This window comes from Balearica regulorum, chromosome 4 (genome assembly GCF_011004875.1).
Source record: "Balearica regulorum gibbericeps isolate bBalReg1 chromosome 4, bBalReg1.pri, whole genome shotgun sequence".
Lineage (NCBI taxonomy): Eukaryota > Metazoa > Chordata > Aves > Gruiformes > Gruidae > Balearica > Balearica regulorum.
Genome location: NC_046187.1, coordinates 53681530 through 53913183, shown reverse-complemented (window position 1 = coordinate 53913183; position 231654 = coordinate 53681530). Strand labels below are relative to the sequence as shown.

The window sequence follows — 231654 nt, the reverse complement described above, 5'->3', positions numbered from 1 at the left end:
AGCTTTGTGGTTATACACAGAAATAAATTCAAAGTAAACAATATGTTCTGCAGATTTGTAGTATAAAATACTCTGTGAAAAACAACTGTCAGTGACCCAGGATTTTGCATTACCTGATTTCTCAAAGATACTCCCAGACAGACCACAGGTCAGTAATTTAACCCAGCTGTTCCAGTGGTGTGGAGACATTACAACCCCTCCGTACAACTATAGCGGACATTTAGGAAAAGCCAACATCTAATGTGATCTTGAAACAATTTAGGTAATAAAAATGATCTGCTGTCTTCTATTACAAGAGTACAGATCAGCTTTACTGCTCTTCAGCATCCTTTCTTGTAGACTTCTAGCATCTGGATATACATAGTTTCTAGCTTAGGGATCGTCCAGCTGGTTCATACTCAGATGAACATGGGCTAAAAGCAGTTACATTGTACAGTTCCAAAAAAAAAAAAAAAAAAAAAAAAGAAAAAAAAAGATACGGAGCAGAGGAAGGGCCATTAACAAACAAAGAGCAGTGCAAATGCAAAACTCCTTCAGAACAGCATGTTCCAAAACAGCAGGGTCCACTCTCGTGCATCAACACACGCCACCAATACAAATCCCAGCCCTGCTGCCTGTTTTGAACAGCAGACACCTGCGTCCAGTGCTAATAACCGCACCAAATATAGAGGCAAGAGCCACTTACTGCAGGTTGGCAATATCTTAGCCCAGAGCCAGCATCTCCTGCCTCCCGCTGAGCATCTGTCTGCACATTGAACCACTAACTCTGATAAACAAAACAGAATTTGGCATACAAGCTTGCAAGACACGTTGGATTTACACTTAAACCTTTTTCAAAGCCTCAAAAGAGAACTGAACCCAAAACTTGGGAACAGGATGCATAACCATAACTAGCACGTTTTTCCTCTTTCAACTACTTTTAGAAAAAAAGCAGGAGAAAACATTTCGCACTTGAGAGCAATAGCTTGGCAGCAAGGAAAAGGCAGTGGTTATTAGAGGCATAGGATGAAAAAATGTGGCTATTTATGGGGTACCCAATGGTACATTGCCATCTGGAGCTAGGAATTAGCGAGTACGAAAGAAAGGCAACCTCTTCCCATCAATAGGTTGGAGTCATTTGGCTGGCTTTAAGCAATAAAGGTGAATAATGCCGTAATGCTAAGCTCCGTCACTGTCGTACTTTAGTAGTTAGTTTCCCTGTCCTTAGGAACCAGACTTCAAGATCAGCATAGATAAGGTCCTATTGCTAATTAGATTTCAGCGAAACCCCCTTATGATTTGTGCAGCACTCTCATGCAATTTGTACTGGAAGTCCTTTTTAGCTAGGTTTCACAAGGATATCAGCTTCTACTGTCCCTGAGTGTGTATGCTTGTGTGCCTGCCTGGGAGTCTCTCAACAATATTTGAATTCATTGGCAATTTCAACTGCAAGAGAACAGAACAGTAAGGATCTGTGAGATACTACATTCTTACAAGTTTCAACAAAGCAGCTAGCTGAGCAGAGGACAAAGCTCGTGTTAATCCACTCCTCTGGCAGAAAGGGACTTGATGAACCTCAACCTTATTAGTCACAAAAAAGAATATTTTCAGTGTCACAGGAATATTTCTGACAACATTCCTGTGCTTTATGCTATCACTTATGATATCACTCTGCTATCACAGAAGCTGCCAGTTCGGAGTTACCTGGTGGTTCACCTTGTTCACCCTTACAGAAAATATTCCATCCCTTTGTACTGCAAGTGGAGGATTTCTTGAAATAAATTGTGAGGAAAGTCATCCAGGGCAGGAGGCCATGTTCCACCAGCTGCTTCCATTTCCCATCACCAATGAACCTCTGCCCCTTCTCCTGAATTCCCACGTACTGAGGATGCATTGCTAAGACTGCCTTGGGAGTATTAGTCAAAAAAACAAGGCTGTTATACCTGTTACGTACAAAAATATTTTGAAATGGTTTCTGCATTGCAGAGCACAAAAAAACCACATCTGTGATTGTACAAATATGTTTCTTCCTGCCCCCGTGGGTAACCACCCTGTGGCCCAAAGAAGGCAGGAGATCACAGAAGAATATTGAGTTTCAGCATGTAGTGATACCGAAATGTATGTGCACAGGGTGAAAGAATCAAGAGACAAATGAGAAATCTGGTATTTCTTCAAGGAAGACCAGGTGACTTTGGTTTACTTACTGTCGTGGAGTGCAGAGTGAAGTCTAATTATGTTGTCTTCTCCTTGTTGTGTTTATTTCTTAATTATTTTGTAAGTAATTGTGAGTCTCCGAGTGTTATAAAAACATCACCTCTTGTCTTGTGCTGGTGCCAGCCTAAGAAATGGCCTGATAGTCATTCTTTTACACTTTTATTCTTTGCAAAATCCATTGAGTATCATTACCAATAAGGAGCTAAGGTAATTACATGGCAGCAGAAGCATGTCATATTTCTTGAGATGGTCTCTGATCAATAATGTCTTTTAACTCATCACTGCCTATCTGTATCTGCACAGTCTTAGAGAAAAGTGTAAAACATCAATCACCCCTCCAAAAATGTTCATAAAGATGGTTTCCTTTGGCAGATTATGCATTTCAGTGAAAGCATAAGCAACCTTTGCATCTGTGAACATATCAGTTTCCTTGTTCCTGTCTCTGAAATGTCTTTTGCTGTTTTGATCTAGCTGACAACATATTACCTGGTTTTTTTAGATTTTCAGAGGCAACTAACTTTGAATATCGTGTGCTGCAGCAAACAGCAGCTTTATGTAACAAAGGTGGCAAATCATTAAGAAAGAGCTGAATGAGACTTTGGCCCAAGTAAGTAAAGAGTTCAGGATTGGGTTTTTACAAATGCAGTTCATAGCAGTTCTCGTCAGATCATCCAGTGCTCTGGCTCCCATCTAAAACAATACTGGAGGAAATATGGGAGATCTGAAACCTCTGCATGCCCAAGAAACAAAATTCCTTCTTTTCCTGGAGCCATCAAAAAAAAAGTTACTTAATCTATATGATGCTAGAATCCTTCCCCCCAGATAGTCCACCACCAAAGCAGTCCCTGTGGACCTGTAGTAGTTTCCAGTTAGAAAAGGTCTCCCACACCTTCCACTGTCTTTCGTTATTGTATTAGCTAAATTAGCTGACCAACCTGATGCTAATAGCCACAGCCTTCTCTATGTAGGACTGGTGCTAGCACATATGAGGAGTACCTTTAAGTAAAATTCCCAGCCATAGACAATGTGAAGAGTCGAACATCCAGTATATCCTCCACAAACCAGCTTAAAACACGAGGTTCTGCTCCTGCAATGACCTCTCCGCAGAGCAGCCTGATGATGTGAACCACACAGGCTTGTAAAACTCCAAAGGATGAATCTTTGTGAAACGTGCTCCCTTTTCTACATTTTGGCAGTGCTGTTTTAGTTTTCCTGGAGTGGTCTTAAAGTATGTATAAACCATAAATTTACAGAGGGAAGCGTAGGATATTGCCAAATGTAATTAAAGTGGATTTAAAGAAGTAAAAAACTTTATAGACTATCTTGTTGCACTTATGAAAGCATTCTCTGGTATGAGAAAAATAAAAATCCCATTATTTCTGATACTTCATTACAAATATTAATTCACAACTCGATAGAAAAGCGTGCATTCTTCAAGACAAGGTGTTACTGGTTCTTTAAATCACCTTTCAGATAAAAGCATAAACACGTTTCAGCATGTTATCAGAAAGGCTTGCTCCAGAACTCAGAAATGTTCTACAGGCTTATACAAACCTTTTGCAAAAACACAGCTTCTTGATGTACACAATTGCTTTGCTGCAAAAGCAGTTTTATTACAGTAGTCACTTTCATATTGACGGTTTGCTGGTCAGATCCACTTCTGATTCACTTTAGTGTGCCAAGATCAAAGCTGGGATGATTGATCATGAAAACCGTAATTTTTCTGACATCAAGGGAAGATTTCTATGAAATGAAGTGCAATGAATGCCAATGGAGGGCAAGTAACATTATTTTTGTAATTCACTTTTACATTTTCTATCAAGATATGCTGCATTTTCTGATTCAAATTGCAGGTCTGTTTACGCAATGTGAATTTCTGTAGGTGCTTTTTACACGTTGAAATTAAAACTTCATACAGTGCATCCATTAGATGTACTATTTTTGTTAGGACTTTTGGTTCAAAGAGCCTCCTGTACAAAATTTTGTTTCTGGTCTGAATTCCATGCTTAAGAGGTTTGTACATAGTACCTGCAAGACCACAAAGGTTTCACCAATATATTTATGATGGCAGTTTTCCTTTTTTTTTTTTTTTTTGCTCATGTGACTGCAGGACATCACAGCCGCTCCACGGCTTTTGTTACTGGTGCAGTTATTTACTCTGGTCCCAGCGTATAGTTCCCTCCAGGGGCTGATGCACACTGCAGTGCTCTGAGCTGTATGCAAACCTCTCCGTGGAAATGTGACGCCAACATCTTTACCTAACCTCCTGTTCTTCAGCCCAGAAAGGAACATGGCCAGCCATACTTGACAGACATGCTCCTGGCCACATGAGCTTAGTTTAGATGTTTCCATTAGGCATACATTTTTCCTATTCACTACCTTTTCATGCCTACCTGCATTCATCAAAGCGTATGTTGAAGTTCACACCAGTATAATGGGTTTTGTGAAATCTCTAGCATTTTGTGTCAATTTGGCATGGTACAGTCTCCACAAATGCCCTACCTGTCACAATCGGAGACCTTGCTTGCTCCAGAAGTACCTACTTCTCAGAGCAGAGACAGAACAAAACCATTTTCAGATGGGCAGTACAAAGTACAGAGCAGCAAGCTCTCTTCTCCGTTCTGCTTGGTCCTTTTCCTTTCTATCTACTCAAGGCCGTTACATGCCTTACGCGGACAGTCCATTTCTCTGTAGAGATGCAAGGTCAGGATGCACGTTTCAAATGCAATTCCATGACAATCATGTTTTAGCTGTTAGTTCTCAACTGCTCATCAACCAGTGCTCCTCTCCCTCTCTAGCCATTCACATGGTGTTCTTATGCCCCATCAAAAACATCATTTTGATGGTTATATAAAAAAAACCTCAGACTTTAAATAAAGTCTAACACCCATGAAAAAGCAGCTCGTTGCATATTTACTGCTGTCACATCATAACAAAAAACTGTCTTGTTGTCTTCTTTTTAAAGCAAGAAATAATTGAAAAATGATTCTTCAGCCTTTCCTGTTCAGTGCTGCAGTAAAGGACAGGACAATTATAGGGTGATACTAAAGATAAAATGCAACCACATACGCTTAATTATAAATCTTTTTTTACATAACCTGCCATAAAATTTTAAATGAAATTATGTAAACTTTAAGTCCCTACTACTAAGAAAAAGTCAGAAATATTTTTAAACAGCATCTAGAATTTTTAAAAAAAATTGCTTTCTATCAGCTAGATGTGTGGCAGATTTTGCAACACAAGTTTCATAGGTCGAATGTAAAAATGGAACTTACTTGTGGCATTTTATTGTTGAGAAAACACATAACTATTTTGAAGAATTTATTGTATTTTTGAACCATTTATCTTTGCAAACTAGGAGGAGCAACACAAAAGTTCTCTTCAGCAACATACTGCAAAGTAAGTTTTAACTATCCACTTTAATATCTTTTGAAGTACAGACTTTCTAGGTACCTGCTTCCTTTAATGTGTTCACAGTACACCTAGAAATTGTATAAATGGATCAGCACACAAGTATCTTCTATCCAAATGACATCCCAAACTTGATAGCGTACACATATATGAAATAAATTGCTGTTTATTAATTCTGCTACTGTAAATAAAAGGAAGTTTTCAGTCCTTTTGTCCTAAAGGATAAAAAGTGTGTCACCAATAAAATCAGTTTAAAAAGCAGTTAGCAAAAATTAAACCTTTCCTCTACAAAAGTCTTTTAGCAAATATATGCTATCACAGTATAATGAAACCTAAAGCAGCGTTACACTTTCAGTGCGCATCATACAATCATGAAGCATTTAAATGCCTAAGGCCATATCAAGGCAGTATATTCATTCTTCTACAAAACTACTAGATCTAGAGGAAAGGGAAAAGTGGAGTCAAGACAAATATACCTATGAATAAAATAGACCTCATCAATTTATTCCTTACACTCACAATTACAGAACAGCATGCTCCTGAACAGACTACTGCACAACCTGCAGTAACTCTTTCCAGATTTTTTATAAATATCAGTAACAAATATCAATTCCAAACTCATTTTTTTAGCTTGAATTTGGTACCACTTGTGCAAGCTCTTTATCTGTTACCTGAACCGTTATCAAATTTGTTACTTATATATATTCGAGACTATGATCAAGCCATAGCTGTTGAAATGATTGCAGTCCTTTCACCCTAAGATACATTTTTCAGTCTTTCATTCTTACGATTCTTTACCTCCTTCTCCACTTTTTCTGATGTCTTGAATTGCTGACACTGAACATCATGTATATCTGACTAAATGTACCAGTACAAAATAACTTACTACATTTTATATACACACTTTTTTTTTTAAATATTCTGACCCACAAAACTTCTGTGCTAGTTTTTAATATTAGAAACATATATTTAGGTTTCCTATCCATGAAGCATATTAAATTGTATTCATAGAGGCCTTTCTACAAGAGAGCTTCGTGTCCTCCTCCTCCTCTGACCAGTCCTCTGAAGTCCCATTTTTTGTATGAATGTATTATTTTACACTTTGCTTATATGAAAACCTATGGCACAACAAACCATAGCGGAAGAAACTCAAGACCCTGATTTTGAAACTCTGAAGAAGGTAAGTCATCAAGTCTTCGCCTTTATATACAAAACATGCATATATACACAGATGTCCATGTTGAGAAGTACACGTAAGTATTTATGTAAGCAGATAATTTGCTCTTTACATATGGAAGAACACTTTAACAAATAACAGAAACCTTAAGATTCCTGGTGTACTCTTCTCTAGTGTTATGGCTTGCAACTTTTGTTACATACTACGATCAAAACCCAATCTGGTTTCACAAAGGTTTAGACTAGGATTTACCAGTTATCTGCTATATTAGGTGGGCTGGGAATATTCTTTTCGCAGTCTACATAGGTCAGCTCGTCTCCAGCACTGCACCTCCTTTTGAAAACATAAATATATTTAAGTGAAAAGCCATCAACTAAGATACAAAACCAGAGCTAAAACCCCAAACTTTACTCTGAGTAAAGGCCCAGTGCTGAGCAGCAAACAGGTTGCCTAGAGAGGTTGTGGTGTCTCCATCCTTGGGAGATACTCAAAAGCTGTCTGGACATAGTCCTGTGCAGCCTGCTCTAGGTGACCCTGCTTGAGCAGGGGAGTTGGACAAGATGACCTCCAGAGGTCCCTTCCAACCTCAACGCTTCTGTGATTCTATACTGGTTTTGTTTGTAAAGCTGATTTTTCCCAGCATGTAAAAAGATTGAGTTTAGTGATTAATAAATGAAGAAACAATTTTCTGCAATTATTCACACACAAAATCAAGTGTTTATTTACTATTTACAAGTATAAATACATTAATGCTACAAGTTCTCTGTCATTTTCTTCATTATCATGGCACCTTAGATAAGGATAACATAATATACAAGGAAGATGCCTTAGTTTTAACTAGGCACCTGTGCAGTCACTATCAAAGTTTAACCAAAACAAATATGACACACACTGTGCTGCTTTTCCATAGTTATATAAATCTTTAGTACTAAAAGCAACTGTACATTGGATTTTTCTATTTTTGTTCAGATACAAGATTTTATTATTTTTATCAAAGGATTAGTAGTTTATTTGGTCACAAGTCCTAACGGCCTTCTCACTTCAGTATTTTATAACATCAACAACTTTTGGCTTTGCAGAGAACTTCCCTGCCCCCCCAAGTCAACAGGGGAGTCATCACCAGCAGACACCGTCAATGATCTGAATTCCATCATTTCAGTTGCAAGACAACCTTCAAAAAAGGAGAAAAGGAATGAGATTAAAGTTGGATGAGGCCAAAACTTAAAGTAGTCTAGGAAATACAGCTTTTTGCTTCCTGTTACGGTGTGATATGCAGCTGTATGAACACGTCTTTCCTCTGGAAAATACACCATCCCTCTCTCAGCTTTCTCTTACAGCCTCACACAACCATCACTTCCAATAACTTTCTCTAGCATGTACTGCACACAAACCACTCCTCAGCTCCCTGTAATCAAAAAGTAGGATGGTAATTTCCAGGTCCAGTGAGAATTTCCAGGCAGAACCGAGGGACCATTTCTAGAGTGAATTCCTCCTTGTGCGCACATAAAACTAAATAAGGAGATGACAACATCCCTCAGCTTCCATACAGACCTTCAAGCAGAAGGCATACGGAGACTGAAGTCCGTCCCAGAAGAATCCTTGTTTGCATAACATAGAATTCATGACAAGCTGCTATTTTTATTTAGTTTTGGAGGGGAAAAAAATAAAAATAAATCAAGGTGAAAGAAAGCTGTTAAGGGCTCTCATTTCACGAGAACACCGTACGTATCTGGACTAATGTATTTACCTCACTGGGAGCTATGTAGTTATTCAGAGGTCTCACATCAGCCTTATTAAAGTAACTATTACACATAATCTTACTATCTTTTCTAATTCAAAAAATAACAGCATTATTATAACTTAGTATTTAACTACAAGCTACAAAACTATTATTTCCAGTTGTTATACACTGATAAAGATTATTTCTAAATGTTAGTCTACAGATTCCAGCTATAGCATCATAACATTATATATCTACAGATATCTACATATCTAAAGAGCCCCCTTACTTGCTATATGTTATGAAGCAACTAGAAGCTGCTGCTAACTTCTAAAACATGTTGATACAACACCCATTCTGCAAGATGTCAGTGAATTCCATCTCTCAGATAACAGACTTAAATATTTAAGACACTTTCAGATTAAAAAAAACCAACTGCTTTCCTTTATAACAGAGCCAGAATTAATACTGAAAGGTAACTGAACAAGAGGCACTCCAGGATTCACAGATATCACCAGGGTGCAAGTCAGGTGACATTTCTTCCCCTAACAATTTCTCTGTGAATCCTCACTTCCCTTAGTCTTTTCTATAAAGACATCTGAGACGCTCTAAATAAAGTTCCACTTGAAATTTTCGTCTTGGTTTACTGTATCGGAATCTTTGTAATCTTCTTCCTGATTTACTATGCCATGGAAATTAAAGCACTCCATTTGAACCAAATAACTCACTCTGTATGCATTCCCAGCCACTGACATTTTGAAGCTGGGAAACACTGGAGTTCTCGCCAATCTTTCAGAATCAACTCTCATCTGACACTTTGTCACTTCATTTGCTTCTCCTCCTATTGTCAAAACAATTTTTAATGGTACTCTGAACAGTTATGCTTATCAGGATTCTAATTACATTTTTTAAAAATTCCAGACTAAACTGCGCTAAAAAACTCCTGAAGTTTATCCAAGATAATCTGCCTTATGTAAGGTTTTCTGTAACTCTATATCATTTTGCCAATGAATGATTTACTTTGGATTTTCAGCAAGATACCCAGAACAAACAATTTCAGTTAAGATAAACTCAGTACATGAGAAGTCAGGAACAAAGAATGGTATCAGTAAAAGCTACCTTATTAGCGGCTTCCAATGCATTTATTAGGTTCTGCAACTCTTCCTTATTCATCTCTATAGAAATTGGTTTAATTTCACCATTTTCTCTCACATCCAAATCGAGATTAACAAGTGGCATTTGCAGCATGGAGAGCTTATCACTGGAGAGAGCAAGCTATGCAGATTGATGAAAAAACAACAACAAAGTGTAAGGTGGAGCCATTAAGTTTTTAGTCTTTCTTAGCATCACATCGGCACTTTTTATTGATAAATTAACAAACACCAACACGACAAGACTAACTTCTCACAAGTCATCTCTGCAGTTTTGCTTTTGGCTTTTTCTTCATGTTGGGATTTTTTTGTTGTTTGTTAATACCAACAATATCCTGAAATACTAAAACCTCTGTTCATAGCAATGCATTTGTCAAAACAATTTGTTAAAATTACTGGGCTGCTACATTTTTGTATTCTAGGTGAAAAGAAAGAATACATTTGATCATGGCTCTTGAAAAATTAATTATATGAATTCTGAAGTCACTGTATTCAAATAGTTCTAGCAATCAATAAGTAAGAAGGGTCTTACTGAAGGGGACAGTTGGGATAAAGAGGTCACCTTTGTGCATTTTTCAGCTCTCTCTATAGCTGATCCAACACTGTTTGTCAGATATCCTATTTGACAAACACTGATGAAGATGATTACATATCAATTATGCTTTCTTTTTTATTATTGTATTCACTCTAGTATAAATAAGGCCTTTATAATACATTAAAATCAAAGATCAGTTGATAATACTGTAGGTCAGTATTGAACACACCTATCTTATTTATTTAGAGAGCAGAACGTAGTACAGCAGAAGAGAGACAACGTCCTTGGTAGGATTCGACTATGGTAAGCAAAAAAATATCACAACCAGCTCAAGGAATTAAAAAAACCAAAAAAACAAAAACAACACCCAAAAAACCCCCCACCCTGGTTTAAAGCAAAATTAATATAATAGTTCAGACACGTATCAGAAATTTGTATCACAAAATAGAAAGAAACTCAAAAAATATTCCAGAAGAAAAAGTTAAAAGAAACTACAAACAAAAAAGCCAAGAGTTCACATAAGTCTAGTTTATATTTTTGTCAGCAGTAAATGCAGTTAGCGAGAGATCAATCCCTAGCAACAGTACATCTGAAGCACAATATGATGCCATTATTTGCTCTTGCAAAATCTTGTCTATTGTAGGCATTGCTCTTTGATTTCCAAAGCTTTTTGCTGCACAAATTTAACATTCTTGTTGAAATTGAAAAACAATTTAACAGCTCCCATGGACTAACTAAACAATATTACTTAAACTGTTCATATTTTAAGTCTTTGATAGAGCGTAATTTAAAGCAGCTGTTTTCGTAACCCCAAACCACCATCCAATTTTAGGCAACAGTTATCAGTGGCTTATTTTCAAAATAAGTCCAAAGATAAATGATTTCAAACTGATTATTAAATAATTGTTTATTGCAGGAATCTAAAAACTTGAAAAAAGTTAGAGAAACACATCCTGAATTAGTGTACAACTCTTAAGTAAATATTTCTTCTTCCTTTGAGTAAAAATACTGTCTATTCAGGCCTCAAAATCATAACAGCACATGAAATTTTCAGGTGTTCCTGAATAACATTCAATCACCTTTTAGGAAAGGGGTAGGTATTGCAGCTTTAAAAGAGAGGAGAAAAAAAAAGAATTTTACTTTTAGTTTATACAAATTTCTGGCAAGTCTTCGATGTGTTATCAGGAATGTGCTTTTCTGATACCTATAAAAATTAAACCATGCTCCAGAATGAGCAGGCCTAATGGAACTATATCAATAGTTACTTCTGTGTTGTGGAATGCTTCTTTCAAACATTAAGGCAACACTCTCACCTTTAACTGCCAGTCAAAATCCTGCAGCTGGGCAGAAGAGATTGCATTTACTCTTTCCACTAGTGCATTCCTAATTTCTTCTTTTCTGCCTTTTAGACATTTTGTGATTGCTTCTTGATAGTTTGCATTTAACTCACTTATCCGCTGAGCAGCCTACAAAAATAAAAATTATGATTGCTTAAACAAAAAACGCACAGAAATAACATGTACCACCTGTACTGTGTTCTGTAGATATCCAAGCTTCTACCCAGCTAGCTGTTATACTTGACTCCATAGTCTCATCTTTCTTATACTGCCCTCAGAGGCTACTCTCTGCGTTTGATAGCTAGTCAGTATTTACCACAGCAACATATAAAGAAAAAAAATAAAAAATTCTTTTCATTTACATTAAAAAAAACTAGATAATGGAGGCTTTATCAGCCGCCTTAGACACCACCCTAAAATCAGAACAAAAGTCACACACACAAACAACACAGGTTTAGCTCTGAAAGTTTCTGAACATCAGAGTGGAGACAAAATACCTCGGCTTAGCTGAAACAGACATACTGATGTACAGACTTTCCTATGGCTACACAAGTAGCTTGCTTTGATCTAGATACCAGCGTGTAGTCAAAATACAAGCAATGGCCAAAAGATAAGAATTAAGATTTCAGATAATGGAAGAAGTTTTTGCAAAGTTTATATATTGGAATGTCCCTGACCCATATGGTCCTCCATTCACAGTCTAGATTATTATTTTTTTTATTTATCTACAGTCAATACTTTAAACCACTTCAATGCAGTAGTAATGAACAAAGAGAGCCAAATAAGAGTATGAATTGTCTTCATTGCTAATGAACAGTAATGACAGCTTATGTATTTTAAGGAAAACATTTAATTTGGTGGCACTTAAGATATCAATTTAAGTGACTAAAACAGTACTTTAACAAGTATTATTCAATTTTATTAAAAAAAATCCTTGTCTAATTTCACTTTTTCTTTTTTTAAAAAAGTATCTCTAAATGCTGCTAACCTATCTGTTTAGGCTTAGTCTGCTACTATTTAAATACTACATTATAAAAATACTTTACTACTAAATAAACTACAAGACTAATCACTCCAATATGATCTCTCAAAGTCAATCCAAGTCAGCGATGAGCCCTTACCTCTTCATCAGATATGTTTTTGCCAACCACAGTTTTGAAATGAATCATTGTTTCTTCTAAAATCTCCATCCACTCCGACAAGCTCCAAATACTGCCATAATCCTGGTATCGAGGATATGCACGGCCACATATGCCATCAACTATTTTATGAAGGAACTGAAACAATGTGATACATAAGAACAATTCTATCACAGTTAACCTACACCAGATAGACATGAGACTGATCAGGCAATTCAGTTATCACCCCTCCCTTCACAGGGTACTGTCTCAATGCTTCCTCTGAGCGCAACCCATGTACCATTCCAAAAAGTCATAAAGAGATAGTCCCTGAATATGACCTGTCCTCCCCTCTTCCCCAAGGTCAATTCACAAGGTTTGGCCACAGAAATCATAATGTGATTCAGATTCACCTAGGACTTAACAGTTTTGTGCACGGCTATAACACACTGCTGAGCTGCAGAGCTGCCACGCCAAAGGGCACCTCAGTCGCCTCTGCGCTGGGATCGTCAGGATGCAAAGCACAACTCAAAATGCTCATCTCAAAGCCCGTGCATCTCTCCAGTCTCCCAAACCACTACCCTCTAGCACTAAGGCTCTTCTGTATGCCTGGCTTCTTGGCCTGCCGCAGCGATTTTTCTTTGGGCACCGTAGTGAGGCAAACCCAGCCAGCCCGCTCCTTCACCGGCCGGAAACCGGCGGAGCCTCTCTGGGAGCAGCCGAGCGCCCCCTCCCCGCAGGCCGCCTGCCTCAGTACCGGCTCATAGCGCCGAGCCCCGAGAGCGGAAGACGGGCTAGGGAGAGCTCTAAGGGCGTTTCGAACATTCTAACAGCAACGCGAGCACAGAGACACCCGCTGGGTGCACCCCCAGCGTATTTTGAGCTGGTACTTTTCGTTTCGTTTTGGAGAGGCCCCGAGGGGCCGGTGAGGGGAGCTGCACCGCTCTGCGGCCGGCAGGGCCGGCGGACGACGGACTTGGCCTCCCCACAGGTGCCGGAGAGCTGCACCTCGGCCTCTCCGCGGCCAACACCGCCCTACCCAGCCCCGAGGGGCGTTACCGGACACCGCCCGGCCAGGACCGGGGAGCAGCCGCCTGTTCTCGCCGCGCCCACACCCCCCGGTTCGCTTCACGGCGGCAGCGGCCCCGAGGCCCCGTCCTCTCGGAAAGCAGCCACCTACATCGGGCAGGCCGCTGACCGGAACGGCGGCCGCTGGTCCACCTGCCTCAGAGGCGCCAGGGCCCCGCTGCCGCCCGCCCGGGGAGACGGAGAGCCCACCTCGAGGGCCCGTCCCGGCGGGAGCTTCTCCAGCAGCCGCAGCATTTCCAGCCCTTCCCGGCCCCCCGGCGAGCACGTGACCGCTCTGGCTGCCCGCGAGCAGGCGCGTCCACCTCCCCTCCGGCTGCGAGGCGCATGCGCACGGGCAAAGACACCCCGCCCCAGATCGCGTGTTCGAGTCCCAGCCCCGGCGCCGCGGGGATCGCTCCCCCCGGGGTCGTCGGGCAAGTTGCCGCTCTGTGCAACCTTCAGCCAGACGGCCGATGAACGCCCCCAAAATTTTACGAGCTTTTATATGCAATAACACATCAGCTGTTTTTACATTCTGGCTGTTTTTCAGCTTTGCTTTTTCACTGTTAACTGGCCAACCTTCCAACTGATGGCAGGGGAGGCAGTTCAAGGCTTACAACAGGGACCACATCTCCGATATTAAACAAAATTGAGGAAGTTAGGAGAAATACTAACTACAGAAGTCCATGCTGCTGGTACAGTGTTTACCATGAACAACTCAAGTCTTGTTTCTGCTTTGCCAAAGTGGGAGTTCAATGCTAACCAGATCATGGAGGAGGTTTATGGAACAGAGTTTTAACATTAGCAATGACCTTTCCATGCCTTAAGTTGATTTGAATGCGAACGTGAAGAACCAAAAATGCCCTGACCACTTGTACGACAAAACCAGTATGAATTCAAGTCCCAGCAAGGCACAAAACTGCACAGACATTGAAATACCTGTAGGCAGACCTTAATTCACTGAAATCACTAGGCTAATTCACAGGCAAACAGTTATGCCTACGTAAGTATAACACTGGGCCGTAAAAATATGAAAGCAGCTACAAGTCTGTACTGGTGGATAGAAGGTCTGTGGAAAAACCCAGGCTGGTTAAGTCAGTTTGTAGCACATCTTCTCCAAAGACTGGTACGTGGCCTTGTAGGAACAGCGTGGTGTGTGGGAGTTTTGGAGAGCAAACAGATGGGGAAGAACCAATCACATATTTTTCTGGCTGTAAACATTCAGATGCACCCAATTTCTCTCAGGGTTTGCTACTGCTCATAGATGACATTTTGAATAAAGATTTCTGGAAAATGTATTTAATTTTATTATGCAGAAATTACTTGATGCTGCTGTTAAATTTAGGAATAGCTAAAAATGCAAATAAAAATTTATTTTCTATAATTTTCAATAATAATTTCCTTTGCTCCCCCAGAACTTGCTCTGTTAGGTAACTGGAAACCTATCCAGTTTCTTTTGACCGTACAATGTTGCACACTACAAAATAGAGCAGCAGGGGGAGCGTCTGCTCCAAACAAAACAGACCCAGAGACAACTGGAGAAATACGAAGGCGATCCAAATTTGGAGAGAAATAAATTAGGGTAAATAAGGACAAAGGTAATGAGTGTCCCGCTGAGTTGAAAAAAGGTGACAAAACAAGTCACAAATGCGAGAGAGCAAAGATGTAACACATGAAAAATAGGAATACAGGAAAGAGGACAGGGAACCACCATTCTGTCTGACACAATCTCAGTGACCACTTTCAAAGCAGCTTATTTTTCACAGATCTGAAGAATAAAGAGAGTCACTTTTCATAGATGAGTAGTTTAAAATAATATTTTGGATTCAACCTACTGACATATGAGGAGCAAAATCAGATTGCACAAGGAAAGCAGAGCTGGGTTAGCTAAATCCATGTTTCTGACCCCATGTACAACTACTAAGTAGTAGGGCATACAAAGCTGGCGGTTCGGAGTTTGTCTGGACTTGCATTACTTGGATCTGCCATCAGGTCTCAGGCCTTAAAACTACCAGCTTTTCATGCTGCTGTACCACAGCAGCAATAACCCACCCCACCCCTCTGAATGTAAGCTGTCAAATAATGGCAAAATCAGAGACAGAGAGGGAAACTTGTAGAAGAGCAGGCAGGTAAGAGACTCCAGAGCAGCTAGAAAAGAAGCAGCTTTATGAGAGAGAAATGCAGAGTGAACTTCACATTATATTGTCCACATTGCTGCTGACTTACAGAGGGTTTTGTTTGCTTTTACAAAAAACCCACAACCTAAACTGCAGTAATGAAACATATTTTAAAGTTAATCCTTTTGTTGCCCTTGCTTTTAGAGGAATGGGAAGAATTAAAACATTGGGAAATAATTTAATAATCAGAGGTTCTTAATACTATAGTAGCATAAAAGTGTTTTACATTGCTCTAAGTATATCCAGTTGAGGAAAGCATCTGAGCACCAGTATAACTCTGACCCATAAGAACTATTAAATTGGTATGGCAGTAGCACTAAATAGATAATTCTGCATTTTACCAACAAAGAGGGGCCAGTAAATGGCATTTTTAAATGCAGAGGAACCATGAGGTTGCAGTTCAGATTAAGCTGAGCTAAATGTAGGCTGCCATGGAAAAGGGAGGTCCCACTGGTCCCCCAGCCCCTGTTTTCAGCTCTGCTTCATTTCCCCCTCCCTTCTGCCAGCATTAGGGTGCCTGTACTTGCAAGGATGAAATTGCAACTGATATGGCTGAAAATTAATTGTTATTTTTGCACTGATTTGTTTTTTTCACAGGTTAGATTTCAGCCAGGTTGGAACAGAGCAACCTGTTTCTTCAAACAGAAAAGAACTTTGTCATTGGGACCGAGGGGGAAGACAAAACTACCCTTTCTGGCAGCCCACACTTAGATGAAATCGGTCCTGAAACTACAGCTTGACACATGAATATCAATCAGTGAACCACTTCAATTATTAAAACAGGAAGCTTGAAAGCTTTTGTAGAAGCTTATGTATAAACATGCTCATAGTGATATGCTACAGCTGAAGGAGATTGAAAATTATGTGTCTCTATTTAATTTTTACACTCTGAAAAGCCAGTGAAGTTCATAATAAATGAGGCTGGATAAACAACATGACATCAATGTCCAGAACATTCTTTATCAGCTATTTGCTCTTCATAATCTCTAATCATAATTTCTCCCAAGTGAGAAATTAGTTTCTTGTTTTACTTGTAAAATTTAAGCACATAAAACCATTACAAGTTTTTGTTCTCCCCCCCCACCTCACCCATTCTGTAAATATACTATGTGTGTATTAACTCTATGAGACATGAAGAGTACAGTACATCATGCACAGTGGATACAGTCTATGTCCATAGCTCTGTACTTGTCGCTGTCTTCTCTAGCTTTTTCCAGGAAAGAGATGTAATTAGAGGGACTTCTTAACTGTTTTTGATTTCACTTCTCACTCTGAAATGTTAAAATCCTCTTGCTGGTTTCTGTAGCACTTCAGTCCTTCCAACAGATTGCACTCATGATTTAGCAATAATCACCTCAGAGACACACAGTTTACGTACCAAACTCTGTACCGCTTTTCACAGACAAGAACATACTCAAGAGGTCATTCCAAACAGCTCTGCTATACTGCAAGATTTTCAGAGGGGAACGGCTATTGCCGGACTCTCCGAGCATACTTTGAAGTACCAGATGGGAAAAATCTCGTACATATTATTCTAAATCAAACAAGTTACTATCATAGGGTTTTTTTAAATATCTGTACCGTATACATTTCAAGACCTGCCTGCCTGAGGTAGTGGAAGGACCAGGAGCTGGTATCACACCCACTGTTTGGTAGGACAGAGGCAGAGGAATAATTTAGACCAGAAGAGTGACCTACTCTATAATCTAAGGAGCCTGTAGTTGGCTTGAGCCATACACCCACTAAAGTAAAAGCTCATAGCTCAGCGCAAACCAGAGTCAGTGACTGGGGCTGTATATTCATGAGTCCCACTGGTCACCATCTTCTGCACACAGCTGGGCAGGCACAGATTTACTCTGGGACCTGGATGTCTTGCCTTTCCTCTCCTATCTCCAAGACACATTTCTTTGCACAAGTTTCAAGAGGAGAGGGAGGAGCCTTCATCTCCCACCCAACGGGAGTCTCTATGAATATTCTCCTAAATTTTCTTTCCTGCAATTCAGGACCATTATTGCTTATCCTGTGTTCAGGGAACATGCAGAAGATTCATTGCTATTCATTGCTAGGAAAAATCTATTGTTACTATTTCTATTCTACATCCCTCTTTTCATGCCTCAGAGTTCTAGGTGAACTGAATACCAAGTATGCGTCAGGACTGGAATTTTACTCACCATGTACAGGTCTAATAATTGTAATGGCTGGAATGCAAAAAGACAACAACAACAGAAAAATAATAATCACTTTTAGGGCAGATGCAGTAAAACTATAAGCCAAATATTCCTCCATTTCTCTAAGTCTAACCCTAAGGTTTTAATATTAATAATGAATGGTAATAGTGTGTATGTGCTTTTCAAAATTCTTTGGGCATCATAAAAGATAAAAGAAAATGTCCTGTGGGTAGATTATGATGACTCTTAGTCCTGATAGTAAACAACAATTAGTAGACATTGGAGTATGCTGCACAGCAAGTTGCACCAACACATCATAATAGTAGTGGGGAGAAAGTATTCCTAAAATAATAAACACAGTGCCCTCATCCATGCAAGGAATTCATCAACTATATTTATTACATGACTCTGAATTGAGAGATACTATGATAGCTACTATAGATTTTATTTTTATCACGTAATATTTTAAGGTAATGAAAACAGCTTTTGGTCAAACAGTTGTGTTAGCACACCTCTGGTTTTGCTGACACAAGCTGTTTCAACCAAGAGCACAGAAAGAGAAGGTAATTTTAACAGACTAAGGAAAAGCACAGTTTGTTGATACAGCTATGTCCACGTTAGGAGTGCTTTTGCCAGTACAGCAGTGCTTTTTTACCACTAAATCCCTTCCAGGGTAAATACAGCCAACTTGCTCCAAAGGCAAATGGCCTTGGGATTTACAAGTCTCTCTCAGTCTTGTCAGTCTGTGTCCAGTTTGGCAGCACATCATGCTGGCCAGAATGCCTGGATCTCTTTGGGATTCCTAAATAATATATAAGGGGTAGCTTTTCACATCTACCTCCTAATTCTGCCCTTCTCTTTTCCATGGGAAATAACATTTGAATAGACTTCACTGCAGACTTTCCTAGACTCCTATTAAACATCAAATCCCGTCTATCCATGCTTGTATCCAAGCTCAGGAAAGTGGAGTCAGTACACTTCACACATAGAACTTTCCTTGAAGGATATTTAACATCTGTTCCCATATTTTCTTTTCTGAGACAGACGTTGAGACTACCATACTTAGCACAGAACTAGGATAAAGAAAAAATTCCAACTCTGTCACTATATTCTTTCCTACCCAATTCATCTTCTTGTATCTGAGTTTCTCCACCTGCAGAATTAAAATAGCAATATCTGACTGTTCCTACAGGTGGTGTAGGAATCCATTAAGCTTGTGGCTTTACACCATCATGTTTATAAACTTTAAATAATATCTGATAAGAACCAGCAGTTCTTCTGTATTTTGGGAAAAGTATCACCATGGCAGCAAGCCAGATGTTTGTCCAGAATGACAGAAATTCTTTTTTCTTAGGAAACACATGGCAATACGGTATCAAACACAGCAAATGTACTGCTCATGAGGAATACAAAGAAATACATTGCAGAGGAGGAGGCCAGAAAAAAGTAATTTGAAAGTAGTATCTTCTCACAAAGCTAACTAGATATTCATGTATTAATTTGAAAAGTAGATTTTGGGAAGCAGTTGCAAGAGTCCTGGACAACTTCTTTATAGTTACCTACTTTTTGAACTTTGCTAACTGTTGCACTGTTGCTGTGGTTGTATAACCTCCATGACCTCCATGACTCCTGGGACAAATTCTGCTTTGAGTCATATTACTGAAATTCCCTTTTTACTTCAGCATGAGAGTGTCTCAAATTAACAAAGATACAGAAAGAAGAGAGGCACACTGCAAACTTCTCTGCAATGGCAAACAATTTTCTCATGGCTTAATCACTGATGAGTAAGAGAGTCATGCCAATAAAACCACTGTATCTCAGCTTGCCTATGTATAATCTCTCTTTCTAGGTAATAAAAAAAGCTTCTAATTTACCTAAAAGCTTTATCAGCCAGCTGAAAAAGTCTGACAACCCTCTGGCTCATGCACAAATGCAAGACTTTTATAAGTTAGGAAAATGCATGTGTTTATGAATAAGGTTTGCTATAGTGAAATAATGAATCTCATTATGCAGGTGTCAATAGCTTTGATTAATATTTTGCTCACACCAGATTTGCAATGGTTTAATGTTATTGCATCAGTAGAGATATTCTTAATTTTCAGTGAAGTAGCTGAGATGACACTTTTTATTTAGAGTTACTCTGGAGCAAATTCTGGAGAAGAATAATAATTTCCAGATAATTTCTCTTTGCACTGTGAAGACATGGTCTAATTGTTCTTCCACAAGCTACTATAAGGAATGTAGTAAGAAATTTTCCTTTCACGGTTTGGAGAATATTTCAGGACACATCCTGAGTGACTTAAAATAGAAATTTTACAAATACATTAATTTTCCTAGTTTTCCTTAAATAGTACCTATAGGAGGAAAATAAGGAGAAAATATAAATTGTTCATTCGAAGACAGGATATGTTTTTTCCGTATGTTAATTACAATGCATTATATGACATAAAATCTTAGTAAAGAGCAGTTGTTCTAATATTGTCACATATAGTACTAGTTAAAAGTAAGCCCTAGACTTCCTTCCAAGTTTGAACTTGACCTACAGATACCTATGAAAGTATAAATCTCTCTTGTCTTTACCATGGCCATGGCTTTCCATTAATTAATCTTGGATCTGTGGTGTACTGGGCTACCCAACTGGATCAGAAACACGTATGTGGTAACATTTCTTCCAAGTTAGCTAAAACCATAGTTGTGCTTTGTCTTGGTCTATATCTTTATCCTGGTCTATACTTCATCTTGGTTTACACTGGCTCTAGAAGGTGAGATGATCAGATACAAAGTCTGCTGGGACAAAGTTTCACCTTTGAAAATGTTTAAATACATGTGAACCATAAAAACGAGGTTTTATCAGTGTGGTGTCTTGTAGACATTTTTTATCTAATACTAGGTATCCTGAAATTAGATCAACCATCTTATGAAAAAGCAGCCTTGGACTTTCCCTTGTGGAAAATACCTGACAGAATCAAGGGTCCAAGTGGCATCTTCATACCCATCTGCTGGATTATTTTTATTTCTTCAAGAAATGGATATAGTAGTTGTGACATAAGTAACTATGTTAAAATAGTGAAAAATTTTGTTTAGCAAGTTGGAGTCATCTGTTCATCAGAAATTATGAGTTAGAAAAATTGTAAAAAAAAAGTGAATAGAAAAAAAGCTTGAGAAAAACTGTAATGGAGACAGTAAGTTTCTACAAGCAAAGAGAGAGAAAAAAGCAGTGTTTACTAAATAGTTCATTAGAAATCACTGACTTGGCTCATTTTATTAGCCGATAGAGCAGTTTGATAAAAAGAAGATGCAGAATTAAGATTATTTTGTGGATCAGATAAAATCAACAAGTCAAATAACTTGCTTATATATACAGTGAAAAGGAAGGCACATAAGTATGTATCATAAGTGCATATCAAAGCTGTTCTGATGCACAATAAAACTGTAGCAGTGTAAACACACTAATAACAAGTTTACATCTGTAGATAAGGCTGAAGAGTAGCCATAGGAAACCGCCACACCACAGTAAACAGAAAAAGAAGGGATAAAGCACTTTACCCAAGTGGTGAAATTCCACTTAGCTAGTACTACCTTCTAAGCATACACACCTTCCCATCAGCTCAGAGGTAGCAGCATTAGATGGTGTTCCTTTTCTTTAGAGTTATAGTTTTGTGTCTTCTTATTCAATGGACCTGTGTTAGTTCAGCAGAGTAGTGAACCTGGATTGTTAGAAGCTGGAGTCTCACTATAGATTACCAATTTAGCTTCCCAGTTGTAGAAAGTTCTAATGCCAAGATAAGAGGTAAATTCCTGCTCCATAGGAGCTACAGTAAAATGATGATATCTCAATTAAGGTGATTTTCTGCTTGTCCTGGTAATTCAGAGCCCCTTAAAAGTGAACGACTCTTTCAGATTCATTGTTAAATTCCAGTTAATAGTTACTTTCTGCAGAAAGGCAACAGAATGAAAATCCCTACAACAAAAAGTCCCGTCATCTTAGTGACTTTCAGGATGGAAGTTCTTAATACACATGATGGCCAGACCACAGTGAGTGGTATATCAGTAAATGCTACATCAATAATAATAATAACTGCTACTGACTGCTAATAACTGCCCTCCAGAAATGGGATCTAATGCAAGCTTCCTGATTCCTGGCATTCTGCAATTGGCTAAACATAATGCTATAAACCACAGGCAAAGCAAAAGAATTGCACGAGTGAAACCAACAGTCAGCTACTCCCTTAAAACTTTTATACACAAGCTATATCATGGCAATTTATCCAACATTAACTAAGGTCTGAATGGATTTTTTAAACTGCGTTACACTTTTGACTGGACACTTATTCAGAATTTAGTTAGCCTTCATTCAGTTTGATATAATTCATTCTTATCTGGTTTACTTTAGCAAAACAAAGGTGGATGGAAAAACACCATGAACAAAAAGAACTATTTAAACCATTAAAACAGTGGTCACTACTCATATAAGAGCAAATGAGTATGAGATTGAGTTTAGAAGCTAGAAGATAATTTTTAACCCTCACAGCAACCATACTCTGGAACAGTTTTCTAATACAGTAATATGAGCAAAACATCTCATTACTTTTAAGATAAAGTTCAGTTTATAAACTAGATTACATGGCATGCTTGCAACAAGAAGAGAATAGATTCAACAACCCAGAGGGTGCCTTTCAGGAAAGTTCTCATGACGTTATTTACATACCTACCTTACCTCTCTCAAGATTTGCAAAATGTACATAATATACACAGAATATATATTGCACTGTAAAAATATAAAAACAAATGTTAGATCTTTCAAACTAAGCATGCAGTCTCGGAATCACTAGCAAACACTTTCACATTGTGGTGTTTATTCTCTCTTGTTTCATTTTTTCCTTTGTAACATGGAAGTAGTAATACCTTCTTGTCTCACAAGGAGCTGTGAAGGAAAATTCATTAATATTTATAAAATGCTCACTCCAGTGATGAACATAATCTCCTCATACCCCATACAGATTTAGATGGTGTACAGTAAACAAAAGTTATAGCCACACACAGACTAGAACAAACAGCTGTCTCATTCACTGTGCATCCATCATCCTGTAAACTGAGTCAGACTGGGGTCCTGTTGGGAAATGTATCTGAGGATCTCATAGTAAGAGACTACCTTAGTGCATATGCACAACAGACCGCTTTAATTTGCACTGGCAAAATATTGGGTTTTCACATATAACATTGCTTAGGAGACTAAATACATTATTTGGCCAATGATCTTGTAAACAATACTTCAATGTGATTTAAAATTTAAGGTTTTTTGGTGAAATCTCTGCTACAGTTAAATTATTTGGGTTTACCGCAGAGCTAAGGAGGAAAAAGGTGATAAATTACTGGGTGATAATCAAGTCACTTTCTGGCTATAAATTATGATTAATACGCTAACACTTCTTCAAAGATATTTAAAGCAGTGTGCATATCATAGTAAGTCACTATTTATACTGCAAATACATGTCAGATCTCTCAGGCACATCCACTGACCTGATATGAATGCACTTTATACTTGCTAAGCCGGTCCAGGAGTATCCACACTGCAGTAATGATAACCATCTATGTCTACAAACCCAAATCCCCACCGGCACTGCTATTTATGTGGATTTGGCACTGGAACGTCTGGAGAATCATACTCTGGTTCTTAGCATTTCATTAACTTGAGGTGCTCAGGGAAATGTTTGCTATGACAAATTTCCCTCTTACTTCCAGGTCTTCATGGGAAAGTTTTCAGTCTGCCAACATGTTTAGTAGACAGTTCCCATGATGTAAGTTCCTGTCTTTTATGTGCCCCAACCAGTGCCAATATGAGCACAGCTGGACGAGCTGTTCATGCTTGTACTTGCAGAGTTATTACAGCCATGAACAGACAGAGGGTTTGAAGAACACAGAAGACCAAAGAGCTCTCCAACTGTGCTGGAGTCATCAATGGCTCTCACACGCTCATAGTTTTCCCTTTTCATGTGGCTGTTCAGGAGTAAATATGAAAGACACCTGCAGAACTCTCTAGAAGAAGAAATATATCTATATGGATGACATTCAGTATTATTACCTCCACTCAGAAAACTGTGTGAGATTTCTCAATCAAGCATTATCTCTGGTGACTATCTTCTTTGTAGTTACTCTTCCATAGGATACTTGGGAGAAGACAGTTTAATTACACTTCAGACATGCTGGATGGTTCCTTTGCATGGTTGGGATCAAGACCATTTGTACTACTGGACAGTAGTACAAAAGGATAAAAGTGAAAACATGTGTGTAATGGCCAAGTCAGGTGCCAGTAAAGCCTCCCACCCACCCAATCAGACCTATGTCTCTGAACAGTTCATATTCCCTGCTTCAATACATCTAATTAAACTGCACAGAGTGCTGCACAAAGGCAGCTATGCTCCTTCTGGCAGACAAACTAGCTCATTTATGGTTTGGTCAGGTATTTTTGCAGTGCATTGATGTGCAGATCTAATTGAGGCAATTGTTATTGCTGGGCAAACGGGGGAAACAAAATGATGCTTTTTGTAATTATAAGCTTACAGAATGGACTGACATGCATGAAAAAATACGAATGGGAAATGTGTGACTCTGCATATGAATTATTTATAGCTCCGATGTGAATACAGAAGATATGGCTATTTTGTTAAAAGCGGTGTGATGTTCTCTTCTTTCTCAAACACCTATGCTAACCTGAAAGTTCCAATAAATCAGTGTGTTAACCAATTAAACATTAAAGTAACTGTTTTCTGGTAGGCCTACTACCACCTCGTGTCTTGCAACAGCTCACTCTGCCCTCCTCGGAGATGCATCCTCTTTCCTACAGCACCTGAGCCAGCAAAGGTGGCAGATCCTGCCAAGGAAACAGAAGAACTCCGTATCTTTTCCTGCCCTGAAGAATAAACCTGCATAATTTCAAGGCAGCGGTTATGGACTTCCTTCATGTAGATGTATTTTTATTCCATCTGACACGCTAATATGTTTTGAAATTCCTGCTAGCCATATGGGCGCTTCAAAGAACAGACCATCAGCTGCTGTTCACTGAAACATAACTAGTGTTTTCAGTGTGTGGTCAGGGATATGGGGCATGCTAAAATGCAGGACAACTGAGGAAAACAACGCCATGCACATGGGAAGGAGAGCACAACCAACTACTACTGCTCAGCACAGCTACCCCAGCTCTCTGTTAGGAACTCATTGTTGATACTGGACAGTTACTGGTAGCTCCAGTACATTTCAATAGGGACCAAGGGGTCTGCAAGTAACTTTTTCTGGGTTGGGTTTTTTTTTTCCCCTTTTCAGCAGAAGATGGTCTTGGAGAAGGAATCCTCTTACTTTGATGTAAAAGGCCACGTGATTTCATTGTAAGGGGCAGCCTTCAAGAGTGCTCTGGAAGGCAGTAAGAGCAAAAACGACAGTGTGGGGCTTCAAAAAGCGCTATCGATGAAACAACTCACTGAGGTTCCTGATGGCAGTAATTTATTTAAGATAATTCAGGCAGTTTCTCAATACCCAGAGGCTATTCTGCTTCCTAGAAAACAACAGTGTTTGCTAACCTTGATTAGCCTAGTGGCTAGAATACTTGATGTTTAGACAGGCCAAACTGCCTTCAGTGCCAGACTGTCCTGGCAAAAGACCAAGAACATCAATTTCCCTGACAAGCTGTCAAGGGTGTCAGGTTCTGTCACAGCCATGCTCCTGCCATAGCCTCCATCTGCTGAGGCCTCAAGGGGGGGAAAAAAAAGCCTTTAAACAGTAACTAACCTTTGGATGGGCAAGCACTGTGGTCGGCAGAGATTGTAAAAGCATCTCTGTTCCTTTTTTTTGCTTTGAAAATTCAGCTGCTGAGCACGGCAGGAGAAAGATGGGTGCACAACTGCTGACGCCTGGGCACGACAGCCCTTTGCCTGCACGCAGTCCGTCGTCCTGGTTTGGGGCTGGGTTTGCCCCCGGCTGGGGAAAGGGTTTGCTTGGCGGTACCTAACCTCGGCTCCCGAAGCGGCAACCAAAAGCCTGGCCCCTACAGCAACAAGCAAAGTTTCCTCACCCGGGGCCGTGGGATGTGCGGCGGGGGCCGTTTTTGGAAGGGTCCCCGGCCACAGCCCAGCCCGGCGGGTCCTGACTCAGTCACTCCCCGGGAGAGAAACGGCAGAGAGGGAGAGAGGCGAGAAGAAAAGAGCGGCAAAGGGCCGGTAACGGCTGGGTGAGGTGCGGAGGGCGCCAGGGGAGGGAAGGAGGGAGGTGGAGGCGGGCCGGGGCGGCAGAGGGGCGCGGCGCAGCCGTGGGGGGCCGGGCAGCACCGCCGGGGCGGAGCGGCCGCGGAGACGGAGCGAGAGCAGCGGGCGTGGGGGGGCCGCGGCCATTACGCTGGGGTGTGCGCGGTGCCACCGGTAAGGCCGCCGGGTCAGGCGCGGGGGGGAGGGCGGGCAGGCAGGCAGGCAGGCAGGCAGGCTGCCTGCCTGCCTGCCTGCCTGCCTGCCTGCGGGGCCAGGGGCGCGGCTGGTGTGGCGGGAGGATACCAGTGCCGGGCTCCTGGGCCCAGACTTGACAGGAGAGAAACGTGGGAGCAGCGGCCGTGGGAGGAATTCGCACTAATTCGCGAGGAGGCTGTGGCGGAGCCACCCGCGTCGCCGTACGGCCGTGGGGACAAACGATCTGGCAGGAAAATGGGGTTCCCTTCGGCTGCTGGCCCAGTGCGAGGGTCGCAGCCGCCGGCCTTCGGGCCTCGCAGCTGGCCTCGGCTCCGCGGGCAGCCGCCGGCAGCCAGGTGCTCCCGCCGCCCGGGACGAAGGCGAGGCGAGGTGGCCGCCCTGAAGCGAGGCGCCGCCTTCCGGGCCCTGCGCGAGGTGCCTGGGTCCCGCGGGCGCCCGGGAAGTTTCGCCGGGCAGGTGCCGTCCCTCAGCTTGAGGGGACCGTGAGGCGCTCTGTGCTCGGCGTGAAAAGGCAAGGTCGTCACAACCGCCCTGTCCGTTTTCACCTCTCGGTCGGAACCGGATGTGAAGGGAGGTCTCCTCTTCCTAATCGCGGGTGATATTTTGAAAGCGTCAGGGGTCTGATCCGGCCAAGTGCTGCGGGGGCCGAAACGCCCCCGGCTGCAAAACCCGCCGGCGGCTTCGCGCCGCGTCGACGGCTGAAGCTCGGTGGTACCGGGGCTGTCCAGAGCAGTAGGAAAGCGTGGTTTGTGCTATTATGTTTTTCAATGTCTCCTGGGTCACGAGGTCACCCCTGTGTGTGTTAATCTCATCGACTGAGGTGCTCTGGAAGCAGACCAGAAAGAAAAGGTAATTGAGACCTTGATTCCAGAAACAAAGGCCATTGTTTTAATAGTTCATGGCGGTGACTGAGGGAAGGGGTGTAAGCTTTTATGTGCTTTACAGATTTATGGCAAGGAAGTAGACTTAGGTCCATGTAAGTCACAGGGAAATCCCAGAAGCTTCAGGAAAGTATGGAGGGGTGCATAGTGTACATGGTCAGTTACAGGATCATGCCACAATAATAATTACTGGGCTTTGTAATGAAAAAAATGTTAACAAGGTTGGGAAAGAAAAATCAAAGTTCCTAAAAGGAAATTATTGTTCTGTCAAAAGTACAGCTACTGAAGAAAAATGTACTTTTGATACAAAAATTACTATTATTTTCATACTGAAATAATACTTACAGGGTATTCATGTCTTACCAATGATTATAGTATTGACAAACCTCTTATTTAAAAACATATTTATCTTCATATCATCACCATGAGAGAACAGAAGTGTCATTATCCCTGTTGCAGCAGAGAAGCTGAAATGGTTTCCTGAAGATCAGAGTGGAATTTAATTCTCTTAACTCCTTTGCATGCCCCAAAAGCTGGTCCGAAGCCATTGTTTTAGACTGAATCTTTACAGTTAGTCTGTGAGTAGTTAGTGTTGACAGGAGCAAAAGCTAGGACTGACAGACAAGGATCATATTCTTTTGTTAATTGCCACTACTGTGGATGATCTGGATTTCAAAGGCAATAGCCACAGCTGATACATATTTCTAATGAAAACTAGACCAAAATCAGGATTGAGTGCCCTATATAAGTATTCAAAGGCACTTACTCTGAGATTCCTGTCACACATCTCTGCCAAGGTGAGTACTTGCACAGCTGTAAGCCTGATCGGGAAATCCAATAATGTTATTGTCTTTGAGTTAGTAAAAGGTTTTGCAGATCAATGAGTTGAACCAGGTTCTGTAAGTACCAGATTGATTATGAAGGAGGGGACAAAGCCAGGAGCAGGAGGTAGGAGAAGCAAGAGCATCTCCTTTCAGTGTTAGCTTTTAAATCAGTTCAGCTACTCAGGGCACTGCTTCTTTAGTGACTTAAATAGTTTTGAGGTTACTAGGGTCAGAACTTGAGCATTCTTAACTCCCTGCATTTTTTTCTAGGCTCCTATATTTTTTGGCTTAATTTTTAAAAATAAAACTTTTAAAGAAATATATTTGTAGTTGAGCCCTGAATTGCTGTAGGACACCTCTCTCTTTAAGGCCTTAAATATCCTCTCAAGAGGCATGTTTTGTAGTGTTGCAGAAACTCTAGTGGTTAAAGTGGATTCACAGGTTATTCCTGGCAAAAATATCCCCAAACAGTAGACAGGTTTATTGCTTCATGCTGAATACCTGATTGTATTCCTGAGGTTATAGAAGAGTCACTTTTGTCAAAAATTCACTGCAGCGTTGGAGGATTATGTTCACTGCTGTTTTGAATTCTGTTGAACAGTGTCGTGTGGCTGATGACCACCTGTATCATACCTAGTTGTAGTTTCTGGAATGACTTTTAAAAGTCTTATCTTGTTCATATAAAGCCAGAAACCATCAATATATACCAATATACTGTTTAAAGTGGATTTAAATACTGGCATAATATCTGCTGTCCCATTAATGAAATGAAAATGCATTTATGTGTTCCAAGTATAGGGATGATGCACAATTCATGTCTTGGACAGCTAATAGGTGAAATCAGTATCCTGAAATATTGAGTGAAATCTGCAAGATCTGAGCCTAGTTTAAACCTGAATATAATAAACAGTATTGGAAGAGAAGTAAGAAGATAACAAGTGTGGAGATGAGTAAGAAAGGCAAGGACAGAAGCAGCAATACTAAAATAAGTAGAAGTGCCACGAAGGATTTCATGAGGCTGAAAGGAAAACTGGACACCTGAATAGTTTGAGTCTGACCCTCAGAACTGCCTTTCCAGAGGGATCTCCCACTGAAAATCTTAAAATCTTAAAATGCTAAGGAAAAAACACAATGTACAGCATATGTTCAAAAATGGCACTGTTATTTGCAGCTGGACTGCATGCGAGGAAGATGCTTTATTAGCAGAAAGTAGGAGCTGTGCTTATGCACAGTTGCTGAACTTACAACACAAATACACTGGATCAGCACAACAGCATTGACAGTTAAGCTATCAGCTGTAGCATTACCATCCCTTTGAAATATGCAGGTATCTCACATCTGTTGTAGCTGTTGTTACAGCTTCTTAAAAATCAGTAAGCTGTATGTAAATTGCTCATATTTAAGATACACTTTTGGTAGGTATGACTGGAGTATGCTTAAGGTAACTTTAATCTGTCTAAAAACCAGGTAAGCTACACTGCTACAGGCCTTGACATGAGCCGTCTAAGTCTGCACAGTACTTGAAGACCTTCACGGAAGTCTGTACTACTGTGGCTTAACTGCTATTACTTATGTAGATATTAAGTAGCTCAGGTTATGCCCACGCATGTAGCATCCGCATTTCTGGCTTCCAGCATTGGCAGAGAAGTCTGTTTAAAACCAGAAGGCCTTTAAGATAAAATCTAGTATATTCATTTAAAGTGAGCTGTGGAGGATTTTTTTGGATTTGGAGTTGTGCTCTTTTTATAACCATATGTATAACCTCCTTTCCCAGATCTTTTGAAGAACCCTAAAGCATTAAACCTGAAAGCCTCTCTGGATGCCATGGGAGTTTCTGGAACTCTTGAGGAGCTGATAATGTAGATGTCTTAGAAAACCAGAAGAATAGGACTATTCAGAGATATAACCTAGGATTTTGGGAAATCAAGTACAGTTTCTTGCTGTAACAGGTCCTTTCAGTGTAAATTTCAATGAGTAACCTAGACCTTGTCTACACAACAGAGTTTTGGCCCTTTAAAGAAATCAGCATAGTTAAAAACCAGCAACACTGCCAATATGGATCCTTTTCCTTTAAAACTGTTTACTGTAATTTAGGGAGTGTACACTGACTATGAAAAATACCACATTCTTTTGCATTATATGAACACCAGTATAATTTTTTTTAACATGGCCCAGACCTTAAGTCTTACTGTGAAATTAATGTGAATTTCATGCATATCAAAGCATCTGCAGTGATTAAATGCTGCATGACCATAAGCTAAAGATATACTTGTGAGAAAAGACGGTCATAAAAGAGTAGGACTTAACCTGGAAGGTTTTGTTTTATGTTTTGAGAGACCAATGTGACACATGAGAACAGGGCGTAAAGCAGAACTTTTGAATGGAGAAAAGGAAAATGTTTACACAAATTGTAACTCTCTAGCAGTCTTCAGTTTTATTTTGAAACTGGCTACCTGTAGCAGAAGTACATGATTCATCTGAGCCTTAAACCTAAAATTTGATACTGTATGGTTCACTTGTCTCTGTAGCTACAAGATCTGATTGGCATCCTAAATAATTTTACCCAAGGTGGAAGAGATTTTCTGCTTTTATGTACTGCTCCCATGCTGTAGCTGATAAATCAGCACTACTGAATGTATGGTTTACTATTAAATTACCTTCCAATTGACCTTGTGTCAGGGCCTTGGCATTTCCTGGGTTTTAATGCATCCTGCTGATTGTTTTTGAGTTGTGAAGAGTTACTAATGGCTGGTTTAATGTACTCACAACCAAGAAATTTCCTTTCCAAGATGGGGCATTTCAAGGCTTGCAGGTTTTCAGTGTTGCCCATGCTAAATCAGACTTTGTAGGTAGGTGTGCATGGCAAAATATTGCCATAGAATTTCACTTTTCATAGTAACATCTGCTTTCCACTCTTAATCCAAGAGTTCTTAGCATCCCCTTTTATGAATATAACTCAGAATATGTGGTTGCAAGTAACCACATATTTTTCTTAGAATTGAAGTTTTGATTCTTCCAGGTTTTTGGCTATTTGGCCCATAAATCGGCAGCACAAATTTCTTATCCAGATCTATTTAGCATATTAGGGTGTCTCTGCAGATTTCATATTGGCTTGCAAAAACATGTTACAAACTTGTGAAATCACATGTTACAGAGAAAGTGGCAAAGCTTAGGAGAAAAGAAGTATTTGTTCTTCAGAGTGTAAATTAATCCTTAGGCCATGGCTCCCTTAAGCTTCTCCATTGTCTAATAGCTTCTGAGTTTTCAAAGATGATTAGGTGGTGTTTTTAACATTTAGCCTGTATAGTTGTGACACTATACTCCAGTTATCGTGTTGCAATGCAAGTGCTAGTGAGCCTGTGCAGTAACACTAGCTAAGAGGTTTAAATGGGACTTTGTGTGGATCAGGGATGATCCGCTCTTCCATAGCTTTGTGTAGTGTGACCTCCATCTGGGTTAGCATTTTTTTTCTTCCCATGTCACCCCAGAACTTCAGACCTGCAGAACATCCTGAAATATTCAGGTAGGGAGCTAAGAAAAGGGGTATTGCTGGAGACGTGCATTGTCTGAATTGCTTCCCTCTTAGGTGCTGTAGACATTTTTCAGGTAAGATAATGCAATTTTATTGATTGCATTTCTGTTTGCCAAGAATCAATTGAGTACTTCCTACTGGAAACAAGCCCAGATGACACAGAAGGCCTCCTGCACGTTATGTCCAAAGACTGTCCCTGAGCAGGAACAGGATAGAAGCACACACCATATGCATGGATGTGCCAAAGGTCTGAGGAACATTCTTGTGAAATATGTCATTTACCAAGTGTATTTAACAAAGAAGACCGAGGACTAACTATTTGGAGATGACAGCAAAAGAGAATGATGTTGTCGGAAGGGATGAGGTGGTCAAGAGAAGCCGGGGTAAATGGTAGGGCACTTCACATGATGTGAGCAAATGACCACAACATAATAGTAAGGTGCAGTTCCAGAGCAGTATAAGCATTGGCTAAATTATCTACACGTGTGTTTTGCAGACAATCTTGAGAAAGAATCCGGTGTGGGAGAGGTCAGTGATTGCCAAGTGATTTGCCAAAAGCTACTGAATAATATAACTGGAACTAAGGAAATTTTAGTCTCAGCTCTATCTCCTTGCATGAAAGCTAGGAGTGAAGGCTTTCATGCAGATATTCACAGAATTGGAAGCTGACAGAGTTTACAAGAGACAATTAAAGGCAAGTGATGAGAAAAGAAAGCAACTTTTGGACATGAGATATACATAGAAGAAAATGCTTATACTGGGCTTTATGATGAAAGCGCCTTCTTTCAGGGTACGGACCATTTAAAAATAGGGGTTTTCTCAGCATTGCCACTAACAGAGAGTTATTAAAGGCTTTTTTATTGTGATATAGGATGGTGAAACATGGATAGTGTATAGTGTTCATCTGTCCTGTGGTAAAAATGGCACTGCTGTGCCTTGCTTTTACAACCAGCTATTGCACGTTAACCGTATCTAGTCCTTCCAGTTTTTCAGACCTCGGAGTGCTTTATAAGAGGAAAAAAATAGAGTACATGAGGGAACTGAGGAAGAGAGAAAGCAAATAATATGTCCGGTATCAGGTAAATTCCCTTCCACATTTCATAATGATCATGTGACATTAGTGAGCTTGTTACAAAAACTTGCCTTTTTTGCATGTAAGACATAACTGGATTATATCTATATCCGCTATTGCCACCTAGCAAGATGCAGTAGTGTTCACTTGAGTGTATAGAGTGAAAATGAGAACAGAGTCTAGCTTGTGTGATGCTGTCCTCAAAACTTAGAATATGATCATTTAGCCTTCATGTTTTCAAATATATGAACATTATTCTTGGATTTTTTAAACATACATTTATTTTTAAAAAATAAACCTTTAAAATAGTCCTTCAACGTAACTCATCTTGTGGGTCTTTTGCCAGTGTTTAAAAAAACATCTGCTGATTTGTATTACTACAAATTCACATTAGCTGGAGCACTCAAGAATTTACTATGAAAAATGACAGGACAAGAGGGTCAAATAATGTTTTAAGAGAAGGGATTTCTTAGAAAAATTGTTTAAAACAGCTTTTGTTTGGTCTTCAGCAACTTTATCCTTTACAGTATCTAACATGAAGTTGATGAATCTCCTTTTGACCTCCTTCTAGCTAAGCAAAGAAAAGGTACTCATTACTTTATGATCCAAATTTATTGAGGAAGAAGAAAAATATTCAAAAGAGGAAAAAAATACCAGAGATTTCTGAAGTTTGAAACCTCATAAATCCTATTTTAAAATGGAAATGCAAATGATTAAAAAAATAAATAAATTTGCGAATACTAGCTCAGTCAAATCACAGGTGAGTCAGAGGGCGTTGTGGCAGAGTGTGAGATCCAGATACTTTTTTCCCAAGATGCTGGTGAATTGATTCACCTTTTTGACCGTAGGAGATTACTTATTGCCTCTCATACAGTGTTTCCAATGTGGTGCGGTTGTGGTCATTTTGTGTTAGTCCATACAATCTTCTTCACAGAGTTTTCTTAAAGTTGTTAAAATTAAATGCTGAGGATACTGGCAGAAATAGGCAGTGCACACAACTGAAATCTGAGTTTTCCTGTAGCTTTTTAAGCTCTGCTAGTCTGAAGGAGGATGGGGAAGGGTGGGGCAGAGGTTTTGTAGCTGTGTCAGGAGTCAGGGAGTGCACTGCTCTTCAATAACACTGTGTGTGCAGTTTGCACCTTTGGCTCCAGACGTAGCGGTGAGGAATTCTGTCCTAACATGCTGTCACTCTAAAATGTCCAGTACTCACACACACACCCCCTTGTTTTTGTTTTTCTTTTTTTATTTTTAATGTGGCAACCAGGTATCAAATGCTACAAAAAGTAACAAATCATGAAAATGAAAAAGAGAATTTAGGAGGTTTTGAAATTTGTCAGGTTTTCTCTTTTGTTCTTCCTAATTCTCAACTCTTTCTTTTCATCTTTATTTGTATGTTACTGATAATGTATTTCTTAAGCTTTTAAAGGTGGTTTAGCTGTATAGGTTATTTTGCGTATATAATTTTCACTGAGTGAACAGCATCTGCCATTTAAAGCCTTTGCATTCCCATTAGCCCTAGGAGTTTATTTTAAGAAAGAGTTTCTTCTGCTGCTGCTTCTGGTCATAGAAGTCACCAGTATCAGATGTTTGTTTGGTCTTACGAAAATAAATATGATTTTCTCTACAAATCTAACCAGCTCTCAAATACCTGGTTTATGTGGCATCTTGAAAAAAATTGTGATGTTTGCTTCCTGAAGTTTTCCACAAGGATGTTGCATGTTATAGCATAATTGTCAGATTACTGCTCTTGTGCAAAGAATTGTCATTTCCAGCAAAAGTGTGGTTAATTGACACACCCTCTATGATTCATGCTAAAGATGGAAGCTTGAAAGAGGATGATAAATTTAACAGAACAAAGAAGAAATCTTGTTAAAACTCTCCATGATAATCCAGCCAATTAAAGCAATCATTTATTTAAAAAGGCCTCTCATTGCATAAGATATGTTTGTGAAATTACTGATTTGTCACAGCAGAGACAGTTAAAGGAGTGTTGTTTCCTCAAAATGGCCAATCCTTAAGGATGCCATTCAAAACCAAGAAGTGGTTTTTTTTTTAAAGAACTGAACTGCCAGAATTTGTGATTGCAAAAGAAGACAGTACCATTTTTTTTCAGCCAGTCAGCTTTTTAAATGCTTTAATTTTCAATACTTTGTTTCAGTTCTGACTTATGTAGATGGGTTGGCATTCATTTGGTTTTTAATAGTCCTGTGTGTGTCAAAGAGCTCTGAATAGTAAAGTACAGACTCCACTTGCAGCAGGTTCTGCAGTCCCTAAATATTTTTGAAGACCTGGCCTCCTTCCAAGCTTTAGGCTTGTTCTCAGACTCAGTGCAAATTAATTGAAGCATCTCTTTCACATGTGTACTGACAAATATTCACATGTCTGACTGTATGGTAGCCATACCTTAAAAGTAGTTCATTGCTGTGAAGTAGCTGCTTTTAGATGTTGGGGTTTCCATCTCCGAAGGAGAGACTAACTGTGACTAAAATAGGATAGTAGCCTCTGTGCAGATGGCAGTCCCTCTGGGGACTGTCCCGTGCACAGTAGGATTAGAGGGAGCAAGGACATGAGAATGTTCTGTGAAAATAAGAGGATGACATATTTTTTGGAAAATCTTCACAATCACCTTCTCATTTCTCTGAGAAGTCCCAGACATAGCTGCCTTCCTGTGCAGCACTTGTTTGCCTTTTGTAGTCTAATGGTTCCCGGGACCATGAGGTTTAGCACTGAGGAGAAATGAAAGTCTTTTTCTCAGACTGATTCCCCTCTTGCCTGGGGAAGCACTGCAGAAGGGCCTTGGGAGAATAATAGTTCACATGGGAACTGCCAGGGGATGCTGAGAGGACATGCTGTACAGAGGTTTGGGTTTTTTTCTCCTTGTTCATCTTCTCCTTTCACGTGAAGATCAGGGTTTCTAAAGAGAAACATGAGTTTCATGTGGTAAGTCTTCCAAGACATTAAGATTATAACAGCCAATAACTGTCCACATCTAGTGATGATAGGACAAAAATGTACCATCTTAATTTGATGAGAGGGAGAGACTAGTTGGGAAAGCTTTCTAGGCAAAGGGTAGTGACGCAATGGACCAGGTTTTTTAGGAAGTTGGCAGAATCTCTTTAAGAAGTCTTCACTGGCAAGTGCTTGAACCACACTGCCCAGGTCACAGAAGGCAAAGGCAGGTACTGGGAGAATGAAGAACCTCCCCACTGTAGGAGAAGAACAGGTTCGAGACCATCTAAGGAACCTGAAGGTGCACAAGTCCATGGGACCTGATGAGATGCATCCGTGGGTCCTGAGGGAACTGCTGGATGAAGTTGCTAAAGCACTATCCATCATATTTGAGAAGTCCTGGCTATCTGGTAAAGTTCCAACTGACTGGAGAAGGGGAAACATAACCCCCGTTTTTAAGAAGGGAAAAAAGGAAGACCCAGGGAACTACAGGCTGGTCAGTCTCACCTCCGTGCCTGGCAAGATCATGGAGCAGATCCTCCTGGAGACTGTGCTCAGGCACATGGAAAATAAGGAGGTGACTGGTGATAGCCAAACATGGCTTCACTAAGGGCAAATCGTGCCTGACAAATTTGGTGGCCTTCTATGATGGGGTTACAGCATTGGTGGACAAGGGAAGAGTGACAGACGTCATCTACCTGGACTTGTGCAAGGCATTTGACACTGTCCCGCACGACATCCTTGTCTCTAAATTGGAGAGACATGGATTCAATGGATGGACCAATGGATAAGGAATTGGCTGGATGGTCGCGCTCAAAGAGTTGTGGTCAACGGCTCAATGTCCAAGTGGAGAACGGTGACGAGTGGCATCCCTCCGGGGTCGGTACTGGGACCGGCACTGTTCAACATCTGTGTCAGCGACATGGACAGTGGGATCGAGCGCACCCTCAGCAAGTTTGCCGACGACACCAAGCTGTGTGGTGTGGTCGACACGCTGGAGGGAAGGGATGCTATCCAGAGGGACCTTGACAGGCTGGAGAGGTGACCCCATGTGAACCGCATGAAGTTCAACAAGGCCAAGTGCAAGGTCCTGCACATGGTTCGGCGCAACTACAGGCTGGGCAAGAAATGGATGGAAAGCAGCCCCGAGGAGAAGAACTTGGGGGTATTGATTGATGAGAAGCTCAACATGAGCTGGCAGTGTGCGCTTGCAGCCAAGAAAGCCAACCGTGTCCTGGGCTGTATCGCCAGCAGTGTGACCAGCAGGTTGAGGGAGGTGATTCTGCCCCTCTACTCTGCTCTTGTGAGACCCCACCTGGAGTACTGCATCCAGCTCTGGGGGCCCCAGTACAGGAGAGACATGGAGCTGTTGGAGCGAGTCCAGAGGAGGGCCATGAAGATGATCAGAGGGCTGGAGCACCTCTCCTGTGAGGACAGGCTGAGAGAGTTGGGGTTGTTCAGCCTGGAGAAAAGAAGGCTCCAGGGAGATCTAGTTGTGGCCTTCCAGTACCTGAAGGTGCCTACAGGAAAGATGGTGAGGGACAGTTTATGAGGGAGTGTAGTGACAGGACAAGGGGTAATGGGTTCAAGCTGAAGGAGGGTCGATTTAGATTAGATGTTAGAAAGAAATTCTTTACTGTTAAGAGTGGTGAGGCACTGGAACAGGTTGCCCAAAGAGGTTGTGGATGCCCCATCCCTGGAAGTGTTTAAGACCAGGTTGGATGAGGCTTTGGGCAACCTGGTCTAGTGGAGGGTGTCCCTGCCCGCAGCAGGGGGGTTGGAACTAGATGATCTTTAAGGTCCCTTCCAACTCAAACCATTCTGTGATTCTAAGTCTGAGTTGATTGAAGCCAAAATCAGGGTTAGTTTGATTACTGCGTAGGCTAACCTGTAGTAAAGAGATTTCATTTAGAAGGACCCAGCAACTTTTAGAGGCAGCTTTTGTGGGAGACTTTATGAAGAGGATTTAGTAAAAAAATTTGCTATAATGTATGCAGATAGTAAGATACTAGATCAAAGGAAAGTAATCTGCAGCCAGAAGTAGGTGTACTGATGACTTGGGGCTCTCACAGGTTATAGTTTTAAATAATTATAAGATGAGCCATTCTATGGAAGAAGTAGTACAAGAAATGTAACAACTATTAATTGTAAAAACTCCTTGTAAAAAGGCGAAGTTTTGAGCTTCTATTAAAGCATAGTTTGTGTGTGTAAAAGTCCTTTTCTAACTGCATTGGGTGGTTTGATAAAGTGAGTATCACCTATACCTATGAGCTTCTACTGAGTGGGTTGCTATAGTTTAGCTAAGGTGAACAGAGGAGAAGCATTGGCTTCATCCTTTATCAGCTGGTAAAAATTCTCAAATCTGTTTCTAATTCAATAGGAAGAGGGTTTTTTTGTTCATGATAGCTGCTTAGTGCCTTTCACTGGCAATTCCTCACTTTGGGTCTACGGCTGCACTCAGATGCCTATTGCTATATTGTTGACTTCTGACTTTAACCATCAGCAAGGACCACAGTGTCTGAGATAAGATTCCTTTCAAAATGCTGTTCTCTACAAAATTAGCAGCTTGTCTGCTTTTTCACCGTACTACAGCACGAGAATCTGGTGGGTGGGCTGCTTGCATGAGCTTACATGCTTACAAAAATATTGTGCATTTTGAACAGAGTAATCAAACTCTAGGATGCTGAAAGGGTGGATGAAATTCAGACAAATTCAACCATTGAAGCAGAGTTTCCTGACCTCACATAACCTATCAACTGTCTGGGTTGTTTTTTTTAAATCAAAATATGGAAATGACTTTTTTCCCTAGCCTTATTCAAAACTGTAACTGTGACTTTTTAGTTGAAAAGCCATTACAGAATTATTACTTAACTTGCTGTATTTTAACATGTTTCTAGACAGGAGATACTCTTTGGATTATAAAGTGTTTCAGGTGCAATGGCCGATCCTGTCCACTGGGCCCGATACCATTGGCAGCGACTGATATCTACAGAGGGCAGAGAAAGTAGCAGCAGCAGCAATTCAAGGAGCAAGTGCTATCAATCATCAAAACTTAATGGCAAACATAGGATAGTGATACCCTGTTTGGGACATTTTAAGGAAGAATATGAAAAAGTATCAAAACTGTATATGAACAACAAAATACGGACTACTAAGTATACTTTGTTGAATTTTTTACCACGGAATTTATTTGAACAATTTCACAGGTAATGAACTCGTTTTGATTGTGGTCATTCTTCTGAAGTGGAATCCTTTTATTTAAATGTGTATATTACTATATAGATGGGTATTCACAAACTATTCTTCCTCCCGACCTGCCTATCACTTCTGAAAAGATTTGTGTTATTTGGCCAGAGTTTCTTGAGTATTATCAGTGCTGAGCTATTCCTTTTCTCCATAGTTTATGTAATTTCTACTTATTATATTCTTCAGATTGTTGAAATGTTTCTTACTCTTGGAGCACTGCCACACAACAATCTGTGATAGGATTTTCAGCTCACTTCCTGCAAAAGTATTTATCCCCTTCCCTCATGTTTTTCTCTGCCAATTTTTTTTCATCCTCCTTCTGCTTGGAGAACTGCTGATTTGTAAAGTTATGCAGAGAGGTTGTAGGATTGCTTCCTTTTCAAAACATGTCATCTCCCCCAGGAGATGATAAAATTAAGTTTAAAAGACCTGAAAATTTGAGAGAGTGCAAGTTCACCAGAGCCTCACTAGAAAACATATGCCTGGAGGAGAGGTTTGAAAATACAAGAAAATTCTTGGCTTCTGCATCTTCTGATCATGTATATTAAGTAACTGTGCAGCTAAGTAATCTATTGACTGGAGAGTGTAAACAGAGTTCTGGATACTTAGTTTTTAAATTGCAGTTGGAGTGAAGAAAAGATAAATTACTGCTAACTTAGGTGTCTATATAGCATGGAGTGGGGGACTGTCTGCTAGCACAGCTAACTCCTATGTTTTCTCTTTGTTTCAGAGTTGCCAATTTGTATTTCCTATTTCTAGTTGTCCTAAATTGGGTTCCTCTGGTGGAAGCCTTCCAAAAAGAAATTACAATGCTACCTCTAATAGCGGTTCTGACAATTATTGCAGTGAAAGATGGTCTGGAGGATTACTCAAGGTACAAAATGGATAAACAGATAAACAACTTACTAACCAAAGTGTATAGCAGGTAAGAGGCAACATTCTTTCTGGGTTTTTTTATTATTTGATTATGAGTATATTTGATTTACTTTCTGGATACTCATAGAATCATAAAATAATTTAAGTTGGAAGGGTCTCTGGAGGTCATCTAGTCCAATCCCCTGCTCAAAGCAGGTCTAGTTAGATCAGGTGGCTAAGGGGATAGTCTGGTTGAGTCTTGATCACCAGTTTTGCTACGTGGTGTAAAGTAGTGTAAAATTTGCTGAAAAAAAATATGCTTTGGTTGAGGCAAGAGTGTTCATGCATGAGTTTGTACTGTATTAACCAAGGTAGTTTGACTAGTTAAGCATTATTGTACATAGCATTTGTTTTGAAAAGTATATTTTTAATTCCTCTAAAATTGCTATAAGCATCATGGAAATTCAAGCGTTGTTAATTTATCACTATATTGGTAAAGCTTATGAATGGTATTGGGATGTACTCGTAATGACATTTCCCCAAACAGAATGAGATCATTTTCTATTTGAGTGCATCACATAGTTTGGTACAAATGTTAGCATCTGTTCCACAGTGCAGGACTGCAATATTACGGACTGTAAGTGCAGGTCAGGAGTGGAGCGTGCTCGTGGTGAGAGGTTTGCTGGCAGGCAGTTATTATGCATGGATAATAAAAAGACTGGAACACAAACTGATCGTATTCTGAATTAACTGGCAAACAAATTCTTTTAGTGCACGTCAGTGCTGCCCACGTAATTGTTTTTCTTTTATACCTGTCATAAAAAGATACAATGAGACTCATTCAAAGCCCTTAAAATAGAAAGATAAAGGAAGTATAGTGGACCCTTTTTCTTTCTTGCATGCTCTGTGGTCACGCAGGGAAACAAGTATTTTGAAAAATGTCGCTTTTCATGTGTTGTATCACAAATAGCGCCTGTAGGAGAGTATTGATTGGCAGTTAGGTACTTCAGTGAAAAGAGGGAGCTTTAAATGTGGTTTGGCACTACAGTAGCTACTTCATGTTACTGCTCAGACCTTATTGAATTTGATGAAGACACACGTTTTCCTAGTGAAAGCAATACACTAAAAATAAACTTTCTGAAATCTTAATGTGCTAGCTGGTTATGCCAAACCCTAAACGCTCTACTGTAGACATGACCATAATCAGCCCATGCAGCAAGTTTGCAATCTGGCACTACATAACCATTAAATATATTGTGATATTACTCAGAAGATGGCATCTCCAGCTTTCTGGCATTTGCCATGCTCTATTGGTATTTTAAGAGCTAGTTCATAACCATAGAAAAAGTCTGGGCTATCATTTTATACTATCAAAGGAAAAAACCCTAGCTTTTTGTTCTGCAAACATGAATATAAATATAGTAGCTTTCCCAGAAACATTTTATTCAATCTATAAAAATTTGAGATTGAAACAACTAAGTAATTGGTCTATTAGGGAAGATGAACGTTTTCTTTCCTTTTCATGTCTGCAGAGAGAGCTTAAGGGAGAAGCTGGATTATTTCTGCTATAAATTGTCATGTACTCTGAAAGAATTCATTGCCAGAAAGCTGAAGCATTCAGAATCCATATTCCTGAAAACTCTGTGTTACTTGCAATCTCATACCAATGTCAATGAAGCAGAATTAATTTCTGACCTTCTTTTCTGGCTTGATTAATTCCCTGTCATCAAAAAAGTGTAATAATCAGTGGCCATATTAGTTATCTGTAAAAATTCCTTCTTGTGCCTCTAAGTATTTAATTTCTGTAAATTTTTTTCTCCTTGTTTTCTTTATCATTAATTATCTTATACAGTATAATCTGGTTTTAAAAATAAGCTTGGAGTCATGGTTCAGGAGAGTTAAACCTTATTGGTACAAAAATGATCGTTCGTTGTGTGTGAGCTGATTTATCTTAAACTTCTATTAATCTCACATTAGGAATCAGAATTTCTTGTTTAACAAGAATCCCTTAGAAATTGTAATGGCTCTTCCAGTGCAAGCATCATTGTCATGGTTTAACCCCAGCTGGTAATCAAGCACCATGCAGCTACTCACTTGCCCCTCGCAAAGAGATGGGGAGGAGGATGAAAAAAACCTCATGGGTTGAGATAAAGACAGTTTAATAAGATAACAAAGGAAGATAATATTAATAACAATAATACAAGTGATGCACAAAGGCAATTGCTCACCACATGCGAAAGGAAAACAAACCAGTCCTATGCCTAGTCTCTTTCCAGGCAGTGATCCCACCTCCTGGATAGCTTCCTCAGTCATATACGGGACATGATGTTATATGGAGTGGAATATCCCTTTGGGCAGTCTGGGTCAGCTGGCTTGGCTGTGTTCTCCCAGCTTCTTGTGCATCCGGCACAAGCTGAAAAGTCCTTGACACAACAGGTACCCAGCAACAACTAAAAACATCAGCATGTTATCAATATTATTCTCATACTAAATGCAAAACACAGCACTATACTGGCTACTAGAAAGAAAAATTAACTTTTATCTCAGCTGAAACCAGGACATTCATATACTTTCAGTCCCACGTTTATTAAATAGGTAGTTATTTAAGAGAGAAATATTTGCCGTCTCCTGAGGGCTAATCTCAACACTGACAACACAGAGAAATAGTTTTCTGTAGTTTTCAGTGAAATACATGGTAGTTAGAAAAAATACAGGGATGTGAGAGTACCAGTGGTTTTCTCCTTTTTTGATCTCTAGTAAATAATGACTTCAAGGATAAATCATATCACAGAATCACAGATTGGTAGGGGTTGGAAGGGACCTCTGGAGATCATCTAGTCCAACCCCCTGCTAAAGCAGGATCACCTAGAGCAGGTTGCATGGGATTGCATCCAGGCGGGTTTTGAACATCTCCAGAGAAGGAGACTCCACAACCTCTCTGGGCAACCCTAAAGGGTTGCTTTGTCACAAAAACTTTAATTTCCAATTATTTCTGTGGTTTTGCAAATTCCAATTCACTTTGAAAAATTCCTGTAGAATTCAGTGGCAGAAATTGACAACTTTTTACCTGATAGTTTTATCTTACTACATTCGTGATGCCATTGCTTTCTTTGTTTATGAGCTTATTTTGCCTTCCTTACCTTTCTGTTTCCATCCTTTCTCTAACTCTTCTAGAGACAACCTGGCTGTGGAAGTAATTTTCTCCCACTGCCCTCCTGGGTTCTCAAATCCTTTCCGTCCTGTTTGGAGGGTGAGGTAAAAGGGTGGTGTTGTGGAGCAACCAGGGCATTCTGCTCCAGTTGGTGTTGTACCCTAATTGGACTCACTTGGCTTTCATAGCAGGGTAAATTGGCCTACACAAAAAGCTGTGTTGATGTAGTTTTCGGTACCTGAGGGGTAGTTCTCAAAAAAAAAAAAAAAAAAAAAAATCACAAGTTTTCAGCTCACTCAGTCTCCTGAATAGATTTACTTTGTCAGCACATTTGCAGCTGTCAAAGCTTCAGTAACTGAGAGTCACATCCTGTTTCAGCAAATCTTCCTTCCCTTTCCCTGTTTACTGCTATTATTAGATTGTTTTGTTTATTTACTGTTGAAATTTTTCCTTCAAGTCTCTTATTTTTTTCCTTCTTTATTTTCAAGGAAATGTACTAGTATGAAAAGCTAATTCCTGCAGTGTTGTTTGAATCCATCTATTTTGTGATAGTCATGGCTGTAGCTTTAAGTTTTACATGCTTTCTGTTATGCCAGTTTTCCATCTGTGTAGAATACTAGGGATGAGCATCTTAAGAGAAAACAGATGTTGCTTATATTGGTTTAATTTTATGTCAGCTTTTGCTTCCTGTTTTTGCTTTGTTTGCACTGTGAAAGCAGTACAGTCACCTCCATCTTCACTGCAGAAATCGTCATCAGTATGCTGATTAATTGTGTGGGCTTTGTGTCTTCTTTTTGTAGACAAGCATTTTCAAAAGGGGACTGTCAGATAATGCAAGTCTGAAAGGTATCGGTGCAAAGCTTGATACAGACAATATTTTTCTGATATTTTCTTTGTCATTAGAAGAGTCTGTTTCTATTTCACTATTTATCAGAAGCATTTTACATAGCTCTTTGATTAAAGCTGGTAGATGAGTGCCAGTCTACACGCAATGGCCACGTTGCAAATCTTCTTAGCCTATGTCTGCACTGTAGAAGCTAGGTGTGCTTCCAAATCCCTGGTGCGAGTGTGCTTCTTGGCCAGCTTAGAATGAGACACAGGGAAGGAAGCACAGCATGGAAGACAGCCCTAGCACAGCCAGGGCTATACCCCAAATCTGGGGGCTGAGAAACAAAAATTGTGGAGAGTACATGCTCCTCTCTTTAAACATACCTCTAGGGTTAGTCTGTGCAAGGCAGAAAATCCAGGCAGTCACTGAGGACAGTAATGGTTTGTACAGAAACATACCTGTGCAATGTTTATAACACCAACTGTAAGTGTGTTTCAACACCCATATTGCAGTAGCCTACTACTGTGTGGCTCCAGCTAGCTCATCAAGCGCTCCTTGTTGCTTGTTACCTTGCATCCTGTTCACCACTCTGTACCTGATTGTGTTTGCAGTAAACTGCGCTGATTACATAAAAGGAAGGTTCTTCATCTCAGCTGCGGGCAGAATAGCAGCTATAAATGGAAGATTGAAAACAGTTCAAAATTACATACCTCATGGCTGGATATTTCATATTAATAAAGAATTTCAATTTAATGCTGACGGACCTGAATGTTTATTGACTTCCCTGAGTATTATATAGTCCTGGTACATTATGTTCAAAATTAATAGAAAAGCTATTTTAAAAGCCTGTAAATACAAGTATCTATATTCAGAGCATCAGTGAAGTGGCTGTTGAATATTCTTTGCTTACTGGTAGACAGTAATTTTTGAAAGGCCCTATCAGAAGGGAAAAAGATTGGCTGTTCTTGGTTGCATAATTGCAAGAAAAATGGTGAACGGAAGAGAAATCCTGAAAACACTGTTTGCTTTCTTGGAAAAATGAAAATACAGGGAAGCAAGTGGGATGAATTTTAAATAGAGCTAAAATAATTCTGGGAGGGTGCCTGGGATGTAAGTCCCAGGAAAAATAGGGCTTGGACCCTAGGGCTGGTTCTTTGTAATTATACTCATATTGAGCTAATAGACTATCCCATCAGAGGTTTTTTTAATGACTTGGAAATATAAATTAACTATTAGAGTAATTTTCTAGTTACAGTGTGTTTCTTTGAGCTTTCAGTTTATGCATTTGTGAAAAATTACTGGTTCTGTATGTATTTCAGGAAGGAGAAGAAATACATAGATGAATGCTGGAAAAATGTCAATGTTGGGGACTTCATCCGCCTCTCACGTAATGAAATCATTCCTGCTGACATGGTGCTGTTATATTCTAGTGACCTGGATGGGATCTGTTACATTGAAACAGCAGGCCTTGATGGAGAAACCAATCTAAAGCAGAGGCAGGTGGTGAGAGGATATTCAGAGCAGGTGATAATTGTGCATTTCTAGTGGTGTAAGAAAGTTGACATGACAGGTAGTTAACTTAAAAAACCCAAACAACCTAGCTCTCTAGGTTGCCTAATTCTTGATAGCTCAGCAATCCCCATGTGAAAACAAAATAACTAGGTAACATACTTCTAATCTGTTGCTTGAGTTATTTTTGAACAAATCTTTGTGTGCTCACTTAACCCAGAGAAAGAGGTCTATTGTATTTCAGGTAATGCAAGCCAGTAAAAGTAACTATTCAGGTAAATGTCAAGAAGTCATTGATGGTATGTATCATGTCATGGGTGAGAAATGGGATTTTGTTTAGAAGGGAGTTCTGTGCTGTATAAAGACCTAGAGAGAGGAACAAGTATTATCTTCTCTCTTTCACTGTTTTTTCATATTGCAAATGTATTTTCAGATTCAATTCTGGTCGTTCAAGGATTTATAAAACCTTTGTAACTCTTAGAATTTTTCTACTACAAGCCTACTGTGAACAACGTTAGGTCACTTTGTCTTCCAAGACTGAGCATCACTGGGTCTCAGAGGGCTTATACGTATCTAGTAGTGGTGGGAAATCAGTTGATCTGTGCTTTTCAACCTTAACCACATGGTTAAGGCTTTGTAAGTAATTCATAAAGGCCTTTTCAGATACTGAAGAGATGACTGCCATTGTTTTAATACCAGACAAATAAACTTTATTTAGTATTATATCTAGCAGACAGAATGTTGGAGGCTGGCACAGAGATGATGCTATCAAAAGAACAAAGAATCCTGGCATTTCTGCAGTCTTCGGCACCACTGGTACTGAATTCTGCTCCTGAAACACCATGCTGAAAACAACAGCAGGGAGGCTCAGTGCTGTCCATGCAAACAGACTGTTTAGTTCTCTGGAGATAAAATTACCTGAACTGCCTCTGAATTGTCAGCAGGGGTGAGGAAGGGAGGAGCACCACCTTGTTGTGCATTAAGACTTTCCTCTTACTTAGAGAGTATGGTAATACCAAAGGCATGATGTGATATCCATGAACAAAGCTGTTTCTTATCCCCTTACAGTGACATGCATTCTTTTTTTTTCATTTTTTCTTTCTTGACTTAATCTTAAAACAATAAGGCAGAAAAGACTGCTTGATCTTTCTGTATATACACATCGTTACAGAAGGCAAAATTCAAATGATTCTGCAGGCTTACATCATTCTGAGGTGGCCCTGATCTTATACCAGCTCCTGCTACCAACATCTGATTTTAGTCTCACTCAAGAAAGAGACTTTTCTCTCTTTCCAGAAAACTTGCACCAAAATGCTAGGAAGAGTCATACTGTCCAAAAAAAAAGTGATAATGCCTTCACCATTCAAGACTGTTCATTTTTATCCTCAAATACAAAAAAAAAAACCCCACCCAAAAAAACCCCTCCAAATGTAGTCATTGTAGGGTGGTCTTGTCAGGACTGCATGGTTTCTGAATGTAGAGCCATGGACACCTTCACAGACCTGAGTTTCGGCCATGGGCTTTGTCCATATAAACTCAGGCTCAATAAGACACTGGCTGTGCTGTGTAAGAGGCTCACTGCCTGACCTCTCCATTTCTTAAGCTCAGAAGAATGGGATTAAGCTATGTCAAATTAAAGAACATCTGCAGACAAGGTCCTGCTTCTTTGTGACTGAGCAAGTAGAAACGCAATGAAAAAGGTTATCAGTGGGGCACCTGTTCTTGCACTTGGGATTCTGTTAAGAGAAGGCAAGGCAAAATTAAAGCATGAAACGAGCTGAAACTCTCATAGCCAAATTTATTTTTTGGCAACTTAGAATAGCTTTTTTTTTTTTTTTTTTAATGTTTGAAGGACAGCAGGAAAGAAATTGGGAAAGTAACTCGAGGCTTCTTAGGTAACCGCAGGTAATAAGGCACAGAATGCGGTGTCTCCAACCGTCTTGGCATTCATGGAGAAATACAGAAAACAGCTGAGGACCCTGAGGATAACGAACTATTTAGTGAACAAACTGACATTGCTCTGCTGCTTTCAAGATACTCAAATGTTGCCTCCCATTAAGAAGGGATTAATCTCCTTTCCTTTCCATACCTCATATTGTTAGCTGAACCAAGCACAGGTTCACTTGGGTGGAGAAGCTAATATGCCATTAGCACTTAGTCAGTGTGAGCAGTGAATGTTTCCTATTACATTCTAAGAGGGGCCACAGGACTGCACTGGTCAGTTCCTTCTCAGCCTACGTGGTCAATGACTGAATCCAGTCCTAGCTGCAGCATCCTCAAACCTAGTGGGGAGGAAAGTGATATCCTTTTCTTCCAGGCAGCCTCTTCTGCCTTAGCCATGCACCCACTCCATTCCCATACCATGTTACCAAACCATGGTTTGTCAGGAAAAGCACAGCCAAAGCAGCAGGCGTGGCCTTGGGAAGCTGCCTCTCTCCCCATTCCAGTTAAGAGAGGCTGATGCAGGGCCTATTGCTCCCAGCTTCCCTACTTAGTTCCCATCTTCATTGTCGCCCTTCTTTAGGGACCTTTACACAGAATCTAAGTAATTTTAATTCTGCCACAGAAAATCTTCTCTTTTATGCCAGGAAACACAGGAAAGCATCTCAAGAAATAAAGTGCAAAATCTTCTACTGTCAATATTTGCTGTGTCAAAGTTAAGATTATAATGAAGAAATATAGACCATAAACTTACAGTCCAGGAAGATCTGAGTGTCCATATCAAGATGCTTGCTTTTGGACATAGTTTTTTGTCATCTCTGTTTTATACTGGCAGAGTGTAAACGTAACTTCTGTGCCCACTGTAGGTTACACCCCGAGGTTCTGTGTGGTTTCTATTTTAAGGTATATTGCAAGAAGCTCCTACTAACACCTTCAGTGCTGTTACAAATTGTTTGACCAAGTCAAACGGTTTAGTTGTCCATCAAAAATAAGATGCTTTCACCAGAAATACGTATCTGGAGACAGTTTCTAGGCTGTAGAAGAAAAGAATCAACTGTCTTGGCTATTTTACTTCATTTTGGGGGTAGTTCTTATTTTCTTTGTGCTTTTTTTTGTGTAATCATTGTACGAAGGGAAATGCTTAAAAAGCATGAATCAATTATACTGTCTGACATTTTACAGAAATGTTGTACTTCCTGGACAAATAAACATGAGAAAGGTCAGTGGAGAGAGAGGTCTTTTAGAGTTAATTAAATTTACAAAGAGACTGAAAGTATCTGTCTGTCCAAGGCTGCATTCGTATTGACTTCAGGTTAATACAGTGCAACAAATCAATACAGCAAAACATAGCAAAAATTTTTTTTAATCAAGCCAATACTTGTTAATAATATTATGTCTTCTGAGTTTCAAATTCTACACAGGATTGCGATTTAACCTGACAGTTGCTATTCTGACAGTGTGAAGTCACTCAGTTGTGGAGTGCAGCCTCCTCAGAGACCTGTAATTCAATTACACTTAAGAATTACAGATTTATCCTTGGAGTTTGAAACCTTAAATTGGTCATTCTTTTTTTTTTTTCTAAAGAGCAGAACAAATGACTTACCAGAGAGTTAGTGGAAGGTACTCAGGTTGGAAATGGCTCTGTTATACTAGAGGCATGCTCATATGCCATTAATTGAAATTACATTGCAAGTGTAATTGCAGGTAGTTCCAAAGATAAGGCCTTTTGGTTTTTCTCTTCTTGTCAGGTTTCATTTTTTATTAATAAAGGATATTTGTTTTGCTTGGTTTTTCACTGAAGAGCTCACCTGCTCTTTATTCACAACACGTACTTCTAGTCTTTCATAACAGCCCTTTCGTCAGTACTAGTAAGGCTCAAACTTCATTAAAAATTTCTACTTGCTTTGCATTAGCACAGATAGCGTCCTGGTCAAGGTGTTGGAAACAATGGCTGTTTGGAAGAAATTCTGCTTGCAGAGAAGACAGTGCCTTTTTTTCCATATCACAAAATAAACCCTATGGGAAATCTTTGCTTTTCAGATGTTCTTATTGCATTTTTTTTCTTCAACATCACTATTCCACCCATTTTCTCCTCTCCAGTGTTCTCAAAATACCAGCAATTCAACTAATACTTGCCAGAGTTTGATATTTACTAGGAAGTCCTTCCATGCTGTGTAAGTCTGATTTACGCTGGGTAGCAGATCATCAACACCACCAGCAACTTACAGTTTCGAAGCTAAATTGTTAGATAGTAATATCTAAACCTATGAATTTATGTTGGTTTTAAGTTCAGTCACATTTTATCTGAGTTCTCTGTTTGTTTGTTTTTCCCTATGGCTTTAGGTCTCTGAAATTGATCCAGAAAAATTTTCCAGTAGAATAGAGTGTGAAAGTCCTAACAACGACCTCAGTTGCTTCCGAGGCTTTGTGTAAGTAGGTTTGGTGGCTCTTTATTGTAATTTGTTTTGGTGCTTTTACTAATTTTGAGAGAGCTTGTAATATTTGCTTTAAAAAATAATACGTATCGAAGTCAGTTTGCATCACTACATTTCTGAGTGCAGCCCAACAGAGAGAGCTCCAGAAGGCCTTTCTGAGCAGTGGATTGTGAACTGGGAAAGCCAGCTAGTGCTTTTTATTTTGTATTGAATACTTTCAACATCTTAGTTCAGGCTATTTTGCAGTTGTGTATTCCATATTTGAAATAGCTGTTTTAAATCTGCTCTTAATAATATGTGATATCTACAGTATTTGGTGTGGACTATAGCCCAATTGGACAAGCTGCATTGCTCAGAATTGGAAATGGGAAGGACTGGCTACCTCTCCTACTCTGATTTGTTTTGTGTAACCATTGGTGACTTGATCAGACTCCTTTTGACCAATATGCCTACCTGTGTGTTTTCTTTTTATGAGTTAATGATTTTCTATAGACAGTAGAAAAACAAAATACTGTTTCAGAGGGTGACTGATTTTTCATTTTTCGAGAGTTATCATGTCTATAGTGTTCCCTGTGAGCACTGACACATTAGAAATATGAAAAGAAAAATAAATACATATAAATCCTAGTCTCTGAGGAAACACCTTGGCAAACAGTGGGCCTACCTGCACTGAAAGTATGCCACAGGAGTAACAGTGCTCACAGTATATTTAAAATGGGATTTTATGTTTTGTTAGAAATTTTTTCAGATGTTGGCAATCCAAGTAGAAGTCATAGGCTTTCAGCTTCCAGTGTTTGTCTTGAGCTCTTTTCAATAGTATTTCCTACTTTCCGTATGCCAGCTGGCAAATGCTAGGCTTGTAAACACAAGAAAATTTTAATACAGTGCCTACATGCCTGGATTTTCAAAGGTGATCTGCATGCATGTTACCCTGTTCTTTTGAAAAGTCCAATCAGAAATGTCAGAATGGCAGGCAGCGACTAGCATGTTCTTTGGGAAATCTGCTCCCTAATGGTTTTGCCAAGCCTGACTGGTAATTGCTGGAGTCGTACAGCTGAAGTAATGTGCTTTTTTATTTTTCAGTGAGCATTCAAATAAGGATCGAGTGGGCCTCAGCAAGGAAAACTTGCTGCTCCGAGGATGCACAGTAAGAAACACAGAAGCTGTTGTAGGCATAGTGGTATATGCAGGTTAGTGAACCACTCTGGCTTTCACAGATTGCCTTGCAAACAAGATAGAGTTATGTGCCCTCAGAAGCGATACCGTACAAAGGGGAATTAGGAGAGTAAAAGCTTGAATCCAGCAGAAGGCAGCTATAGCTAGAAATGTTAAGAATGCATGTCTGGATTAAGTTTGTTTCTGTTTTAACAATGTAAAGAACTGATACATCTGATTATTCATGGGAGGCCAGCTCAGTTCCATGTGAACAGGTCCTTGTCCCCAACTGTTAGTTGTGATGATAAACAAAGGTGTTGAAATGGACATGGAGATGCATGGCTTGCTTAGCAATTTTTTCTGGTCCAAAACTGAAGCTAGTGCTGTTCTTCAGTGTTCTGTATCAAAGGGCAGAGGTTTATAAACTAATCAATATGATTCATCCAGCCATACAGTTGTAATACAGTGCAGTATTTTGTAGAAGATATTAGAAATCATATAGAAAATATCAAGAATGAGATTGTTTCTATAGGAAGGAATATTATTGCTAGTATAAAAGTTAATGTGTACATGACAGATGTTGGTTTAGCTTGTTCAGTTTTCTTTAGGACAGAATTTATATATTGTAGGAGCAGTTAGTTTCCTCATATTTATAATCTCTGTTCAAATATTAGTTAACAAAAATATCCCTTTTCACAGAGCTTTAGAAATACAAAGCACTTGTGGTTCTGATACCTGCTTATTAGAGGATTTCAACCTGTGTTGTGGTTACAGGTCATGAAACCAAAGCCATGCTGAATAACAGTGGCCCTCATTACAAGCGCAGTAAATTGGAAAGAAAAGTGAACACTGATATTCTTTGGTGTGTTCTGCTTCTAATTTTGATGTGTTTAACTGGTGCAATAGGTAAGTGACAATCAGCAGACTCCGTCTATTTTCCTCTCTCAGCCTACAATGCTTAGTGTTTTATTTTGGGGCTGATTCATTTTAACAGCCCATCTTGGAAACTGCCTTTATCAATGTGTAATTCCCTAGTAGTTGGGAATGCTGCCAGGTTTTAGTTCATGTTGTGTTTAATCCTGGAGTGTGGTCAAGAAGTATGTTCCTGGTGCAAGTTCTTAGGTGTGGAACCTGCTTCTCCGATACATTTCTCTTTTCTCTCACTAATTGCTCTGCAAAACTCCTACTTTCTTTTAGGATTTTTCAGGTAACATGAGATGCATGTACAGCATTGTGGGGAGAGGCCTAGTGTGACTGGAGTTGTAAGGACTCAGCATTTTAGGGGTTGATTAAATAATGAGCTTGAGTAACACACTAACTTTTATGACAAATCAAAAAGGTGTTAAAAACACGTTTAAAAAACCTTCTTCAGACTGCACTTAATAATGGCATGGTGTTCACAGGATACCTAAACTTGGACAAGCAAGGACGATACAATTAATTGCCAGAGGTTTTTCTGGGGAGAAAAAAAATATCAAGTGTAGTTAGTATTCCTTTAGTTCTGTGATATGCTGTGTAGATGTGCTGTTGATAGAAATGCATGTAAGGTATTCATGTGTGCATTGATAACTAATTTTGATGGGGTTCCTGTTGAAAACAAACTCAAGATACAAAACGGTAGTTTAAAAGCTTAGAATGAACTGCAGAGTAGAATGGCTAACACCATGACCCTGAACTGTGATACAGTTTACATACAACTGACTCTCTTTATCTTGCTCTTGTTTTTAAGGCCATGGAATCTGGTTAAGTAGGTATTCGGAAATACCTTTCTTTAACATCCCTAAGCCAGATGGGAAATCGATTCCTCCAACGTTAGCAGGATTCAATATGTTCTGGACGATGATAATTTTATTACAGGTAACTTTGGTTTGCTTTGAACATGGGTCATATTCTGATCTCATTTATATCCTTGAAGTAACTCTTCAGCTTCAGTAGAGCTACTTCATGTTTGTAACTGGCCAAAGAGTTTGGTTTTATTTAATCCCCATGTTTTATTTTGGTAGGTCTTGATCCCAATTTCTCTCTATGTTTCAATTGAAATCGTCAAATTGGGACAAATTTATTTAATACAGAATGACATTGATTTTTACCATGAGAAAACAGACTCAACAATTCAGTGTCGAGCACTGAATATTGCTGAAGACCTTGGCCAGATTCAGTATATCTTCTCTGACAAGACGGGAACCCTCACTGAAAATAAGATGGTTTTTCGGAGATGCAGCATTGCGGGACGGGAATACTGCCATGAAGAAAATGGTAAGACATTAAACCTGTGTTCGCAATGGGTCATTTTTCTCTTCTCAGAGAAGCTGAAAGTTTTGATAGGGGTCTGGTGGACTTCGTGAGTTTACGTGGCAATACACGCTCACAGAAGGTATGAATTCAGACTGATCCAACTAATAGCCATGCATCTTTCCCTTCATATATAGTGTGTTAAGAGACTTGAAGGCTGTATGTAAGGTGCAGCTTTGCCTCTGGTTAAGTTCCAACATATCTGATACTATGAACAAAATATTCTTTTCTCACTCTGGAAGAAGTCATTCCTACTATGTTTTGCTTCTCTCCTTGCAATATTCAGAATCCGGAACATGGGAAAATTGCCCATCTAATCTTTCCTCTTTTTTCCTTCAACTAGATTGCCAATGCTTACCTAGCATTTTAGGGTTAAAACATTCTGTTGACTGCCATAGCAGTGTACCACCTTTATGTGGTATATCTGAAGGCTCCAATTCAACATACGGTTGCCCTTGGGGATACAGTAACCCAAATAAAATACATGCTGAAGTCAGAGCTTTAAGGGTACCATTAAGGTGCAAGTCAAGCAGATATGTGTACATGTGTGTTAAGGCAGCAAAGATAAGTACGTCCATCAAAAATAATGACTCTTGTATTCTTATGTATATCTTACACACCTGTTTATTGTTAGCCAAAAAGTCAACAAGCGACGTTACTGGATAGTTGCTGTCTCATTCATTGTCTAATAGTGTAGCATCTTTCAATATGCATTTCATGAGAGCCTACTTGAAGCCTTCTGGGACCCAGGTGAAGATACGAGTCCAGACACAAGAGAAAATTGGGCAGTGACATCAAGTCTTTGATTCAATAATCTATTTTATTAATTAGATAAAACCACAACGTTTTTATTACCTCTACTGTATGTAAGTACTAGTGGCTGCAGACAATTGCTATTTTGCTGCTGGGCAATGCAAGTATTCCATATGAGATCAAAGATGAGGTGCTGATAGGTGGACACATGAAGCACAGCTGTGTATTAAACCACCCTTTGTGGTTTTGGTGGTTTTGCTGCCAGATAGAACTGCTCACAACTGCGAGCAAAAAGCACACCCTGCTGGCCACAGCAATGAATCAGCTCAGCCCTTCTCTTGTGTCACAAGAGCAGGGACTCTGAACTGTGGATAGGTTTCCCGTTGACATAAAACAGAATAATATTCCACTTCTTACTTCTTTACTGTACAGTAGCTGCCACTTTAAATAAGAAAAAAATAGGGAATTAGTGGTATTGCAGGAGATGCTTGTACGTTAATATTGGTTTTTACCTAAGATGCCATTGTTTGTATTGACACTTTAATGAAATAAATAATCAATGCACAGCTCTCAGAATAGCTTTTCGCTGCTATCTGTGGATGCAGACGTTGAACTGCTAGTGGATGCTCGTTGCATGCTATTTTCACAGTGACAGGTAAAAACTTGAAAACTGAGTCATGTACAGTGATCCACTCCTGTCTGGTTTGAGATTGCAACCTCTTGCATGTGGTCAAACACTGTCCCAGAACTCCACTTTGGAGTGTGTTCTTAAGAAGCACATGATAGCATAGGTGTGTTTCCATTTGCTACAGAGGTTCTTTACATCACTGATCTTCCTAGCTAGATTTGTGGGACACAGAACTGCATTTATATCTTTGGTGCAAAGGTATTAGACATGTAAATACAATGTTTTATTATTGAAACTTGCTTTTCAGTTAAATATTCAGAAAATGTGTGTATGTGTGTGAGGGGATGTCCAATACAGAAATGATAAACGAAGTTTTAATGAGTTCCTGCTAGAAGCTGTCCTTGTCAAACTACTGGCATACAATCCTGATCCATCATAAAATAATTAGGCTAGAAAACATATCAGGAGGTAATCTGGGACCTCCAGTGATGTCCAATTCACTGCTTTCTCAGTCACGTCTTCTCTGACAAAGTTTTGCTGATACCTAGCCTGAGTCTGTCTTGCCACAATATAGGACCATTGTGTCTTCTATTACCCACAGTGTGCATAGAAAATAGGCTATTCCTTTTCTATATCCAATTGCCCTTCATGTACTTGAAGACTATTATTTGGCTGCCATCAATGTGCTGTTCTGGAGGCTGTGTAACTCCAGGTTATGTTACTGTTTCTATGCAGCTCATGTTGTCTAGAACCCTGATCATTCTTGCTCCCTTTCAGGATTGATTCCAGTGGGGTGTTGCTCATGAAGTGCAATGTCCTAAACAGGAAGTCAGTGTGATGGCTTGTTAGGGGTTTTATTTTTCATAAATGGTGGATTATTCTTAACTATATACTAAATTCCTTACTTTAAAATTTTGTTTCCTGAACCTCTAGGCAGTGTTTTAGACAAGTTTCTTTTTGCTCATGGAACAATAATTTCGCTTCCCTTTCCATAGCAAAGAGGTTGGAATCCTATCAAGAGATGGATTCAGAGGATGAGGATTCAGCTGATCATCAGTGTGGCTCTTCAACCTGTATGTCAGAATGGCAGGGGCACAACTGCAGAGCTGTGAATGAACCTTTAAACAGAAAGCCTTTGAATCAGTTCTCTGGTAGTTACCCTGTATTAAGAAGGGAAGATGGAGCAGGTGATGTTCCCCACTCAGGACACGTTGCTTTCAGCAGCCCCATTGTAAGTAAAAGCTGTTGGTTTTGATGCTGAATTGCTGATGAATTACTCATGAAGGAGTATCTTTTTACTCCCATTTGATCAGAGTGCTTGTCATTTAAGAAATCCTTTCTCTCTTCCATCAAAACCAGAGCCTCCCATGATTGCTTAGGTGCATCGTATTTGCAGTTGACATTGCAGCTGTTCGTTGGATCACGAAGGTGTATGCTTTGGTTCTTGCTGCTGTGAGTCCATGATCCGCCTAAAATCATAGAATCATAGAATGGTTTGGGTTGGAAGGGACCTTAAAGATCATCTAGTTCCAGCCCCCAACATCACCCAAAGCCTCATCCAACCTGGCCTTAAACATTTCCAGGCATGGGGCCTCCACAACCTCTCTGGGCAACCTGTTCCAGTGCCTCACCACTCTCACAGTAAAGAATTTCTTTCTAACATCTAATCTAAATTTACCCTCTTCTAGCTTAAACCCATTACCCCTTGTCCTGTCACTACACTCCCTGATAAACAGTCCCTCACCATCTTTCCTGTAGGCCCCCTTTAGGTATTGGAAGGCTGCAATTAGATCTGCCCAGAGCCTTCTCTTCTCCAGGCTGACCAATCCCACCTCTCTCAGCCTGTCCAGCTTCTTCTTAATAACAGTTTGTGCTTTTGTTTTAAGAGGTTTCTAGCATTTTCTTTTGGTTTTAATAGGAAATATCTAGATGACCAGTATTTATTGGAGGTTACAAGAGGTAAAAACTCTCCCTCTGTACCTGAAGGCGTCTAAGTAGCATTCATCATACTTAATCTCTGCTGAAGCATCTGTGAACTAAAGCGCTACTGTTTACCTGTCTGGGCATGAAGTTTGTCATTTTCAATGAGCTAGCACAAGGCAGTGAAGACACCAGAGTGTTCTCTACTTCCTAGGATAACAAACTCAGCATCTAACAGGAAGGAAGTTCTAAGAGCTTACACATTTCATTCATCTGTAACCGATTTAACCTCCAGGGACTGAGATGAAGCTTAGATCCTAATGGACAGTTTTGTTCATTTCATCAATAGGAAACTGATGTTGTACCCGACACACAACTGCTGGAGAAGTTCAGTCAAATTTCTTCTCATTTCTATCAACAATCAGAAGAAGCTAGCAGCAGCTTATCTTTGGAGACAATGTACATCACTGACTTCTTTCTTGCTCTGGCGATCTGTAATACTGTTGTAGTTTCAGTCCCCAATCAGCCACGTCAGAAGGTAAGAAGGCCTTATTTTGGGCTGTTTGGCCGTATCCGTAAATAATTGGGCTCCCTTTGGTTTGATTACAGTTACACACTACAACTTGCTTGCAATTGCAGTAGAATTGAAGCAAGAGTCTCTCCTTACTTTATGCTTTTCAGTGGCAAAGGAGAACATGCTTCCTGGTGATAACTCATTCTTAACTCTTCACCAGTAATGAGAAATTAATGTCAGCCTTGCATGCCTTGTTCCTTGTTTGTAAGCTATTAGCTGCCTAACTGTTCTGAGTAACAGTAAGCCAATTACTTTGTAACATTGATGAGAGGGGAATTGTCTTTTGTTTTAAACTCAGACATTAAAAAAGTATTTATAAAGTACTGTATTTTTACCAGTACTTATAGCTAGTTACTGTGAAGGGTATGGAATTGGTTTATTCTTCACAAGTGTCTTGCTAATTCAGAAGAAGAACTAAAGTGTTTAGTTCAATTTGCCACAACTTTTGAAAGTTATAAAGTCATACTTCTGAAGAGAAGTATTACAAGAAGGGCTGGAAGGAGGATCCGGGGAGCTACAGGCCTGTCAGCCTGACCTCAGTACTGGGGAAGATTATGGAGTGGTTCATCTTGAGTGCGCTCACCAGACAGGTGCAGGACAACCAGGGGATCAGGCCCAGCCAGCATGGGTTCATGAGAGGCAGGTCCTGCTTGACCAACCTGATCTCCTTCTATGACCAGGTGACCTGCCTAGTGGATGAGGGAAAGGCTGTGGATGTTATCTACCTGGACTTCAGTAAAGCCTTTGATACGGTCTCCCACAGTATTCTCCTAGAGAAGCTGGCGGCTCATGGCTTAGACAGGTGCACTCTTCGCTGGGTAAAAAACCGGCTGCAAGGCTGAGCCCAGAGAGTAGTAGTGAATGGAGTTAAATCCAGTTGATGGCCAGTCACAAGTGGTGTTCCCCAGGGCTCAGTCTTGGGGCCAGTCTTGTTTAATATCTTTATCAATGATCTGGATGAGGGGATTGAGTGCACCCTCATTGCAGATGACACCAAGTTGGGCGGGAGTGTTGATCTGCTTGAGGGCAAGAAGGCTCTGCAGGGGGATCTGGACAGGCTGGATCAATAGGCTGAGGCCAACTGTATGAGGTTTAATAAGGCTCAGTGCTGGGTCCTGCACTTCAGTCACAACAACCCCAGGCAATGCTGCAGGCTTGAGGAAGAGTGGCTGGAAAGCTACCTGGCAGAAAAGGCCCTAGGTGTGCTGGTTGACAGCCGGCTGAACATGAGCCAGCAGCGTGCCCAGGTGGCCAAGGCAGCCAACAGCATCCTGGCTTGTATCAGGAATAGTGTGGCCAACAGGAGTAGGGATGTGATTGTGCCCCTGTACTTGGCTCTGGTGAGTCCGCACCTCGAGTACTGTGTTCAGTTTTGGGCCCCTCAGTACAAGAAAGACACTGAGGTGCTGGAGTGTGTTCAGAGAAGGGCAACAAAGCTGGTCAAGGGTCTGGAGCACAAGTCTTAGGAGGAGTAGCTGAGGGAACTGGGATTGTATAGCCTAGAGAAGAGGAGGCTGAGGGGAGCCCTTACTGCTCTCTACAGCTACCTCAAAGGAGGTTGTAGTGAGGTGGGTGTTGGTCTCTTCTCCCAAGTAACTAGTGAAAGGACAAGAGGAAATGGCTTCAAGTTGTGCCAGGGGAGGTTTAGATTAGGTATTAGGAAAAATTTCTTCACCAAAAGAGTGGAACAGGCTCCCCAGAGAGGTGGTGGAGTCACCATCCCTGGAGGTGTTCAAAAAATGTGTAGACATGGCATTTCGGGACATGGTTTAGTAGACGTGGTGTTGGGTCGACAGTTGGACCTGATGATCTTAGAGGTCTTCCAACCTTAAGATTCTATGATTACATGGAGTCAGGAATCAAAATTAGAATGCATGAAGTTTTCAGATCTGAAGTATTTTTACAATTCTTTTGGTTTGAATAATGAAGGTCTTACAGAAGCTGTTTGGAGTACTCATATGGTTACATGTTTAATTGAGCTGGCCATCTTTAATACAAGCAATCAAACTCATGGTAGTTAAGAAGCATGTTTGTAAGTTGTTTCCATGTTTACAGTTTGTAAGCTGTCGTTCTTTAATGTAATCAAATATGAAGAATTTAACATATATGCCTTCTCTAACTGTTCTATTCCAGATGAGACACTGTTCGCTGGGTAGGATGCCTATTAAATCACTTGAAGAAATCAGGCAAATGTTCCAGAGGCTGTCGGTCCGGAGACTAAGTTCCTCCCCACTTCCAAATGTAAGAGAGTCATCATCTGAAAGCCCCAATAATAGTTTTGTGAGCAAACTGTCTGTTTTCAGAATGAAACTGGTTTCACCTGCTTTGGATGGAGCTGCTCAAAGGGCTGCTGAGACTTGCAATACTGACAGCCCAGAAGATTCCCAAGTGCCTCAAGAACTAGATATGGCCAGTGTAGCTGCTGGCTGCGAACACAACAGTGCTGCATCATCTATTGAATTGTCTCCCTTACCTAAACTATGTTATGAAGCTGAGAGTCCAGATGAAGCTGCCTTGGTTCATGCTGCTAGGGCTTACAAATGCATTTTACGGTCTAGGACTCCAGATCAAGTAACTGTGGACCTCGCAGGCCTGGGATCTTTAACTTTTCAGCTTTTGCATATCCTGCCTTTTGATTCAGTGCGGAAAAGGATGTCAGTGGTGGTTCGACATCCAATCTCCAGCAAAGTGGTGGTGTACACAAAAGGTGCAGACTCAGTCATGATGGATTTGTTGAGAACTGCATGGGAAGGTATCTATAGAACTTCTAATCCTTTGCTTACCTTTGTCATTCTTCAGTACAGTTGAACAGATGGCCTGATTCATGAGAAGAGACAAGTAACCGAGCAGAACTGTTATCTGTGAATAATTCCTTATAGGGAACCCGGAAAAGTAGTATTGCTTGTCACCTAGATATAGCTGTGCTCTGTGCTGGTGTGGAAACTGAGAAGAGAGAAGCAGCTGTTACTCACAGGATTTAGTGGTGTCTAAGCAGACCCTTTGGAGCCAGCTGAAGTATTTCCAGTTGTAAAGTAAGGTCATCTGCTTGAATAGTTGACTTCTGCTACACAGTGAGAGGTGTTTATTAGAATGAGATACTTTCTAGCTTTTACCAATGTTAGTGTTTCTGAGCTGTTGGGGAGAGGTATTGGTAGCATATGTCACCTCTCACTGCTTTTTCAGTGTTTTTTCCCTTGACTACTGACTATTTCTGTGTTTCTAGGTGTAATAATAGTATCTGTAAAGTTGTGTGGTGCCTCCTGCTGGTCCCTGTTGTTTCGGGGGGGGGGTTTGAATCTGCCACAGGAGGGTTGCACTGTTCTTTAAGCACTAACTGATTTATTCATACGCTGTAGCAAACAGTCATTGATTTTTACTGAAGGCACTGAAAAGAAAGTATGAACTGTGTATGTTAGAAATAAATACCTAAATATATTTAAGTTCAGATCTTCCAAGGTTTTTATTTTTAATGGTTTGGAAAGTAATATAAACCAATTATTTTTAGAGGCTTGCTTTCTGCAAAAGGAAGTTGGGTTTGTGTGTTCCATGGCTGGCTGATCTCAGTGAGGAAGAGGGATATTTCCAGTTCCAAGGGTGGATTTTAACTCACCCAATATTAGCCATCTAAAGTCTAGACAGAAAGCCATTGTAGACCATGGGGCAGAAACAGTACCTCCAAACAGGTATCCAGATTCTGATTATCTAGACAGCCTGTCTGCAAAGTGTACCCCTTTAACAGTTATTTTTAAAAAAAGCTTTTTTGCAACTGTCCTTTTAGCTCCCTCCCACTAGACCAGTGACAGTAAAGCTGCTTGGGTGTCTTGTGGCCCAGTTCATTTTAGAAAATAATTTTATTTTAGACAAACATTTTGATATACTGGTGGCATCCAAAGATCTATCAGTACCAGATGGGTTCCTCCTCACTGCTTGTGCAGACTGATGCACTGCATGCTCGCTGTAGATGCAGCCGCAGTACATTGTGCAAACATGAAGATACATTCATAGTTAAAATAAAACTTGTTAACATTTCTGTATTTTTAAAACATATTTAGACCTTCAAAACTTTCCACTAAATTTAGGCTAAGAATGCATATTTAATTTGCTTTCTTTGCTTTTGTGTGATAGTAGGTACTAATAATTCGGAAATGGAACAGAAAAAGATTAAAGAGAGAACTCAGAAGCATTTGGATGACTATGCCAGAAGAGGACTGCGCACTCTGTGTATTGCTAAGAAGGTACTCCTTTAATACGTATTTTTAACAATGTTAACAGTCTGTGACCACCTTGAGTGATATCACCAGTGGAGCAAACATCACAACTTCTAAACAGATGCTTCCATTGCCACATTTTGTTTATCCTTAGGTTCTTTCAGGAGGAATTTGTAAGTTGACCCAAATCAATTCCTGACTTCTGTTAGATTGCCATAGTTGTTGTCAGTTTAGGATGCCAAGCAGCTTAATAGCCTAATTCTAAAACAGGGGTTGTCAAATAGCCTGTTTTTAATTCAGGAGTCCTGAGGAGGTCTCCTTGTGTGAAACTGGCCCTGATTGGAATTCCAGACACAGAAAACAAATGAAGCCAGACCCGTTTTATTGGGTTTCACAGTTTGCAGTGTTATAAGCTCTGGATGCAAAACTTAAGTGACATTTTGAGATTCCATTTTAAATTCAAAGCTGCTCAGAAGTAAAATTCCATAGGGATTGAAACAGGCAAGGGACCTCTTTACAAAGCCTTATGCAAAGTGAAAGTACAGGCCGTGTAGCTGTACAGTCATCGAGCTGTACACAGCTGTGCAGTGATTCTGCGGCTGTGTCAATGCTACAATTAATGAGCAGTAGGGAGAGTAGACTGTGCTCATTGGCCTGCCTACCTTCCCTCTAAATGGAAATCTGTCAGGCAGCTCCAGAAACCTGCAGGGTGCCAGTGAACAACCTGGCTTGTGAAGCCTGACAAAGTAATCTGACAATATGGACATCGTATTAAATCCATGGACATGTTGAGGCATGTAAGTAATGCACTGCCAGGGGCTGCGCTTCTAGATTCAGTATGTGGACAGCAGAAGTAACTGTGAGGACACTTTTGAGGCGCCTTTGAAAACACAATACAGATACCTGCCGTATGTTTTCTCTCCCTCTGTAGGTGATGAGTGATGCAGAGTATGCAGAGTGGTTAAATCATCACTTTTTAGCAGAAACCAGTATTGACAACAGGGAGGAGCTGCTCCTTGAATCTGCCATCAGGCTTGAGACTGAATTAACTTTACTCGGTAAGCAGAAAATGCTGTAACTCCCAGGAAACTGCTTATGATGGTCATAATTGGAATTTACCTGCAGAGAGCTCTATTTGTGTAACACATGGCTTTCTACAGACCTAGAATTTATTGTCACTCCTGAATTTTCATAAATCTTGCTGGTAAGTAAGTAACACACTGAAGTCAGCTAGTGCTCTTCTGTTGTTTGTAAAGGGTATAGTTTTACTGATTTTTTTTTTGTAATTGGGTTTCTTTTTTGTGCTCACTAGAGTTTTTAAGTGTCATCATAATAAGCATGTGAAATGATAATAACAAATCACAGGCCTGCCTGGGCAAACATTCACAGGGATCCCACTTCTGGTATGTTTTCCATCACTGTTGAGTTTGTGGCACAGCAGGTATGCTTGTGCTGTGTCCTCCTGTAATAACATGGAGGTAAGAAGTCAGGCATGCTTCTGCAGGAACCATTCCTCTGATGGTCATTCAGCTATGCAGAAATGAGGAGGCCAAAAGAAAATGAAAAACATTTGGTGTAGATGTGTAAAAGGTAAACTGCAGGCAGTCTGGGATAATAACTCTAGAGGGCTGCCCAGCAAATAACACTTGGAAAACAAAGTGCAGAGATCTGACTGTGGTAGTAAAGGCAGCTCATGCTAGAAGCTGAAGAGAGACAGATCCTATTGTGTGGAAAGGTGTTAATTCCCTCATTTTTTGCCACATCTGCTCAGGGCAAATGCCATAAACCTTGATACTGAAAGGAATTCTGGGATTATTGGCTTCAGTTTCTGGAGAGAAGCCAGAGCAGCGCTGCTAGCTGCTGTAGTTTTAAGGGATGATGTGCTGTACAGGTACCCTTTTGAAATAGAATCAGCAGAGGGAAGTCAAGTTGCTGTGGAGACCTGCTGTCCTGCAGGCCAAGGCATTTTTTTGTCTCACGTCTCTGGTTGGGACAGTAAGCAATATGAGTTGGCCCCAACATTAAATAGGAGTGAGAATAAGAAGGGTAAATGGCTTTGTACTGCCAATGTGCTTGCTTTCAGTACCTCTGCTAGCTTAGGTACCCCTGCCTGGGGCGTATGTACATTGTGATCGGCAGAGCAGAACTACTTACAGCACTTCTCATTCCACTTCTCTGAGCCTTCCTTTGCTTTCTTAATAAACATTACCTGGTGTAGCTGCAGCTGTAACTCTGACTGTCCTCTTAGGACTGAGAAATGAAGACTTTGTCCTCAAAGAACAACAAGCAAAAATTCAAATCATCTCAGTATTGCCAAGATCATGGAGGACAGCAGTGGTTTGTAGTCCACTGCATAGGCAGGTATGAAATCCATATAGCTATATATATAGAGCCTCAGGCCTTTATCTGAATGGAAAACTATTTCTGGAAAGAATAGTCCTAACGTGCAGCACTTAACTAAGCACAGATCAGGATCTCAGCAGTATACATATTGAAACTGGCTTCTCTTGGATTATGGGGTGATCAAGTACCTCAGAAGAGGGGTGTTAAGTGTATAGAGTGCCCAAATTGAAACAACATTTTTCTCTCTTCCCTTGATGCCTGGCAGTGTCTCTCAAAGAAGCTTGCATCGAATAGATCCCAGCATCTTCCTTCCTGCCTCTTTTGTTGACTTGCATCAAAATGCAGGCAGAGTGCAGAGCAAGAACCTGGATGTTTTTGTCTTCCTGGTGACCAGTGGCCATGAGCTCTGTGCCCTGTTGGCAGCTACTTACTGAAGAAATGGCTGTAGTGTCAGAAATTTGTCTGACCTTTTGGCTCTTACCTATCCCCATATGACAGTGCTTTATATACAAATTGCAGGCTAGAGTTCTGCACTAGAAACATGCTAGGAGGGAAAACTTTGCTTTGAATTTTTTTATTGTTTGTCTTTCAGAATGAACCTAGCTGCAACTGGCTGAAGTTTCTTTCTGAGAAACTGTCTTAGCTTGAGAATCCCACAAGCCAAACCATGTCTCCTGGTTATGATTTAGTACGATTTGTATTGTGAAAAAGCCATGAAAATGTCCTGTACCATAGTAAATCACTGGCACTGAAGCTTTTCAGAGATGGTTCTGCTTTATGCTGATGTTGTGTTACCTCATTGTTACCAGAACAGAAGATTTTGTAAGCTGGCTTTAGGGACACAGGTCTGCCTGCTTTGCAAACCAGAAAAGAGGATATCTCTGCTAAAGTCTCTGTATTTTTTTGTTGCAAATCTTTGTATAAGCACTGAGGGATGTGTGTTACAGCATGCATTTCCTCCCAGTGGGGGAAGATGTTGAGGTTGCAGTGCGGGCAGGAGGAATGGCAAAACACAGAGTTAGTGCTACGAATTGAAAGGACCTGGGACAGAAGGTACTGCAGTGATGAGTAGCTGAGAAACCTGATGATGAATGACAGGTCTTTGCAGTGTGCAAAAATATCATATAAGAAGAGGGGGATTTTCATGTGGAAATGGTGGGGCCTTGGGACAAGAGGTACAGAGAATACAGCAGAGCTGAGAATAAGGAAGTGGACCTTGAGATAGAAAGGATCAAGGTGATACATGAAAGAAGTTTTGGGGTAGTCTGAGGTAGCAGGGAATGGAAATAATGCAGTATATTTGTCATGAGAAGCCTGAGAGTCTGTGTCCCACAGCCACTGTGGGATGAAACAACCATGAGAATGAGAAAAGTTGACTTAAAAGGGTCTTGTGAAGAGTTGGAGGCCCCTGAGGCTGTAATGAGGGTATGTGTCAACAGTTTCGCATGTGATGGGCTCTGGGACAGAAAGACTTGGAAGGGAGGAATTCCCAAGCATGTCCCAGTAGGGTGTCTGTTTTAGGATGTAGATACACACAGAGGACCATCTTGTCCTGTCACTCTGGCAGCATTTTGGTTTTGGAAATAACAGCAGCACTAATCTTTCTGCTTGTCTAAATTAAGGTGCCACTGGCATTGAAGATCGCCTACAGGAGGGTGTTCCAGACACAATACAGGCATTACGGAAAGCAGGAATAAAAATATGGATGCTGACAGGTGACAAGAGAGAGACAGCTGTCAACATTGCCTATGCTTGTAAGCTACTGGAACCAGATGACAGAATCTTCGTTCTGAAATCAGAGAGTAGGGTGAGTGGCAAATTACACTTTTTTTTTTTTTTTCTCTACTGAAAAATTCAGTCAGGCTATATCACAGGACAGTATGGAAAAATAACATGTTCTCTGCTTTCCCAACCAACCAAAGACAGCATGATTTCTTGGAAGATGAAAATGCTGGAAAACTGACGGTTTGCTTTCTTGTGGGTAAAATTTTAAATCCTTTATATGTATGTAACATCTGTTTCTTTATATACAGTCCCTAAATTATGATTAATTATTTTAATGGAATAGACTGCTTAATTTCTCTTTGTGGTAGGTCAGAGAGCTGACATGCTTCACATGCTTCTAATGGCTGTGAGTTACAGCATATTAGCAATTTAGGAATTATTGTCGTGCAAATTCTATTGAATTAAGGTTTGTGTTGCTTTGTGTAATATATCCCTTCAGCCCTGCTTGTCTTGCATAAATGTACAAAGAATTGCCTCATTAAAGTACACTGCACAGCATTCAAGAAAACTAATCTGCCAACAATTGTATCGGAGAAAAAGCCACCTTCTCCCCACCACCCGGTAATTGAGTCATGTGGTAAAGAGTGGTTAAAAATGCTGCTGTTTTGGGTGATAAGTTTAGCCCTACTTGATCGTTGTGTCCCCTTGTGGATGCTTTTAATCAGCTGTTTTTCAAACCTTGTTTTTTATCAATTTTGGGTTTCTTAAGAGAGAAATTACTAGCTGTAACTGGTAAAGCCAACGTATGAAATGTCTCTCCTCAGAGCAGAGACCTGAAATCTGAGACTTCTCAGGCTGGAGGATTTTTCTAAGACCTTTTGTTTTTGCTTCTTTTCTCTGCTTATATGTTACTTTAGAAATTTGTATCTGCCATAAAAGGTTGTGTGGCAAGTGGTAACTGCAGGGAAAATAAAGTGAAAAAGAAAGGATTTTTAGTCCAGTTGTGTTTGAGGAAAGCTTGCAGTTTGATTTTTGCTAACACTTCTTCCTTCTTTCCTACTGGGGAATGAGTATCTTAACAGTGAGAACTGAGCCTCTTTTGCAGAAGTGCTTGTCCTCCCTCTAACTGGGCTTTGAAATAAAAAATAGACAGGATTTGATACTGTTGCATTTCAAAGTAAAATAATGAGAAGATTTAAGAATATGGTATTTTCTTCTGTATAGCATGTGCATTACATATATTGATATCAAGAATTTTTTGGACATCTTATGTTGATTCTGACAAGATAAAAAATTCCACAAGGGCAGTTCTTCAGTAACTTGTTGCAGCTCACCTGTAATCTGATTTGAAATGCACTTTTGGCTTTGCATGCCAGACAAAAGAAATGTTGAGAGCAAAAGTCCTCTATCAAAGCTGTATTTATATTACAGGATCCTTAATGGTTGTTTTTTCTGCTAGTCTACGAACATTTTCTGATTTGCTTCAGTGTTTTCCCTTCTCCCAGTACAGTACCCAAGCCAATCTACTTAAGCAAAGTCAAATCGCAGGCCCTTTTATTAACAACAGACTGCATTCTTTGTGATTTAAAAGGGTTATTCAGCCTTATGTCTGAGCCTTTCTGGATTCAAGTGAAATGCTACACAAGGGCAGCATTTGACCTTTTCTCCATATGTATTTTATAAATTGAAAAGGGAGCCAGAACACAAACTGTATTTAACAAGTCGCCTTTCTCTTGACTTTAATTAGGATGCCTGTGCCTTGGTGATGAGCAAAATTTTAGAAGGCATCCAGAAGAATACTTCTGGCAAAGAAACCCCCAGTGAGAATCTTGGGAATGTCTCTGCAAGTCCATCCACTCAAGCTCCAGGGTTCAGTGCTGGCCTGGTTATTGATGGAAGAACTTTAGAGCACGTCCTTCATGACAGCCTACAGAATATTTTCTTGGAACTCACAGAAAAATGTCGGGCTGTAGTCTGCTGCCAAGCCACACCACTGCAGAAGAGTGTCCTGGTGAGACTGGTGCGAAATAAGCTAAAGGCAATGACATTAGCTGTAGGTGAGTCCTTTGTTATCTTCTGTTCTTTGAAAAGAACTAAAAGCCAGGTTCTTCTTCCCTACATTTTTGTGAATGTCTGTCACAAAATTTACTTTACGAGGAAGATAATCCTTTGAATCGTAGTTGTCTCTGGCATAAAGATGATTTTAGCCTTTTGAACTACCAGATTTAGTCCATAAACTTACTCACGGTAATCTAAAGCCATAGCAACTAAATTCTGACACAAGGAACAGCTAATATCCTGCTTTCTGTAGGGTTTTCCATAGGCTGCACTGTTGGCCATTAAAATGTTTTTCTCTGAACACTCTGGTGTTCTTGTGTATTTGTCTTTTCCTGCCACCTCCATGGCAATGTGATAGCCAGCAAAGCTGCCTCCAGATTGCATTTCAAATATGAGAGGTTAGTTTTGATTTTTCCTCTTTTCTTTTCTCTATTAGGTGATGGTGCCAATGATGTCAGTATGATCCAGGTGGCTGACACTGGTGTGGGAATATCGGGCCAAGAAGGCATGCAGGTAGTGTATACAAAGACAGCTGCAAATGACATCAGATTCCATTTTAAATTGGTTCAGAGTTTACCCTGGAAGCCCAGTGACTCCACAGTCCATTACCATAGAGGGGCAAGAGTTTGCGGCCTGAGCTCACGCCCAGACTGCAGCACTCTCCCAGGAGCAGTCAGAAGCTGAACGCTGCAGGGGTTCAAACCCCAAACAGCAGAGCTTGCTGCCTGTCACCCAACTCACTTTTACTCCTGTGCAGCCTAAGCATCAGTGGTTTCTGTGCAGTTATGTGGTAATAATAAAGACAGCCATGTTCCTGCCTCTGTTATTTTGGGCTGAGCTCTGGGTGTTAGTGTAAAATGTTGTATGGAGGGGCTTGAATCTGAGTGAGGCTAAGACCGTAAGCACTATGTATAAAAAAAATCATAAAATAAGAATTTCCAACAGTAGGTAAGTTGCTCACATGGTAGTATCTGAAGCTTATCTTTAACAGTTTGGATATAACATAACCTTTCTTTCATGTGTGTTGCAGGCTGTGATGGCAAGTGACTTTGCAATCTCTCAGTTTAGACACCTCAGGAAACTGCTGCTTGTCCATGGTCATTGGTGTTACACCAGACTCACCAACATGGTGCTTTACTACTTCTACAAGAATGTGGTATGTAGCTGTCTCATCCCAGGGAAATCACAGTTTGTGTATTTGAGAGTGCTGGAGGGTTTAGTGGAGCTTTATATTGTTTTTAAGTTTCTATTGTGAATGGGTTCAAAAGGACACAAAAAGCATATGTCAAACAATTCAGTTTTCCATTTATGCCTGCAGAGAGCAGAGACTCATTCCTTGGATTGAATTTGCCACTCAAAGCCATTGTTTGATTTGATTAAACAGTGGGTAATGAGCATTACTGATGTGGTGGCAGCATGACTATTTAAACAAGTCATGTCCAATTTTGAAATGTACAGCTGTGTGCTAGGCAAATACCATGTCAAATTGTGGGATTGGCATGAACTCCACAGCATTTATACTTATTTTTCCAGAGATTACTATAACCAGACCTAAGGTCTGCCCGCTTTCCTCCTGGCTTTTAAAACACTTGTCTACAGGTAACATTTTATCATGCCATCTTTGACTTTTCAGGCCTACGTGAACCTTCTGTTCTGGTACCAGTTCTTCTGTGGGTTTTCAGGCACATCAATGACTGACTACTGGATCTTGATTCTTTTCAATCTCCTTTTTACATCAGTGCCACCCATCATCTATGGTGTCTTGGACAAAGATGTGTCTGCGGAGATACTTATGCAGCTCCCACAGCTGTACATGATGAACCAGAAATCTGTGGTACGTTAAAGAAAGCTTGACCTGAAGCAAATTGAAATGGTCAGCATTTGAGCCATTTCTGTCTTTCCTTCACAGTTCACATCAGGCAAATGTGAAGCTTAAAACCACTTTCTCTATTAGAAAAACATCAAGGCTTGTGCAATATGTGCTCAAATAAAAGTTGTTTTTGCGAAAGTTTTTCTTAGGCTCTTTTCAGCCATACACCCAATCTTACCAGACATTTGGATGATAAGAGAAATTAAGGACTTCAGGTGAAGCAGTGTACTAGATAAACATTGTTACCAGCATGTTCATTCACTGCCTCAGCTGTCAACATGCTTCCTCAAAATGGGTTTCTTTGGGGCATTTGCGCTTACTTTTAAAGATAAGGGCACTAGATACTGCTTGTTCACTGTAATATAAGGGTCTCAACTGCCAAAATAACGAGAAATGGATGAGAACCAGAACATATTCCTTTCAAATAGTCCTCAAGAAAGTGCTGTCATTCAGGGTTCTTTTCCCCTTATGGGTATATTCTGGAATTCGCTGGTGGCACTTTTCTCCCATCTGAAAACACTGTATGACTGTACATCATATCTGCTCTATAAGTAAATTTTGTCCAAACATTTAGCACAGAAAACTGCAGGAACAGGGGGGTAGTTTCTAAATCAAAATCATATAAATAAGTAAGGTTTTTCCTGGTTTCTGGTTTGCTTAACATGAATTCTAGCATAATTTCAACTTTATAATTTTTTTTTAATTTAACAATTAAAATAATATTTTTATTTTAACAGTTGAAGGCAGTGACATACTGAGCCTGAGACAGAATAGATACTAGTAGCCCTGAGAGAGGAAACATTGAGCATATGAGTCACCTAAACCTCACTGTTTTTTTTATGATCATAGCCTTTCAATAACAGACTACTGGGCATGAGGAAGCGTTTCTTAACCAAGAGGGTGGTCAAATACTGGAAGGGGCTTCCTAGAGACGTCGTCAATGCCCCAAGCCTGGCATTTGGACAATGACCTCAATAACACGCTTTAACTTTTGGAGAGCCCTAAATTGTTCAGGCAGTTGGACTAGATGATTGTTGTAGGTCCCTTCTATCTGAAATAATCTATTCCGTTCCATTCCAACAAATACTATTGAAAAAATGAGCCGCAAAGTTTTGTATACTAGTTTTGCAGTCTCATCTGTATAACCTGGCAGAAGTCTAGGTCTGATTTAGAAGGAAAGAAGGATATGCAGTGAGGGGACAATTTGTTTTGTTTGTTTGTTTACTTTTACATTTCTTTCTATGTACCTTTAAATATTTTATATTGCTTGGTTTACGATATTTTTGCAAAACTAAGTACTCTTTTGGTACCGATCTGAGCTTCTATAGACTGGCTCGATAAGGTCTGTGCTTTGTCAGTCACAGAGAGTTTTGGCTAAGAAGATGTTACGAGGCCTCAGGATTTGGCCCTTGTTTTGATCTTCAGGATATGTATGGTGATCTGAGCTGAGCTGAGGGTTTTGAGGCAACATAATCACAATTACTGCATTATACAATAGTTTTTCTCTTTCCCTTTGTTGGTTTTTTTTTTTTATCCTTAACTTTTATCAGAATTTTTCTCTTTTGTCCAGCACAGCATTGCCTTGCTCTGTGCTTGGAGTTGTTAAGTAGTACGTAATTTCCTTTCTTGCATGGAAGCACAGTGAAATAATTTCTTTGAATTAAGTGCAGTGTGGAAGAAACATAAATGCTTTAAAAGATGTAGTATCACCATGACATCACAAGTGCACTGCTCTGTACGAGCTATAAAAACGGACAGTAGCTTAGATTCATCTTCAGTAATTTAAAGCACTTCCCTGACAGGCAAATAAGACAAGTTTCCCACATGACCCTCTGAGAGTAGTTCAGTTCTTGAAAGGGCTGAATGGCTCTTTGGAGAAATCCGTCTCTCTCCACTGATTGTAGAGGAAGTCCCAGGTGACTAGACTGCTCACCCGTGCGTCTTAATTTAGTGCCTGAAGGAATGGGATATATCTGAGCCAGGGCACATGCAGCTTTGGTTTCATAAGCGGTTGAGCTGTCATAGCAGTTTGCTGCCACTGAGTGAGGAAGGCTCGTTCCTTCTCCTCTTCTCCCTTCTTTTCCTCCTGTTGCCTGTTTTTACCCACATAATTAAACTACCTTCCTTGTGCCAGCTCAGCTGTCCCATCACATCCTTCCAGGAGCTGATTTAACTCACTAAAACAGCAACATGTCATTCCAGCAGAAAAGTGAATTGATTCCTCACATCCTAGTGGCTTAAGTTAGCTGACAGAGGAGTCCGGCCCACACAGAGGAGTCAGCCAGCACAAGTTAAGAGGCAGAAGCACATGTACCAAAAAAGAAGGGGGTGGAGATAGAGGAAAGTGAGACTTGGCATTCATTGATGGTAAGCTTCTAGAGTAATTCACTGTCCCCTAGCCCTCTCCCTTCCTTAGTACTTTGTTAGGTAAGGCTCTGCTAGGTCTGTTCTGGCAGAAACAGCTGTAAGATCAGAGTTCCCAGATCTGGCTGCTGATTTAAATACTAACACTTAGCTACATGTGTGGAGTGAGCTACTTGTTATCATAACACAAAAGATGCCGCCTCATTGGAAACTAACTGGAATTACTTCTGCAGATAATCTTTCCCCAAATCCAAATTAATGCTAATTAAGGATGCAGCAATTTGTTCAATTTGTTTCAATGCCTTTTTTCTTACAGGCTTACTTGCCTTCAACTTTCTGGATAACCTTGCTGGATGCTTTTTACCAAAGTCTTATTTGCTTTTTTGTGCCTTACTTTGTAAGTACTGGATATGAAATACATTTATACATTTTGACATACTAGAAACCCTAGCAAATTAGAGAATAAAACAAAGTGTTTGATTTTACTTCCTCATATATAAATCTCATATGTAAATGTGTACTAACAGGTTCATCATTGGAACTGAGCTGACCTGTGTGCATGCAAACATGTATGGTATCGAAACTATCCATGCCACTCTGTGTATCAGGACTATACGTAAAGAATATATTATGCTGACCTCTGTCTTCCTTTACAGACTTACTATGGCTCAGACATAGACATTTTTTCTTTTGGAAATCCCATAAACACAGCAGCGCTGTTCATAATACTGTTTCACCTTCTCATTGAGTGCAAGTCTGTGGTGAGTATTTTGTTTCTTAAAGCATATATTCCTAACAGAGTATGTGCATACAGCTTTCATTAACATTAAATGGAAGAAAGAGCTTCATATACAAAACAGAATAAGTATAAAAGGGCCAAGACCTATATATTTCATGTGACCATGTGAGCTTTCCTAATGCACTTGTCATTGGAGCAAAGATTACTCATATGACTAAAATTAACAAAATTTGGCCTCAGAATTATTTGTAAATAGAGAAAGGATCCTGCCTCATTAGGGTACAGTGGCTTTGGGGATGTCAGTTTAGTTTTGCACATGATAAAACCAGTCAGTGATCTACAGAGCCTTGATTAGTTCCCAAAGCTAGCTTCTCAAAGACAACAATGTGAAATGTTGATTTTCAGTACTTGGAACTGATGATCTGCTGTGTGGCCAGGATAAACAATTCAGAGGTATCTTTTGGTGCCAGAAAAAGAGAACCAGTATACTGCAGAAATGCTGTTCCAGTTTTTAATTGTCTGCACAAGCTAAAGCATCTGCATTAGCTTGGGTAAATTTACAGCCCTTGTAAGGGTAATACTTGGCTATTTTGCATAATTTTAAAGAAAATACAATAATACTTACAGTAGAAGGACAGAGATGAATGAGTTTTATTTCTTCTCTAACATTTTTTTTTTAGAAATATTTTTTAGGATTGTTTCATAATTTATGAAATTTCAAGTTGTGATTCAGTCTTTTCATTGTTCTTTTGGGAGCATGGCAGCAGTGATAAAAATGCCTTAATTGCAAACATATGGGTAGCATGAGTGTATCTACGATCCGAATAGGAAAGCATTACTTAAATGGGGTTTATTTGGCATTTTTGAATGTTGGCAAGCTGTCAGACCAATGACAGTCTTGTTTCCATAGTAACTATTATAGCTGTTTAGTTATAAAATTACAGAAAACTCCAATGTAGAACAGTTAATCAATGTCTCAAGCAAGATATATAAGGGTGGTGTCATGTGAAGATCTTGCCCCTGTTTGCTTAAGGCGGCTTTCTCTGCTGCTAGTGGCTGAAGCGGTCATCTAAGGCAAATGATGGGGGGAAAAAAAAAAAGTCTTTCATAAAAGAATCAAAAGCTATGCATTTAGTAGAATAAAAAAATTAAATGGCTGGGTTACCTATGAACTGTCAGAAGAAGGCTCCATTCTTCCTGGGATGTTTTGTATAAAATTAGGAATATTATCTGAACAGATCTGTTCTCTGTTACATGAAGCAGCTGTCCTTGGAGGAAGAGTGTGTGCATGTTCATGCATGCATGTATACACACATACAGATGTTATGGGTTTTTCTGTTCACAGCTTAAATCTGATTTCTTTCCTTTTCTGAATTGCAGACTTGGATACACACAGTAGTTATAGTTGGCAGCATCCTGTTTTACTTTGTCTTCGCTCTTGCTTTTGGGGCAACCTGCAAAACCAGCAACCCACCATCAAACCCTTATTGGATCATGGAAAAGCACATGACAGACCCAGTATTTTACTTGGTTTGCCTCCTGACTACTTGTGTTGCTCTGCTACCCAGGTGCATTTCTCTTTTATAATTGCAGATTGCTGTTGTTAACAAAATTAGTGTTCTTTGAGTCAGCGACGCTATCAATCTCTCTGGCTAGAGGTCTTCCCCCCCCCCCCCCCGCCCCATCCTGAATGTAAAGAAAGTGTCATAACTCTACCAGACCAAGCCATGTGAGGACAGCTCTTTAGTGACATGTTCTCAAAGTAAATTTCCATAAATAAAGAATTTCTTTTGTGATTTATATTAAATTATATATATTATATTAAATATTGTCTTTGGAGGGGGAAAAAACAGTAATCTTTGTAGCCACAGAGTTTATGATTTATATACAAATGAGTTAAATTAGTGATTAAAGTTGAACAAGTACTATACATAGAAGTACTGTGCTTAGTCTGTATTTATTTGTGAAACCATTTTCTGTTTGAAATTTATGTCATTTAATATATATATAAGAATATTTAGAACGAAGAATGCATGCACAGGCTTCTTTGTGGGGTGGAAACACTCTGACTAGATTCACAAGGGGTCCTGAGTTGTGTTTTTATCAAGCCTAACATTTAAGGGAAGTTTACTAAAGAAGTTGTAACTTCGAGTGTGACAACTCATTCACTCTGGAAAGGCAGGAGCCTTGGTATCTGTCTTTGAAAATGCCAGTTTTAAACATGCTGGCCTTATAGTTCATTTTCACAAAACGGCACCTGCAAAAACTGTTCCAGAGGCTGCCGCAGCCTCAGGGTTACATGAATGGTGTTTGCTTTCCTTTAGTGTTGCTGGAAACAGTTTTGAGTCTGCTTTTAAACAGCTCGTTTGAAACTGTTTATTTTGTAGATATTTGCTGAGAGTTCTCCAAGGAACATTGTTTCCGTCTGCAGTGTTGAGAGCCAAGCACCTTGACAGGCTGACCCCCGAGGAGCAGAGGGAAGCAGTTAAGAGATGGAAAGATGACTGCATTGTAAACTAGAGTTCCAGGCTACTTCTGGGTCTTCCAGCTCGGCCACAGGTGCTGTATCAGAGGAAGAAAGCATTGCCAGGGTTTTGCCAACATCTGAAACACCTTTTCAGGCCTGTTCAAGAGATGGGCTAGTAGAGGACACCTCCTTCTCACCAGGCGTTCAGGGAATACAAATGGCTTGAACTGTGAAAAGACTGTATTTCTGAATTCATCAAAGGAAACTAATTCAGACATATTTGGTGGGAACAACTTGTGCCAAAGTCGCTGCGTATGCTTCTGAAGAGGGCAGCAGTGCTGTTTCTTTAGCACACAAAGCAGGTTTTAATTCTGTCTTGTGTGAAGATGTTTTAATGTATTTTACAAGGTTGGAATGCTAACTGTTTAAAACCCAAGAGTAATAACTGCTGATTTATGCTGTGTTGTGGTATTGTTTTCTTCAGCCAAGGCAGATGATGCACACATGTCCTTAAAAGCTTTTTTGTTTATAAAGCTTTTCAATAATTTATTAAGATGTTCAGGATCTAAATGGCTGGGTTGTTTTTTATATTTTTTTCACACAGTAGACTTTGCATACTGCTTATTTCTTGTATGCAACATTGCATAGTACCTCGTGGTGTTAGGACAGAACATTGCATGAGTATGGATTTGCAGGATCCAGTTCAGGTAAGCCAACCTGCGCCCTTGCACTGCTGTCCTAAAACCCTAGCATTCCCTGGGATTCACCACTTGCTGAAGTATGAAGTAGGCGGAAGGGCTGGGATGTAGTTACTGGTTGGCTTGTTGGAAGACTCCTCCAGTATGTGTGTGCAGTAATTGTTTCAACCACTGTGGTCCGGTGTGTTCACCAGGGTATTGCATGGGCCATCAGAACAGCGAGCCAGATGAGACATATGTGTCACCTTGCCTTCCTCTTCCACAAAAAGAGCAAATCCTAGTGCAGCCTTTTGTTCTCCATGATAGTTCATCTCCTGCTACATGCCTCCTTTTTGTCTCCATGTGCCGTTTCATGTCATTCGCCACTGACTGGAGTTTTCCTCCTCACCCAACTCAGATGGTCGCTGCCTGACTTTTCCCTAAACTCTGCCTCATGCCTGCACTGCAGAATTGTCTGCCAGTGGCAGTGGGTGGTAGCTCCAGTCTTCTCTTACAAATAGCAGCTTCTAGCTGCTGACGTTACTCTTCTTCACTCTCAGGTGTTGTTACCTTCCTCCAGACTTTTATAATAATAAAACAGCTTAAGTATCTCTAAAGGCTGCTCTAAAGAAGGTATAACCCATTGCATGTCCCAAACATGAGCTCTGTTGCTCATCTGCCTTGGAGATGTCCTGCCTCTGCCAGTTTCTCACTGTGCTGCACACTGCACAAAAGCTGGCTGAGGTGCATGTGGCTGCTTAGGAACTTGGGAAATTGTTTGTATCCACTAGCACCTGTTGAAATAAACAGTTTCCTCAAACTGTAGGTGCTAATGAATTATTAGTATTGAGCCCAGTTTTTGGTTCTGTTTCTTTCTAAAACTTTCTGCTTTCAGAGTGCCAAGTTTTGTGTGTGTATTTTTAGGCACAGTGTTTGAGGCAAGGGCTCTGCTTTGTAATTGAACCATGAGCTTTCCGTGTCGATGATCAACATTGCATATTCCACATCTTTTAAGATCTCTGAAAGAATTCAAACAAATGCTGTGAGGTCTGGGACAGCTGCTGCTATGCAGGGCAGATATTTAGGGCACGCTAAGTTCATTCAAATGCAGGTCACCACATGTTACCAAAAGTTTAAAATGGTTCTGTTTTCGAAAGGTAGAATGTAATTAGGGCTGACTCCATCCCTGGTGTTAGTGAGGAGAAAAATATCCTTTTTGTTTAGCCTGTAGAAAAAAAACAGTGGAAGGAGCCAGTGATGACAGCCATTTCTGCAAATATTTTTTTTTAATTTGGTTCAACACATGACAAAATATTTTTGTAAGTTCTAACCAAAGGTTAGTGGGGACTTTGAAGTGATGGCAGACATTCAAATTCTAAGAGATCATGTCGAGCATGTTGGTTTGCAGTTACGATTTTCAGATGTTTGTCTGTAGCATCCTTCTTGCTGCAGGGGGCACCTTGCCAGAGCAGGGTACAGCTATCCTGAGTGAAACATCTCGGTTTTCATTACAAGCCCCGAGAACTGCAAGGTGTCCAAGAAGATGCAAACCAGGCAGCAGGTTGTGCAGGGAGATGAGCTGGTACAAGTGCAGAATCGTGCAGGAACAGACCCCCTGGGACTCAGTGAGTCGTCTGCTCTGCTCCACAGCCCCAAGGCAGGTTGGGCTCTACCCTTACCACTCCTAGCAGGTGTCCCTCTGTTGTAAAGAGCTCCAGAGGAGCAGGCCAGGCCAGTGCTTTCCTGCCCTCGAAGTCAAATACTGGTTTGGTTTCTATTGTCTCACCTGAATGTTTCCTCTGCACCTTAAATCTATGGCCTCTTTTCACGTGTGGCCGCAGAGAACAGATTGTTCTGTTCTGCAGTTCTGCAGGTCCGTGGCTCTGTCAGGGAGATACGTTAATCTCTCTTGAAGGAGCTCTGGGACTTGCAGTGACGTGAGGGAGCACAGGGCTCAGCTCTCTCCCCTTCCTGTCACTGTGAAAAGCAGTTCATGGGACAGCACGGCCTGTGACCTGCGCTCTTGTCGCCTCTGCTGCCGGAGCAGAACCTACCAGCAGATTTGGCAGGTAGCCGATCCTTTAGTCTCAGGAGTTCAGATGTGCAGCGTACAAAAGCTGTAAGCATTCAGACTGAGATCTTCCAAAATCCTCTGTGACTGTAACCCATGGCATCAAAATAACTGCAGGAAGACAGATGAGCGGCAGTCGGCCGTTAGACCTGGGGCCAGCTGCGCGATGCCTCAGGGACGCTGAAATTGCTGTTAGGCGGCTTTTAGCAAGGCTCGTCACCTCACTGCTTAGTGCGGTGAGGCTTTCAGGATGGATGAAGGATGAGTTCATCTGGGTCTCAAAAGTGCCAGACCCTGTGGGTGGTCTTGAAACTGTAAGTCCTTTTAAAAGTTCCTCTGTGCTGAGATTGTAAGTACTCTTGTACCACCTGAAGTGGTAGGAAATAACACATATACACACACACACACTTTGTTTTATTCTTGGTGTGTTGTTTCACTGATGGTGCATGTTGCTTTAAATTGTCCACTATTGGTTGTATTCTTTTAGAGGACTATGAGAAGCAGTCTGTTGTATAAAACCCCATCTTTTCCTTTTTTTTCTTTTTTCTTTTTTTCTTTTCTTTTTTTTCTTTTTTATTTTTTCTTTTTTTCTTTTTTTTTTTTTTGTTTACAAATAGCAGAAATATCTAAGGGCTGTCTGCTGTGATCACTTGCTATTTTTTACTGAAGGGGAGATGAGGGTAGTGAGTCTCTAATAAAAGCTTCAAAATGTTGATTGACCATATCTAAAGTGGTGCCAAATGAAGGGTGCAAGCAAATCGCTCTCCCTTTGCTTCTCAACAGTTGAATGCTTCCTTTATATTTTTTTTTTTAGCACTGGAGACGTCAGGATCCCCTGCTTGCTTCTGCACTCCTGCACTTAGACACAGCATGACCTGACTTTTCCATTTTGAAAACAAGCTCTTCAAGATCATCTTACAGGTGCCTTCCAGATGTCAGGAAGGAAAGCACAGCATTTACACTGCTGGTTGTCAGTTTAAAACAAACCAAAACAACCACCTTCGACTTCCCCAAACTTTGTAACTACACCTAGAGCAGCTTTAACTCACTTTTTTGATGTGCAGTATTTGATTTACAGAAAAAATATGGGGGTTTTTTAAATTATTCACAGCGGCCACACCTGTGCTAAGCATTTGCAGGTGGCAGTCAGCCACAGCCCTTACCACGGGAGTGTTTTCGCAGCATGGTGAGCTTTGGCCTGTCCCTGGGGCCTGTCCCCGCCCCACTGGCTGCAGCGCAAGGCTGAGGCCCAGCGAAGGCAGAGCGCCCGCCACCCCCACTAGCCCTTGCTCTCCGCCGAGGCTAATGGACCAGTTGGGAAGGTGACTGTGCTAAGAAGGGTCTCATAGCTGAATTCAGTATGGGTGTTGTATTGTTTGTTCCTGGTTTACTCTGGGTATGTTACTCTTGCCCTCCTGGTTCTGGATACCTTACTGTTGACTGCCATGAACAGGCAAATTTTAACTATTTTAAGTTTCTGCATGTGTATTATTTTGATTTCAGCATGTGTACGTGTTGTTGAAATGCTGCGTACCAGTTAAAAGGAGATGATTATTTCAAACTAACTGTATTCCTCAGGAAAGCCGTAGAACAAAGTGTGTTTGGAGAAATTTGATTGCAGTTAGTTTTTCAGATCTTTCAGATCCAGAGTAGTAGTAATATTCTGTATTGGAAGCATACATGCAGGAGAAGCTACAAGTTGTGTAGTGATGGTAGTGCCAGAACCTCCACAAATGTTGTAGTGCTCACAGGGCTGTCAGGGCTGATTAAAAGAGCTAGGTCAGGGTATGTAAATAGCTTTTTAAGGCTATTTTTAAGCATTATTGCTAAAGTTATAACTTCACACCTCCATATTGTCATTGAGTCTTTCTCTAAAGATTAAAACACATTTTCAACAGAGAAGTAACTTGGAAAGTGATTGCAAATTTTTATTAGTACAGCTAGAAAGAAACATATCTGTTTGACTGTGTGACATTGCTTCCATTTGGAGCTACAGCTGTGGTAGAAGTATAACCAACACTTGTTACCTTACAGTGCGGCTACGCTTGTAGGAGAAACAGCGTAACTGTGATCAGAGCCATTACGTCAGCACACAGGGAAAGGCTTGATACAGTAGGAGGAGGAGTATGTTTGCCTATTCGTGTGCACACATAAAAAAAGCAGTATAAAAATACGTGTATAAAATTACAAATTTCCTCTTTACATGGAATGTTGTGTCAGACACAGTTGTGAGGAAGGGAAAGACCCAACTGCTCCCTCCAAAAGCCATGAGGGGTGGGGCTCAGCCTGCAGGTTCTCCAGCCGGAGCCCATACAGGAGGGAGCTGGACCGTACCTTCAGGCAGGGCTCTCCCTCCTTGCCTGGGAGGGACTGCTTGGAAACTGGTGGCAGGCCAAACCCCGTTAATTAAAATGTGTGATTACATATTATCATTTGGTAGCGCTAATATGAAAGGATTATATATACTCCAGTGCTTTACAAATTTCAAAGCTGCTAAAACCACTTCATCTGGTGGAAAAATGTCGAGCCGGGCTGTTCATTTCACAGCAGCACCTCTTTGTTTTTACTTCTAGAAAACAGACCTCACTGAAGCATGCACGTCACCAGGCCTGTCAGCCGGGCGGCGGGGTGGGCTGCCTCTGACAGCCCCTGGGCCGCCTACTCCGGTAACTCCCAGTAAGGTAACCGGCTCTGGGACTTGGAACTGCACCACCCTACAGCTGCAGAGATCCTGGCCCCAGAGAAAGGCTGATCGGGGGGGACTGAGAGCTCCAGCTTCCAGATCCTTGAGGCAAGGGCATCAGTAACCTGCTTCATCTGTGATCTACTTGCACTGGAAAAACATGGTCACAGCTGCTTTCTCTTTATTTATAGCTGGGGGGAAGAAGAGCATTTATATGTTATAGTAAAAACAAATCCTTAATATATAAAAAAACATCAAACCCAAACCTAGCAAAGGGTAGAAGGGTTTTCTTTCTGAGCATGAAACAGTGGTACAATAGTCACTTAAATAGGGTTCCAGAATCCATAACATAAATACTGAATATTTATTAGTAATGCTGTCTAGAGCACTGTCTATTATGTCTAATGTTAGGCATGTTAAAGGAGAAGATACAGAAATAAGGGGTAAAACCTCACTAAAGCAATAGTCAGATCTATGTAGATTAATTGTAAGATGAGTAATAGTACCTGAAATGTCCATTAGTTAGCTCTTTTAATGCTTGTTTCCACGTATGGCAGTCATGGTATGGACAAGGCCCTGCCATGTTGCAATGGGGGCATGCCAGAGGTAGCAGAGAAGGTAATTATATGCCTTAGGCTGGATTCATGGGGGGCAGGCACAGCACTGAAAACAGGCAAGTTGTAAACACGTTGCTCCCCAGTGAAATTCATCCTGTAATCTCAGGTTCCTGACTCCTACTCTGGCCTCCCAAAAGCTGTGAGCTGCGCAGGACATCCCTACAGCAGTTGGTAAGACACACCTCCCTGCTAGCACCATGGAGGTGCCAAGCTCCAGTATAATTTTTTTTAACCAGACATTCCTGGAGTCAAGGCTTAGCCTCTTCTTAGCTACTACACAGACCACTCTGCCATCTGCCACCAAGCACTTGAGCACAGCTCTTGGAGCCTTTGGGGATGAAGCTGCTGGACTTTGCTTAACATATTTCTAATATTCATTTGAACAGAAGCTGGAATCCCAGTCTTCTATTATTCAGATCTCTTTCTGCCTTTTTCCCAATTATTTAATCTTGCTAAGCAAAATGAAACTTTCAATGCACGACACTAGAAAACACCTATCCAAAAATACCCAGTTTCCCAGTATTGGGGATACTGCTCACACTGCCTCTTTTGCACTTTAAATCTGCGGGTTTTTTTTTTTTTTTTTTTTGAACATCACCAGATGTTCAAACTAGCCAGTTCTAGGGGGAGAAGTCATTGCAGTGGCATTGCCAACCCAGTTGTGTTTTTGGAGGGCTGGAGATGTTCACCGCACACTTTATAGGCTGAACACACTATACGAAATGGGGAAAAAAGCCAGCAGGGCATAGTTTTGATAAATGTGCGAATCGGTGTAGTGCAGTCAAGGCATGGCTGTTTCCCAGACACGTTAAGACATGGGAAGCTTCAGAAAATTAAGTGGCAGAAACCATCCGAAGAGCCTGAGCACCTCAGTTTTGGCCGCAGGTGCCTCAGGTGGTGGTTAGGGGTCTGCTGGTCCTGCTGTTGCACTGCAGAGATGGCAGAGTCAGGACGGTACAGGGTTATGCTCGTGTGAGTTACCCGCCCTAAGGGACAGAAGGCGCTACAGCTCAGGCACACCAGCAGCACGGCTACACACCTTTGGAGACCTGCACGTGTACTTTGATGTGCCCTGTGCCCCATGGAGATACAAACTCGTGGATCTCTCCCACGGCCTGAGCTGCGGCCATGCCTGGGATTGCCCTTGTGAATATATGTCCTGTTGGTACCATCTGAATGCACTGAGCTCACTCCTCATGACAAGAAGTTAGTGAAAATGTATGTGCTACTAGTTGAATAGTATTAAAATAGGTTCTCTAAAAAGGTTTTTCTAGTCTGTGCTACTGCTTAGTTTGAATAGCTGAAAGGCAGAAAGTGGCTGATTCTTTTCTTTTAAGCCTTCTGCTGTGTTTGGAAAAGCACCACAACACAGTTAAAAGAAAAGTCAAAAGGATTATTAATTCTACCCCAAAGAATATTCACCAGCGGAAGTTTACCATTAACATACACTGCATATTCCATAGCTCCACAACAAGACTAGATAGAGCTTGAACCTCCCTTTCATAGAGTTTCTGGACTGCAAAATCTTCAGTGTTGAAGTGCTGATCCCTTTTTTCTTATGTCTGTCAGCACAACTCTTACCATCTGGAGTTAGTTTAGCAGAAAGGTGTGGATGTATATTTGTCTTTCAATCCACTCAATAAAATGTGACACATTACTGTAAACTCCAGGTCCCAAAACCTTGGAAAAGCAGACAGAGCCCCAAGATGTCAAACCAAACAAAGTCCAGCGCCCTGCAGGTTGCTCACACACAAGTGGTCCTCCGCTGTCACCCTGCAACGTAAATGAAAAAACCAGTCTATAGGGGCTATGCGTGGCTGGCAGTCACATGGTTAAAGCTGTGTCTTGGATCCTACAGCAATTTGCCTTTAATAAGTAACTCAGCTGTAAAAACTGGCCGCTCTGCTGAACTATGTAGCAGCACACAGTGTTACTAGTACTTATTCCCTGTAATATTTGCACAAAAAATTACCTGCAAAGGGTCATACAAATTAAAAAAAAAAAAAACCCACCGTCTAATAGTTAACTAATATAGATAAAGCATAGAGACTTCAAGCAGCATTTCATGATCATAAACTGAAGTTGATTATGCCAATAATAATAATAAAAGTTGGGTTAAAATATGTAAATAACTTGTCATTCCTATAGTAGATGAAGTATGCTATAGCTAATAACCGTCATGGTACTTTTTGATTTCTAAAAGCAGGTCTGGCTGAGAGTTTCTCCTGAGACAGAGAGACCTACCATGCAAGAGTCCACAGTGCCAGACTCGTAGCCAGCGCACAGCATCCTGCTGGTGATGGTTTTCATGTCAAAGTATGACTGGCATTGTGCTAAGGAAATGATGCGAACCTCTCCTTCCTGAAGCTTGAAAGGCACTGAAAAACAAAATTAAGAATTAAACTGGACACACACACACACAAATACTTTGCAATGATGGGTCTTCAACATATGATAAATATTTCTGTTAGGATAGATTATAAATATTACTTTTTATATATATTAAATGTAAGGAGAGAGGAACCTCCCTTTCACACAAAGCTAAGGTGGTTTTTTGCACTGCTGCATGGCCAGATCTGTGACTGTCATGCTCCTGAGGCAGGAGCGTATGTGTTACATTCTGGAGAAGGACCAAGCACGTGGAGACTGGCGTGACGCTCGCCATTTATGGGGCACCCACACTGACAGACCAAGGAGGGAGCTCACCTTTCCATGACGTGGAGTGGCACTTTTAAGATAGGGGCAGTACCAGCTGGAAAACAGGAATGTGCGGGAGGTGGAGGAGAGGTTTGACGACTCGTTCCATGGCAGGATCTCCCTGTTCTCTGTGTCTCTCATGGTAAAGCTTGGTATAATCACAGCTATTCTGAGGTATGGTTAGGTAAATTTGACTTAGAGAATGTATCAGGGAATCAGAATTCAAAGGGTATTGAACTTATTTTAGTGCATTCAGGAGACAATAAAGGACTTCTTCCTAGTCTGAATGGCTGACTGAGCCCAAATTCTAAGGAAAGTTGTTCAACCTAGGGCATGAAGTACTAAATGCTGCGTAGCCATGATGGTTTTTTGATGCTTCATAACATAAAACCTTTAAAACCAACACTGAAACCACATTAGAGAACAAAGAACCTTTTTCCACTTACCAATGGTGCAAAAGCATTCTGTGGGGTTTTCCCTGCCATTACATAAAAGATATTTTTGGACAGGTAGAGCCGCTAGTAAACAGCCTCTCCCTCACATGTGCCATTTAATTTTTGCCACGTGTCTGACCTGGCCAGTAGAGGTGAAATCCCACCTGAAGCAATACTGAAAGGAAAATTTCCTTCTCCAGTGTACAGAATGACAGCCTTCCCTAGTAATTATTATAATTTACACAGTGGCTGGAATGTTAACAGGGTTGGGGCCAGGATAATTTGCATATGCTGCATGCAGAATCATTTTGTCTATAAACAGATTTACATAACACAACTGTTCTTGTCATGGGACCCAAGGATCGCAGTGGCCACAGAACAAGAAAACACACTGATGTTCTGTTCAGAGAGACAAGAACAGCACTTGTGATTATGCCTGGATGAAATAAATCATGTCACAAGTCCCAAGTGTGACACAGAGCGTTGATTCAAGAAAATGTTCATTCAGCCTGTATGCAGATGCTTTCGGTGCCTTCCGCTTTCACTGAACTAAGAATGTTGCCTGCTCCCTCCTGCTCCCCGCCCTCATGATCTGATACCTTCTCCATACAGTTCTGAGTACAACCTGAACCAGTACAATGATAACTAATTCAGATTACTTGACAGGAGTTTCTAGATCCTCAGCATTTTTGCAAATCAAGCCACTTGTCTAAATAAGGATTAAGGAGCATAAATTGAGGCTGCTGATTTGGAAAAGCTAGGCTCTAGTCACACTAGCTAGATCCTTTCATGAGTAGTTACAGTTCCCTGGTATTTAATAAGGTTCAGTAACAGTATAAATGGATAAAGCTTTGTAATAGGATCACTTATTTGATTAACTCATTCTAAGGTGAACATGTTTTTCCAAGAGTCCCAGAAAAACTTATCTTACTTTTGTTGCCCATGTGTCCCCAGCCCGTGATGTAGCAGTAGGTGTCTGGCTGAACCAACTGGTCCTTGCTGGGCAGACAGACAGGTCTTACATAGCTTGTCTCGTTGATATCCCCATCTAGTTCCACAATGCTGATATCATAGTCTACGACAGCTCTGTTGTAGCGTGGATGGAGGATAATGGTCTTCACTAGTCGGGTCTGCATGAAGCCTGATGGATGATCAAGGTTGCTAATCCCAAACACTACTTTCCAAACAGCTGCATTTTCTCTCCTTTGTGAAAAAGAGAGAAAATGGGAAATTTCAATCAAGAGCATTCTTTTAAGCTAAAATACCCAAGACTTTTTTCCTCCCTTTTTGCACATTGCACTTCGCAAAACATTGCACATACAAATGCTGCAAGAAAAAAACAATACTTAGCCATCGTTACATACAGCTAAGATCTGAGCAACAAAAGACAGTGTTTTCCATTTCCTTCCTGTTACCGAACAAATTAAAGCTCACGCCTTCAGAAGATATGTAACCACCTGTTAGCTGCTGTATTAAATGTCAAAGGCTCTCAAAAATCATCCCTTGGATCCTGCCCAAGACGTAGGTGCTCACGTGCTCACTGGAGGGCGCGTACAAATCTCTCTGGGGTGACAGTGTTGTTCAGTAGTATGCTGCTGACAGCAGTAAGTCTAGCTGAAATCCCAAAGAAGCAATTTATTATGAAAATTAAATCTTTTATGATAGCCGTGGGAAAAGTCTCTTTTTTATTGGGCATTCAGTCTTGTGCCAAACATAGAACCACAGACTCATAGAACAGTTTGGGTTGGATGAGACCTCAAAGATCATCCAGTTCCAACCCCCTGCCATGGGCAGGGACACCCTCCACTAGACCAGGTTGCCCAAAGCCCCATCCAACCTGGCCTTGAACACTTCCAGGGATGAGGCCTCCACAGCTTCTCTGGGCAACCTGTTCCAGTGCCTCACCACTCTCACAGTGACAAAATAGTGAAGCATACTTCCTGTGCCTAAGACCAAAGGTTACTTTGACTCTTAGAATTGTTCAAGACTCTATTGGTAAATATACAAGATCACAAAAATATACGTATGTATGTGAGTGGGAAGTGGAAACTACTGGGAAGACTGACCTGGTGCCTGTTGAGACGCATGAGAAAAACATAGACTTTATGACAGGCTTTGAGGGTGTAATCTCTTGATCATAACTGGTCACAGGACAAGTCACAGGTTCCTAATTAGTCTGTGGTTCTAAAAACCCTCCAAAAAGTCAGCATTTTCACAACTGATGAAAGACCATTCCATGTAACTAAGCACCTCTGACAAGATCAAAGCTTACTCAAAGCAGTGTAAATCAAAGCATGCAAAATCTTAGCTTTTTCACAGTATTCAACAGGATTGTAGTTTCTATAACTTGTAAAGAGATTTGGTTGCTAAACGAAGGCTATTTTTATCTTAATAGTTGCGTGAAAATTCTGATATTTCGGACCATAATGATCATTTTACCATCGTGATCAGTTTGCGAGTTTTTCCATAAAGTTACAAGATTAAGTGCTAAGAATATTCATATGCTATTGTGTTTATAAACATTGTAAAAAAGCATCACTCAGAGCAATGAGCAGTCACAGCCAGAATGTATTGTCCTATAGTCAAGGAAAAAAACCTTAATGTCTTGGATTCTTTGGTGTAACGCATTTCAAAACAATCTTGACAACACTCTGGGGACTATACTAATAAAACCAGCAAAAGACACAATGTTTAATGTCGCTCTTGCCATGACTGTTTGCATTATTACTTTCTGCTATATTATTGTTATATGGTCCTCATGTTTTGTATCCCAAACTTCACATGAACTTTATAAAATACTTCACAAAATGGATCATTTTGTCTAAAGCACCAGAGCATTTTAAAATCTGTTTTAATTGTTGGTTTATCTAGTTGATTTGGTAAATTTTTAAATATTGTATGTCAAGAAAGCTTCGTAGCATCAAGACTGATCTTGCTGTTGCTGTATCAAGCCACACAAATGAAGAATTGAAAGATTTCAGGCCCCTGGGAATACACCCTCAAATCTATTCAGAGAGGCAGAAGAGAAAAAAGTTTATATAACTCCTCGATAAGTTATTAAACCAAAATATCTTAGTACTTTAAGGCATTTAGAATACAAATGTGAGAGAGACGTTTTACTGTAATGCCCTGAGCTCACATAGATATTGTATAGCTGTAAATGAGGGGTAAATGAACAGCTCCAAAATGTAGTGGCGGTCTTTCTGCATTTGACAAAAATGTGAAAATTTTTCCTTTATAAATTTGATGGCTTCTTTGCTTATCTTTCTCTAATGAGAAAAATCTCTTACCCATGAAATTCAGTAGCAGTCCCATACTGCTGAAGGATCTACCTCTAAATGCCACTCTTCATTTTAGATCACCAGAAAAACTTCTTCACCTTTGGGTGAAGAAATATTCCAGATACTGCTTAGCTTTATTTAAAAATAGATGGGGAAAGAAGAGAAATTCCTTGTGCAGGACACAAAATCTGATAAATATAATATTCTTGTTTGTATTATTCAGGTTTAGCACTCTGTTAGTTTAGTAGGAAGGTTATCTAGGTTACTTTTAAGTTTCTGGTTATTACTTTTCTCTCTGAATAGAATCAGTTCTTGAACATCCTTAGGGCTTGATATGACATCAGAACTGAGGTCTCTCCAATGTCATTTCCTCTAGCATTTCCATTAATAGCCTTATACCTTGAGATACTCACACTATCACCTTCCTGACCTCTTCTGGCTTGGACACACAAGCCACAAACTTTGCCCCTACCACAAGTTCCATCAAGAGCCAGGGGCGAAAAAAAAAAAAAGGGAAAAAACTCAGCAAATAAAAAAGACCTCAGTGTTTCAGAAATAAAAAGACAAAATTGAAATTATTACAGAAAAAGGGAATGATTAATGTTATAAAGAAGTATCAGTGGAGACACATTTGCTTACCACAGAATTTCTGCTGGCTTGAACAGAAAGGTGTTTAATATAGTCTAAAATAATTGCCAAGGAGCAAGTATCAGTTAAAGCAGGATTAAGCACTGATGACAAGTGCATAGCAGAAAAGTACTTGCTAACTACAGCAGAAAACACACATTTCAATTATCTTTAGAAAGGCAATTTAAAAAAATCGGTACAAGACAAAAGAAATGAGGTAATAAACTTTCCTCCAAAATCTGTGGTTCATTATAAAGAAATGTTGGTTAGCATCAACAAAACTGACAACGACCAAGACAATTCCTAAGACATGTAAACTTCCTCTGCACTCCAGACTGTCCACCCACCACAGGGCCTCAGATACTAGGAGGCACCGAGTATGGTTAATACTGACTTTTTAATGATTGCAATCCTAATAAAGGAGTGGAATGTTTATAATTAGAAAAGGCAGTGACTTCAATCTGTTAGTTGCACTGTGAGTAAATACTCAGTTTTATTTTTACTAATGGCCACAGCATTTTTGCAGCGTCATTTCTATGCTGGTGCCCAGAATGATTTTTTTTTTTAATCTATGGCAGTTGTATGAGAGCTATAGGAGGTTTTGGTCTTCTTCCTTTTCCCATTTCCTGCTGACAGTCTCAGGGCACCTTCATTTAACTTTCACCAGTAGAGACACCAGCAATGAATAATAAAGCATGTGAAAACCTAAGCTGATGCTGGTTTATACCATTTACTTTCTTTTTTAGTTCCTTAAAACCAGGCCTCTGCAATTTGCCATTCCGCAAAGGTCATCACCTAACCCCAGTGTGTTTGGTAGAGGAGGGAAGAGTTGGTAATTCAGATGTACAAGTTTATACAAACAGTAAAACTGTGGGAACCCTCTCACCCTTCAAAGCAGTGCGCTACGGTCAAGACCCATCTCTTTGCAATCAGAACACAGCCACATATGTGTCCGCTTGGCTCGCTCTGCAGGGAGCATTGCCACGGCCATCGGCCTGGGCGACTGGTCCTACCACCAAGGATCCTCTTGTTCATGCGAGCAGCTGGGCGGCGGCCACAGTCTAGAGAGGAACAGATGCCGAAGGGAGTTAATCGTTACCACAAAGGCAGCGCATACAAGACCTTCTGCAAGAAAACTAGGCATAGACCGACATTAAGAGTCATGAAATTACACTGAACAGTAAATGAAGTGTAATTCATTCATCAACAACCACACAATAATATCAAACACATTGTGCCATTTTCATCCTTCCTTTATATCAAAGGATTTGTTCTCTTGATATTAATTTTGACTGGCTCAGCCTGAAATATTAACCAAGCTAAGTTTGGGATCCTGACTTCTTGTCTCTCAGGAGTCACCAGGCTGCCCTTGGGAAGGTTTCCTGGGTTTATGTCCTTGTCTTTTTGTCAGCTAGCAATGTGTTTGGGCTACTCTGTACTATCCATAAGAACTGCTCCTGGAAAATCTGCTCAGCAATAATAAGGCTTTTCTTAAGCCAAATGTGAGGTGAATGTCAGACTGTTTACTCAGCTACACAGCACCAAGCTTGCTTTGCCTGTGGAAATTACTAAGGGAGAAGATTTGAAGACATTCCGGTGCTCTGTCCATTCTACTTTATAAGCCACTTCCATGGGAACTGATACCAGATTCCCATCTGCCAGTTACTTTTCTGAAATAGTTAGCCCTTCACTTTTGTCTCACTTTATATTCTGGATTTGTAAGATGGCAAACTTATTATTTATCCTGTTTATATTCAGTCTGATTTAGAGAACAAAAGACCACCACCAGTTTATGCAATCAGCCTCCCAAGGGTATGGGATATACCCGTGGGAATTTAGTAGTGAAGAAATAAATTGGAGCAATGGTTACAAATAACCATTATTTGTAACTTGTAATTCTCACTGTGTTCACTTAACTTCAGAGGGCAAGGAGGTTTAAGTGTTTTTAAAGCAATGTATGCCAGAAGCAAACACCTTTGACAGTCTCTTATGAGGATTTTTTTTCTGGTAAGAGTAGTAAATGTTTTGATTGGTTTCCCAAATTTAGGTCATGCTTTGTGATTAATTTTCCCTGTGTCAAGCTAATTCACAATTTAAGTGTTCTTCAACAAAGCTCTCCTTGTCTGCAGAAGATGATTTCATTGAAGGTGAAGAATTTCTGCATCTTCAAACTGCTTAAACTTGCACAATCTGCTGTGCCTACAGACTTGGTCTGTAGCTTTCTGCTTCAGGTTCTTCTGTCCCCTTGAGCTTCATAACTAAACAGATCACAGCTTCAACTCCCAGGCAGGTAGCCTGCTAATCACTCTGGTGGTAAAGGATATTTTCTGCAGGAAGTTTTAGCAAATTAATTTTTGGGACCTGACTGCTGACAAAATTCATTTTGTGGGAGCAGGACTGGGTTACTGCAATACACAGCCTTGTAGTCAAAAAGTAAGAAAAGCTGATGAAATCTGAATAGAGTAGGAAAAACAAATAAACAAACAATGCAAAACTGGATGTTGCAGAAGTCTAGTCAAATTTCAGAATGAATGCACACTAAACATCTGCATTTGTTAAAGTAATTTAACACATCTTGAAAAAGATCTTTGTTTTATATGCTATTCTCTCTTACCTTCTTTAGTGCAAAAGAGAGCCACTTTGCTTCTGCTTCGACACATCTGTCTAAATATTGAAACAAGAACATGGTGGAAATCTCAATTAATTGATGTAATTTTTGGTAATTTGCAAATCAGCACAGGTATTGTATTTGTTGTTGTGAACCATCTGTTAAATATTCCCCCAAACTGTAAAAAGAAACACAAGGAGCTTCTTATGCCAGATCATCCATGGTTTCCAGCATCTGCCTGGAGATAATTCAAAATATTAGTTCAGCTTTACAATGCATTTCATGAGTGGGTGCTACATATTTTGCAGACTACCTCGCTCTCTGGGCACTGATCCAGCTCTGGTCAGCTGGGATGTACAGTCTGTCAAGTCTTAATTTATGGCACCTGACAGCACAGAGATTGCCATTCTCCTCTTCCTTACAGCTGAAGGACAGAATTTTCTTTGAAATACCTTTGATAACAGATGAGCTTTCATGGCCTAAAAGTTTGGATGTTTTGAAAAAAATCCAGAACTTCCAAAAGAAGTTTGCAAAAGTAAGTATTAAAACAACAACAATTATCATTTCTGTTGAAAATTTTCAGATGAGAGAGGAAAGAAGAAATTCTTTGTCAAAGGGAGGGAGATTCTTGTTAAAACAGCGAGCATTGTTGCTCAGTAGCTGACTGCCTTTTTAGTTCCCCCACTTTTCATTCCTACTGTATACGTGCTTTTCTGAGGCAGATGTAGAGCTAAATTAGACTGGACACACAGAAGAGCTGTTCCCCAGTTAATTCTTTGAAGGCTGTAATCTCAGTAGGCAGGCAGCATCTTTAAAATTGCAACCACCTAAAAGAGGCTGCATTTGATTTTAAGTCATAGATACTAATGATGTGGGCACAACAGAGTGCCAGCAAGATCACCAGATTGGCTTCAATCTGTGATTTGACCAAACCTCTGTCCTTTGCATTCCATGCACCCCATTCATATTCTGTGCAAATCAGGCTACTTTCGGTACAGACCAGAAGCACAGACCATAAAATTCTGTTTCTAGAGACAGTCCACAAATTTCAGGAAAGAAAATTGTGTGCACAATTTTGAGGGGCATTGGCACTCCACAAAAAATACAGAGAATATAACTGAGACCAGCCACACTCATGTTTCACGCTTTTTTCTTTGACTTATCAAATACCCAGCTCTAAAAGAGAAAACTTTAAGCTTTTATGTGTGCATAGCCTGCACTGTGCAGGGTGCACACTGCCTGTCCCTGTTATCAAACCTTTATGAAACTAGTGGTGCATTTGTTAGTTCTTGCCCGAGTTCCCAGCAGTCCAGGAGCCTGACAGCTCCTTTAGACATGCAACATACTCCAAGGCACAGACGTTTTACATGCTGAAGCTGATCCAGATGACTACACCTAGACTGCAGGGCTCAAGAGCACTTCCCAGCTCCTGGGCTTGGCTTGGCTTCATGTTGGGAAGAGACTAAACACTGTGCAATCTGCTTTATACTAGAAAGCAAGCCAGGCACATGAGAAGTGATGCAAGCCTGCAGGTCCTCCAGTGGGATGACTGGGAGATTGGTATGGGGTGCACCTGACCTGCAGCACATGCACAGCCAGTGAGAGCCACCTAAACAGGATGCCTGATGCAGCAAAAACAAAATCAGCCTCACTCTTCATGCAAGGCCTTAGCTTCTCACTTCTTGTTACCCATTTCATGGACTTGGGGAGACTGGAGCATCTGTTCCTACATATTACTTTCATCTCTGTAATAGCTTTATCAATTTCTCTCCTTTAACTTGTACTTTGGGCAAAACAAGCTCTTTTGCTACTAGTTCTTTTAACTCAGAGGCTCCAAATCCATCCTTTCACGCATACTTCCTAGTAGACCACTTTGAAACATGGCAAAGTATGTTGAAATTTCTGCTTTGCACTTCAGTGACTGAACAGAATATGACTGTGGACCAGCCTTTGCATCTGGTCACAACCCAGATGTTTATTCTTGCATTGCTCTGGAGAAAAGCATTTAGATACCATTAGGCCAGTGGAAAGAGACAGTGAGAAAGGAAAAGAGTTAAAAAGAAAATTTTCAAGTATCAGGAACCATCCTGTACTGGTCCTTCTTCTAGATGAAGAAATAAAAATGAATTTAAATAAATGGGGAAAATACTAATATAAAACAGAACTAGTACAAAGCTGAGATGTAGGAAAGCAAAAGTAGGCACTTGCAGACACAATCTTTTTAGTATTCTGCCCTTATAGAAAGTTTCACTACAGAAAATAATGGAGCCAAGCAAAAGAAAAGTAGGTGTATTCCTCAGATTGCAATCTTGACATATGTTGTACCTCTGCATTTAGCCAAGACAGTCTTTCCTTGTGAAACAGAAGGATTTTTCTATGGCAGAAGGATGTTCTGAAATCTCCTAGGCATTTGAAAGAGAACAGGGAATCAACGAACCTACTTTTTGAAGAATGCAGTTGCAGGTGGGGACTAAGTGGCTCTCCCAGTTTTGTTCTGGATGTTTAAGTTCATTGTTCTTCGGTCTCAAAGTCACACTCTGAATGTCTCAACCATGAGATCCTAGCTTCTCATTACCAACTACCTGTTCAGTCCATCTGAAGCCAGAGGAGCTCCAAAGGAAACCTACTGCAAGTGGATATAGCTTCTGCTGAAGAAGCTGTGGTTGCTCCAAATGTATGAATCCAAACTATATGGGCTGCAGAGGATGGTAAGATGTTGCTGCAGGTTTTGCTATATAGTACTTACTAGACTTTCTTGGTCAGCAGGGATTTAATGAAGTTGTCTGGTCCGGATACTTCAAAGGCATCACCTCTATGTCACTCAAATTCTGTTAGTCTAGCAGAATGAGGATACACAAGGTGGACTCAAAAGAGACTACAGTTGTAGTAGACACTAAAATTGTTGTAGATTGTACTTTAACAACTCACATGAGTATGTGCTGGGATTTATACACAAGATACCTTGGATAAAAGAGCTTACCAAAGGAGTTTGTCACCCGCTATTGATAAATGACTACCCGCAGCAGTGAAATAAATCTCATGTTACTTACCCATTCACCAGAAGTGCATGTAAAGTGGAGGCATTTTTATTCTTCCAGTCTGAGTGCAGATTGAGCCATTTTTGATGCTGCATTTCCTCATTCTCTATTACAATTTCTGTTTTGGATGGTCCTCTGAAACAGATGAAAGACATTCATAGATCTTCCAGTAGGTTTCTATGTTACAATTACGAGGTGAAGAGGCCCTAATGCCTTCTGTTTACTCCAAAGATATACAGCTGAATGTTATGTCAAAGCCACGTGTGGCAGAATCATAGTTAGGGGAATTAAATCACGCCAAGAAGCCAGGCCAGCTACCATATTACTGTCAATTATGTTGTATTTCCTGACAAGAACCAGAATTGGAACATAGAACAGCAAGAGCCTTCTGGTGGCATTTACTACAGTGCATGCACTGACTTACTGTTTCTACAGTTTCTCGCCTCCAAAAATACAAAAAATAGATCTTCATATGTAGAAGAGGTAAAAGAAAAACTATTTTCTTACATTTCTATCTTTAGAAGTCCATTGAAATCTAACAGTAAAGAGCAGTCTAGGTCTTGTCAATAATACTTGACAGTATCTCTAAATCCAAGCTGTCTGATTTGTTAAACAGAAAAAATCACAGGTGATAATGTCAAACCTGTCCTTCTGCAGCAAATTAACAGGAATATGAAAGTAAGAATGGTTCACCAAGAGATATTTTCAAATATCCACTTTCTTAGTTTAGTTGTTGCCTGATAGACTCAAGCCACTGAAGAAACTGCTGGTTTAGTAAATCTCAATTGCTAAATGGAAAAAGAGTGTGTTTTTTAAATGGCTTTACAAGTCATGCAACTTTCCAGCACAGAACCATCCGTGACTAGCCATCAATCCCTGTCAATGACAAGGACTTTCAAGGACTGCTCTTCTGAACACTGGTCAAATGCCAAATTCTAAATCCTAGTTCATGGCGAAAAAAAAAAGAAAAGTTCAGAAAAACTGTGATGTGTCCTAAAACTTGCCTCTGAACCCAGTCTCTCATGGCAGTACCAATGCCAAACAGGTATTGCCAAACAGGTTATTAGTTTGTCTTTAAGCTGAATTTTCAGTATTATCTATATTTCTTTTTATTTGCAAAAGTGCAGCATTCTTTACCCACTTGATTGCATAAATTAACAAAGATTGAAGAATTCTGTTTTATGGTAAAGTTGTCAGTGCAACCATATGGAAATGTTTTCAGCAGGGCTGGCAGAATTAACTAGGCTCTGAGGTCACAGCCCTGGATCCTGCCTGTTAGGTGACTTATTTTTCAGAACATTCTCTGGGCATATTAAGCAAATATCATTCCATGATCTACTACCCAGAGTGTACAGGCAGATAATAACAAGCATTTTTAAAGGTTGCGTTTTTTTACCATTTAGAGAAAGCTGGTTGCTGCAAAAAAAGCTTTCTTCCTCAGTGCCTGCTTAGCAAACACATAAAACGCTCCTCTCTTCATTCCATCATTTGCTTCTTTCCCACTCTTTTTCCCACCAAAAGTACACAATCTTTTTTTCCTTAAGATGTCATTCTGCCTTATGATCTTCTGTGAACAATTATTTTCTCCATTTCATAACTTTGTAGAGTGATATTTTATGTAGCTGTAAACGGCGTCTGATCTATAAAATATGTAACTCAAAAATGTGCAAAAAAGTGCAAATATCATGCCATCTGATGGATCTGAATCTATATTTTCCCAAATACCAGATTATTTTACTGAAACCTGAAGTTCGGAATTACAGCTTGTGATGCTATAATCGGCATTAGCAGATATGTGCTTCTAAACCAGGGCAACAACCTACAAGACACTTAAGCCTTTATGAAATTTTATAATTATTAATACAAGGTATTATACTTAGTGAAAGTAAAATTAGGGTTCTGCCTTTTTTCCTTGATGATCACAGCTTCATGTAACATGCTCAAAACCAGTGTGCCCTAATTTATGTCTTTAGAATGCCTTCTATAAATATTTATAGTGCAATCTTCCCTTGATGATGTTTATACAAGGTTTTCTTTCAGATAGGCAATGGTCACCACTGTCTTCTTTAATCTACTTTAATTAGAAATAGTCAGAATAAAGGGGACCTAAGAGCCTCATTTCTAGCTAAAGAAAGCTGGAGACAATGGTCAGCATTTGTGTAGAGAGCAGAGAATACTGGGAATCACCAGAGAATGAGAGAATACAAGCTAAAAATGTTAGAGGAGGAATACAAACTGGTGTGAGCTTCTGGGTCTGAGACTTTCAGGGTCCAGGGAGGGGCTGCTATGCCAGAAGCATACATTACATCAGGGACTGTAACGTGCTCAGAGAAAAGGAGGGAGGCAGAGCAATGGGGAATCCTTCTAGCCAAACCCATCCTGTGCTCTGAAAACACAGCAGGCAGCTGGTTCTACTCAGCCCCACTTGGAGCTGTAGCACACAATTTCTTTTGTGGACACAGTCTAAAGAAAAGAAAAGAAGGATCTTTCAATGGGCAGAGCCGCGTCAACTCATGGTGTATAATTTCTTCATAAGAATATTTTGCTTTACTGAGTTTCTTACAGACTCCAACAAGGCTATAGCTGCTAATTACTTTAAGGCATCAATCTACGTCTTTGAGTTTGAAATTAGCTCTCTTGTCAATTTTTTATTTTAGTGGTCTGCCAAAATTGAGCTAAATTAAGTCAATCTGCACAGAAGTCATGTGTGTGTCCATATGTAATATCTTTCAAGATTTCAGGCAAGCCAAATAAAGAACCATTTTTATGAAACAGGTTCAGAAGGCTTTTTCACTTCTTTGCAGTTTTCTTCTTCCCCCACCTTGGGTTTCCATATAACAGAACAGCTTTGTTCACAAACTCAGTGTTGATTTTAGATTAATGCTTTTAATTATTACCTGTATCGCAACGATAAGCAAAATTGAAACCGTATTTGTTGACTGAAACCATATACACCTGGAACACAATGTGCAGTTTTGAGATGCCTCAGTTTAAGAGGATGTTCAGAAACTGGAGAGGGTCATGCAGATGGCCTCCTAATTTTCTAGGGTCCTATGACACTGTTGCACAAGCAGAGGTTGAGGCAACTGGCCTTGTTTGCTCTTGTGAAGAGGAAGCTAAGGGACAAATTCAATAGCAACCTGCAACTATGTGAAGAGAAGTTAAAAGGTGATGGAATCAGACTTTTCTCAATTTTGCTGCATGGTAAAATAAAGGGGAATGGCCTAGAGTTGCAACTTTGGAGATTCATAGTGCATGAAGCGGAAATACTTTTTCACTAGGAAGGTGAAGCACAGTACAATTACACTGTAGTGACCGGTACCTATGCTTAAAAAAGGCTAACAGTTATCAGAACAGATTTTTCACACTTAAAAGCATCTTTTGACATTACAGTACAGTCCCTGAAATATCTACATCACTTAAGTAAAAGTTTGTTATCAATATCTGCAAACATAAGACACTCATAACATGGTAACAATAATGCACACTTTTTGAGTGGTCATCTTTGGACCAGATCCTCCATAATTTTTTCAAGATTTGAAGTTATCTGAATCCACATAACTTTACAACATCTCATGGCGCTATTTGGATGGAACCATTTGAGTACTGAAATATTCTTTCAAAACCCATAGGGTTCTAAGACTCTGTTACTGAATAGATCCCAAAAATTAACTGTCTCATGTGCCTCATATTAAATATCTGCAGTAAATCTTTATATCCAAAAGAACTATGCTAGAGCATCAGAGCTCAAACCACTCAAACATAACACTCAATTAATACACTTTAGGGTGCCTGTAGCCTCAGTCTATGGACTTCTCCAAGACAATATCAAAAGTGCCATAGTTAAGTAAATTTACACCAGACGCAGAGCAAACAGCAATCCTTGCCTCTCTGCAGCAGCCTTTTACATATTTGAAGGCTCCTGTACCTCCATTCCCCCATCTGACCATCCAGAGTTTTCAACCTTTCTTCACAGACCATGCTTTCTAGGTCTCCGGTCATTCCTGCCGACCTATTCTGAACTCTCCCCATCTAGTCAAAAATTGAACTCAAGCTGAATACATCAGAGGAATTACACATAAATGCTCCTGGTTAATTCAGGCCATTTTTCCAGTCTGTCAAAAAAGAATTTAATTCTAATCCTGTCCTCCAAAATGCTTTCGGATCCTCCCAGCTTGATGCTCAATGAGAAGTGTGCTCTCCACTCCCATCATCTGAATGACTCACGACAACACTGAATACCACCCCAGACACAATGGGATGTGTCTAGCCCCCCACTGATATATCTTCATGGCTTGACAATGAGTCATCAACAGTCTCACATCATTTAATCTTTGTCCATATCTTCTTACTTATTTCAAAAGTCATTTCACATACTGTGAAAGTTAAATATATATCACATCTACTGTTTCTTCCCTATCCACCGTGTCTCTGCCTTTTCAAGGAATAAACTAAGGGAATCTGACATGATTTCTTATTGATAAATATATTCTGTCTGTCATTAAGACCTTATACTTCTGTAATTATTTGTTGATAACTGAAGCAAGGCAACTTGTTCATAAATCTCTGCATCTTCCTCTTTTTCTCTTTTTAATGAAAGATGGCATACCTAACAGTTTTCAGCCTTATGTAGCCATTCTCCACAACTTCTCAAGACTAGCGGACAGCTGCCATAGCCATAAATCTTCCATGCTCTTGGATGAATTTCAGCAAAACTAGCTACTTTGAAGATCAGTGTATAACCTATTATTTTCTTACTCTAGCCCTAACTCTTAAGTCTTTGTCATCTTAGAAACATAATATGTTTTGCTGAGGTTTCTTTGTAGTTTTGTTTTGTCATTTTTTGTTTGTTTGCTCAACTTTTTTTGTTTAATATCCTTGGCTTTTCTGATTCTTTCTCCACATACCTATACTGTTGTTCTGTTGAACTACTCTCTAGAATGCCACTGCCAGTTTCAGGTCACTGAACAGCTTGTGCCTCAGCCATGTTAGTCTTGCTGCTTCACAGAAAGATGCCTGCTAGATCCAATGAACATCAAAGGGCACATATAATTCTAACATATCTAATTTTTTTAATCTAAGAAGTTTCTTTAATCCAAGGCAATTTCAAAAAAGTTATTCAATGATTCTGCAAAATCAGTCACTCATAAAATCAGAATTGCAAGACATTTTAATTTGCAGTAGCACTTATGTCTACCTGAGTGGGAAATTCTAACTTAGATTTTACTAATTTTTCAAATTTCAATTTAAAAATTAGAATATTCCTTTAATACCTTTAATTTCAAGCAATGGATTCCTTTATGTGTGTTTAAGAGAGAGATTTTTAGATTGAAAAAAAAAACCCCAAACCCCAGTCTGTCTTCTACATTATAAACGTGCTCGCAATGGGGAAAAGTAATGTTTAGGGTAATTTCAGTGCATAAGTTGTACAATGGAAATATTAAAGAAATTGTTTTCAAAGCATTCTAGCCTGCTAGAATAGTTTATAGCAAAACACAAGGAAAATTATGACTTGCATACTAAATCATAATGGAAAAAAAAAACCAACCAAAAACCAAACCACAAAATAGAAGACAGGGACTAATTTTGGTTTATGAAGTTAATATTCTGTTCATCATTAAAAGTAACATAATTTGGGATCACTTCTGTACAGCAATGGTTTTGATACCTCATTGTCCCTATTCCATTGTGGAAAATTCTCTCAAATGTTGTAGAAAATATAGAAGCTTAGCTATAAGAAAACTTAAGTTAACTAGAAAGCTGCTTAAGGCCTAGAACTGTTTCAAAGCCTATAATCATGGGAAAGGAGTTTGTAATCAAGGTAACAGGTAATGAAGCTAACTGACCATGGCAATGTACAATGCTGCTACGTTCCACGTACAGTCCCTACCCAACCGGACAACAGGCCTCAGAAAATTAATCTTATGAAGTAAATTGTTATGGACAGGTGCATCCACAGCAAAGATACCGTGCATGCCTTGAAGAAGAGGGTCATTCAGCAAACATGGGTGCAAGACCTCTGATGACCACCAGAGACCCCTGAGGACCGCCGACTGAAATCACTGAGCATGTGTGACAGGGAGGAGAATATGGAAATGGATTCTAAGAAATTATTATCAGAGGACTGCCTTTTCTTGGAAAAATAATGAATATGTATATTTTGATTCTATATAACCTGTGTGTTGGTAATCACCTGCATGCACTTTTGGTGGAGCTGTTTCCCCCGTGCATCCAGCGCTGCAATAAAGCAAACATAGGGTAACTCATGTCTGGTAGATTTCTTTTACAATGTATTAAATTGCAAGTTTAGAATAAAGTATAATCCATAAACTGGATTCCTTCTCCCTTCAAAGTTACAGTAACATTCCTCTGTTCAGCTTCTATAATTCCATTGTTTTAAGCCTCATGTGACAGCAGGCTTGAAAAAGGAAGCCTGGTGTTATGCCAGAAGGTAATGAATAACGTGTGTATGGGCACTAATATAAAACAAATTAGGCCTACTTCAGAGCTGGAACAGCATCTGTTTCCTGTCTGTACTTACTTACTGGTTAAGATGTTTCTTGGTCTTGACCAGAATTCTATAAAGCCATGGTCATGCCATAGAATATGGAGTAAAAGATCAGAACCTCGATTTTAATAGCACTGAAATCAGAGAAATCTGAAATTTTAATGTGAAAACATATGGAGACATAGAAAATGGAAATTAAAAATATTCACAGCATTGGCAGAAAACTAAAACATGTATGATTAAACAGTTCTTAAATTTTTTGGTGGAAGGTAGGCGATCACTGTGATATTTCCAGGTTTCAAAATGCCTACAGCCTTATGTCCTAACTGATAGACTACTAAACCCCATCAAGAATGAGTTAACATGTAGTCATGCTGAAAAAAAAATGTATATGCTTGCTTTTTCAGTCATTTCAGTCTCTTTAAGTTATAGGATTCATAAAGTACGATTTTGTAGCCAAACTTAAAAAAGACCATTTGGGGCCATCTAAATCTAAAACTTGAAATAAAACATAGACTTTCTTAGCTGGAAGTCTTAATTCAACTTCAAATTAAATGTAAAGTCCTTCATTCAAGGTTAATTAGCTCTTAATTTTAAAAATATGAAGGACACATTTCAGAGAAAAATATTGCTTTGAAATAAAATTTTAAGTGTTTCATTTTAAAAAGTTGAAACAAAATAACTTGACTTTTCAACTTTTTTTCCCCTGCTGAAACTATTCACTGAATTTGAACAAAATTGACTGTTACTTTTGTTCAACATTGTCAATTACAGAATTATTATTCACTAAGAAATGTTCCCATAGTTCTACTGGTAATAACATATTAGCCACAAAAAACTCTTCAACTTGCAGATTCCAGAATGAATTTTCAGGACTAACAGATTTAATATCTGTTTAGTGTTAAACTGAGTAAATCTGATTTGGAAGCCCCTAGGAAAAAAAAGTGGATTTTATAATGCCATTTGTACAAGCTGTGACATAAAATAGTTTGAAAAAGAATTTGTGATTAATCATTAGAATAAGAACATTTCTTTGGTTGGCAGTATTCATGTATCTTTCTATTTCCTTTAGTCATCACAGAATCACAGAATGGTTGAGGTTGGAAAGGACCTCTGGAGGTCATCTGGTCCAACCCATCTTGGTCAAGCAGGGCCACATACAGCCAGTTGCCTAGGAGCACATTCAGAGAGTTCCAAGGTTGTTGGGTATTTACTAATCACTAATAACAATTACCTTTTTACTTAAAGAAAGAAAACTATCCAATCGTGGAGCTAAAAAAGTGTTATATGAAGTAAGTGACCATATGCTTAATGACTACTTGAAGAAATTGTCACAATTTGCAAGGAATCAATTATTAGGTTGAAATTTCTTTGAAAAAAAGTTATCCAAATAATTATATTTTAAACTACATATGTACATGAAAGATGAGACATAATCTATCAGATCTAATCTAATACCAGTCTAATACACCGACTAAAGTCTATATATTTTAACATTGTGTATAGTTGCTCAAAATTACTAAAACAGCCTTCCACATCTACCACAGCTTGTAATTATTGTTTTCAGTAAATTTTATTTGATAGTTATTTGCTGCCATTCTTAAAAAAAATAATAAATGTAATCTGAAGAATTCGCTATTTTGCTAAATCCTCTAAAGATTTAATAGAAGACACTGCAGCCACAGACAATGTGAATATATTCAAGGTAGGTTAAGCATATTTTACATTCTGTTGAGTGGGTCCAGATTGAATTAATGAGTTCGAATACTTCATCCTTGGCATGGAATTTTATTTACTACATGTCATCTTTATTCCTGGAGAAAATAAAGTCAGTTAAATTCAAAAGTTCAAGTTCCTTATGTGGGTAGGACAGTATTCCATTTTTTGTGTCTGTGATGTTTTTAAGCAAATAAGACATTAAACTAAACTTCCAATATTTCTGTTGCAGAAATAGTTAGAAAGTAATTAGTAAGCATAATAATTCATGTGAGAACAAAAGATTATTGGTCCAGCATCTTGACTGCTCAGTTGCAAATATTATTAAAGAACTTTGTAGCAAAGAGAGATAGTGAGAAAGTATGAGGAAAGACAAAGGCCAGGCAGCAACAAGTGATTGGCCTTTCCCTTCCACAAATACACACACAGTAAGATGCTGTGGCAGAGGAAAGAAGGAAAAGGAGCTGCCTATTTCAGTGGATCACCAGTGGTGCAGCCTCCAAGAAAGGGAGCAGCAGGAGGAGGTAGCAGAACTTACTGTAGATTTTTATACAAGTAACTTGGTAAACAGCTGTGATTTTACACTGATACTGCTAGACCAGAACAAGCAGATCAGCTGAAATTCCTCTGTACTGTGCTAGGTACAAGCTGCTGAAGTTATCATTATTACATTTGTTTTCTCATCCTAGGACAGGAAAGAAAGACAAACTACTCCACTACATTGCCTTAGAGTGACAGAATAACTCCACTAAGTTCTGGTTTTGTGAAATTCAAGATCTGAGCAGACCATGGATTTATGATCACCATTCCATCAACAAAAAACAGACTTCAGAGTATAAGAAAATGGTTTTCTTCAACTAAACACCAAGACAAATCTACAGTCTTCTACCATAATGTTCTGAACCTGCACAGCATGCCCATCTTCAGCAGCACACACCAGGAAACAGCTAATCCTTGATCTGAGACACTGATGGCAATTGCTGTTCCATTCCTTACCTGTGTTAGCAGGAACCCCAATTGCCAGAGACATGCTTTACTGTATTTAAATCTTGGGCTCAGTCAGAGGTCTCTGGACAAAGTTATCTGTCATGAGATGAACAGGCAGTCACATCAGGCGAGCTGATAGTCCTCTCTGGCTGTAAACTATGAAACCTCAGACTGGAAGAAACAGTTCCCACTAGGCTCTAAGTGTTATAAACAAAAGTTAACTTTGTATCTAACATTGTTTTTGCACTAGAGGAAAACATAACTGCTAAGAACACACATTGTGTAACTTGAGGAACAGCCACCATTACTCCAAAGCCTTTCAGACAATGCTTGGAACTTGCACAGTTTTCTGTGATGTTGCATCATGCATCACACAGCACATTGCATGTGTTGTGCTGTGACAAACTGGAGAAACACATCATCTGTGGAATTAGAATTGGCCAACAGCCAGGAAAATAGGTCGTATTTTGTGCAACAGGCAGAATAGAATTACTTTTAATGTTGCCTCAGACACAATGCTTGTACCTCCCAAACAGACTGATATTCTGTAAAATATGTTACCACTGTCAGCTAAATTAACCTAACTTTAACCATTGTCTTTTAATTCTCTTCCTTTTTTTCAGCCTAATTTAGGCTAAAGCATTAAAAATATCTACAAGCTGCTAGAAAGACATTGCTTTTGTACTTTAAACGTTACCATATTGTATAGCAATTGGGAGTTGTCATTTGGGAAAACACCACAGTTAGGAAAAAACAGTTTGCAGAGCTTTACAGAAAATAATACCATATGCTACCATTCACTGTAATTCCTGGTCTAAGGTATTAAGAAGTCTCAACTTTGAGAACTCGTGCACCATTTTTCCTCTAAGAATAAACAAGAGAACTATTAATTCAAAATCATCATAAGTCATTATTAAAGAAATCTGGATAGCCACAAAACTGGGGGTTTCTGTAGTGTGCTATAATATGGACAGAATTTCTATATTCACAGCTTTAATTTTCTGAAGGAGTAAAATGGAGTATTTCCCATTGAGAATACCTGAAGAAAAGCACTGCTTAAATTATATTTATTTATTTAAAAAAAAAAAAAAGGATAAAACTTATTTTTTTCACCATTATTTGAGCTCTATGCTATATACCTAATTTGCCTGTAACCTCAATGGTGACTGGAAATAGCTTATTAAATACACCAATGCTATCAACCTCACATTCAGACTGCTGTTGTAAGTCAAATAATAATATATGCAGGACATAATGGCCAACAGATGAAGTTTATGGCTTTAGATCACATTTCACAGTGGCATGAAACTGCAATTTATCATTCAGTCTTCCACTTCACCACACAGAAAATGTTACCCTCTGTGACATTTTCACTGTGCAATGTTAACAAAAGAATTAAAGAATTATATTAAATTGTATTACTCCTTTTTGAAATTAGTTCTAGTGAATGCATTATAATCTTTGTTTTTCTTATAGATATTCTTCAAAGATAATTTACTGTATTTTTGGCAGTACTACTTCACAAAAACTTGGAGAATAGCTAAGAAAATTGAGCTTCAGGTGATCGACAAACTCAGGCATTAAGAAAGGAAAGACAAACACTACTTTAGTTTTCTGAAGTACTGCCAGGAAGAAGTAGAAATTAGTATTAGAGTCAGAGTGAAGTTGTAGACTTTGGATTTGAACTGGAATTTCTCATTGCCCTTCACACAATCGCCTGTCACTACAAAAAAGAATTTGTAGAAAAATTGATATGTAGAATATCTTCCCCTATTAGAAAATGGATTTGTCAGATTTAAGAATTATTAGTGTCTCATACATTTCTTAAAAGTGATAAGATTGATAACATCTGGTAGCAAGCAGGAAGGTATAAGTTTCAACTTGTGCCAATTTCAGCCTAGGCACACCTCTGAAAAAAGGAAGGAATCAGAGGGCTTGTAACAGTTTCATACCTTTTTCACTTTCCTAGCAGCAAGCATCATAGGAAAGTTAAGCAAATTTTATGTTAGGACTATGAGACTGAAATATTAAGAAGAAAAACATTCTTAATGTTTAGACCAGCGATTTGTTCTTAGACAACAAAGTAGTTGTAAAAGCAATAACTATTTGTGAAGGTATCAAAGGAGTTTAAGCTTATTAGGATGTTACATGAAGTTAAACCATAAAGATAACGTCAATATTATTTAGATATACTAAACTAATTGGAGGAGTACAGAACTGTTGTGCGTTAGAATGCCAGGCAGTCCATTCAGAACAGGTGGTCTTGGATTCAGGGCATCTGTTAGAACTGATGTCAAGCATCCATGCAGTGCAAGGCAATACAGAGTAGGATTAGTGCAGACGTTGTAACCTCCTGTATCCTCCTGTATCCTCCTGTGGTTTTTTGAGAAAGGCACAAAGAACAAGATTGCATATCTCCTCGTTTTGGCTGGGATGAGTTAATTTTCTTCCTAGTAGCTGGTATAGTGCTGTGTTTTGGATTTAGTATGAAAATAATGTTGGTAACACACTGATGTTTTACTTATTGCTCAGCAGTGTTTACAATTAAGGACTTTTCAGTTTCCCAGGCAGAAGCCTTCTGCAGGAGGGGCACAAGAAGCTGGGAAAGCAGAGCCAGGACAACTGATCCAGACTGGCCAAAGGGATATTCCATACCATGTAACATCATGCTCAGCATATAAACTGAGGGGAGCTGGCTGGGGAGTGCCGCAGCTTGGGAACTAGCTGGGCATTAGTCAGTGGTAGGTAAGCAACTGTGCTGTGCATCACTTGTTTTGTACATTCTATTATTATTATGTTATTATTATTATCTTCCTTTTCTGTCCTATTAAGCTGTTTTTATCTCAACCCACAAGTTTTACTTTTTTTTGATTGTCTCCCCCATCCCACTGTAGGGGAGGGGGAGTGAGTGAATGGCTGTGTGGTTGTTTTAGCTGCCTGCCAGGTTAAACCACAACAGCATGTCGGTATACATAGCAGTAAAAGGCAGACAGAAAAGACCATTAATCCAGTCTTGGAATCAGACACTGACAATGATACCCTTCTATACCATCAGGCTTGTCTTTTCCTAGTAGGAGACAGCTTGAGATATCAGAGCAGATATCAGAGCAGGTTTTATCCAACAGTTTCTCATCAACTATTTCGTAAAGCAGCTATTACTTTAGTGTGCACACAATAAGAAAGACCTATAAAGGCTATTTTTTTCCTGAGTTCCACACAGAAAGCTCTATCTTGAACAAGTCATTGTTCAGAGATACCCAAGTTAAATATATCTGCTTGCCACAGTACTTACTGCAGAACGCAAATGAATGTAGAGAAATTTTCCTGTGTTTCCTAAGATAAGTCTGCTTTAATTTTTAGGAAGACAGAGTATCACACTGCCAAACAATTCTGAGCCTCACCAATAACTGCAAGTTCAAATATTGAGGCTTGGCCCAAAAGATATCATTATCTTTTCAACACACTCTTAATAACAATCATGTAATGTTTATAACGTGGTGGAAGTGCCTGGATTTTAGTGAGCTTTTGTTCCTGTCATAGTTCACAAATTTTCATTACCTCTTTTCTCTATGAACCGCTTCCACAGTAATGATCAACGATCATTCATATCTAAAACTCCAGCACTCCAATTGTTCTAAGAAATTCATCATTACTACAAACTACTGACCTTACCCTAAACCCATCTGATTGCAGGCCAGTTGGCTTAAATTTTCTTGCCACTCATCAGCACAAACATGGTTATCAGCAGCTGACCTGTGAATGGTCAGGAACATCAAGGAATTCATGTTTTTAGACAAGGTAACTGCAAAGAAAAAGAAGAACAACTTCACTATTATTTCACATAGTTAGTTTTATAAATGGCATACTGAAAACATACAACTACATTCAAAAGAGTTTTCCAAGATGCTGGCACTTTTGCTGATTTTATATGCTCAATAGCTTTGCAATTTAAAACCGAGGCAACCGTAGCTATCAGAATCTTGCTACCATTGAACAGCATGAGACACTAAACAACAAAGGCATCTTAAGGATTAGAATAAACCAGAATACTCTTAACTCACCAGTGCAGGTTCACATGGGTTTCTGATAGCCTTAATCTTGTCAAATAATGTTTTACCCCACAAATAGTCCAACTGAAATCACTAAAGTAATTTGTGGGATGAATGCTGCTTGACGTAAGAGTGATATGATCATTTGACTCTCAGTAATATGCACTGTTCCTGTCATAACAATATGTGGGTGTAATTAGAGAAAGAAAAAACAACTACTGTTTACAAGAAAGATCATGACCATTGCTTCTCTCTTAATTCATGTATAAAAGTGTGTGAACTGCTTCTAACACACACAAAAATCTTCTCAAAATGGCCCAAAATGGAAATATACATCCTTCCCTTTCTAGGATCTGTTGAAAGATGTTGGGTTGTGTGCATTTCTTTCCCAAATACTTACTGGTTTTAGTTAAATTGTTCCTCTGACCTTTGCTTTGATAGTACTAATCTTAACATAGCTAATCATTACGCATTTTTGCTATATGCCGAAGGTGCTTTTATTCCTCTCCCCATGCGAAAGGTATGTATTAATCTAGATTACTCCTTTTCAAATATGCATTTCTAGAACAGTTGTTCTTTGTTGCACAGGTTTTATTAAATGTTCTTCTTTATTAATATTCATACAATGTTAAATGTTTTAAAATATTTATACAATCTACTTCAATATGAATACAAAATATTTGCTTCTGTAAGTCATGATACACCTTTTCTCTGTATTTAAAATTACATACAAAGCATCTCGAAACCCAGTAATATAAACGCCTGTCATGTACACAAATACATCAGTGAAGTCTCAGAGGACATACTACCGCTTTCCAACCTGCTTCTTTTCAGTGCAATTTTTTTTAAAATCCACCTTCATTTTTATTTAAAGAATAATACTTGGAGAGTTCTCCTTTAACAACACATAAAAGCATGAGGCCTAATCTGAATATAGATACAATAGCAGGTTACATCATTCTGCAGGCCTTCAGCTAGTGCAAAGGGCACCTAGTAGGACTGTCTTCTCATAAGCTCTGAACCTGCACCATTGTAGTCAGTGGGAATTTCATGCTGATTTTCACAAGTACAGAATCAGAGCTTAGAAGTTTTGCCCAAATGAATTCTACATCTGAAGGTCTTCCAACTCTCTCTTCTATTCACACCACTTTCCAGATTTTACACGCCATCTACGCATTTTAGAAGTTCCCTGCCATGTCACTTTTCGTTTATCTTTGCACTGTGACACTTCACACTGAGCCTTTCCTTTCTCTTTTGCCCACTTTCTTGCATGCTTTCCCAACCTCAACCCAGTCTCCCTTTGGTAATAAAGGGAGCATCTCTCTACCACTGCAATTGTATTCTAAATCAGATCACCCGTGATTACCACCATCACCAAACATCACTTCCAGGCAGAGCGCACCACGGTGGAAACTTACCACAGTCCCATTCGTCTGAGCTGTCACTGCAGTCTGCTTGCCCATCACACCAGAGCTCACGTGGCACACATTCATGGTTGGCACATTCAAGTTCACTCTCTTCACAAAATGCTGCAAGGACAAAAACATGTTTCACTCTGAGAAAGAAATGTTCAATATGAAGTTCACATCGAGACTGAAAAAAATGAGAAGGAAGGTGAAGGTAGGCACAAATCAGATCTATGGAGCAAGAAAGTGAGACAAATTTGCAACAAAATTCAGGATGGACATCACTGAGGCAGAAGGTGGTTGCTGCTGCACAGCGGCAGAGGGCATCTGTGTTGGTTTTGCGTGGCAAGGTTTTGGTAGCGGGGGGGCTACAGGGGTGGCTTCTGTGAGAAGCTGCTAGAAGCTTCCCCTGTGTCTGACAGAGCCAATGCCAGCCGGCTCCAAGATGGACCCGCCGCTGGCCAAGGCCAAGCCAATCAGTGCCTCTGTGATAACATATTTAAGAAAGACAAAAACAGTTAGAGAGTGCTTTTGCAGCCAGAGAGAGGAGTGAGAAGATGTAAGAACATCTGCAGACACCAAGGTCAGTGCAGAAGGAGGGGCAGGAGGTGCTCCAGGCGCCAGAGCAGAGATCCCCCTGCAGCCCGTGGTGAAGACCATGGTGAAGCAGGCTGTCCCCCTGCAGCCCATGGAGGGAGGATGAGGGGGTGTAGAGATTCCACCTGCAGCCCGTGGAGGACCCCACGCCGGAGCAGGTGGAGACACCTGAAGGAGGCTGTGGTCCCGTGGGAAGCCCACGCTGGAGCAAGCTCCTGGCAGGACCTGTGGATCCATGGAGAGAGGAGCCCACGCCAGAGCAGGTTGGCTGACAGGACTTGTGACCCCGTGGGGGACCCACGCTGGAGCAGTTTGCTCCCGAAGGTCTGCACCCCGTGGAGGAGACTCACATTGGAGAAGGTCGTGAAGGACTGTCTCCCGTGAGAGGGACTCCACGCTGGAGCAGGGGAACGATGAGTCCTCCCCCTGAGGATGAAGAAGCGGCAGAGACACCGCGTGATGAACTGACCGTAACCCCCATTCCCCGTCCCCCTGTGCCGCTGAGGGGGGGCGGAGGTTGAAGCCGGGAGTGAAGTTGAGCCTGGGAAGATGTGAGGGGTGGGGGGAGGTGTTTTTAAGATTTGGCTTTATTTCTCATTCCTCTACTCTGTTTTGCTTAGTAATAAATAAGATGAATTCCCTCTCTAAGTTCGGTCTGTTTTGCTCGTGATGATAATTAGAGAATGATCTCTCCCTGTCCTTATCTCAACCCATAAGTTGTTTTTTTTCATTGTACCTTTTCTCCCCTGTCTAATGAAACAGGGGAGTGATAGAGTGGCTCTGGTGGGCACCTGGCCCTCAGCCGGGGTCAACCCACCACAGCATCACAACTCAAAGGGAAGGAAGGGTGTCTGGAAATGGCAAGATCCGTGATTACTCAGTATCACTCGTGGTCTTGTCATATGAAACCTGTCTAAGCCTCTTACAAGCTTCAAATGAAAACATGGTTTTTAGGAGACTGCTGCAAATCTGTTTATTTTTTCATGTTCTTTGAAAAAAATTATTTTACTGTAATGCATATGTATTTCTTTTCATCCACAGCAATTCTATATTCACTTTTGTATCCTCCTTTGCTATTTAAAATCATGGAATTATTTTTATCCCCACTTTAGAGATGGGGAACTGATGTCCCGCTAGACACGCTCCAGTTTGCAGTTGGTTGCCAACTGGCAGCATTACATAGGGATTTCCTCAATCTCCGTCCAGTGCAGGAACCACAAGAGCTTCCATTTGCAAGTGACTTTTAGCTTTCCCCCAACCATAGCAAACCTGCTCCCAAAAGGCAGGTGTGTAGCATTACAGTACCCTCCTCACTAACACACTTCTCTCCCAGCTTCTATAACGCCATCATTAGGGAATTTTGAGAGCTGAGGGAGGGCAGAGAGGTAGAGAATGCATGGCAGGAAGCTGCATTCACTTGTGCCTATGTCTGGCTGTTGTATAGCATCTATACTGCCATACAAACCAAGCATTTATTTGCAACACCAGTGCAAAAAATGTACTCCACTGTGAAAACCATACAGATTGAGCAGGCAGCACTGCCTACTCTGACATAAGTGACTTTTCTGGCTCTGGGATAAAGTGTGCAAATCTAGAAAAAAAGTGTCTAACTCTGCCTTCCAGAGAGACCATATTTCACAAGCTGGAAGCCCTCAGCTGGGGAAACTTTGCTGCCATTTTGGAATATTCAAGCCCCAACACAAAAGCAGAAAGGAAATATAGTCTGATAATTACAGACTAGCTTAACCTAAGCCCTTGGAGAATCTTTTCTCTGCCATGATCTTAATGTGTGATCATGAGCAAATCACTTTAATACCACCTTCCTTTTTTTAGATTACAGCACACAGACTGCTTGGAAGTCAAATTGTATAATCATCACAATAAAAAGCAGATTAAGATATGTTCTGTGAGCTGTCTCTTCCCAAAAAGAAACAAAGTTAGATCTAGTGATATATGCAGGCTGCCAATAATTTTGGCAAATATATCCATATGTTCCACATAGCACATAAAATGTGCCTACCATCCTGTCCCTGCCAACAGAACTCCAGAGACTCAGGAGCAACTTTTTTTAAATTGTAAAATTATATCCTACAGTCCCAGCAAAAATGCTGAAATGTCAGGATTGCCCAGAGAACTAAAATTCAGCTCTCAACCAAGTTTACCAAGTACCTCTTCTTTCTTGTGCAGGCTGAGTGTCACCCAGTATGTCTTTTCTAGTTCCTTGTCTCGGGGACAGGCCCACACGCCATTTTTTCTCAAAAGAAGAGAATTCAGAGTACCACTAATTTATTCATGAAAGTGAAGCTAACATCTCACAGCACCCACTCCCAGCTTCTTGTGCAGGGAGAGAGTCTGCAAAGCAGTTGCCATTCACAGGTCTTCCACCTCTTCCCACCCCACTAGTGCTGTGTAGTGGAAACAGAACACAGGGCAGCTCCCACAGGGGACCAGGGGGCCTACTGCACATCCTCAGCACTTTGAGCTGACTAACACTGTGCATACAGACAGTATGCCCATACCATCAGTGTACCATATTACGTTTTCTATCTCTGATACTTGTCAGAGTTTGGATTATAGAAAAAGCCTCTGGAGCCAAGTGGGGAGACAGAATCTAAGAAATGTCAAGCAGAAGAGAAATCAAATAAAGCAGGGAGACATGTAAAATTTACTGAAGAACAGATCAGAAGGAAAATCAACTGGAAATCAAGAAAAAAAGAGCAGTGAGAAGCTATACATATATGGAATGAAGTTGAGAAAAGATGGGAAAAGGAGTCAAGAAGATACAAGAAATAAAGAAAAGAAGCACGAAGACACAAGGAAGAGGAAGTAGAGAGAGAAAAAAAGAGAGAGGACCGGAATGACCAAGGAGACACCAAGGATCCAAGGATGTGAACAACAGAGGACACAAGATGAGGAAAGAAATAAATTGGTGCCATAGAAAAACTGAAAAGGAAATTGAGGGAATGACTAAGCTTTTCTATCTGTGGAAAACTTTTACTTTCATTTATCTTGCACCCCAAGATCCCAAAAATGTGATCGTCCCTTTATGGCACTAACAAACTGCATAAGCCCTTACAGCAATTCTTTTCATCCATCATGTCAGGGCAGTCTGGGAAACCATCACAGATCATAGTGTGTTTGATGCACAGCTTCTTCAAAGGACACTCCCAAAGACCCCTTTCTCTACAACCTGGAGGCAGAGAAACACAGTTTTGAAACACTTGCATGCAATATCAAATCAACTGTTTTCTTCCTTAATAATCCTAAACATCCAAAGTATTTTCACTTGCAATATAAATTTTAAAAGGTACTAACGAAGAAATGGAAATAAGATTGTCACAGTGCACACTTGATAAATGGGGATAAAATATATAATACTTCTAATACTTCAATGCTTTTAAAATAATAATCTATATTATGCCACACATATCTATAAGTAATGGTTTAGGCATCAGCTAATTTAACTCAAAACCCATACACCACTACTCTTGAAATACATTTGCGAGTAATATGTAAACTTTCCTAATCCTAAAGTTTGTAGAGTGCCCTTTAAAAGCATAGCACATAGACCTTTGGTCTTTCAAAAGCAAATCCAATGACAGCATGGAATCTCCATGAAACAGTGTAGAAATAGGTAATTTTTTCTGGCAGTGCTAAAATGGAATCTAATGCAGATCACAATGAAAGGCAGAGAGATGCTGTAAAGTATTGACGACAAACAGTTTTTATGGTTCTATAATCTGAGACCAAACCAGTTTGAAAAGATGAGAAAGACCCAATGGCTGTATGAATCTTCAAGAAGGTTCATTATTATGCAGGGAACACACTGAATTATTGTCTCTTCCAAGTCCTGCTAACTAGCCTCTCTGATTTCAAGAGGAATACTTATAAAACTATGTCAAAGTGCTCTGACAGTAGAATTCCTGTTAGTCAGCTAGAAGAAATTAAGAATGGCCCAAGGTACATATTAGAAAAGTGTTTTCTCTTGTTTTACGTCATTATTTCCATCAACTAATAAAGCACTTCACTGTGACACAAGTTTAAATACCTTGACATACTCAAGTCCTGCACATCTGACATTCTGGTTTTAGAGGAAGCCATAAAGATAATCTGTTCTCCTGACTAAAACAGATGGTTTGGTTGCCTTGTTTGGCCTGTTCTATAGATAATAATACTAGTTTTCATTTTAATCCAAGCTCAAATTCAGGTGACAGCCTGTCCCCACATACAAATAGCTGAGGCACAAGCTCACAAACTGCATTTGAAGCTGCCCCTCTGTGTGCCTGGATACAGCAGCGTATCAGCAGCAAGTGACTAAGCAGATACATTGTTTCCAAGAAGTGTTATTTCCGAAGCCAGTATTTTACAAACATGAACCAGAGAATAATTACTAGCTGATATTGTTACTGGAAAAAATCTGCTCGTGTTTTAACTTCAACTGGATGTGGGAAGTGCTTGATTTTGTTTAGATTCAAAAAGCCATGTAAATAAATGTTACAGCACAGGGAAATAAATACCCTTGAACCTGTGAAACTAATTCCACGTGATCAAAGAACTTTCTTGGGTATCACCATTTTCCAGGTCTCCTTCTTGACAATATTTGTGATAACTATTAATGAAAAATTAATTGAAAACAAACAAAACCTTTAGTCTAAAAAAGAACAAAGAATGCCAGTCATGTTTGGAACTTGATATGAAAATAAAATAAAAAAAGTTCAAAAAAAATATAATTTATGAACCTTGCAATGTAAGGTGTAAACACCTTAGCAGTGTTTATAATTCATTAAATACATGTTTGCTTTTCCCCTTCATCACATATTATAGTGTTACACTGTGAAGTGTACCATGGCTCTCCAAAATTTATCTTTGAGTACAACATAGACAAATATAGAGACAATTCCCTAGGAAAAAATCACTACTTACTGACCTCGGTGTTCAAATATACTGTTTTGTTGGTAGAAGCCATCTACCATTTGGTGTATTTATATTTCTTCTCTAAATATGTTTGTGACATACATTTTTATTTTAATGACAATGAAATGGGAGTGAAAATGGAGATAGGAAAACCTGTCCATATTTACCTTACCCCAACCTCAAACATATGTTTTGGCAAGAGATAGAGATTCACATTCATCTTTCTTTCACTCTTCTTCAAAATATGAAGCAAGTTACCATTTGTTACTCACATGTATATTCCCCATTCAATTATTATTAAGTCATTTGCATTAAGACCATCATATTTTTCTCCCAACTAAAATACTACAGTCAGAATTCAGACTGCAGAGAATAGTGAAGGACAAAACTGGATTTGAACGTTATGTCATCAATTTCTTTAGTACTCTTCTAGGACCCTCTTCTGCTCTCTGCCAGAGGCCCTGTTCAGCAGCCAGTAAATTAATATGATCAATTACAATCAAGCATATTTAATACCACAAACTCTCTTGATGTCTATCATAATAACAATTTTCAGAAATTACTGTTGTGGTTTAACCCCAGCCAGTAACTAAGCACCATGCAGCCACTCGCTCACCCCTTCCCTTGCCCAGTGGGATGTGGAGGAGAATGGAAAAAACCTCATGGGTTGAGATAAAGACATTTTAATAGGATAACAAAGGGAAAAATACTAGTACTAGTACTACTACTACTACTAGTGATGCACAAATGCAGTTGCTTGCCACATGTGGAAAAAAAAAAACAACTTGATGCCCAGTCTGTTTCCAAGCAGCAATCCCATCTACTGGCTAGCTTCCCCAGTGATATGCTGGGCATGATGTTATAGGGTAGGGAATATCCCTTTGGCCAGTCTGGGTCAGCTGTCCTGGCTCTGCTCTCCCAGCTTCTTGTGCACCTGGCAGGGTGTGAGAAGCTGAAAAGTCCTTGACTTAGTGTAAGCACCACACCTACCCAGCAACAACTACAAACATCAGTGTATTATCAACATCATTCTGGTACTAAATCCAAAACACAGCACTATACCAGCTACTAGAAAGAAAATTAACTCTATCCCCACTGAAACCTGGACAATTACCTTCCTCACACTTTACTGAAATGCACTCAGACGTCTCACATTCATAAATCTGGCTCAGATTTTCTCACCAAATCCTAGTCTAAACGGCACTAAAGTCTTACGATTTTGCTGCAATTCAATGGGTGAGATTTCCTCTCAGAAAGATCACGTGAAAGTATGACTGGGATTCGTAACAGGAGGAGACAGTGGGTGCTGAGTACGGCTCTACTCTGCCTGGGCAGAATATACCTTGGACTGTTTTACCTTATTGGCCAGAGTAGCTTGACCATCCAAAAGCTGTAACTAGTCTTTTCCAACCTCTCCTCCTCCTTGCACTGTGAAGTTGTTCAATGTCTGCCATTTAAGGCACTTCAAATACAAGAGTTTTAATTTAAAAGCTGATTGTTATTTGATGGTATAAAACCAATTTCAAAGGTTAAATCTAATAAAATGTGAGCTAGCCATTTACACATGGAAAGATCGTCAAGGTTTGATTTTGTCCTGCACACATGGAATATGAATGAGTCAGAGACAGTTACTTCTGGAGCTCTACAAGGACTTTCTGTTCTTCAGTAACAGTATTACCCCTGGTCAATGTAATGTCACTCTGACAGCGGTAATTTCCTAGCAGATACAGTCTTCCATATTTATAGAAACTGATAAGAATTCTGCTGATTGCTAGTGACATTCTGTCTAGACTATAGAGACAGAGAGAGATCCACTCGAGAAATGAATGTTATATATTAAAGCAATATTTCATATGTTAATGTCTAGGAGAATAAAATTATTATAGCAATTAGTGGTGTAAGGAGTTAAGAACAAGTGGCAACAAAGAGTATTTGGCAGGGAGGACAATTGAGACAATTAATTCAAAGGTAAAGATATGACAAACTCTGAAAGAGTCACTGTGATCATCAGCTCTGCCTTTCCTTTATAATCCGAACAAGAGAATGACCTAGTATTCAATCCTGTTTCAGTGAGCTTTTTTTTTTTCTTTTTGCTTTCCTTCTGTGAGGTGGGGGCAGCAGAAATGGGGGAGAAAGAAGAGAGAGAATACAAGTGTGACTGGAAAACTCCAAGAGATTGACAATACATCGCATCTTAGTGATAAATAACCCCTTGGTTACTCCAATCATTAAAACAACCTGCTCTTAAAAAAGAAGCATTTTATAGAGCTGTCAAGCTTGAATTTTAGCCTATTCACGGCTTCACCTTTGAGGTGTTGGATCTTATTTTATTTTTATGCAGCTGAGTAGAAAGTCTTTTATTGACACAGTTTTGTTGCTCATATAAATTGTCCTTCCATCTTAACCTACTCTCCATAAAAAAAACAAACAGGTTGTGCACCATAGCCCTATTCTGCTGGAATGTTTTCCAATCCTTTACTCATATTCACACATCTTCTCCAAATCCTTAGCGGTTTATAATTATTCTCTTTGCCCCCAGGGATGCCAGGCCAGCATGCAGAACTCCACGGAGGCTACATCTTAGTCACATAAAGAAAAAGTGTATCTCACTTCTCCTCAAAATTCTCCTGCCTGCATATACAAGGATAAATAGTGACCAAGAGATTTCTTGGTTATTCTTAAGCTCAATACATCCCCCTAAGTTAAAAGTCAAGAGCATCTCTACCATAACTAAACTCAGAAATATACTGGAGAATAAATTTTGTGTTTACCACTTTATCCTTCTACCTACAGCTTGAGGTTGACCAATCTGAAAAAAAACATGTAATTCTTGACCCTTACAGTATAGAACCCACTTCAGCAACACAGCTCTTTTGTCAATACATCATAATGAGAACATTAATGTGTATAAATTTAAAACTATATTTATGACTTCTAGATTTAAACTGCCAGGAAGTCACATTTTAGCTCAGTAGAACGTCCAGCAATATCAAAAGAATTAAATCTGCAGCATTTTTTATCTTGATTACTAAAGGAATACTCAAACATTCTGGAATATGGTTAGCAGCATCTAAACGATCAAATGTCATAAATTGTGTTGACATTAACCAAAAAGGAAGCTTGCTAAAGTATTTTTACTGCCACTAGTCTTACAAAAAAACCCAAACCCACCCACTTTCAAACATATTTTTCTTACAGAGAAAGGGGTGTATCCTTGAACCGTCATGCTATGGTTCCAATAACTGAAGGAAAAACAGAAGTCATTTTCTAATGACTTTAACTACTCTCCACTCAAAAGATCCAACTCATCGAATTTATTTACCGCAGCTGTCCTCATCACTATCATCCTCACAGTCAGCTTGACCATCACATCTTCTGGATGCCAGGACACACCTCCCAGAACGGCACTTGAAGTGACTGGGTGAGCATTCTGTCAATGACAAGGAACAGGGAGAAACAAGACTCCTTAAGCTGCAAGCTTAATCATCACATGGGTACTTATTTATCACTGTGACTGTTTCAGAAGGGTAAATGACAGGAATAGAAAGCTTGTGTGATACTAAACTGGAACTATGCAGCAGGCAAGACTCAACAATTGCACTGTGAATGAGGTGGAACAACATTTTCCAGAGCTCTCCCTCACATGCTACCCTCTGTTGAATTTCAAAGCTTTGCCAAAAAACTGGCATACAATGTTTAGATTGTGGGCAAGGATTTTCTAGCTACTTTCCTCACTGTTGTGGCATTATGTGAAAGCAGAAACAGATCATCTGATGTGCTGAAATGTGTATAAGAGATTCCCAGGATTAAAAAAAACATAAAATTTCTGCAATTGTGTGGCTATTTGGATTAATAAAACCACCTATAAATGTCCACTAATAAACCCTTACATCGCTTCTGTCTCAGCTTAGAGACTACCATTTTGAGAAAGCTTTATTTAGATGGTTTTGAAAAACCTACCCATTTTTTTCAGTGTACATGCCACTGACTTTGATGTACAACCTCCATCATATGTTGCCTTTTTTTTTTTTTCCTTCCTGCAAAATCTCTCCAATACTTGATACCATGCAGTTCCTTGGGTGAGTTTTAGGATTCAATAAACAGTTGTACCAAAAATATCATCAATGAACTTGAGAGCCTTAGAAAATAACATTCCAATGATAAAAGGTGAAAGTATATGTGAACTATACTGCCAACATTTAAGAATAACTCATTATGTAAATAACCAAGTTTACAATGCATACTGTCTTGGCCAGCAGTATTCTTTGATTCAGCACTGACTGGAAGAGAAGTTAAGCAATTCAGCACATTGTAATAACTGTCAAATATAGCTTAAGTTGGAAAATCACCTGTATTTTGTAATCATAAACATTTAAATGCTCTTGGAAGCTTAATACATTTTGTTACATGTGGGTTTTTCCAGCAATATTTATGTAAGATTTAAACTTCCCAGCGAAGACTTTCTAACTAACATTAGTAGTCAGTAGAAATCCGGCATTGAATCAACACAAAATTCTAGCAGTAAGTGAACCCAAAACTCTGATAAGACTCCTTAATTAGTTTTTAAAAGAATACTAAAACCCCCTCCTTTTTTATTGATTTTCCACGAATATCTATTTCAGTGCTAAAATGAACAATAAGCAGTGAATCAACTTACTAGGCAGAGTCCCTCTAATTAAAGTGAGAATTTTTTTAAATTATATTTTTTATAAGTGAACAGAACTTATCTCTAGAAATGGAACACACTAGTCCTGTATACGGTAGCATATTTAAAATATAACCATCCTATGTTACATTTCAAAGCCAAATGATCTCATAACACAGGGAGGAAGGTTAAAAGACATTTGATACCTGAGAAAATTAAATCATGTTATTTTTCTTTAACTCACCTTGTTGTGCCAAAATCTTACTTTTCCTTTCCTACACACTGCTGTGTAATAATGGATAATTCCCTTTCATCAGCCCATTGCTGTAGAGGGAAATTATCTCCTTGTCTCCCAAGAGTCCCACAACAGTGGATTTCATTACTACAGTATTACATGTCTTTATAAAATCCTTACAATGATATATGTGCACATGGACTTTGCTTGAAGAAATAGTACTAACTGCTATGTATGCTTCACTGTTTTCTCATGATTCCTTCACTATATTCACAGCAATACATTTTCATTAAAAGAACTATAGACTAACTAGCTTTCTCTGAGCAAGATCAAGGCTGTGGAAAGGCCGTCAGCACCATGTAGGTGAGTAGGAGGAGAAGAGTGAGAACTGAACACTATCAGTGTATTGCAGGCACTGCAGCACATGCCATCTCACTATTTTCCCAGCTACTTTACTGGCTTTTTGGCAAGAAAAAGAAAAAGCATGTGGGGATCCTCACAAATCTCACATCCGATGACCACTGCAGAAGGAAAAGCTGCACAGCTTCTCTCTTCATACATATAAAGAATATCTAGAAGCATTTAAGGCAATTTCATTCTTTTGTTCCATGTTCACAACCACAATGATTAGTATTATGGCTGAACTCAAAAACTGAAATCTGTCAGTTGCTACTGAAGTTGGTTTGGCACAACTCTCTACAAAACTTTCCCTAAACAAAAACCACGAGCAAAAAATAGCTGGCAAAGATACTAACATTACAATATTTTTCTCAGAGCTGTCATGGGGCTTAGCTTTAAGATTACTAAGAGTCTGCCTCCTAGTTAGAAAAGCATTATTATCTCATCTAAATAGGTAAAAAGTGAAGTATAAACACAAGCAAGCAGTAGGTGTGGTGTTAGCAACAAATCTCAAACACTGACTTTCACAGATTGAAGGTAATTGATCCTTCCTTCGAATAAATTTCTTATGAGAACTTCCTCTTATATGCAAACTGTAGGTATCCAAATTCTCTGAAACCCAGTTTAGAATAATTTCCACAGTTTAAATATTTTAATTTAAAGAAGAGATATGGGGGGAAAAAAATCAGTGGGAACTTTGGGAACCTAATTAAATCTTTAATTTCCTTTTAAAGGTATTTACAGGAGTTACCTTCTACATCTTCATCTGGTGTTAGACAAGTTTGGTTGTCTGAATTCTCATCTGGAAACTGAGTGCAGTCAGTATCTTCTGGCCACTGCAGACCTACAATCCCAAGCACAGACTCACAGCGTTCCTTAGACTGTACACATAATGTCCTGAGGAGATAAAGTGGAATTACACAAAGTAACTGAGTGAAAGTCTTAGAAATTCCCAGTTATTGGAAGTTAATAATCCTAGCCAAAGTTAAAGACAAAGATGAAGGAAAAATCAGCTAATCAGTTTTCTTTACATGAGAAAAAAAGATATCAAAAGATATGTTGCTACTGTTGAAACATTATTTTAAGTTACTGTATGCAGACTACTACCTGAGTTATAACATAATAGCCAAATATAATGACTTACAAACATCCTCTCCTCTGTAAGGAATGGCAGAAAGCCTTTTTTAAGAAGCACTACCTGCCCTCCTTCAGTAAAAAAACATCAAATACATTTTGTACCAGTGAAATGCTACCTCAGAAAACATGTGGTTTCAGAAGGACAAAATATTTAAACCTGTAAACAAAAGAGCCAAAAACCCTCCAGGTAATTCAATAAATTTAAAAGTTTGGGGAACATCAAAGCACAGATCAACCAAGTGTTAAGGATGTTTGCAGTTAGAGAGGCAGAAGCTTGTATCACACCTGGAAAAAGGCATGAATATAGTCCTCCTGCTGCTGCTTTTTTTTTTTTTTTTAACATAGAACGACAGGACTTATGACACAAAATTAGTTCAGTCCATCTAGATTAATACCTTGTCTCTCAAAATACCCAATGTCAAATGCTTCAGAAGTAGAAAGAGAAAATGCATAATAGAAAAATCCCCTTTTGTTTTAAGCATTATTTTAACCTTTAGCAACTACTTTTGCCTGGAATCATAGCTGATGTGCTGTTCGATACAATAGTCTTGTCTCGTACCTGTCGTATTTTGAATCCCTTTGTTTCAACTGACTCTTTTTTTTTTTAATTTTATTTTTGTGGAATATTAACTAGACAGTATGGGATTAGGAACCTCAACATCCGTTTCATCCCTTCCCCCAATCAGAAATCACACTTAACAGATATTTGTCTAAGCTGTTCTTAAAAACTCTTCAGTTAGCAAGATTTCTTATACTTCCTTATCACTCATTCTCATACACAGATATCTATTCTTTTCCTTATCACTGACCTATAGCTCTCCTGATGTACTTTAAATCCATTGCTCCCTGGTTTAACCTCAGTGAACATAGTGAACTATTTATTTATTTTCTCTCAGAAGCTCACTTTTACCTATTTGAAGTCTATGATGTCTCCCTAAGTCTTCTCTTGTTTCTAGACTCAGCAACTCATTTAATTGCACCTTTTAGATCATATTTTCTAAACCTATAATTATTTGGACTTTCTCCCACTGTTTCAAAGAAAATTCTCCTTTGTTCTCATATAGGTTGAAAAATATTCAACAGTAGGATCCCACCCATTTCTAATTTTTTCCATTTCCTTCATGCCACTTTCAACTTGCCTTTTATTTAATTTTATTAATTTTTCCAGATCTTTCTTCTAGGAACAGACACTTCTTTCATGGAAGGTTTTGTATTACATTCATATTCCTTTGATCTTTCGACCAATGGACCTTTTTTTTTTTTTCCCCCTGCAGTAAGTTGCAAGAAATGCAGTGACCAAAACCAAGCAAACAGATCCATTTAGGATCAATTATTTTATGCTCTTTTGAGAAAACAATACATTGTTAATCTTCTCAAATTTAATTTTGTTTTGGGGGATTGCATGAAGAAGAGTCAATGTTTTTCTGCACCAAATGATTCACCATTGAGTTGAGGAGCTGGAAGGACTGACTGAATGGATTGACATCAGTTAACCATGATACAGTTACAGACTCTCTTTCCTTTTAGATCCTCCTCAAAATCAAAAAGGTTGACTCACATCACTTTATAACCTCAGCTTTCTGAATGCCAGAATTTTTATTTAGCAATGATAAAAACCCAAAACCAACAATAATAATATGATGAATAAATTTTAAAAATTTAATTTTGTTAGCTGAGATATCCATGCCATTTATGGCCTACGTTCTCTGCACATTCAAATCGTTGGCCAAAGCTGACCCTTTCCAAAAGCTACTGCAAGCCATTTAGTTGTCAGTCTGTGGTGAAAGAATTAAAATGTAGGTAATCCTCAAAGTCGTGCCCATCACAGTGCATATGGAAGCCTATTGCAATACGGCTAGGAAAATGGGAAGAGAATTGGTATTTTTTTCTTTTTTAAATCCTTCCCACATTCCCATATCGAGTCTCACAGTTGGGGTATCAGAATACCTTGGTATCACTTCTTTACTTCTCAGTCAAACCTCATCAGTGGTACTGTCTATGAATCAATCTACAAGTTAACAGTTCACAAGAGTACACATCACAAAGCAGAGGAATCTCCCCCTTCTTGGTAGGAGAAAGAAATACAAGGTAAAAAAAAAAAAAAAAGGTAGCATAGAAATGTGTCATTTTCTGCAATGGAATTCAATCTAGCACTTTCTTAAGAACATTAAGCATATTTAGGAGTTAACTAAAATATCTCTTTACTCTCCCAATTCAAATACAGTAATGGGATGCCTAAACTGATGCCAACACATAAGAGGCAGGAGATTTGACCAGGATTATTCTTCAGACACATCTGTCAAGTTTTGAAACAACACCAAAGTCATCTGGAGATCACTTAAATACATAGATAGTGTAATCTCTATGTCATTATAGGCTAATGTGACTAGGAAAGCATTTACTGGTCCCAAAATAAGGGACACTGACAGACTTACTGGAATGTTGTGAGACCCCGAATCTCCAGAAGCTGCTCAGCACCTTGCAGAATCAATTCACAGCAAAGATAGTTTGCAATTATAAGGAAACAGGAATTTCTGAGCTTATTCCATATGTTCTTCATCTGTGTAACTCCATTTGTCCTCAGTGGGAACCCATCACACCCTTAACGTCAAAGATTATTTCACCAGATCTGGACTAATATTACCAATGCCTTATCAGAGATGAAGAATATTGTTCAGAATTTGAAAACATACTTGATATCAATGAATGGCCTCAATAACAGCAAAATCAGTTCTTTCAAAAAAACCCTCTTCACCTGTGTTCCTTATTTTGGACAAAATTTCATGAAGACTGTTGTAGTTAAAAAATAAAGCATGACAGTCAAACAAATAACACAAAGACAATGAAAAGCCTTGCAAAGCAGGGACAGATATTTTATACAGAGAGAGTAGAATTAATATTGTTTAGTTATATCACCTAGAACGAAAAGATCAGTGAGCCAGTATTAAAAAATCTTATACGACTCTGATGGGTATATTTTATAATAGATGCAGAATTATAACATGAATTTGCAATTCATGGTTGGCAAGCCTAACACTGAAAAACTGCATTAGCTGAACTCCATTTCATATTTACAGGAAAACACAGGTAAAGCAATACCTATGTGCTGTTAAGCTCAGCTAATGACTGATAGCTTTGAACAAAAGGGCAGTTATTTTGAAAATGCAATTGAAGCAGATTCTCAGAACATAATTTCTGTGCTCAGATATAACATTTTTCCTTCTATGAGCTTCAAACTGTAAAGTAGATTTATATCTATATTGATATATCAAATGTATTTAATTTTTTTTCTGCCCTACATTTATCAGTTAATTCAAGAGTTTATTGGTATGAGGCTATGTGTGTTTTCATTTCTAAAACATTTTTATGTTTTTACATTATATCTGTGTCTGAAATTCTTCCTAAAATGTTACTGAAGGCAAATACTACAGATCTCCATGGGACCCTCCAAGGTATCCCTTCCTGATAAAATCACTCTCTACTGGTGATCTAACATAAGAGCAAAACTCAAAAACAGTTATAAAAGCAGAGCTTTGAATCCTGGGATTTAAAATTTTATGTTGTATATTCAATCTGATCTAAATGTGATGTTATCCTGCTTTGAGCAGGGAGTTGGACCAGATAACTTCCAGGGGCCTCACCTTCTGCACTGTGTGCAGTTCTGGGCCCCACAATTTAAGAAAGATGTGAAGGACCCTGAATGTGTCCAGAGGAGGGAAACAAAGCTGGTGAAAGGGCTGGAAGGCGTATCCTATGAGGAGTGGCTAAGGACTTTGGGCTTGTCTAGTTTGGACAAAAGGAGTCTGAGGGGTGACTTCATTGCTCTCTACAGCTTCCTGAAGAGGGGAAGTGGAGAGGGAGTTGTTGTCTCTGCTCCCTGGTATCCAGTGACAGGATGTGTGGGAACAGTTAATAGCTGCGCCAGGGGAGGTTCAGACTGGACATTAGGAATCATTTATTTACAGAGAGGGTGGTCAAACACTGGAACAGACTTCCTAGAGAGGTGGTCGATGCCCCAAGCCTGACAGTGTGTTAGAGGAATTTGGACAATGACCTCAATAACATGTTTTAACTTTTGATCAGGCAGTTGGACTAGATTGTAGGTCCCTTCCAACTGAAATATTCTATTCTATTCAATATATACATTTTAAGAATTATTGAACTGCTATTCCTGTCCTTGTTTTGAATACTTCAGATACTAATCACATGTGTAATGAACTGCATTTAATGATCTTATAAAATATGGTTCTCTACCTTTTGCTATGGAATTCCAAAGCAAAATTTCTGGCACTTTCAAAGGAAACAGAAAATTGGGAAAGACTAATATGACAGACAATGTCAGTCAAGAATTAAATGAAGTATAGCATAGTACCTGCAAGGTGGGATCCGCTGATTTGTATGGGGGTCACATTTTGGTACTAAGATTGTACAGGCAAAGAACATAAGGTACTTGTAGCAGTTGGTCTGAACCAAGGCTGGGAAAAGAGAAGACTCCCAGCTGATAGAGGCTTCCTTCTGCGTCCTGTGGCCCAGGTAGTTTGGGTAATAAGTATAGTTGTAAGGCAAGTTCATACAGAGTTCCAGAGTAATTGGTTCACACTGACCTTTCACAGAAAGAAAACAACAACAAAAAAGGAAACAAAAATGGTGTGAGATTAAATTAAATACAGAAGTAATAATCACATAAGCATTTAACATATTTATCAGTCGGGATTTCCTCTTAGGCTTGAGAAGCTACCAGTTTCAGAGCTCAAGAACCCATATAAGCCTATTCATACCAGTAAAGAAAGGTGGGTTTGACCTCAGCCTACCTAATAATCTATTCAGAGACTTATACTCCCTTTACTAATATGCATTAACTTCCCAAGTAACATATTAACTTTAACATGGTACAATAAACCATTCTTTAAAAACAGATTTATTATTTTCAAATCAAGTTTCTGATTATTTTCAGGAGCTCCTGTACCGTACAGCAATACACTTACTACTGGTGTACTATGCTACCATAACAAACTTCATACTGCCAATTAAGACAACTGGGATCATAGGATACTTTGGGTTGGAAAGGATCTCAGGAGGACTCTAGTCCAACATCCTGCTCAAAGCTTGGTCAGGTCTGAGGACTGATCAGGTTTCTCACAGCTTTATTCAGTCAGGTCTGGAAAAATCTCTAATGACAGAGATTGCACAATTTCTCTGTATAGAAAACAGAAGGCAGGATTTATATTTATTTTTTTTTTATCCCAAGATCTAAAGGAAGAATGAGGAAAATTAGCTTATGTATGTCACAAACACTAAGAGATAGTCTAAATGCTAATAATTTAATTCAGGTAAGATATAATTGATAATAAAGAGAATGATAAGCAAGAGCAAAATAAATGCAATAGCTACAAGTCCATATGATTACAGACTATAGCTATATACAAAAATCATACAGCATTTATCACAACATGTATTGAACTGACTATTTTGGACTTAAAAAAAAATGCACAGCTTTTGTATTGTATCCCAATTTGGTAGTCAGAAATATTTATTTTTCAATTTTCCACCACAACAGAAAGTGACAGAATTTCACTACAATTCAGACTGAAATTCAGATTTTTATTTAGCATTGAGACCAATGTGAAATTATTTAAATTTATTTACTTTTGGAATATGAGAAAATTTTCCATGGAAAAGTGTACTTATTCAAAAGTCATTTGTTATCAAAAGACTGCATATATTTGCCTATTCTGGAAGCAAATGCATCTTAACATGATTAATATTCTCAACTAGCCAGTTGCTAGTATCAGTTGCTAGCACAGTGTGGCAACTGTGTGATCATATAGCTGGATCTTTGAAAGCAAGTTGAAAGAAGATCCAACAGTCAATTATTCAGCTGATCAGCAAAACTGGCCAGTTTTTCTTGGACTGGTATTCCCTGTTATAAGCTCTTTTAGTATTTACCTCTAATCTGAGGATCACGAAGCTCATTTTATATACAGTTTTTCCTCTCTGCTAAATCCTTGCACACTGCCAATACTGAACTATTTCTGTTGTCTCAAACCACTTAGTCCCAGCTTTGAGGTATATGAGGTTCAAAGACCTCAACAATCCTCCCCACATTACTGCCATTTCCTTTTCTTCATGATGAGCTCTCCCTTGTCCTCCCACACTTCAGCCCCAGATGCCCGATCAGTTTGGTTTTGTCTTTTGATTTTTTCCCCAGTATGCATCTTTTCTTGATGTGTACAGAATATTACATGTTCATCAGTATTTCATGATGAAACCTGAGTAAATGAACACAAAAATACACAGTGTTCTAAGTGTTTGTATAATGTAACATTATTTAAGACTAAAGGCTAGAAATGCACATATATCATTCTCTCTTTTGTTATGCCTCATATTTATAGGGGTTTAGGTGAATTCTGGAAGAAAATCTAGTCCACTGAAATGCCCCTGTAGCATAGCTCTTTACATGTTTTCAATGCCATTACAATTTTCACACCGTGTTTAGAAAGCTTCTCTCACATTATGTGCAAAAGTGTCATTGTAGGTTTGAAAAGAATAACTCTTACTCTCACACCCAATTCCCTACAATCCACAAGCAGAGTAACAAACAAAACACACACTACAGGGGAACAGCTGAATTTTAGTAAGTTAAATGCTAATCTTTCCTTTTGATGTCTGACCTACAGTTTAAGACATCTTGCTACTCCCTTATTTATAGAATATGTAAGTACAACCTAATGAGTGGGGAACAAGGAATAAAATTTATTGCATCTTTTACCCTAAAAAAACCACCAAAAAACCAAACACTTTATGCTTGGGTTTAATATCTTCATGCATTTATTATTAACTTGCTCTACTTACTATATATGAACCACAACATCTCTGGGCAACCCATGTTCAGTCACCTTCACATTAAAAAAAAGTGTTTCCTTGTGTTGAGAGGGAACCTTCTGTGTTTCAGTTTGTGCCCACTGCCTCTGGTCCTGTCACTGATCACCCAAATAGCCTGGTTCTGTGTTCTTTACACTCTCCCTTCAGATATTTGTTCTGTATCCTAAATATGTTGTAAATGCATTATAATGCCAGCCTAAACTGATCAGACATGATCACACATGGAGAATATCCATCATATTCAATATTGTGAAATGTGGCTTATGCTTTGGAATTTTCCAACCAAAGAGTTATTTGGGCCAGAAGATACTGCTTTGTCAAAACTGAAATTTTCCATGGCAATTCTCATCTCTTACCAAAGATTAAATAACTCTGGTCAAAATATGAAGAGGTAAAATAACATGAAAAAAGAGAATAGTTCTTCCAAATATTATGCAAGAAAAATGTCTCCCAAATTGTCTTGCTGTTCCATTGTGTATAAACAATTAAATACTCACTGGACCAGAAAGGGAGAAAGAGATGATCCAGAAGTCTAATTCAGATTACGTCTCACTCCTGTTGAGTATTATGGACCATTGCCCATAATATGATGAGGAAATATCTTCAACTAAAAAGCTTTGGAACATTGTTTTAGAACTCAAATATCACAAGTCAAAAAATGTTTTTCACTATCTCGTAACATAGTCCTAGCCACTCAAATGTTTTCCAAAATTGCTGTCCATATATACAATGGGATACAAAAATCTGCATTGATCAGGAAAAGATTTTGGACCACAGGACAAACTGCTTTGGACCACAGTAAATCTCATACTGATTTATTCACAAGGAAGATGAGTCCAAGAAAGTAAGTTACACTTTTAAGCTCCCTCTTATTGTGAGAAAGACTGAATTGCAGTCACACTGCTTGAAAGACTGTTGCCTCTTACAGGACTATAGGCACTCTTTATAAAAGGTAATTTGCTTGAGAGAGAACTGCTCCCTGAGTATATAAGAATGAGAGGCCAATGTGGGAATTTACCTATTTTCCTACCTGTTGGGAAAGGCTGCTGCTGGTGCCCTGTTTGCCAGCCAAATAGAGGACCTGTCTTATGCACAACTGGTGACTACACAGCCATCAGCTGTGAGTGCAGTGTTGATTCTGCCACAATATATCAGACACGTTTTATGTATTCTTTACTAAGCAGTTTACGTTATAAGTATTTAAAAGTAAAATTACAAAATACTGACTTTTTTTGACCTGAGTAAAAAGTTGTGCTTTTTTTTCTTGCTACAGTTTTAAACATCTACAACAGGGTTTAGTGTAACACCTGTTAAATTTTAGAAGCATGAGTAAAGAAGCTTTGAAACAGCTTCTTTGAAACAAGTCCTTGTTCCTTGGTAAACCGCAGTTTTGTGGCAGAGTCAGTAATGCTTAAATAAAAGAGCTGAATCATCAAATGGAGAAACTGAGAAGCAGCACCTGTTCTTAGAGGCACTGGCTGCTAAAGCTGCTGCTTCTCCTGCAGGCAGAGAGATCTGGAACTAAATATCCTTCACTCCCATGAGCCTTCAGCCCACAGAGTATCAATCTTATCATACACATTTAAGCTCATGACTAGCTAGAGTGGGTAGTGAATAATTATATGTCAATGAATACTCATGTATTCTGACCTTAAGACACCAGGAAAACATGACCTTTGAATCTCACCAAAAACAAGAAAAGATCACTTGAAGAATTGTTTTCTTTGGAGATGCCAGGTACAGCTCCAAAGGATATCAGCAGGAACTGCAGATGAGGTCAACAACCAAAGTAATTTGATCTGTTGTGATATCTTATGTTTGATTTCTCCTTGATTAGTGCATGTATGCCAAGATATATTGCTTCCTTTTCACCAGGAGGGAGATAACCTCTCATAGGAGATAATATCTGACCAGAAATTGCTAGACGCAGAGGAGAAAATGACTGAGATAGTTCAATGAAGATATCTGAGATTTTAACCAAAAAAATTCAATTATTTTTAAAATGTAAATTTTATTAAAAGTTTTTTTAAAAAAATCAAGTGGATTGTTGTTAGTTTTGTGTTATATTGATACCTTCTTTCTATTTCATAACCTTTTCTAAATATTTCCTGGGGGAGAATGATGGTTTGGTTCACAACAGGCAAGTAAAAAAACCCAACACCTACTACTCCAATCACCTTAGAAGGCACCTTCTCACCTGAATAGTTTGGTTATGGGTATGGATTAGAGGACAGATCTACACAGGTGATGTACATTGTAGGCAACTGCTGCAGACCACCTTAGCAAAACAAGGAGATAGATGAACCCTTCTTCAGAGAGCTGAAAGATGCCTCATGATTGCAGGCCCTGGTACTTGTGAGAGTTGTAATCATGCTGATATCTGCCTGAAGGACAGCAAGGTGGTCTTAAAGGAGAGCCTCCTCAGAGCACAGGAAGAGTCCATTCCAGTGCAAAGTCAAGTAAGCGTGGCATAGGGCCACCTTGGATGAACAGGCAGCTCCTGGCCAAGCTCGAACACAAAAAAAGAAAAATACAGAAGACAGAAGAGGGGATAGAGCACTGAAGTGGGATGTAGAGACATTTCCTGAATATACAAGAATGGAGTTAGAAAAGCCAAAGCTCAGCTAGAGTTGAAACTACTGAGCAACGTAAAGGACAAGGAGGACTTTTTTAAGTATACTGGCAGCAAAAGGAAATGTAAGAAAAATGCGGGTCTGCTGCTCACTGGGCAGGGGAACTAGTGACCAGGGACATAGAAAAGACCAAGGTATTCAATGTCTTTTCTGCCTCAGTTTCCACTGAGGAATGTCATTGGAAGGATAGTTTATATCATCTTCAAAAGGTCATGGCAACCCTGGCACCTGATGACTGGAAAAAGGCAAACATCACATCTGTCTTTAGGAAGGTCAGGAAGGAGGATCCAAGGGACTATAGTGCAGTCAGTCTATCCTCAGTCCCCAGGAAGATTCCTTCTGGAAGACATCTTCACATATGAATAAAAAAAGGTGCTTGGGAACACCTAGCATGGAATTGTCATGGGAAAACCATGCCTGATTAATCTGATTGCACTCTCTGACAAGATGACTGGCTGTCGTTCCCTTTTATTCACCACTGGTGCATATGTGGAGTATTGTATCCAGTTTTTTTGCTTCCCAGTTCATGAAAGACATAAACATACTGGAATGAGGTCAGTGGAGGGCCACCAAGCAGGTTAGGGGACTGGATCACATGATGTACAGGCAAAAGTTGGGAGAAGAGGGTTTGTTCAGCCATCAAAAAGGAAGGGTAAGGAGTGATCTTACTGCTGCTAACAATTACCTAATGGGAAGGTGTAAAGCAGACAGAACCAGACATTTAGAAGTGCACAGGGATAGGATGAGAGGCAAAAGACACAAGTTGTAACACAGAGAATTCCAGTTACACAAATGGAAAAAAAGGTTTTTACCATGACAGTGGTCTAACACTGGAACAGGTCATGGGCCACATGACTTAATTGTCATTGCTTTGATCAGGAGTTTGGACTAGTTGATCAAAGGCATGAACTAACTTTCTTCTAATGTTAAACGTGGTAATTATGATTGTCCCTTTTCAAAAAGTTAGGAGAAGCGCTGACAGAAACACATATAAAGCATATATGCCCACGTATCTTTGCTTTAGCAGCGTTTAAAGGCCCCTGCATGAATGGTGCCAGTCTCAAACAAACACTTGTGGGTGACAGTCACAACTTTAGAAAGACTGCCTGCAGCAGGGGGGTTGGAACTAGATGATCTTTAAGGTCCCTTCCAACCCAAACCATTCTATGATTCTATGACTGTGGAGTTTGGACTAGTTGACCTTCCCATATGCATTTGAACCTAGATGGAGTAACATTATCCAAACAAGCTACCATAAAATATCAAACCATACCTTGCAGAGATAACTGCTCAGCACAAAGCAATTATAGGATATGCCTACACATTCATATGTAAGTGAAGGTAAGCCTGCCCGGATGCCCAGGTGACCTGAATTGATGTGACTATTAACACAACACCAAGTTTTAATTAATTCTGAATAATTCTGAATACAGTTCTGCTCCAGTTTCAAAACTTGGCCAAATATACTTATTTTGAGTATCTGTTCACAGTGCTGCATTGCACAGGTGAGAGAGCACTAATCAGAAGCAAGTGTACAGTGGATACAGGAAACTTGCAAATAGTGGTATAGCACAGGACATAGGAACAAAGATATGCAGTGTTGAAGATCCTGATCCTTTACAATATGTATTGGTTAGAAGAACTAGTTTTGCCAGTTTGAATATCAAAATTATTCTTTCATAAAACGGCTAAAAGTTCTCCAGCCTACTAAACACAGTACTGTGTTTTCTTATATTTTGAAAATAAACCAGTACCTTCTGTTTTACACTTATACTATGTTGTTTACTTCATGTAAACACAGAATGTCAGTAAATGCTAAGAAAAAGTGCAACTGTAAATACCCATTAAGAACATATCAAAAATTCACAGAAGGGAAAAATATCTCAATATCAAATGTTATGAGTATTTCTTAGTATATCAATAAGCAAGAATTATGATGAAACTTTTGTTTCAACTTTGCCCTTTTCAATACTTAATCATTACACATGTGCATTAGATAGCAAATTAAAGTATTACTTACTGTGTTCTACCCTGCATCCTCATTATACTCTAAAACACCCTAAAACAGTTACAGTATGAAGCATGTGACCTACTTACTGCAGTTTGTCTGGCTGTTTCTCATCTCACAGAGAGAAGTTCCACAGGGATCAGGACAGGAAGTACATCTCTGGTCTCCCTCCTGACAGAGGGTTTGACCTGAGAAAAATACAAATTTACTATTCTAATTATTTACCAGATTAATAAAAATTACTGGGGTGTAGTTATAAGAAAATACAGAGTTTAATTACAATTAAATATTTCCTTTACAAAGTTGAATAAGTACCCTACAGCATTTCAAGTGCAGTAAGGAAGTGTTGTAAGGAAGAAAAGTGTACAGCACTGCCCAGATATCACTTTTCTTTACCCTTATGGTTATTATAAGAATCTATATCCCAGTTTCTGAAGGAGAGGTATGGATCTCTGAAAGCCATTTACCATGATGAAAAGTCACGTAAATCAGATTTCAAAGGGAACAATAGGTCCTAGCTGAAAGACAATACCCTCTGGGAATTATTCTTCAGTGCCATTCAGTTGATCTGCTTCTCATTTTATGATTGTTTTGGTGGACAATAAAAACCATCCTGAAGAAAGGTCACTAGAGCTGAAGCTTTAATGTCCTTCTTTGGCTGATTAAAACCCAAACAATAACAAAAAGAAACTGAAAAAGATGTCCTAAAGATGGAATTCAGAATAACTAAAATCAGCACTTCATCAAAAAGTTTCTGAGCACAGTACCTGGGTAGTTATTTTCTCTGACAAATCCTTGGACTTCTCTCTGTCTCGTAGTGGTGACAGCTCCTTTCCAAACCATTAAATTCTCCCTTCCATATGACTTTTGCAAAATCAGTCATTTAATTTACTATTCTGTACACAGAGACTGAACAATTTGGATTTTATCATCTCATCCTGTTTAAAACTGTTTGTTGCAATTATTTCTTAGTGTTCATACTGCACTAGTGTCCACGAACATTAACCATCCAGTCATGGCATCCTTATATGGGGAAGACAGAAGATGCTGAAGAAACATCTTGTTTCAATGACCTTGACAACAACCTTGCCCCAAAGAACTGATGATATACACATATCTATTCACAACTATGTGGATTTACTTCCCTTCATACATGTTATATATTGAAGCAATGGAGGTACTTTCTTTTGCTCGAGCAATTGACTGTCTTATTTTACAGGTGCATCTGATTGCTAAATGGAACGTGAAAGGTCGGGAAAACCTTTTGGCTTCTAAACCTATCACAAATCTTTACATTTAAATTAATTTTTAAAGTTTGCTCCAACTGCCTCTTATCCCATAGTGGAAGAGTTTCTCAGCTCTTTAAAAATCCCTGTGCTACAGTGTAGATTCCTTTGATCCTAATACAGTCAATGCTGAATTTCCATAAACACACTCTACCCTGTCTTTTGAAGGGATCACAGAACAAGATGTGAGTAAATCTATATTAGCTTTCTATTGTCACAAAATGAATGACAGCCATAATGTTCATAGATGCCATATCTTAAATTTCCTTAAGGTATGTAGGGAAGGAGACCATTTTTCTCATTCAGATATAGATGAAGCAAGGGTCATGTGTAATCCCTTAATGTATATACTTGTACTATTACACAAGGTCCCTGTATCTTTATATAGGCAAGGGGCAAGTCACTACATCTTGACCTCAAATTTCTATGCTGATTTCACATATTTACTGGGTTGTAACAAACCAATATTCCAGATCACTTCAGCTCAAACTTCACTGCCTCTGCTAGGCATATCCAAATTGTTTGATTTGTAAAGCAGAGAAGTCTTTGTATTAAATGTATGTCCCATTACATTTTCTTCAGTTTCTGAAATCAACAACATACATAAGAAAGAATTCTGCCTTGCTTTTACACGGCCTTTGCAAGGAACTAAAGAGGAGTAATCCAAATGAAGTCCAAATTCTGCCTACATATTCTCATGCAAATTTAGGACAGACAAGATATGGTTGGATAAATGAAGAATTTTGCTCTACAAAATGTTGCAAAATATTAGAGTTTTTTGCACATTGAAGAATGAATAAGAACAACAAAGAAAACTTTTGTATTTAAAAGCTTTGCAGTTTAATGCTAAGCGGAAAATCTTTTAGTATATAGTGAGATCATTGACTACATAATTATGACCCTATCCTACTCCTCGGCATTTAGTATCCTTGAATCTGTATCTGTTCATTTTAGAAAAAAAAAAATAAATAAAAATAAAAAATTTAACCATTTCTTCCACGTTCAGAGAGGCAAAAAGCAGTGAAAACGAAACACATCACTGACTTCTAGCCCAGATCACGTATCAACATTTTCAGTGAAATTCTCTTTTACTAGTAATAAACAAATTTAAGAGGCTCAAGTTGGGTGAATTTTAAAAGGTTAAATGGTTGCTTACAGAATGCTCTAAATAGTATTGTACTTTTCAATTTACCCCATTCTCCTGCTTCATCTCTTTTACATTCAAAATGATAGTTTCATTATCAGCAAGAGAAATAGAGGATCATGGAATTCATAGAATAAGACTGAGGTTGGGCATCAGTAAAGATGAAGAATAAAAACTGAGCATTTTGTGAGATTGCACAGTCAGAACCAAGGATAAAACTTGGTCCTTGGTTTTTAGATCGCCACAGTCAGAACTGGAAGAAATTCCATGCAAGGTCTGTTTGCAATGTCAACATTAATTGTGAAGAATAATAACGGTGATTTCTGTGTTTCAAATTCTCAGTTATTTTTTGAAATGGAGATGTTTAAATTGGAGTAGGAAGATCTCAAGAACTTAATATGAACAGAAGGGACTGAGGAGACACACTTATGAAAGGATTTCTTCTAGACTGGTTTCCTAAAGGAATGAGGCTTATATAATCACACTATATATTTATCTTATGATAACAGGTCTGTTCTACTCTAATAACTTTTGAATAAGTTGTTCTAGTACCACTACATCTGATAGCACTAGAGTTTTCTAAATAAATTCCTTTAGTTTCTTAAAAATAAGATTCATAATAGAAAGACATTAATAATTCTCGCATTGAAGGAAAGGCTGCAATCTGAATCTATACCTTACCAGAAAGAAAAGAATTACATGTGAAAAATGCCTTCAAATGCTGAAACCATCATAACATGACAATATCTCTTTCTAAGTGCCAAAATGTACCACAGGACACAAGTCTTTGGGAAACCATGTTCCAGGGTCAAGAAACTGCCTGGTTTCCTTTTCTTTCATACAGTCCATCATCAGACAGCTAATAAGTAGCTGTGAGAACTTACATTCTTATATATTTTCCCTTAGTCACACTAAACCATTATTTTACTTATGAAAACATTCTTCCTCTGACTCCCAAGTTCTGATGAAAAAAGCATTTTCATGAGAAAGTTTCTCCTCACACAACACCAATTCCTGTGATAGTAGCTTCTAATTGCTGCAATGTGAATATGTATTCATTTAATTCAAGTAACAGCGGATCATGTCAGATATCCAAATACTATGCTAAATGTCACCTCAGTTTCTTTAACTTTTTATATTGTTAAGGACTAATAAAACTCTGCTTACAGCTTCCTGTGTAGAAAGCAGACACCAACCAGCCTTAGCAAGTGTTATTTGAAAGGCAAAGAAAGTAAATTTGTCCAACAGCTTTAGCTAAAGGCATTTCAGAACCAAGCAGTCAACAGTAGGCTCAGTAAGAAGAGTAAAATTATGGATATCCTTACTTTCACTGCAGTTTTCTTCATCACTTCCATCTTTACAATCATTATCTCCATCACACTGGAATGCACTAGGAATGCACTGCCCATTTCTGCACTCCACCAGACCCTGACTATGACATGCTAGAGAGAAAAAAAATATGATGTTCTGATCAGCTTAGGTTAATGAAGGTCTTACTTATTTTTGAACATCATCTTGAAGTTATTTTAGGAGGAGCTGATAACACTGCTTAGCACTGAAAGTCACTAGGCATTTTTCATTATATGTAGGCTATATTTTCAGTAGCCTACAGCTGTGCTGATCTTTAACTACAGGAACTGAAACAGTATATGTCAGGTAAGCAGCAAAAGCGTATGTCTTATGAGAACTTTAATCACATTAAAACACATGCTAGTCCCCCAAGAGTTGATTTTGCAACCTCAGTAATATTTTAATATAGTAGTTTTGCAGATATACTGGAGCAGACAGAAGTCCAACTTTGGACAAGGTGTGATAGGTCCCATACAGACACATCAGAAAAGTGTCACAAACTCAGAATGCCTACAGTTTAAGAGGTTATACACATTCATTCATTACTTTTTAATGGGAACATTACAATTAACAAAAAGCTAATTCTGTAATTAACAAGAAGCTGAAACACAAGGCAATGCTTGTACTTCTCAACAATGGCAACAAATGTTCAATTTGCTGCAGCTGACTACCAGAGGTACATTTGTCAAGTGGAAACTTCTGGAATCCAATAAGCTTACAAGTAATAAGTAAGTATACTACTTATCTTACATTTTGGGTTTTATTTTTAAAGAAAGAAAAAACTAATTTAGAGATTAAAGAAACTTACAGCAATTGATTTCATCTGATTTGTCTATACAGTCATGGTCACCATCACATACCCAATCAGCTGTTATACATCTCCCATCTCCACACTGATGATGTGTCACTGGATTACAATCTAAATAAAATACAAATTTGAGGACAAAAAAAGGATTATAAATTGCCATTTGTATAATTTACATTATTGATCAATTGTTCTATGCCTATAAACTAATCATTTTTACTAAAAAGCCTTTTTGCATTAGTACATTAGAGTACAATAATCTGCACCTGCAGATTTTTTTGTAGATGGTAGTTACATGTGTTCTGAATTCTATTGCCTATATAGAGACTGAGGCAGTCATTCCTTCTGTCAAGTGCATGGTTGTTTCCATTTGCAAATAAACAAGTTTCTAAAATTTGTTAAGCAGAATAAAAGATCTTTTGACTTCTTATTTCATGGAATGATTTTCAGTTAGTGAACATTTTCAGTTGCCATCAGAGAAAATCATTTATCTTTTTAATAAGTGGGGGGAAAAAAAGTCTCTCAACTGCCATATTTGGCACTTAATCAGAAACTATATTTTTTGCATTCACTCAGAATTTTCCATAAGAATTATCTACAAAGAAACTACTCCCATCTTCATCTTATTCTTTCTACTCGAATGCGTCCACAAATAAAGAAAAGCATTCTATTGAGCAGTCTGAGTTTACACCAAAATGAATAGGGAGCATAGACACAGTCCGGCAAATCTGCTAGGAAACCCATTTATAGCCTGTACAAAAAGTTAGATCTTAAATTTTATATAGAAAAAACTATCTCAAGATAGGAATGGTAGGAGTCAGATTAATGTTTAGAAAAGTCTTTAATGAAAGACAGTTTATGAAAAATGCCACAAAACAACCAAAACTGTCAAAAAAGTAGTGAAAGATCTTAGAGTATGTTTTATTTGGAGAGGAAACATAAAACAAATCTTGGAAAAAATTGTGCCTTGATTTTTAGCTTTGAAATTCTCTGTGCTTTTCCTTAGAAAAGCAAAAGAAAAAAGTAAGAAATAATATTTTAAATTTTAAAGAATTATTTTAGAGCATTTAATTTTTCTTCAGGTGTAGTACCAGGAGCAAAAGTTAGAAAAAATAAGGCTGTCAATATTTTCCAATATTTGCATGTGAAGATTATTGGGTTTTATGGCAAAACTTCTTTTTTTCCTATGAAAGTTAAGGTAGAAAGACAAACATAAGGAGGCAGAACATACAGAGTTGATTGAAAATAGAATTTGAAAGAAACAGAATTTGATCATCAAAACATAGAAGATCACTATGAAGCTTATGTAAAAACAGTTCAGCTGTAAAACAGTTGGCGTCACCAGTGTGTAGCCTCTTATAGTTTGTTTTAATCTCAGTTAAATTCAGCCAAGTTAGCAAGAAAGCAACCATAACATCTTGAATTAGTTTAAAATAAATTGCAAATCAGAATATTTCTTCAAAATATCACTACCTTCAAAATTTGGATTAACCAGAAATCTCCTTTAAACCTTTTCAAATTGTATGTAGAATTTGTTAGCTGTTTTTACTTTACCCAAAAAGAATAACAGCAGGTTATATTACTCTTTTAGTCATTTAAGGAAAAAGATGGCTGAGTTAGGCAATACTGCTATCTTAAAGACTTTAGAAAAGCATAAAACTTTCATTTACCACAGTTTTGTTCATCACTAAGGTCTCCACAGTCATCATATCCATCACAAACAAAGGTATAATTTAGGCATTTTCCTGTGTTGCAACGAAATGTATCATCACTGCAGTCTACAAAACAAATTTTTGTAAAGCATTAGCATGACATTACAACATTCATATAAACTATGAATGCTGGAATGTATTGACTAAAACAAGATTAGCTAAAGGTACCCTACAATTTACAGGTCTGTATTAATACTCAATGCGTACCAGTTTATTAGAATCTAATATGGAAGAACAAGAAAATCAAAAGCAATTTTTAGACATTTTTATTCTGTTCCTACCAATTGCTGTTGATCAAAAAAGATCAATACCACAAGGAGAAAGTGCTCAGATTACACATGTGGACCAAAATGTTTAATTAATTCATATACATAAAGTTCTTGAGAAAGATTGTAGGTTTCATCAGCTAGATTACTAGGACAGTCCCGAGCACCTGATGTGGCTATTAGGTGGAGCTGAAGCTTCTAAGAGCAAAGTCAAGATCTCCAGACCCTGCTTTTGAGCCTGCCTTTGATCTTAAAATGGTTTCAAATGAGCTTTATGCTTTATGCAGTTTTGAGCTCAGAATTTGGCCTGACGCCGTCTCATCAAGGAATTCTTAGCACTGTCAGCCCTAAGTGGATATAGCCTTTCTTTCCATGGCTGAGGCCTTCAGTAAAGTAAAAAAAATTCTGAAAATATCTAAAATGCATCAATCATATCAATAAAAACATGGAATCTATGTTGTAGTTAGGAAACGAGGGAGAAGAGAAAATAGGGTTGTCAGTGTCTGCTCCTATTAGTAATAACTTTTGATTAAAAACTCAATTGGGAAGTGGGTGACCTAGTTTCACTGCCTTCCTCTAGGCTTTTTCTTCACATCTGCCTTTTCCAGGGAGAATACCAGGATATAGAACAGCTGAGTGGAAAATCCCTCCTTCCTGTTGAAGCTATGCCACTGGAACCAAGGAAGTTCTTTGTGCCCTTTCTTACTGGGATATGTGGGCATTTTAAATGAGCTCTTTCCTGGATAACACACAGAAAGAGCTCCAAGAGCTGGGACTGGAACACAAGTCTCTCCCCTCAGCTGAGATGCTCAACTGCTAAACAACAGATTCACGTTACCACTTGTTTCTCTCCTCTTGGCATCTGACTCCCATGTTGATGATTGTACAGTGGTCCCACTTTGAAAGAAGGGTGTCCTTCTAAGTATATTACACACTGAAAGGTGCGGCGCTCTCCCAGAAGGCGCAGTGGGGTTTCTATCCCTTCAGATCAATGTCAGCCAGATGTTCCACCTCCTCAGTGAGTGCTCTAACTTTAAGTTTCTCAGGATTTTACCAACCTCAACTCCAGAACTTGAACGTGAATCACTTCTTCCTCTTTCCCCACAGAAGTATTCATGTTTTCTACAAGTCTCATATTATCTTAAAAAATTTTAAACAGAATTTACAGCACTATGCGAAGGACAATGCTTCAGGGCATAGAGTAAAATAATATGGCTGAGGCATGAGCTTTGTAATAGTTAATTTAGCTTTAAAAGAACAAAAGGCATCAAACAGTAAACACCAAAAACCCTAAACTAAATGAAAATATTTAAGTTCTAGTTTCATGTAAGCAGAACAATAGCCAGCTGAGAGTAAAATTCTAAACATGACTTGCTTTGAGTATGCAACAGCGTGAAGTACTCTGGCAACCTTTATCCTTATTGATCAGTTTGTAATTCTGACAGTTTCTGTGCTTCCATTGCTCCTCATGCAAATGAAACAAAGCTGTCTTTTTCTATGTTGTTTCCCCTGGGTAAGTTTACTGTTTAATTTCCATCCATAACCCTATTCCTGTTTGCAGTCATACATCTGTAGCTGCAGCAGTGTCCTTTAGGGTATGGCAGCTCTCAGGCCCACAGAAACAGGGTAAACAAAAAGAATACAAACTTACTTGCAAGGAAATAAGATTCACTTGATGAAAATGTAACAGTCTTAATATACATTTTCTTCAAGACATTGGCAATAATATATAGTATAGGGTAGCTAGTTACTTCCATCAGAATAAGATGAGCACCTTGCAGCTGCCACTTCTAAAAGGCTCAGCTTAAATTTAGTCAATGATGGGACAAGCCCAGTTTTCATAAAATTAAATACAAATTCCTATTCTGATGATCAGCTGGAGCACCTCTCCTACAAGGACAGGCTGAGATAGTTGGGGTTGTTCAGTCTGGAGAAGAGAAGGGTCCGAGGACGCCTTATTGCAGCCTTCCAGTACCTAAAGGTGGCCTACAGCAAAGCTGGAGAGGGACTGTTGACAAGGGCATGTAGCTCACAGGCACTCATCCTTCTTGGAGACTTCAACCACCCTGACATCTGCTGGAAAAGTAGCACAGCAAGCTGTAGGCAATCAAAGAGACTACTGGAGAGCATTGAGGATAACTTCTCAAGCCAGGTAATAGACAGAAGGGATGTTATACTGGACCTGATGGTCACCAACACAAGTAAGCTCATCAGTGACATCAAGACTGGAGGCATCCTGGGCTGCAGTAATTATGCACTGGTGGAGTTCACAGTTCTGAGGGATATGGGACTGGCAAAGAGTAAAGTTAGGACCCTGAATTTTAGGAAAGCAAACTTGCAGCTGTTCAAGGAGTTAGTCAATAGAACCTCCTGGGAAACTTCTCTCAGGGACAAGGGAGCAGAACAGAGCTGGCAGATCTTTAAGGACGCTTTCCATAGAGCACAAGAGCTCTCGATCCCCAGGTATGAGAAATCAGGAAAGGACAGCAAAGACACTGGCATGGCTGTGTCGAGACCTGCTGGTCAAACTAAAGGGCAAGAAGGAAATGCACAGGCAGCGGAAGCAGGGACAGGTATCCTGGCAAGAGTATAAGGACACTGCCTGGCTGTGTAAGGATGGAGTCAGGAAGGCCAAGACGCAGCTGGAACTGAACTTGGCAAGAGACGCAAAGAGAAGCCTAGTGGCTTCTATAGGTGTGTCAGCCAGAAAAGGAAGGTCAAAGAAAGTGTTCCCCTCCACCTCCTGAATACAACTGACAAACTGTTAACAATGGACAAGGAGAAGGCTGAGGTATTCAACAACTTTTTTGCCTCACTGGTGACCTCTCTTCCCACACCCCTCAAGTGGGTGGACCACAAGACAGGGACTGAGGGAGCAAACTCCCTCCCACTGTAAGAGAAGATCAGGTTCGTGACCACCTGAGGCAACCCCCAGTATCAGTACAGGCTGGGGGATGAAGGGATACAGAGCAGCCCTGCCAAGAAGGACTTGGAGGTACTGGTGGATGAAAAGCTGGACATGAGCCAGCAATGTGCACTTGCAGCCCAGAAAGCCAACCATATCCTGGGCTGCATAAAAAGAAGCATGGCCAGCAGGTTGAAGGAGGTGATTCTGCCCCTCTATTCCACTCTCGTGACAACCTACCTAGAGTATTGTGTCCAGCTCTGGAGTCCTCAGCATGGGAAAGACACGGACCTGTTGGAGTGGGTCCAGAGAAGGGCCACAAAATCAGAGGGATGGAACAGCTCTACTATGAGGAAAGGCTGAGAGAGTTGGGGCTGTTCAGGCTGGCAAAGAAGCAGACTTTCAATACTTAAAGGGGGTTTATAAGAAAGATGGGGACAGACTTTTTACAAGGGCCTGTAGCGATAGGACAAGGGGTAATGGTTTTAAACTAAAAAAGGGTAGATTCAAACTACATATAAGGAAGGAATTTTTTACAATGGTGAAACACTGGAACAGGTTGCCCAGTGGTAGATGCCCCATCCCTGGCAACATTCAAGGTCAGGTTGGATGAGGCTCTGAGCAACCTGATCTAGCTGAAGATGTCCCTGCTCATTGCAGGGGTGTTGGACTTTTAAAGGTCCCTTCCAACCCAAATTATTCTATGAAGTGACTTAAGAATTTGAGAGGGGCAAGGACTGCAGGAAACACAGCATCTTTTATCAGACAAGCTTTCAGGCAAATAAGTCCTCCTTCGGTTTTGCTATCTGATGTGTAATTCAAGAAGGTCTTATTTGACCTACACCCCCTCTTCCCAACTCTTCCCAAGTATCCTAATAAAAGATATCCTCTGCCTATAAACCCTGTATCATTTAACAGACAGGCTTTCTTTTAAAGGTAATCTTAACTCTTTAAATTTATGCTTGTTTTTTCAAGACATGTAATACTGTTATTCTTATATTACTAATTTCTTCTTTTCCCATTTCTAATGAAACTTGAGAGCTGTAGACATTTTTAAATTTTTTAGCTTACTTTAAAAACTTGAGTTAACACTGACAGGAAAAATTCAAAGATAAAAACATATAATACTTTTTACATAACAGAAACTATGTCAACCTCCATTAAATAAATTGTAGGCCATTAAAGGAAAAGCAAGCTCTAGCCTCATTGAGACCAGGAGGAAATTGCAGCCATCATTTATTCCTTGGAGCATCCCGATAAAATCCATCAGCAACTTCCTTAAAAGCAGCTGAATGCTTAGGCTCATAAATCACTAATAAGAACAAATCTTTTGAGGTGAGTCTAAACTGCACAGTCTGGAACTCAACCCTAGGTCCAACATTTTCCAAAGTCTGAATGCACAGCACTGTTTTGTGGCATCATGTCCTACTTTAGTCCCTATTTAGTCATTGTTCCACATTTTCTTTTCTTCTTTCTTTTTCTTTTCCTTTTCATGGTTTTCCTACTGTAAATTTGCTCAGCTTTTCTAAAGGTGTTAGTAGTCCAAGGATGTTTTTGTCAACACAGAAAAAACACATAGGAGCTCTAAAGATACACGCTACCACAGATAAATAAATAAGAAATTAAGATATTAAGCATGTATATTCATTTTTCTTTTCTACTGCACCATATAGTGGGATTTATTTAAATAAACCACATCCAGGGTTGAGGCCAACAGAACTTCCATCTGCTGTAAAATCAATGCCAAGGACTAGGAAAAAGGTACAACTAACAGTCTTCAATTTGTTATCAGAAGTGCTCTTCTGATGCATGTTATCATGTTATCAATCCACTTGGAAACAAACAAAAAAAAAAAAAAGCCCCCAAATACTTCTAATTTCCACATGGCTCCTTGCAGAAATCTTAGAATCTTCTTCCAGACATAAAATTTAATAGATCAAAAGCACATGCTGTGGCCAGAGCGGGCAAAGGTGAACACGTTCAATGGCAACTGAAAGAGCCCAAATGTCAATATACACAAATACTATGCAAAGCTCCTATTCTGTGCCAATAGCCTTCTTTAGTTTTTAGGTTTCCCTGAATGGATTCAGTGCTTCAGTGGAACACTGCAAGGTTTAAGAAACTTACTGCAATGGACCTCATCACTCCAATCATCACAGTCATTGTAGCCATTACACTGCAGTTTCCCTGGGATGCAGATCCCACTGGCACACAAGAAACTGTCCTCTCCTCCGCACAGTGCTGGAAAAGAGAAGAAAAGAAAGAATGCATGTTAAACTTTTCAGGGTAAAATGAAATAAGCAGAAATGACAGATAGTTAGAATAATGAGTCTTAACTGATGCAATTAAGCAACAAACCCCAAATTAATCAAATTCAAGCAAATGCAAACTGGCATTTTCATCTAACTTTTCTTATTTCAAAAATAGGTATCTAGTGAGGTTCAATCTACCATTACCTTTAAAAAGCAGCTGTACAGAGTAACTGTTTAAAAAATGACCTTAGGATGTTATTAAACAACGTTTGTTTTTTTACCATTAAATAGATGCATCAGATTACATATCCAACTAAAGTTACAACAGATGGATATTCCCAGCCTAGGTTTCCAGGCAAAAGATTACTAGGCTGAAACTTAACAGTGTCATAGCAGACACCTTTCTAGAGGGGAAGGATTCCTCAAACATTCTTATAACTCCCTGAACACTAGAAGACAGTCATCATTGCTATTTGATAGATGGGGAATTGAGACACCTAAACACACACAAAAAAAAGACCCATGAGCTTTAGGTATCCCACTGGAGAAACCTTGCAGGGCCATTATGTTCAGAGGGAGGGAATTCATAACACCTTCCCATTCAAGTCCTTCAAGGTTCTTAAAATATAGAGATGCAGATCACCATTAATTTGTTTACACCTTAGTCCACGCAACAGAGACCAAACCTCCAAGTCTTTGCTTTAAAAAACATGGGCTGAGAAAAATCCCTGTAAAGCACACAGATGGGGAAAGATATCAAGTGGAAATTACATGGGGATGCAAAGTAAAGATGAAGTAGAAAAGCAAATATTCAGTACAGAATCTGGCTGTTGGTTTGTTTTGGGTTTTTTGTTTGGGTTTTTTTTTTGCTTATTTTCCCAAAAGCCACAGTTAACAGGCTACTCAACATAGCTAAACAAAACAGAAAGTTTCACCTCCAGTAAAAGATCAGTAAAAAAACCCCAATAACTTTACTTTAAGCATACATATCTGAAATGATAAATAGCTTTCAGAGATGGAGATTAAAAATCCTGTCACCTTGCCAGTGTAAAGTTATCAAATGTATCCATGTGTGAGAACAGCAAGTTCAAACTATAAAATCTCATAGAAGTTCGAAATTCTACTCATAGAAATTCCATTGTAATTCAAACTTTGTATCCAAGTTTGCTGAGAACAATAAAGATCTCTAATTGTAGATTTCAAACTTTATTGCAATCCAAATCACAGGTATGAAAAAACATCAGTTTCAGCAGCAGCTATAGAATCTCTTCCTCTATTAAATTAATTTTGCACTTCATCACAACAAAGCTCCATACTTCTCATTTTAAAATGCCTAAACTTGTGGTTTTCCTCTTCCTATAGGAGAATTCAGTTCCTACTTCTTCTCCCTTTATTCTCTGAACCTGACACTTAACAAGGTCTGGAAAGTATATTTATAATCTACATCTCAAAATGCATATTGATTATTCTCATCATAACTTTGTATTCCTCATAACATGTCTACCAACAAGTATATTCATGCAGAATACAGTTTAAAATTAAGGAAAAATAACCAAATATCTAATGATATAATTTTTTAGAAGCATGAGCTTTTATGACCTTAGTTTGGCACTGCAGTAAATGATAGCACAGAAGTAACACACTACATAAATTTCAGATGAAGCTGTTAATAAATCAATGACTATGACGATGTTTGTGTCAACATTTTACTTGGTGCTGCACTCTGCAGAATTCCTAGTATATGGAATTATCCTTAACAGTGAAATATTAACCACAATGATGTGCTGATTAAGCACATGCTTGGGCAAACAAAAAGTGAGCTTAAGTGAAAGATCAGTCCTAAACTCACACCCTGCTAATGTCCCATTTAAACTCCTCTTTCTGGAGCCAACATTTCACTTACAAAAGGAGGGAAAGTTCTTTTTAATCTCTTCCAACAAAACAGTCTGTCGTGAAGTAACTCAGATCATACCAGTAATCTGCTATGAAGACATTTTACATGTCTTCAGAAGACTAGAAGTACTAAAATGAAACAAAATGGAAAGCAAAGTGGTGCTGATGAAATCTGGCAGTGTCTCACAAAGCATGCAGATACAATTTAAGTATATAAAAGATGAAAGGTAGAAAGAGATGAGAAATGTAAACTCATAAATATTGACTCTCCATGCTGCCACATCAATTTTTATCTGCTTTATTTGGTTGTTAAGTCATACTGTTTCTAAGAATTTCAGGAATTCATTATTTAGTGATGTATCTTTTCATTTTAATAAGTGTACCATAAAAGAAAACTTGATGGAACTTTTTTCTTAAAAGTCTCAAATACATGGCTTTTATCTTACAGTGCTCTACTTGCAGGGTAGCAAGTGTTATGCCTCTTTTTTTTCCACATGTGAAAAGCTGAAGGACAGGAGGCCCAAGCGATTTGTCCAATGACAAACAAGGAATCAGGTGAATAATTCAAACTGGTTTATAGAAGTGTATTGCTAAAAATCTAAACTTAAATGAGAAAGGGAAAAAAAAGTTATCTCCCTGTTCTGGCAAAGGAAGCCTCTTCTTGCAGCATGCTGGTCTTCACCACAGTGTCTTACCAGGAATTTTGGCTGTTTGTAGGAGACCAGTATCCTTCAGTCCTGCTGTTGCCTTCACTTTGGCAAGGGATAGTTTGTCAGTCTTCATGTAAATCTAATACCTTTCTCTCTGATCGCTCTCTCAAAGCACTTCCAATGATGACCAGGACCCTTTCTAGATGTAGGCCTGAGTTCTCCATGGTTTTGTACTATTCCTTAGTCGCATCAGTTTTGTTTTCACTACTGTCCTTAACCTGCAGCTACCAGGCACAACCTACAGCCTCGAATAGAGCTTTTGCCATTCTTTTGCATTCTTCAATCCACTGGGACAACCTGTCTGGTTGTGACTGTCAGAGCCATGAGTGCACCAATAGGCCTTGAATAGCCCTGACCAGCCTCACCTGGAGCCTCCACCCACAATCTGCCCATGGGCTCAACCCCCACCTGAGCATTGCTGTAGGCACAGCCTTATATTCAGCTCCAGCTCCTGGAAGGATCCCTCATATATACATCATAGCTGGTCTGCTGCCCTAACTTTGGCTCTGGTTCCTAGGTGGACTTGGAGCCACACTGGAGCCTTGTCACCAGTCCTGTCTGCAGTCCCACCTCCTGACTGGGCTCTCTGCAGCCTGGGCCCGGTTCTCACTTTGCCAATCTGAGGCCAGCTCTGCCTGATGCATTCAGGCTCTACATCCCAGCACTGCCTGACCTCAACTCCCAGCTTGGCCTGCCTGAAGGGAGCAGCCCCACTCTGGCTGCTCCCTGATGGTGACCTCAGATCCTTGGCTGTTGGGTTACAGCAGGCTGACTGCTCAGCCTGGTTCCTTGTGGTGCTTTATTTCTCTTAGTCTGATGCTACCTGGCAGTCAAAGACATATCTCAATTTCCAACAGCTGTTTGATGCCTCTGGCCAGCTGTATGAGAAAAATATTGTGATATTGACAGGCAGGTATTCCTTGTCCTCAGTTCTCCATTATTTTTTCAGTTATCCCAGATGCCACCTCTGCCTTTCCGTGACTTCACAGTACATATGGAAGACATCTTTCACTGCCAAAGTAGTGTGTCCATTGTCCCTGCACAGTGTATTAGGTATGCCACTATTTGCAAAGTAAGCATTCGCTTCCTTTAAAACTATGCTTTCCTGAGAACCCTCCAAATAACCCAACTCCTAGACATTAGAATAGTAATAACTGATTTGTTCCTTTAATTAAAAGTGAACAGTCATGTTTTGACTGTTAGAAGGGCTGATGTACATTTTCAGTAGAGTGTAAAATCACCTCCTGTTGCCAAGATATTATGATTTTCACAGTTGCAAAGTATTATCTATTTCATAACTGCTCTTAAATCCGATGGAAATATCACTGCCTCGTTTTAAGGAAAATCCCACCTGCAAATACAGATAATATTCCCTTACACAGTACACATCTCCATCATCCTTTTCCCTAATTTTTTTTCTTATTTTCTGATTTATAAAACATCCCCCATTATTTTGTGGTTGAGGGGCACACAGAAAATTTCTTTGAAAACTCATTACTTTCTTCTAGTAAAATTGAACTTCATGCCTTGTCTTATTAAATACCATAAACTTGACTTGATTTCTAATAGTGAAAAAACCAAGTGCTCGCAAAAAATCCGTATGTGACCTTATTTGTTAAAGATTATCTGATTTACAAGAGCTCTATGAAGAAACACCATAAAAAAAAAAAAAAAAAAAGCCTAGGCAAGGCAAGATGTTCTTACAAGATAAGGAATCTTTTATGTGTTCCAGAGATACAGGTTGTCTTCCCAGTTCTGCTGCAAATTTTTGCATCAACTTGGACAATTCAGGCAATCTGTGCCTTAGCTCTATACCTATAAAAAGATGAAAAAACTTCTTGGGCTCTTTGAGACAAAAAATTATTAGCCTCAGAACTACAAAGTTAATGCTGCAGGAGTCTTATGAACTTATTTTCACACTGATGTATTGATATTCAAGATTTCCCACAGGGATTGAAATATATTTCCATTTTGGGAAACATCAGGATAGCTCTCAGAGGAACATCACTGAATGCCAGAAGGTCAAAAGGAAAACCTGAAAGATAAACCTCAACGGAAACAATACAGTTTTTGAGATAGAACAAAGCCATTTAAAACTGCTATCAGTGAGTGACCCATTTTAAAAGACCTCAAAAGGCAGTCATGAAAAGATTATTATACCTGTTAAATCTGCCCTTGGGACTAAAGGAGCCTTTAATGTGCCTACACAAAATACAGTAACTTCTGCTCACACTCAGCCTTTCTGTATAGCAACATGATATTATTTACAATTTGCCAAACCACTAGCTGCACAGTGGATGCTGTGATGTACCACTGAGCACTGGGCATGCCTAACATGCAGAGTGTGGTTTTGGAAAATGACAAATAGCTCCAGCTTGCACTGACTGCAAGTGCAATTAATTATCCAGATTTCTAAGTTTATTTGTAGTCCTAGCATAGCAGTCCTTTCTATTGCATTATAGCAATGGATACACACACACACACACTCTCAGCACCTTCCTTTTACTCTTAACATTTGGCAGCAGGGGATTATTTTTTCCAACAAATATACATGCTTTTCTAAGCCTGAAATATTATTTTATCATCCCCAAAAACAGGCCAGTCTTAGACTTAGTCAATTGACACACACACCCTTGTATGAAAAATGTGCTTGTAATAAAAAAGTTACGTGAATAATTTCAAAATCTTTTCTATAACATTCCCAGGTGCACTCTCCACTTGGGCAGCACACGATCTTGATTTTGCAATAAAAACATTATTTTCCAGCTGTGTAATGGGGCCATGGTTATTGCAGTGAAAGCTACTCATGCAATACATTTTAAAGGTTTCTGACTTTACAGAAAGGTGCCCAAAATACGTAAGAGACTTTAAAACAAAATTTTGCAACTAATTTGTGCTATTTAATGTTTGTACCTCTTAATCAGAAGCAAGGTAGGGCAAGAAAGGTAAAAACCAGGAAGGATATTTATCTGACCTTTTTTTCCTACAGATCAGAAGAGCAAGAATTCTGGAGTCCCATATTCATTTCTGGGCTGTGAACAAAAGTGTGTTCAAGCACTTATAAATCCTTCTGACTCTCCATTCCTAATACATCTCTATCCTATTCTGCTCCTATCCATGCTGTTTTCCATCCCAATCCACTTCTCCATTTCTTCCTACTTAAAGTGAGCATCCTCCTATTTATCTTGTATGTTATATGCAGACAAGAGGAAGAACAAAACCAGTTTTCCTTCTCTCACTTTTAGCATACAGCAACAATCAGAAGGAATTTTAAGAAAAATTAATCTCACCTCTTGCAGTCTTCTAATAGGTGATGACTGGATATGTTTGGTCCAGTCAGTGTGGTGTTCAGGGCAAGGAGAGCACACAGACTGTGAACAGCACCTCCAATTAATGTAATTTCTGTTTTCTACTGAGCTTGTGCAAGAAGAAGTTTTCAGAAGGTTGACAATTTGATCATACCTCCAAAGATCAAATTTTAAAGGAAATTATAAAAGCCTTGTTTTAGGCTGGAAAACAAACACTTTTGTTGAATGTTGCATTTTGATATTTGATCTCGAACCTAGAGGTTCCTAGAGGATTTAGATATACAACCATTTATAAGACTTTCTTGAACAGAGGCAAACAGCTGCATACTTAGAATGCAGTAAATGCAAATTGGCACTGTTTGAAACAAAGCAGCAGAAGAAATAAAGTCTGAAATAGATGTCCAAAGCAAAAAAATTATGGGCCATTCAATTATTCAAATTTGCCAAAATTATTAAAAATTGTAAAGGTGTTATTGTAAAGGAATGTGCTGGAAAATGTTAATTATTGAAACCTGTGTCAATAATTCAAACATTTATTAACATAATCATGCAAATATTCACATACACAAACTCCTGAAGAAACAATGTTAGGTAAAAGGAACCCAAAGAAAATGGAAGCAATCCTTGCTGACAGATAAACTTGTTTGGTTTAGACCTTCCCCAGAATGGTTTACAATCTGGAAAAGCTTCCAAAATCTCCGACTAAACACCAGTGGTGGCAAAAAGTTCTTTATTTTACCTGCACCTGGTGTACTATCAAAAGCGTCTCTGAGGAGCAAAGACCATTTATGTGCTGTACTTCCCAGCTACATTACTGGAATGCCATCTATAGAAGATTATGTGGGCAGGTCCCTGACAAGTTGCAGATACCACAGGCTGAAATAAATATATTATTCTATCATCTTCAAGATTGACATCTGGTTGCATTTCAAGGTATAGCAACAGATAAAGCACTGTATGTCTGTGAAAATGACCATGAAAAGTGCTGCTAATTTTTTTTTTTTTTTTTTTTAGGTGAAAAGGAGACAACATTCACTGTCTAATGCTATGAAAGAACTAGGAGGTATCAAATAAAATTGCCTTTAAAACAACTAAAAGGTGGCACTCTTCATACAATGCATAGATAAGCTGTAACACTGCAACATGCTACTACAGATGATAAAGTGTACACAGATCCATGAAACAAAGGGACACATTAATACGAGAAAAATATATGATGGGTCACAAATTATAGAAAAGTCCTTGAATCTCAAACAGATGGAAAATGCAGGAGTATTTAGGAAAAGTATTGCCGTGTAGTCTAGCTATGTTCTCTTATTCTTCTCTGGCATCTGATTTTGGCAGCTTTTGGAGTCAGCAGTACAAGATAGATAGACTTTCTGTCTGACTCAATACAGTCACAATAGCACAGTGGGACACAGAGTAATCCCTGTATTCTCTTGCCTGCAAATTTTGATCACCTGCTCCCTATACCCTATGCACACTGCGGTACAGTGTATGCATCTTGTAGCTGTCAATTCTAGAAAGTTTTGATACTAGGATCATGATCACGGAATTAGGAAAGCTAGCAACTACTTCCCCCCAGGAAACTATCCATTTCTCTATTTCCTTACGATGCAAAACCCTGTGGGAAAAAAAGAACACAAAAGACCTTTCTCTTGTAGTCAAATGAAGTGGCCTAAAAAGGCCACATAGGAAACACTAAGCTGGAAGAGAAACAGGCACGGAACAGGAAGGCAGGCAGAGATAAACGGTGGGGGAGGCAGAATGGGAGAAAAAACAAAATCAAAGGACATAATAAGATACAATGCAGAGTCAACAGAAGTAAAGAATGAGTGCTTGGGGAAACGGTTTTTTCAACTGTGAATATTTCCTCACATGAAACACCACCACAATCCAGAAAAACATTTTGCTTCCCTCAAAAAACTATTCCACTATTGCTGTTTTTGCAGCTGGTCAGTATCAATGTTACACACAGATCATATCTCTCTTCTTTTCACTGCATGAAGTGAATGCAAGGGCACAAAAGCAAGATAATGTTTTCCTGATTTCAAAAGCTTTTTCTCAAATAAATTCTGTATTGGATGTGTATAATTAGCTTCACTTTGCCAACAGAAAAATAAATACCTGGTTGTGACCTGATACTGCCTTTGAATCTCTGCTCAAAGGTATTCCTCAAAGACAATCCTCTAAATTAATACCACTGTGAAAAATCCTGGAAGATAAACTGGACACCACGGGGAAAAAAAAAAAATAGTATCAGAACAATTTTTAGTGGTGTTTTATTCTTGGAACAAAATAAAACAAGATCTGCATCAGTTAAGCATATTTGATTAAGATAATTAGTAACTTCCTTGTCTACATTATATTAATTCTCCTGAGTATTTTCTGCATTGTTTGCACTATGGCAGCTTATTCAGAACAAGATAACGTTTGATGGCAGCCACTAGAAGTTTGAACTGTTTGGCTGAGTTACTGCAAAACTCAAAGCTAAGCTTCAGTAAAGGCAATGTTGTTAAAAGAGAAGTACTGCTGGAGTCTGTAGTTGTGTTGTTAAGGCATCTATTAACTGTCTGCTTTTACAGTATCTTAAAATGTTATACGTTAACTGTTAATGACTACTGCTAATAATCTTAATGTTGTGCTCCAATTAAATGCTTCTTATCCAGCTTAAAACAGGCTAAGACCTCCTGTGGTGGCATCTTCAAACATCTGAAAGATGTCCAACTATAAATGGCATCTTCGAACAGCCAAAAGATGTCCAATTATACATGCATTTAGCCCTTTCATACCCTTGAACATTGCAGGATATTTATCAACATGTACAATAATTAATTTCTATGGTTTTGCCAAGAAGGGAGATTATCTGGGTTATCAGCAATGGTTTTCCCACTCACCAACTACTATAACTTTTAGTAAGTTAACCTCTTCATTAAATCTGAGTCAGGACTAAAATCCGTAACATTCACTTCAATAGGAATGAAATTATGATCACAGGAGGATTTGCAATAAAAGGTACCTGAAAAAAAAGTATTTTCATATATTTAAATTTCACTACTTGAAACATTGCAAAAACATCTCTGGAGAGATAAAATCTACTAAGACAAAATTGTAAATTTGTTCTTGGAAAAAATGTTATGAAAAATATTTTCATAACTTGGTACAACTGATAGCTATTTAAAAACAGTTTCTTACTGGAAAAAGGTCTCATTGGTTTTAGTCACATACATTTTGTACCTTTAAGAACAAACAGAATAGAATTTATATTCTATATCTAAATTTTAATGTGCTATGTCTTTTATATAATTTAATAGTATTATTTACTACAAATCTCACGGCTATAAAGTGCAGTTCAGGTCTCTTGTGCATCATTTTTTAAACAGAAACAGATGCCTCTTTAGTAATAATAAAAAAGTGAACATTGTCTGATAGTTCCATTCTGCCACTTACACAGTTTCGCTGTATAAAGAGCAGAAGCATCATATTCACTGCTGCTTTTGAAAGCACTTTACCATTCAAATTAACTGAAAATTAATTTCAGGGCTCTTGTGAGAGCTCTGCGTTAATGTAAGTCAGCTCATTGTGTTGCTTTACTTCTCATTCAAACTACCATGAGTTTTTTCTCCACAGTTCTAACAGCATCAGCTATGTTGGCTGGTCAAAGCAAATAAAATAACAGAACAACACAGTGACAGTTGAAAGAAAGAAAAACAGAGCTGGAATATTTCTGTGAGTAAGGACATGTATTGCAGCCCCTAGGAAGGTTTCTGAGATTCCTCCCCCCTAGAATGCATTATTGGATTCACGTGGAATGAATGACTGATGATGCTTCCCCCTCATTCCCTTACATGCTCACAACTCATTAGAACTGTGAAACTAGTTCAACCATCTATCTTAAATCTCAACAGCTAGATTCCTAAAACTATTTTCAGAGTAACTGATTTTCTCACCTACCGGGTATTCACTTGTCACTTGTGTGAAAGGATATCAACCTGACTGATGCAGCCCGGCCTATAGAACTGCACCTTTTTCTCTGTGACTCATTTTATACACTTGGATGGTTTTACTACAGTGACTCCGATTTTCCAGTACATTCAGTACATCTGCAGTCACATCAGGAATGGATGTCATAATAGTTTCTCCATAGTGGTAACATGCACTTAATTTGCAATGTTTGTGGAGGAAAAAATCTAAACAAAGAGGTAAATATCAGCAGTGACACATGAACAAATACATATCCACTAGATAATCCCAATTATAACTAATAAATATTTTTCAGGAAAGCTGGTAATTCTCCCCAGAATAAATGCTCTGGATTCTAACTAGAAGATCAGTCAAGCATACGTTCTCCAACAGAGCTTGGAAAGGTATGTGAGGTTCAAAAATTTTTTGGAGGAGTGATAATTTTCAATTCAGAACATGTGGAGGATATAGAGTATTTAGTCACAATCAGACAAAAATAATCAAGAGAAAATTTTGTTTTGGATTGGGTGATGCTGTGCTAAAACAAGCAGGTTTAAACATAAACATAGCAGCCAGACCTTATTTTTTATAAACACAAGAAATAACTAAAGCCCCAGAAGAGAATCACATCATCACACAAAATAAATTATATGCAAGGCATATGTGGGCAGGGAGAGTTTCACTGCACTTAATCTGGAGGCTTTAGTCCCCAAAAGAAACCACAAAGTTGAGGCATAAGGAGCCATATGCCAAGGACATGCTCTGGGAATTTCCAGGAACTGGGCCCTGAGAAAGGCACAAAGAGCACTTTGGGCTGAGCACTAGGTAAAAAGGGATTGGAACAGTGAACTGACCCCTGCTGTTTGGTTCTACTGCGTTCAGAGAAGTAAATTCTTTCAAATATACAAACTGCAGAAAGAAATATTCAACTACAGCATAATTTACTTCTGTAGGAGAAACAGCCTAGTGAACCTGGACTCTCACTTTTTTCAGTCATAGAGGAATCACATTAGAACCATTCTTTTAAATGAAAAAAGTCAAAATATTCTCTATAGTCTATCATTCTACATGAAAACTATTCATATCCAAGCATCATGCACAATAGTTAATGCAAAAATGAATTAAAAATGCCCTTTGTTTTATACAACAGGGTGTCGTAACTGCCAATAAGCAGTCTGGGTCTCCACAGTCTGCCAGGTAGTAGCAGTGAATCTCACAAATGGCTGTAGATATTTTGCCCCAGCAAGAAATAGCAAGTTTTCACTGTGTACTTCCCTGTAATTTATGCAGTTCACTACCAGATAGACACAAATCCTACCATACAGATCATGGAAGACTCATTAACCAGGAACTATTCTAAGAAACTTCTTCTCAGCAGTATTAAATATATGATTTTAGCCAGAAGATATCCTGAAACCTGAAAATTTCAGAAGTCAGCAATCTCTTCTGGCTTGATCTAAAAATTCAGCTGTCTAGATTTGGTGGGGTTTTTGAACATTTTGGCCAGCTATAATTTATCAATATTTAATAGGGATACTTATACCTTGTATTCAGTTCGTGTACCACACATGCATGAAACCCAGGTCTCTAACACCCTGTTGCTTTTCAGAATTGTACCACATTCTGTGCCCAGTGTGAGTGTGCTCAATTAATGATACACTAGTCACTCATTGCTGGTTACTCTTACTGTTCAATGTACAACCCCTTAGCATACTTATGTATTCATGCTACAGCCTCTTAGCTTATTTGTTATTTGAACCTGCCATGAAGATGAATTATTGTACTCCCAATTCCTATGATGTTCATCCCTATGATACCAAAGACATCAACATACATATGGTTACAACATTCCTGTGAACTAAAAGGACAATTTTATTCCCATTTTACAAAGGGAAGTTGAAGCATGGGGAAAAAAATATGCATTTTTATAACAACTTGCTTATGGTTCCCATTGGAGAGATCCATTAGATCTAATTTTTCAGCATATTTAGCATGTATTTATATCATAGTTAAAACACAGCTCCCAGTGGCTTTCACTACAGCAACTTGCTCAAAATCCCATAGTAACCCTACAAAAGACTTGTGGATAGCATTCAAGTTTCCTGGAAAGCATTCAATTGCCTTCAACAAGACACAATCCGTCTTTGTATGCTTCCCCACCTCAGCCGTTACAAATGGTCCCATAGGTGAAGGTAGATACGGACAACAGTTTCCTTTACTTCATGACTTCTCAAAACATGCCCTAACAGATGGAGAGAATCTAACTGGTAAAAAGACTTGGGCCAATAATTTAAGGCTACATCATTATGCATATTCGGAAAGTGCAAGGAGGTAACCCAGCATATACAAACAATCATCTTAACTGTAGCATTAACTAACATTCAAAGATACACTGTATAACCTCACTGATCTTTAAGGTAGTTTTGAGTGTCTAACTTCTTAGATTTTTTTTAAACAAATTTGAAAAACAATTTTCATCATAACATTTCTTCTTGTTTATTGTCACCCAGAAGTCATTAACAAAGTTAGAACTGATGGACTGTACAAGCCTCTGTTACTTAGGCTCACGGGATGACGCATATCAACAGTAAAGTCTCAGATGCTAGCAAGAGAACTCCAGCAATGGGGTCAATAAGAAAAAAGAGTCAGGCCTGCCGCTCTCAGGTCTGATCTCACCTATATTTGGATCTAGAGAACAGAGCAGCAATTCTGAGGAGATGGAAATGCCTTGTATTTAGAGAGTGGCTGGAAAGCTGCCTGGCAGAAAAGGATCTGGGAGTGTTGTTTGACATCCAGCTGAATATGAGCCAGCAGTGTGCCTAGGTGGCCATGAAAGCCAACAGCATCCTGGCTTGTATCAGAAATAAGTGTGGCCTACAGGACTAGAGAAGTGATGGTCCCCCCGTACTTGGCACTGGTAAGGCTGCACCTTGAGTGTTCAGTTTCGGGCCCCTCACTACAAGAAAGACATTGAGGTGCTTGAGCATGTCCAAAGAAGGGCAACAAAGCTGGTGAAGGGTCTAGAGCACAAGTCTTATGAGGAGTTGCTGAGGGAACTGAGGTTGTTTAGCCTGGAGAAAAGGAGGCTGAGGGGAGACCTTACCGCTCTCTACAACTACCTGAAAGGAGGGTGTAGCCAGGTGGGGGTCAGTCTCTTCTCCCAGGTAGCAAGTGGATGAGAGGAAATGGCCTCAAGTTGCAAGGGGAGACTTAGACAGGATATTAGGAAAAATTTCTTCACTGAAAGGGTTATGAAGCATTGGAACAGGCTGCCCAGGGAAGTGGTTGAGTCACCATCCCTAGAGGTATTTAAAAAACACATAGATGTGGTGCTTAGGACATGGTTTAGTGGTGAACTTGGTAGTGTTAGGTTGGTGGTTGGACTGGAAGATCTTAATGGTCTTTTCTAACCTAAATGATTCAATGATTCTATGAGTGGATGTATACAAACCACAATTTTTGAAAAGTATACCTCTCAATCAGTTCTCGACTCATTTTTACAGCAAGGAAAAAGGAGATACACTTGAAATTTGGCCTGTGTATCAGGTTCCTGCTCCATATCAATAACAAACCTGTATAACAATCAGGATTATCCTGTATAACAATCAGGATAAATACAGGATAACAATCCTGTATGTACTAGAGCTTAGCAAAGAAAAAGTCAGCAGAATGTTTTTAAAGGGCATATTACTTTTCTCCTACCTTCTTTCCTTGAAACAGCTCAGAATTTTTGATGCAAAACAAAAAAGCCTCAAATCAATACAAGTCTGAAAAAAATTCAGCCTAACCAATTAAAGCACAGCAAAACTATAACCAACTGACAACCAGACTTTATCATAGCAATGTGAAGGAACTTAATAACAGAAATAATAATTTTATCCTAGAGCTTTTCCTACAAAATAAAAAATACATTATTAAATAGAAACTCATAAGCATAGTGTAACAGTTAAGAATGGAAACATACACTGCTTTCCTTTTTCTTGGTGTGGTGAGAAGCATACTCTTGTAGTGGTGTCATTTTCAGTTTTGTTTTGGAATTGAGAGCACTTCAGGAATTCTGGCCAAGAAGCATTTACCATACCCAAGACCGGTTCACAGCCTTCTTTTGCTGCCTCACAAAATGTCCTGCAGGGCAAGAGGCCTCGACTGGAGAAAAGAGAGAACAAAAATACAAAGGATTATTACTCTAGTAGATTGTGAAAACTTTTTTAAAAAAGAAAAAAGTAATAATAAACGCTTTTGAAGAATTTTATATTCTACAGAGCTACACCAAAAAGGTGCCAAATCTTCATTATTCGTTGGAGGTGACATCAGCTCTGGCTTTCAAGCTAAATTTAAGCCCAAATCAAGCCCAGAACAGTTTCTAAGTTCATCTCTGTACAAGCTGAAGCTGAGATTTCATCAACAGTTGAACCAATATAATGGTGTAGTGACAACACACAGGAGAAAGCTTGCTTCTTCATCTTCTCCTTCTTCCCTACAATTGTGCAGACCTACCCATCTCTGACTTTGGCAAACACTTTCATGACCATATAAAAAAACCATCAGCTTGGAAAAAAACTTTTCGCATTTTTGAACATGTATTTTAAACATTGCATATTTTAGAAATTCATCATTTTGTTCTCCTGAATGACAAACAGAAAAGATCTCACTCACATTTAAAACAGTTCAAGTTTTCTCAGGCATAATTAAAATTGGGACACTTATTCCTAAGAATATAATGAAAAAATGTAACCCTGGCTCTGACTTGCAAGTAAAATGTTATTTTTTTGAAAGCATTATTATGCATTGCTGGCTTTGCTTTATTACAAAATATGACATAAATTTTAAGTTTTTACTTAGCTTGAAATCAATGTTTTGTCATTCAGGAGAAAAGAATGATGAATTTCTAAAATATGCAATATTTAAAATATGATTAGCATGTTAACTTGATGTGTATTTATTATATTCTTAATGAGGATACCTCTGACTTCATAATATTTTATTCTTTTATATATATATTTAAACAGTGAACACCAAGACTGAGAAGGCATGTCTTGGTTTTTATTCATTTTCTTTATTTTCTTTTCTGATTTAGAAATACAGTTGTGAATGTTCACTGTCTTCACAATCTATAACTTCAGGGTCATCTGCTGAGATTATCTTGATTTACAGTGCTGTTGATAATTAGACAGTTACTTGTATCTAAACAGTTATATCCTTTATCATAATTGTGAGCTGCCACCACCATTACCATACCTGACTTTTTTTCTTATCATGACCATTAAATTCCAGAAGGATTCCATAGAGGAAGTGATATTATTGAAGTGAATTTCAGCTAAACAAACATTACATTGACCTGGAAGGTGATTTGGTACAATATTTTGAAATGAAACAAAACTGCTTGAAGTGGAACATGTCAACCAACTCTCAATGGAAGGAACAACATGTACAGAGACCTCGAAATACATGTAGTTGTTAAGTATGGCTCTCTTAGAGAAACAGCTGTATACATTCAGAAACGCTTGAGAGAACTTCACCCATACAAGTCCACGGGACCCAAGAGCCTGCATCCATAGGTGCTGAGCCATCTGTCCAGTGCTCTTGCAAGGCCTATCTCTGTCATCTCAGAAAGGTCATGGACATCAGTGGAGGTTGCTCGCAACTAGAAAAAGGCAAACGTTGCACCCATCTTCAAAAAAAGGCCAAAAAGGTCAAGCTGGGTAAATTCAAGCTGGTCAGCCTGATTTAGTCTCAAGGAAAATCACAGAGGCACTCCTCCTTGAACACATTTCTGGGCACAGGAAGATGATGACCAGGAATAATCAGCATAGGTTTATCAAGGGTAAATCACGGCTGACCAGCCTGATATTGCCTGTTATGATAAAATAATTAGATACGTAGTACTGGGACTTGTCCTGTTTGACATCTTTATCAAGGACCTGGAAGAGGTGACCAAGTGTGCTTTTGTCAAGTTTGCAGATGACACCAAACTGTGAGAGGCAATCAATATACTTGATGGTAGAGCTGCCATTCAGAGGGACCCTGACAGGCTGGAAGAATGGGCCAAGAGAAATTTTATGAAATTTAGCAAGGATGAATACTGCACTTGGGAAGAAAGAAACCACTGTAATGATACAGGCTAGATATTGACTGACTAGGAAGCAACTCTGCTGAAAACAACCTGGGGGTCTTGGTAGACAGCAAGCTGGGCATAAGCCAGCAGTGTGTCCTGGCAGCAAAGCAGGCCAACAGTATCCTGGCCTGTATCACATTAGCACACATATAATGGGAAAGGATTGTCCCCCTCTGCTCAGCACTTGCTAGACTGTATGTGAATACTGTGTCCAGTTTTGGCTGCTCCAGTAGAGGAAAGACACTGATAAACAGCAGCAAATCCAGGGGAGGGCCACCAAGCTGGTCAGCGGCTGGAACACTCACCTGTAGGACAGACTGAGGGAACTGAGCTCCTTCAGCCAGAATAAGAGATCGCTTTGGGGTAACATCAACCACTATACCCTTCAGGACCCATGGGGAGGTTATGGAGTCCAGCTATTCACAGTGGTGTATGGTGGGAGGATGAGAGACAACTGACATAAGCTGAAACAAGAGATGTTCAGACAGAATATAAAGAACTTTTTCAGCATGAAATTAGTCAGGGAGTGAAACAGGTTATCCAGAGAATTTGTGTGGTCTCCATCCTTGCATGTTTTCAAGACATAACTAGATAAAGCCCTGAATGCATATCAATGTACTCCACTGAAGAGACAAGGAATATCATTATAACAATGAATAGTTTCAGTAAAATGAAATTATTTGCTGTTTGAGCTATTTAAATTTGGTCTGTTGAGGGAAATTCCTATAGAAAATGAGAACAAAACTGAAAGAAATATCACAAACTAACATAAAATTAGTTGAACTGAATATACTGAAATTTTTCATAATTTGGGCAAACTGCAAATTATTGATGGTACTGGAATTTGGAAAGAACTTGAAGAACTATTACAGAAGTTGTTACCCAAAAGAAAATAAATTGTCTAGTCAAGAACAATTCAGTATTCTGATAGATATTTGGTTTGAAATTTCAGAAATAAATATATATAAATACACAAACACACATACACAGACACTCCTAAATATTATCTATATATTAAAGTAGATTATAGTAAGTCTAGTCATTAATGAAAGTTGTCATACTTGAAATAGCTAATTTATTGCAAAAATACAAATGCATGACTCTGAATCCTTACCATATTCTTTACTGTAAGGACACGCAGTCTCCTTAGTGTTTGAGAGGGAACAAAGGGCTATTTAGAGAAATAAGTCAATCTGTCACTCAGGTTTGCATCTTGGGGATCATTGTCAACCTGCACTTTGTTCTGTGTCTTCACATTGAGGCCACATTTAGATCCCACATACCACATCTAACATGTTTTCTCCCATACCTGCACACTGATTAAATTTTCAGCACAACTTTTTTCAGTTTATATCTAAATTTCTGCAGAACATTTTGGGCTTTAGCAAATGCAGTTTTGCTTCATTCATAACCATTCATAATACCATAAAAAAGATCTTTTTCCTAGTATACCACTTAGATCATATCACTTTTCTCTTTGTGTGTGACTCTTGGTTGTACCTGCCCACCCCAAAAATGTTGCTAGAACTCCATGTTCAGGCAAAAGTAAGTGACCTGAACTGAAAAAGTCCACAGTACTCAACAGTTCCCTTACTTAATGTTTCATTTTACAGTAAGAGAGAAAAACACATTATTAGCAACCATGTGATACAGCAGCAAACACTGCAAGCAAGGAATAAAAACTGCCAGCACTGCCTACTAGTGGAAGCATGAAGAAATTTGTGTAAAGCGAAATATTCTCTTGCATAAGTGTTCTGAAGTCAGTATAGTTGCCCTTCTCTGCTTAGTGTCTAGCAAGAGGAATGTGCTGCCAGTGTTGTTACTGAGTTTGTTACATACTCTAGCTGGAACCACTGTTTCAAAACAGGTATCTTTAGAGATACATTCTCCAGGTAATGCTAAGGACTTTTACACAACGCACTTTACATGCTGCAGTACTGAACTTATCTCAGAAACAAGCCAAGGACCTTTATCTCTAAAATTGTCTCTTACAGCTTCCTAGTTGGCAGCTTACTTATTGCCTGGAAAGAAGCAGATATATTCTAAAATAGTACTTTTCACCACCAGATTGTCATGTGTTGAAAGGCAGAAAATTTCAGCACCATAAAGCACATATCTGGCTGTATACAAAAGAACAAATGGTCCCTTACTGACGACAAGAAGAGCTGCCACTTATTAGTTCTGCACATTGTATTGGCAAATTCAGTCATCTGACCTGTAATGGCTCTTCAGATAAAGATGTTCTAAAACACTCTTCTGTTTTTTATAAAACCGATTTGATATGGAGAGGAAGAAAGAGCACAGCAAGCACTCTGCAGTAGCCATCACTGCCTCCTGACCGGAGCCTGAGAAACTCCCTAAATACAGGGGATTTGGTAAGGCAAGTGACTGTCACCAATCACTTTCATTTAGAGCTTTGGATGGGTTTTAGCTTTTCATTTTTAACTGATCTACTACTTCTAAAAAGTTATATTAGCATAATCACATGTGGGGAGAGGTATTCACATGGGTTGACCCACTGGTTTAACAGGGGCTCCTTATTACAGAAAAAGAAAAGCCACTAGTTATGGAAGGTGCTTGAGTTCCAAAATATCTGTCAGAAATAAGATGTTACATAACTAAAATGAAGTATTGATTTGATTTATTTGTGGATGCTAGCCATTTATTCAGACTGATATGCTTAGAGTTAACTTTTTGTTTATTTTTTAGGAAAACACACAATACAAAATTACATTACAGTGAAAAGTAATGTAAGCAGTGATTCTACCTCATTGACTGTAAATGGTTCCCACTGGACCAATGGAGCATACCTGATGATCACAAATAGTAATTTGAAGGCAGTACATTCTGCTTTTTTTTTTTTCCAAAGATGTGATAGCAAGGACATGACTTGAATTTAAGAAGTCTGTGACTGAGCCCCACTTGAGTTTAGCACGGCTAAGCAAATTTATACTGTTCTTATGATTTGTACAAATGTGACTGCATTTAAAAAACCAAACCAAAACAAACCACAAAAAGAAACCCAAAACAACGAAAAACCCAGAAAGGGTTCTTGAGGACTCTCAGATGAAGTTTTATGCAAGTGTGACGTATTTGATGTGATCTCTCTTCTCCTCGACCCATACCTAAGCCATTAACTTCCAAAGCACCACACTGCAGCTACAGCCTGACATATAACCATCACACAATAGCAGTATGAGTATGCTAATTTCTTCAAATATAACTATAGCAAAGTTCAATATATGGTTCAATGTTTCCAAAGGTCTTTCAACATATCAATCATTCATTTCAATGGAAATTTTACAAATAATAGTAAAAAGTTATATTAAAATAAAACTATGCACAGTTATATTTACACATAATAGTTTAAAAGTTTCTAAAAATATTAGGAGATAAGTACTTTTTTTCAGAAGATGCATCTGCATATTAAATTGTTTAGGTCTACATGAAACAATCACAAATATAAAAAGTCAACCCCATTTGTTTAGCTTATGCAGTCCACCATTTGAATATTACAGTGCAGTGTAAATGTTTGGATATATACACAGCACAATAATAATTTAGAAATTACTAGGTTTCTAAAAGACAACTGCATAGTGATTAAATAAGCCAAGCAGAATTTGCAGTCTCTAGAGAAGCTCTGACAAACCCGAAAACATAGCATTATCCAGCAATTACTGCAATATTTGGCCCAGTTTCAATGTTCAGTCATGTGTGCTCCATAAATTAAATATTTCTGGATAATGATCAAGTCTAGTGTGGACATATTGCTTAATCTACTGAAGGATGAAAACATGATTAAAAATCTCCATCTTGATTAGTCTTATTTACAGCTACTTAGAGACCAATCATTTTAAAAATAAACTGGCAGGTCTATGGCAATCTTACCATAATTTATTTGGCGCCAGTGGCAGGCACAGAAGCAGGTTATAATATATTAGGGTGCGATTCTGCTTTTCAGGATATTCATGGAAAAAACTCTTGTTGAAGATACGGTTTGATGAAAGAACAAGTATGTGACATATTTTAAACTCTGTGGTTGGTTTCCCCACACTTACAAGTTCATGCTTCAGTTATTTCAACTCCATAGAAATATCAATATTAAGATTCATATGGCACCAAAAGAAATAAAAATGTTCGTTATAGTTTATTACAAAGTATATTAAGGGTAAAAGGAATAAATAAGGGGGTTTAAGTTGCATAAGGTATCTTCAGAAAAGTTATTTATCAAAAATGTTTCATATCAAATATTCATTGAAAGAGATATATACAATACGGTATATGCTCTAAAACTATTATGTTAACTGATTTTAAGCTTCCAAAGAGGCTACACACTGCCTGAAAGCAGATGATCAGACTTCCTCTTCATGTCAATCACCTAGAGTTGACTTAAGTTGGAATTCAAATTGCCTGATTATAATCCTACATGGATCTAGCCCTTATCACTCACTTAAAGATGTGTTACATTTTTATATGAAATTTTCAGAAACTACTCCTTCTGTAATACTGACTTCTCTTCTTTGAAATCACATGACCATGCACATGGCTCATCAGTAGACTCTGTAAGTCACTTAAGTGGTTGTTTTGAGTACTAGAAATTATCCAAGTATGCTACAAGACGCAGTAAGGAGAGGGAAGATTTTTTAGGCAACTATTTTCCTCTTGCAGCAGAAGTTAACAGATTTTCTAAGGAACAATTGCTCAAGGTAGCTCAAAGGTCTGGCTCTCAGACTCAGCAGCCACTGAGGGGATGGCATTTGATATGTCTTTTCTGGAGGCAGTAGCACCATATGCAGCTCTTGTTCCCAAATCTCTATATCTGTTTCTGTGCTGCTTTCAGTTTTGCAATAACAGCTGTTTGTAGGCTGTATAGTAAGTCAGGTCGACTAACTGCTTCAGCTGGAAAGTAATGTGATCCAAAAAAAAAAAAAAAAGTTTCCTGGGTTTTTCAGTTTGTCCCTGTGTCGTGTGTCATCCCTTCCGCCTCCCCAGCAATCTCTCACAATTGCTCATTACTCTACAGAAATGTCTCTTGCAAAAAAACAAGGCTCACAATATGCCTGAGAATCCAGGTTACAAGATCTTTTGATGTTGGCAAACAAGATTCACACTTGGCAAAGACAAGCTGTCACAGTGAAATGGAAGTCCTCTGAATCACACAAAGTTATTTCAACCACAGCATCGCTACAGAAATTCTGGAATAACAGTAAATCATACACTGCACAGCTGCACTATTTGTATGACCAGGATAATAAAGGTACCCAAAACAACATTGTGCTTAAAAGACAGCCTTCCATTTCCACAGATGACTGTGATAGGTACCCTTAACTTCATATAGCTTTCCAGAAGTCATGCTTCCCTGTGCACTGCAGAGCATTGTCAAAAGGAAGACCTCAAGAATCAGCCCAAATTAAGATTTTTTTTAGGCTGCTTCTTGTCAGGAATCCTAAAAAATCACAGACACACCTATCATTCATTTAGTCTACAGGCTCCTCTCATGTCACGTGGAAATTCATTGTAATCCATTGTGATGCTGCTTCCTCACATTAAAGTTGTTTCACAAACACTTTCAAGCTAGCAGGAGCAGATGTCATCAAAAGAAAGAAGCTGTCCTACCCCTCTTCAGGCTGGCTTCTGAACCTCTCCCCACCTCTTTTCCCTCCCTCTTTCTGCAAGCATGACACTTCATGCTGTTACACAATGAACCAGATCTGTCACTCTCAATATAATTCAATTCAGATCTGTTTCCTGATCCAATATGTCATGGAACTCAACAAATACTCCTACCAGGACATGGAATGGGCACTCCTGAGCTGGGGAACAAGCAGCAGGGAAATAGGATAAGACTGATTCTTTCAGCAGCACTACCAAATTGTATCAATTTAAAATCTACCATGAACCAGTGGTCTGGAACATGTTCTCCAGAGAGACTGTCGAGCCACCATCCTTAGAGATATTCAAAACTCAATTGGAAATGGCCCTGAGCAATCTCATCCATCTTTAAAGTTGGCCCTGATCTGAGCAAGGGAGTGGATTAGAAGAGTTCCAGAGGTCCCTTCCCACCTGCATGATCCTGTGATTCTAATTTGCCTGTCCTGGTCAGCCTGTGAGTGGTAAGCCTGGCGCTTAGCACTACGGTCTCCAGCACGGCGACAGTAACTTCTCACACGAGAGACACACTTAATAAAGGTTAGTATGTCTCACTAACTAAACTCTCATTAGTTTTTAAGTGCAGAGGACTTAAAAGTTATTTGTTAATAAGCTGGGCACTAAAACAGGCTAAACATGAGCTGAAAAGCATACGAGTCCTTGGAGAATCCTTTAACCACTGTTCAATCCAACACCTTTTTGTTTATTAACTTCTGCACAGGATGATGTACTCATATCTACTAGAGGAGTTTTGCTATAGTAAGATAACGTGTTCCATCATCTATATGTTTCTGGTTTTGAGTCCAGGTGTGCAAGTCTAATAGGAAACTATCAGGGTTAATACTCCCGCAATGTTTGTGAAAATGCTAGGTTTTACTGAAAGCTCCTGTCCTACAATTATTGCAATTTCTTAAATGAAATAAATCTCATTTTGTAAAAATTGTGTTTTTCTAGCAGATATATTAAATTGCCAAACAAAGCTTAACAAAAAGCCATGTTTGTTTTATGATTTGTTGTAAAGAATCATTTCAGTTACTTAAATTATCAGTATTTATTTATAAGTAACAATATTTTGTATGTGTAGGAGCATAACCTGTGATCCCTAGTTAACATACCAACTTAGAAAACAGAAACCACAGCTTATAATAGATAATACAACAAATCATTACGACAACAGGGCTGGAGGCAATCAATCAGTAAAATACGCATTCATAAAATAACCAATCCTCCTGATTTTCTTTTCTGCCTCCTTCCGTTCTCTTAACTCCTCTGAGGAGCATTGTGAAATATGTTTTCAAGGGGACATTCCCATGCCCAGACTGTTCTCAGAAATGTTTCTCTGCTTGATAACCTTTTAACTCTGGTCTATCCATAATTCCCCCCCCAACACACATGCTTTGAAAGAAGATTCTTTTGTGATTTGGAAAAGTTTTCATGGTCAGTACTTTAGATCAGTGGACAGGGTGAAACACTGCATGCAAGTTTGATGCTACCTGCTATAGCAAATGCTGGCTTCACAACCCACTGGACCACAGGCATCGTTCTGGCCAGTGTAGGATGCCATTGCCTATACCTCTATATTACTTTTCTAGCTTTTAATTTCATAATTAATTTCTTATGCAATCCCTTCCTTCTGTACATTGACTTCTTTACAAATTATACATACCAGTAATTGTAAACAGCCTCTAGTTGTGGGTGGGGAAAGGACAGTTCTCTGAATGGGGGAAAAAATATAGAATCACAGAATGGTTTGGGTTGGAAGGGACCTCAAAGATCATCTAGTTCCAACCCCCCTGCCATGCACAGAGACACCCTCCCCTAGACCAGGTTGTTCAAAGCCCCATCCAACCTGGCCTTGAACACTTCCAGGAAGGGGGCATCCACAGCTTCTCTGGGCAACCTGTTCCATTCTCTCCAGCACCTAATTTCTGTCTTGCTTCCCCTATATTTTGTCCCTGATTTGTCCTTCCCCTACACTGCATCTGTCATCTACTGGCAACAGAGACTTAATTTCAGGCCCTTTTATGTAAGGGTCTACACCCAAATCCAGTGCCACCCCTAGCTACTGGGAGGCCCAGTGACACAGAGAGCCTTTCTTAGGCCCACCCATACTAGCTGAGCTATGAAATTGATAGAGAAGCTTTCAAAGACTCTATGATTTTTCAGAGACATGTAAGCCAAAATTTGGGAATTACCTTCTGTAGGTATATAGGTACATAAACTTTATAAACAGAAGTTCCCCTAAAGGAAACAAATTTTCTACCTCCTTTCTCTTCCTAGGTTCCAACAGCCACGATAAAGAGTTTACCACTTATTAGAGCAAGCTCACTGCCAAATTTCAAGTTCCATTGGTCAAATACTTGGAGGTACTAGGAAATCTTGATGATTACAGAAATACTTTTTCAGAAGCAACTCATTTTTTCTTTCTGTTTTTGCCCAGGACAGATATTAGGCATTAAAAATTTTAAATGGTGCTTTTTTCTTTCCCCAAAAATTATACCCATCTGGAGAAAGGGTCCACTAAGAAAACATGTTGATCAAATTTAAATATAGGCATTTTGGCCAATGCCACATCATTACCTATACTTTCGTTAGCACTCCTTGGAAAAAAAAAAAAAACAAACCAAAACAAAACAAAAAAAACAACCCAAAAAACCCCCAAAAACCAAACTTTATATTTGTCATCTTTATATTGTCTTAGTTTGGGACCAAGTAGTAATGGTTCCTAAGGTGATGAGTACGACATGTTCAAGGTCAGTTCTGAGGGACAATGCAAAGTGTAATCTTCTCATTAGCATACTTTTTTCTGACTTATAAGTAACAGTTACACAATACTAATGAAATAACTCATGAAGTATGAAATTATTCATGAGTAATACAGGCTGCATTGAGAAGAAAGATATATCTTCAGAAATGCTACTTCTTGAATGCTATTGCTTCAGTTTCTTTATTTCTTGGCACGATGGTCAATGCTAATCTTTCAGAAATATGTGAGCATTCCTTTCTTTGAAGTCAGATGTAAACCAGCTGTTTCTTAACTCAATGTCTCACTTGTATCTCATGAGGAACACATTCTAGTCATAGAAAAGCAGAAATAAAATTTTGTTTCTTGAACAATTATCTTTCCTCAAAGCAGGAATTAGGGCTTGAGGATTTGTTTTCTTCTAATTCCTTTCTCCATGCAAATACTCCGACACTTTCTGAATCTGCATATTGTAGAATTTCCTAGTTTGTATCTACCTATTTATTACTTACTCAATTTTCTGTTTGAACCACCTCTGATTTGATTCACTGTCCTTTTACTTAGGCAAAGAATTCAGGTATGTTCAGCACATTCACTGAAACACGGTTTCAATCACAACCTTGCGTATGACATCTGTTATTGTACAAAAGTATTTCCAAAAGTACACAGGAACTGTTTAGTGCTATTTTACAGATATCTTAAGCAGATGTTTTTGCTACTTTGAATCTCTACCCTGTGCATTACACCTGCCAAACATTTCATTTCCTTGTTATTGTAAATCAATTTATTTCACCTTGAATTAACGCATTATCAATCTGAGGGTAGACTGAAGCTGAAACTGAGTATTTACATTGTGCAGGAAACACTTTACTAAATGTTTCTCATGACGTGCTGACTATCTGCCATTAGCAACTCTATTCTAACCACACAATTACTATTATTACAACTATTGGTGAATTTACAGCTATGGGAAGGCATATTGACTGGTACAAAGGGCACAATGAAAGAAAAAATTATTCATTTGTTCTGCTGGTCTGGGCTTTCTCAAGTAACACACGCTCTGTGTGTTCCTCAGTTTTTCTGTTAAACAGCAACAATTGTAAGTTCCTTTGTAGAATGCTTTAAATCAAAAAAGACAGACACAAAAATTAATAGCAGTGGCAGACAGAGCTTGCCTATTTGTGTGGGCAAGCATTCACAACCTTATCACACTCTCCTCCTCTCTAATTTTTGTGTTCACTTTTGACAGGATTTGACTATACATGTTTTTCATTAGCTGGACCTCTGAGGTTGTGTGATTCAAGTCACAATTGTGCTTACATGAACCACATGTAATGAAGACCAAATGGAGACCAGATTATGACTCAGTTATGTATTCAAAGGCAGATTTTACAACAGTGTGTTTTCTTGTAATTAATCAGTCTATAGGATTCCTAAGGGCTCAAAGCCAAGACATGGCAACATTTAAAACACATGTGATTTCAAACCTTCTAGACACCAAGCACCTCATCCACTGAACATCACCTCTGCTTTATTCATGATTAAAAAGTTGAAGTTTATAATCTTCTGTTTCAAGGCTGATGAATAGAATAGATGGCTCTTGATAGACAACCATTGCCAAAACTCCAGCTGGAATAGCCTCTTTGAGTCATGTTAACTTGCTTGGTCTAAAGAGGCACCATCAAAAAGAAAGCACATTAAAAGGATGAAGCAACTCCCGCAGGGTGTGAAAGCCAGACTGCAAACTCAGGAAACAACTGGTAGCCACTTTATAAGCATCTGAAAGCAGCCTCCACTCTGTGTGCTTAGATCATGGCAAGGAATACACTGGATGGGGTCATGAGAAGAACATAAAAAGACAAGGCAGTGGGGGGTAGGAAAAAATCGTCCCACCTTCTTCCTTAGAGGACTGGTGATTGTCACCAATGCTGTAGCTTAACTTTTTAAATCAGGTAGCGCCAATTCTAATGAAACCATCAGATAGATAGAATTATGACAGGGGATTCTAAATGTCCTTCCATGAGGGTTTCTCAATACAGTTACTTCAAAAATTACTTTGACACTGTAACTTCACATAAAATTTAAACATGCGTAAAATTTAAACATTTCTTAAATGCTGCAGAATGGCAAAGTTGTCTGTGCAACTATATAATTTCACATCTCCATGCAGGTTCATTACAAAAAGATAGCATAGCAGCTGTGTCACAGACTACCTATCAGACTGCATACCCAGAGCTCCTAGCAGGTGCTATTTTGTCTTGGCATGTTTACCTGCTTTTGTTACCAAAATTAGGTAGATTAAAATAAGACTGAAACATGCCAGTGGAGGATTGCCTATTCAAACTCATACATATTCATACATCATTCATACGCAATTAAACCCATTTTGGACTTTGCATAATAGATATTGACTTAAATGTATGCTGACAGCTTCCCGTTCAAAATCTTAAAATAAAGATTCTCATTAGCTGTGTAAACAAGATCTATGTGACTCAGTCATCTTTTTCCTCCTAAACGCTTCAAAAGCCTCAATTAACTCTGAAAAATAGTTTCTATACAATGTCTGGTTATTTTTTAAAGTCTTAATGTGCACTGTGATAAAAGAAAATGAAATAAAAATTAATTTCACTGTAAGCAGGAGAAACAAAGAACATGAATAAGCATAGAGTGCAGTTCACAAAAGCAGGAAAAGGGAAATAGCTACATCACTGATCACATCCATGGGTTATACAAAACAGACAGAGATCCCTTACTCCATGAAGCTTGATGCTTTTCCATATTCTAAGAGTACTTGAAATAAATTTTCTTCTTGTTCTTCCTTGTACCTCACCCCAAACTTATTTTGAGCTGTTGTCGGTTTATAATAAAAGATACCACACATATTTCTGGATTATTTTTTTTTTTACTATTTGTACTATTTCATCCTAGTTTATGTCCATAATGAAAATGAGACATTTTATTTTCTTCCTTTTTATAAATTACAGAAAATAGATTAAGACATTGAACAAGAAAAAAACCCAAAAAATTGAATTTGCCACTATGATTCATAACACAGCAGCTCTTCAAAGGCTATTTGACTGTATACAAACTATTCACAGCTTCTTAGAACCATTTTTCCTATTAACCTAATCCTCACTAGTTAATTTCCCCTGCCCCCAACATACCACGTAGCCCTATTCTGACCTCTTTGGCTCTCTACAAGTCTTTATCTGGCTACTGTTGTGTGTAGCATTGATATTCCAGCACAACAAAATACTTGTTACATATAGATATTAACGTGACAAACTCATTTGTCAGAAAAAGCCTGAAAAATCAAAGAAAGCATTTTCCCTTCATGATATTATTTTCTCCTTTAGAATGAACCTGAGAGAAAACAAAATTAAAAAAACCCACAGAAGTCAAATTATGGCAGAGAGTTTTTTTCTCTTACATTCAGTAGGTATTAGATCACAACTAAAGTGAATAAATGATAATGAATGAAATGAATTTTCAGACTTTAATCAAGAGGAAAAATAATGTTGTGCCTAAAGACACAGAAGTGTTGCAGGATCCTTTCTCTGCTCTACTGCAAATTTCTTGCTCAGTATTGGCTTCCCTAGCTATTAATGCGACACTTAATTCCTCTTCCCTGCCTTTACTTGTTTTGTTCAGCTGGGCTATAAAGTCTCAGGAGCAGGAGGCTGCCCCCCCAGTGCATGTTTGTATAGCATCCAGCATAAAAAGCCATGATGTCAGATGGACTCTTTGAGCTCTAACTGAAGACAAACCACTTCACAACTTTATTTTCAAAGATGTCTGACATGAAAAAAAGCATAATGACTAAACAGATACAGAAATGCAAGGTCCATTAGAATTTTACCCTGACAGCAAATTGTACTTCTTAATTGGCATTGCCCTAATACTATTTTCTAGGCAGAGCTTAATTTAAGTTTGACCTCCAAAGATTGGAGACTCTGGGGATCTCTCAATGGAAGGCATTTCCCTGGCTTTCTGGAATACACTTCTACACAGAGGATTAGTGGAAGTACTCAAGGTATTAGTTTCTGCTTTAGAAGACAGCATGACACAGCGAAGATGTATTATGAGAATCCATAACCTTTAAATTTATTCCCAGCATAAAAAGTCTGAAATAAGCCATGTACATAGGCCTTCAGGATCTTATATGGCTTGCCTATTTTACCAAATCTTTAGATGAAACATGAGTATTCACATACTCAAGAAATATCTGAAAGCATCGTTCAATGAGCCTGTTTGCATTATGAGGTTATAGGCTGACCCACAATGAACTTCTCTATTGATTTTGAATCTTTAAATTTTATATTAATTTTGGCTTTAAAATACACCATTTTTTTCTTTCAAAACTCTGAAAACACTGCACACTAACTTTTTTCAGAATTTTTTTTTTGTCTTCTTGAATGCAATAGCTGAAATCTGTCAGACTTGGAGAATCCAATGCAAGTGAGTTACTATAAATAAACATCCACTATGTTGCAGTAATCAAACTTTTGCCTGCTCTTAATGTCTCCCAATAGTAAAGCAGAATTCACCAGCTTAAACCATTAATCATGACCAACAGCTCTGAGGACAGATCTTTCTTACAATAAATAAAGTACCAGTGTTGCATTGGGTGGTAATAGTTTGCAGACTAATACTACCCAAAAGGACAAAGTTACTGCACTGAACGTTTTAGAAGTCATTAGTTAAGCACGTCGACTAGTTTAAGATGTTCTTGCATCATTGGTGTTACTTTTCAGGATTGAGTCATGTTCACTTAGCAGTGCTGCCAAACTGTGTTAAGACAGGTTTTTAAAGTCCGATTTTGAAGTCATATGGGAAAGATCCCATCCATTCACCTGAGGAAGAAGTTTCATAACACCTTTAAATAAACAACTTCCTATTAACCAAATTATGAGCAAGTAATAAGCAAGCAAAAAGTCTTATTGCACTTGTTTTCCATGTTCCATTCTTACACAGGTTTTAGTTGTACTTTCAAACTCTACCTTTTCTGGAAAGTAGTATTTTAAAGGTACTGTTATGTATTTTCCTAAAAGAGCAGGGCTAGCTGATTGTATATCATAGAATAGTTTGGGTTGGAAGGGACCTTAAAGGCCATCTAGTTCCAACCCCCCTGCCATGCACAGGAACACCCTCCACTAGACCAGGTTGCCCAAAGCCTCATCCAACCTGGCCTTGAACACTTCCAGGGATGGGGCATCCACAACTTCTCTGGGCAACCTGTTCCAGTGTCTTACCACTCTCACAGTAAAGAACTTCTTCCTTCTATCTAATCTAAATCTACTCTCTTTCTTTTTAATATCCAGCTGCTGGAATTAAATACAGCTTTTTCAATTAATATATTTTTACTGCTACACATGATTTTCATTGCATTAAGATACAGAATAACAATATTTAAGAGCAACAGTATTGTAGCAGTATTCGGAAATCCCAGTATGTAAATACACTGTGTGTTACACAAACATTGAAGATGCTCTCTGCCTAGAAACTTAATCTCCTTCAAGCTTTAATGAATACAGTATTTATAAACCCATGAAAGATAAATGTGAAACAGACATAAGTTTAAATATCAGAGCAAAGCTATGTAATGACAGCACACTGGATGCCAAAGATCAGCGTTTGTAACTTTCCTTCTTGTTGCTTCTTGTAATGCACTGTTACAATTACTGCTCCCATGGCTGCAGCTGCCAACACAGACTCTCTTGACAATACCTAAGAATAAATATCTGAGCATCACATGAGTTTCATTTCTTCTCTACTCTGTAAGCAGCATTTGTCAAATTATGCTTTACATAAATTTGAAACAATTGCTCTGTAAAACGAAGAAGTATCAATAGATGAAAAACTATGATCAGAGATGCACTGGCAATTAGAATGAAACAGCTGTAGTTGACTGGAGGAACTAGTGACAACATCAGTAATAACTGTTCTCCATACTAGTGTATGTTTTGTGATACTGTGTGTTAAAAACAACCATAGGCCCAGAAAAGGGATACAGCATATGGGCATACCCCCATTCATTATCATCAGAGTCTTTCCACAGTGGCTCTTCTGCTTCTCCATCAGTATGTTTCTACTTCCCAGATTCCTCTATTCAACAGACCCAAAACAGGCCTGTCTCCTCCATTTTTGTATCTATCTGCACTCAACACATACAAAGTAGCTTCCCCCTATTATACCAAGAGCTTTTCATACCAACAAGAACTTTTTCCAGATCTCACTGTTATTGGTGGGGAGAGAGGGGCTGGAGCGAGAGGGGAAGGGAAGGTGTTAAATAACTACTTTATGCAGATATGATGTTCTTAAAATCATTATTCTTGGCTTTGAAATAAATCTGTTTGCCTGCAATAATTGGGTGCTACAAGAAAACCAGTAATCACAAAAATCACTCAGTTGTCTACAGAAAAAAGCATTCTCTTTAAAGAAGAAAGCAGAAGACAAACTACAACAACTCAGGTTTAGCAAACTAGATCTAACAAACCAGCACTTTGTCAATCCAGCCTTATGGTTCTTCCTGTGATTGCCACTCAGCCTACATTTTCAGCATCACCTATGACACACTCTGGAGACATAGGATTATTTAAAGTGAAGTCAGATTCTAACGCAATCCTGCATCATTTACACTCTCACATTGGACTTTCTTCCCTATCAGCCCGCAGAGGCCAGGACAGTTTCCACAAAAAAGATTTTAAAATAAGATTAGAGGGAGGCATTGTGACCTCCAGAACATAAACCAGGACATGGAAATCCAGTTCCAGCTTTGACATTAAAAATTAATGGGAGAAGGTTGCTGCTGTGGGAAAAACAAACACACACGCACACACGAAGAAAAACTCTGACTCTTGAATCTCAAAGTATTTTGATTGCCACCCAAAACCAGAGCAAAAACCTGTATGTTCCAAACATTAGTTTAATTTCTATTCTTTTTAAATTAACAAGGCAGCTGTCATAATGTAAGCCCTACAAGAAAGATGTCTTCAGGAAAGAAGCAGAAAAGGAAAGGTGAAAATCTTATCCTTTCACGACTCTATTTGATTGATTTATGAGCTTTGCAGTTTTGACACGTACCACTCATTCTCAAAACGTTTGTGAAAGTCAAATTTCAAACAAGGCAGAGTAAGTGAAGCAACAGAGAAATGGCATCTTCTGTTGTTGAACATTTAAATGCATCAATTTATTACCTGAATCCATTTTTCTTATTTTGTTCTAAGATTTCTAGAGACAGCAAGTAGCTTAAGGCTGTGGGCTATCAGATTCTTTAACTGGAACAACTGTAATACTGAATTGGAGCAGGGGCAGGGGGGTGCTCTATAATTAATCATGCACTGAATTAAACAAGGTTAATTGAAAATAGTTTTCGGTAGGCTAATAAAGATATGCACACAAATGTATTTGGACTAAACAGCTCAGCCAGTCTAATGGTTGGTCTCATTCCACCGTTACCCATGTTGTCCTACCTAATCCTATCCATATAATCATCTGTACAGATTTTTTCTGGGTTAATTTTCTTCAGTTTAGCAAGCTTAATTGGCCAATCCAGGAATCACTCTGGTGCAATGGAAACGGCAGGCATATATTGCCTGGAGTGGGACTTTACCTTTCATTGGCAACTATATTTTAGATCAGCTTACCTCATCTCACACAACTTGCTTCATAAGCGTCCTATCCCTTCTAAACTGCACAGCTTTTGGCTTCTTGGTTCATGTTATGTTAATTGAATCACTTATTCAATTGCCATATACTCTTCCACTGAATTTCACAGTGAAGAAATTGGAAACAAGGAGAAAGAAATCTACCCCCTCTCTTCCCCCCTCCAGAAACATCAGAGATTGTGTACACATTAAAAAAAAATCCTTTTTTCCTTTTTGTGATGTATTTTGATTGTAGCACCGTCAAACTCACTGATCCTTTTTCAAATCAAACTCAATGAAAAAAGTGTATGCATATTATACTAATGCTGTGTAATTATGTAAATGCAGAAAACAAGACATGTTTCTTCAGCTTCCAAAACAGTTTATGTCACTCTGAACACATCCTGCTAATCTAATACCATAAAATGTATTTAAAATATTAAGTTTTCTGAAGAAAAAGACTAAAAAAAAAATTGAAGTTTAATTTAACTAAGAGCCACCACACTTTATGCCAATACTATAAATATCCAATGTATTTATGTTGCTACAAAGCATTCCATTTCAGCACATCCAGATCGGAGAAATTAGATAGAAGAATTTTGGACAGCTTTTTTTAAGAAAATAAGCCTGACTGCCCTAAATCACAGTTTTATTCCATACAGTGGCAATATTTTTTCTAGGAAAACTCTATTGCAGTTGGCTTATCATGGCAGAAATGTTGTGAACAGCTTTGACAGACAGGAGTCTTGCAATGAGAAGGTCATAGGCTTAGTTTGGATCTTCCCTTGTCTGATTAGACAGAGAGTATTTTACCACAATTGGCTCTAGTCACTAACTGATTTTCATTCCCAAATACCTGTCATCACCGTCACTGATGCATTCAGGAAGAGCAAGACTACAGCCAAACAGCATGATGTGTTGATAGCAGCTGAGACGATTGAGATAACTGAAGAACTTCAGGAACTTTTCCATTTCAATACTTTTGACAATGGAAAGAACTGAAGTTATAGTGGTGTAGTTATATGGCAGCATTTGGCACTGGCTGTTGGTGATATTTATGCAGGCACCTGTGAAATCAAAACAATATATTTAGAACAAAAGTGTCACCATTCAATAATTGGTTCAAAGCATATATTGAATTGACTAGTCAGTACAAAAATATATAAAAGCAATACCTGTACCTCACAGATAAGATGACATTCCATAATGCTATCATAATACTGTCAAAAAAATAAGTATTTAAGAAAAAAAGGAATCTGGAGAAACTTCATAGCTTAGCTTGGAAAACAAAATAAACTCAGATATTTTCATGATCCCCTGACTCTCTACAAAACTGGCCTAGAAATAACACAAAATGATTTTTTTTTTCTGACACAGGTTGGATGAGCAAACCATAAGAATAGCCTGGATACAGACAAATTTGGCTGAAACTAAGAATGGAAGTCATCCAAAAATATTAAGGCTAATTGGGTTCTGCAGCTGCTCTGGTTTAGGTGTTTCCATAAAGTTTCTCTTTTTGTTACCATTCTACTTTGCAGCTGGCTTTCCTGCCAAAATCATCAACTTGCTTACCTATTTTTCCCAAGGTGATGATTTTATCTCCACAGTCTTTGTTCTCTGTCCTACCAACATAGAATTATCTGATTTTACAGGTTGAACACCTACCCTGTCCTAAACTGTTGTCCCACTCTTGACCTACCAAAGCAACCTTTCTCTGCTAATGCCCTGTCATCTGCAGTAGGCTCTCTCAGCTATGCACGATCAGCAGGTTAACTTCCTACATAAAGTTCTTAAGAGTGAGTTTCACAAGCCATACACCAAATTCAGAATTTTCATCAAGAACAAACTATTAAAATCTAATTATTTTTGACAGCTCCCTACTTTGATGAAGGCCTTTCTAGGCCATCCAGTCAGGCTCCAGTAGCATTATTTTCCACACACAGAGCATATCCACATTGTAAAATAAGCAGGGAACTCAGCCCATTCTCAAGACCATACTCTGCCACTAATCACGCTGTAAACAAATCAAACTCATGCTAAGTGACCATCCTAACTCTAGCCTTCTGAAGGGGGAAAACTCTTGAGCATATTCAATCCTTAGCACTCCTGTTCTCATTATCTAAGCAAACTGGACATAGGTAGCACCAAATGGGCTTCTTCCAAGAACTGTGTGGGTCATTTACACCTAACTTTCCAACTTGATAAAAGCTGGGGATGGAAAGTACACAGGATGCAGCTTTAAGGGTTCAGCAAGTCTGTCTCTTCCTCACCTTTCAGTCTAGACACAGTCTTCACTGTCTAAATGCAATAGTGGCAAATTCTGATATCTATAGACTAATACAACCTCACATAAGGGTAGGGAAAACAAAGCATAATGAAGAAAAAATTCATTAGTTCTTTTTCAAATTGCAATGTCTTTGAAGGGATGTACAAAAAACCTGGGTTTCAAATTTTATCTAGACTTGGTAAAAAACAATCCCTAATTTTTCCGGGCCTAATGCGTATACTCAAAGTTACCCCCTTTGTCTTCTCGCTTTCCAGAAGTCTCAACAAAAAAATAAGGAATTGAATCTTGCCCCACTGAAACAACAGCAAGTCTCTCCCCTCATTCTAATCAAGCTAAAACTATGTCTCACCTAAACTGAGACCGGAAGAAAACTCAAAGATTCCCTATTCTGATCATTTACACAAAAGAAGTCCCTCCATTAATTCTTGCATCAAGCCCAATAACTTGTGATAGACAGAACACATCTTTCAGACACACAAGTCTGCTCAGTGCCAAATTGCTCTGTACATAGGCAAACAGTGATACAGACACAATATTCTACAGAGCAAGGAATACCTTATTTTAAAGAACATTAAAAGTAGGAGAAAAGCTATTTAAAATACAAGCAAAAGGGACTGCTTATTTAATTAAGAGTAGGTATTCAAATAAAAAGATTAAAAAGATAAAAATATATTTCAGTAAGGATAACAGTATTATTTTTTTTAATAAACAGAAAATCTGAATAATTACACTTACAAACAGCCACAGATATAAGAAAAGAATAGAGTAAACCTCAAAATGCATAACTATTCTACCAAATTGCTAAGTTCTGCTCCATATGTACAGGCTAAGTGCATTTTATAAACCATGTGGCCCTCCAGTGCCAGAAAGCTAATCTGACTGATGGTATAACATACCAGTACTAAACATGTTACAAACCAAGAAGGAAACAGATCAGAGAAGAAGATAAATGCCGAATACACATAGAAAAGCCTCAACATATTTACTACTTTTCTCCAGTAAAGATTCATTAATTACAGGGAATACAAGGCACATAAACTAGTTTTGGCAGTACCTGGAGGAGGAAGAAAAGAGCAGTGAAAGGGAATAACAACACGTGAAAAAGCTGTTGATCAAAACAGCATGGTTCCTAATTATATGGGTCATTTCTGACATTCATCTAATTTAAGTGTTTTCTGTTTATCACTGGCTATTGCCAGATGCACTGAACTGGTAAAATTGCAACAATTGCAATGCAAGTCTCCAGTTTTATATTCAGTGCTGCTGAAAATAATTTAAACAACACACTTCCCGTTTCCCTCTCTTCTCTTCAGATTGTTCCCAGATTGCACTACCTATGGACTCCATCTGCACAAAGTGAACTGGACTACAGTGAGCTGACTGAAAATAATCACCTACATTCTTTCCCAAAAGACAATGTTTATAGCAGTCCCAAAGAAATGCAACTGGAACTGCAGCATAAGCTTGATTAATCTCTTTAGTTTTAAAATGCTCAACCATCCCTGTAATGATAAGGTCATGGTTCCTCACCCAAAAGTGCTTGTCACTTCTAGATGTTTTTGAGGCCATGCAATGAACTAAGTCTGTACATTTGCCTGCCTGAAAAAAATAGCCTTTCCTCTGCTCTCCTGCCCAACTTTTTAATTTTTTGGTGGGCACAAGATGGAGGAGAGAAAGAGGGAAAAAATAACTATTTCATTTGGATCAGATCATTGGGTTGAATAGCTTTTTGGCAGCAAAAACATTTGTTCTAGGACAAGAAATGTGGCAGTCCAGTGGCAGGAACCAGTGGGTAAGATTAAAGCCTGCTCACAGCAGCTGAAGCAGTGCTTTTGCAGGATGTGTAATCACTGCCCAGAACCATAAAGCACTTTGAAAGGGTTAGGAATATTTGAATTGCACCATCAGACTCCATTCCTGTCTGATGAAAAATGAAAAAACACCTTTACTCTAAAATGGATTAATAAATTCCCCACCTGGAGTACTGCATCCAGCTCTGGGGGCCCAAGTACAGGAGAGACATGGAGCTGTTGGAGCGAGTCCAGAGGAGGGCCACGAAGCTGATCAGAGGGCTGGAGCACCTCTCCTATGAGGACAGGCTGAGAGAGTTGGGGTTGTTCAGCCTGGAGAAAAGGTGGCTCCAGGGAGATCTAAGTGCAGCTTACCAGTTTCTGAAGGGGGCCTACAGGAAAGATGGGGAGGGACTGTTTATGAGGGAGTGTCGTGACAGGACATGGGGTAATGGGTTCAAGCTGAAGGAGGGTCAATTTAGATTAGATGTTAGAAAGAAATTCTTTACTGTGAGAGTGGTGAGGCACTGGAACAGGTTGCCCAGAGAAGCTGTGGATGCCCCATCCCTGGAAGTGTTTAAGACCAGGCTGGATGAGGCTTTGGGCAACGTGGTCTAGTGGAGGGTGTCCCTGCCCGCAGCAGGGGAGTTGGAACTAGATGATCTTTGAGGTCCCTTCCAACCCAAACCATTCTACGATTCTATGAAATTTGGTGCAACTCTGCATTCTGAATGCATCTTTTTTCTAACTTACACTATAAAAACAGATCTGGGATTTTTCCTCCTGGCATCAGCCATTTTAATTGTAATGCAGTTAAAGGATGCCTTCAGTTAAAGCTAATGTGAACTGGCCTAGATCCTAGCTAGGGTATATTTTTACTAGGATTGTCGTAGCAGATGTGCAAAACAAGCCTCTGTCTCAGGTATGCAAAGCATAACATAGCATACAAGAGTGCTTGAGGAAAGTATGCAGCCTGATTTTCACATTCCAGGTCAGGTTTGCTGGGATTATTAGAAAATAATCTTTTTAATCAGAACAATCTTTACAGAACATCTTTAAGTAGCTCATGGAAAATGAAACCATGTTCAATTTGCAGCAGGAATCATCACCCACTTCATTACAGAACTTAGCTTAGTACACTTTCAATACTATGTTGCACATTTGCAGTCCATAAATTCACTGGTAAAGCCTCAGTAAATCCAAGGAAAAATGGCAACTGTCACCTGACTCTTTCATAGCAAAAGCTTTACCAATGTGGAATGAAATCTCATCTTTAATACTAAAATGTCTTGAAAATTTCTAGGAGTCCCATTAAAAAGAGCAAAACCAAACCAAACTCATCCATTCTAACTTTGAAACTTGTCTAATTTGCCTACAGCAGCAATTTGCAGACTTCTTGACATGGGAATGACCTTCAGCAAATTAATTTTTTTCCAATCCCAAGTCGCCATGTTCTCCTGACCTTAAAAGGATCTTGTGACTCTGCTTGATTTCACAATCTAATGTGAGACACATGAAGCTATAGAATGCCTTTTTTACCCCCTCTGTCCTGTTGCTCTTGCACATCCGGATTATCATGGACTTTTGCTCCAGATGAAAGGAGCACGACATTCCACCTACCATCTGGTCTTCTCAGCAAAACTTCTTTCCAATACTCATTACTGTCTTCAAAAATTTTAATACTTCTTTTAATTTACTATGACATCTTGGTAAATTTTTCATTTCAATTAAAACAGAAGATGGACAGATTTTCTTGGTCTCCCTCCAGCTATGAATTTCTCATGTACAGTCCACTTGGGACTGCACATCTGAGACTGCATTTCAGATGTTTTCTCCGTAACTCAGGAAAAGCACCCTAATAAGTGATTTTTCTTCTGACACACTTCAATAGATGCCAGGAACTAGGATCTATCCTTTGGAATCTGCCCAGCAGGGAAATCTACAAACTGTTTTCTCCTTAGTTCAAGTATCAGGAGTTAAAATCAACTGTTTCACAACAAAAGCATAGTCTCTGCAATTTTTTCACATGAATGCTTCCTTGAAAACACGATTTCCACAACTCACGGCTGCCTCTGTTTCCTGACAGGAGGGACAGCTTGGCTGCTGAGCGTGTACGCCAAGTGTCTGTTCCCTTCTAAACACGTTCTCAGGCCCTTCCTTGCATTTTTTCCACACTCCTGGAAAAGCTGCATATTTGTTCTCTTACAGGACACATTATACCATAACAGAAAACACAACCAATCCTTACAGAACAGCACACTGTCATAGTAGTACACTACTGAAGGAAATAAAAAGGATATCTACACATTGTGGAGGAAAAACACCAACTTTTCTACAACTAGGAAGAGCACTAGGTAGGTGCTCTTTTAATCCCTTGGAAAAGTACAGTTAAGTGCAGGATAACAGATCTTAAGAAATTTAAGAAACTAACTATGTGATAAAAGATTAATAAAATCAAAGTAGTAGTGGTGTCATACTCATAAGCTTTTATCACTACAAGAAAAGTAAGATCTGAAGGAAAAGTATTTTTAATTACAACACCTGATACAGATAGAACAAAATATTAGCATTTCTGTCAAACCAAAATTCAGCTGATAAGATTATAATGGTTTATGAGTGTCTTCTGGTCTTGACAGTTCCCCCAATGGCTAAAACATATCACACCACCCTCCAGTCAAAAGCTTTCACTGTATTAACTATTGTTTTGTCTCATGGATATAATTTATTTCTCATAATTAAAATACAAATTAGATATAATTCCTCTTACTTTATTTCCCTAGATTTTGCTTCCTCTTAGATGATTTAGTGAGAGGAAAATTTGGCTGTTTTTCCCAGCTTTCTCAGTACCAGTTGTAGGTGGCAGCAGGGGGCTGCAGGGCAGCCCCTGTGAGGAGAGACCAGGGCTGGCCTGTGCCAGACACAACCAGTTCCAGCTGGCTCCAACGGACCCCATGTAGGGCATGGCTGAGCCCCGCAGTCACAATGGCAGCACCTCAAGGAAAGCGTGTTTAAAAGAGGGCAAAATGCTGCACAGAGGCGAGAGAGTGAGGAAAAGGAAGTGTGAGAAATAATCCCATGAACACCAAGTTGAGAGAAGAAGGAGGGGAGGAGGTGCTTCAGACACTGCAGCAGAGATTCCCGAGAAGCCTGTGGTGGAGCAGGTACCCACTCTGAAGCCTGTGGAGGACTCCACGCCAGAGCAGGTGGGTATGTCCTGAAGGAACCACAGCCTGTGGAAGTCCCATGCTGGAACAGGCTTATCCTGAGGGACGGCCACCCACACAGGAGCTGTTCTGGAAGGACTGCAGCCAGTTCAGGGACCCAACAATGAAGCAGGGGAAAGTGTGAGGAGGAAACAGCAGCAGAGAGGAACTGACTGCAACCCCATTCCCCATCCCCCTGTGCCATTCACAGCCAGGAGGAGGTAGAGGAGATGGGAATAAAGGAGTGAAGTTGAGCCTGGGAAGAAGGGTGTGGTGCAGGAAAGGTGTTTTAGTTCTTGTATTTGTTTCTTACCATCAAATTGGCAATACATTCAATTAATTTTCCCAAGACAAGTCTGTTTTGCACCTGATGGCAATTGATAAGTCATCCCCCTGTCCTTCACTCAATTCAAGAGATTTTTCATCTTGTTTTCTCTCCACGCTGTCCTGTTGAGGAGACGGAGTGAGAGAACAGCTGGGTGGATACCTGGCAGCCTGCCAAGGGCAAACTACCATAGCCTAATAAAAATATTCTTTCTTTTCAAATTCAAGTAACATGAACAAATAATTGAAAACTCTAAATTCTACAAAGGACTCACTCATTGCTCTACTGTCTTTTTAAATCTTTTCTTTAGCTAGCCCAGATCCCACTTAGCCACGTCAGATTTAGATAATTTTTATGTGCTTATCACTGTGTGAAGGTGCCCATGACAGGGAAGATAAACCCCATGCTAACCAAGCAGACCTTGAATAGAGACACTAGACTCAGAGCCATGAGGAAAAATGTCAGTGAAGTTGGGAGAGGAAGCCTGAGAGAAGAGGAAAATTGTAGGTCATCTTTCTGTATGGAAGGCTAGACAGAAGCAAGGAAGAGACAAGGACACATCAAAAATGCAGTAATGGAATTAGGTCCTCTGGATAGTCCCTATAACAGGATAAAATCCTGATAAGTCTCTGTGTCATTGATTATAACAGTATAAATTGGAGGAAGACATGACATAGAAAACCAAAATCAAGCTGTGAAAGGAAATAGCTTTAAAAAAAAATCTTAAGTCTTCAATGCTTTTCAAGTCTGATCAACATCTCGGTATCATTTGTACTATTTCCTTCAGTGTAAAGGTCTCAGTTCTTCAAAAAAGTACTCTGTTGGCTATTGTGTAACTGTTTGTATCAGGACATATTTTAAATCACAGTTTGAAATCAATAAAGAAACTTCACAGACAAATTGGCCATACTACTCAAAATGTACCCGTCAAACTAAGTCACATTTTTCTTCATACTTTCAGGTTGGATCCAGTTTACTTGGCTTTGTTTTTAAATCAGCCAGTTAAATATTTTTTTTTTCATTTCTTTTTCTGCCTTCCCTTAATATTTCCCCTTTAATACTCCTGAAAATGCTTGTCTTTCAGACATCTGTCCTAAATTTGACATTGTAAATAGTGAGACAAAGAATGCGTTTAATTTCTTCAACAATTTCAAGCTTCCATGTCTGAATGATTCTTGCCATCTGTTGGAGACCCCTGCTGTCTTCTCACCAGAATCTCTCTTATGCTGGACGCAGTGGAAATTACTCTTTATATGACTTAACCTCCCAGGTAATTACATTTCCTTTCATTTTCCATCTTTACCTTCCCTTTATTTTCTGTATTACAATGTCAGCTTCACTCTACAATCTCGTCTTGTCAATACAGCTCTTATTTGCAGATAGAGTTTGTATGTCCCTATTTATATGCTTTCTCCCCTATGCAAGACATAACAATCATTACTTATAATGAGTGCACATTACTTTTCAATAATGAGTGCAATTATAATGAGTGCAATTTACCTTTCAACATATCCCACCTTGCTTATGTTTCTTTGTTACTGTCTTCTACTTGGATTTCATCCAACTTTTCTGCAATTAAAGACTTATGGTTTAGATAAGATTTTTAAAATCGTTTACACAAGAATTTTAAAAATACTTATGAGGGTGTAAGCTAGTCAGACAGATACAAATCATTTGTGCCTATTTTAAAATTTATAGTAACTGGAGGTATTTTTTGCATTGCTATCTTAGGCCTAAAGAACCATTACACTTTTATGTCAGTTACCCCTCAGTTCCATTTTTTAATTCATGGAATGCTGAAACACTTAGAATACAAATACTGCAGATGCATTTTTATCTAAATGACATACTAAACAGTTGCTGTAATCAGAGTACCTAGTCATCCTTCCAAAATTAAATCTGTCTAAATGAGAGAATAACATCTGCTTTTTAAGAAGTTCAAAATTATGTATGTTAATGAAAACATTATAAATGAAGAGTGCTCTTAACTTTATTTGCCTATATATTTTGAAGCACTAAACTGAATATTTGAGATGCCATATCAAGATTTAACCTCTTTGGATATCCAAAATGAGACATCCTATTCTGAAAGGTATTCACAATGCACAGTCTTAAATTAAAGCTTCATCTAATTAGAGGTGCACTACTCTAATAAGCATTAGTTAGATGCCTGAAATCAGAGGTCACAGGTTCCAGAGCCTCTCTGGCAGACCGTGGGTAGTTAAGGGCATTCCTAAATTTAGCGTTGTGCTCAAGATCCTGATAATAAACTGCTTAAAACTCTTCATATCATTGCATGTGTGGATAAAAGGTAGCCACAGAATAAATGGACGTTATTTTTCAGAACTACTGAGCACCAACAGACCCCATTCAAATCAACAGGGAAGGTAGGTGCCAACAACTTTTCAAAAAGCACTGACTTTTTCATATTTGGAATTTCAGTCCTGAGGCTAGACAGCTTCTCTACTGAAAGCATCTTTTAAGCATGTGCTGAAGCGCTTTCTGAAAAGGGGTGAATTTAGCATATGCTCAAGTGTTCTAAATAGTTGCCTTCCCTTTTCAAATGTGTCACTCTCTTGACCTCTGTAGCTCCTTAAGATTTAATGTGAGCCAAGACACATTGTCACCATCATATTGGAAAAATAAAAAGCTTGCTAAAGAGACATCTGTAAATGAAGCAAGTTCCAAATTCTTCATGACAAGGAAAATGGTGTGAAAGAAATTAAAGTAACACAATGAATGAAGAACAGCTGAACACCTTTTACTCATCTCTGATTCCTGCTAGGATTCTCTTCAATTGCACATAGTCCTTTTGTATCTATTGAGGTACATTGGCACAAAATGAAAACAATATTTCAAACTTCCACTCAAACTGTTGCCTAAAAAGGAACATCATGTACATAATATATGTCATCTGCCTTTGATTAGCTCAAAACTTCCGTTAGGAAAATAGACACAATTCATTTCTGCAACTGTATTAAATAAGTATTTTAGGATATCTGGATAGGAGTCATTTTAAGAGCAAATCCATGCAGAACCAGAATTTGTACTCAATAAGAAGTTCTAATGGTTCAAAAGCATTTCTTTCTTAAGTTTCAGGCTTTAGAAGTTTTATTAACAGCTTCTGTGTAATCAGTGCATTTGGTGCTTCCATCCTGATGTACAGCAACACAAGTATGTAAACTTGTGTATAGGACAAATAATACAAATGCAGTTAAGAAATGCTTTTTTAGACCAGAAGTTCTCAAGCATTTTCATAATAGAGGCCACATCTTTATGGATTATCACACACACCTCCTTTCCTGCCAGCTGTTATTTCTCATGCCATATCACAATTTTGTAACATCCATAAGGCAGTTACAGCAGTTGCTTTCTTCCTGCTAAAACAATGTACTTGGGGATTATGTCACTGTGATGGTTTACTTTTACAATCTCACTCCAGCTATTTACCAAATAGCCCAAAGGTTTCTTCACTGATGTAAACTGGAGAACATTTTCCATTGTCGTACAACTAAAATCAAGGTCCTCTTGCATGACTAAAGCATTCCTTTATTATATATGGTTTTTTTCTTAAAAAGTAGCATAAAAAGCTATAGTTTCAAGATTTAAATTAATCTCTTATTTTTTAAAGATGGAGATTTACTGAGGAGTAAATTATTCTACAGCTATCTTTCTCTAACCTGATGCCAACTACTACCACACGGGTTATTTGCCAAAAGAAGTCACAGTTTGTTGCTGTCTCCCACTTATATCTGCTCTCCATTAAAGAAATGCTAAAACTATAGGGGCTTGATTTATCACAATCAAATAAGAGAGACAGATTCTCCCGATCTTAGGTTGTTACGGTGATTTAATTGGTCACTCTAATGAGCAAGTCAACAGAATTTACTGTGGATGGAGAAAATATTCTAGAGCCATGTGAGATTGCTTAGAACCTTAATCATGCTTCATGACCCATCCATTTTGACTCTTTATTCACTAGATCACCAAAACTCAACTATTCACAAATTTATTCCCACAGTGCATACATTCCATGGTCTGGATGTAGCTATATTGATAAATTGTCCCTTTTACACCATAGCAAAATGGTTAGGTCATTTATCTTCTAAAACATGAAGATTTGTCAAAAGATTGCACAAATTTAATTTTAGCAAACTTTTTTTGCTATAAAACACGTTAGATGTCACGAAGAAGAGAGCACTTTCAATATTTTGAAACAAGGTCTTGTCAGCGAGGGCTCACGCTGAAACAGCCTTATCCTAAGGGACTGCAGCCCATAAAGAGGACCCACACGGGAGCTGTTCTGGATAGACTGCAGCCAGTGGGAGGGATCCCAGGCTGGGGCAGGGAAGAGGCTTTAGGAGGAAGAAGCAGCAGAGAGGAACTGTTATGGACTGACAACAATCCCCATCCCCACAGTGCCGCTCACAGCAGGGAGGAAGTAGAGGAGTTGGGAATGAAGTTGAGCCTGGGAAGAACAACAAGGTGGGGGGAAGGTGGTTTAGTTTTTGTCTTTGTTTCTCATCATCCAAATCTATTTTAAATACATTCAATTAATTTTCCCCAAGTCGAGTCTGTTTTGCCTGATATGGTAAATCTCCCTGTCTTTTCCTCAGCCCGTGAGATTTCCATCTTATTCTCTCCCTCTGTCTTGTTGAAGGAGAGGAATTAGAGACCAGCTGGGTGGGCATGTGGCAGCCAGCCAAGATCAATCCACAACAACATTGTCTAGTTAGCTTAAGTATCTACTTTGAGAATAAAAGGGTTTGTGTCATGATAAGACCATATGTAAGTAGAATTAACATGTGAAACTAGTTACTGTCCAGAAATTATGTACAGGTAGTAGAAAGTGCTAGATAACTTAGTTTTGAAGATTTTTTTGTCACTGGCAGGTAAGTAAATCCTCCAAATCTGTGCTGAAGTGTACCAAAGCTTTAATGTGTATGATATAAGAGCACAGAAAAAGACAGAACAAGCTGGGTCATCCTATTTATATTTAGAAAGTATGTTCATCATTCAAGGGCTGGGACAGTTCAAGACATCTTTAGAGCTACTAGGTTTGTAAGATCTTTAGCTCAAAATGAGATAACTCCTTTTTAAACTGCTGAAAGAAGACATTATTTGCCTATTTGCATGTAAATTGGGGTTGCTAAATAGTTGTGTTGGGTTTGACTCCCTTAAAAATGCTAAAAATGCCACAACAAAGACTGATAACATACACTTTGAGTTCCTGATGCCTCTGAAAATTAAAATCAAAGTCTAGCTAAATGAGCTTGTTTAGCACATCTTTTCTAGACTTGCTTCTGTAAGAACTAACCTATGGTTAATTCCAGTTTGGCATTCAAAGCATTTTGCTTTGAGTCACCTATTGAAAACTAAATTTCAAACAAAAAAAAAAAAAAAAAAAGAAATCCACAAATTTTCTAACATCCACACTGATTTTATCTAAAGGAACCTTTTGCCTTTCTAGAACTGCCAAAACCAAAATAGATTAATTCCCAGCTAGTGTAGGAACAGGTTCATCAGTGATAGAATCATCACTTCCATAACACTTCTCATTTCCTTTGCAACTGACAAACTATTTAGTTGTACCATGGAAATAGAAAGCTCATACCTAAAAGTATCCATTAAACATTCAGGAAGTGAAGGAAAAGACAATGGGAATACTTAACTATACACTCTGTTGTAAAAATGCAAACAACTGTCAACAGCTGGGTCACCATTTCCAACAGTCTCTCTTGACAAGACCAAAATGTCATTGAGGACCTGACAAATATTTCTGTCTCAAGACTGCTACCACAGTCAATAAATTTTTGGTAAACACTTTGTCTGTAGCCAATGCAAAAGAAAAAGTGTGTACAAACAGCAATACCTCCAGCACCAAAATGCAAAAATGACGAAGGGATGGAAAGCAATATAAGAAGAAACTTCCCTTCAATTTGTGAAAAATAAAAAGTTCTCCTTTGCTAGAACCAAGATCCTCTACAGTACATTGCAAAATGGAAACAAGGATTAAGAAGCACTTAAGTAAAAGCACTAATAGCGTTTGTTTTAGGAGATTATGGACATAAATGATCCTTCAGATTTTGGGAAATCTGGTTTATCAGAAGCACTTTACATATTAAATGTAATGTCTTGATCCCTAAAGAAGGGCTTAACAGGAATGCCTTTATGCAGCTTCAATACAGCACAAAGACATAACCTCAGGAGGAATAGTATCAAGTTTGTTACATTTACACATGGGTAGACATTTGACAAACTCGTGTTTCACGCTCATGTTTCAGTAACAGCCATGGTAGCCTAAAGAGATAAGCAATGCACTGTCCAGTAAGTTTCTAAGAAAAGTCATGACCTTTTGTTAGGTCAGAACAACATTTCACAAGACAATTGAACCGATGAAGTGGCGCAATACTGCTTCCTCTCAACAATACGCCCTTGCCATTTCCTTTAAAAAACTTCGGTGCCAAACCAGCCAAGAGCTGACTTAGCCAGTGTCAGAGCCAAGTCAGCTCATCAAGGAGACAGCAAATACCAGCGCATAAAAAGCAGCGTACAGCACTGTACGTCTCTGAGCAAAAGGAATGGGGACACCTCAGCCCCGCTAACCTCTAAAATGAAGCCCAGATGACTTCTAAGAGCTTATGTGGGGAAGAGAAAAACAAGCTTTTGAACAGCAAACCCCATCTGCAGATCTGAAATAGAAGTCAGACTGCAAGACTAGCTGAAAACAATTGCTCTGCATTTAACTTCGTTCAGCTAATGAATTATACAATTTGAAAGCAGTGAGTGATTCTCAGCTCCCCCTTGTGCTCCACAGGTACCAAAGGGAGAGGTGATAAGGCTACTGACCACCTGCAGTAGAGACAAAAACAATTCATTATCTCCCAGGTCACAGAGAGGGGAATAGCCATGGGGGAAATACATTTTAGATGAGAGTTGAAGCAGTATCATAAATATTTTTAAGGCAATCTGTACCAGCTGCTGTACAGTGGAACACCACATCCAGTCTGCACCAGGCACTTCTCGCTTAGAGCCAAATGTAGTCATAAATTTTAACTCCATTATTCTCCTGACCAAAGAATATTGCAGAAGGCTGAACTCTTCATCAAGCCACCTCATTTTTTGGAGCCCCACTTCTTTCACCAAGGGGCTTCCAGATGCTGCCGTTCTTGGCTGAGGCCCATACTTGCTTCTGTAATCCCTTGGGCAGGCCCAGCTGAGAGCAGGTAAGCTCCTTAGCCAAAGCTGAGGCTAAACGCCTACCCTATATTCCAGCTCTGGTACGCTGATTAGTCATTTCCTAATTACAGAATTCTTTAGTCAAATTGGAGACATATTCTAAGAACCTACCATTAAATAAACAAAAGGCACAAAGTGAAATTAATTTTAGGATTAGATCTATCATCAGAGACTATTTTCCATGGCATACTAGGTTTGACAGGATTTTGCTATTTTTTTGAAACATGCATAATTTTAGTACTCTTGATAGCCTTTGTTAAAAAAAAATTGGGATGAAAAAATTGTAGCTTCCACAGGACCCAGACAGGCATCCAGATGTTTTTGGTTGTTTCTTTTTCTTTTTTTTTTTAAACAAATGTGTTTTCAATAAGCGAAAATGAATGCTAGTTTGATTGACAACATTTAATTATGCACCAATACTGGTATGTTCAAAACAAAACACTACAGTGCTTTGTAAAAGATTTACAATAGTTGACATACTCAACAGGCTATGAGTAGGTCAGCATAGAAATAGGCTGTGCCTGAGCTGTCTCAGTTGTTTCTGGTTAATTATCCTTCTAGAATAGTCAAATTACTCTTCTGATGTGGTCAGTAAGAAATTAGGATCCTTTTTTCCAAGTATATCTCACAATGATAACTTATGCCCACCTCACTTTCAGACAAAATTAACACAGCAAACCCCCACCCCCCCACCCCCCCCGTGAAATCTGTCCAGAAAGTAAGAGCAGAAGACAGCACCACACTAGCTAAGCAGAACACTGCAAGTAGATGAAATGTATGCTTTGCATACTGCAGTTTCCTGCTCGGCAGTTTGCAGGTGAAGCTTAAGATCTGGGTGCTGAACTTTAAAGCCCTGGCTAACTAAGGACTGATCAGTCTAACAAATTATTGTTTTCCCTATGGAAAATTCCCACAACTATGTTTTTCAGAAGTATGAATGTGCTTGTTTCATTACAGTACAGATAGTCATTGTCTATAAAAGAACATTTGTGTTAGCCAGAAGTACTGCAGCCTAGATCTTCTGAGTTTGATAGGACATTTAGCAAAGTAAAAGTTGCAAAACATGATATACAACTTCCTGGGCCCTTTCTTTATTCTGAGGGGCTGCTACTGACTCTCCTGTCTATATCAGTGGAATTTTCTTCTGAGCATCATGTTTTTAAAATATTCAGTGGTGGCCTAATACTGTTTCTACCACTAGAGTCTGAATACTTCTGTTCACAGACAAGCCTAGCTATCTACATTATTGGAGTTATTCCTTAGAATTCCAGTTACACTATTTGATTGTTGTGTGAACAAAGAATGTTGACAAACTTTCACAGCCTGAGCAATCAGAGATCAACTACCCCTCCTTTTTTTTTTTTTTTAGTGTGTAAAAGGATTAGGCAGGTGTTTAAGAGCTTAACATAACTATGATGAAGTTTTCTATAACTGTATGCCTTTTCAGGTTGCATTTAAATCTTATGAACATGATGCTTGCAAGTTGCTTGTGCAAACTGCGATTTTTAAATCCTTGTGCTTCAATTGCTCTTCTCAGAATGGAAAGTCTATTTATTTCTTTCACATAATTCCATTAAAAAAATACAGATAGCTTCCCTCAATATTCTGTTTTGTAGCTTATTGTTTAATTGCCTATGGTAGTTACACAGAAAGAAACGACAAGTTTCCCCATGAAAATTAGGTCAAAATTATCTCAAATGCTGTTAAACAAGCTGTAATGTTAAATCTTTTTCACCCATGCAAAATGCTCATGTTCTACTCCTTATGTGCAAATATTTTATACCTTACAATCATAGAAATACTGGTTGAAACAGTCCTCTGGAGGTCCCTAGCCAACCTGCTGCTCCAAGTGAGATTGCCACCAGCACATCATCATCCATGACTTTGGCTGAGTCTTGGAAACACCTAAGGATAGGGATCCCACAGCCTCTGTGGGCAACGAGTTCTACTGCTGCACTAACCATCCGGTGAAAAAGCTTTTCCTAATTTCTAGTCTGAACTTCTGCCTTTTTATTTCATTGAAGAGCATCATTAGGATTTTTTAAATTATCAGTCATAATAAAGGTGAGAAAGATTTTGTATATGGATTAGTAGCTAAATTAATCTTTAACAATACTGGGCAATTTATCGCTTTCTCAAATTCCCATCCCCAAAACAATTTCAAATCATGGTACTTGTTACATTGTTCTTTCACATGATTGCAAAAGATGCAAGTGATTGTAAATCACTTCCTGTTTTATCAATACTTTGACCTTTCAGTTTTTGGACAAGAGTTTAGATCTTACCATTTTATATTAATGATGGCTCTATACCCACACCTGGCTGCACTCATCTATTATAATTCATAACAGACTGTGCAGAAGCATAAAGCAGATCAACTTTAATCAAACATAAAATCACATCCTGCTACCAGATGTAAGGTGTACCTTCGGAAACAAAGTGATATCAATCATAACATAGAACAAAACATGTGTTAACATCTTTTTGTTGAAATAACCACCCAAATAATTTTTAAAATAGTTTCAGAGAAGCTGATGGGTCTGAAAAGGAAGTCAGTGGCTGCAATTCTCAGCCAACTATCTTAAGATAGGCCTTGTTTCATTGTTCCCGTCCTTGAAAGCTTCATGCTGGGCTGTGCATATGACTTCTTGCTTAGCCTCTTGGTCAGTTCATGGTTCAATTTGGGCACAAACATCTGTTTAAGCTACAAACAATAAAGTGTAAAAAAACCATAATGGATGCATAAAAGGCATAAAGCTGAAAAGACTTCTTTAAAGTTTTAAAGGTATACACATCCATAACTCCAGAAGCACACATGTCATTTAAAAGTTAGAACAAAGCTGACTTTGTAGTTATTTCCAAGGAGGGAATCTCCCACTCTAAAGTAAACCATGCTGCTGAAAGGCCAAAGAGCAAAGATACATGGAATTGCAAGAGGGGTGTGATACTTATTCATAGTACTTATTACAGTATTAATCCCAACAGATACTTGAGGTCTGCTAGATATACAGAACATTGTTTCATCAGACTGCATTTGGACAGATGATAATCTACAAACAAAATAGTTGCAATAAAGAGGCATAAATTTAATAAACGGAACTGAAATCACAAGCTTAGCTAAAGGTAAATGTATGAAAATGTTAGCAACCTCATTATAATTCTTACGCAAGCATGTGAAGTTTTTGGCAAACTTACAGTTACCCCAGAGCAGCAATGCACCACGTGATAAAAGCTAGTAAGTTTTTTCTTCCTTATAAACATAAGTTGTAATGAAAAATCTCTCTATATTCTATATAAAGAGTAATGACTTTTAAGAATCTTTTGGGTTCTAGTTAATACATCTCATGTGTCAGAAACTTAGTGGTTTCCTTGCCAAGCTATGCACATGCCCCCATATGAAACAGCAATGGTGGAATAGGCAAAACGATGAAAACCAGGTTCTTGCTATCGAATTTAGTGAAAATTCACCATTTGTTTTTCTTGTAAGTCACTAATTTTGCCATGTCAACTGCAAATTTAATTATAAATTTCTGCTAGACAAGAAAACCTGAATGGCTCTAGTGATTATTTTGACTTGTAAAAAAATGTATTTTTTAATGAGGACTGCATTGCCAAAATTTTAGGGCAGCTTTTTTCACTTTCTTTAATTTTGAGAGAAAATATTGGTATAGGTAAGATAAAGAAACAGAAGCTACTGCTGGAAGAGAAAACACTCTCAAGCATGAACTCAAGCACGAACAAAATTACCATATCAGTCTACTCATGCTTGCATTTGCATGAAAAAACCCACAGATGAGTGGCTAAACTCCTGGCCTGGGATTTAGGAGACCACTGGTTATGCTCTTCTATGCCGATCTGAAAAATCAAAGCCATTTTCCCTTCAGGAAAAAATCATATTTTAACATTTTGAAAAAATTTGGGTTTTTTTGAGGACAAGAATACCCCTAAAGATCTACCATGGGTCTATTGCTGCTATTACTCCCTATATAATTGGGTCTATTCCAACTTGTACAAGTAATTAAACATAAATTGAGCTAGAAGACAAAGTGATTTATTAGATCACTGATTGAGATGCTGCAGATTAGGGAGATGCAAGCCTGTGGTCTGATTTGAGATGCAGTCACTGGATACCTTAGCTTCAGTAGGAAAAAAAAATGTCTTCAGGATGAGCAGCACATGGCAGGGAGAGACGCAGGGAATTTCTTCTTTCTGTGCCATGTGTGCCATATCCTGTCCAGCTATCCCCACAGTGGTTCTCATACTGCTTTTTTCTACCAAACAGAAAGCTGGGCCAGACTAGTTCTCTGTAGATTGTAGTAGTGGCAGAATACCAAATACAAAAAGTAAAGAAATGTTGGGTAGAGACAAAGAGATTTATTTCACATATAAAGTAAACATAGGACTAGGATAACCTCTAGACTGAGCAGGGGACTGCAAATAAATTAAATTGCTGAGTTTCAAAGATGGGCATGACTTGTGAAAAGACCTAAGGGTCCTCTGCATAAGAATTACATTTCTTATTTAGGAGCAAAAGATGCAAGCAAGCAAACATAAATACTATGCTTTTTGAAACACTTAACAAGTCCTCCGATACAGTGAGTCGCTTTTGTGAACGCACTTTTCCACTTCATTTTTCCAAGCAACTGTTTAGAGATGGGTGGTTTTTTCAGCCTCCTGCACACTTGTGCAAGCACGGAGAGGAGCTGCACAGGAACCACATCCACGTTCATTTTGGATGCGTGCCTCTTCCTAGCACTCTGTCAAGTACAGAGCTGGAAAAAGCACGTCCCTTATTTCCATCCACCTTGCTCTTTACTCAGTTCATTTCCTAATGAAAGGTCTCCCTAGACTCCGCATTATACCTGGAGTCGCAGCGGGGCTGCTCCGCAGATGGAAGCCTCTGCTGACCACCTCTGCTACCAGCAGCGCCACCTCCCGCTCACACACGGGAGTACCTCCCTCTCCTCCGCAGATGAGGCGAGATGCAGATGCGGCCTGCGCCGGTGTTCCGCGCCCCGGGTGCCCCCCTCCTCCCCGGGAGCGCCCGCGGGGCCCGGGGCCGCGCCGGGGCCGCCGGCAGCAGCAGCAGCAGCAGCGCCCTCTCGTGGCCGAAGCGCAGCACCCGAGGCGGCGGCGGCGCGGCTGGGAAGGCGGGACTGCAGCCGGCCTTGCTTAGCGGCAACCGCAAGTCTCGGGAACGGTTTCGGGCACCATAGAGACCCGCTGCGGCTTCTGGGGCTGTGCTGCGAAACGGGCCTTCCTCTCTCGGCTCCTCACAGTGTTAGAGCCTGCTGGGGAGGGGTGTGATGCCAAGCACAGAAAGGTACGGCAGAAGATCAAGCTTGGGCACATTACTTTTCATGTACATTTAGGATGTTAAATTTCATGTTAAGATTTAGGATCTGAACACTGTCACAGTTCTCCACTGAAACTTTTTTTTTTTTTTTTTTGTGAAATGGCAGAGGAGTTACGGGACTGTCTGCTAGGAGAGAAGTATGAGAGACTTGGCACAGAAAAAAAGAGATATTAAATATACGAACGCATAAACATCAGTGAGTGGAAGAAACAAAATCAGACACTAATACCTCTTGTCCCGGTACATATTCCATTAGTTTATAGGATGTTTTTCTAGGAAGAATGTCAACCCTAGCTGTCCTTCTTCCTGTCTCCCCAAATGAGCAGTATTACAAAACAGGGACTCTGCTTCATTTGAAATGAAAACATCCCGCTCAGTCTCATACACTTGAGATCCCTCCTGGTCAGTCTCTCACTTTACTGCCTAAATGCAGCCTACTTTTGTTTCAAAGAGAAAAAAGTACCAATAAAATTGTACTGATACTTATCTTGGAAAAACATCCTTTTTTCTTTAAGTTAATTACTATTTGGTATGTGGTTCTTTTTCTGTTAAGCATTGACTTCTACATTTCGTGAATGTACAGTACTGAACCTATTGGTTCACCTAAGACTCCCTTCCTGATGTTTTTGCTATCAGAAAACTCTCCAATGAACCAACCTAGTGACTTAGGACCATGGCCCATGCCTTCAGAAGACATTTAAACACGAACTCAAACAAACTCAAATCCCTCAACAGGAAAAACGTATTCCTCCACTTGCCTTCCAACGGAGAGGTAACACAGGATACATGTAACTCAGAAGCTAGTCTTTGGTAGGGGCCAGCATTATCTGTTCAGGAAAAAGTCTAAGAATTTAGGGCAAATATAAGAAACAACCACCTAGGAGTATAACAACAACTTCTGGCAACCTAAAATCTTGAACCTTCACCAGTCAGAGGTTGCAACTGGACTATTGTGTTTAAAAGCCCTCAACAGACCAAGCCCTCTTGAAGCTCCACAAGCATTCTCATCCTTTCTGGTTTTCTCATCATCCTGTGGCAATGAGTTCCATTATGTAGCTATGTATTCTGTGAATAAGTAGCTGTGAATTCTGTGAATACGTAGCTACGTCTCCTTTTTTGTTTTACTGTGTGATAACAAAAAAAAAAAAAAAAAAAAAAAGGCACCTACTGATATAATGAAAAACAGTGAGTAACTGTTCCCTATTCTATTTCTCAGGACACTCAAAATGGTGCAGTTATCTACCACACCACTTACTCCTCAGCCAGCGGTTTTTCAGGAGGAAAACAGTGTCTTCCTCCTATTTAGTGCCTCCTCACATCTAAGCCATTCCATGTCTCTACTAGTCTGGTTGCCTGCTATTTGCCTTTTCCAATCCTACTATTACCTTTCTGAACTTATACACTGATGTAATGAGATTTTCTGTTTTGTTCTTTGCAGACTTCATGATGATACCTAACACCCTGTTTGCCTTCTTGCCATTCACAGAGCCAGAATGCTGTCTGCAGCAAACTGTCAGGTTGGGGGGTTTTTTGTGGCAAAGCTAGCTGAGAGTCCCGCATTGTATTACATAGAGCTAGGATTGTTCCCCACTCTCCAGCATTCTTTTGCACCGATTGGCATAAAGTCATCTAAACATTTTATCAGTCAATCTCTCCACTATGAGACCTTTATTCATTTTAGACAGGTAATTCTGTATTAGCAGAAATGTTATTTGACTATTTACTGCTTTCCCAGATCAGAAAAACCTGTAAGACTCCATCAGTAACCTGATCCACTGTGGAGCCCAACCATTCATTCTTATTCTTCCTTCTGTCTTTTAACGAGCAATTAGTCTGTAAGAGTCTCTTTAAGACTTCTCAGTGAAGACTCTTGTTAACAGTGTTTCAAAAAACCATGTATGTTGTATTAACCAGCATTTTCACTGACTCCTTCAAAGAACTAATAGATTTGTGAGGCATTGCTTCCCCTTGTAAAATGAAAATAAACTTCATCTTATTGTATCATGCATTTCCATTTACCCACTAATCTATTCTTTACTAGAATTTCTGCCAAAGAACTTCCTTCTGCTTCGAGGACTTCTTAAATAATTGATGTCATATGTACCAAATTTCATTCCTCTCCAGTTAGTAACTCAGCAATGTCTTACTTGTATTATTTTAAAGTCTTGAGTGAATACCATATAGTCACAATGTTTATAATTTCTCTTATAAACGTGTTCTAATGTCTTTTATTGAAGCTTTTATCCATCAGTAAAGAAAATCCAGTGCTAGGGATACTAACACCAGACCAAAAACATTACGGCCACATGAATGCCAGTTCAAATGTGTTCAGAGAATTCTGTCTGGTTGATTTTGCACTGGCAGTCTCTATGTTGTGTGACATATCATTTGTCTTTTAGCACCCTCCATAAAACCAGCATAAATTCCAAGTTATGCATGCTTACTAAACCAACAGAAATGCATTCACCTGCCCACATTTGAACCAGATGAAACTTGCACTGATAGATAATCTGCTAGATGACGAAACATCAGCCTCACACTTCATTTGGAGATTAAGTTCCTTATAAGATGTCCCTAAAAAGCTCAAACATCCGTCTTCCATGGGTTCAAAAGTGATTACATAAGTTCATGGGAGAACGCTCATCAGGACTCACTGCAGATCACTGGAATCTGCTATCATATAATGTTGAAGTGTGTCTGTATGCTAGCCCTAGTTTATTCTTCTTTAGGTATGTGCTAATGGTCACAACTGGATCCAGACACTAAGGAAGAGAGACTTAATTTGATCTACTACCACCATTCCCAGGTGGTCATTAAGTTTTACTTGTCCCAAAAAATCCTTTTTACTCCAAAAGGCTATTCCAGTCTCACTATTCCAAAGCTTATTTATATCTCATCTCCCAGTTATTCCCCACCTCCCTCCACATCAGAATACATAAGAACTTCCTGTGGACATTAGACCATGTTCTCTGTTACCTTAGAGTTCTCTCCAGGAAGCAAAGCTCTCAAAGAGACGGAGTATGAGTGTAAGGAGTTAATTTGCAAAGGCCAGTACAAGCAAGGTACCAAGGAGTCCTGTGTACTCAAACAAATTCCCAGCTTTCTAGTCCTCCATGCCTTGGACAGCCTTGGGAATGCATAGTTATCCTGAGACCAAATTCTTCTGGATCCCCAAAATATATGTACATTTTTTATGTATCTCCACACAGAATTAAGGCAACCTCCACATGAATACAGGTAAGCAAAACACCGGGAAGAAAAACCTAATTGGAAGTATCTCCGTTTGGAATGGGGATTTTTTGGTGGTGGTGATTTTGTTTTTTAAAGAAACCTACGGTATTTCAAATTTGTCTTTGAAAATCTTTTGTCCTTTTCTCTTTACACAGAAGAAACCACCTCACAGTAGAATCCCAAGCAGTCATGCCTACAGAATATACACACATACTGCTGTTGGAATGAACTGCACTTACCAGTTCATGCTGTTGGAATGAACTGCACTAGACCACATACTTACAAATTTCTTAATAGGCTACAAGTGCCTTTCTATATAATACCAGACTCCAAATATTTGAAAGTTTGGAAATCCAGACATAAAGTTGCCCTGAGCCACCGTATCACTGTCCCTGCCTCAACATCATAGGAAGGAAAGGTATCACCTCTCATGCACATGGATATGCATATTATATCCATCTCAAAAGAGTTCATTCCAACATGATAAGAAAAGAGAAAAAAGTTTTACACTGTTTCATCTATATTTCCTGGAATTCCAGGTATCTCAAGTATGATGATTAGGCAGGTGACTACAAACACAGAATCTTACACAATATATCTAATACTGTATCTACACAATTACTAAGACTGCAATGCAAAGACACCATTTTCTAGAATAGGAACAGTTAGACCCCACAACACATCAAGGAAGACCTAGTTAAGAAAAACAGGCAGCATATTGCCCTACAGTTTTGCTCAATATTAATCATCAGGCCATTAACTTTGAGGTGTCCTTTTGCTACAGAAATTATTGAAAATCCTGTGGGTTGGAAGCATCTGTAGTGTAGCACACTATGCTTCTACGCTGGGCAAGGTGACAATTAACCATGTTACCAAAAGAGGTAAATAAATAAATAACTAATAGGATACAAGTGTGCAGGGAGTGTAGTGATAGGACAAGGGGTAATGGATTTAGGCTGAAGGAGGGTTGAGTTAGATTAGATGTTAGAAAGAAATTCTTTAGAGTGGTGAGGTACTGGAACAGGTTGCCCAGAGAGGTTGTGGATGCCCCATCCCTGGAAGTGTTTAAGACCAGGTTGGATGAGGCTTTGGGCAACGTGGTCTAGTGGAGGGTGTCCCTGCCCATGGCAGGGGGGTTGGAACTAGATGATCTTTAAGGTCCCTTCCAACCCAAACCATTCTATGATTCCATGATTTATACACATTTGTTCTGAGTTTGGGTTGCAGGGGGAGAAAATAAGAGATAAATCTGTTTAAGAAAAGTCATTTAGCAAACAGAACCTACAGAAAGCCTGTACCATTCAAATAGCCTGTGGAGTCACTACAGTCTAGGGGACAGAAGAAAATATTGACAAATCATTGATTCACAAAAAGTTATTATTTTTGATAGCTAAGTTATCAGTAAAATGCCCTCAAAAGGAGTTGCTTCTGTGTAGCAGGTTTTAAAAAAAGAAAGTATTATTCAAAGGTTTTTCCTACTTTTACTTCACTTCAGAAGGAACAAGAAAAAGACCCAACAGAGCTGTTTCCCTGTTTTATCTGCCGGTTTGATGAGGGGGGAGGCACAAACTCCTGAAAGGAGAATGCTTAAAAAAAACAGCAGAGCAAAAAAATTTCAGACCACTAATAACAGGCCTTATAACTTAACTGAGAGCAGAATCCAATAGAGGAATGATACACAGACCTGCTCCTCAAAATAACATATAATTCAGTGGCCTTTCAGAAGTGATCACCACTGTCAGATACCATTTCTTCATTTTCATTTCATAGAAATTTCAAAAATACATTTAACAGACCATGCCACTTTTAGGTCACTGATTATCTCCTTTCATCTATTTCAGATCTCTCTATGACCTGGAATAAGTTTTGTTTTGTGCCCTGGTGGGATCAAGAGCAAAGGAATGATATGCAGTTCAAAAGAAACAAATTCATTTTAATATGGTACCCTAGCATATTTCAGTTGTTATCAAAACAGTATCAGGGAACCTTTCACTACCACTGACTTAATGAATCAATAAAATTGCTGTGGGACTAATGAAATGCACCAACTTTCATAGTCAAACATTTTAAAAAAACCTGATCACAGTTAATTGTTATTATTCTCTCTAGACATTTTGATTATAACCCTCAGAAACATCACTGGAACTTTATTGCTACATAGAGAAACTGCTTCAAATTAGAGAAGAATTTATCCATTAACACAGAAAAGGTTATAACTGTAATTACATCCCAAGTTCAGGAAGGTACTTGCCACATACATAATTTTAAAGAAACATAGAAAATTCAATCTACAAACTGAATACAGTCTACAATAACTCATTTTTAGCCTTGGTAAGAATGCATGATTATCACCAATTGAAGAACATATTGTAAATATTCATACCTGAAAGAATTTATCGCATCTTCCTCAATGGGGTCAATCAAATGTTCTGATAAGAAACCAGTTGCTTACAACGTGGAATGTGTACAACAAAATAAATTATCAAAAGGGACACATTCCTCAGAACTCATGGGAAGACATTGGGAGGCATGCCAACAGTACGTTCTATACTTTTTGAGTCAGAGTTACAGAGCCAAATAAAATGTAAACTTACTTTTTTTCTGATCCATTTCTTGTGACACAGATGGACGTGTAGGACTTAATACCGGTAGAGTGGTCATCCTCTCTGTGTTGTTAAAGGATGCATCTGTAGACCACAAAGACATCACCTCCTCTGCAGTGGCAAACAGCTGGGTGCTCTCCTCAGAGCCCTCTGCCAAAGCAGCATCATATGTAGGGCGAGGATTGAGCACTGTGGCCTGAGTTGCGAGAGTAAATGAATTTTCCTGGAAAGTCTCTCTAAATATATTTGAGTTCTTGTTCATTTGGTCAACGTGGGATAAAGGCATAGTGGTCCAGGAAGAAGGCCGTGTGCTGAGATCCATTGTGGGATCAATCTCAGAACTGTTTTCAACCATGTTTGGCAAAAGAATATCAGATGTTTCAGTGTCACTGTTAGCTGTGAGGACCTCACTGCCATTTGAATAAAAGCATGTTTTTTCCAACACCCCTGGAAGAAAGGAAAAAAATGCATCAAAATTACCATCACCTGGAAAGACAAGTGTTACCAATTTGTTTTGGAAGGTTAATAATAAATATAATGGCACAGATGAAATAAGTAATATTTATTTCAAAGTTAAAATTAAAGAGAACTAAATTAAGAATTTCATGTAGCAACAATATAACAGTAGCACATCAAAACAAAAGCTATGACTACTGTAGGATAAGCAAACATAGAAATGGAGAAACAAATAAACACTTCCATGAACTAAAAATGTTTTAATCTTACTTGTAGTAGGTTACTGAACTCTTACATGTTTATAACTATAGAGTGTAATTTCGGGGAGTTTCAACATGCATTCGTTCTATCATATTGTCAAAAAGATTGGCAATACTATCATTTTTCACTTTTTAAATTGCATCATCCATTGTTTTCATAGTACCACCACTATCTTCAGAAAGCTAATTCCAAAGCTTCAAGGGAACCAGTACATTTTTAATATATTTTACATTCACTAACATTTAAAATGGAAAGAGGTATTGTTTTCTCTATATAGGATTACACAATTTAACTGCCACTGGTAAATATAGGTCCATGAGGTCTTTGTCATTCTTCTCTGATATAGGATTTTAAATATATAGTTGTATCCAAAATTTTAGGCTCTTGCTGTATTTTTGTTGTTGTTGTTGTTCATTTATTAGATCATAGACAAACACAGACTTGGCTTAGTTGTATGTGTTGAACAGTTGCAAGTAATTATAGTCCACAAATCAAAACAGCTGCATAACACCAAGGAGATGCATCCCATAAACACTAGGGAATTCAGACTAAATAGTAAGAGAATCTATTTTTAGCCTGTGACTATTACTGAAATATTTAATTAATCCAAATAATAAAGAAGGTATCTCAAAGATATATAGGACATATAACTTAGTTTTCTATAATAAAAGCTACAAATACTAACTCAATTTTTTTAACCAAATATATTAGAGTCATATTTAATGCTAGAGGAAAAGCACCACTCTATCACAATATAAGAAATTTTTGGTAAAGAGCAAAAGCAATTTTTGTTACTAGCTAGTCATGTAAAAAGAGTTGAACAATCATGATAAATTCAGTTCAGCTAGACTTGATTACAAATAATTAAAAGGAATCCCTCAAAACATAAAATCTCCCATTTTTAAATACCCTGGCAACAAGTGATAACTTTAATAGATTTTTCTTTTTGTCTACTCCTAAGAGTGATATTTAAGCACTCCTCTCACATTTTTTCAAGACAATAAAGTAAAAACAAGGGAGTGAAGAATATTTGTCTTTTCAATTATGTTACAAATACAACAGCCTTTCCTTAGCCAAAATCCAAAGAAAAGGTCTAAAATGTAACTTCCTCCAGCTGGGCTCCATATGGAAAGAGGACAGTTTACTGCTGCTCCTTTCAACTCCTTTTCTTCTCACTCACCCTTCCTGCTACCTGCAGGCCCTCAAGCCAAAAAGATGGTCACACCTGAAGCATATTGGCAAGAATTCACTTCCTGTTTTTCTCTACAAACCCTCTGAACTCAAAGCAAATTGCATGGATTTTTCTTTCCCCTCTGATGTGTAAATAATTTTTTCCGAGGCTTTCATATTGATTTGATCCTGCATTAGCTGCTTGGTATATATGACTCTTAAATCCACACCACACCCACCACTGTGTCTCCAGAACTTCATTTTTGGTTTGGTTATTGCATTTACTAAAATAACTACTCACATGATCACCTCTCGGACAAGTTGACACACCACCACTCCATGCTCTCTCCCTAGCCAAACCCACTGCTCTGCCTACTCCAGGCACCACACGCAGCCCGTACCCCCTCAGGTATCCTGGGTCCCTTCCCACTGCTGTTACTGAATCCCTCTTCTCACCCCTTCATGCACTCTGCAGCTAGACTAAATCAGTTGACTGGTCTGAAATTCAAGGACTGGGCAGGAGGAAATCTTTATTCATCACAGCTACAAAAAACTAATGATGCCAGAAGAACCCAACTTCCATTTACAGTCTGAAGTAACTTTGGGTTGGAAGCTTTATTGGTAAGAAGAAAAGAGAACTAGAATAGCTAAGAAGGGGCAATCTTAGCATTTTCTTTTTCATTGAGTAACCTTTAACTAGAACAACTGGAACCAGCAATAAAAACTTGTGAGATTCCTGAAATATAATGGGGTTCAATGAAACAGTTAGCATTTGAGATTTACCATATCCTTGTTTATCCAGCCTGGGTTGTTTTGGCTCCAGTGTCACTAACTGTGAGTAAATCTTTGTCTCCAACTTCAACTGGAAGAACCCAGGGGAACTTTATATCTGTACATGTTAAGGTTTCTGTTTTCCCACCAGCAAATGTTCATAAGTCATTGGGATTTGGAGGAATTTACTGCTTGTATTTTACAGAAGCAACTGAAAATCTCCCACCTGCAAATTATTTCAGTATCCATTTTTTCTGCTTGAGTCCCCTGGCCTGACCAGGGGACTCAAATGAATTCCTAAAATCTAAGGAATTGTGACTGATCATGCTCAGAAATTGTGCTCGCTCATATGTAGCTTTACTTGGATGCTTTGATTCCAAATAAAGCTTTGAATCGCTATGATTCAGAAGCCTACTTTGTTTCAAGTTTCAAACTTCAGTAGGTTTTTTTTGTAGTTTTCAAAAAGTTAAAATGAGCTTTATTTTCCTCCTTTGGAAAAGTGCATAATTTTTTTCCATAACTCAAAAATAGCTTTGGGGATTTTTTTCACATTCTCTCTCCTCCTCCCAAGGCTCCTCTCTTCTCCTCCACTCAACACAAAAATAGAAAAAGCCTGGAAAATGTCGGTCCCGAAGAGCTATGAATAATGATTTAAAATTAAAGTAAAAATGATTAGCTATTTATATATCATTCAGCAGAATAGCAGGCAATACATTACAAGACAGGTAAACTCTTAAAAGACGCTTAAAAAACCCTTTTGGTTTAATACAGAGGACCAATAAATATTGCTAAGGAAAATATTGAAGTTACCCACTGGATCCTATACCCTCACCACTCAGCCTTATTTCCTTCTTTTTCTGGAACTACAAATAATATCTATGCCTATCACTACCCATAAGGTCATTTACTTCTTTCACTGCGATCCCCAAATGCTTGTTTGCTTCTTCAACCCATCTTTCCAACAACAGCATCTCTTGTTCTGTTTTCACAGTTTCCTAGTGATAACAACTCCCCTTCTCTTCTTCACAGGTGTACCACACAATAAACCTCTTCTATGCAAAAAGCTTTCCCAATTGTGTCATCTCAGATGACAATGAGTACTATTAACATTCTTTTTAACAGGTTTTTTCCCAACAAAATAACATGAGTCTGGTCTTTGGTGCATAGGCCCTTGATAGAGGTAGACGTAGACCTCTGGTACTCCCCACGGGCTAGCTTTAGATGACAACTCTGCTTCCACTTAGTATGTGAGGGGTTTGGATCACCTTCCTAAGCCACCTTGTTCTCCTTCCATGTTCTCCTCCTATCCTCTCATCTTTCCAATACACAGTAGGGAATTCAAGCACTTAATTCCAGGCTATAGAGTCCACTCCCTGAGTTAGGCTCCCATTTGCTTTGATTCTCATCCTTTCCCCCCCTAAAAATACCACTGTATATCTTCAATCATAAATTAAGCTTACGGGAGTTTTTTTATAGCATCGAAAGCCCTGAAGGGATTATTTAAATTTTAAGATACCTAAGAAAACAGTGTGATGCTTTAAAACAATAAATTCTTTTTTTAATCTCTTCAGTAATGAGAACTGAATTACTCTCTATCAATGTCTGCTAACAGCCATACAACACATACAGAATATGCATTTTATTCATGTATACATGCACACTGTATCCAACTGTTCTTCAGATGTGAGCTCATACAGAGCTGTAGACAGTAAATCATACAGCTGTAGATAGTACATCATAAGCCAGGTAGTTAATTAGTTGAGAAATAGCTGTAACCATTTTGGATTTGTGTCTCCAGCTACAGGTGGACATGTCCAGATGACAGAAATATACAGCATGCTGGCCTTCATTGTGTTTGGTAGAACACCGAGCAACTGGCACCAAGCTCATTCAGTTCAAAGTAATGCTTTGCCAACAATTTTACTGATCATTTTCCAGTTGCTGTTCACTATTGGGGAATTAATGTTTTATTTAAAGATCTGAAATGGACGGTTATGAGATCTAAGAAATAGTCACACTGTTCAGGCTATTAAATTGAGATTTTGGCAGTGTGTGCTGTGGGTGACTTCTAGCAGTTCACAGCAGGAAATCACAAAAAGACCAAGTTTGTTTAAAAAGCTAATGAAACAGAGCAAGGCAGCCTACCAAAGTATGTGTAATTCCTAGTTCCACAGGGAATAAAAAGCTGGTTCACTACTATAACTAACCAGCATGTGCCTACTGAGATTTCTTCTGCAGGGTTTGTCCCTATGACTCTGAAGAAATGGGCACATCGCTGATAATATGGAGGTCCCATAGCACACCAAACTATTGCACATCAGTTGAGCTGCAGTAATAGACTTTATCCTGCTCCTCCTGTCAAGTAAAGACATTGCCTTAAACTGATCACCAGCTACCTAAGGGGCCAAAAAGGATGTTAGTTGTGATTTACATTTTTTTTCAGCTTAACAGGTGACTTCTGCAAATAATGGATCAGTTCCCCGATAAAATGGAACTCAAAGTAGACTTTGTGGAAGGCATCTTTTCAAGAAGCTGCAGAATGAAGCCAGGTCCTGTGCAGAAAGGAGAGAATTTTCCCTTTCATCAACTTCTGGCTTTCAGGAAATGAAGTCTCAGCAAAAATATCATGATCATACTAAAGGGCTGGAGGGGAAGACAGCAGCTACCTTTCATACTAACAACTGTTGTTGCCTGAAAGCTTCCAGTTACAGCCATAACACTGTGGTCTAATAAAAAATCTTATTTAGTGTCTTTCTTTTTTCCTGTGTCTTGATCATGATGTGTCATGTAACTAGAAATTTTTATTTATAAAGCTTTTCTTAGCCTAAGAAATGAAATGTAACATAATGGCTCTACTGCAATTCAGAAACCAATCCTGAACTCTATGCCTTTGTTAAACACTCACTTTGCACCAACTAATGAATAAAGCTCCATGGGCTCCTTGGGAATCAGTTACACCACACCAGAATCCATGCTTCAGTCACTGTGACCTTCTGTCCATCTGTGCTGGATGGACTGCCAGACTTTCATTCTTATTCTCTAGATCACAAGAACAATTCCTCACTGACCCCAGTGATGTCTCACAGCAGACATTCTGACCTGGAGCTGTATTCACAGCATCTTCCCCCCCACCACCATTCCAGGTGTATCAGTAAAGAAGGCTTGCTAGACTGAATTAGTTTTTATAGATGGGTGAAATACAGGCTGCTCTGGTATACACTCCTTTGGACATTCCCCACAATATAGCTCTGTTGGCAAGATCATATTAAAGAACCAGCAGATCATTTAGCTGATGATTACCATCTTCCATCAGAAAAACTCCCAGGACCAAATGGTTTATTTATATGTTAGTGTTAAACTCCTAAATTTAGACACCTGTCTTACAGCAAATATTGCCATTGAGTGACAACGGAATTGTTTCTATTTCATGTTGCTTTCACAGTTATAACTTATGGATCTCCGTGCTGCTAGTCACTTTAGATTTTAAGGACGTGCCATGTGCCTCAAGGCTTGACATCACTTGAAGGACTACCAACATCTCCAAATGATTCACAGATCATGATCCTTTTACTCTAGAGTGTAACTCTGTGCAATGTTTAACTTCCTCTGTGTGGCAAAAAGTTCTTTATGGGCCAGTAAAGCTGGCTTCCCAGATTGATACGGAAATCTTGACATATGCATGTTACCTTATGAATGTGAAGGATCCAACAGCCACAAAGCTAAGCCTAGCAATTTTACTATAATGTACTTTTCCTAATGTTTATTTCTGTGAAGGAGACACAGGTCCTTCTGTGTTCTCAGGAGGGGAAGGGAAAGGAGAATACACGTCTCACAGGTAATACAATAGTAATGATTGTTGTTCAACCAGTGACATGCAAGAATTGACAGCAGCTCTCAGATGGACAGAATCTTGCTACAGATTTCCCAAATAACTGAAGGATTTGAGAACTGGCCAGGCTGATTCACACTTATACAAGGATAATAAAAATGCAGCTATTAGAGTGAGCTTTGTTTTTAAGGAGAGGAAAATTAAAATGCTGAATACAAGCCATCACACATAACACTTGTAATAATTCTCACTGAGAACCAAAATTAATCTCAAAATACATGTCAGAGCCAGAGGTCTTTATCTTCCTGTGTTTTTGAGAAAGGTACAAAGAACAAGATTGTATGTGACCTGGTTTTGGCAGTAATATAGTTAATTTTCTTCCTAGCAGCTGGTATAGTGCTGTGTTTTGGATTTAGGATGAGAATAATGTTGATAACACACTGATGTTTTTAGTTGTTGCCAAGCAGTCAAGGACTCTTCAGTTTCTCTTACTGCACTGCCAACGAGAAGGTGGGGGCAACCCAAGAAGTTGGGTGGGGACACAGCCAGGACAGCTAACTCAAACTGGCCAAAGGGATATTCCATACCATATGATGTCATGCTCCATATATAATGGGGGTTGGCCAGGAGGCAGGGCAGCTCAGGAACTAGCTGAGCATTGGCTTTGGGTGGTGAGAAATTGTGCTGTTCATCACTTGTTTTGTATATTCTATTATTATTATTATTGTTGTTGTTGTTGTTGTTGTTGTTGTTATTCCTTTTCTGTCCCATTAAACCTTTTTTATCTCAACCCACAAGTCTTACTCTTTTTTTTTTCCTTTTCCATTCTCTCCCACATCCCACTGGGGCCAGGGGGAAGTGAGCGAACGGCTGTGTGGTTGTTTTAGCTGCCAGCCGGCTTAAACCACAACGACACGGCATGCTGATAATTTAAAGACAGTGAGAGAACCAAAACCTCAATCATTTGTATATCCATAGTCAACAGTGCACCTTAGAGACTTTAATTGTAATCCTTATTCCCACCAGTGTTGATGACTAACAGATTTTTAAAATATTATTTTGCAAAATGCATGAATGCCTAACATTGTGCAAAGAGGGTATGCTGCTTGCCTGAAAGGCAGTCTTATTTAATGTGGTCCTCCAATGTGATCATATGCCCAAAAGTTACATCTGGACTGTAAAAGTCTGACATACATGAAACCATTCTTTATGTGTGTCACAAGACTTGTTCTGAATTCTACAGAAAACAACGGACAAAGCATTAGTTGTGGATGGCTGTTAGCAGGAGGTGGTAGAAGACCACATGAGTTGAGGATACTGATGTGAAAGAATGGGAGGAATGAGACATCTACTATGGAATGCATTTATCACTATAAAATAGATGTAATTGATTTTCCTTTATGGAACTGTAAATATAAAGCATTTTGTTTTCCTAGATAAATAATTGCAATGGTAAGCAATTACAGTACAATCAAAAAAAATTTTAATGTGGTATAATGCTCACCAACTGTGAAGGACTTTTTAAAAACAACATTTCAAGTGGTTTAGAATACTTCCTCTCTGCAAGGAAAAGAATGAGAGTGCCAGAGGTTTTTCATTCTTACAAACATGCGAATTTTCACTTTTGTAATGTTTGCGTACTATTCATTACTTAAGGGGTTTTTTTCAGTGTAAGCAAAATGGGACATAGACTACAGATTCTAACACAAGTTGAAGGTGATCTTACATCTCTCCATTTTAAAGAAAGATTTAGCTATTCAAGCCATGGATTCAGTTATTGGGGGTTTTTTTCTGGAAAGTAATGAAAATTTACTATACTACACAAACTGTAATCCCCAGAAAAAAAAATTATGGACCAGACTTATTAGAAGGTTCTTGATGTCTATAGGTCAGAGGAAATTGTAAGATATCAGTAATTTTAGTCATGTATAATTTAGACTTTTCCTCCCCCTTCAAATTTATATTGCTGAGTTAAGTCTTCGTGGTCAAGGTCTTGCATGTAAGGTCTCCAACAGTCCAAAGCAATCACCATTCCTAAGCCCTCCTGTCATCTGATGTAACACAGGCAACAAACAAATTATTACGGTCATGGTCTAAAGGTTAGACTTCCTGCATAGCAACTGGTACTGCCTCTACTTCAATGAGTGAAACAACATTCATTCATTACAAAGTTTTCTTCTACAGGTTGACAAGCATGCTATACTCCTGGTGAGAGGCAGAAGAGTATGCAGAGCCAAAGAGTACTTAAGAGAAATCAAAGCTAAACAACTCAGCTTGGTATTTTCTTCTATGGACCATAAAGTGTCTTGTATCTTTAGTCAAAAAAATCTGTCTCTCTATTGATAATTTGCTTTGTCCTTTCTTTGTACACAGTTCTAACAAAATAACTTTTTCAAGGGCCTTGCATTTTGAGTACTTTGATGGTAAATAATTTTTGAAAGGTTGATTAATGACACATTCTGAAAACAGGCCCCAATGACACACCTCAAGTATGATATTCTCTGTTACTACAGTATAACTGTTCTGCGCTACCTGTCTTCTTCCACCCATATCAACTTTTAAGTTTCTTCAACATCATACCTTGTAATGATGTGCAGGAAACAAAACAGATGTAAGGAAAGTGAATAGGAAAATTCTACAGTGCATGTACACTTTTTCGTGTGTATATGCCTCATTTACTTAGAAAATATTACAGAAGGAAAAGAATAATTACCTACAAATTTACCATAGGAAACAAAACACTTTCGTGCAAAATATAAAAGGCCTAATTTTCTGATAAGTTCATTACCAAAGTCAAATCAAAAAAGTTCATAATGTTCTAAACAATATACTAGAGCTCTCTATTTATGTTCTAAGCAACAGTGAAAGATACTAGAATGACAACCACAGAATTTAACTCCTCCATTTCATGAAAAAATAAGAACAGAATTTCCTATATATCAAATAATTTGTGTTAGCCAGTTAGGACTATCAACTCATTTCTTACATTGTAAGTCATCATACCAATATTAGACCATAACAGAATTCAGTTATTATTGATCTGAAATTAATATGAACTACTATGCTGGACATAGTGTATTCTCAATAAATAGAACTGACTATATTATATTGCACACACTTTAAAGATGCCCACAGAATTTGTTCATTTAATTCCAGTCATCAGATATATTCATTTCTAGACTATCAATGCACATAAAATGAAAGCTGCTAACTGAGAGAGAAGAATACTAAATTACAATCATGCTAATTCCAAAGATGCTAAAGAGACCTTTGCCAATTTTAGACTTGGGTAATAACATCAAGCCTTATTCTTTACCCTACAGTAATTACATTGACTCAAGAGGAGACAGTCCTGATTTTTGCTACCTAAGTAGGATCAGAACAGGTCCCATTTCCCCAGAGGATTTCATACATTTTAATGAGTGTTATGTCGATACATGCCTCAGAGGAGGAGATTGAGTAGAGCTGACGTAAATACACCTGCTTTTTTATCTACTTTCTCACCAAAGAATGAAAATCTAGGGCAGAGGATATGAAGGATACAAATGGAATGCTAAACATAAGGAAAGTAAATTGATTGGCATCATATTTCCTAATTGCCAGACTTACTTGATCTTAATCCACTTCAGACTGTTCTTAGTTTAAAGATACATCCCAAGACTTACTTGTCAATCATAACATTCACTAGCTTTGGGGTTTTTTTACTTCCCTAACTTAAGCTAAATGAAAAGAACAGGCCTACCACGTCTTGTTGCAAATCCTTTACAGACTGAATTGAGAAAACAGATTTAAGTTGTTTTGATTTTGACAGTGCTGAAAGTTCTATTGAGACATGTTTAGTTTCTTCCTGTGCTTGCTAACTTTTTGATTGTATGATGTGTATTGAAGTTGGGGTTTAGAACAGGAAAATAGATTTATATCTATATACCTCACGGATTACTCAACTTTGTTACAGATGTGCTTCTGAAGTACTTAAGGAAGCTCAACTAGAAAATATTCTTGTTAACAAAAAGCAAAAGAAGTAAAAATCGCAGAAACTTTCAGCACTGAAAGCAGAACATTAATTTTTTTACTTTTTTTTCACTGGAAAAGTAATGTTTTAACATAGCATTACTGTCTCATGTTGTAGTTGAAACAATTTAATGATATGTCAGCTTCTCTAAAGGTAACAAAGAGAAGGCTTTTTAAACAATTTTTGGTAATAAATTATTACTTTTTAATTCTGTAACAGACACAGAGTTAGTTAACAGACTAAGCCATTATGAAATCTAATATACCTAGAACAAGTTTCCACAAAACATACTTGGGATTCTACCTTCATACATATTTCATATTTAGAAGAAATGAACACATTTTTCCTTAGTTAAACAGTAATATGCTGTAGGTTGTTCAGAAAGATTTGTGGCTATTTATAAATTAACTTTCACCTGAAAATAAAAATCAGATTTGCACATCAATGTGTGACATAAAGGGATAAATATTACATTCCACTGACAATGATCTAAAGTTCTAACATAAATATCTTTTTGTACTTGTAAAATGACTGCTGAAAGCCATCTACATATTATATGCTCAAGGTAGTGTGCTCCTCAAAAATCTACTTTGAGAAATTCAGAAAAGGTTTCCTCTTTGGTACCTTAAATACATTTTAAATATCTAAATCTAAATAGTTCATTTATTTCTTTGCAACAAACATCATTAAGTCACTAGGTAGATTAGTTTGTTTGGTGATGTGCTAAGATATATCTTTAATGTCCACAATTACATTAGCACTTGAGAATCTAGTCTGTTTTAGTCTTAATTAAAAATGTATCAATTTGCTCCATTAGCACTCACCTACAAATGTAAGCAGGATCACCAACAAAAGGATAAGGGCACAGATGCATGGAATCAGTATTAGGAGCAAAAGTCGAAGGAACTTGGCAGAAGCCAATTTCTGAGAGCAACCATCCCCCATGTTATCCTCATCTGTTCCTAAGACCTGAAAAACACAAGATCACAGTTTTATCATTCTGGTGTCGAATTAGTAACTCCTCAATTTTCAATAGCAGTCCTCCCCATTACACACAACAGCTATATGATTTAAACATATGCTATAAATGGCTTTTGATTCTTAAAAAAGAGTTGTATGTAAACTTTCTTTTTGGTGGACAGCTTCGTGTAATCCATATAATTTCATTTAGTTCACCCAATATCCACAGACCTACAGCTTCACTGAAATTTCTAAACCTTACTGACAAACTATAAGTTGGATAGGCATTTAATTTGAAAAAAATGTAAATTACATAATAAAACTATGCAATAAGGCTAAACACAGCTTATTTTATAATTACAATTAATCGACTACTAGTTATTCAAGAGCTCCATGGTCTTAACTTTCTTTTATTAAGGAACTGAACAACTATTATAATCTTTGTTTTAAATGACAATAGAAGTGATAAGGACTGTTCTACTTATTATGCAGAATAATGCCGTCTCATTTTTAAGTACTTTACAAAATTGTAACTTAGTATTCTGTACAGTATTCTGTACAGTATTCTGTAGAGTTTGCAACTAATATTTTCTGTTCTATAAATGGAATGTAAAGGAAAAGAGAAAAAATATTTTCTGAATTCAGTTGAACTGCACAAAGTACAAAAATTCAAACCTAAACATGTATTTAATGTATATATATTGTAAAACATAACTCCATTAAGACTATGATCTCATATACTGGAAAAATGTTATACTTTTTAAACAGAAACAAAATTCCAAATTAATACTTAATAGCAAGATTGAAACTGTTCTTATAAAGTTTATACATCTTTATTCAAAATTGACTAAAAATAACTACAATTTTCCCTATGATAAGGTGAAAATGGATGATAGGATTATTAATTCCAGACAACGTCTTCCCAAAGGATGACTAATAGTTTATTCTCTTTGTCAGGAAGATCAATCACATTGAAGTTGGTCGTGAGAGGATGCAAGAGCGCAAATGCATCCATTACCCTGACAGCCTCTCCCCAAAGAGCCTCGAGAGACTGAGGTCTACAATGTATATATTATTAGTCTTGTAAATGCCAGTCGCTGTAGGTTATCCCTTTGGCTGACTCTGCTGTAAGTGCCTTTCTGTGAAGAACAGGTTACCAGACTGACTGGCACAAATGGAGGTTGAATTATTTCTTAAGGAATTGCTGCACAGAGACTTGATTTATACCTCCCAACCTCACTGCCCATTTTACTGCCTTGACTGAGAAGACTGTAGGCATCATTCTGCAATATCTCTTTTTCCAGCATGGCACAAAGACTATTTGTAAGGAAACTTTCCTTGCTGATAATATTAGAATTATCATCTATTCCTGATACCCCTGGTTACTAGACACTGTACAGACAGCAGAAATTAAGAAAACTGCATTGTGCAGTTTTTTGTACCTTTTCTGACACTGCTAAGCATCACATGTTACTTGACCTCCTGGTGACCCATCCAGTGCAGTGTCCCATATGACTTTTTTTGCTTTTTTTTTTTTTTCCAGGATATCTCAGCTAAATTACTGCTCTTACCTGCAAGTAACACCTCAAATATCCAGGCATAGATAAAGATAAGGATTTAGGTGACTTTTAGGAACCTAAATCCAACTGACATTTAGACAATCCCTGCTTGGCTATGTAACTTCCACACTTGCCTACATTTTCATATTAAAGTCTTCAAAGTCTGCCTGAAGCTTTGCTTCTGGTCATGCTGGAATATAGCAGTTTAGCAGCTACCCATGCCAGGCTTCCCTGAATTCCATAACCTTGGTTTGCACAGCCTGAATTAGACCCCCTTGGGAGGTCTGAGCACAGGTAACAGAGGAATAGCACAGCCCTGTTATGAATACGGATCTCCCAAAACACAGCTGCCATAACTACTTTTGAAATAAATTGCCCTTTTTAACAGTGCAGTGGTTACAGTGCTCCCACAGGAAATGGGGCTGTTGAGTTCAATTCCCTCTTCAGACAGAATTAGTTAAAAATTAGATCTACAACTCAGTAGAGTATCACAACCACCTGAACATAGAGTCCTCCTGAATCAGAGCACACTATCCCTTGAAGTCATGATATTCTGTAAAAAAAGAACACAGTTCTGCTGGGCCACGTAATAGGGAGCAGGACCATCACTACACAGCCCAGTGATTAGGTCACTTGGGAGCTGACTCTCAGTTTCTTCAAGACAAACAAACGTAGAATCCAGCTCGTTTTCCTAAAGGAATGACTCCCAATCAAGATACACTTCTTGAAAATCCCAGGCAAAAGTGCCCAACTCTACCCAATGTAATACAAGGTAAATTCTGACCCATGATTCCAGAAAGAGTTTGTCTTAGGAGTAAAAAAACTTATGATGTTGTCAATAAACAACAAAATTGTATCCTCAGATAATTAAGAAAATACACAGAAATAGTATTAATCATCAAATTTTTTTACTCTTCTTGTGAGGAGGAGGTGATATTGACTATTTTAGAGGTACAGGAGATAATCATCCCAAGCACAAGCATATAACTGAGAACAGAGTTACCACCACCTTTGTACAGATGCCTCAGAGTTAACCTAGGAGAAACATTAAATGCGTGCCAGTGAAAATAGTGAGTTTCTTATGTTCCTGTGTTTCCGTGAGAAATTTTTTTCTAAATTCTATTGGCATTGTGGATACTAGCTACTTTAGGCAAATGTTCCTACTAAAGGAGAACCTCAAACACTTTCTTTCTTGCCAACTCCTGAAAGCAACAATAAACTTCAATCTTTGCATTGACAACTTATTACCACAGATTCTAAAAGGAACTGTTGTATCCAAATTTGTTTTCGGTGATTGCTCAAGAAAAGAATGCTGGATTGTGAAAGACCTGTTTCTCTAAACACCATGAATTGCTAGTTTTGTATAATAGCAAAGTAAATATTTATAAGCAACTAAACAGCATGTTGTATTTTTCCCTTCTACAGGAAAAGACCTCATGAAAAACACTAAACCTATTTAAAATCATCATCGGTGACTCAGCAAGCATGAACTTAATTTTTCCTGTTTTCCAATTTTGCCAGTTTTCCATCACTTGAACATCTACATGGGGTTTTTTCCCATCAGTTTCTGTGGTGAATATGAAATAAAACTAGAGATAGTGCTAATGGTTCCTATATCATTAATGAGGATTTAATGAAGCATCCTATTGTATTGGGTTGGGCTGAGATGGAGTTAGTTTTCCCCATAGCAGCCCTCCTAGTGCTGTGCAGGGTACTGGTGGCCAGCAAGGTGTTGATAACACACCAGTGTTTTGGCTACTGCTGAGCAGTGCTGGCACAGCACCAAGGCTGTCTCTCCAACATCCCCCCCCACCTCGCCCCAGTAGGCTGGGGGTGGGCAAGATCTTGGAAGGGGACACAGCCAGGACAGCTGACCCCAGCTGACGAAAGGGATATTCCATACCATATGACGTATGCTCAGCAATAAAAGATAAGAGAAAGGAGGAGGAAGGGGGCATTCATTATTTGCAATGTTTTCCAGAGCAACCGCTACACTTACTGAAGCCCTGCTTCCCAGGAAGTGGACAGACATTGCCTGCTGATGGGAAGTAGAGAATAAATCTTTCAGGTTGTTTTTTTTCCTTTGCTTCTGTGTGCAGCCTTTTGCTTTTGCTTTATTAAACTGCCTTTATCTCGACCCACAAGTTTTTTTCCATCTTATTTTTCTCCTCTTCCTGTCCTGCTGAGGAGGGGAGGGATAGGGTGGCTTGGTGGGCACCTGGCATCCTGCCAAGGTCAACCCACCACACACCTGATACTGTTTCTTTTCCTCTTGCTACCAAATATTGCTGTACACAAAGAATAGATGCACCAGGTTTAAGTGCTCTAGTATACCAATGGTATCTGCCTAAACTTCAGACATTCACTGTCCTCTCAATTTTAATAATAATGGAATAGAGGCATAAATAATGGAATCTTCAGAGAAAAATGGGCCTGTAGAAGGAAACAGGGCTGCTACATGCTTATTGGCTCACTTCAAGCTTCCAGGGTAGTGGCCAAGATAAGAAACCAGTCTCCCTCAACTCTCTCTGTAGTCAATAGTTTCTCTGAATTGTTCTCTAAGTCTGTAAGGCAGAGCTACCTTGTAGATATACATTTATCTCCCTTTTGCAAGGGAAGGGCAAGAAAACATAGAAGCAGAATCCTCGAGGGCAGACTGAAAGAAACCAACCCTAAATGCTGGAGATTTTGGCATTAAATAGATTTAGGACAGCACCAGACCAAAACATATTCTCTATGCTTGAAGAATACTGGTGCAAGTTCCCTTCCTACCACTGTTGTTAGAAAACTCAATTCAAGAAAGATGGGTTTTTATTTAAATACTATGTGCACTGTAGTTTGGAAATGTCAGGTTTTGGTTTTTAAGGCAACAAGTCATTTGCTTTTAATACAATCAGGTTTTGTATTAAACAAGAATATATTCAGAATACAGGATGCTTTAAAACATCAGATGATTTCTTCTGACACCTAAAAAATTCTGTCCCTAATGAAATGCCATCAACCACTGCTTACCTGAGTGCCATTTTTTCAGTAATGACTGCAGTAAAGTAAACACACCATGAAGTAGATGAAGGAAAGGCTGTGGATGTTATCTACCTGGACTTCAGTAAACCCTTTGATACAGTCTCCGACAGCATTCTCCTGGAGAAGCTGGTGGCTCATGGCTTAGACGGATACAGTCTTCGCTGGGTAAAAAACTGGCTGCAAGGCTGAGCCCAGAGAGTTGTGGTGAACAGAGTTAAATCCGGTTGGCGGCCGGTCACAAGTGGTGTTCCCCAGGGCTCAGTCTTGGGGCCAGTCTTGTTTAATATCTTTATCAATGATCTGGATGAGGGGATTGAGTGCACCCTCAGTAAGTTTGCAGATGACACCAAGTTGGGCGGGAGTGTTGATCTGCTTGAGGGCAAGAAGGCTCTGCAGAGGGATCTGGACAGGCTGGATCAATGGGCCGAGGCCAACTGTATGAGGTTTAATAAGGCTCAGTGCTGGGTCCTGCACTTCAGTCACAACAACCCCAGGCAATGCTACAGGCTTGAGGAAGAGTGGCTGGAAAGCTGCCTGGAGGAAAAGGACCTGCGTGTGCTGGTTGACAGCCAGCTGAACATGAGCCAGCAATGTGCCTGGGTTTGCAGTAGGAATAGTGTGGCCAGCAGGAATAGGGAAGTGATCATCCCCCTGTACTCGGCTCTGGTGAGTCCACACCTCAAATATTGTGTTCAGTTTTGGGCCCCTCGCTACAAGGAAGACACTGAGGTGCTAGAGTGTGTCCAGAGAAGGGCAACAAAGCTGGTCAAGGAACTGGAGCACAAGTCTTATGAGGAGTGGCTGAGGGAACTGGGATTGTTTAGTCTGGAGGCTGAGGGGAGACCTGACAACCTCTCTACAACTACCTGAAAGGAGGTTATAGTCAGGTCTCTTCTCCTAAGCAACAAGTGATAGGACAAGAGGAAAAGGCCTCAAATTGCTCTAGGGGAGGTTTAGGTAGGATATTAGGAGAAATTTCTTCACTGAAAGGGTGGTCAGTCATTGGAACAGGCTCCCCAGAGAGGTGGTGGAGTCACCGTCCCTGGAGGTGTTCAAAAAGCATATAGACATGGCATTTCAGGACATGGTCTAGTAGACATGGTGGTGTTGGGTTGACAGTTGGACTTGGTGATCCTAGAGGTCTTTTCCAACCTTAAAGATTCTATGATTCTATGATTCTAAGTAATTGTGAGCTAATTTCAGTGCAGATTTTAAAAAAATCCTAGGCTTATCTTGGACTGCTAGATCAGACTGCTCACAGTTGATTTTCTGAAACCACAGAGGCAGAAAAAAGTAAGATGGAAAAAAATACAGTCCCATCTGACTACAGAAAGACTAAAAATTCATCGGACTAAAATTCATGGTTTATTTTCTGCAAGATGTGGGGAGAATTTGATCTCATGGGTGTCATTTCAATAACATGCCTGTGATATTAAAGCACAGAAATGACAGATTACATTAAGGTTTATGGGTGAAAAGCCTATGGTAACATGCAATTTTCCTTTTAGACATAAAAAATATCTAAGTTACTCGTCTATAAAACAGCCTGAATCATAGTAGAAGCACTTGATAAAAATATCTCCTGCTGTTGTCACCACAAACCTAACATATGTTCTCCAAATAAAGAAAATCATTAGGGCTAACAGCCTACTGTCTGTATCTTCTGTGCATGATGGGTCTCTACAAAGAAATGTAGAAGACAACTGTTGGATCAGAAGCATCAATATATCTTGAGCAAGCCATACACCAAAGTATGTAGTGTTTATGCTGGAAAGAAGTGGAAAGAACACAAGAAAGTTCTACCATGAAATGCAGAAAGAATGTCATTAGGGAGCAGTAAACAGGTGGCCTTGTAGAAGTCCTCATAATGCCATTAAGGAATGTGCTACCCAGCCAAGCAATAGTTCGTGTATGGAAAATATGTTAGATTATGAAAACTATCTGCAGTTCTTTCCATATCCTTGATACTGTTCCTCTTCTAATGTTGAAGCAGTGCTCTGTTGTCAGCTCCTGTGATTTTATCAACTGTCATGATGCTGGTCTTAAAGTTCTAGATATTGGATTCACATGACCATACCAGCCATTACGGCTTTCCCTTCCCTGTAAGGCAAGATGGTTCCCAGTTCTCATTTCTACAGAGCAAAAACTGATCATGTGAAGTGTCGAAGCTTAAACACACAACAGCATATATAAAGAAATTTAAACATACTTATTCTTACAGCCTCTTTTGGCGGACTCACAACATTCAAATGCCTGGGAGTGAGTAACAGAAGCTGCAAATGTTCCACGTTTTTTATCAGTTTTGTCCTGTTCACATGAAAATTTGATTTGACAGCACTTCTATTTGATTACTTTATCATCCAAAAAATGTAACACCATGCTTTAAATGTCACTGTAACAAGTAGAAAATGTAAGATAAATCCTCCAAAGGTGCAGGCAAAGTCACGCACTGAAAACAGGAACAGGCAAAAAGTCACTGGAAAAAAGGTTTTGCATAATCTTTCATTTTCAGTGTTACAGCAACCAGCGAGCCAAACTGAAATGGACCAACTGAAGAACAAATGTTAAGGCAGCATAAGAAATTGGATATTAAGCAGCTTTTGTCTGCAAATACGAGTAATACTCACATTCCAGTGTACACAAATTTGAGAACAAAAATGCCATAGTTATTCTGAAAGGAAATAGTGCAATTTAGGGGGGGGGGGGGGAAACTTCATACAGCAAGGCAGTGAAAAAAACCCAAAACTAAACCTTTTCATACAACCAGGCAGCAAGCATGAGAAGCATGTTATTATCACATGAATTGTTATTTTCACAATGAAATGCACTAGTTTTCCTGACAGTTCGAGTTCACTGTAATCCTGTAACTTCTCCCAGGAAATTCCATGTCCTCAGAAAAATTACAAATTGCTGACATAATTCATTCAAAGTTCATTTTGATGACCAGACCTCCTTTCCCATCCATGAAAAAAATACTCAGATTTACTCCTATTTTAACCACTGAAATATAAACATATTGAGTCATCATACCAATCTGAAATACACAGTATCCCAGTAAGGGAGATGTCATACAAAGCTGGGTACCTCTTTCCAAAAGAAATATTTTGTTGGTGCTAGATGCCATGTCCAGCCAGATTCTTTTGGCTGAAGCAGAAACCTGAAACACATTTAACCTTCCTGACTTACATTTTCACTTAAAGTCTCAAACACACAGATAACTGGAACACCACAGTTGTGTTTGGATTTTTTTACTCAGCAAACTTATTGCTGGATTCCATGTGTCTAGTGTGATACCAATAACTGCTCTCCACCTCATTTAAAATGAGAATTAGACACACCATTTAGCCATCATATAAGGTCAGTACTGATCACTCTTCGAAATTTGAATTAGTAGAGAGGGGAAAAAAGGATATTTGTCACTACTACAGAACAGAAGTATCACCTCTTCACAATAGCAATGTATTTGAATCTCTTCCTTTTGCAAAAGAAGTGCTGCTGAATAATGATTCCACTTTGGCATAAATGTTAATTGTTTACATACTTACTTATACATTGTACAGATTTGCAATTACTTAGAATTTCAGTGATGTAAACTTGCAACTACAGCAATGGGTGCTTCCCATATTTACAATGGAACTTTGTTGAATTTTCAAGAACATTCACATTAAGAAATAGTTCAGCTGATGGCAAACTTACTACAATTCTAAGCTCTCTCTTCTTTATTACTAACAGCTGGTGGCAAAGATGTGTGATGTGCCATGCCTCATAAGCTGAGCAAGATTTAGTAAACATATGGAAGATATAAAAGATTTTTCAAGAACTGAAGTGTCTGGAAGACATTCATTTTAAGAACTAGACTATGGTTAGCATCATCTGATATTTCTCAACACCAGAACATGAACATCCATTCAGTCTACCTCAGCAGGGAGTGGGAAAGTGTTTCGGAGAAATCAATCTTTAATTAATGTAGAGTTTATGCTTTGGGGGGTTATTAGTTTTCTTTAAGTTTCCAGGGCTTGCAAAAATTACTCATGAAAGTTTCAACAGTGCCATGCTGTTTTTCTGAACGCACCCAGAGACCACACTAATGCCTTCCTGACTACCCAGCTGTTCACTGCATTGAGGTTTGTTAAGCAAGTACAGCAGCGATGGCAAGTCTTTGGCTATACATTGCTGAGAATCACAAAGCAACAGGCAGGGGAGTTACAAAGTACTCGCTTCAGGTTCCTGCTTTGCTGGGAATTCAATAAGCAGATGTCTGCACAAGAGCCATTAGCACCAGAAAGCAAAATTGGAAACCATAAAAAAACCTACAAAAAAAACCCCAAAACACTTAAGTGGCCTAATTTGTGGCAATAAAAAGATTTTGAAAAAATACTTTGAGGGGGTGGAGGGATACAATTAGAGGAAAATCTCCTCTTAAAAGCAGCTTTTAAGCCTGGAAAACTAGAAGGGACAAAAAGAAATCCTGCCTGCCCTGTGACTCCCATTCAGTGTATCAGTCACCACCTGTGTAGAAATCCCATCAGAAGCCCCATTCCACACAGGGCAACTAGACCTCATAATTGGACATACCTTTTTTTTCCCCCCTATTAATGGTCGATCAGTAGGCTTAGCCTTCTGAACTTGAAGGTGACCGGTACGTCATATATGTGCCATGCCCACTGCTGATTATACAATTACTTAACCTATTTAAAATCAGAAGCTTTCAATGACATGAATTGGATGCTAAACTGGAGTGCAAGCTAAACAAATGACAGGAATCTTCTTAGAAGCATTTGTCTCCTTATGTTTCATGCATTTGTTACTCATTTTTCTCTAAAATGTATAGATTATTCTTACACTATAAATGTCTGCCTAGAAGAAAATAAAATTTTGGATTTGAATGCATAATGTTAACTTTATTGACTTTTTTCTGATTTGTGAATAGAAGATACTAATCCTTGGACCCAGGATAAGAGCAGCAGCAGTATTGATCAAAGGAAAGGACATGGTTTAGAGTGAAAGCAAAGCTTCATCTGTTCAGCATAGCTGGCTATTTATTAGTCCTCTTCCCAAAGATGAAAATGGATTTACACAATGTCTCACAGGTTGATAACCTACTACCTATAAAATTTAGAGGTGACTCATTCATTTTTCAGTAGGATACCACTTTGTTCAGAAACATGGCATCTTTGAACATTTTGCTTCAGCAGTAGAAAATAAAGATAAGGATATTTTTTGAAACTACCAGGACATCTTGACAGAAATAACTGAAGAGGTGACTAGAGATTAAATCTATTCATTATTGTGAAAGTTATGAAACAATGAGCTGATACAGAAAACTCAAGACAAAGTGGGTTAATAAGGCACTTTTACATTGGTGTACGCATTTGACTATGACTTTGATATAGTATCAAAGGTTTATGGATCACATAAGGATTTGTAGGATAAAAACTTCCATCTAAGTCACAGAAACAATAACAATCTGGTGAAATATTTTGTCAAAGAAGATCCTACTGCATTTATGGCTAGGACTATTCAATTTAATTGTTAATCCCTTGAGCGGATGCCAGCTTTCCTCCCATTCAGATTTTCTTTGGAAATCTCCAAGAGTCACATAATAATCCTATCTATGATTAGGAAAAAGCAAATGGAAACCATCTGGGTTCTTAGTCCTTCGAGACCAGTGCCAACATTATTCCATACACTCCGACTTTATAGGGAAATGAGAATTGTTAATAACTTCTAAACATATTCTATCATCATTTAAGACATCCTTTCTAGCCTTGTCTACATGTACTACAAATTATTTAAACTTACACCTTTAAAATAGCTGAGCAGGGACAAACTGAAGCTTAAAAAAGGCATTTACTACTTAATTCTTTTGTTACGCGGTTGCTACAAATCAAACAGCAAGGGAAAAAAAAAAGATAGCTACTTACCCTACAGTTCCTGATATTCTTTCAGATATAATATCCATTTGGACAATATTTGTGCATGCGGAGAACTAGCATCTTTCACACAATAAGCTGTCTCTCAGCAATGTCTGTCCCTCAACACTGTGTGATGGCAAAAATGTACAGGCTGTTAAGGCAAGGTGGGCTCAGCCATCTGTATTTCTTACTGAAGATGCAAAAATGCAGAAGGTTGGGGAAAGCCTGACAACTGTAGCACGTTCTGCTTCTATAATGTCCAGGTCCCACTGGTTCTGGGACAACTTTAACATAGCAAAAATAATCCACTCAGCAAAAGATTTGACATCAGAAGCAGGAGCAATGGAAGAAATCTCCATGTCACACCACTGGCCCATGGAAGTCCAGAGCAGACAGAACTGTATATTACAGATATATGCTGTATTATTACATGAATGCAGAGCTGCATGTTTGAGAGACCTGGGATGGAAAGCTCCTTAATGCCACCAGTGGTTTTATTTTCAAGAGCATGCCCTGGCAGCTTTCTGAAATCTAATGAGATGAACAATGCAAGGAGCACGTGATTTCTTACTGCTTCATTCAGAGGCAGCAGGAGAAAAAATGAGTCTCTTTTCCTAGGAAACGCTTCCTGAGTCTGAGACACTTTCAAGTAACTTTCAGTAATATTGGAGTGACAGTATAGGCTATTTTGCAACTGGGAGCTCTTTGAGGTGATGAGCAATGGCAATTGCTGTGGGCAATTACTATTACTGTTAAATCACTGTTAAGTTAAATCTCTCTGGTATCAAACAGCTCAGATGTAGAAGATTCTAGCACATTAGTCTTTAAAACACTAGGTTCTGTATATGGCAGAACTGAGTGTTACAGGTTTGAGGAAGAGAAGAAGGGAAAGACAGACTTTGACAATCACTGACCAGCCATGAGCACCATTCACTGAGCATTGATCTTGAACTCTCTCTGAACTATGACACATGAATTGTAATAGATGCAGTCTGATGCAGTCCCGAAGAAGGAAACTCATGGCTACTTTCACCTCCTTTCCACTAAGGACTGGGTGAAGAAAGGACTTGACTTTTGCAAGAAAAGATGAGCCTTGGAATTCAGGAAGAGCAGCAGCTTACAGGAGCACCCGCAATGATGCAACCTGACAATCTTCTTTCCCACAGGTTTACAGGAGCTGTCCCACACGGATTATTTTATGAGGAAATTTTTTTTTAAACTGCCTCAATTTCTGTGTTCCCTCTGGGAAAAAAAAAAAAAAAAGCAATATGCATTGATTTAGCATGTACGCAAAGCATGGGTTCCCACAGAATACATACTGTTGTGGGAAACATGCTTTGCAATGAGCGGCAGGGCTTGAATCATCAAAGCATAAACCATTCCAAAGCAGCTCTGACAGTATCTGATTTTCAGCCTCTTTTCACTTTCTACAGGGCAATGCTCTAAGAACTACCTTATGCTGGCAACAACACTAACAAAAATAGAGAATTATAAATTGCGTGGCACCAAAAGAAGCAGATGCTGCAGGGATTCCACTCTGATAAGAGAGATGGAGGAAAGGAACTGAAGGACAGTTGGATTTATTTCATCCCTTCGTGATTTGGGGATTGGGGAAGAGAGACAGGGGAGCAGACAACCACAGAGGTTTCACGATACCTGAATCAGTGATTAAATATTTATAGTAATCAGTAGTTAACTCATTTCCTCCAGTCAAGTCTGTTTTGCCCACAGCAGAAATTGGTGAGTGATCTCCCAGCCTTTATCTTGACACACAAGCTTTCTCACTCTCTTTCTTCCTATTTTCTCCCGTCCTGCAGGACAGCATCGGGGTGAGCAAGGGACTGTGCAGGTGCATGGCTGCGAGCTGAGACCACCCCCCACCACCCCCAGAGCAGGCCATGCTCCTGTGGGCGCCGAGGGCCAGGGGCTGCAACATGGATGCACCAGAAGGCACAGCAGCAACACTTTCTGGTATCTATCGCTGCCTTTAACCTGCAGATACTCAGATTTCGCAGGTAAAACTGCCAGAAATAACAGCATATGCACAAATAAATCATTACAAGCATTGTTTTAAATTATAGTGGCTTGAAACCGCAGCTGAGGAGAATCTATCCCTTTAGGGTAGCAGCCTTCTGCACAAGGTAGGCCTGGCATGAAATCTAATTCAGACTTCAGAGGTAGCAAGATTCTGATCTCATTTTGAAATGGCAAGCTCTTGCTTGATTGCCGTCTCGTTATTATTTTTACATTTAGGATATTAAACCATTATCCCTATTTCTTTCACGTTTGCTGACTAGAAAGACAAGCCGAAATTAAAAACACGACTTGGAAGGGAACTGTCTGTTCCACAGCAGAATAGCAGAAATTAATTATGCTTCCATCTGACAGTTAAAAAAGAGGAAAGAATTCACCGTTAGGCCGGCCTGACACCCGGGCCGGAGCGCTGGCGGGAGGCGCCGCCGGCCGCGCGGAAACCCTTCGCGCGAGGGAAGCCGTTAGCGTGAGGAGAGCCGTTAGCGCGAGGGGAGCGGGCAGCGCCGGGGCCGGTGCGGCACCGAGAGCCACCGGGCCCCGGCGCTAGGACCTGCCGGAGAGGCTACCCGGGTGCTCTATTTTTACTACGGTATTTTTTGCATTCAGACTTTCCACTGCAGGCGCCCCGGTCAGGGGATCCGCTCTGCCGGGGGAATCTGACAGGTCAGCCCCGCGAGAGTTATTTATAGAGGGGCGGGTGACAGAGGGAAGGGATGCGATCGGCATCATATTCTTCTGTCACGGGGCTGCGGACTGGGAGAGACACCCAGGAACGAGCCCCCCCACACACACAGACAGCCTCCCGTCCCTCAGCACAGCCGGTCAAGGCGGCTGTGGCGGGGAAACCCCAAGCGCCGCGGCACGGCACGCCGCGCCGCCCGGCTTGACCTGCGCTGGCCAGTCGTGTGTCGTCCCCCCCCCGCGGCCCGCTGCGCCGCCGCCCTGGCCTGGGGACAGGGGGCAATCCGGGCCGGCCGGAGGACACACAGGCTGCGACGTGGGCCAAGGAGGCAAGCTACCTGGGCACGGCCCAGGCGCTCTTCCTTCTCTCTTTTTCCCCAGTTTTTCCTCCTGCAACCTCTGAGGAAGTGAGGATGCACATATATGTGTTAATTCATATATTATATGAATTAATATTCACACATATATTAATTCCCCCAGTTACAGATCCCAGCACTTTGAAGGGGGGCTTTTATGCCCTGGCACCCAGACTGAGGCTCAGGACAGTTCCAGACAAAAATTGACTGTGGAGGGTCACTAGAATTAAAAATACAGCGGCAATGAGGTAGGCAAACTGGAGCCTATCTGGCCACTGTCTTCAGAGCTTGTTCTGTGTGCGAAGACCTTTTCAAGGAGGATGTAAGCTTTCTTTGTCCTACTGTGACAATCTGGCACTTCACAAGGTGTTTGTCATCTACCGTTCTCTTCTGGCGCTGGAGAATTGTACTTACCCAGTCTGCCATTTATGAGGTCCATTTTTTTTTGGTAGGAAAAGAAATTGGGACAGAGTAGAAACATCAGTATTTCAAACTTTAATCAGACTTACCCCTCAAGCCCTGCTGCTTAGCTGCTTCGTCCTGAAGGCATTTAAAAATCAGGAGGTGTCTGGCTGTCACATTTGGAAGGACCTACGCTGCGTGTGCGAGCCTAGAACTGCCCTGCTGTGAGTGGCCTGACACCCTGGCTGGCATTCAGAAACAAGGCATTCACTTGGCCTTGTAAGCGCTTGACAAGGATACCTGACATGCTGACAGGATTCGACTCTTCCCATGCAATGTAGCGGTAGCCGCCATCATTTAAAACCTCACCAGACCAGGAGATAGTGCCATTGTGTGTAACTGCCTCGCAGCACGTGCTGTTCAGCCTGAAAGCAGACAACCTGGTATCCACGGCCTCCTGTTCCAGGTGGGGTCAAAGCCACAGCTCCCATCTCTTGCGGAAGTGCCTGTAGTGCTTATATTGTGCCTGCTGTACTGGGATGGTCTGAGTCCGCTGAGCCTCAGCAGAGCCCAAACAGCCACTACGGCACACAGATGGAAGCACTGTCTTCCCACTTGTGTACAAAAGGCTTATTTAGAGTTCAGCACTTGTTGGTTAGAGCAGTTGGGTAGCAGTGAGAGCAGGAGCTGCTGGGTTTTCCCAACATTCCCTTGCCTGTTCTGCCTTCTCTTGGAAGAACCCTTCCCCTTCTGGTAAATGAGATTTCTGTCTGGGTGCTTATCCACCTCAGCCTCTGCATGCACTCCTCGCTTGGCCGTGTAAGTAATGACAAGAAGTTATGTGTCTGGCAATGCATGGACTTAATATAACAGCAGGACAGTAATGGTCGTCGAGGGAGCAGAGTGCTAAGACCTAAACATGTATATCAGCTTAGCAAAAAAAAAAAAAAAAAAAAAAAAAAGCTCCTACATTCAAGTAAGCCTGCATTTTTAAATAATTACTGGCACTGTTAACAGTCCATTTGTATCTGCAGACATCATCTAATACATAATTAACAGCTAAACAATAATACAGGTATCTTAAATTGCCCTGTGTGCATTGCATATTTTATAGAACACCTCCAAGTGTGACACATTTCAAACCATCTTATACTTCTGATTCACTGCACACTCAAGTTTGCTACCACAGGCACACAGTTGAGTGCCAGCAAACGTTTCTGGAGAGGAAGTGAGTATTTTCTTCAGTGTTTTACAGTCCCAGCTCCAAAAGACTGAGGAAAACCAATGTTTTGTCCTGATGGTCCCATCAGATACTAACAGGCAAGAAGATTCCTCTAATCTGGGCAAGGGAGCTCACCACCCTGAGAGCCTTCTCCGGAAAATGAGTACTAGTGGCTTCCTTAAAAATCCATGCTGAGTGATGATGATATGAGAGGTTGAAGGGCCGGGCTTCCCCACGGGCAGAAAAAGCCAGCTGTCAAGGTACCCCATATACGGCTGATGGAGGAGGGCAAAAAGTCACGAGCGTTTCCTTTCTAAAGGAGGTTTGAACATTGTTTGGGATTCCCCTGTCCCCCGAAGAGCCCCCAGCTTCTTACAGAACCTTGATGTCCGAGACACTCAGGAGATGTCACCAGCTTTTACAGAGACACATAAGCAGAGTGGTTCTATACATCCTTGTATTATTCCTTCACAGCTGTTTGAATTACCTCACTGATACACTAATTCAACGCTGCCTGTGTCACAGTACCGGAGGAGCTTATAGCAGAGATCTCCAGCTAAAGCATCCCTGACAAGAACAAAAGTAAAGAATTACAATTTAGTCCTGCTGACTGGCCCATCTTTTAGAAACACAGGGAGGGTGTAAGTGGCCATATGGAAAAATCCATTCCCGTATTTTTACTGCTGAAAGCTAAACCTTCCCAAGAGGCCCCGTGAATGCATTAAAAGCTCTAGATATTTGATTTCACTTAAGAGTTTCACCATCTCAGCCAGACTGCTAATAATTTAAAATAAAAGTTAATTAATTAATCGTCTGCCATGAAATGCGTCCAAGGATTCTGCATTTTAAATCAAGGGGAGCAACCATCCCATGGAAGTATACTGTCGTATTTACAAACTTGTGAAGCCGGCTGCCGCGCCATTTCGGTCGCATGCGGATCGGTGTGACGACGCGAGAAGCTCCGCCGCCCTCCCTTGGGGTGCTCCAGCATCGAACCCCGCACTCCTGCGCGTCACCTCGCCGCTCCGCCGGGTGGAGAGACGACCCCGCTCGCTCCCCGCGGGGTTCTGCACCGGCACCGCCACAGGGAGCGCTGCCCCCGGGCTGCCCCCGGCCCCGCTGTTCACCTGCGGCCCTCGCCGTGCCTCCGCCTATGACAGCGCCACCCGCACCGGGGACACCGGGGAGACACCTGCTCCCCGGCTAGAGGAGGGAAGGGCAGACTAGAGGGGTTGAGCCCGCAGGTTCGCACTAGCGCGTCAGCCGCCTCGTACGAGGCCCCCCCACCCCGTGCAGCCTCTCCTATAAGGGCAGGCAAAGCATGCTTCTCCGCCCCCCTCATCCCTCCTCTCAGGGGGTGTGCTGGGAGACTGGGAACACCCGCGCTATCCCCTTCGGACACTTGCAACCGCTCAGGTACGCTGTTTCTCCCTGCAAGGATTAACTGCCCCCGTCTGTGACACTCCACGGGATGACCACCTCCCGTGGGTGGTGGGGGCCAGCGGCACCATCCCGCCGGACAGCCGGGGGAGTAGGGAGAGGGAAGGAGTCCCTCCACCCGACCCCAGGCTGTTTCCGACGCGACGGTCAAGTCAGCCCTCGCTGCTGCCGGGAGGCAGCTACCGCGCCGGGGACCAGGTCACGGTGCATCGGCTCCCCGGGAGCCCGGCCACCGGTGGAGCTGTCACAGCCGTCCTGCTGGAGGTCAAGCCCCAACTTTGTTCTTGCAAATCCTGCCGGACCTGTTGCCGTCGGGCTGGGCGCAACTCCTCCCCGCTTTTTCCAGCGCCGGAGCACTTAGCAGGCACATCAGGTTATTGATCTTCCCTGTCACTTTGTGGGAGAACTGGGGAGAGGGCGCCGCTAAGCCCTTCGTGAAACGCTAATAACGGCCGGTTGTTAACTGCGACTCACCTACATCCTGCGCCTCTGAACTCGGCCGTCCCGGTGCTTCTCCCGCACAGCCGCGCAAGTTTCGACACAGGAGCGCTCTGGGACGGCTCCACCGCGGCAGGTTGGGCGCAGACAGTCAGTTGCCCTCGGCCGCCCCCCAGGCCGCGCCTCCCGGGAACACGGCACCGTCCCTGCCTGCAAGCCACGGGTTCGCTCTCGCCACGGCAGATCGCGGGTAGGGCTCGCCCCTTCTCCTCTTGCCCAACAACCTGCCGCTCGGCCCCGCGGCGGCAGCGCAGGCAGTGCACCGAGATTCCCCGCCGGACCGGCGGCCGCGCCCCCCTTCTGCTGTCCGGCACCCCTGGCACCCGGCGGCGGTCGGAGATGTCGTCCTGAGCGCGCTGCCCCCCGCCCGCACCCCGGGGGTCGCCGAGCAGTGGAACCAGCCACCCTCGCAAGCCCCCGGCCCCGTGGCCCCCAGGTGGCCCCACGCGCGGAGGGGAGCGCCCTCGGGCTCTCCTTACCCGGTTGGCGGAGAGGACCTGCCGGTAGCGCTCCTCCTCCGCAGGCAGGGCAGGGAACTGTTGCATGGAGAGCATGCTCTGGCTGCTGCTGAACCCTCTTCACTTTGGCCGCTGCCCCCCCCCCCCCCCCCCCACTTCTCTACCTCCGTGTCTGACGAGCCGCGGCCGCCCGCCTCGCGCACATACAGACTTGCGGAGCAGGGTGGGCTCCGCATTTTGTCTGCTCGGCAGACTCCCCCTCCCCCCTCCTCCACCCAATAATAATAAACCTCCTCGAGAAAGCCGCCACATCCCCACCCCTTTTGCACACAAGGCTCTACGCCTTGGGGACAAGCTGAGAGACAGCCCACTTGCCAATTTCGCCCTAAAGCCATCCCTTCAGGGAGGGCGGATGAGGTGGCCACAGCCTTTGCCCCCCTCCGCCCCCCCGGTAAAGGATGTCTCGTCACGCCGCGAAGGGCGTCAGGTGGCAAGGCAAGCCTGAGCCAGGGACGATGTTGCGGGGCTCGCCCCTCGCGCCCCTTACCTTGGCTCCCCGGGGCTCTGCCGCGGCCGAGGGGCCGGGCTGTCCCCGCAGCTGGGGCTGCCCCGATGCGTGCTTGGGCTGGAGCGATCCGAAGCCACCCCAGCGCACGGACCTACTGGCGCTCCGGGCCCGCCGAGTTGGAGCGCGGAGTTCAGAGCGGGGGATGGCGAGCCCGGAGGACCCGCCTGCCTTCTGGATGCTCTTTATTCACGTTACGATCATGCAAAGACTTTCGTTTCACCCCAGGGATAGGAAGTTTCGCGCCTATAGGGACTGCAACGCTTTCCTCCGTGGCACAATGGCTTGCCGTTCCCCAACCCATCCTCCTTATCTCCAAAAAGAAGGCTGAGAGCGGCGCCGGGACCGGCACAGCAGAAGCGGAGGTGAAGGGAGGAAGCTCTCCCGGATCCGGCGACAGGTTTCTCCAGCTCCTTCCCCGCAGTGAGGCTCCGGTCCCAGCCCCTCAGAGGGGCACGCAAGTCTGCCGTGTCGTGTGTGTGTCCCGCCCCCCCCCCCCGTGCGAGGAAGCGCTGCGCGGGAGGACAGCGGCGGCCTGGGACGCTACACCTGTCCCCTCGCCGGTCCCGGCCCTGACCGACCCCAG

The 231654-nt window shown here is 39.4% G+C and overlaps 3 protein-coding genes across 4 annotated transcripts; 1 reads left to right on the top strand and 2 right to left on the bottom strand.

The window, feature by feature from the left end:
- Positions 1 to 7475: 7475 nt before the first annotated feature.
- Positions 7476 to 14050, bottom strand: COMMD8 (COMM domain containing 8). Of its 2 annotated transcripts, XM_075752221.1 has the most exons (5): positions 13921 to 14050; positions 12646 to 12801; positions 11501 to 11653; positions 9621 to 9776; positions 7476 to 7952 (listed from the first exon to the last, which is right to left on the bottom strand). In XM_075752221.1, the coding sequence occupies exons 1-5, from the start codon at positions 13963 to 13965 to the stop codon at positions 7932 to 7934; spliced, it is 531 nt and encodes a 176-aa protein (XP_075608336.1). In that variant the 5' UTR covers positions 13966 to 14050; the 3' UTR covers positions 7476 to 7931. The 2 variants fall into 2 exon arrangements, with proteins under 2 accessions (XP_075608336.1, XP_075608335.1); XM_075752220.1 differs by lacking the exon at positions 7476 to 7952 and having other exon boundaries at positions 9573 to 9776.
- A 12318-nt stretch (positions 14051 to 26368) lies between these two features.
- On the top strand, positions 26369 to 75389 carry ATP10D (ATPase phospholipid transporting 10D (putative)). Its single transcript, XM_075752219.1, is given in 26 exon segments — positions 26369 to 26463; positions 38661 to 38969; positions 39740 to 39934; positions 45164 to 45368; positions 49638 to 49723; positions 50813 to 50919; positions 51659 to 51790; positions 52614 to 52741; positions 52888 to 53140; positions 55553 to 55788; positions 56827 to 57015; positions 59185 to 59803; positions 61177 to 61286; positions 62191 to 62317; positions 65225 to 65409; positions 67075 to 67384; positions 67822 to 67898; positions 68416 to 68541; positions 69019 to 69219; positions 71936 to 72016; positions 72276 to 72380; positions 73739 to 73926; positions 74746 to 74864; positions 74867 to 75022; positions 75025 to 75118; positions 75120 to 75389. Coding segments are annotated over 25 exon segments (4425 nt in total). The 5' UTR covers positions 26369 to 26463; positions 38661 to 38700; the 3' UTR covers positions 75247 to 75389.
- A 4089-nt stretch (positions 75390 to 79478) lies between these two features.
- CORIN (corin, serine peptidase) lies at positions 79479 to 230716 on the bottom strand. The gene is made up of 22 exons (XM_075752210.1): positions 230525 to 230716; positions 212779 to 212923; positions 201447 to 201902; positions 176278 to 176488; positions 157233 to 157414; positions 143270 to 143383; positions 137930 to 138037; positions 136263 to 136373; positions 135430 to 135546; positions 131764 to 131862; positions 124524 to 124755; positions 119766 to 119911; positions 117058 to 117165; positions 111898 to 112011; positions 108237 to 108347; positions 106442 to 106571; positions 93571 to 93693; positions 90527 to 90576; positions 88799 to 88973; positions 84936 to 85207; positions 83118 to 83251; positions 79479 to 82646 (listed from the first exon to the last, which is right to left on the bottom strand). Exons 1-22 carry the CDS (start codon positions 230597 to 230599, stop codon positions 82464 to 82466), a joined length of 3396 nt encoding a protein of 1131 aa, XP_075608325.1. The 5' UTR covers positions 230600 to 230716; the 3' UTR covers positions 79479 to 82463.
- Positions 230717 to 231654: the final 938 nt, after the last annotated feature.

Excerpts from the sequence above, each read along its gene's own strand:
- COMMD8 (XM_075752220.1), bottom strand. The coding sequence starts at position 13,965 with ATGCTGCGGCTGCTGGAGAAGCTCCCGCCGGGACGGGCCCTCGAG. Across the intron at positions 12,802-13,920 it reads CGCCGGGACGGGCCCTCGAG|TTCCTTCATAAAATAGTTGA; the intron begins GTGGGCTCTCCG and ends ACATTGTTTCAG. Across the intron at positions 9,777-11,500 it reads ATTTTGACTGGCAGTTAAAG|CTTGCTCTCTCCAGTGATAA; the intron begins GTGAGAGTGTTG and ends CAATCTGCATAG.
- CORIN (XM_075752210.1), bottom strand. The coding sequence starts at position 230,599 with ATGCTCTCCATGCAACAGTTCCCTGCCCTGCCTGCGGAGGAGGAGCGC. Across the intron at positions 201,903-212,778 it reads GATCCTGCTTACATTTGTAG|GGGTGTTGGAAAAAACATGC; the intron begins GTGAGTGCTAAT and ends CCTTTCTTCCAG. Across the intron at positions 143,384-157,232 it reads CCAAGAAAAAGGAAAGCAGT|CACTGTGCGGAGGAGAGGAC; the intron begins GTATGTTTCCAT and ends TCTCTTTTCCAG.